Source organism: Nesoenas mayeri (assembly GCF_963082525.1).
Source record: "Nesoenas mayeri genome assembly, chromosome: 1".
NCBI lineage: Eukaryota > Metazoa > Chordata > Aves > Columbiformes > Columbidae > Nesoenas > Nesoenas mayeri.
The window spans coordinates 66,920,697-67,209,054 of record NC_137541.1 but is presented as its reverse complement, the minus strand read 5'-3'; the positions used below and the strand labels follow the sequence as shown (position 1 = coordinate 67,209,054).

General features: G+C 39.9%; 2 protein-coding genes across 10 annotated transcripts in view; both read right to left on the bottom strand.

Moving 5' to 3' along the window:
- FGD4 (FYVE, RhoGEF and PH domain containing 4) overlaps window positions 1–79,835 on the bottom strand; it is a gene marked incomplete at its 5' end in the record, with an annotated part of 113,367 nt that extends 33,532 nt beyond the window's left edge. Inside the window, 2 exons of the mRNA XM_080342480.1 lie at window positions 5,822–5,986; window positions 79,694–79,835. Of these exons, the coding sequence (XP_080198606.1) occupies window positions 5,822–5,986; window positions 79,694–79,835 (307 nt within the window). The remainder of the gene's footprint in view (window positions 1–5,821; window positions 5,987–79,693) is intronic.
- Window positions 79,836–95,962: 16,127 nt separating this feature from the next.
- Window positions 95,963–272,390, bottom strand: BICD1 (BICD cargo adaptor 1; the record flags this gene model as incomplete). 9 transcript variants are annotated; one of them, XM_080342401.1, is made up of 10 exons in its annotated part: window positions 96,838–96,925; window positions 102,227–102,302; window positions 114,999–115,189; window positions 116,166–116,483; window positions 123,125–123,276; window positions 131,048–132,142; window positions 138,079–138,516; window positions 141,913–142,065; window positions 177,167–177,379; window positions 272,178–272,390. In XM_080342401.1, 10 exons carry the CDS (start codon window positions 272,388–272,390, stop codon window positions 96,838–96,840), a joined length of 2,937 nt encoding a protein of 978 aa, XP_080198527.1. The 9 variants fall into 9 exon arrangements, with proteins under 9 accessions (XP_080198526.1, XP_080198527.1, XP_080198528.1 ...); XM_080342402.1 differs by having other exon boundaries at window positions 114,999–115,161; window positions 116,276–116,483; XM_080342400.1 differs by lacking the exon at window positions 102,227–102,302 and having other exon boundaries at window positions 95,963–96,925.
- Between the last annotated feature and the right edge of the window lie 15,968 nt (window positions 272,391–288,358).

Genomic DNA, 288,358 nt, shown 5'->3' with positions numbered 1-288,358 from the left:
CATCGCTGACTCTAGAACAGCTGACTGGCTTGCCTTGGAAAACCTGTGCACCACAGGAATTAGCTTAAATCCTATCAAGTGACATTTGAAAGAGCTGTTGAAAAAAATTCTTGCAAATATGCTATCATAGACTATGATAAATTTGAAGGCACACTTGATTAGGATGACTCTCCATCTTTACTGTACATTAAATTTATAGAAGGTAACATTTATCTGTGCTTCCAATAATCCAATTGCACTTAGGAGGGATTGTAGAGATAGCTGCAGTCTGAAATTGCCATGAGGGACTCTATGAAGAAATGAATGCACCACAAAAAGCTTAAGACTTCAATCATATCAACTACAACAGATGACAAATGAAGTCAGAGAGACAAGGAAGAGAATTACTGTAAATCAGATGGTTTTAGTGTGTATATGTTTGGTCCTTCCAAGCTTAATGTTATGTGTATTAACACAAGCAAAAAAGCAAGTTTGGAGAAGGATGGAGTGCAGAAAGGATGACTTAAAATACTGCAATTTTCAAATAGTTACAGTGCAATGCTGAAACAAGCAGGAAATTGAATTGTATAACTGCTGGAGTACATGTGATAAATGAAGCCTCTCCAGAGAAGCTGCATACACTTGCTCAGCTGCAGTGCGGTGGAACAGCTTTCCCTGCATTCCCTCTTACTGAGTTCAGTGAAGGTCTGGCAGAATTAGGCCAACGAGCATCAGATAATTGTCCAAGCACTGAATAGCTTGCTGCGTTGACAAAGGCAACGGGACAGCTGAAAAATGTGATACAAGCAGGCTGGGAAAAAGCAGGACACATAATTGAGCTTGGGCACTGCCAGTCCCTCAGGGAGGAGAGAGAAGGAAAAGGGACATTGGGTGGATTTACTGACCAACACTACACTACTTGGTAGAAACACTTCTTGTTCTTGCAATGGATTTTGTATAACCTGCGGACCTGTGTATTCTCTTACTTAACAGGCTTGTACATCTCTTAAATTCTTTTGTACATCTCGTAAATTGTTAATATCCTCACAAGGATATATTAAAACTACTAAACTTGAGGGAATTAATATCTACTCATAGCGCAGAAGGAATTAGTTGGAAGCTATTTTTATACTGGATCCACTGGGACAAAAATCAAATTCTAGGACATTCTGTGGAGGTGTCGCACACTTTTGCAGCTATTGCTGAAAAAGCCCCAGCTTAGCAACGTTTCAGTAGGGCAAGCATGAGGAACCTCTGGTCAAACTGGACAACCCTGAAAAATACTGAAAATCTCTGTAATGCCTTCAGAGGAGAACCATAAACCACCCAGCCATGCCACTTCACTAATGCAAAATATTTTCTTCTCCACTCCCTACTACCATCTAACAGAGCTTTTCCCCTAACCAACTGCTGCTGCTGCTACTGTAAGTTTTAGAAATAGAGCAATGGGAAAAGGACAGTCACAAGATCAATGAAAAGAATCAGTAATGTAAAACCAAAAAAGCCCACAAACCTTTCTGTAAGGTCAACTTTGTTAACAGGGATTATGGAAAACAAATTCCATTAATTCTCCCCTCAATGTACTTCTGAAGTGTTTTGTTTTAATCAGATTATTTTTCAATGTGCACACAGCAAGGATCTTAACTAAAAGAAGGGAGAGAAAAGACTGGCCCATTGTAATGCCCCACATAATACAGAGCTCTGTTTGAGTCTATAAATACTCTTGTCTCTATACTGTACAATTTTGAGCTCATTAGGAGATATGAACTGCGTATTCTGCCCAAAGAAAACCACACAGTACACACAGGTACCTGCTACTATACAACACTAGCCAAAATAGCTCATCAAGATTTAAGATGCAATGCCTAGTTTTACATTCAACTTTGTACATATACATGATGAAATGGGAGACAATGCTACAAATGGCTCAAAAGGAACAATCATCTTTGCTGACTCTAAATAATATAAGCAAAGATTGTTTATTGCTTCTCTTGGAAAGTAATGTGTTCAATCTCCCTCTACACCTTTAGCTCCTGCTGGTTAAAAATGTTGCTATGCTTTGATTCAACGAAAATAGAGAGTGAAAACTTCCTGCAGTAAGCAACTGCAGCTCTCCTGGCTGAGTCATCCTTCATCACCTCCTTGCATGCTCCATCACTTTCAGGAAGGTCAAATGAGCACAGCTGGATAGATACCAAAGATTTACACTCACAAGAACAGTAAAAACCAGCTAGTATGCTAGACTCAGCACAAAGAGAGGGAAAAGTCATCTCGTCTTTCGAATGTACACATCCACATTTTTTTTAATCACATCAGAACAAATATCTTCCAATAATATATTAAGAAAGAAGACCAAAAATAATCATGTGCTTTGTCCTCTCTTTTGTCTTTTTCCTGAAGATAATGTTTGGGATTTAGCAGTTTTAGTGATAAAAGAGACATTGCTACAGGTTTCTTAAAGCACCACTGAGACTGGAGAAGTGTAGCTAGAAGCAGCTCTCAGTTTTAGTTCAAGTCACCTTTAATTGTAGAAGTTCTATTTGCCAGAGAAGCAGAGTATACATCCCAGGCCTTTAAAAGGTCTTTCAGCTTTTCTGGGCCCAGGCCACAGAATACCTTCAAAGCCATAGACTATATTATAATTAACTGAGAAAGAAGGACAGAACTGATGCTACACAGTAGACAGTCAGCTAAAACTAACCGCTGAAGCCTACATGTTGAATGCTGTGTGACCATATTATTTCACAGTAGCACAAATCAGTGGAAAATAATCTCCCAAACAAAAATTCCTCTTCAACCTCAGCAGGAGATTCAGAAGTACTCCTAAGCATTCATTAGATAAATTTAAATGAGCAACTGATGCGCAGACTTGAACTGCCAAGACACTCCACTGCTTTAAAGAAGTATTAACATTTCAACATATTTTCTATACTGCCAGTATCAGAGAACAGATTCAGTGCCCATTTAGTAACTGGGCATCATATAAAGCTCATGCAAGAGCTTCAACGAGCAGGGAATAGAAGAAACTAGAAAAAAATTGCCAATTTGCACATGTCACATTCTGCTATTGCTGTGGTCACATTGCTGCCCAAATATTTGTAGTTAAGGGCATATTTCAATTTATCTACCAATTTGCTTCATGCATCATATTTGCCTTGAACTCACTAGTGTATTTTGCTGTTTCCACTGACTACCTCCAGTCTTGATTAGTCCACTATATCAAAGAATGCAGAGCATTGATGAAAAGGCAAAACACCATGTTTCACAGCTGGTACAGACTGCAACTGCTTTTCTCCACAGTCCTGATTTCTTTGCTCAACTCCCTCATCAGCCTTCAGCCAGTTTCAGGCTTTGTTCCAAATGTGCAAAGACTTTCATGAATCAAATTGTACTCAACACAGAAATCTGACATACCAATTGCTAAATTGTTGATGGAAGGAATTATTGATGAACAAAAATTGTTCTTTTTCTGCCAGTATATCAGACAGCTGGTTTGTTTTCTCCTTGAGATGACAAGGGGGAAAAAAATGCAAATGAAAGAATTTTATATTGGATTCTGGGGATAAATTTATTCACTTGATCTAGCTGCCCCAAGTGATCTGTTTCCAAATATCTAAACTACTTCTCAGAGACCAAGTACAGACAAAAGAGGTTCAGAGTCCAGGGTTCACTTCAAGTGCAAGATTTTGGACATTTTTCTTCTATGTTCAAGCTAAATTTACTGCAAATAGCTGTACCCCACTTGTAATGCAACCTCAAAGTCATCTTTTTATCTCTCATTTTAATGATACACGTTTTGGTAGGTTAGATGAAGGGTGTTTTGCAGTTAGTTCATCAACAATCAGATACACTGGCATTACAATTCAGGTCTGTGATCTTGTTTCCTTTCACTGTGAAAGGACACTTAGTATTTGCATGACTAGAACAATAATTTGGAAAAAACACTTCCTGCTACAATAAACCAAAAATGTTTCTGTACTCGTGCATGGAAAGCTGTTCCAAAAAAAAAAAAAAAGGCATCCACATTTAAACCAGTTTAACTAGAGCAATTTAGTTTGCTTAGATTGTTTGGACTCTCAAATGCAAATGTCATTAATTCTATTTTGTTTTGCTCCAATTCAATAAAAATCCAAAAAGATAAACTATATAACTTTGCCATGATGCATTTATTTAATAGAAACAAATGGAGAAAGACATAAGCCCATGAACAAAGCAGGCACAAAACACTATTTACAACAGTATTGTTGAATATAATCTACACAGCTGCATTTCTCAGACTACAATGCTATTCCTAGCTATGCCACATTTTGGAGCAAGCAATTTTGACAGGAACAGAAGTCATGACTGGCAAAGAGCAAGAACAGCTGCGTAACTATTTGAATGAATGGGATCCAGTAGTGGCCAACTTTAACCTATCTTACAGCTAAAATTTATAATAAGTGGCCTGGATTTGTTTTTGAAAGGCTTAAAATCTTTTTATTGATTGCCCATGTCTGTTGATCCATTAACAGGTGTCCAAAATATTCTTCTTAGGAAGAATACCTATTATCTTGTTAATTGAGCTTTAAAGAACACATTTCAGAGACCTAGGAACTGGTGCAGAAAGACTACTCAGTGATTAATGTTTACATATGACTGATATGAGCATCTCAGTTTAGCGAACAATACTGGTAAAAGTTCTATAAAAGCAAACAATACAAAAAATTACAGCCTTATTTTGCTCTCTGTCTCCCAAAATAAACACAACTTTCTTGACACACAAATAAATTTCTTCCCTCCTCAGGACTGATGCAAAATTCAAGATGTATTTTCCCATTAACTGATACACAGATTGCTAAATCCACTACATGATGACTCTATGTGGCTCTAGTTTCTATGCATTATTTAGATGTGATCTAGTATTCTATGAGTAATTCTAGTTTCTGTCACAGCAGCATTGTCTCTCAGAATCCAATTCACTGAGCAGGATCATGATATCAGTCTTCTAAATTTACTTTTTTTTTATAACCTGTGACATGAATGAAGTTCCTATTGCATGTCACTCCTAAAAGACATCCATCCAGATTCGCTCTGAAACTGAGATTTCCAGAACACAGTAACTCTCTATTGTGATCAACCTCTGCAGAGTCAGTATTACTGAGAAGACCACATAATATGATGGTTTGAGGTTTAGATACAGAAAGTTGACACGTAGGTTGACCTATTTAGCTTCTAAAAGTGAAGATACTATTTATGGACAGGAAGAAGGGAAATCTTCTCTGGAGACATTATTGGTCAGCTTTTACTGCAGAACCACAAAGTTCCCTCCTTTCCACATACTCCTGTGGGAGGGTTCCTCTTGAACTCTGCTTGAACCCCAAAGGCCCTGAATAAATATCTTCCCCACCACCTCCGCCTTGAAGCCAGCCTGCCAAACCCTCCAATTCAAAAACAGTATCACAACCTTTCAGCTCAAATACAGTAATCTTTTGAAAAATAAGCCCTGTCAATAGTTTAATACAAACAAGGTGCTTACACATGTTCTTCCACCTCTACCTATTAGCTACTTCTTGGGCAGAGACCAAATTTAACTCTTGCTACCTGGCAGTACGTGCACAGCAAATTACTAGATGCTTGAGATAAAAACTATGTGCTTGTATCATATCACATTAGCAAGTCCAACTTCCCTTCTGAGAACCTTTTTCAGAAAGGAAATTATTATAAGAAATTATTATAAGAAATTACCAATTCATAAAGCATTTACAAAACTACTGTATTTCCATAGCATGCTTTCAAGGTGCTCTATTTCTCTTAAAGTTGGAGAAGAGTAACTTCCTTAACCAAAATACTTGAGACTACTTACCTTGTGGCTTTGGATTTGAAGCTGGACGTGGGGACTGTCTGACTGGCACACTTCCATTTATTCCCTGAGCCGCTTCATTGTGTACATTCTGCTCAACTAGCCTGGTTGTTACACTTGCTGTACAAGATCTAGTGAATATTAAGGACTTTGGACAGATGCTGCTGCCTGAAAAGCAAACAGGTACAAAAAAAAACAACAACAAGTTAGAAACCGGATTAAATATGTAAGGTAGAATGTTTATAAATACATTTATTTAGCGCTAACATTTCTCTAGAGAAAAACAGAATACTTGGCTTCTTTTTGAAGAATATCTCATCCTAAAGACACGCTTTGCCTTTCACTGAAATTTATTATGTTGCTTAAACCTTGAAGACTTGGATATAAAAAAAAGATCTCCACCATGCCTAGCCTAGGCTCTCCTACAGAGAGATTACAGTCTCTAACAGACTTCTTCCTATTTGAATTGTCAATGGGTTTCTTCAACACAACTATAGAAAAAACAGCATTTTAGTTCAGCGATTCTACTTCTGTATTCAAAGTGTTCACAAAACGCTATACATTCAAAATGTTTCCTATTATTATTATTATTGAAGGTAGCATCCAAATATTATCCATATATCCATACATCCATATCCATATTATTATTATTAAAGGTAGCATCCAAAAATTAGATAAATGTATTACAACTTCTCTGTAAGAAAGGGCTCCTAATGTAAGTATTAAAAAAAAGCAAAGCACAAACCAGCTGATACTGCTATTACATTTCTTCCTAGCAGAATGGAATTTAGTCTGATTAAGAGGATCAATCTACTGGTATTTGTAGGAAAACTGGAAGCAAATATAACACAAATAATATTCAAACAATGGCACGTGTAATAAAAACACTTATTTGAATATGCTCACACCAGCCTGAACCGTAGGCTTTTGTTGTGGGGTTTGAAAATAAGCAGTTCTGTAAACACAATCAAAAACTTGAAATACTATGAAAGACCTTGAGATCTCACTTAGGTCAATATTAATTCTTCTCTGAATCAAAAAAATTCTACAACTCATTTTGTGGGGACAAACAAGGGAAAGAGAAAAAACCCACTTATTTATTGCAGTGTTGTCATGTCTATTTTCATTTTTAACAAAATTATTAGAGTAGAGTTTGAACACTTAAATTTACTGGTTTTATTATTTGCCTTTATTGTTTGCTTGTACTTGTAGAAACGCAAACATTGAGTGGAGCTTTGTTTACATGTTTCCAGAAAAGCAAATCCAAATCCCAGTCAATCATTTCATAAGGCAATTTCTGATGGATTTTGAACAACAACTTGTCTGCAGAGTCTGGACCCTCTGATCTAATCCATCTTCCTATACCACAGCAAAATCCATCATATCAAGCCATTCCTAGCAACAGCCAAGCCTGCTCTTGGACAAGAAGTGGAAAGAGATGCCATATCTATTGTTCATGATTCCAACAATATTTTCAAGTATTTATGTTTTGTTTCTTAGAATTTTTTTTTTCCATTTCCAATACAGAAGTTACCCTACAACAAGAAACTGTCTCTGCAAACATGGAAACTTGCAGAGGTCCACACAGAGATCAACAACTCAGCCCTATCCGAAGAGCCAGTACTTGGATCACAATGCATGTAGGACATCTGTGGCTGTAACACAGCATCTTTCCCACTTCTATTTCTTTCAATTAGCAAGAGATCTCCTGAGAACATAAAGGTGGATGCTTCCAGAACAATACAGAGAATTTAATGAGGCCCACCACATATGGAAGCTTCTCAGATGTTTGTGATCTCAGTCAGAAATTCCTTAGCTCTGCTTCCCTGGGTACTACAGCAGTGGGAGCTCCATCCCACACCATTCCTCAGTCCCTAAGTCACCTTAAGCGACATTTCTGTCCCTCCTATGGAGATGGGAGCACTGGAAGCTCTTAGACAGACCAAAGAGATGGTACAGGGTGTCATACCAGCGAGTCTTTCTTGTCTCTAAAGAGCCAACAGGCTGAATTCCCTTTTCTATAGAATCCTATACCATACTGTCACAGTTTACACTTCAGTTGGGGTATCCCCAATTCAAAAACAAATTTGAGAAAGTAACTCCTGACAGGACCAGTACAATCCACAAGTCAGGTTGGCAACTGAATATAATTTATAATACTATGTTCAGATCAGTCTTATAACTTCGCAATGAGGGTGACAGCATGAAGTCTTAGAGCTTTCTGAAAACTATTTTGCCTGCAGATTTGACAGCTAATACACTTAAAAATATCAAATTCCCCCAACTGTGGCTAAGTAAGGGTCATTGCTGCTGTCAACTCTTCAGCCCAGCACTAGAAATTTCTCTTAAAACGGTACCTTGTTTATTAAAAGGGTTCCCTAAGGAAACAAGGTACTGCTTAGGTCAGAATAGGAACTTGTTTTACACCCACAACTTTATCAAGGCACTTATTCCTGTTTTAGGTTATCACTCGTGATCACTTTAAGCCAAGGCAGATACAGAGCTGCTGCTCAACTCTGCTGCTCAAGCTCTGTGGTTTGTCACTCCTCCTCCCTGTCACCGTCCACTCCAGCTTCTGCTTCTGGCTGCTCCTTCCCCTGTGCTACCACCAGTGCTTGTTCAAACACACAGTGAGATGAGTGGCAGAAACGATGCAGTTGAAAGCTGCAGTGTATTTTATATTGGTTTGACCTCATGGTCACCCCAGCACTACCGCTGGCACAATGGGACAGCCAGGAGTATGTCTGGAAGGGGACAGCCAGCTCCTCTCGGCAGCAGCCCTTACTGAGATCGGTCTGAAGCAATCATTTAAATGCAATCCCAGTCCCTCAAGTAGATATTTAGACTTTGATTCTACTTGGTTTACACATGCAAACACAGAACCCTCATACAAAGTCCAGAAAAAACAGGAACAGCTGAAAACAAACCTGTAACGCAAAAAACATGAGGTTGCCTTAAGAACTGATTTTGTTGACAGCATCACATGCCCCCCCTCCCCACCAGATTAGCAAATATTAGTTGCATTCAACGGGCAAAAGCCATTTTGTAAAGCTTGTCCACTGTAATACAAAACTGTAACATCAGCAACAGGAAAGATCACTTCTCCATAGCAGGATCTTTTGCAACTGCTTACAGAAAACCAAAACTCCAAGAGAACTTGTGATACAAGACACCTAACAACTGAGCACACAGGGTGTGCAGGGAAACAGAATGTATTCAAATTTATTGTTGTTGTACAAGCTGTTACACAAATTATTCACCCTGTCTGGAAGCCATATTTGCTGGAGATGGACATCCAACATACATTTAACCTATATTTCAAACTAGTAATTCTGTTAATCATGTCATATCCTCAAGCTATGTGTTTTAAAGAGTAATATAGCCACCTCAGGATGAACAGTGTTCTTCATATGTAAAGCTGGAATGGAAAAAGGTAAATGAACTCTAGCCACACCATACCTCATACAAAATTAGGTAGTCAAATTCTCTGGATAAAAAACATTCTTTAACATCCCTGGAGATCTAAGTCCTGGTTTCTAGTCAGTGGAAAGTATTACTTTCCAGGTGATGCAGGCAAGAAAATGATGGCAAAAATACAGGAATTTTTACCACAGACCTCTATCTAGTAAAAAAGACTGGTAGGTATATTATAGCAAAATCCCAAATCACATAATTTGCAACACACTATAAAAATTCCAAACACTTGGTCCATAGTCATCATTTTGCACATCAGTAGGGCTGCTCAATTCTGTCTGTTTTAGCACTCAGTAATACAGTCTACCTGTTAGAAATACAGGTGTTGCTCTCTAAGCACAACTTAAAATACCATCAGATATGCAGAAAGCCAGACATGTTGCAAAACCCTGCAGTTTTTACTGGGCTGAATTAGACTCCCATTGTGATTATTTCTGACCTGATTAAAGAAAGACTTGCATGTTAATGTTATTTCTATGCATTATAATAGAGATTTTACTCAAACTCAGAAATGCAACCAGCAACAAAATGCTTCCAGCCATTTAATCTGTTCACTAGTACATGACTAATACTACTTATTATAATCAACGATTATTAGATACACTGAAGAGGAGAGAAAAGTGGGGAAAGATTAAAAAAAATAAAATGGGGGTAGGCAAAAGCGTAAGCAAGAAAGAGGAGGTAACAAGTAACTAACAGAAGAGAAACAAACACTGCACATTTGATAAGCACTTAATTATTTTGCTTATCATCTGCAAGGAAATTAGAAGCTAGAATACTTGCAGATGTGCTTGCATCCACAAGAATGTCTGAAGTTAGGTGATGCTATTTTTTCAGAGCATTTTAATTAGAAATAACTTGGAGCCATGAACATTTAGACAAACAATCAGCCATCTTGAAATGCCAGTGACACAGAAAATACGGCTAATTTATATTCACAAAAGGTAAAACTAATGTTTTAGTATTGGATAGGTCCTCCATCAGATGTCTTATGTTATATTTATTTGCAGGCTCACTTATAGTACATAGAATATTTACACTGTCACAGCACTGTCTAATTTTTACTGCCATTGTGATCCCACTCTTATCATACATTTTTTATTAAAGAAATGCAGCATTTTTGGGTATAACCAAAGTCTACTGGGAAAGGGTTACTCTCTTGTGACTGCAAGGAGGCAAAATTGAAGTCTCAAAATTACGTCTCTTAAAATTACATAGCCATTATGGCAGGTAGTATATATAGCTATGGCCATGACGTTCTACTGCTAGATCTTTTTACGGAAGATCAATGCAAAGCCTTACCCTGGATATATGTGGAGGTTCAGCTACCAGTCTATCTACGAAAACATTGGTTAAGCCACAGTAACCAACCACACAATCTCCTGATCTTTTCAGAAGAGCATTAAGGAGCACTGAAACTACACAGACTAATTCAACCCATCCGCTCACCAAACACCACAGGAGCTGCAGCAAGGCTAGGACGAGAGTAATCAGCCTCTTGAGCAGAAACGAGAAGGCAGCCAGCAGCCTCTCACCCGAGCACTTACAACAACAGATTTCTCAAGGCTTGAGCAGGAAATCTAGTAAATCAGGTCATGGATTTTGCTGACAACTGTGTCCAAACCTCCCCGCAAAACTAAGTATCTAGTAACTTGGTACCTACCCTTCACATGTTTGTCCTGTTTGTGAGAGGAACGGACATGTTGCTAAGAGGCTTATGCTGCTGATGCATATCCAAACACATTTTAAAAATAATGTAACTAAGCCCAAACTATATGGAAAATCAGGAGCATGAAGGAGAACAGTAGCAAGTCTGGAGGTCCAAGTATCCTCCTCCAAACTCTATTAAATGCTGCCCCTCTCAAGTTAATTACACATTTGTGTTTTGATATATCTTCACCTCCCCCATCACAATGATGACAGAGTTGTGAATGCTCTGCAGTTGCAGAACAGCACAGAAACTTCATACTGATATTCTGCTCTGCGCACGTGAGCTCTAAATGTTAAACATCAGGCCAGTCTTTACTGTGGTGAGCCACTGCTGAAATACTGCGAACAGTTGATAACCCAATGCTGCAAAAAGAGAAAAAAATAACTTCTGCTGAAGTCAGGATGGCTGTCTCACTGAAGATATTAATTTTCTTTCTGCCGGAAGGTGCTGGCCAAAAAAATAAAAGACAAATATCAGAAGGTTTAGAATGATCTTTGAAGAGTGGAATCTTGGCAAAGGACACATATCAGGTTCTATTAAAGGATTAGTTCAGATACATACACCAGTAATATTTAAAAATCTAGGGTGTTTTTCTTGCAAGGCTATTCTCCAGACACAGGCAAAAATATTCTAAGTTCAACAGATGAAGGTAGAACACTTTGTTGCTATAATGAAGATGTAATGCATATAAAGCAATTATTCCTCACTGCATGGAAACATCCAGAGGACTACCAAACAAATATTAACCTCCCTTTCATAGCATTTATTGCTTGGAATAAATAAATACGATAGGTATAAATTGTATATAGGAAAAAGTGTATTGATATTGCTTCTTTAGTTCAATGACTGTTCTGAATGCACTCACAACATTTGATGGTGAGGGTAAGCAGATGAAACAACGTTGGACTTAAAACTAGCAAGCCAAACACTTCCTACACAATACTTGCTAAGAACTAGAAAATATTTGACTTCTTGGTAGAGATGCTGCCTTACACAGTAACATAGAGCAGAGGTTTCCAAATCATGGTATGTATAAGATCAAGTGAGAGCCAATTACAAAAGCACAGGGAGTAGTAATACAGAAGGAGAACCAAAACAAGCAAGTTTAACCATGGACAACACACAAAAGATACTCTGAGAAACAACTGTGAAATTATTTCAAAAGTCATTTCTAATGAGCTAAGGTGGGTTGCGCACAGCGTCGATGATAGAACCCAATTCAAAGTAGATACATACTCATGTCTGCTTGGTTTAAGATGAGACATTACTGCAGTGGTTTGGTTTGTGAGTATTCCTGAGACCCAAGTATTGAATGTTCCCTCTTCTATGTTTTGTCAAGCTTTATAGTTCTCCTGGGCAAAAGAAACCGCGAATCTTTCCCACAGTAACTTTCAGTTTTAAGCTAAAATAGAGCTTATAGTAATTGCTACTAAATACCTACATTACACCAAATTACCAGCTACGGATGCCACCACATTTAATCAGGTTACCTGCTTCAAGTGTAATGTCCAAGCTTTACCAGGAAGCACTGAAATATTAACAAAGTAAGATTTAACATCAATAACCTCCTATCTCAGTCTCAGTCCACTGTATATCATGCAAAGTAGAGGACTAAGCGGTGAATTGCATATTCACTACAAATGTCCTGCCAACCCTGGCTACAGCAGGCAGACTCAGTGTGCCTATGTCTGCTGTACTGTCTGGCTGTGATCTTTGTTCTTTTGGCTCTAATCTAATAGTCATTTCTATGCAGGCAGACCTGCGCATCTGCTGTGAGTCTCAGTTAAATGAGTAAATCAGAAATTAATGGAATTATTTTTTCAACATTTGTCTAAATTTTGGATTAAGACAATAATTTAACATGCACGGCTGGTGCTGTTCCAACAAAACAAAATTCCAATGAAACAAAAAGCACTGTAAAGGACTTTGAATGGCTTTTTGCCCAGACTGAGCACAAAAAAACTACTTCCTTAGAAGTAATTATAGTTTCTCCATGCAACATGCATTTATTACAGTCCTTTCCCCATCAGAGAGGGCACATTCTGGAATATGGAGATGCAACGTGAGGGAAGGAAAGTCAAAAAACCTCCTTCAATACGTGGAGTCTTTAAAACTCAAAGTTAATTTGATAGCAGTCCAAGTGGCATATACTATGAATGTTAACTAGTCACGTAAAATAAAACAGAAAAAGAAACAGTGAACAAGTTTTAAAACTCTATTAAAAAGGACAGTTTTGAGGCTTCTGAGAAGAAGTCCCCTGCAGTCACCATCTTCTACAACTCTCCTTTGCTACACCACTTTGCTGCAGTCTAGCAGTGCCACTGCTCACTAGTCATCCAATTTTTGGAGGCAACTGGTGGCGAAATCAATGATGAGGCACCTTAGGGACAGAGAAGCTGGGGGGTTGCTGATGAACACAGGCAGAATTACAGAGCACCGCTCATAAGACAGGTTGTAAAGGCTGCAAGTCACAGAGATAACATGACAGCCTTAGTACTTGCCATTGCTACCGTGGTTTTCTACTCCCACGTCTTCCCCCCATCACAGGGTGGGCAGGCAGCAAACCTTTGGGCCTTGCTACTGACTGCGCAGCTGCCCCAGCTGGCAGGACCTCCAGAAACCTGCCACAGGAGAGCAGGGGCATTGGAGGGAACAGGCAGAACTACCCAGCTCGGCGGCTGATGCACACCGGCATCTCCCTTGACTGGAAAACACTGATTTAGAAGAGGTTGCCAATGCACAGCTTGCAGTTTGAAAGCAGTAGCTTATGACTGAGGTCCTCTGCCAAAAACACAGCATCTCTCCCACTAAGGTTCTTATGAGTCACCTACAGTCATATACACTGGGACAACAGCTTTGCTGATAGTGGTCATTCATCAACCGTTTAATGAATAACAGAAGTTTCTTATGCGCACAGAAGCAAGCAACATTCAAGCCATGCCTCCAGAAAGATGTATGATTGAAGAGAGAGCTCCAAGCAAGAGAAGTTCTCTTTACAGGAACCAAAAACTGCTCTTTCACATATTATACTTAGTTCCTGTATTACAAAATATTCCCTCAAATTCTTGTTTTCACTTTGGTATTTGAAGATGTATTATCAAGCCTAAAATCAAAAGACAAAAAATGCAATATGTTCTTTTACTTGTAGAGACTTTTCATAGCCTGTTTTTCATGAAGTAACATCAATCTCTCTCTCTCAGCAGCTTTGGAAAATATTTTTTCTTCCTTTTTATTCAACCTATCTACAAGTCTTTAGAGTGACCACAGTTCCTGACCCTACAAGCCATGTATTAATACCATGAACTTTACAGAGGTAGGAACCACAAGGTTATCAGAAAAAAACAAAACAAAACAAAAACAAACCCCACAAAAACAAATAAAAAACCCCTACAAAAATGAAACCCACCACACTCCCCAAGATACGTGTACATTAAATAGCAGCAGTTTCATCACTCCAGGCTAAGTTGATGCTGTCACCAAAGTGAGCCACCCTGCTGTTACTGCCTCATTTCTACACCAGGTAACTTCAGGTAACTCCTCCCTCTGTGGCAGCACAACCTTTTGCCAGTGCCATAACACATGATGGCTTCTCACGTGGCTGTATTTCACAAAGTCCCAGGAGCACCCTGACTGCATACATCAGCCTCTTCCACAGCCGTGATCATGGGAAGAATGACAAGCTCTATATTCAAGGGTCACTTCCTCCCCTCCCCGCCCCAGCAGCTCTTTACAGCTTCCTGCATGCTTGATGAAGGAAGGGGTTGAGTAAGGTTGTGTGGCTTTTTTTAATTCCTACTGCATTAATAATGAACCCTAGCATGAGGAAAGATGAACAGGAAGCACCTCCACTGAGTTTTCCCCAAACATTTTTTTTCCTTTTACAGTCTTCTATGTAGAGCTGTGTAAGCAGTGCCCCCTCAACAATCATTTTAATTAACATTGAATTTTTTTTCACTGAATTTTCAGTTGACACAGGCTTATTTTGCACACATGGCAATCCACATTTTTTAAATGTCCTGAGCTCCTGCTTAACAAATGAGACACCTCATTTGTGCAAGCAGACTCACTGATCACAGAAGAACCACTTGTCTGTGTTTCTTTCACTTTATTTGTTGAGTCTTAGGATGATTTACTTTCCTCTTGTTATCATATATAAGATAAAGAGTATGACACCATGCTGGGCAGCACAATCTAACTTCATATTAAGAAGAGCACCTGCACTGCTGCAGTCATGTGAAGGAAAAAATGCAGTTGATTGTATCCCATACAAACCAGTGGAATGATTGAAGAGGATATATTAACATATGCTTACTAGGCAAGTGCAGTGATATCTGGAACGATGCAAAAAAGACCTTCCATTCTATAATTAATAAACTGTTACAAAATACTGTGCTTAGATTTTTAGACAAATACTGACAGGTTGGGGTTTTTTTTTAAATAAGAAGAAAAATGTGAACTAACTACAAATATCACCATTTTGCTCAGTATGCAATGCTTCAGAAGACTTCTCCAACAAGTCAGTCACTGACATTTTCATCTTCTAATCGGCCCAGTTGTCTGTGCAATTATTTCATGTTCATCTCAACTCAGAGCTATTTTAGAAAACCTCCGTATGCTTTGAAACATGAAACCAGATACTTCTGCTGATAAAAGGACTGTTAAGAGAAAGCATTTTTAGAAGCAGGATGCTAAAAAGCCCAAACCAAAACAAAAAAAAAAACCCAAAAGACAACCAACCAGACAAAACCAAAGCAGGGGAGGAAGAAATAATTTAATTATGGAAAGTTGAAACTTCAATTGATCTATTATTTCAAAAGATTTGAGCAGATGCTGAATAAATACACAAGCTGATAGCATTCAAGTAATTTAAAGATATAAATACCTAACATAATATATCCAAGATGCAGAAGAGCCGAACATCCAAACAGAAGTAAATTATTCAATGCAAGCCAACAAAATTACCACTGATCGATGGAAACCGCTTCCCACTTCCAACTGCTGAGGCAGTCCGTGTGTCCAGCCAGCATCTGACAAGCCAAAGCCCATCCAGCAGCCAGCTGTCACCGACACAAGTTCTTCCACCCACTCACCTCCCTCCTCCTACCACTTTCTGTGCATCAGTGCTGGCACATGTTTAGCCCCAGAGGCAGTCTGGGAAAGCTATGCCATCAGAAATGTAACCTCTCCCAAAAAAATAAAGCAGCCAGTTTCATGCATTCATTCACCTTAGATGCACCGGAGCTTGGGCAAAGATGCAAGACAAGATTCCCTTTCCAGAAGCAAGAAGCCGCTAGATAATGTTAATTCTGTTGAATCATAACTCAGCGGGGTCAGAGCAAACAGCAGGAAAAGAAAAGAAAAAAATAAATTTAAAAAAATCTATTCTCTAAAAGTGTGCAGCTTGAGTTTTAAAGTAATACGCCCTAATCAAAGAACAGGCTGCAGAGTATTAACTGTACAACATCACAACAGGCTGCCAGGTGCTACTCCCTGTCATTTGAAAGACCACAAGTAAATATAAAATTGCCCACTTAATAAAGAACAAAGTGCGGGTGGAGAGGGAAGCGCGGCTGCCTGTCCCTTCCAGCAGCACCCGGGGTGCAGCTGTGCAGAGCTCCAGCTGCTGGGGGCCCAGTGCCTGTCATCCCCCCCTCCCGCCCCAGCTCGGGGCAGGCGGCTCGCCGTCAGGCTCCCCAAACACTTAATCCTTCCTGCCAAGTAATTAACAACCATCATCTATGAAACACAGAAAAACAAGAAGCTCCCTGGGAATGCTCCCTGCATCAAACCAGAAATATAAAGAACCCAAAGCTGGACACTTCACAAGAATTCAAGTGCTTCCTGCTTTTGACCTGTTTGGAAAAAAAAAAAAGAGTAAGAATAGCCACAAAAAAAGCCTGGTTTAAGTACATTTAGGGCCTTCCTGTGAAGTTATTGAAGAAGGACCTTCCTTGTCCAGTCCCTTTAAGGCCTCCCATAATTATGTCAGCTTTTACATTGTCTTCTGTCCATAAGGAAGAAGAGAGTGCTCATCACTTCACACTAACTCATAGGTTCATAATCATCCTTACAGAAGGAAGTCAAAGAGGAAAAAAATTCCTTAGCCCTAAATTTCCAGGTGTGACCATCGTTTGCACCATCCACAGAACTCACTCCAGATTAATAGACATGCACATCAGTACAGTTGCCTCTTGAACATTATACAAATTGAAACAGCCCTAATTTTATACTATGAACTGGGTGAGACATACAAATTCAGAACAACTCTATTGTTTAGTCCTCTCTCTCCTCCCTTTACCACATCTCCATTTAAAACAGGCTTTTTGTTACAAGAAAAAAAAAACCCACAACTATATGATGAATGGAAAATGCCTTTTCATAAAGCTTAAGTTGCAAAAAGTAAAATAAGTTTTCATGCAGACTTGGATGAATATTTACCATACTGTTCCAAAAAGCTTAACGGTCATATGAATGTTTATCTTTGAGTGTGCAAATGGATAGGAAGTGCTTTAAAAAAATGTCATGCAATGTAAAAAACCAAAAACAAACAAACAAACAAACAAAAAACCCAAACAAAAACAAAAAACCCAAACATTAAGCCCAACAACATTTCATAAAGAGAAACAATTCTGTAATAGCTCAAGTTTTGCGCAACACATCTGAAGGATGTGCAACCTTTCGCTTTGCAAACATTTTGAAAATGAAAACATTTCAAGGCCTTAGAACGGACCAAAAAAGGCTGCTCGAACCCCAACAGCAGCTACACCAGACAGAGCGAGACAACCCCCCACCAAGAAGAGAAAGTTTTGTCCCCTCCATCCCTCCACATCCCCGTAGCTCCAGCTGCTTATTTCTCACCCGCTCTGACACCCGTTGGGTGTCTCTGTCCAGGCCAGCGTAACCCCTGCAGCCAAGCGGACGCTGGTTTTACCACAGGAGTTCTGTGCTGTGTGAGAGAGCTGGACTGGTTTGTGAAGGAGACCAAAAGTCTGGGAAAGTCCCAGGGAGGGACTGGGCAGCCTTTTGGCAGCAACTGCCCACCGGATCACTTCAGCTGTTCACACAACTGCAGCCCAACAAAAAAATGTTGCTGACTCCTATGCAATATTTACTGTTTTCCTTAGAGCCTCAGTTTTTGGCATCAGAAGAAAGAGTATTAAAACATTCATTTAAAAACAAAAAGCTGATGGTTTGCATGTTGGGAAAGAAGGTTTTCCAAAACACAGAGAAAAAAAAAAAAATCTATGAAATTACTCTTAAAAATATAATGTTTGTTTAAGGCTAAACATTTAATTTCTTTTATAATACAAGGTTTGGCAATACTCCAATCCCTCTACACCTTACTTGATCTTACCCGGTTGTTGCTCCTTCTTTCTTTTTCTTTGGTGACAGATCATGGTTGCAAGGGACTTTTAACAAGCAAGAGTAATCACAAAGTGTTAAGTATTTTATGGCAATCTAAAGGAAAGATTGTTTTCCCTAACTACCTAACCTTCTCAAGATCAATCATTGCCTGTCGATTTGTAAGGAACATACGGGCACTGCTAAATTTCAAAACTCATTGTTAAAGGAATTTAATCCCTTTGTTTTATGACAATCATAAGCTAGGGGGGAGGGAGGAGAAAAGATGGGGAAAAGGAGTACTCCATAATTATTTTGAATTTTTAGTAAAGACTCAAATTCCCTTGGTTTTATAAGCATTGATGTAAACCATTAGACTGTTTGTATAGCATCTACCATGTAAAAGAGTAACATAAAACTCAGGGTGCTGCAATCACAAAGCAAAGCATAGTTATGGTACTAATGGAAACATTTAACACTCTGCTGACCTCTGAGTCACAGTATCATTGAACTTTTCAAAATAAGATTGCTTGAAATCAGTTTTTCAGTGATGCTTTCATCCTATAGTGAATGCTACCATTAAAAAAAAAATATATATATATATCTGTAAAGTTCCAGTCTTCAAAAGCATGAAAGCCCTAGAAAAGGTGCATTCTACATATTTTCCATACTTGTCTTTAGTACTTGGAAAAACTGCTTTGCTCAGGCACATTGTAATACAAATGAATAAACTGTGATATGAATGTATACCTTCCTATAGGCACTGTCCCTTCAGGTGTGCTACTCCCCTCTCACCTAGTCCCAGCAGTCAGTACTGAAATGGTTTCTTTCCATTTTGGACTGGAGGCAGCGAGTGCTTCAAGCAAGCGACCGCTGGTTCTCTCAGATACTATTTAAGAGTGTCCAGGGATATTTGTCCACTCAATTTCAAACCCACACAGACTGGAACTACTTGCTGTCACCTTTTCTATGCATGCTGTCTACATCTACAGGTCTCTCACACCATTCTGAGAGGGTCACCTTAGGAGATCTCTGTGCTGTTCCATAGGCTGGTAGAAGCTCATCCCTTCTTACCCTTCAAGCCAGGTATTTGCACCATAGTCCACTCCTGCATTAACTGCTTTCATACAAATCCTAAGTGGAGTCTGGGAAACACTACCTGGAAAATATCTTGATAGTATAACCTATGTCACCCTTAAAGCACATATAAGTATATTTTTGCTTCATACATTTGATCACAGAAAAATAAACATTTAAAAAAAAATTTAAAAATCACAGCTTTACCGATAACATTTGACATTCAGACTGCCACTGTTAGATGCAAACATAGTGTAAGCTGAAATAAGCCAAAATAAGCCAAAGGGCTAAAGGGAAAATGAGTTGTAATACCGAAAATAGTATGGCACCACACTGAGCTTCCTGAAAATCCGGATGGGTTTAATGTTGCGTTTACAGGAAAAGACTATGCATTACAGATCCTAGAAAACAGCTCTCAGGAGCCAGATCACTTCAAAAAAGTTTTCTACATCCACATGCAGACTTTTCTCAGGATATGGCAAAATGACAGAGTGGGAGGAAAGGTGCAATTCCCATCCTTTTGGTTGATTATCAAAAGCTAGAGGGAGAAGGGCAGTTTCAAACTTGATCATAAAACAGGTAAGGAGCCAACAGAATGATTTTAAACCAAGTGTTCTTTGTACCCAAGAAAAAGAAGATGCTTACAAGTCCTGAAATCAGGAGAGCTGGTTTAGAGCTATTTACATGCATCTGCTCCAAGCTTCTCCAGCATATCTCTCAAGCTCAGCCAGTGACTCCCTTCCTCTGTTTAGTCTCAAAGGGCTTTCCAGAGGGAAAGCAGCATTCTGAGCCCAATCCTTCCACAGACCCATTTCATCTTTCTCTCTGTGGAAAACTTAATTCAGAATATTTACTGTCTTAGAGTAAGCTGTTATGGCTGGGTAAGCATTTTAATTTAACTTGCCCTAAACTGAACTTTTCTCAGGACTGAAAAATGCCCTCACGTAAAGCAAACCAGTAATTTCAATAGTATTCATAAAAAAATCCATTTCAAGCATATTTAAAATGAAAATATCCAACCCTTTCATGGGATGGTGCAATAAAAGAAATCATTAATTCTGGAAGCCAATTGCATACATTAAATGTAGCATAAGCATCAGTTAAATGGATTATTGTAATATTGTATGTGAAAAGCTGAGCATAAGTCAGAAGTGCACATTACTTCCTAAAACAATGATAGATGTAATTCTTAGAGCAAGTTCTTACTTATAGAAGTGACCTATAGAAACTTTGCAGCTATAAACAGAGCTCAATGCATCTGGCAAATAAGCGGAAACAACACCCACTTATAAACATCACAAAACTGATTTGCTTTTAAGAAAGTCTCAATAGCAGCAGCAAAACGAGCCAAAAGCAGCAGAGTCCTCAGTGTGTCAGATGTGTTAGGCAAGCAGTTCAAGAGACCTCAAGCTCATTTACTGAGAATAGGAGGAAAAAGCCACCGGAGCATTCCAGCCGTATTGCATCACAAGGCAGCTGAATGTTCACCGCTTCTTTTGCTTCAAACTAGAAAAGTTTAACTCTTGGCGCCTCTGGGGACACAATTACACCCCCCCAAGCCTTGAAGAGATGAAGGTTTAACAGAAGCATCCTGTTCAGCCTTACCTGGTTCAGAAGACATTGTTTATAAGTATAATCCAGTACCACCGCCCAAGGAACTGATTTCACAACTGTAATAACCCTACGACAGGCTCACATATAGACCTATTTACAAGACCTATAAGCGGCCAGCAAGGACTTCTTGCCAGATGTTCAGTATATGCCGACAGTTTACATGCTGGGTCTTTCAATTATGCTATGCTCCTCCTCTTTGTAGGCAAGCCTGTTTTAAGAGGAAAAACGTAAGCATGCAAAGCAGTCCGCTTAGAGAAGAGAGTGAAGTCTGTTCACTATTAAAGAGGAAAAACAAAGAAATCAGCTTATGTAACCTACAAACTGCTGGAGAAAGGAGGAGAAGGAGGAGGAGGGACTACTCTAAGTTGTTTGTCTAATGCCTCAGCTACTACGAAAGTTTTGTCACTATTAATTGCATTGATACTGCTTTAGTTTCAAAGAGCAAAGTTAAAGGACAAGTTCGTACATTTCCCTGGTTGGTACTTTGTTTTCCCTTTATATTGCACAATGCTAATTTCTAATAATCTTTTTCATTGCATAATCCGTATTTAAATCTATGCCTGTATTGAAGTAAACACAATACACAAAATACTGGAGCAGTGACAAAAAAAAAAAGTCTACACTAAAGAATTGTTATGAAAACATTAGCTTATTTGGCACAGATTAAAATTTACTAGAATAATTTAAAATCTTTTTTTTTTTTTAATGGCAAAAACTAGATACAGTGCTCCCAGAAAAAATACAAAGATATTAGAAGGAATTCTGACCTGTGAAAATGGACATTTTTAAAAAGTGAAAGGATTATCTGAAAATAAAAGTTACTACAAGTAACTTTTTTTTTTTCCTTTCCCCTATTGTTCACACATCAGCTCTCACACCATGTGATTGCCGCCTGGCACACTTTCATCCCAGCAGGAGAAAGAAACCAGGATTTAAAATCCAGCCCTGTCAGTTTGGATAACATGAATCAGAATATCGCAGCCAGCTTGTCATTTGCTGCAGCTGAGGTCATCTTTGACCACTGTCTTGGTCCAAACCACAGCTCCCTACAGCCCCTTCCACCACTGGCCACTTGTAGTCCTCACATTCAAGGCAATGTGGAAGCACATGGCCGCAGAGCTGCTTTGAAGGACAAGTACCAAGGGTATCAGGGAATACAGTTGCAAAACAATCCATTGTTATGAATATCTGTTTTTCACTGAGGAGACAGCTCTCTGGAATAGGGCAGCTAATTATTTCCTTTCTATTACAGATGTTGAACAGAGTGGGTATTGCCAAAGCCAGTAAAAACAACTATTTTCCTTCAGTTATTTCAAACCTTTGGTGTGTTTTTCTTCTTGAGATGAGCAGATGCAAGTTCCACATATACAGATTTGAAATTTAAATGGAACCTACTTTCAGCACTCGGACCAAGATTTGCACATTTTTTTTTGTTTAGAGCATTTATTTTTAAACTGCTGGGCTAGGAAGTTGCAATTCCCCATCCTTGGTACTCCTAGTAAGAAATAGCAGGCTTCTTAAAGACACATACAAATTTTATTCACTTCGGTCATCGATGCATCATTAAAACAACAGTAACTGAATTTCATAACCAGACTAAGGTAACTCTAACACATACGCTACATTTCTATTTTAAAGTTCACCTCCAAGAGTTCAAAGCTTGCCCTCTCACTCGAGCTTCCACATGAAGTACATCTACAACAGAACATCTGTCTCCAGAAAAACCTTTGTAGAGAAGACACACTTTCTGCTCAGTTTCCTATAGTTGAAACAAACCCTTTTCCCCACCAGCCTGGTTTGTCCACCTGCCAGTGAGGCTTTGTCAGCCTTTCTTCATCCTGATGTACTCTTCCTAACCAGGACAAAACACTGACAATGCCTGTCATACAAGTGCATGACAGATGTTAAAGTCAGATGGGATCAGCAATAAAGTTTTCAATTTTCACACAAGCAGTATAGTAGGTTGGAATACTGCAAGGCAAACGGCTACAAAATAATATAAGAAGCAATTAGTTCCAATAAGCAGCTCCATAAATGCTCATTACTGACCGTTATAAGGGAAGAGGATGGGTCACCCAAGGAGAAGTAGGGGCCAGATGGGAAATCAAGTCTCTGTTTTGTGGAAACGTATATAGAAACTGTTACAAACTGTAAAGCGGTGTGTGTGGGAGGGATGACATTTGAGCTACTAGACTCTGCTCTCCTTCTGTCCCTGCTGCAGGAGACAGTGCAGAGAACAGGCAAGGGATCAGAGCTCTGATCAGCCCCAAGAGGTCCACCTTGGGCCATGCAGGCAACCAAGAAGCAACATTATAGCAGGTGCAAAGAAGTCTCCAAAACCCAGTTTCAAAACACACACTTAACTCTTCACTCCTCCTTTTTAAAAACAGATAAAAGATTAGTTGTTTCTTCTCCATTTGATTAGTTTGCAGATAAGCAGATTTGGGAGAGATCAGAATTCATACAATTGGGACATCTCATTAACTTATTCCTGTGGTTTCACATGAGTTTTATACCCAACATTGCTTAGTTTAAGAAATATGCAAAGTACAAACCGTACAATGCAGTTATCAGCAAGTATTAGACGAAAACTCATCAACAAGAGGTGCAGCTATGTCTTACCTGTCACCAGAACATGCCTGTGAACTTGAAAGCAAAGTTAATTAAAAAATAGGTTTACTAAGTTTCTCTAAAAAACAGATGAAGAGGCATGGAGAACAACTAATTAATTAAAATGTTCTTATTAGCGGGTAATTAAAAATCATACTACTAAAACAAGTGAACAAGATGGCTAGTCAAACTGCATGTTCTTAGTCCAGAGACTTGCACAGCAGACTAGTTCTATGAAACTAAGTTACCCTAAATCAAAATTATTGGTTCATTATATGACTTCATCACTCCAGTAATTAAAAGTTTTTACAAATGTCTTGCAATAAGTATACAACACTTACTTTGTTTTCCACTGCTGTGCACTTTTCAAACTAAACATCACAAGCTTTCTCTCAGTATTTTCCCTATTTTGCAGATAAGGGGACTCAAATTAGGTACCTGACTTACTTGAATATGCTTAATGTGACAAAAAAGGACTTCAGAAGGAAGTCACGTGAGTACAAATGTTCTTAGGAAACCCAAACTAAGTATTACAGAGCTCCACAGGCAGTATGCCACACTGACACACCCCCATAAAAACAAATTAGCTCATGTGATGGTGAATCACAGCCCAGCATTCCGAATGGCTGTATTCAGCTGGCTCCTCATTACTGCAGTCTCAACTTCAAGTACAAAGTGTTTGAAGAAGTTTGCTAAGGATGCTGCATCAGGACATGATATGAAGCTTCTCATGCTGGTTTGACTGAAAAATGAGTTAAATTTTCTTCATGCAGTTAGAAACCTTCCTTTGTCATAGCTAGCACAGTCATTATTTAGACTGTTTGAGAACAAGAGATAACACCCCAGGACAGAGTTAATGTTTTTAATTGCTCTGGTCTGAGAGCCAAGGACGTTCTGAGCAATCTGCCCACAGGTGTGAGGCATCAAGGAAGTGGGGCATAGATGGGGCAGAGCTTGACTGACATACAGACTGATCAATAGGAGTATTCCATCCTATTAGCATAATGCTACATATTTAATGAGAGCAGGGATCTTCCGGTCTCTCTCACTTGTGTTTTCTTCGCTTTCTTTTTTTTTTTTTTAATTCAGAGTTGGGGGAGTTCTGTTTGGGACTTTTGTTAGTTCAGCCTTTTGCCATCCTGCCATCTTGCAGAGGCCTCTGGGCCTGTCTTTTTCCTCTCTTCTCTCTCCAGCATCAGCTGTTGGGTCCAGGTGCTGTTTCCTGGGACTGGCTGTTCAGTGTGGATGGAGTTCATGAGGAATTGCATTGAGTATCTTTTATTTTATATTCTATTTTATATGTATTTACTAGTAATGTATTAGTATCTTGTTATTTTATTAAACTGTGTTTATTTCCATCCAAGTTTCTCCCTTCTCTTTTGATTCTCTCTCATATTTAGGGGGTGAGCAAGCAGCTATCATGGTTATATTGCTAGCTTAGGTTAAACCATGACAGTTCTGCAAGCCAGTGACAGAGAATGTTATTTTTGTCCTATCCAAAGGATCAGTAACCCATGTGCTCTCCTAGCACTGAATGTGGTATGAGTACTTCTAAAATTCTCTGTACGAAAAGCACCTCCCAACTTTTTTTTTTTCCCTGTGAGAGATCTTTAGACATCTCAATATATCCAAGAGAGAGAAAAAAATACAACTAAAAAGGCACCTTTCACAGGGCTCCCATAAAGTAGCTGTGGTTGACTCACACTTATCTACCCCTCTCTCTTCTCCTTTACACCCCAGTACTTCAAAAGCACCACAGTTTGGTCCTGGGCAAAAATGAAAGCATGCTTTGTCCTTGTATTTGGTTTGCATGGCCAGGTTTTGGTATCAGGGGGGCTACAGGGGTAGTTTCTGTGAGAAGCTGCTAGGAGCTTCCCCCATGTCCAACAGAGCCAATGCCAGTCGACTCCAAGACAGTCCTGCCACTGAGCTCATGAGTGATGGTGGTAGTGCCTCTGGGATAACAGAGTTAAGAAGGGGAAATCTACTGCACAACAGCAATTGCAGCCAGAGGAAGGTGTGAGAATATGTGAGAGAAACAGCCCTGCAGAAGCCAATGACGTTGAAGGAGGAGGGGCAGGAGGTGCTCCAGCTGCCAGAGCAGAGATTTCCCTGCAGCCCATGGAGGTACACAGTAAAGCAGATCTCTACCTGTAGCCCACGGAGGACCCACACCAGAGCAGGTGGATGCCCAAAGGCAGTTGTGACCCCATGGGAAGCCCATGATAGAACAGGGTCCTGGCGAGATCTGTGGCCCCATGGAAGGGATCCATGCTGGAGCAGTTCATGAAGAACTGCAGTCTGTGGGAAGGACCCACATTGGAGAAATTTGTGGAGAACTGGGACCCCACACTGGAGCAGAGGAATGGTGTGAGGAGTCCTCCCTCTGAGGAGGAAGGAATAACAAGACACAACCTGTGATGCACTGACTGCAACCCTCATTCCCTATCCTCCTGTACCACTGGTACAGAGGAGGTAGGGAAACTGGGAGTGAAGTTAGGCCTGGGAGGGAAGGGTGGCAGGAAGGTGTTTAGTTTTATTTCTCATTACCACCAATCAAATCAGAGTAGGCTAAACCAATTTCCCCAGGTCAAGTCTGTTCTGCCTATGATGGTAATTGGTGAGTGAGCTCTCCCTGTCCTTACCTCAACCCACAAGCCTTTCATTATATTTTCTCTCTCATGTCCAGCTGAGGAGGGGAGTGATAGAGCAGCTTTGGTGGACATCTGGAGTCCAGCCAGGGCCAACTCACCACAGTTCTTATCCCAAAAAAGTTTCTGAGGTACTACTAAAGACCTGTCTCAAAAGCCTGGCAGTAGCCTGCAGAGGGGTTCAACTTGCCTGACAGCTATTTCTAGGGCAATGGGATTAGCTATTGAGACACCAAACACCCTTGTCGCAAAGTGACACCCTACTTCTGCCAGACCTTCCATGTGCTGCACTCCTCATGATTCTTGGGATAGTCTAAAACCAGTAACAAGTGATTTTATGCAGAAGTCTGAATGGATATAAACCAAACCTTAAAAACAATAAAAAAGGCACACAACTTGCTAAATACTGTAGTTTTGAACAGATACTTCTGCAACAACACACACACACACAAAAAAAGTCTGAAAATTCACTTGGGGTGCAGGCACACAAAGGACACCTTGGGATCTGCAGATATGTACACTGGTCTTGGTTACAATTTGGGAGAAAGCTGCACTGCTCCAAGCATGCTAAAAGGGAAGGTGGTCATCCCTCCTAGCTGCACCTTCTTGCTGTACTGAAGTGATGACTATCCTCTACTTTTTGAGCACTGTGAAAGAGCTCAAAGCAAGGCCTACCACTGGTGCTTCGTTGTTTCTTTTGATGGTAAGGGGGTATACAATGGGCATTCCTGAGTCTAATCACCATGGGTGGATAGTAAAACTGCAAAGCCAAAATGTGGCAAAGTAAATGGCTTAAAAATTCAAGCAGGCAAGTACCAAGAGCTACAAACAAGAGAAACCACCACATGGATGTGCAGGAGTTTACCATCTTTGCCAAAGAAAAGGACATGAAGCCCAAAAGAATGTGGTTAGTGTTGCATTTCAGTTCAGTGTTTCTGCTTCCAAGATTAACAGATCCCACTTCCATCATTCCCCCTTGCAGTTAATATCACGTTCCTTCCTTAAAAGAATGTCCAGCCCACGATAAGCCAATGCAACCTAGCAGACAAAGCAAACTGTGTTGTTCCAGGTGAGGAAGCTGAATCAGTGTTTTGTACAATGTGACAAACTCCAGGAGGTGTGTAGTGGGGACCATAGTGCTGCATAGTTCAGCAAAGAGAGAAGAAACATGATGGCCCTTCCCAGTGCCAAGCTGTCATGTTAACTCAACTCCAGCATCTCACCCAAAGATAGCAGTGTAGGTCAGCCCAAGGACTGCAGAGGTTAATGATGACTGAATGCAGTAGCTGTGAAGCGTTGACAAGGACCCTTGAATGGGTACATGAAGGATTAAATTCACACATAGTTGCCCAATATCCTTGGGAGAGACAAGGCGAGAAAATCTGTGTGCAACCCAAGAGCTGTGTTTTACCAAGCTAGTGGCTGGCTGCTGGCAAAGGAACATCTGGCTCTTCCTCTCCTTGCCTTGAGTCTTCCATTGCACCATAGCAAGTCAGTTCAGCTCACTCATCTGCCAGAAACTTACTCATCTATCTTCTTTTGGATTGTTCTGTTAATTTAGCAGGCTGAGATGGCCCATGGGGTCAGATGAGCATCAGTGTCAACAGAAGGAGAAAGTGGGAGAGAAGAACAGAAAGTGAGAACAAAATCCTTCCAGGAAACAGTTAATTCATTGTCTTATTAAGCTGCACCCTTAAAGCTCTGCCACACAGTTGTGCGAGGAAGAAGAAACAGTTGTTTGGTAACTCAAGATTTGCAGGTATACAATGAGCAAGCAGACATGGAAAAAAATTCCAGATTAAGCAAATGACCACGTAACCACCAGGAAGAGGAAGGAGGAGGAAAAGTCCACACAGAAGTGGGTTGTGAGGGAGAGCATTTAGGAATGGTTATTCAGGACTGCTGCAACAAGGAAAAGTAACAATAGCACATTCAAAAGATGGGTATGAAGCGTCCAGCAAGGTGAGAAATGCTATGGTGGGACACTCTGGATCTGAAGCCCAAAACAGAAACAAGTTTGTTGTAAGGACACTTTTCCTCCCAGTTCTGAAACCAATGACTATTTCAATATTCCCTCCCCTAGTAGCTCTCCTGGTTCTCGTGCAAGGAACTGGGTTTAAGATAAGCAATCTCAAAGCAGGTATGATGGACAATTACCATGCCATAATTAGAAAGTAAATAGCAGTATTTTTCCACCTTTTTTTTTTTCTTCCAGCTCAGCTATATCATGTGTCCCAAAGGGAAAGCCTGTGTCAAAGCCTGCACAAAAACCCAAAGGACATGCAATATAATTTCTTAGGAGAAAAGCCTGCTGTCTTGTCCTACATTTGTACAACGTGTTATTGTAGCATCTTAGTGTCTGCAATTGTTTGAAGCACAAAAGTAATACAAGGAACTACAAAATTCGACAAACAAATAATCAAATGGTTGTAGTTCTACAAAATCAAAGAACTATATTAAAGATCATTGAGTGTCATGTCACTGATATCTGTTCTATTAAGAGTGCTTTTGCTATGGCAACTGAATAGCTGTTTTTCTGTAGCTTAAAGTACTTTCCGTACTGTAAAAAAAAAAAAAAAAAAAAAATAATCGAGGAATCTGTGATTCATTTTTCAATTAATCTTCTCTAGCAAAGAAAGATCAGCAATTGTTAAAGGATTTTGATTTTAGATGTGGGAAGTGGTCAAAGGCTTTGCCTTTATCAACTGGGTTTGATTTGCCAATTCTTCTGCTTAAAAAAAAAAAAAAAAAGGCTTAACAGTTCACTATTTCTTATACCTCATTTTTATCTACCTATCTGTGTATTACAAAATTGAGAGAAAGATTCAAGCTATGATTTAGGAAAATTACTGCTCATAGTGTTATCTGTTCAATTACACTAACATACAATTAGCAAATAAATACAAAGAGAATACACTCTGTCCCTGCAGCTCTGCCTTTTCTCATATTGCCTTCACTGCTTTCTCCTTGACATGCCTTCTCCCCCAAGAAGGCTGGTTCTTCAGGCCTCCTGCCTTCACTGCAGCTGCTGCCCCTTCTTCAGGGACAGTATTACCTCTGATGGTGACATTCCCACTTGCCACCATGCTCTCCTGCCAGCCGTACACGGTTAGAGCAGCAGAGCTGGATGATGCAAAGCTAGGGGAGCAGCTCTGGTGCCCCACCAGTTTGGGACCATGTTGTAGTTGCTACCACAGAAACCCATACCTTTCTTTAAAGAAGAGTGGAAAAAAGGGAAGAGGTAAAAGTTTGTGACCTATCCTAATAGTGTTGTGCCACCTTTCACCTCCACAGACTAAATGTATCACTCATTTAACATCTTTGCAGCACAGACCATCATTTTCCAGTTAATTTAGCTTTTGGTCACACACACAAAACACACACGCAAACCCCAAAAAGACCAGAACAACCCCACAACCTGAAACAGAAAGACAACCACACAGGGCTTTCCTTAGGTTCAGCAGTAGAGTGAAAGGCTGAATCCACAACTCAAATATTACCCTGCCGCATTAGGAATCCAAACAGTAAAAGACTCATAAGTGAAACAGGTCAGAATGCAGTGACAGTGACTTTGCTTCCATATTAAAAAAAAAAAAAAAAATTTGGGCAGTGATAAATAGAAATAAAATACATATTTATTCTTCATTTGAGTTAATAAAAGCATGGAAGATTCACAAGAAACATCAATACATTCATAGAGTAGATAAGAGTGTATGAACCATGGGTTCAGGAAAAAAAAAAAAAAAAATCATTAAATCAAATATTCTGTGTCTGAAAACAAGAAGTAGCAAATGTTTGGGTAACCTACAGCAGAAGGCAGCAAACACACAATTATCTTTGCCCCAATCTCCACAGCTTCCAGCATCAGTTTTCAGGGATCAGCCATGTCAGCAGACGCATTTGTGCAACTGTATTTTACCAGTTGTTGAAAGACGTATTCACCATGAATTTGCTTAATCTCTTCCTGATTCCTATTTATACTTCCACACAATATGTGACAGTATAGGCATTTTCAATCTATTCTACCTTAACTCTGACTTCATGCTTTCTGGCAAAAAGATACTTGACAGCACAACACATTGTGTTCCCTTTCCACCTTTCTCCGTCCTCCCTGTCACATAATAGAAAACATCAAACTAACTTTCTCCAGGACACACCAGTTCCTGAAATTATAGAACCACAGAATGGTTTACATGGGAAGGAACCTTTAAAGATCATTCAGTTCAGCCTCCCTGCTGTGAGCAGGGACAACTTTCAGTAGACCAAGGTCTCAAGAGAGAAAATTCCACTATCTGATCATGACTACTTCCTTCTGCCTCAAATACATAAACAGCCTTAGTCTCCTGTTTTTGTCCTGCTAAGGCCAATTTAACCTAATACTCATAGGACAGTCAACAAATCGGGACTTTCTTTACAGAGCTTTTTCCCCCTGCCACTAATACATAGTCCTGCTTTTTTCCAGTCCATCTAGCCTTGTGTCTCTCAAGCATTCAGTGAAAAGTGATAAAAAGGAACTCCCCCAAAAAGTTATTTCAAAAACAGAAAGTAACAATATAGATGGTGCTGACAAATACGAAAAAGCAGAAGTGTGTTTCAACTTCTGGTGCAATAAGGGTGCAAGATCAGACACAGTTGTGTATGTTTTACATAGTGAAGTTGAGCTAATAGTTAAACACAGCCTTTAAAGAGACCACATCGGCACTAATGAAACTATAATTTCCTTTAAATTATTGCTATCCACACCCCAGACCTCATCAGGCAGACAGTAATAGCTTTTCATCATTTATTTTAACATGGAAGCAATCAATAGGCTTTTCCTTCCAGTTCTTTTACTGCTATCTACGAACACTAAAAAGCTAGAATTAGAGAACATGCCAGCTACAAAACAGAGTCAAATTTCATTGTTGTCTTTCTTACAGAAAGAGATTCTAAAATGCCACCCGGTTTTGCGATAAACTGGATTAAAGCAGTTTCAGTGATCTACAAAGAAAATCTTAATCCATCAAAACATGATTAATACACTACAGTATCAAAGAACTAAGTAGATAATGTTGGATTGAGCGGCTTTTCTGTCTCGTCATGACTATGTCCTGTGCATTGTTTTGCACTGAAAAGGTCTAATACCAGATTGCAGTACCATCACACTTCAAAAGCTCTGTGGATCATTCATAGAAGCTGAGGACGTCCCATAGAAGACACATACACAAAAAAAGCCCTCAGCTCCCACCTGAAGTTTTACTACTGTGTTAAGCAGCATGCAAAAACGCATTCTGCAGTCTTCAGAATTTTTCAACAGTACAAAATATTTGGAATATTCTCATTCAAACCAGAGAAACATCAGCAGTAAGGCAAGTAACATAAGCAGTAAGACAAGTCTGGAAAACTTAAGTCAAATGTTTAGAAGGACAATATTTTACAATCAATAAGATCAGCTTCATAAACACATACAAAAATACACAGACAGTAATTATCCTGTTATGGCAGAAATTAGGCCACAGCTTGCAGAACAAGTGGTAAAATGGGGAAAAATTGGTGGACAAGGTGCTTTGACTACAGTGTTCTAGACTAAGTTTTAACAACAGCTTTTACCCAAAATAATAGATGCTAGCAGACAACAGAAGGGTGCAGCACTGCTGACTTTACTAAGGGCAAACAGTGCTCACACTAACTGTGACTATTTCATCGTGTTAGCATTTAACTGCTGTGTTCCTATTCTTAGGTAAAGCTCTAATTCCACCACTAAGTCTTCCATTTTATTTTTGCCTATAGCAGCTATCTAAGAATTTGTTTGTAGCAGCTTCCACAGTTAAAACTGACACATAGAAATGTTGACAAGCCAAGGGACAAAAACACTTGCTAGTTGCATTACAGTGGGTGGTCAAGTCCTGACAGCAACATAGGGCTCCAAGCAATGGTGTGAACAAGAGCTACTGAAGAGAACAGACATCAAAATTAGTCATGGAAACTGCCTTGGCACATCAAGATGTCAGAGAACTATTACAGCTGTAAATGAAAGCAGCACAGGATCTTTAAAGAATAGCAACAGGTAACCTTATATAACCTATGAACTCTCTTGATATTTTAGGGAGCTTAACATGTATACAATACTTGACCATGTTTAATGCAAGTAAAAATAGCATCAAATTATTTATTCTAAGGTAATAAACCTCGGTCTCGATGTAACTCCTGCAAACATGATATGGGAAGCCATCAGGATATCTTGAATTACAGAAAAGACACTTCATGCTCCTACTCATCCTCCTGAACACCAGTGACCTCCTTAATAAAGGGAATACAAAACAAAACAAACAAAAAAAACAACACACACACAAAAAAAACCAAATGTCATGTAGGAAATGGGACTGGGCTGCAGGAACATAAGAGATGCCGGGACTGAGGAAAACCTAAAAGGAATAAAAATTCCAAGTGAGAAGTTCAGGTCATGCCCTGCAGGAATAACTCATTACAGAATCAACTTGTTCTTTCAAGTAATTTTACAAGCTCTTGAGCTAATTTTCCCTCTGCTACTCAAACAGCAGCTATGTTCAACAATACTCCAGGGAATATGCCACACCACCCATGGCAATACTTAATGCCTGCAAAACAAAACCCTTAACTGTAGAAGAGACTGGAATTCAAGTATTTTGGAGCCTCAATACCCAGTTCATGAGTCTTTGCTAAAAAGGCTTGCATGGTACTTTGTTTCAATCACAGCTATCAAATATAAACTGGATACTCAGAACTATGACCACAAGTACTTATTTAGACACCCCCAAAGCGTCACTACAAGTCACAACATTTTAAAACCAGGGTTAGCTGCATCTATATGAACTTCATGAAAGTAAAGCGCTTCTTTGGCATCAAAGTACAGTCCAAAGGATGCACAGGCCAGCAGATGTCTACAGATCATCAAGAGCAAGCATAAAAAACTGCAGTGAATGATCCTCCAAAGATAAGTAGTTGGAAAAGCGCTTCTACTACTACTGTCCATCTGGCTGGACTAGAAGACTCTTCTTCCCTCTGATTCAGAATTTGGCCCCTTTGGGTTCCCTTTCCTCTGAAGCACTGGAGACTGGCTATGGCTGTTGAGTCCAGGTAAGCATCTTGCTGGTAGCAGAGTTTTTTTCTGAAGTGTCTCCTAACAGGAATCTCATGACGCTGGCAATGACTTAAATCTTTCTTGCTCAGCTTCTGAAGCACAACGTAGCATTGGCTTTTGCTCACTATAAAGTTTTGTTTAAAGTTCATTTACTTCCTATAGCCAGTAACAGCTTGTGGTTCTCACTGTGCCAGAAAAAAAGTCATCCGAAGATCTAAACGAGATGTAAGTTACATCCGAAGATCTAAACGAGATGTAAGTTACACGGCTGCCTGTCACTGAGGGGGGGCAGGGAAAATAACCCACAAAAAAATCCTCAGTGACCAAATGGCTCCTTCCAGTCCTGAGCTCCACATTCCCAAATGTACTCAAGTACTCACTTTGCTCAGATATTCATCAAAAAGTAAACATTTCCCATGTATCTTTCAGTCCAAGAAGTATTTTTATACTTAAAATGAACACCTAATTATCGCATTTAGTAAGAGCAACTGGATGAACTGGAAAACATACAAACAAAACAAAACACCAACCCACCTCAAAAATAATTCCACTTCAAGATATTCTGTTGCTGGCATGCAGCGATTTATCCCCACCCTTTTCTTCTCCCAACTGTGAACAAGTTTTCTCTGGGAGGAATGTTGTCTGCAGCTATTTGGAGGACAGCTCTGTGTCTTCAGGTTCTTCAACTAGACACCTCAACAAGGAAGGACAAAAGTACTCCTGTACTAAATGCAAGCCTCTCTGGAAAAGACTAACAAAACCTGCCACAATTCACAGACATCTCATTAATCTGCACATTGCCATTCTCTCACAGTTACTTACTCATCATCTCACTTCACCAGTTTCTTACAGTGATCAACAATTCTGATGTTTTCTAAGATCGGGTACAGCAATTTCAAGCATTGTGAAAAAAAAAGTGTCAATGGCTGCATTTTGTCCCTACCCATACAAAGCATAAAAGACGCAAGCGATTTTACATGACTAAGGCCCAACAAACAGCCCAACAGCAGCAGTGCCTGTGTCAGCAGGTTTATCCTCCCACATCCAGCATCCCGAGGACTCCATTATTTCATGGGAGCTGCAAAGAGAACAGTTTGTAAACAGGCAAAGGACTTTCCAAAACAGTTGGCCCTTCAGAGAGAGCTGCAGGCTTTAACCTTGAAAGAGCCATGCTGCTATAAGGAGAAAGTACAGAGCCTGGGATTTTTTGTTCATTTTAATGGTCAAAATACATGAGTAAATGGCAGGAAAAAAAAGTGTATTGAGAATTAAGCGTGTTTAAAAGGTCCACCAAGTAGCAGCCTGAATACAATGTATAAATAAACCCAAGTCATACCAAACAGCATTCCAGAGTCATGTGTCAAGTGGAAAGCAGAAAGACTTGTCTGTTTGAAGAAAACAATTGTGATCGTTTATATGCAAGCCAGTTTCCTATATATTGACTCAGGATTTTACCATTTAATGACAAGTGCCCTGAAGCAAAATTATTATGAGCCCACTGTATAGTAGATTGTGTTTCTAGGCTCTGTTTATTTGAGAGTTCATTCAAAATGTCCTTTTTTTATGAGATGATGTACCTAAATTGAGCTTATCCTCTTCAAAAAAAAAAAACCAAAAAACAAACACCAGGCAAACAAAACACCCAAAAAATCCCCTACTCAGTATGACCCATCACCTCTACTGCTCCCAAAGCCTGTATTTTAGAGTAAATCTCCTTCAAGAGATCATGTAACAGATTACACTGACCCTCATTTGTTTGCATTAAGTATAAACATCAGAGCCGCTTGTAATAATCTACCAAAGATTAAAAAAATCTTTTAAAAAAAATCATTAATTTCAAACAGACATTTAACAGTTCCTCTGTTACACAGAAATGGGATGTCTACTACGAAAGGCCAGATGCTCAAATGGATTAAAGAGTGTCTAGTCTTTAAGTCCTGCATCTGCAAATCAACACTGACCCAGTAACCTGAAGTAAAATTTAATAAGAAAAAAAAAAGTATTCAACAGCCACATATAGAGCATTCAGAGCAGGAAATAAAAACAAATGTTTGCTCAAGACTATGTGGACATTTACACAGTGCTTGTCAGAGAATATGATAATAGCTGGAGAATGGTAAAAGTAAAGTCCCCTATTTCTCCTTGAAACACGTTTAGCAAAGGCAGTGGAAAAACAAGCTTCTCAGCCCACCAGGAGAAATGACCTCTAGAAGGGGTATATACAAGCCATTACCTTTATGTCGATATGACTGTTGCTTTCTGTGAAGACTTGCCAACGAGACAGTAATTCACATCCACATTGACAGTGAATCCTGTAGGTAACAGCTACCGTACTGGAAACTGGAAACAGACCGGAGAACTGAAACTTATCCCACGCCAGACACAGGATAACCTTGGGGTGGTTGCCCTTCCCTCCAGCTAGGTTCAGCATAGCATCTGAAGGGTGAAAGTCTAATCTCTTTTCCAGCAATAAAGCCAATCTGCCTCCTGCGCTCTTTTTAACAGACCTGCAACTTGCATGTGTTAACAAGTCCACTGCAGCCCATTAAAAGCAAGTTTTGCACGTCCTTCAACGGCAATGCAATACTTACATTCTGGGGAAGGAAGGGGTTAAAAAAAGTCCTTTTAATTACAAGATGATATAGCTTCCATTGAGAGTAATTGCCCAGTTCTACCAACGTGCAAGTGTGACATGATGTCTCAAAGGACTTAAGACACATATACCCAGCTCCTATGCGCACAAGAAAAGCTCATACACTATAAACAGTTAAAGTACTCAAAGAAATAAAAACCCCCTCAACCTCCCACACGCACACTTTTGTTAGGCACCAAGACTTGGAAAGCATCGTGTAGGTTAAAAATTTATCCTAGTCAAATATGTTGCAATCGTGACTTATTAACCCCATTGGTAACTTTCCTCCCAAACTCTAATGTACTGACATTTTACTTGCATCAAAGCAAGGGGGGGGCAGATAAGTGGAAGTTTTAATTAAAAGCTTCTAATAGTGTCCTCCCCTGTATCAAATAAAAATGGCAGTCCTGGCAACAACAGGGATGCAGTATAAGAGCTTTATTTGAAAAGGGAAAGCCCATCATCACTAAAAATATCTGCTGAAGTAATGTTTGGTCTATCTGGGATACAAATTAATTTTAATGCCTTTTGTTTAAGTCAGTAATTTGAACTGCACAAAAATATTCATCATGCATTTACTATTAAAAATTTTAACATTCCTAGCTCCTACAATATAACAAAAAATGTCTTCTATAGGGCACGAAAGCCTTATAAGCATATATTTCTGATTTTATTTTCCCCTTTAAAATCCTGACATCAAAACAGCCATGACATTTGCAGAGCATCCTGAAAACTCATGTCAGGTCTCCATACAATTAAACTCCATAAGAGAAAAAGTCTAAAATGTTTGGTCAGTTGGTGAGTTGGAAAGAGGGTCAGAGGGTGGGAATAGAGAGTAGAAGAGCTGCTCCTGCATTCTGTCTCCCTTACGGTGCTTCCTCTGAGCAAACTGCATAAAACACCCTAAACATCCATTGTATCGGCAGCCCCGTTTGAACATTTCCCCTCGTCTCACTCTTCATGCCAGTATGAAAACCAAACACGTACTACATCCAAAAAAATCACTTACACAAAAAGCAATCAGCATGAAAAGGCATGTAAATCAAACAGATTTGGCAGCGAACAGCATTTCACAAAGACAAGAGATATGAATTGCTCCATTTGTGTCAGTTTGGCCAGTTATTGTTCTGACTTACTACTTTAACGACCCCAAATTAAACTGCTTGAACTGAAACAGACAAAGATCTTTAAAATACAATTCTCCCTCCCCACCCTCTTAATAATAAGCATTATTTCTGTGCTACTACCATCCTTAAATCATAAAGCCACTGCACCAATTAAAAATTACCTGCAAACATAATGAATTTAGTACTGACCTTGCAAAAAGCTTACTCCTCTTGGCTAGAAATCATTAATAATTTTGGTAAAACCCTTTTATGTGCTTCTCCAGCTAGCTAATTCCAGCCTTCCATTAACGCACTCCATTGCAGATAATTGCCGACAGCACACGCTCCCCTGCTTTTTGCTGGTTCCCAACCCAGCAAGGATAATCACATTCCAGCGGGGAGCGAACAGATGGCAGCCTCCATGGTAACCAGTCCTCCCCAGCTAGTGGTAGCACTGGGAGACTCCCGGGAACTGGGCAACAAGCGCTCTTTGTGCTTCAGCCTTGCAAAGCCTCAGGGAAGGAAGGGAGAGCCAGCTCCTAGCCTGCACTGGGCATGCCTAGCAGGTGCTTTGCCTCTCCGAGCAGGCAAAACACCTTAACAAAAGCTCGCAAACAGGTTTAACCTTGACATTGCCCATTCCTGCATTGTGCAAGGGGGCGGGGTGAGATAAAACACTGAGATGGAGGTGAAGCTAGCAAGAGTTTTCATTTACTATTAAAGCAGAGGGTTTAGAGAAATTAGCTGAGTGTTCTTCCCCCCCAACAAAATTGTTTTCTGAAGGCACGCTCGTTTCCCCTGAATGGGTTTGATTTCAGAATGACGGGAATGTTTGCTGCCTGATCTCTGTCTCCAATACCTTGAAATTGCTCCCCTCAAGAATTATATCATCTCCCAGCTTGAGTTTTACTCGACAAGAACTGCACAGACCCTTGCTTTTGGTCTTAGGGCTTCTGCCAGGCTGATCTGCTCCTGCATCTGCCAAGACCAATGCTGAGTCAGCAGCAGGCAAAACCACTGTGTCTTTCTGCTGCACAATCAGGCTGCCGGGGGAGGCGTGCCTGGAAAAGCCTTTTTTCGCATCAAAGCTGTGCCTGAAACCACTGGTCTCACCCGGCCAGATCCTGTGCAGCTACACACCTACGCTGACTGCGCGCACCAGCTCAGCGAAATTCCCACCGATGTTATCTGGAAGGGAAAGGGAAGTGGCTTTTCAAGACCAACTGATAATGATCTTGTCTGTAAAATAAAAAGAGCTTTGAAAGAATGTATTAAGGCTTTAAATACTGATGAGTTGCACAGCACCATGTCTCAAAACACTTAAGGCTCGAATCACTGGATGTGGAAAAGCATGGCAGTGCCGTAGTTCATGAACTGACGATGCATTCCAACTTTCTCTCCCTCACTCAAAACCATGCAGCGCTTATGACTAACAGTGTGTCAAAAAAAACGTGGATAATTTTACTTAAAGCTGAGCCAAACTTGGACTTCAAGTTCCTACATGCTAACTCAGGTCTGCTGAATTATTCTTTTGAGGAAGGGAAAATGGTTTCATTTCTCCCTTAATGGCACCTTTGATCATATAGCTGGTCCTTCAGGGTAGTGTTTGTTCCTGTAAGAGACTGAAAAACCCTATGCAGGAACCTACCACCACAAAAACACATGACTTTTCCTCTGGGTGGTTCCAGGCATGGAGCTCAGTAATTTCCCCCCTCCACATTTTCAGTTTCCCTCATTCTCACTACATAAGAAAGTTTGTTTTGTTTCACAGTGAGTGCAGTGATGTTTTTCTTAACATTAGTAAGAGACACCACTACTGAACTGCTAGTGCATTAACACTGGAAGCCCCTCAGGTCACTGCTCACAAGGCTTGAGCACCCAGTAAGTGGTGGGAGAGTCCCCACCACGGAAAACGTGGCAGCTGAAGAGGACCCAGACTTCAGAGGGGACTCACAAGGGCACAGTGGGTACTGGCAACAGGCGTGGGACCAAACCCAGGTCTGCCAATTTCCCTTCCAGGACTCGCAGATCATTCTAACTCATGACGCTAACTTCAGCCCATTTTCTTCCTCTAAATAAGCCATTTTCATATCACCAAAAGTTTCTCAAGAAACTGTGGACACCAAACCTAATCATCTGTTGGCAAAAAGGGTAAAATAATGTAAGGAAGGAAGCCAATTTTCAGTTCACACAGTATCAAAGTATGTTTGGGATTGGAAGGGACCTCAAAAGATCATCTAGTCCAATCCCCCTGCTGGAACAGGAACACCTAGGTGAGGTCGCACAGGAACGTGTCCAGGTGGGTCTTGAATGTCTCTAGAGAAGGAGACTCCACAACCCCCCTGGGCAGCCTGTTCCAGTGCTCTGTCATCCTTCAGTTTAACTTGCCAATAATATAAACTTTTCAGCATTTAAGCATTATGAAACACACTGATGGCATTTCTTGTTTTGTCTCTTACAAATAAAGACCATGACTTAGAAATTACTTTTAATATACTAATTGATTTTATATCTTTATGCATTTCTGGAAAAAAAACCAACTGTAGCAATTGCAACTCTTGGTAAATACACTGACTTCAAAATTACAGGGATTCAAGTTCAGTTTCAGTCTTTTTTCCTTCATGAAAGAGACCTCCTACAAAGTAATTTTCTAGATTTATGTTAATTATAACTTTATATTTTAAAAATTATGTTGTTTACTGAAATATCATAAGCAATTTCGACATTGGAAAACCTGTTCCAGACATCAACAAAGACCCTTAAACCATCTGTTTTTGAACAAGTACTAACTGTACTCATTAGAGGAGGATCACTAGTAGAATAAAGGGCAACAGCAGTCAAAATTCATTTCAGCTTCTTACTTGGATTTTCTCTAATTCTTAAGTCTGATTTTGCACAGACACAGCGCAAAAATTTGAATAAACTACATAGAGTAGCCATCACACAAAGAAAAGGGCAATGGGATGCACTACAAATTTTAGCAAAAGCAATAGGCAAGTTACACAGAGCAACACTAAACAAATACCCTATATAACAAATGTTTTATTCAAACTACTTGAAAAGGAGATAGGAAAATAGCACAACCAAAATGGTTTTGAAGAGGGCTGGAGAAGGGAAAGAAAACTTATCCAACTCCCCTTGTTCTTCGGCCTACTCTAAACCAGATAGGACTTCTATAATAAATTGTTTTTAACTGGAAGATATTAATGAAAAATAAACAACATATTGATATCTTGTCTCCCGAATTGATTCCCTTAAAGAGGTTGTCTTTTATAATACTGATATAATGTGCTTCAGCTTATTTGAGTCCCAGTTGCTATCTGATAAACCAAGACTTTGGTATTCTAAGCAAGTTGATGGGGACTCAGACTGGACTTTAGAAATGTATCTTTTTCAAACTGGATATTTTTGTGCATATGTGATGACCGCTTAAAAACTATTCACCCAAAAGAAGTTACATGAGATTAGAATAAGTCATATTGACAGAAAATAGTCTCCATTCTCTGCATGAGATTTGGCAGCTTTATTTATAAAGCAAACCACAGCATCCCAGTAACTGACCCAAGGCCTCATGCATACATAATTTTCAATTTTGCCCATGTCTCATACCTGTTTTAAGACGTTTACTAAAACCTCATAATTCCTGATAGCTGTACTAATTGTGTGCTACCGCCAGAGATAAAGCAATACAATAGACCATTGATCTCCTCTATTATACTGTCACCTTTGTTTCTAAAAAGAAAGCAGCTTCAATATAATATGTATTTCTTTTAACTTGGTACCACTTGGTATTAAGAAAGTTCATTTAAGGATAATAGGAAGTCTACATTTTTAAGAGTATAAAAAAAAAAATATTTTGTAAGCAATTTAAGGGCTGAAACTTGCAAAATTTCCTATTGTCTACAATTCCAAGATTTAACATTTTTGTGATAAGCACAGAACAGGTAAGGCTTCCACACTGGTCCTTTAAGATCCATCTGTATAGCAGAGATGTTCTTCCAGTCTTACCTCAATTAGTTGCTAAATCAAAAAACATGCTGCTTTGCAGAAGAAAAGCAACGAATTAAAGCTTTGCAAACAGCAAGTGATTCCTCAGCAGCATCTCCATTGATATAAAGCAAATGGAGACCTCACTCCTGGGTGAGTTGCATTCCCCTTACTTCCCAAGTGTTTCCAAGCCCCATGGTTTTGCATTGGCACAATGCCACAAGAAGCAAGACTACAGAGTTTCTTCTTTTTTCACCTGGTGCCCTCGTAGGCTGGGGGCACGTGTATGCTGCGTGTTGGAGAAGGGACAGCAAATGTTTTACTCTTGTTCTTAAAGCCGCTGTTTAAGTGATGTCAACATTTGGGGCAATAAACCTCTCCCTTCCACACTGTTACTGTTTACAAAAGCAGGATTCACAGCAGGAAGATGCACCGTCTCCTTCTCACCATTTCAATGACATGGACCGTCACCATCCACTGTAGCAATTAGTCTTCTATTATTACAACAGCTTTTTTTTTGGCATCTATCACTAAAGGATAATAAAGAAACCAAAGAAACATTGAGAGAGATCATACTAGGCCATCTTTGTGACCTATTCGGTGTACAGGCCTGAAAGTTATCCTTCCTTCATAGGCAGTTCTCCAGAATAACTTTCAAGTTAAGAAATTAAATTATTTATGGAAGTAGAATAAACAGGACTTCTACTGTTATGTCTCCAAAGTTAATTATTTTTCAGATGAGAAGCAGCAGCAGCCCAACATACTGAAACAGTTATTCCATACACTGGAATTACTTTAGTTTCTAGATACTTCATGGCACCTCTCCCACTGAGCTGTATCAGTAGCATTGCCAAGTTAGTAACGCCTGTCAAAAAGCACATTGTTTTTTCTTTCAAGCAACATCAAAGCATACCTAGAGTTATTCAGGCACAGTAAAAAAAAAAAATCCATTCATCCAAAGGCCCTAGATTAGATCTCCTTTCTCTAGTGAAGAAAATCCTCTTGGCAATTGCTGATCACAAAGAAACAGTTAACAGTATTTTTTTGGTAAACACTGAATTATTTTTATGTCAATAGTAAAGTGTAGTGCGCAGAAGAGTTGTTAAGAATATACAATAGCACAGCCTCCCTGAAGAGTATACTTCAGCTCAGGCCTTGCACATACAAGGCATGAGACAGCTCGTATTGGTTGTACCTGCCCAGAAGCAAGAGGTCTGGAGCTGTTTTGCAAGATGTGCATGAGCAAAGAGAAAGGGAGAGCCAACATCTAGGGACTTACACTCCAAAAGCAGAATGAACTGACACACTAATACTTTTCAATCTATCTGCATTGAAAACAAAAGCAAGAGGGATGACAAAAGCAAAGCTGGATTTTTAGCTGAAAACTCAGTTTGTCAAGGTAGGACAATTCGGTTCAGCGTCTGGAAGCATCCAACAATAGGGCACAGCAACCACCAGACATGCCTGATTATTTCTGCAATTGCACAGAGCGTTTCCATGGAAAAGCAGCAGCCTCCTAGGTTTAACATTCAGCATCTGACAGCTGAGCCAGCCAGAACTCAGACACACAAGGCTCCAAGAGAGATCACAAACAGCTCTTTGGACATGGTTCTGAGCAATGCAAGAGTAAAACCAGCTCTAGGGAAGAGCCTAACCTCAGGGGCCCTGCCCTGTGCTCTTTATTTCCCTGTGCTCTTTATTTACCAGTTAAGATCCCAATGAAATCAGAATAGACATCCGAGTAGAACCGTGACCATGGGGCTTTCCTTTCTCTTTAGGCTTTACTAAAGAGTTTCTAAGAAGGGATGGGAACTACAGGACTGCTCTTCTACCCTAGCTTGGACAACTCCCAACAGAACTTGTAAATAAAAGACGGAAATAATGTCTCTGGAAGAAAAGTAGCCTGTACATTCCCTTCCCTATAAAGTATCCTTCAAAAAAAATCATGAACAGTAGAAGAGTAAGGAAATTTAGAGATATCACGATACCATAAAATAATCCAAAATGTTATGGGTATTCAGTGTGCTAGTCTCTTCCATGCAGACACAGGAAGTTCTCGTACTTCAAACTTAAGAACTAGAGTTTTTTAACTCCAGAACTTTAATTTATGCTTCACAGAGGTAATCTCAGGTACAGCAAGAGCAGTGGCATTTGAGCTGGAGTAAATATTGCATCAACATTCTTGTGCTTTAGCCCATCACAGGTGGCTAACCTATTAGTGGCAAAGAACCCAGAAAAATTCTTAAAACGCATTTTAGCAGACCCACTTACATAATTCAAACTGATTTGATTTAACTTCCTCTTCAAGCTCAACAGGCACCACTTTGCCACATATTTCTAAGATCTAGAAACACCTCTGTTACATCCAACACAAACACTTTTCTGAGCAGTCTGTAACAGTTTTTCTGACTGAGCAACAGATCAATTTTAAAAAACATCTTGTTTTTCCCTAGCCTGAAGTTCCCTGAGCAGGTTGACAGATCAGCCAGCAGTACAATGCCTGAAGAAACCAGGTTTGGGTATTTGATCAGGCAACAGAGAATGCCTCATTCATGCCCACAGCTCCACTGCCAGACAAAAGGAAGACCAGTATCACAGGATTTACTGATAGCTCCTGAGACCACACCAACAAAACCTAAACATTCCACCTGCCTCCCATGCCAGCTCACACAACTGAGCTAGTTTTTTTACAACCCAAATTTACAGTACCACGTAGGCCAAGAGTAACCATTTGTTCAATTGGAGTCACCCCAAAAGAGTCCTGTTTTTATTTTGTATACCCATCAATGGCTCAAAGTTCTCTTTGCAGTCTATCTCCTTCCACAAGGACAAGGAACCAGTTCTACAGCTGCAAAAAAAGACTATTTAGAAAATTGTGATGAGCGCTGGGGGTCTTGGCCATAGTTGGAGCTTCCAGGTGGACCCATGACAGATGCATGTCTTTAAATACACATTTCACAATCCCACAGGTTCTTTTTCAGATTATTTTCAAGGTAAGTAATAGGCCCAATATAGCCTATCACTGTACCACATTTTGATTGTGGTAAGAATATAACGAAGGCTTGTATTATTATTAGCAACATACAAAGAGGCAGTCATATCTTTCAATAATTCTTTTCTTTTGCTACAAGGGATGGGGGAAGGATATTAGCACATGGGTCACTCCAATATCTTGAAAGATCTAGACTTTTTCATAGTTTGTCTTTAATTGTAGAAGTACTTGCTACACATAAGCATAAAGAAAACAAAAAACAAAACAAAACAACATACAAACAGCATAAAAAAAGCCATACCTACAAATAAATACTTCTACATTTTCTTAAAAAAATAATTATGACTAACATATATACATACAAAGTGGAACTAACAAACTGATCTTACTCGGAAAAAAAACTTTGAAAACACTTTTGAAGTTTTGATAGTCTTTGCTACAGCTTCGTTGAGCTCATAGAGTCAAAACCATCCAGTACAAACAGGGATTAATATTTAACAGCATTTCTACGTCCCTCAAGTAATACAGTATAGTGCTAATGTATATATATACACTGCAGTGAAACCCTCTCCATCCAGTCTGCCCATACTTACATTTTAAACAGCTAGAATATAGGCACAGTAGTAGATGTCAGTATTATCTAAACTTCGCTTTCAAGAAAAGAGCACATTTGACAATGTACTGCTAGCTAATGATGTGGGTGGGCTGTGGTGACATGCATCACTTCCCTCTCATACAGTCTTAAAGATCATTACTATTCTCAGACTGCATGTGACAGAAAAATAGGAAGGAGAGGTTAGGAAAGTGTCAGAAAATAAGTTCAAATTTGAACATAAGTCCATTGTGTGCTGTGAGGAAGGTCACAAGATTCAACTTCTATTGTGGAGTTATATTGTGGAGTTAGATGCCTTGGATCAACACAGTGCTGCTCATTCAAGCAATGAGAATTCAGTTCAGTGCAACTGCCTTTGGACACTGACAGATGACTTCTTCCTCAGTGACAGCAAGAAACATGCTTTCTTGTTGATATTAGCAGACAAACTAGATCTAGACTACAGAACGCACTCCTGCATAGACAAGGTTGATCACAGGCTACCAGAGAACTTACTTTACTCCTGCTGTTTTCTAACTCTTTAAAAGAGATCTACAAGTATAGCAGCTACAGACCAGTATGTGAAAACTATGTATATCTTTATTTTCAGATATTTTCAAGACTCTCCCACAAGTCATAAATACACTTCAGAAACAGCAAACTATTAAAAAAACAACAAACAAAAAAACCCACCACACAGGACAAAAGAGGTCTACTTACAGCTACCCATGCCTTATATAGGAATGTCATTACCACAAGCAGAAATCCTTACATTCCAATGGTTTTGTGTAAGTAACTACTCGTCTAGGAGACAGTCTTTAAACTGGGCATAAAATGATCACTATCAACTCACTATATAAAAATAGGAAGTTCTGAATTTCATAACTTAGTGACATAGCTCAGGAAATAAGCAACAAGAAGTATTTCAACACAAACTACAGTGGATTGTGCAAGTGGACACTTAAGTCAAAGAAAATGATTTTTAAAAAGAATTAAAATCCTTACAGGTCAAGATTCACTTGACTCAGTGCCATCAATAAGGAGAACTCTATAACTCTGCTCTACTCCACATTACATAAACTATATTCCCATCACATCTTAAAGACATTTTAAGAACCTCCACTTCCTAAGAAAATAATGGGAAGCTTTGGCAATGCAGGATGGATGTCACTCAATGTAGAAGAGTGGTTCCATGTTTTGATTTGTGAAGAACTAGAAACACATTAATAAATTCAGTGAAAGGATTTGTATAAGTTGCTTCCACTTGTAGTCTTAGTACTCTTTTCATAGTATTAAACTGTCTAGTAGCGAGCTATTTATCTTCCAGTACTAAGAAACTTAGGAACATGATAGTTGTATCATTTGCATTTGGTGCTCTTCCATTTTTGGTTCTCATCTTTGTGGTCTTTAAACTCAACTTCAGCAGAAGGTCTCAAAGCCTTCTACTGCTACATGTTTGAGTCATGCAAAATTTAGCATAAAAACATGTAAGCAGTGACTGCCAAAACCTTCCAAGTCTTTTCTGTGTTGACTATTACATTACTGAAGTGGTACTAGAGAATTTTCAGGCAGAATAAAAGACTTGACATTTCCCATCACACCACAATAATGAACACTTATGACAAAAGCCCATGGCATAAAGCAGAGGTGATGCCAGCTGCTTTCTTTAGAAAGTTTTCTAGACAGCCAGATATGTAACTGTCATATTACCTTCTCCACACAGTTTCTTTAGAAGTCCATTAAATACTCCACTGCCCATTTTAAAAACATTACATACATGGGGGAAAACAACCAAACAAACCAACCAACCCAAACACCACAATCTACTTGAGATTTCTAAAGAAAGGATTTTTAAGCTGTGTCATAAAAAACACTGTACGTAACTATAACAACTGCCTCTGTCTTCTTCCTTTGAAGTTGTAATATTTGAATTCCTTTACAAACACAACTTATAGGCATCAGTTGCAGAAAATTACTTGAAAAAAAAACAAACAGGTAATATCACTATCATTCAATATATTAGAAGTCCCAACTCCTGGCAACAGAGCAACAGTTATGGCAAATCTGGGGTGCCACTCGAAATTTTCCCGCCCCTCATATTGGGAAAAGTTTGAAATCATAGAAAAGTGACAAAAGTAGGTAAATAAAAAGATTAAATATTTTACAGTGGTTTTGGAGGTTTGCCATTTTATTTTTGGGTTTGTGGGGATTTTTTTTTGTTCTTTTATTTTAAGAAACTATTGAAGACTGTGTTGACTTTGATAACAGTAAGACATAACCATAATGCAAAGCAGAAAAAAAACCTGAAAACCTGAAATTTATTTTTTTTAAAAAGGAGGCACTATAACAAAAAGTGGAGCACCTATCTACTTCACTATTGGTTCATTAAGTGTGAAAATTTAGATTTCAGAAAATACTACTACTAGGAGACTACATAAAATCCAATGTTCAGGCCTGAAACATAATTGCTATGCCTAGTCCCGTCCTGTGGAGATGGCTGTGAGAAAAACCACACCATCGAATGTGTGCACTACATTTACCTCAGCCTAACAGAAGAGAAAGAAAAACACAGTACAGTCAGACAGTTCAGCTAATGAATTTCAGACTTGTTTTTAAATGGTTCCTCACCAGAAAGCCATCTGATGCTACTAGCATAAGTCAATCACTCATTTTCTTCTAACTACCAGCTGGACTACAGACCCTTGGCATTCCCAGAGACAATGGAGTTTAAACACCATCATCTCTAATACTGTCCACTATCTCACCCAGAAACCCTTCTTCACTCTTTCCTTCATGCCCTGCAGCTAGTGTTTGAAAGCCCAGTATGAATTTTCATTATATTATTGATCGTCTTACTTCTACCAACCTCCTGGAACTTCAACAGCAGACACACTACATACGCTCTTTTCCCAGCAATTTCAGGTTATAGAAGGAAGTGATAGCTGAACACAAGTGAATGAAACAAAAACTCAGCTTTTCATTTTACAGAGTTACATTTGATTTCAGCACTATAACCATGACGAATAATTGCTGTCATCAACAGGAAAACACCTGCATCCGACAGTCTAAAGAGAGTGCGTACTCATCTGGACCACAATTGCCCAGGATACTGTAGCAGTATATCGTTTATTACACTGTCATTTATTTAAACTTCTATTATTTTATTTAAGCTTACTTTAAGACTTTTATGACAAGTAATTAAGGCTGCGCTGTAAGGCAAGTATTTCTTCAGTCTCTTCAAATAGTCTTTTTCTGTTGCTTTGGTAAGTTGTAATCAAATTTTAAGGCAAGCCTATGCTATGATGGGACACAGTATAGCAAAATCTGTAGTCTAACAGGTTTCAAATTCAGTTATTAATCAGTCACTATTTCACAACAAGTAAAGACTTTAATAAATTATGACATTCCCATCTGGAAGCTACAAAACAGAGCACCCCAAAATAGATTTATTTTTTTTACTCAGTCCTACATTATGCAAAACAAATAATCTCAAAAACGCATCCATTCCTCAACTTGGAGGAAATTTAGCACCCCCAAATTTAAGACACTCAGTTGTCAAACCAAAGGCCTCTATATCTGTGATTTATCAAAAGTGATGCTGAAAATGGATATAAATACTTCAACTGACTCAACAAAACACAGAAGCAGTTGAAAACTCCCAAACTGCCCATGAGTGTGTTCCTCTGAACACAATATACAGCCTGTACATTTGTCACCTCCCCCTAAAGCAGCAGCTGACAGCTAGAAACATCCATGTTGCTCACTGAGTGGAGGGAGAGACTGCTCTACATTTTATTCTAAAAAGGAAAACTCAATCATTTTGTTTCCACCATGAGCTCAGGAAATACTAAAGTAGCAGCTGAAAGACTCTAGTCACAGTTAGACTATGAGGAAACTGTAAACCACAAGAAGCCTTGCTGCCTTCTTCAGCAATCTCTCAGGAGATTTGAGGGATTATGTTGGCTAGATTTGGGAGAAGAAAGATCTGAGAAATTCTCTTGGGATCCACAGGAAGCCTAAATAAGTACAGTACTTGATGGCACACATTCTCGCTTTTTTCCCTGCCCCCTTTGACAGCATGTATCTTCACTAAATATTGAAACTAAAGTCTGCCAAGGGCCTGTATTTTAGGAAGACTACCAACCTCAAGCCCAAAATAATCAAAAATGTTATGTGTGTTCAGAGGAATTTTTCCATGTTCACACCAGTCTCTCCCATTTCCAGAGAAACAACAAAACAAAAGCTGTATTTCATTATATTCAATAAACTACTTTTTTTCTTCAATAAATAACCAAGATGAAAGAACATTCCCTTTTTAGATTTTTAGATTTAAAGAAAAATTGGTTTTAAATGAGGAAACGTTTAGGTGATCGATCCACTTTCATTTGGGTCCCTCTTCCTTTCCTGCAGATTCTGAACAGCTGCCCTGCATTTTGCCAAGTCCATGGCCACATACACCCACGACTCTGACTCATCATTTGAGAGTGCCAACATTGCTACTTATTTGTTAGCTGCTTCCTAATCTTTTCATGGTTTAGGACATCCTCATCATGACTTTGAAATCAGTTGCACATGGAAAGTCATACTGCAGACTGAAGAGCTCTGTGGTATACACTCAAACATTTAGAAAACTAAAAATTAAAAAAAGCCTTTACAAATCACAAAAGAAAACAGGTCAGCTTTGCCTTTTCCAAGGATTTCTTTTATCTTTTCTGTATAGGACTCCAATATATTTATTGTATTGCAATATGTCCTGGGCATTGGTCAGAATAGATCATTGAGCCTTTCTGTCAACTACCTTGACTGATCAGAGATGGAGGGAGGGTAGAAATGATGAATTTTTACCTCTTGCAGAAATGAAATTATTTGTCTATACAATGATGTTCTCATATAAGACTATCACAGGGCAACCAATTCAAGTATCAAGCAACTAAATACCTGGCTATAACAGGCTTGTTTTTCCTGCTCTCATTTGAGGAATCCACTTTTGCAAGATTTGGATCACAGAACACACTATCACCCTCTCTGGCATTTTATTATGTACCTGGACACCTAGAAAGGAAAATTAAAAAGGACCATTCAAGAATAAATTATATATTAAGTCTATAGTTCCTTCAGGACAGATGACCACGATAAGTAAAAGACCAAAGAAGATGTCTCAAGATATTTTATCACATATTATTTGATATATTCAATAAGTCTACTGAATAGCTTCTTTACAAAATGAAGATGTGGAAGGCAAAAAAATCATCCATGGGAGGAAACTTCTTGCCGCTAATATGCTGAACAAGAAGAAGCATGAATCACGACCACAACACTCTGCATGGTTTCTATTGCTATCCAAGACAAGAGAGTTTGTACTCCTTTCTCTTCCATAGAGGCAAAACAACTACTTTATTTGCCTTACTTGGAAGAAGAGACAATGACAAAGACTATTTCAGCAAGGTCTTCTTCAGTGTGGCCTCTGCCATTCTGTGATTCTATAATACATATCCTTACTGTCTTACTGCTGTAAGACAGTCACAGCCCTAAGTGTTAGTGCATATTATTGAAGGAAGTAAGGAAAAAAAAGGAAACCCTGTATGTGTATATGTTTTTATATGCTTTTTATATATATATATGTATATATATATATTTATATACATATTTCCAGCTAAGCAGTCAGGCACCTGTACTCTTACAGGAACATCTGCAGACCATAACAGGCAGGTTGTCAGACCCCATCTCATTCAAACCACTCTCCCCTCTACCCTGGGTCATACAGTAATTTAGTTTTGAAGGAGCATCTAAGGCAACCTGGTCCAATGGTCTGGTCAGAGTAGGGCAAACTTAGATCAGGTTGCTCAAGGTCTTGGCAACTGAGCTCCAAGTGCCTCCAAGGATGGAGATCCCACAAACCCGCTGAGCACCTCTTCCAGTGTTTGACCATCCTGATGACAATTTTTTCTTCCCCTGATGTATAGTTAGAATTTCACTTGTTGCAGTTGCATCTGTTGCCTCTTGTGCTAGCATTGTTTAGCTCTAGGAGTCTCTGTCACCTCTGTACCCCCATTAGGTGACAGAAAATAGTAATAAGTTACTCCAGAGATGTCTCTTCTGGACAAACCCAGTTCTTTCAGGCTCTTACATCATGTGTGTCTGCTTCTGATCATCTTAGTCAACTGGATTTGCTCCAGTTCATCAGCACCTTCCTTGTACCAGGGGGCCCAGAACCAGACACAATACTCCAAATGTGGTTTGACAAGTGCAGAACTCACTGAAAGATTAACTTTCTTTGACCTGCTGCAGTTGGTCCTGTTTCACCACACTGCCGACTCAACATTCCTCTTCTTCATTGGCTCCCCATGTCCTTTTCTGCGGCATAGAGTGAGCTCTGGATAGCATACAACAGCAAGCCTGTACTATTGCACAGGGATTTTCCAACCCAGATACCAAAACTTTCATTTGTCCATGATGAACTGCATGAGTTCTCTCAATCCATTTTTCCAGCCTGACAAAGTCCTTCTGAAACACATTCCTACTCTACCTGTACCAACTGCTCCCACCACACTCAGTATAATACCATCCACAAACTTGGTGAAGATGCCCTTCTTTCTATTGTCCAGGTAGTTAATGACAACATGGAACAGTATCAGCCCCAGTATTAACCCAGGGAAAAGGAATTCTTCTGCTTTCCCTGTCTTCCAGGCAATAGCTATAATTTGGCTGGCCTATCAATTGACCGGTGTCCTCCAGAGGACTTTGGGAGCCACAGCCGTCTCCAGAATCGCTATCTGACCATCTTGTCCCTACCTGAAGGGCAACATTCCAAAATGTATGCACAGCAGAATAAGGTGGCTCCTCCTCCAAGCTCAAATACCACAATTTAACATTGTGCAAATTGATTGAGTAAAAAGTTCAAAGTACGACAAGAATGTCATCAGTAGCTGTTAGTCATTATTTTTCTTCATCTGCTGAGTTTCATGTGTTTTAAGTTTTTCCCTGTCCTGAACTGTTTGTGTACAAGAAAGAAAGAAAACATAAATAAGAAAGATCCAAGAACTTTACAAAACTCTTTTTATGGGTTTCTTTCCCAAAGAGTTCTTTGAACAGTTTTAGAGTTGAGCAACCTCATAGAAGGGAAAGAATTTCTACATTTTTGGTGTATGAAGGCATAGCACAACTATTTTTATGAAAATTAGCAGACATACTTAATGTCAGATTCATACATTAGGTTTGGGTTCTTTGTCTTTTATTGGGTGGAAGTTTGGATTAGGAAAAAGCAGAGAAGCATAAAAAATAGCAATATCAATTTATCATTATTCATAGAAAATAAGTTTGCAAACAATTTCCATGGATGAAGCACACCAAGACCTTGGACCTTAGCTAAATTCATAAGCAAATTCCCTGGGCCATCACATGTGTCATCAATCTGGAAACTAACACTCACAGCTGCTAAAATAACTCATAAAACAATACAGTTCATACCTCAGAAAAAAACTAATTTGGACTGTCTTTCACTTGTCTGGAATTTTTACTTATGTCTAACTATTAAATCTCAAATAGTTTATTTAGAGTAGAGGAAAAATTTACAGCACTCTGGGGCAACAGAGAGATGAAACTTAAGACGAGATCATAGATTATCAAGACCATACCATAGAAATATAAAAGTTAGTGGAATAAACTCTGATTCAGAAAGGTGGCTTCAGCTTCCACAAGATAGATGAGCTTCATTAAAAACTATAATGGAGCACAAGACACATTAATTCTTTTCAAAGAACCACTGTGTCCTCCTCACATTCAAGTGCACAAACAGTTTACAGATATTTGCATTTCTCAGAGATGTTTGGAACCATGAAAAAAGAAAGCTATCCAATACAAAGTCTGGGAAACACCATAATCCAACCAGGAATCAATGAAGGAATTACTGTATTGTATCCTACACAGAGAACTTAAAACATCAAAAATTCCATGACAAAAGAGAACAAGTCTGATGGTAAGATACTGAATTACTTTAAGAAATCTAAGTTCAAATTCTTCAGCTCTACAATGAACTTTTTGTCATCAACCTGTTCCTTAATTCTCCATGCAGATGTCTGTGTGGGTAAACAGCATTAAACCCACAGACTATGAGCATACAAGGAGGAAAAAATAATTACTTGAGGCTGTGAAGATATGTATAAATCAAGAAAAAAAGAACACACAGTTCTAGATGGCACCCACAGTGGCTTTAAGCAGTTACATAAGAGAGGCAATAAAACAAATGTGATCCAGCAATAAAAATAAAAATTGGACTTTGTTCCTATATAGGATGGAGGAAACTGCTTTTCCATTACAGAACAAACAAATAACATCAACTACCTGACACAAAAGGGAAAAGGAAAACAACAGGAAAACTTGCCAGCGGGGGAAAGCGGTAGTCAAATGACAAGGATCGTTTTAGGGCTGCAGCTGCTTGTCTCTGCCAAGTTTAAAGAGTTAGCTGTTCTAAAAGTATATTCAAAAAAATGCCACTAGGGAGTTTAAGTACTGACCTTGTAAGGAAATATTCCATGAGGAAGAGGGTAAATTTCGAGGATACCAGGGATTTTGTTAAAAGTCATCTTGCGATTTCCCAGGTTCAGCAGCAAAACAGCTATTCCAAAAATGCAATTAATGTTGCTTTTTTCCTGCTCACATCCCTACCCACAGAGCTGCCAGTCTCCCATGTGCCCATCTGAATTCAGTTCCACACATCCCACTCCAAAGGGAGCGACTTCTAGACTGAGAACATTGCTACTACTATATCATCACAGATCTATTTTTACTGGGTGATGCATGGTGCTTCTGGGAAGGCAGCAGATATAAAATTTCTCTCAGTATTTTAAGGTTATTCATGTACAGGGCTCTCAGAAATGCTTTCTCTTGAGATTTTAGAGAAGCACTGGTGATAAGCATACTTCCAAGTATTTTAGGACTTCAAAGGGCTAAATCTAGTTTAAAAAAAAACCAAAAACAAACAAACAAACAAAAAACCCCAAAACAACAACAAAACACACACACACAAAAAAAAACACCCCACACCAAGAAAAAGTAACAAGGTTTTCCCTACATAACAGTGCACTTGTACCTAAAGCATGACTTTTTTTTCAGATTTTTCTTTTTAAACAGAAATATCTTTATGGCATAGCACTGATATCAAAAGTGACAAGAAGGATGATCAAACCACCTTCGTGGTGTTTCTGAGAGTTTAAGGAAGGAGTGATATAAAGGTGCCCAAAACAACAACAAAAAAACCAAACACAGAATCACAGAATTGACTGGGTTGGAAAAGACCTCAGATATCATCGAGTCCAACCCTTGGTCCAACTCTAGTCTGTTTACTAGATCATGGCACTAAGTGCCATGTCCAATCTCAGTTTAAAAATGTCCAGGGACAGTGAGTCCACCACCTCCCTGGGCAGGCCATTCCAATGCCTGACCACTCTTTCTGTAAAGAATCTCTAATATCCAGCCTAAATTTCCCCTGGCAGAGTTTAAGCCCATGCCCCCTTGTCCTATTGCTGACTGCCTGGGAGAAGAGACCAATCCCCACCTGGCTATAACTTCCCTTCAGGCAGTTATAGAGAGTGATGAGGTCACCTCTAAGCCTCCTCTTCTCCAGACTAAACAACCCCAGCTCCCTCAGCCTCTCCCCACAGGTCTTGTGTTCAAGCCCCTTCACCAGTCTTGTTGCTCTTCTCTGGACCAGCTCCAGCACTTCAATGTCTTTCCTGAACTGAGGGGCCCAGAACTGAACACAATACTCCAGGTGTGGCCTCACCAATGCAGGGTACAGGGGAAGGATCACTTTCCTTGTCCTGCTGACCACACTAGTTTTGATACAGGACAGGATACCATTGGCCTTCTTGGCCACCTGTTGGCTCATGTTGAGCTTCCTGTCAATTAGTACCCCCAGGTCCCTTTCCACCTCACTGCTCTCCAGCCACTCTGCGCCCAGCCTGTAGCGCTGCAGGGGGTTGTTGTGGCCAAAGTGCAGGACCCAGCACTTGGCCTTGTTGAACTTCACCCCATTGGAATTAGGCCATTTTTCCAGTCTATCCAGATCTCTCTGCAGAGCCCTCCTGCCTTCCAGCAGGTCGACACTCCCTCCCAACTTGGTGTCATCCACAAATTTGCTGATGGTGGTCTCAATCCCCTCATCTAAATCATCAATAAAGATGTTAAACAGGACTGGACCCAAAAGCAGTGATTCATTATATAACATCTACACCTAGGTTTCAAATATATCACATCAGGTGGAAAAAGCATAGCAAAGAAAAAAGCAGGAAGAAACCCAGACCCACAAGCACGATGTCATGTCCTTTAACACCCCCAGAACCAGCTGACAGTTATTTTAACCCCACGAGACAATCAGGAAACATTCCAGCCAGAAGTTCTTCTACCCTTTCTTTTGAATCAGAAGCAACAGAATGATCTAAAATTTACCAGTTTTGATGGAACTGGCAGATATTTAGACAAGGTTTTCAGGGACATGGTTTAGTGCTAGAGTTGGGTTAGGTTATGGTTTGCGTTGATGATCCTAAGGGTCTTTTCCAACAGAAATTATTCTAGGATTCCATGTAATAGAAGATTATTATTTTCCAGAAGATTAGATTACTATCTTCAGGTATTGTTATAAAAGCTTAAATATCTATGTAATAGGCATAACAAAAAGTAGAAGCCACTGGAAACCACAAACATTATAACAAAAAACAAACAAGCAAAACCAAAAAAACAAACAAAAAAAATACAAAAAAAAAAGAAGGAGCTACTGCTATCTAACCATTCATTATTTTGCAGTATTCCCCTCCACCTTTATCACGACATAAGAAAGAAGAAGTCATTGTGTTTCACTGCTGTTTCAGAGCAATCAGCATGGTTGTTAACTTTCAGTGACAGACAAATCTTTAAGGCAGCGTACACTTCCTGCTGAAAAAGCAGCCAACCAGCCATTTACTTTTCTATTTATGGAACAAACTGGCCCATGTAACAGAAACCTCAAAATCCTACTGTGGCCTCAGGAATTGTATCTAGGGACACAGCAGGAGAGAGAAAAGCTAAAGACAGAACAGAACACTAAAGAAGTTCATCGTAAGTACAGAGTGGCTTGACTACATTTAAGGGCAATTTTAAATAAATAAATTTAACAGTCACACTGTACAAAAATCAGTTTAAAAATGCCTTCTTAACAGAAGATATGGGGCTTTTTAGCCAATCCTTTCCTCTGATATGCTACAATGATATTTAAAAGTTCAAATGTCAAGATAAGTAAAAGTTCAAAGGAAGTTTATCAAGCTTAGAGATCTCTATCAGACACTTTTTATATTTTCTGGAGGTACGAAGAATACATATCTGGAATACAGTCAAGATGAAGAAGGAAGTTTCAAAAATAACCACACACTGACATTGGCTCACCAATTTCATTTTGACTGTTACAGGGAGATAAAGTATTATTGAATAAAACTTTTTAAATTATTATTATTTCTTTTAAAAACTGGACATGAGTCAAGTTTCACAAAGGAACAAGCCATTCTCTGAGATACCTAGGCAATCACTAGGAACCTCCACTACCATAAACACTGCATTTCATCAGAACTGATTTGCATAGCAGTTACTGTGCTGTATACCACAGCCTTTCTGCTCCACAAACCTCAGCTACAGTGCAGTCTGATGGGAAAAAGAAAAAAAAAAAAAAAGGAAAAAAGAGCATGAGCTGTTTCTACGCAATGTCAGGATCCCAAAGACAAGGACAAGAATTCACAGGAAGATCACATAGCATGATAGTAGGCAACAGAATACAGGGCTCGGAGTTCATGAACTATGGCAGACAACTCAAAGAAAATTACTTCCAGTAGTCCCAGAAAGTCAGAAAAGAACATCAAGTTTTAAGCCAGACGGTGCCTTTGCACAAAGCAACATCTGGCAACCCCTTTCATTAAGAAAATGAGAAGGAAAGAAGAAAAAAGTAAAATAAATAGTAATTTCAAAAAATGAAAACAAAGAGCCCTTGACAGAGTCACCCTAGTAGACTGACCTTTCTGGAAAGGATGGTACTAGTAGGATCAGAGGGCCATCAGGTGCACCAAAGGAGCTGCTTTCATGTCTTCTGCAACAGCCTGGGGAAGGGCTCAGTGTCAGCTGAAGCCAAGTACAGAAACTGAAAGGTGTTGAGCTGTAAGTCTAAAAACCAAACAAGCATGGCACATTTCCCGTTGTGTGTAAATCAGCCAGAAAGACAAGAACATTAGAGCTCCACATGATTCATTTGGGTTCTCATAATAGATAGTGTGCAAGCACATGTAATTGCTACATTCAGTCAAAGCAGAACATACATATGTTCACTTCCAAACCAAAAGTCAAAGGAGAAAACTTGTTCTATACTAAATGGACAACTAGTAGACTGTCCACCCTCCCACTCATCCCGCTTACCCTATCTTGTCACGTACACCTCTTCTGTTCTATCTGTTCTTTCAATCCACTGTAGCTCAAAACACTCATTCCCCTTGCTGCATGTCTATGAATATCAGCAGTCTCTTTCACATACACACACACACATATATTATTTCCCACTTATGACCTCACACACTTCTTGCTCCACAGCCCACTGCTTATGGGAAAAAGGATGGAAGAAATAAGGAAAAAACAACACTTAAGCCTCTTGTGAAGGGCTTGCTGAGCAGATAGGATCACCTCCAATGCAACACAGGACCCTTAATTCACCACCTCCTCAAAACCCGCAACCTGAGCTTGCACTTTCCCTTCCCTTTCATTTTGCCTTCTTAAAGCACATTACAGATGTAAAATTTAGTTAATAACTATGGTGTTTACAGTGATACCTGAGAGTATTGCAGGCCCTGGGGTCATATATCTGATTAATGTCAAAACTAAATATATCTGGATTCTCTCTCAAAGTTAATACAGTACAGAAGTAACAGCTGCTTATTACTAAGAATTTTGAAGTCTCCCTTTGACAAAGTTTTAAAAAGACTTGAGTATAGGATTGGCAAGAGTTGACGTTTTAATGATTTTTTTTTTTTTTAATATATGTGGCTTGATTTGTCCTGGTTACTTCAGACACATAAGAAGCAGATTAGGAAGATGTGAAGGTTTGGTGTGGCTTTTTATTTTCTTTATGGGTGACAGACAACACTTCATCTAGAAATAATGATATGTATATCAGTCAGCTATGTTTTGTTCTTTGGCTTTACAAAAACAAAACTGAACTCCTCCCCCTATGTCTGGCTTCTGTAAAATTTACGGAACTGGAATTAGCAATAGAATTTTAATATACTTGCTTCTAAGCAAACATTTTCACTTGAAAATGGTATTTCATACTCAGAACATCAGTTCTTTCAACTGTGTTTCCAGAATTCCTATAAAAACTCAAACGCCTTGTTTAAGGCATCATTTTCTTCCCTCTTCAAAGTGCACGCAGCCTCGCCGAAGGAGAACGAGGCCCTTCATGGTCCCATCAAGGCAGCAGAGAGGAAGCATCTAAATCTAAATAAGGCCTTTCATCTGTCAAACAGTACAAACAGATAGACCCAATATAGCTCATTCTTTAGTCATACAAAACTTGTGCCTTGAGGTTACACTTACCCAAACAAGGCCCCAGCTGTACTTCAAGTTAAGTACGGTGAACAGATTTATCAGAGAGAGAAAGGGGAAAAATAAGCCCAAATTGCAACATCTAATTTTGGTGAGGTTCAGTGTACTCAAAGGCTTGACTTCCTACCCTTTTTTCTCTCCTCAGTTGTAGCAGTGTAAAGGACACTGCCTCTGTGGCCCTCACCTGGCTGAATTCATAACCCTCTACCTATGAGCACAGAAGTAATATTTAGAGTAGCCTCCACAGTAAGATCAAGATCCCACCACACTAAGTTTATCACAGAAAACTTAAAGGACTGTAAACAACAGAACACAAACCATCTACAAAGAAAGCCATTGATATATACATGTCTAGAACTGATTTCAACATACCAGCAGCTCGACCCTATTAAAGTTTATGTGGGCATCTTGTAAACATCACAGAAAATAAGTTTTAAATGTCCATCAGATTAGGCTGGTAATCTAAAGCCCACTATTAGCACCAGTGGTCTCTCACTGCACCATCTTGCAACTGTTAAGTTAGAGCAGTCCTGGCATAAATCACTTCATAGAATCAAAGAGTCATTTTGGTTGGAAGAGATCTTTAAGATCAAGTCCAACCACTAACCTAACACTGTCCGCCTCTAAACCATGTCTGTAAGAACCTCATCTACATCCTTTCTTCAACTTGTCAGGAGAGTCACAAGGAAATGAACAAAACTTGTGTTCAGTTAAGTACAACTGAACAATGCACATGATGATTCAAAGCAGCACAGACAGTAGTTCTTCCCAGCTTTCTCCTGTAGCGGACCTTCACCAGGAAATTGCCAGGTCTTTTCCATTGAAACACATGATTTTAAATGGTCATTGTTCTCACTATTGATTGAGGAAGACAATGTCTTGAATATCTGAAGCTTTTTTACACAATACAAAAAAAAGAGAATTAAAAAAAAAAATTAACTATCTGAAGCTTTTTTAAATAATAGAAAAAGTGAATTGCTATACATCAAGGCAGGCTTGGAAGTGATAGACTCAGGAATCATGAACACTGCCAGCTCAGGAACCGGCAGAAGGAAGAGACATTTTGCTTTACATGGAGCCGCTCTGGGAGTACTGCCCTATATCACGACCTCACCCGGCATGTTTATGTGCTGCTGTAAGAGTTTCTGAGAACAGCCTTGGTCACTAACAAATCACTCTAATAACCACAACAAGCAGGATAAATAGAAGCAGCAGCATTTGGGTTTTGTACTAGTTTTTCTTACAGCAGTGCACCTATCTTGGATGAAACTAGTTAAAATGATTTGCTAATAGAGAATTTTTTCATAGAGGAATTCTTGAAAGCTTTCTCTTTCATTTGCCTTGCTCCAAAAAGAAAAAAGCAGTAGTTTACCTCTTCCATGGGAAAATGAACAGCTCTCCATCTTTGGTACTTTCTTCTGTAATTGTGGAACTAAATAGCATAGCAGAGACCTCAGTGACATATTCTTCATCTTAAGACAGATTTAGAGTAGCCTTAAAATAAATGCCATGCAAAGACTTTCTAATAGAAACCCTTTCTCCATCTTTGATTCTGGCAAACTCGTTCTGACAGCTACAATAAAGAAGAGGTTACTTCCACAAGCCGACTATTCTGATCACCTCCTAGAAGTTGGCATCACAGGAAAAAAGGCAGAAAAACAGTTCATGGGAATACCACAAGTAAAGAACCGGACAAAATGCAAATTCCAGGGTAGTAACATGCCTGGCTACTGCATAGGCATTCCATACAGTTAAGGGAATTACACAGCAGAAGACTTTCTCAGTGAGGTTTTTAAATCACTCAAAGAATGTCTGAAGCTTGACTGCCAAACACCTTATATTTCTTTTATTCTTCCACAGCAGCAAGCAGCTCACAGACTAAATAGCTCTCCTTCAAGTTTTGAGGTGTAAAAAACCTGTTAGGCTGATCTATTTAACAAAAATCAAAGCTACATTAAAAAAAAAGTGAAAATTGTTCTTAAAAGGCAGCTATTGGAGATTGTAGACCTCACCAAAAAAACCCTTATAATTGTGCACACACATAATATACCCAGACACAGCCCCTGCAGTCATGAGTGTCTACGATTTTTCTGAACAACTTTGAGCACTTTTGGAAAATAGGTTATTTATTCTTAAAGAAAGCATGCCAATTATTCCATGGATGAGCCATGCAAGCAGATAGCAGCTGCAGTAGCAGGTCAATAAGGCACCACATGAAGGGCAGCATTGCTTTGCCCCCCCTTCTAAGACAGATCACAAGCACTGCCTTCATTAACAAGTATTGACTACCCTCTCTAATTACTGCATTCTAGCCCTCACATTTTCACCACAGCACAAACCGCAGCTGTCTGCAGATGCCATTTGCCCAGGTTAGATTTTGCTTTTCCTGACAATTTAGCACTCTGAAAAGAGGCAGGCAAACTTTTTTTAGAAATGATACATACTTGTCAGACTTCAAAAAATAGCCACAATACCTAGAAATGTACTTACTGACACCAATATTTCAAATTATGTTCCTGAATCTGTTGGTTTACATATCTAAAGTTAGAAAATAAAAATCCAGTATTTAGGCTTGTAAATTAGAGAATTGGTTTTAAGGAGAGCTCAAACTTGGCACCTCAGAAAAATAGGCTATTTAGCTGTTACATTTGTACAGAAAATCCTGGCCGCAGAACAGAACAGTTCCAAACTTGCTCTCACAAGTCTGTGATTAACTGCGCTGAGCAATATTTTTGCTTTCCCTAAGCACGATTTAGAAACAGATAATCCTAATTAACTACAGGTGGGAATTTAAAAGGCTGTTTTAATTCATGTTTAATGTCAGCAGAAGAGAATACAGTTTTGTTTTGGGTTTTTTTTTTTCTCTCCTTTAATGTTCCCGGGTAAACCATCTCAAACCGCTTTTCCCCCTTGAATATCCACTACATTAAATATCTGCCTTAAAAAACACCTCTGTGGAAAATGACAGAACTGATACCATACCCTTCCTATTCTAAAGTAGTTTCGTCTAATCCCAGTGATTTATTTACTTACCAGTGAAGACATCTAAGAGTACTTGTTATAGATTCCTTTCTTTTCCTTAGGTCAAAAGATATTTCTTTCTACACTGAGCTGACATCCTGCTCACATCCTCAATGCCAACACCCGAGGCGGCTGCACAACCTACAAACCAAAGGGCTCACTGTTTTCACTTCCTTTTGTGGCTTTCAAGGCCAAAATGAGGGTGAGCTTTTGTTCACCAGAATATCACACTTTTCTACTTACTTCATGAATATGCTTTTTTAAAGTGAGAGCTTTACTCCTGCCTCCTGATACATCTTCTCATACTAATTGGCTCCTATCTAGGGATGCATAGGAAGATACCAAGAACAAAAATCCAAATACCTCCCTTTCATTCTGAGTGCTGCGTTTTGCACGTGTAACACACGCTCCAGAAAGCGGATAATAAAGTGAACATTAAAAGTCTGTCTGGATGAATGGAAAGTGCACTTTCGTATCTTCTAGAAGAATATATTGTTAGACTGCACTTCACCATGTGTTACAGAGCAATTTAGTTGTGTGCTGAGCATTACCTGTTATTTCCACAGGAAAGCCTAAATTAACATCAACAAGTGGATTTTTTGTCACCTATACCCAAGGACCATCAGGCGTCTGAAAAAGATACCTGATCCTTGCCGGTTTATCTTTAAAACAAAGCATCCACACTGAAAATACACATGAGATTATTGTAAACGTACTTCATCTTACTCTAGTTATCTGGCTGAAGGAAGAAGTAGCTTTTCACAGGAGATCCAAGACACAAAAAATATCACAGCTTCCAGTAATGTCTTCTTAGTTTCACAAGTATTACAGTAATGAGATCATATCAAATAGTTTTGGAATAGTGCTGCAGCTGAAACATCTTGTACTCATTGTATACAAGGTCAAAGTTTTTGAAGGACATCTCTTCACAATTCTGTCAAAGCAGTGGCAATATCAGCAGAGCAGTCCAAAAGAGATAACCATCTATGTAGTTCTGGTTTCTCTAATATGATAGTCTGTGGTGTGAAAACACCCTAAAATTATATATAGAAATATCACCTTCAGTCTTGTACACAGAACTCTTTTCAAGTGGTTTATACAGCAACATGAAGCTTCAATGCATATTTGTCCAGTAATACAGATATATCAATTGAATAACACATAGTGGCCACCGCCTGTTTTCTAAAGGAGAGGGAGGGCTACTGATCCTTTAAGGTTTCTTTTGCTTAGAAGACAATTCTGGAGGCAAAACTATACCACTGTTCATACAGACTATGACAAATAGGTCAAAAATTTTGTCAAAACAAGTATTTGCAGAACCTGATTTGCTCCTGAGAGGAAAAATACATCTATGAATGACAACATTACAAAGGAAACATTGCTGGTTTTGAAGAAATAAGTTGTAAAGAATCACAACCCTTTCAAAGTTTTATTATCTGCCATTTGCTTGAAAATAAAATAAAAATTTAGATATTATATTAGTGATGTAGGTTTCAAACATTTCAAACAGACCCAGCATTTTATCAAAATCCTAGATATCTACAATAGGTTGTTTTGCTTATCTCATTAGTAATATCTCATTAATAAATCTCTCCATCCTTGGAGACAGTCAAAAGCCATCTGGATGTGGTCTGGAGCAACTAGCTCTAGGTGACCTGCTTTTGAGCAGAGTGGTTGGACAAGATGACCTCAAGATCCCTTCAAACTTCAACCATTCTTTGATTCTGATTTTTTTGTTTTTTAATGGATATTCCAAACAGAAAATTTTATATGTTTCAAGACTTTTAATTTAATGAAACAAAAAACCACTGGTTTTCCATTTCACTTGAAAAATACCTCTCAAGTCTCACTTAAAATCCCAGAAATCTAACAGCAGCAACATGATCTTCAACTGCAGACAAATGAAAGATTTCAGCCTTGTGAAATGCTCAGTACATGATGCCATTGATCTCCATGTCATCTTGAGAATTATGGTCACTGTACTGAAGGCTACTGCTGATCACTCAAAATGATAGTTCAATAAAACTAGGGTTGACTTTCCCAGTCACATCCATGATTTGAAGTGGGCAATGTGAAATACTTGAGATAGATGAAGGATGATTTCTGAGTGGCTTTAGTACAACTGCACACTTAATTCAAAACTACCAGTCAGATGTTTTTACTAGTTTGACCAATATATAGTACAGGCCTACAATTTGACAAAATAGTCCTAAGGATCATTTGTTCTTATTTAGATGGAAGCACACTTTACATTTGCTTCTTATGTCCAAAAGAATATAGTCATTAACTCATATATCATTCCTTGTTATGCTGATCAGTCACAAGAAGGAGGGACAGGAGAGAAAGCTAACAATACAAATTTATTTTGCCAACCATCAGCAGATTCACTGACAGATTCAGGTTCACAGCAGGATTCACTGAACTTTCAGAGCAGTCTCTGAAGGCAACTGTGAACTACTAAGTTACTTGGAGCCTGGGAAAATGAGAAGAAGGTTCCATTTGCACTTGCTTCTTTATAAGGGCATCTATTGCTATGGAAGCAGAAAGCAAAACAGAGTTTTAGAAAGATTTCACTATTCAGTGTAAGTAACCAGACTCCAGATATGACAAGGATGGTACAGGAATCACAGCAAAAGGAATTCTAACCACTAAAAGGTTAAGAGTCTTTTACCAGCAATATCATCTTCATCCATTTCCACAGGCAGCTTATCCTCAATTTCATGTTTTTGTCATTGATCTCCAGCTCCAAGTTAGCCACTCACAAAGAAACAAATATGCAGGTAATTCACTCTCTTTTCATTGTAGACTTTGAACTGAGGATAGAAAACTAGGATGCTAAGCTACTGCTAAAGGTAACCATTTTATGATTAATCACAGATTAATCTGTGAAATGGAGATCTTTTGAATGAAATCTGTGGGAAACAAACCTATGTTCTTCCTAATAATATTTTTTTCACCTTGAGCATAAAAAGACCAGGTCTGATTAGATATAAATATACAGCTGATAGGGTAGAAATCCCCTTATCTTTCATACCACACAGCCAATTTAGTCAGTCCAACCATTTCTATTGAAACACAGCATTACCAAGCACAGAATATTTACAAATGTTTCACAGTTAAACTAAACCTTAGAGAAACTAAAGCTGGTTTACTGGCTGTAGGTCAATACTCGGGAGTTTCAAAGAGTTAAAAAAAATTCAATGTATGAACATTCATCTTGAATGCAGTTCTTTTCCATGTCAGACAGTTTTCTCTTTTGTTAAAAACTATGAGCAGGGAGCTTAATTTGAACATACATGTAAAGAATATATGGGGAAGTATGCAAGATGGTTTGATAACTGTCAGACGGGATGATGACAGCACTCAGAGACATATGGACCTGTTGCAATCTATTAGAGAGCATGTTCCTCCATACAGTCAAAAGCATTCCATATATGACCAACATTGTTCCCAGTTAGCCTTTTATCAAAAGCTCAGAACCTCCAAGGAGCTTCTTCAGCTTTTAAAATTACATCCCTAGCACCCACTAAACCAAAAGGCGATCTGCAGGCCAGGCCCATAATCACTCATAGGATGGAAAAAACAGGCCAGCTTTGCTTAATTGGAGCCAGCTGGAAATGCAGCAGCAGCCCCTTCAGTAGAGCACAGCACTACCGTGGCGGTGACAATGGCCACCCCGCCACCTCCAGCCCAAAGAATGGCAGCAAGAGTTGGGAAAATGTGACATTCAGACATCTAAAGCTGACCCTCCCCTTTGCTATGTGACTGCAGCTGCTGTGGTGGACATAGCGAAAACAGAATAAACCAGGCTGCACCCTATACATTCTGGTTCCAGCAAGGAAGCGATTTATTATTCTTTCTTCAGTGGAAGCTGGTGGAGAATTCAGTGAGCTACCATGTGGGAAATAAGGTGATTTTAAATTCAAATATGAAGTCAAATAAATTACTGCACTGACTTTGCTTGTTTTGAGCCTAGTAAGTGCAGGATCCCTACCTAAGCTTGTTTACCAACACCGAGTTAAATATTTATTTGTCAAGACTTGCCTACATATTGTTGGATCTCATACAATGTTTTATGCTCTTTCTTGACAAATATCAATAATGCAGCTGCTCATATTTTAAGTTTCCATAGGTACCATGTACTAATATTGAATTCTCACATTTTCAACATAGCAAGGCACAGTTCTGTCTGTAAACCAAAATGGTGCAAGTTTTGAAAGATACTGAAGTTGAACAAAATTCTTTAGCTATAAATTACCTTGATGATCTTATTATATTAAAATCACCTTAACTGAAGTTGAGTAAAGTTCAGGTTTAGATTTAAAAATAAAAAAAAAAAAAAATCAGGTTCTTGTCATATGTATAAAGTTAGAATATAAAGTTACCCTCATTGTAGTCTCTGAGGAGCTACATAAATAAAACCACACCTGTGTTATTTCTTTTTTGTTGTTGTTTTTAATTTGAACACATGCATTCGAATTAATAGAACAAGTACACACCTGCCTCCTCTTTAATATCATACAAGTGAATCAAAAGGGATATGCAGACGTTGTCCACAATCCACTAATTTGGAAACAAACATGAGGCATCTCTTCAGAAAATTGTTTTGTCTGTGTATTCCTAAATGTCTCTGCTAACTCCTAATTAGGGAGCAGGATGATATTTAAAACAAAACAAACAAAACCAAAACCAACCAACAAAAACAAAACAAACAAACAAACAACAAAAACCCCAAAACAACAACAACAAAAAACAACCAACAAACAAACCCCCAAAAAACAGAAAGAAAAATATTCACAAGTTAACAGGGAGCAAACAGTAAAAGAGTTGGCGTCATTCTTAGATTGTTTTTGCTACGGAAAAGTAATCACAGGGAGCAATCAGTTGAAGGAACAAACCAACCAGTCCAAGGTCACGTGAAGAAAAACCTCTTGTTGATTCAATACGCAGTGAAAAAAAGGATATTCTGCTTATTTCTTTTACATTATAATCATTGTAGGAACCACAAAAGCAAAATAAAAAGAAAAAAAAAAGCAGCCTATAGTATAATAGTTTGCTGCTAAATTAAGTTATTGGCAATTAATTATTTGAGCATTTCTTATTATACCCAGATGGATCTGGATCTCATCAGGACATGCAAATGCAACAAGTAAGCAAAATAAAAAATGATCATTCTGCAGAAGAAATTATTGTATATTGATTATTCATTACATTTGTTCAGAATTTGCTTGCTCTCTTTCTACACCATCCTAAGGGGGACAGGAAGAACATGTGAACAGAAGGAGAACCTCAGTGGATGAGGTTCCAGAGCCACCAAAGCTGCTGCCTCATGTGCCGGTGCCTCAACACCCTGCAGAAGCTGCAGCAGACACCGTCCTTCACAACATCCACAGAAAAATCAGCCAGACTGCACAACACTGATAAAAGCACAGTCAAAATGACCATTTGAAAAGGGAAAACTCAAACTTTAGACAACATTTGAGGCTCCTGATATATTTCTTGATTTGATTGCTGTAGTAACAGACAAATGCAAGTCACTCTGCTGAACTATCACAAAGATTTTTAATGAAGTCAGGCAATCGAAACAGCCATGAAATTCTGTCTGTTAGAACCTTTCCTATTATCTAATGAATTACCTTACAATATCAGACATGCATTAACTATTACCTTCAACAGACAAAATTCACTCAGTTTACATTTTCTACACAAATTCAATATGGTATGCATAAGAAATACTAGCCAGTCAATAGAAAATATTCCAAAGCCAGTATTAAAAAAATGGTGACTTACTACCTTTGGCCTCATGCTTGCAGTAGCCACTGTGCTAACAGGGTGGGCAGGCAGCATTCCTTAAACACTCATGAGGACAGAAAATCCTGAAGAACCACCTCAGTTTGTGTAGCCCTTTCCCCTGTTACTCCATAGACATATGGCAGACAGGTTTTTTTTCAATCTAAGACAAAAAGCATTAACTGAAAGCCTCTGAATGAACTGGAGTTCAAAAAAAATCAAGTTAGATGGGGCTAATACACATTGCTCCTGCCCTTAACCTGCTAACATGAAGAACAGTAAGTCAGGATTTATGTCTGGAAAAAAAAATAATATATATATATTAAAAAAAAAAATCACATTATACAGCTAAAGGTTTAATACTTGAAAGTATTAACCATACCCAAATGCTTATGTCAAAACTGTATCCCTATCCAAACATATCCTAACGCTTAGGTCCAGCACAGTCTATCAAATTACATTAGGGATTAGATTGGCCTCCTGCTGTTTTATACACAAGGGATCTTTTCAGATTACCAATAAAAGTGCCTTGGAAGAACCACCTATTACTGCAATGCCTATGACAAAGCCAATGCACTGAGACATCAGTCCTTTTGCTACAACGATGCAGCACCACAGCGGCTGAAGCAGCCTGTGTACTAAGAGTGCTCTGAGCTGGGAGACACCTGGCATGAAACACGTTCTCCTCAGAGACCTTCGTATTTTCTTAATCACTATTTTCAGTTCCTTATTTTCTACTTTGGCTTGTGAAGGTGTTCCTTGTTTTCCACAAACTTTTAGGCAATATTTGTGTACATTGCCGTTATGTCCCAGATGGGTAAACAGTGACCCAATGCTGTTTATAAAAGTAATAATTTTTTAAAAATCCTTTTCTTTCCCTACAGCAGTCCCTGCTTGTGGCAAACCACCTATCATCTTTCGAACAACAACAAAAAATCCCCACAAATAAGGATATCAAACCTCTTTATTTTACATAGCACTGAAATGTCCTAATTGACCTGCACAGTCAAGGTCAGGGTCCCTCAAATTGACCTCCGATTTGCTAAAAGATTTTAACTCAACTAAGTCTTTGAAAAGTATGTTTTCCACAACAGGATTAAAAACAGAACCAACAAAGAAAACAACCCACACCCAACCAACCCACACTAACAGGAACCATGGTACAGTTAAGGACCACACTCGAATAATTAATTATATCATAATTTAAACAACAAATCATTCAACAGTATAACATCCACACATAGAAAAAAAGATAGGCGAAGACGACAGTATACATTTCACACAGAAACACAGATAATTTGCTTCTGTTTACTTGAATGTTTGTCATTCAAGGGCTTATAGTAAAAGTGGAGGCTCTTCTTCATTAGCACAGGATTACCTAGTTTTATTCTATGTGGCTTGTTAGCAGCTGCTGTAAAGCAGTTCAGAAGTTTTCATTTAAAGTTTAACATGCTTACCAGCTATCAAAATCCTCTTGCCCTGTCTGAATGTAAGCCCATACACCAAGAAAAATAAAAAAGAAAAAAAATCCTTAGGATAAAGAGTCCTTTCAGCACCATGCAGTCAGTGTGCAGTCCCTTCTTCTTACTTCCAGTTACTAAATAGCTTCTGCTTTCACAGAAAATCTAATCCCTTGTGTACCTGAGAAAAAAAATCCTTATCAGAAAGCCAATCCTGCTTCTACGCCCCGAGCCACTGTAAACACTGTATTTCAACTTCAAACAACCCACACTTCCATATATACTCAAAAGAAAAAAAATCAAATCCAACTATAGCACCTCAGACGCCTCAGCTCTGGGCATTTCAGTTTCCAGCTCTGTTAGCCTTACCTATACTTAGGGTTGCCTATCATCTCACTGACTATAATAACTATGCAATCCTTGTCAGTCTTAACAGGGATTACATATTCTCACTTTCCATAGTTAAAAAGCACTTTTCCTTCCTGGAACTGAAGCCAACATTTGACAGCAAACAGCTGTTTTATTTGATTTCGTGAGGGAAAAATACTTAGACAAATTTCTCCATTTCCATCCCAAACTATAGATTCAGGGTGGTACGTGGGCACGAAGGCAGCCCAAATACTCAGAATGAACATATGGGAAGCTGCGTGGGGCAGGAGTGGGTTTTTTTCCTTCCAATATGTACTTTTGTACAAGCACATATAGCTGAGCAGAGGACAGTAGCAAACAGAAGACTACTAAATATATGCACTCCCAGATTCTTCAAAGAACATGTCATCTACTTCTGCTCAGGTTTCTAATCTCCTTCCCTGAGACCAAAGGAACGAAATAGTGAAAGATTTTTTTGGCCAGCATTGGTCTGATTTTTTTCCTGCAAAGTCTCCAAAATGTCACTCTAATAGAGAATTTTCATATTTTTTCCTCATCTGTAAAACATCTCCCAAGCATCTCCAGGCAAAAGGAAACAATTGAGAGGCCTGGTGCCACAAAGGGGAATTTACAACATTTCCTGGGCCTGAACAACATAACTTGAGTCTTCATTTGCAGTGCTGCATATTCACTTCTCCACAAGTGAGGGTTTAGTTTCTGTAACTCCACCATATTTGAATATTCATTACATCATGCCTAGACATGTTTAACTGGGAAAGAGTTATGTGAAACTGCTGTGCCCCTTAGCCATTCTGCATGCAGATGCTTCTGCAGCATTATCAAGCCACTGCTCCTGACACTGGCCATTTTTCTCTGTGTCAGCTTTAAAACCACTTACCTTTTTGAAAAGACTAGGTTAATATTCTCTCACAAACTCATAGTGCAAGTCATTAATTTTAGAGAATAAGAGTCTGGATTATCGGTATCAAAGAAGTTTTAGAAGACTGTGAAGGCTTTCTGATGTCTCATATTATAGAATCATGGTCCTGCTCAGTTATCAGATACTGCATGCTATTTCAGATGGATGCTGAACACACACACCTCGACCTCAGCAGGAGAGAAGCAATCAATAAGGGCTTGGCAAATGCCTTTACATATGACTGTTTAACCCTATGTGGGGAGAAAAAAAAACAAAACAAAAAAAAGAGTAATCTGATAATTTACGCTGCATGAGACACCCCTAGAAACACTACTCAGTGTTCTAAGTGATGTAAATATTTAAATCAGCTAATTATAAGACAGGCACAGTGAAACTACTTAGTCCCCTTTTTCCTTTTGCATTTAGAGGCTACCACCTTCTTATCTCAACATTTTCTGTAAGTTGTGTGTGGCACTAAAACCAATTAAGATTAGTTTTAATCAGGATCTAGTCCCACACAACTGCTGAATAGCATTTAGAAAGTAACAAAGAGGACACAATATTTACAATGGTAAGATTCACATCACAGAATTACCACATTCCAATCCCAATATTACTCCGATTTTAAAATGATAGACCTACTTTCCTGTTGCAGCACAACTGAATTTACTGAAAACAACCAAAAACCCCACATAACACTAGTTAACTACACCACTGGTATCAGCCACATAAGCAGAAATTATACTGTTAAAAGTTAACAGTTGTCAAAACCTTGAAATAATAATATAGTTGGGATGAACAGACACTTATTTGTTTAAGCTCTATCAAGACTCTTGGAAGAGGTAACTCATTGGGGTTTTGAACTTCCTCTAAATGCTCTGGTAATACACACAATGTTAATATTGTTCTCATTTCTATGAACAAAAGGCTTTTAATATATCCTGTGCCCAAGCAGTAAAGTCCTTATACAGAAAATAAGATAAAAGCTTAAAGGGGTAATTCTCCACAGTGAAGTCGAACCCCAAGGGCAGTCAATGCCATTACCACCCAGGTCTCTTGTTGGCTCTACATGGCAGTTGGGACAGACTTTTTCCTCCTGCTTTGACTGCATGTCAGGAATGTTATTCTGAAGAGATCATCTATGCTTGATACAGGACAGGGAGAAGATAGGAGGAAGTTTAGAAATAGATAATGTGCACAACCAATGACTTGGGTGGTTGTGTTTTGACTTGCTTACACCCTTCCATTCAACCCAAGCATAAAAGCCACCACAGAGCGCTGCGGCAATTACCTCCTAGTACCTGACCTACCTTGGCAGTCTCTAAAGAGCATGTCTGCAGCCAGCTCAGCCATTAGCATGCCCTTCATTTGTAACACTTGTGAGCATATTTGTCCACTGGATCAGATATAGAGTGATAAATTATAAAGAACACTGTTTACTGCATTATCTTACATAACTCAATAGAGTGTGAAGGTGATTACAGAGTAACAGGTGGATCAGATTATCAGAACTTGATGAAAGTCAACTTAAAATAATTATCCATTTTAGAAAACAGGGTGGTTGTTAATGCACAAGTTTAAGTAATAATAGATGCAACTTGCTTTCAAATTTAAGTGCATCTTAATAAATTTCACACAGTTCTATATTTAGAATTAAAAGAAGCCAAAACACAAATGCTGAATAACTTTATGCACTGACATAAATCCTCATTTATTTGTATATACCACAAAAATTGGGTGTTTTGCAAAGCCTCCCCTGGAATCATATTTTCACCCAAGAATTTCCAAGCTTTTGGTTCAAAGACATAAAAGCCCTCTTTTCTAAGAATTCAGAAACTATAAACTTTCAAAGGGCACATAAACAAGATCCCTAAGAACTCTTGAAAACCATCCTCAGGTGTCTGTCATCCCATATAACTTTCTTGAATACTGTAGCACTGATAGCCCATAGGGGAATAGTTGAAGTATAATAGGATTCTGCCCTCGTGGATGAAATGTAATATCTTAATGTCAAAAGTCAATGTCAGAGTGAATGTAAAGCTATATGCCGTATGCTTTTATTAAAATAGGGGCATTTTGGCAAGAGTCAACTGAAGAAAAGGCTAGCAGTATAATTGCATAAAACTGAAAAAGGTTTCAGTTCTATAAAGGACAGTTATTTGTGCCTGTATCAGTGACTTTGTTTTGATTCTTAAATCACCAATTCTGAAGATGAATGTAATTAGCCAGTAATTTTCATTTCCTAATTCAATTACCGATGTTAATACAAATAATGCATATATTAGTATTCTATTAAGAAACTGAAGTATCACAGACAAGACAGTCAACAGTCACATGCGAGAGCAAAGAGGAAAATCATTCTGATTACTCGTTGCAAGTTGTCATCGGGCCCTTCTGATACAAGACAAAACATTTAAAAATAAACTTACCTTCAAATATTATTTGCTTTCACAATTTGACAATTCAGATAATTTATAGTTTGTTTGGGGTTTTTTTGCTTGTTTGTTTTGGTTTTTTTAAGTCTGCTGTGGACCTTAACTTTGATTTTTGATTTAAAATACCTGTTTCATGGTGGAAGAGAACCTCAGAGTCTGAAGCAGCTTAAATAACTGAGTGCCTCAGCCTGGCAGGAAGATAAAAGCTAAGAATATAACCCTTAAGTAAATAAATAAATAAGCTGGAGCTTAAAGACTAGGCAGTCCCTGCAAGGAACGGTGACTGGTCAGGTCATGATCTCCAGCCAGAAGCAACAGCAGATTCTCTACACTCCATCCCTCCCTCTTCTACCTCCAGAAGCCACCAGGTATGGGCAGAAGGAGCTGCTCTCAAGCTTTCAAGACCGAGGCCTCTGGTAATTCACAGAAACAGAAGACATACCAAAGATGCAGTTAGAAACTTCTCTGTTGAGCTTTCCTTCAGGTGCCACAAAGTCCCTAAAGAGATTGAGTCTATAGAAACCCCATAGAGAATGCAGAAGCACCCAGCACCAAACTAGGGTGTAGGACAGCTGCCCGTGGAAGGGCCACCAGCAGCCCTGGTACCACTGCACCAGCCCTTGGGGCAGCTCAGACCCCACTGGTTTCAAGTATGCAGGAGCCAGACAGAGTTAGAACATAATTATACAGCCACAAGGATGGGTGGCCTTACAGTAGCTGCAAGTCCCCACCATAAGGACTCAGTCAGAACAGCAACAGAACCAAAAGCCTAGCAAGGAAACATCACATGCTAAACTAGTAGAAAGCCAAATCTTTAAAAAGACAAATAGGAAACCAGCTACTGAATCAATCAGACTTATTTTTGATCATTGGTCACCATTCTCTCTCCCCGACCCTCATGTCCACCTGGGCACACTAACATCTATTTGAGAGGGAGGGCAAGTGTCTGCAGTTACTCATGAGGGGAAGGCTAGACCTGTAAGCTGCTGCATTATCATCTCTGCTGCAAGACATTTGTTCCAAAGTCAGGAATAAATCACAGGATTTCACATCTCACATTACAGTTCCACTGTGTTTTTCCTTCTGTTCCAGGCTATTTAGCTTATTTTACATTAACATCTGTGACACACTTAGCACTAATACTTAGTAACTAATACTGTTTCACTAGTCTGCCCTATCTTCTACTTAGTGTCTTTTGCCTCCAATTTTTAATCCATTTCACGCTTAATTTTACTGAGTTTCAGTGTGATCAGAGGTGTCAAATTGCTCTGAAACTTGTTAAAAACACATTTCTTTACATGCCTGGCTTTGCAGATTACTGCAGTGGTTTAATTTTTCTCTTCCTGTGCTTTTATTCATTTCCCCATATCTTCTGGTATCGCCTTCCTGCTGTGTATTTGTGCACTGGGACCACTTCTCTGATTTTTACTTGGTTCATCAACATCTCAGCAAAACCCTATCCTCCCTTCCTTACATTAATTTCAAAAGTAGTTTCTTCTGCTAAAGCCATCTCTGTTAAAATACTACTTCCAAGGCAGCTAGTTGAAGAAAACATTAAAAATTCCCCTTTCAATTTCCTCTTTTTTCTTGTTTAGGTTATTGACAAAACTCTTGCTGTGGGGATACTGTCTCTAAACAGAATTCTCTCTCCTCTTGTCAGAAGTACAGGAGTTCGTTGATAACGGCCTGAATAAATCGAGCTGTTCACAGCTTTGCATTTGATTAAAATGTTTCGACCATCAAGAGCTGGAGGCAAAGTTTATTCATAGATTTAACACGATGGAAGGGATCATCCTGATCATCTAAGTGTATTCATTCCAGATCACTTCATATTCAGGAGAGATTATTACACACAGTAACCCATATTGGAACAGAAAAACATTTTCTCTCATAGAAAAAGGGGGCTCAGCTACAAGATTTGCAGTCAGCAGTTTGATTGAAATACTGAATTGACAATAACATTTTGAAGAAAATCTACCCAGCATTAATGGAACTAGAGGAAAAAGCCTACAAGTATCTTATTTTAAAATTTGCTTGCTTCATATTTTCCTTTCCCTCTGAAAAATCCTTCCTCCTGGGAAGATAATTTGTCTTACACAGCAAATGTGTAACACTAAGACATAACAGTGCAAAATGCGGCAGTCGGAATGCCTTATCACAGATCACACTGTACCCAAGACATACTGGCAAACAGCATCAAATAAAAATACTGCCCAGTTATAAATGGGATTTTGACTGAAATGCAGGAGATGAGATGGACCTTCACCACAACGTAAGAAGTGGGTGACAAGTCTGACAACTGCAGTTATAAGCAGAACAGGCACTAACAGCCAAAGGACAAAATAGAAGTTGAAGGATAAATAATAACTTTTTTTTTTTTGTATGAACCCCTTCCTTTATCAATATTTGTGTTTTACCAGTCACTCAAAAGTAACACATTCTCCAAGCAAGCTCTCCTCCTCCAACCAAAAAAAATTTCACAATCATATTTATTTTTCTGCAAATGCAACCAGCTCCTGTGATTTTGTACAACAAACTAATTCATATTGCTTATGCAAACTATTACTTTCCAATTTCAGATATGCCTTAAAGCACTTCAGGAATGGCATTTACCAGCACCTCTGCAATTTTGCCCTCTTGTGGCGTGTTCTAAAGAAGCCTCTGCTGAACAGAGCAGACTTATTCTGTTTTCAACAAACTCACATCAAATTGCCACTCTTCTTCGAAACCCTTTGTGTTGTCATTAGCAAGACAAGCGGTGTGAACACAAATTCTAACTTATTTAAGGAAATCACCATCCTGATCACCAGGAAGCCAGTATTACAAGACCAACAAACAATTATTGGGTAAAGCAGACATTGTTTGGAAGGACTAAATAGCCTTGCCAAGCCAACCCAAGATACACATAAACTACTTTCCTGGATAGTCTATGAACCAAACGCTACATTCTTACTGGCTTCAGACAGATTATTTTGATCCCAAATATTTGGAGGAGAAGCAGCGGAAGAAAGGAATAAGAAAATAGTAAAACAACATTCAGGAAGCTAAGTTCCATTTCCTGGCACTTTGACACAACACATTTGCTTCAATAAGGGCCCCATGGGATTAATTTAGACCACAGAAACAGGAAGGTCTCTAATAACAGAATGGAAAATGTATTTTCATGCAAGTTCTGCATAAAGCAATTTTTTATACTTTCCTTTCCCCTCATTTTTGCAAGGAGAGGAATATTTAGAAGCACTTCCTATATTCTCACCATCCCTTCTCAGCATTTGCAAGTATCAGATCTCCTTGAAAAATCTCAGCTTCAGAAAAATTACAAAACTCCTGCCTTCACCAGAAAGGCGTGCAGTGCAAATAACTCTCCTTCATGGTGCATTTACAGATTCCTATCACTGCTTAGATTAGCCTTAATGATCATACAGGTTTTTTTTTTTCCTGAACACACTATTTAGCAATCAGATTTTCAATCACTGCAGACGAGTCTACAAAATGCAATGGGTAACACAAAGCCGGGAGCAAGGAAAATGATAATCCAAAGTTAATTGTTTAAAGAAAACAACAAACACACAACAACAACAAAAAAACCATGACTAAAACTATCAGACAGGGCATAGTTATTGTTCAAGCTTTTAAGAATAAACTCCTCAACAATACAGACATTTCTCATAGCCTAGAGCAGCATGTTATTAGAGTCTCATTTGGTTATCTCCCACTGCAAAATAAAAACCCAAAAGACCACTGAAGTTTTGTTAACATAATCCTATAAAATCATAACTGTTTAACAGGCAGAGATACAACAGTAGTGGTGGGGAACTACTTTTTTTCCCCATCAGTGTTTGCAGACACCTTGCTGCAGTGAACGCTGTCCTGAATGCAAATTACCTCAGCTCCCTAAGAGGCACACCGCAATGTCTGAGACTGCCAATATGCAGTATAACGCCAGTATAATTTAGAAAAAGAGAACGGATGAAAACAGTCCAGAAAGGGTGTAAATTTGCACTGGAGCAAACAAACACAAGGAACCAGTGCAAGATTTGAATTTCACAAAGTGTTAACTTGTGCAGCAATGACAAGGGTGACTGTACTGATATCAGGAAGAAGTTATTTCTTACTATGAAAGCCAGTTACTCTGTCCTTGTGTCCCGAGCGATGTTTTCATTATGCAGCTAAATCAAATCAATTAAGGTGAAATACAGCCTTCTAGGATAACTTAATCCGATGCAGAATTGAAGTACTGCCATGCTCACACTTTGCGGAGCTCGTCTTGTGAAAGGTGCTGACCAGGCAAGCAGTCACCTACGTCTGCTTCTTGGCAGATAGCTAATTTTGAGTTAACATGCACACGGGCATTTCAAGTAAAGATTTGTTCCAGTTAGTAGCAACTCTGAATTCTAATTCAGCAGAAAAAAAAAAGACATTAAATCCCCACTAGTTATTCACTTCAAAAACAGATTATTAATCATGCTACTCCACTGAAAGCTCTTCTCTAAACTGTCTCTAGATATCAGCCTTGACATTTTCTAGGCATTTCAAAGTATCTCTGAATATTCAAGTACTCTTTCATCCAAAATTTTAAATTAATGTCAGCTTCTAATAGGAAATAATTTTTGCTTTGTCCTGTAAGTAGTTTAACACACCAAGCTTTTCCAAACTCAAATGTTAACAAAATTCAGTTGCAGTTTTGCACATGACAATTAACCTGAATGAGTTAGACTATAGTATGTCGAAGAGGAGAAAGATTCTTCCGTTACAAGTCAGACACTTAGATTGCAATGCACAACAGAAGTTCAATGCTGTAACAGAAACTCCACTTCAGCATTAAAAATTTTTCAGCCACCACTAAGAATGGAAATACTTTGAGGTCTTCCATCTCTCAGCATAAAGATCCTGTGATATTGTCTACTTCATCAGGCCAGCGTTGAAGGCTCTGAGGAAACCATTGAGTGTACAGGAGTTGTAACAGTTGTTATTAAGTCTTCCCACTAATTAATATACAATTTACTAGTCTGAGAAGAGTTCTGATATGCCTGCCACATATAATTCAGATTTTTTCCTAAAGCATTTCTAAGCAAATACAGCTGATGTAAGACATCTAGTTTCTCCAGTTGCAATCCAGATACAGATCTGAGACAATTGCCAGAGTCCTGTCCCCAAGCAGTAACATAAGTGACAAGCGTATTTCACAACACTTGGCAAAGACAAGGATCAGACGTGAGTGGGCTACACTAACTCCTCCTTCCCCATAAAGTTTTCAAGCAGGTCAAAAGCATACCACGTTACACAAACCCTTTAAAATCCAGTTAGCACTTTCTAACCCAAAAAAGTGTAAACACCCGATTTTTTTTAATAAGCAAAAGAATGCACCCAGCTTTCTGCTGCACCAGGGGATTAACATTTATGCTTGCAGAATCAAGGCAGTTTGATCACTTTTATCAACAACAGAGGCAAACGCATGCATGCTCCGACTACAAAGAACAGAGAGGGAGGCTACAAAGCTATCCTGGGATTAAAGGATGCTGGAGCACATGCTGCGGTGGCCACTGCCAACAGGAGGAACAGATAAGGAGTCAAAGTCCCACTAAGAGAAAATATACAGTTTTTATACACAAGGTTTCTTCACCTGCTTTTCTAGGACAAATGGACTATGAATGAAAAAAAAAAAAAACAAAAAAAAGAGGGGATTTATGTACATACATGAGAAAAGCTAAAAATCATCACCACGTCTCCCTTTTATTTCTCATATCTTTAGGATTCATTTCCTTATCTTAATTTTGTATTTAATATTGCAATAATGATGCAAGAAAGTACTATAAAATTGGTTATTGCTGTTCAGGGGCATTTGATGAGCAGCACATTGCTCTTGTCACGGCCCTCACAACCTTCCTGCCATCCACAAGCCACAAGAATGCTCACACTGAAAAACTATGCATTGCACATATGGTTAGTAAATAGAAGTCATGGGGTGATGGTGGTGTGTGCACAGATGAAAAGAGCAACAATAAGATATTGTAGATGAGTATGAAACTGTTACCCAGGAGTCTAAGATAACAGTGAGTAACTGCAGAAGCCTAATGGAACTAAAGTAGAAACTGACAGAAAACACAGGGTTTCTGTCGTAAGCATACCTCTATTTGAGGAAAATTAAATCCACTAAGCCTGCATACTATGCATAGACCTTTTCCCCCAACGTAAATACACAAGTAAAGCCTTGGAAAAAAATCCACTGCTAAAAAAATTGTGCTTTCATGAACACATCCCAAGTCACTACCAATTAAAGTTCTATTAAACACCCTATGAACAGCACCACAATAATCTATTCCTATCTGTGCATATTTGCTGTTAAATTAAGCAGGCCTCTTGCCTGGGAAACCGTAAAAAGATAGTGCCCAAGCAAAAAAATCTCTGTCCTTATATTTGTCATGTAATCATTTCCAACAATATAACAAGCATATGTCAGAGATTTCAAGCTTTATTTCATCCATTTTGTCCTTCCACATCCATAAAACCAAGCCACCGTGACATCACAAGCATGAGCACAGTCTGCCACACCGGCCGTCACATCACAGAATCACAAAGTTTAGACATATAAATGGCTGTGGGCATTAACTTGCTCATAAGCAACAGCCTTCTGAAGTTTGGATTTTATGATTGTTTATTTTTCCAGCATGGCCAAGGTAACACAGATAACCCGATAAGGTGACCGTCCCTTTCAGCAGCACTGCATTAAAGGTGTAGCAGGTGCCTTCTGAAGCTTGACATGTCAAACAAGTCTAACACAGGTTTGTTGCTCAAGGGGCTAAAGAAAGCATCCAGGAGGGGCAGACATGACACACGGGTCTGTCAGACAAGGTAGACTGCTTTCCTGCCAGTCTAAGAGCTGATAAAAGTACAACTTCAAAACATTTTGTGCCGGGATGAGGGTGACTGCCCCCAACTCCGAGGACTCGGTAAGCTGCCCCCCACCTCAGCTCAGCCCCTCGGGAAAGCGGATCTGCAGCCGCCACGGGCGCCCGTGGGGACATCCATGCCAACACCGCACCGACACGCACGGCAAAAGCTGAAGCAGTGAAGCTTCCTTCCCGACTTCGACGGGGAAACACCACCTGGTTATTTAAACACGCTGCCCGCTGCCAGCCCGATGGGCAGAGGAAGCCCGTGGGAACTCGCCGCAGGAGCAAGCCCGCCCCGAACCCGCAGGGCGGCGTGACCCGGGCAGGACTGCGCTGCCGCCTTCCCCGCTCCCCCCGGGGAGCGGCTGCCCACCGGCACGTCCCGCTGGGTACCACTGGCAGCGGGGCTCTTCCGTGTGCCCCCGCAGAGCTGCGGTGCCAACAGCTGCGCCCGGGGCAGCGACCCAGGCCGAAGGGACCGTCAAGGCCGTTACCTGCGGGTGTCCTCCGGGCGGCTGCCCCCAGCGGGGGCCCCGCGGGGCAGGTGGGCGCTGCTCCGTGGGAGACGACGGTGGTGGGGCCGAATTTCCTGCGGATGGCCGCCCGCCTGAAGTGCGCACCCTCGACTCCGCTCATCCTTGGGGTGCGGGGAGAGACGAAGAGGAGAGTGAGGGAGAAGCAGCAGGGTCCTCAGCGTCCCTCCCGCCGCGGGGGCGCTGGGGCCGGCATAGCCCCGAGGGCAGCACCTCCCTCTCCGGCCGCCTTCCGCACCGGCCCCACACCTGCCCGCTGCTCCCCGCCCCCTCCCTCCCCCCCGTCAGCACCTGGCCGGGCGCCTCCTCCCGCCGCCCTGCCCCGCATTACCTGCCCAGCGGCCGCCAGCCCCGGGCGCGGTCCCCAGTCGGCAGGGCGAGCCCCAGCCCTTTGCCACCCGTCCCGAGGCTGCGCAGCAACTTCCCCGAGCCAGGCACCCGCGGGCCGGCAGCGAAAATTTCCCCCGGGGGCCACGCAGGGAAGTGGGTGCCTTGGGCACCGCACCTGCTCTGCTACCCCCCTACTAGTGCTGAGCTCCCCCACGCCCTGCAGACGCCTGCCCGGGATTGTCACTGGGGGTGGTGGGGAACCCCGCAGTGCCCCACTCACCCACAGCCCCACCGCATTCCATTCGCTTGCCTTCTCTCACAGTTCACCTCTGAAATGCCTTCTCTGGAAGGAGGCCCAGTTTCTATAGGATTTATCTGTGTACGTAAAAAGAAGTTGGCCATAACGCAGTCCCCCTCTTCCAAGGAGAAAATTCTCAAAGATGCCCAAGTCCTAGCACTTAAAAGTGAGTTTTGATGCCAGAGATGAAGCTGCAATGCTTTCATCAATATTTCTACCTAAAATGGTTCATTTGGGCCAAAGCTGTTGCCTTTCTAAATTTTAATCAAGGTTAACTGAAAAAGGCAATCAGAAGGCTATACAGCTGTGAGACATACCATTAGGTTCCTTTACATAGCAACAGTGTCTGAAATTACCCATTTATCCACTTAACTGGGATATGATGTTTAGGGGCAGAACATTTTCACCTGTATCACCATGAGAGAGGGTAACAGCAGCCTGTGGTATGCAGGATGAGAGCTTTTGAGTCTGTCAGAGAGCGTGATGTGGTGCAGTTAGAGGCAAACCAGTTGTGAAGGGGTGCTCTCACTGCACAGGGGTTTCCTGGGCTTTGGAAACTCAAAGGTTTTAGGGCTTTTTGAAAGATGGCCTTCTGTTTTGTAACATGCTGCCTCATTTGCCACACTTGGAGGATTTCCTCACAGAAGAGAAGGAGTGCAGTCAGCTGTACTCCAGGGATGTTCTCCCTTTGTCTGTAGTTCAACACAACCTTTAGTTCCCAGGAAGCCCATGAATTGCTGGAGCCTGGAAGAACATTCTGGGGAAGTACCCCTCTGCGCTTGCCCTACTCTTAGGTCTTGTTTTAGCCCCTGTCAGAGATTGGAATTGGGCAAGAGAAAGACCTTTCATCTGACCTATATAGCAATTCTTATGCTCTTATGTCTTCAGTAATAAGATTTTATGGACTGCTCAGACAAGCTGATGACTTTGCAGCTTCCTTGTTTCCCAAGTGCTGAGAATACCTTCTATCATCACTCAGAGTCATGCATGCAACATGGCCACATTTGTGCAGGGGTTCATGCGAGGGGGCTTCACTTTCCTCCAGCGTCTTGTGTTGTGGTGTGAGGCTCCTGCTGAGCCCTTTCCTGTGGGCTTCCTTGGCACACAGGACTCGATGGTAACACACCTTCTCCTGATGTAAGGTGCCATCTGTGTGAAGCACCAGCCGTGTCTGACACACGGGAGGTGCAGCAGCAGAGGAGAGGCCATGGTGGTGCTACCCGTACCACATGTGCAGCAGCAAAGGACCATGAGGCAGAAGTCAAGTGAGTGGGTCTTCTGCTTTTAACATTAGAGAGCAGGTCAGCCCTGAGCTGGGGGGAGAACTGGTGCAGCTGGGACATCTGCCATCGCATGCCAAGGATCTCATTCTTTTGGTCTCTTTGTGAAATTGTTCTCTTTTAGAATAGGGTTGATCTCTCACAGCCTCACCCCACCACCTCCTTTCATTTCCCACTAAAAATGAGACAATCACATCACCTCCTGGATTTTATTCATGTGCTTGCAATTGCAAACATCAGGTTTTACTTTTGCAAACATACAAAAAAAGGCAGTGACTCAGAGGTAAAAGCCTCATTTATTTCCTGACTTCAGTCACTCGACCTGAGCTGGGAGTATGAGATGAATATATTTACATTATGAAGAACACCAGTACCTGCTGACTTTATTGCAAGGAGCTAGAGATTCTTGTAAACTTTAGCTATGTACAGTTCATAGATGTGTAGTAAGGATCAATCATTAACTCAGATAAAAATCTTCTTCCAGAACACTGGTGCACATTCAAATCTGCCTCTGGACTCAGTCTAGCACTGAGTAATCTTTAGTATTACCAATTTAAACAAGAAGAGAGCAAGCGAGACAGCGAACCTCATATTAATAATTCTCAAAGCATCTCACCAATGAGGAAGTATTCACCCCTCTTGACAGAGCAGGAAAATTAGTTATTACAGGAAGAAGGGATTTGTTTAAAGTTGTCCAAGGTGTGAATATAGTAGTAAAATACAAAATGTTGGCTTATGGGAATGAAAGTAAGATTGAAAATAGACCACCTTTCTCTGTTTCTCTTATAGGTGATACCTTAACTGAGATTAACCCAAATATTAGCCAATCGCTCAACTGCCAATCTTTAGCCAAGCATGATTATCACTTACTATTGAACTTTGTACTTGCTTCTTTAAACACAGAGCTCTGCTCCTGGAAGGAAAATAGCTAAGGAAGCAAGGGCAAACACATTCAAGCATGAATACTAACCAAATGGTAGGAACTATGTTAATTTTGTTTTCTGTGATGTTATCAGTGAGAGGTAACTTATTACAACGTCACTCTGGAAAGCAAAGGTCACCTCAGAAAAGAGAACTGTGGCAACTCTGACATCAGGAGAGCGGTCACAAAAGCTCACTTTCTTAGGCAAATCCTCCTGAAGTACACTGATGTATTTAAAACTGTGAGGTGACAGCCTGTGACAGAAGAAATTCACACAGCCAGTGAATTCACGGTAATTGTAGAGCGTTTGTACACTGCAGCGCAGTACGGGCTTCTCAGAGCAGCTGATTGTCTCTTTTCTTTTCAGTTAGTTACGGCACAGACCCGGAGCAGCTGGTTCAAGCTGGCTCTGAACTGCTGTACGCCAGCAATGGGTGCGTTCTGCCTGCTTTAACAGGGTAACAACCGGTCACCCCTTCTGGCATGCCCTTCCTCCTTTTTTATCCACTGCTCTCAATCTCTCTTGTTCTCTGTCTCCAGAGAGAGAAAGAGAGTCTTCCGGCATTGTCAGCAAAGGGAAAAACATTTCTTTAAGTGCAAAATTTAATCTGAGATAGGTATTGTCTCAGACAACATCACCCTAAATGATTAAAAATGTAATGTAATAACTGGAGACAGGATCTGAGAACAGAAAATACTGAATAAGCTTAAACATAGGCAGTGCTGCCAATTCTGCTTAAAATATATAAAGGTCAGAAAATGACACTGCTTAAATAAAAGCCTTGCAGCGTGCCTCCCAACCTAGGCAAGGTGTTGGAAGAGTTACCTACCGCTGTGTGGTGTGGTAACAGAGTTAACCAGTAAGCCACAGCTCACCCGTTCAAGTGTGGGCACAAGCTGGGCTGTCTGGCTCCAAAGCTTTCTGTGGGGATGGTAAGAAATGCAGTGGTGGAGACTTGATTTAATTATTCCTGTTTGCATGTGGGAGGAACAACAGGAGCACTATGGAAGCACACAGAGGTGTAGAAGGAAGGCAAGGACAGCTGGTGAGGTTTGCCCTCAAGAAAAAGTGGAAAGGGCACTTCTGGCCTGTGAAAGACTTGCTCATGCTGCTGGAGCCCTGAAGCATTCAGGGAAACAGGACTTTATAGGGCATCTTTGTTGAGCTTGTGAGAAAACAAATGGTTCACTTTGTATGTAAACCATTGTTTCTCCAGTAAATCTTTTTGTCTTAACCTTTTCTTCTCCAAATGGAAACAGCCTTCAGAAAACTTTGTTTTGACTAACTCCTTGGGTGAGATTGTTTCTGTTGTTGCCTCTGGTCAAGTGTCTTTCTTTCTGCTGGAGTTGAAATTTATTTTCTTCTCAGTTACACAATAAATCTGTTTCTGGATTCAGTTTATGGCCTCTAGCTTTGGTTACTCTGAGTACTACCTTGTGCTGTACCCCACAGTAAATCTGTGTAGTGATGTATTTTTAGAGCATTAATATACAGGATGCTGAGAAAGAAGATGCATGAACTCAGCACCTAACAAAAATACATGTATAATATTTCTAAATATTACAAACATTAGCTTATTTAGAGCTACTTTGGACAGTACCTTCTTTGAGGTACAACAGAAAAATGCCATTCTCGGTTAGATATGAACCTCCAAATAAAAACTAAAATAAAAATGCAGCTTGTAATATAGAAAATCCGTACTTAAACACATAGCTAACCAAGCCAGGTCCTGCCTAAATTAGAGTACAGCTCATCATACATTTTGAATCTTCTGTGAGCCGCATATTGTATAACCCTCAAACCAGCTCTGCCAGCAGGGAAGTATAATGAAGAACAAGAACTGAAACAGCAAAAGACAGAGCAGTATACTAATTAGAGAAGAATCTCACTCATCTCAGGCCTTCATGCAGATTCCAGATGAAAAGTCTCCTCTGATGGCACCAGCAGTTAAAATGCACAAAGCAACTGCAATGTGTGCAACAGAGATACACAGACCAAGCAAGTAAACTCAAGGCAGATACTTAACCTCGGTTAAATCAGCAGGCAAACACAGAATTCAACATTCAAAACCAAAATATAACTTTCAGCCTGAGGCTGCAGGCTATGGCTTCTTAGCCTGGGGAGTGGCTTACAAAGATGAGAGGAACTCAAGCCTGATGTTTGTTCCTGTGCAGCACCCAGTGTGTGCGTCAGCACAGGGTGGGGATCCTGAATTTACAGCATAGAGCTGGCTTACACCAAAAAATGCACCCAGCTTTTCTGTTACTTACTCCCTATCAAGAAGTCTAGAACACATAGTATCTTAGGAGTAGCTTTACTTCCCCTTGAGGAGCTGCAGGGTCAACAGCGTGAGACATCAAACATCAGAACGGGGTCAAATATTAGAAGTAACCCATGATGAGCACTCCAGGAGGGTTAGACAAATCCTAGGTATTAACTGCTGGAACAAAAAAAGGATGGGTAGGTAGCCCTCGGCAGAAAATCCATGGCAGTTTCTTTTCACACAGGTAGTAATGTTTCTAATACAGATTTCTGTTCCCTCTTGCTTGACTGTATAAGAGGGAACGCTGCTGTGTTTTGTTTCCTCACGTTGTCATTTTTGGCTCTATCAAAGATAGTTATGGGGACTACCCAGCAGCAGGTTTTGTCCACTGCCAGCCTCTGTAATGAAGAATTCTATTTATACCCCATACAGCCAGGGTTTCTTTCTCTGCCACACAGAAGTCCACCAGATGAACACTAAGATGTAGTTCTGCAAGAACAGCACTATGATAATCAAAGCAAGAAACATTCCTGCTAGTACTGCCTCAATGTTAATTTTGTCTTAACCCTTTTTTTTTGCCTGTACAGAAGCATTTTGTCTATTGCAAACTAATTCTTGGAATTTATTGAAATCATATTGAGATAAAGCTATCACACATGTCCCTTAGTATTACTGAAGGATTGCTGCTTAGAGGGAGTAATGGAGTAATTTAATAAGTTTTGTTAGATAATTCTTGCAGAATGGCATAATTTAACAAAGACTGATTGCTTTTACAAGTCAGAATATTCTTCACTATCACCACTATGAGTTAATGAAATACATTTCCCACTATCCAGTTAATGTCAAACATTCAGATACCATTAGTAACTGTGCTTTAGCTTTGATTTGGTTTAACTACAGGTGAAAACAAACGGTCATGTTAGCAAAAAGGAGAAAGCCAGCTATGCTTGAGAAAATGTTCAATTCTTCTGTTTCTTCTTTCCTTTTGCAGTAAAAGCCAACAGTCACTACGAAGAAAATAAAGGTTAAAAACCATGGTCTAAGCTCCGCAGTTGAGACATTTTAGTGGGGCAGGAGTGACATTTCCAGGGCAGGAGTAACAGCTCTTTCAGGTGTACTCCACATCCAAAATCAATAGCCTTTCCAGCTTTTTTGCCAGATCAAATTAAATTCACTGTTGAAAAATCATTTAAATTAGGCAAAGTTGCTCCTGGCAAGGCCCACAAGTTCCTTGTGGTCTGACAGGAAAATACGTGCCAGCAAGATGCTGTGAATTATTTTTCCAAGGGGTTGCTGGGGAGCCGGCAGTGGCTTGTGCTAATCTGCTGGTGGTGGCAGCAGCCAGCTCTGAGTCACCATCTCTTCTGGGTCCTGCAATTTCTCCTTTTTCTGAGGGTCCCATGCCTGATAGGGTGATGGGAGATTAGGTAGTGACTCCTGGGGAAAAGACAACAGCTCGTGTGGAAGGAGCTGGTGGTTGCTATGAGCTGTTCCTCAGTCCACATGGAAATGTGCATCTGTGAAACGAAGTGCTCTTTGCTATGGCTCTGCATTTATTCCTAATGCCAAGGCTCAGCTCTGCTCTCTTTCGTCGGTGCTATGACATACGGGATCGGACTTTGTTTAAAGAGCTGTGTACTGCTAAGGTGCTGTATACATTAAATATTAACCACTGTCTCTCTATGAATGCTTACCTAAACAGTAAAGCAAAATGTTTTGGTTCTCTCCTTAACAAGTCAACACCTGGAGAGCAATTGGCTGACAAAACACATTGTGGAAAGAAAGGCGTAATTATTACTTCCAGCTCTGAAAGAGAATTTACTGGTATATTGCAATACTCCCTTAACTATGTTTCTTTTCCTTACTGTAAAAACCAAGCTGTCAGGTACTTAAGATCGCTTCTAATGGGGCATATGGTACATGCACAGCAGTTCCAGCATGCTTCTCAATAATTTATAGTGACCTAAACCAGAGAGACTTCAAAGCTGTTGCTGCATTTGCAGACTCCTCTAAGTTAGCTTCAGCCACCCTTGTTTTCCTTCATTCTGTTTCACATTCCACAGACTTCCTTGGATCTTTTGGGGCTGAAATGTGATTATTTGGAGCAAAGGCTGTGAACAGGATATAAATGCGTCTCCTGTTCCACTTAAACTCGCTCTTGTATCCTGAATCTCAAAAATAGCATTCCATTCATATTTATAATTTTTCAAATGTATTTTTACCTCCAGAGTTCTCGCATTGTCTAATTTTGGAACTCAGTACTTCAAGTGAGCCTTACATTATACATCTGAGGCTTTATGCACTGCAAATGGCTGTAACTTTACCATGCTGAAATGTGCCATGCTTTTATATTCAAGCATAAATAGCACTAAGTGTAACTGCACAGATGAGGGCCTGAAACTCCAGAATCTTAACTGGACCTCTGTCATGGTTTTATATTCATGATTTTGAACAGAGTCTTTAATGGCTTGCAGTCACTTTAAAGGAAATCCATGTTCTCCACCAAAAAAAGAACATCTATATTTTACTGAGCTAACACTGTTGGAGGAAGAAAAGTTTTCCCATGTTTAGGCAATGTTTTCTTCTCAGACCTAGTGAGTCAAATGGCCTTTTTGGTTTACAGGCCTGGCGGACACTCAGAAGGAGGGCATAGGGCTAAGAAAATTAAAAGCAGACTGTGTATGTTAAACCTCAGCTATTTATAGTGAGGATCTATTAATATCAAGCACTGCAGGAAAAGGGAACAAGCTGTTGAACCAACTCAGGCACTTGAGCAGTGCAGGTTCTAGGGTGGAGCATGTACCACATGGACTAAACAACTCACCTTGCTGAGGGCAGCTGGCTACTGCATCTGAAACCACTTTGGTATTCCAGTGCGTGCAGAGTGGACATATGTGGAGACATAAAGGGTTACCTGTAAAGAAACTTGGCTCACTTTGTTGAGTGTTGATGTTTTCCCATCACACAGTCTCAATTTGTCTGTCTGTAGGTAGAGAGATAACAGTACCCATTTTTGCAAAGATGTTTTGGGAACGAATTAATATGCACAGTGTGCTCTGAAGATAAAAAGAGCTACTTTGCATTTGGCTTAGATAACAAAAACCTTTGAAAGCAGTAGTGGCTTCACAGAGGCATTTTCTTTTTAAGTAATGTAGGACTTGGAGATTGCTGGCATTTGAATGCAGTGCATTTATATAAGTTCTAATTTTACATTTTGCATGGCTCAAGCTGAGTCACAAGCTGGTCATGAAATCACTCACCAGTCACATCTTCAAATTGCATGAGATACTCCATGTTATGCCCACGGCCCTGTCATCTGCTCCACACAGGTGAATGCCCAGTCCAGATGGAGCCTACTAAAGTCAGTGAAGCTTTGCTGCAACCCAGGGATGTCTTAAAATCAAATTTCAAAGCAACAAATTGAATGGCAGGTCCATTCATTCAGGTCAAAGCAAGTTTCCCAACCAACTGTAAATGACACGGGTCAAAGGCTTGATGGTAGCATCCGTATAGCTACGACGACCAGCTGCTACTTCATCTTAGAGCACTAACAAGCTGTAGCACTGTAGAAAGAGCTACCTTGGATGGATCAGCATTGAGCCATCTGAGTTTACAGAGGTCATCTATCTCTAACAGAGGCTTCTTACTGCTGTAGCAAAGCCAGTTAGTCTTGTACAGGGGAACAGAAGACAACCTCTGTGCTGTAAAAACAGTAGCTGTTTTTCTCCCGTGGTCACAGGCATTTCCCATCTCTGTGAGGAAGAACAAGATATTGGGTCTACATCTTCTGCATTCAGAATTTGATCTTCAAGGGAGCTCCGTACTCATGTAGCTTTCCATATCATATTCCTAATCTTTGTAAATAGCCTCAGTTTTAATACCTTAACCAACATGACGGCATTGAATAGCAAACATCGATTTCCTTGAGAGAGGTCATAAACACTTAAAAAGATATGGGCATCCTATGAACTAATTTCAATGGACACAACTGTCTCATTAGTTATTTCCAAAGTTTCCTGATAACTCAGTTCAGGGAGATGAAAGGGCTTCTTTCTCTCCCCTCATATGGAGCTTTCTCACAAATAACATTTTCCTAATCATGTATTTTATATATTTTTTTAATTGTTATTATTATTTTTTTTTTCTGTAAAACCAGCCACCAAACCTTATTCCTGAAGTTAGATACCTCCAATATGATATAAGAGAATTTATAAATAATAATGAGTGAAAAGTGTGTTTTCTAATATACTGCTGTAGTCAAGAAGGAACCATTCTTGCAAAGGTCAATATTTTTTACTGGGTTATTAAGTTTCTGCTGAGTTGTCAACTATAGTATAAGCCTCATTTTTGTGCAAAGTTAGGACTTTTTTCTTTCATTTAGGCAATCACTCAAACTTTCCACTGAGAGGAAAGTAGTTGTGCCTGTGCCTTTAGCATACACAAATAGATGAGAGCTGGCTTTATTCCAAATGTTTTTATGAGGATTCACATTCTTCTTATCTATTTTAGCTCCATTTCCCCCCTGTATTTTGTTCTCTGTATAAAATCTTCTATGTTTGTAATTCACAGGCTGCTAGCAGATGTGGATGTCAGGCCCTATGATATGGCTCTCTTCATAATTGGTACCTCTGTTCTCTCTGTTTCAACCTTGTTCAAAATTATTTAGTCATTTTTTGTGCTCAGCCTGAGTTGCCAGTGGCCTGTCAGTGCTTTATGGTGTCAAGAGAGTCAAACTATGGCTCCTGCTGTCTTTAGGTGTAGCTGGGAGTGTTTGGTGTTTCTCTAAGTGTAACTGCAGGATTTATCAAGGGAGGTTTGCAGTGGCAGTCACTGTAAACTTTAGCTAGGGATCATTTCCATTATCATCTGATATATCTTTACAGACAAACCAATAGGTCATTTGTCAGAAATTACCTCCTGCTCTCCTACTCCAGAACAAGGGGTAACAGTGCTTCTCAAAGGAGATACAATGCAGACATTTTCTTTGGAAACAAAAAATATCTTTTAATTATTATTATTTTTTTTAACCCCAACTATTTCAGTGATCTGACTCATACCATTGCCTCTCAGGGAGTTGCACAGGACCTGCTGAAGAGATGATACATAGGAAGGGGAAGAGGAAGGAGCAATATGGTTTAGAAGTTTCTCTAACCAACTTTGCTGTGAGAATGTTCACATAAGGGGCAACTCTGTGCAACTGCTTTCAAAGCAAATACTCTGAGGAAGAAAAGTCTGCTTCTTCCTTTTTTTTTTTTTTAATTCTCAAAAATTATTTTAGTTTAAAATCGAAGGGGGGGAACAACCAGAGTAAGAAAAATTTATCTTGAGCAGCCACACTTCTGCAAAAATGATCCTGCAACACCACTGCCAAAGGCACTTCTACAATCAACACAGATAAGGTGGGAGACCTTCCCTTTCCCTGCTAGGTGGAAAAAGGAAGAAAGGAGAGAAGTGGCAAGAACTTAGATAAGCGACCGTTCTCAATCTGCATTTCTGTCACCATGCACAAATTCTGTTACAAGCCAAAGCACCTCACCAGCCAGCCAAGAACAGAACCAGCCCTCCAATAGCTCCCATTGAGTCAAACATGACAGCAGGTGTGGAGGCACAGCATTTCCTCCAGGCTCTTCCCTTTTCCTGGCCCATTTGCTATCCCCCAGGGATCCTGCCAGCTGTGAGGGGCCATGTTCCCGGACCACCGTGGGACTGGCTACTGAGGGAGGATTTTGACCCCCTGGCTGTCAGAACAAGGCTCTTGCACAAGGGATGAAAGATGTTTCTTACTTTAAAAAGCCGGTACGGTGCGCTGTACTGTGCACGGCACTCCCGAGCTGATCTTATGCCAACTTCAGCTCTTCCTTTGCTTCCACATCCCCTGAGGGTGGAGATTTGCATCTCACAAAGCGTTATTGTACTGAGACTTTGTGCAGATGTTGCAGCATTTCAGAGATTACTCAAATCTGTTGGAAACAGTATATAGGGAATCGGTCTGTATTTTAGTGTCTGCCTCAATCTCAGAAAACAGAGGAAGCATCTTTGCTTTCATTCTGATTCCCTTTTCCTTTAATGTTGATTTATTTCTCTTCTCAATTTCCTGTCCTTTAATTCTGATAACTTTTCAACTTCCAGTTATGGATCTTTAAGAACTAAACAAATGCAAAAGTATAAGCCAAGCCAACACACTGCAAACTGACATAAATAGAAGTAGACAAGACAGCATTGAATTAAATGAACAAAAATGGCCAGTTTATTCACTGGAACAGTTATGTATTACACTGTAATTTTAATTGGAACATAAAGATGTAAGAATCAGTATATTGGCTTCTTTTAATTATTTTCTTCAGCACTAGAGTGTTTTTCCCAACCATTTGACTGCATGATCATATTAGACATGTACAAGCACAGACTTTATGAATCCCTCACGAGGCATTAATCTAGGATTGTCTACAAGGACAAGGAAGAGTTAACATGGGAATTACTTCAATTTTAAAAACAAATGATGCATTTTTGGAAACCAGAGTTATTTAACTTCTTTGCTTTTAGCATAAAGTAGCAACAAGAAGAGTTTCCAATATTCACTCTTTAGCAAATGAACATATATACTTTTATATTCTTCACCATCTAGAAACACTCCATCATTTAACCCCAAGAAGGCAGGACAACATAATGTCAATTCAACATAGGAGTAGCTGAGTTATTACAGCAGTACACATACAGTATACAAATTTGTGTTTGTCACAAACTCCACCAATGTTAAAACTCTTTTGAAAGGAACACAGCAATCTGTATGGTTCGTCAGATACAGAACATCATGCAAATGGAAACATTCAATAGATTACAAAAGTCACAAAACATCAGTTTTCTTTTTTCTTTTTTCTTTTTAAATTGTTTACAAAGGATTGAGTTAATTAACCCCTTAACAGTCAAACCGCAGGGCTGAAAATCAATAGGGCAATAAGTAATAAAATGGACTTAAGTTATCCACTGGCATAGCACACATAGCCATATCTGTGAATAGAAAAAAAAAAGCTAGATTACTGTTATTTCTTATTCGTAGCTGATAACAACTCAGCTAGCAAGCCAGACTACTTGAGACTTTTATCAATCACTTGCATTTACTGATTTCCAAAATGTTACTGAAATCCAATAACCATATAATCAATAAAAACTTTTAAACTCAGTTTACTAATGCTGAGAAAAAACATACACTCTTCACTACTCTTTCTTTTACAGGAAATCATGATAATCAAAACAAATACAAAGCTTTGTAGAAAGACATTTTTGAAATGCAAGGCCCTATCACCCAGAGTCTGCCCGCACATTAACTCCAGTCATGGAATATAGGATTTTTCATTTACCTTTTGCCAGTTTGTCACTTGGTTGCGATCAGATTTCATGAAGGGGATTTTCAAGAGCTCCACAGGAAACAGATTAAAATCCAATAAGGATTTAAGCTGTGCACCTCAGAATGAAAGATACAAACTCTCTGTGATAGTCCTCTTGCCTTTTTAGCAAGAGGAATATGCAGATTGCACAAGAAATACGAATTTTCTAGCTTAATTATGGATATGGAAAAGTTACCTGATGTTAAGAATCTCATGTACACATTTTAAATTGCATATTTAGATGCATTTGTGCCTGAAGGCAGAAGGCAATTACTTTTTTGTTTCTTTTGCACAGGATGCTTAATTGTACTAAAATAAAACCCCAAGTGGCTAAAAAAGTCTGAATATTGTATATCCCTTTTGGACTCACTGCACACACAGCAAAGGAAAACTGAAGAAAAGTGATGACTGGAATTTTTAAAGAGGTAACTGTAGCAATTATCACACTTCAAAGGTAAAACTTCTGTGCCTGTCATTCTCAAACAAAGATTTCTGAAGTACAAAAGAAATAAATTTATTGTAACCCCAGTGGATATGCATCTTCTGCCAAAGAAAGGAACAGACTTAAAAGGGCTGATAAAATCTATACGTTATGATGATGACGATCAATCGAGCTATAGTGGAATTGGTAGCACAACTACATACTTTGGCATCGCACACTGAATGATAAAGGTTGGTATCAAAATAAGGGCCTGGACTCATGGGTGTTGTTCCCAGGGTGATGAGGACTGGGCCATATTTTGCTAAGGGTTTGCTTAAGTATTTGCAACAAAATTATAATGAGCAGCCTTCATAGGTGAGGTCATATTTCATAAGTGAGGTTATATTTCATAACAGAATCTCCTTTCTGTTCACACTTAATATGGCAAATGGCTTAAACAAGTTCACAATATTTTAAAATAAACTGAAAGTCATCTTGGCATTAAAAATTGCAGCATTACCTTAATTACAGTTTCATTCTATGAACCCTACTGTATAGCTATGGTTACACTAATTTAGTGAAAAATGTGGATGGAGAAAGCACAGAGATGCCAACCTGTCAATCAGATCAATAGAAAGAATATCACTATTGCCTTCACCTAGGAGGCAAAAACTTCTATACGATTAGCATGAAAAATGGTAATATTTCTTCTTTCTGTAAAGCCTCAATTTATCTTGACTGATAGAAAATATATCTTCGATACTATTACATTTTACAATTTATTTTTCTTTTACTCTCCTTATATTTCATTTTTATGTTTGCTTTTATTTTTTTTTTCCCATACATTTCCAATAAACTGAATTTCTAGAAGTGGATCATTTCACTGACTAAGGAATATTTTTTCAATACATCAGAAAATAAAACCCAAACCAAAAAGCTCCAGGACTGAATAGGCTATTCCAAATCCAAAGAAATTTCAAGGCCATCATCGAGAAAAAAAACCTGCATTTCAGATACAAAAGTCAGAGCACGATTGGAATTGCTCCTTTACTGTGCAGGACACATTTCAGGGTTTCTGAGTATACTCAACCCTTACAAACACAAGTATCATTTTTTTCTTAATCTTTACAAATCAGAATAGATATAAATTAATTATAAATGGGCAAAATATAATATTTTGCAACCCTTAAAAACAGTTGTTTTTTTTTTTGTGGTCTGCATTTAAATATTTCCTACAAAATCTCTCACGCAGTTATACATTATCAATCACTATGTAACAAAGAAGAGTTTATCATCTGAAGTTCAAGATACATATTTTATTTTGTACTGGTTAACTGACAAAAGTTGTCCCAGGGACCTACACCGTTTTATAACTTACAATGCGATAACTACAGCTATTTGTACATCTAAGTGTTTTTTTTTCCTAGTTCTCTTATATTTCCACCACTCAAGTTTAATTACATATTAAAAAATGTAAATTAAAAACTTAGAAACGAAGAATTTAAAGCTTGAGAGAATAAAAAAAATGAATAAACCCATTTATTTCTATAAAACAGGTTCACAATTTCCATACCATTGGATGCTGCTCCATAACTGTGGATCCACGTGGACACACCAGTACAATGTTTCGATTTCCCACAGTTGCTCTGCAAATCACAACTGGAAACAAATATGTTTCTAAACAACTGTCCTGATATAACTTTTTTTTCCAATAAATTCGTATCTATATAGAAAGGAAATGTATTTCACTGATTTTTTTTGTTTTTTAACTTAAATTCAGGGAAAATCTGCTTGATTTGGATATGAAAATAGGAAAAACTATTCCAAGTGCAACTTGCAGTAACTGTATTCAAAATGCAATGTGATTTCTTTTTCTTTTTAACAATATACAGTAGCTGTCTTTGTTGGACACGGACGTGGCCACTGTACAATATTCATACACCAGTTTGACAAAGTCAGGAATTCCGAGATGCTTTTTGAAGGCAGCATTTGTCTCAGACAAAATGTTTTGGTTTGGTTTGTTTGTTTTTTCAAATAAAAACTCAAAATAGCAGCTAATCTCAGTGTCAGACAGTATGATAGAGCTGAACAAGTTTTTACTGGGCTTTTCTATGACATGACAACACATACATCAAGTATGATACTGAATAGTAATGTAAATGTTTACAAGAAGCATGCAAACTGCATGAAAACCAAACTTGAAACACTGCCAAGTGTTGTCTGTTTGATCTGATCAAAACTGGATGTCAGTTTGTTCCTATTTTTTTCCACCTCTGAATGTTTTGTTACAATAGCTCAGCTGCTTTGCCAAGGTTACACGACATACACGGTTGATGACATAGAGTATTTCTATTTACAGCACCTTCGTTACTGGTACTATGGTAAGAATGATTTGTTAGGCACACTGAGTGGTCACCGATTCTTTCCTCTGCTGATGTTTTGTGTATCGTAATATTTGGTAAGCACTGTTACTAACAGCAGACTGACTTCATTTTCTCAGATTCAGGCAGAATATGAAAGAACTATTCCAACCACATCTGCAGCAGCAAATTTTTTTCCCTGGCTGCTCTATACCTTAGGCTGTACTGTGTTTCCCACTTGTAGGTCATACGTATGCTGCAGAGAAGGAATAAAGGCATGGAAATATCTAAGCCTTTCGTCTGTAATTAAATTAAGGCCACCTGACAAAGCAAGGAGTCTGCTAATTACCAACAAGTAGGCAGGTAGGCAGTACTGCAGCCTTGTTTTCTAGCTGATGACCAGATGGGAAGCCCAGAGATGCTGAACTGTGACCTCCTACTTAGCCACTTGCCTTGCTGTCAGGTACTGTGCAAAATAAATTCTGCTATCCTTGATTTTATTCTGAAATCCTCTACATTAAGAAAAAATAAAACAAAAAACCCCAGACCTACTCAGCTTTTACAGGAAAGAATCTTTAACTAGGAACACTGTGCACTGTTGCGATAGAGTCTGTGTAGCGTAGATCACCTGAGTATTTGTCATAAACTGACATGAGCTAAGGTTCTGTGTCTATTGATATTTGGCAAGGAAAAAAATGCACTACAGTAAAGTCCTGCTAGATTAGATCCACACCATTAACCCTACCTGCATGAGTTCTGTCACCACAGAATGCTTCATACAAAATGCTTACTACTTCATTCGTACTAGCCTTTCACGGTAAGGCCGCGAACCAGTATCCTGAATATGGGAGTGGGAGGAAAGAATGTTTTTAATTAGCACACAACATTTTACTTGGTTTAGATTTTTCTTTCTCAGATACTAAATAGAAAGTAACCCCAAAAAACAGCACCAATTCATCTACTTGTCTGAAACGCAAAAATGTAATTATGATGCAAGCAAACAAATGAAAACAAATCAATACATCATCCTTTCATCTCCTTCTTAGGCTTAATAATTATCTTTCAGTGAAGAGCTAGAACAAAACCAGAAGCTAGTGTAATAGGAATTTAAAAAAAAATAAGTGCATAAACAATATCAGTGCAGCAGCAAAATATACAGTCATTGTTAACATTCCAATTCAACCCATTTCCAACATTTTTGTGCAATAAAAATTGGCCATATGCTGGCCAATGCAACAAGCCTCTTTTAATATTAACAAAGTCATTCTTCACTTAAGCTATTTCTGCTTTTTTTTTTATATTTATTTTAAATTAAATCAATTAAATACAACTCCCACCAAAAAAAAAAGAAAAAAAAAAAAAAAAAGACTATTTTATAAACACAAAATTCTGGTGCAAATAAAGTAAGTAATAAATATCACACTCTTAATGACAAAAGGAAATTTGAACTGGCTCCTATGGCTGAACTTAGAGGATTGTGAGGGTAGGATTTTTGTAACATACTTTTTTTTAATATTGGCTTAAGTCTCTCATTATTTCAGAGGTAAAGCCAAGCAGCTGGGAGGAGCATTTTTGTCGAGATGTTAAATTTCATTACACTTTAGTTGTGATAGCAAAGTTTGAATACAATCAGAGGAACCATAAAAAGTCTTCTTGATAGGTTGGGCTCTGTGCTTTGTATTCTTCTTCTCAACCTTCCCTCGGTCGCCAAAGCAGGGGATATGAATCCAGACTTGTCGGTGCAGCAACAAGGCAGGATTGTCCACCCGCTTGCTGGGAACAACCCCAACCTTTGTTGCGTGAACTCCACTCCGTTTGCATTTTCTCTTACGTTGCATATGAAGATTAGGGGTAAGGAGGAGGCTTAGAGAGACAGTTGAGAGGGGCACACTGAGAGCTGGAATGTGGCTGCTCTTCTGGAAGAGCATTAGGACTGAAAATTAAAGAGACAAGAGAAAAAGCTCTTAAAATACATGGCAAACTTTTTAGATGCATGTAAAGAGTAGAGGGCTGGAAACAAGCTTTAAAAGGGGATTAAACCTCATCTCTAAATCTGTATCTTCAGATAATATACATTAAAAAAATCCTCAGTATGCACATATTCAGTGACACCTGGATGCATACATTAAGTGCCACAGATATTCTGTTTGCCAGTTCACGCACACAATTGCTGTTTGCATGCTCTGATGAAAAATGCTGCATGGAGAAGCGAATGTTTGTGCGAAATGTGGGAGCAAATTTGAAGGACAAAATACAGGTGCCATCTTTGCCATTTTTACAGGTGCCAATCTGTGAGCATAAAAATTTTTCTATTTGCAACTGATTAATTGTTTGAAATGAAGGACAGTGCCAATCTGGAAATCAGGTTTCATCACTTTGTGAAAACGTGATCACTTACTGAATAGGACCTATTTACTAATACATTCATACAAATACAGTGTAACCTTCCTCATCAGGCAACATAAGCATTACATTTTCTGTAATCAACACTTTCAAAGGGTGGGAATTATTTGTGGGTTGTTTGTTGTGGTTTTTGTTTGTTTGTTTTTAATGTGCTCTTTGAGTCCTTTTCATTTCTGTCATATACTTTTGTCATTTGACTCTTTTTCTTGTACACTTTGTGTGGTAACAATTTAACCCTTAAGCCTGTAAATGTGCATTTATAGTGTACACTGTCATATAATGCAGAGAGGTCTGAACTACCTTTCAGCAAACCAGGTGGGGCTGGAGTAGCAGCCTAGCAGTGGCAGCAGAAAGAGAAGGGGCAGCTGGTACAAACACACCCCACTTCTTGGTGCAGAGTCCCAAGATGCTACTGCTGAAAAGCTTCAGATACTCAGGTTTGCTCATTTAAAGGCAGCCCAGTACCCTACACCAGGGGTGTCAAACTCATTTTCATCAGAAGTCATATCAGCCTCACGCTTGCCTTCAGAGGGCCAAATATATGTATACAGTCCTAAAATTACATTTGACCCTTTGAAGGCAACTGCGAGGCTGATGTGGCCCCCAGTGAAAATGAGTTTGTCAGCTCTGACATACACTACACTGCAGCAGGCAATGCAGGCACAGGTTTAGCGAGTTCCACATGATTCTTGAGCCTTGGCTTGTCTTGTTTTAAAAAGGTGAACTTCAACTCATCTTGCCAACGTCAAGCTGAGTGACAGACATTAAACTGTCAAGGAAAGCAGGTGGCAAAACAAGATGCCAAAATATAATGCAAGTAAATGCAATTTATAAAAAAAACAAACAAACCAAACAACCAACAAACCCAAACAAGCAAACAAAACACCACAACAACAAAAAAAACCCCACAAACAAAAAACCCCACCACCAAACCAAAAATACCACCACCAAAACAGTTCTTTAATGTGTCTGTAAAGAGTTTTTTTCCTAATCCTTCAAATATCCTGCAGTCTTGAAGTTTTTCCAAGCTCATCAGTGTGATTTATGCTGAAGCACAAGCCTGTCTTCAAGAAAATTTGCCTTTTCCATTTTCCTTCTTTAGAGAATGTGTTGTTATATATTATCTCTGCAGCACAGACTATTGGAGTGTTGGCTGAAGGAATGCAATTAGTCTATTGCTGGAAATGAATCAATTTGAAATGCCAGAGCTATTTGAATATCTGTCACTGGAAATGCCAGCAGTACTGAAAATGTCTGTAGTTCCACATATAGCATTTCCTTAGGGAAACAAAGAAATGACATTGTGGTTTGCTCAAATACAGAAACAAGTGTGTACCACCACCATTAAGAAAGTAGATGGCAATGTACGTATTTTCCAATCAGAGAAGCCTAGGAGACTATGACCATAAACCCACAGATAATATAGTTCAGCAGGAGCTACAGTCCTTGCACCTCTGGGCTTATTTGAAGATCATAGACTTGCATTTCTTAAGTTAGATTCTATTTCACATTAATGCTCCTGAAGATGAGTCTCCTGATTGCAAAATGGCTGGTGAGAGCAGGTTACAGAAGCTCAGGATCTCACAAGCTTTGTCTTGTTCTCAGCTGTCCAAGTAGGTCAGTCCCAAAGTGTTTAGTGTTATGAACTATGACTTCTCTAGTTACATATAGTCCACCTCTAAGCATCTAGGCATATATATTGAATCTAAAATATTTTCTTAGTAGCTGGACTTGTTCAATCAAGCACTCTGAGAAGACACCAGAACTGTCTTCTCTAAGTAATTTTTTCCATGGCTGTAACTGTCTTTTTCTTCTGCCATATTCTGCCATATGCAGATAGACCATCTAAAGAGGGATCTGAGTGAGTTCTTTGCCTGCTCCACTCAAAAGAGTCTGTGTCACGAGTGACTGCATATGGACCCAAAAGGCCTGCATTTGCTCTCAAACTTAGCCACTCATAAAGAGTCAGCTCCTGGCTTCAGAATCTCCTAAGTTTTCAAGGTAGGCTTAGGAGAAGCACTAGTCTTAAGTCCTTCAGAGAAATAAAAGTGAATTAGAACTTCAACATTACATTTGGAGAAGACAGAGAGGTTATATTACCCTATGAAGGCTGCCTTACTCTCATCCCTTGCTGGCCCATTTCTTTGTAAAAAGAACTTCTGCAATTGCTAGAAAGAAACTCAACAGACATTTTCCTTGTTCATTAGCAGAAATGTGTGTGTCCTTTGGGACTTCCTTCCCAGCTTTAAAAATAAGCAACGCAAGATGTTTGTGCTCTGAAGGAGAGGACTGGTGAGGAAATGGCCACAGTTAAGACTAGTTACATACAGCAGTGGCCTGAAAGAGGACCTCTTTCAGACACTGAATATTCTCCTCTACACAAATATGCAAAACCATAATAATGCTTTGGCATGACCTTCAGTACAAAGTCAGCCCTGACTGCAAATACTGTAATACAAACTATCCCAGACTATTCTCAGATTAGGAAGCGCTGTGCTTAGAACGACATTTGTTTTCTCTTTATTATAATTCTGCCGTTCTTCTCACTTTGAAATATAAGCACTTTTCTATGCACAGAAGAAATATAAAACTTTGTCTTGCCACTCCCATTTTGATCAATAATAAGTATTAGGAAGAGAAAAAAATTACAAGGTTATCAGACACTTTTGTGGCAATGTATATATACCCATCACCTGCAGTTCCAGTAGATTTGAAGCTTATCCTAAAACTCTAATGTTATACCATCCTCTCTTCAGAAACACGATATATCCAGTCCATTAATGCAGATTACTGTAGCAGTATGTAAACAAAAACTACATGAGAATCACCAAGTGACAGGCGACAGGAGATGCACCTTGTGTGCCAGTTTAGGTGATTATGGCAGCAGGTCCTGGGGCTGAGCTATTGGGCACACTGACAATTGCGGGCAGTAGTGGATGGCAGGTGAGATTAATAACGTAAAGCAATAAAGAGTCATGGAAACACATAAAGCTGTTGACTGTTAACTGAGAATAAGGAAGAACATTGTTACGTTCCCCCCATGGGATATGTGCAGCATTGAAAACATTTGGGTTTAATAGACATTTTTGTAAATTCTCTTTAAGGGCTGGTATCATCTGAGGATTTATTCATTCAGTTGATGAATGAAGCCTGTGTCATTTTTTGTGTTAGTAGTATTGTCTGGTTTTAAGCAGCTCTGTTTTTTTCCTGTAGCACTCAAAATGCTAATCATGTATTTCTAAAATCAATTAGAAAATAGCAAGCAAAGCCCTTTGGTGTTATTAAGTACTCTGTTCTCTGTCTTAAAGATGCCATTCGCACGCAGTATTGTCTGGCATTGATTGTAACTGTAACAAATCAGCAACAGAAAATACAAACAGAACACTGATATTTTCAGAATGCAACCATTTTTCTTTTAGTAATATTTTACCTTATTTTTAATTTATTTCCTAGTTTACTGAAAATAAAAGCATTAATTCTTATTAAAATTAATTTCATTTGAAGTATCTGGGGGGTTGTTTGTGGGGGTTTTGTGTTTTTTTGTTGTTGTGGGGGTTGAGGTGTTGTTTAGTTGGTTTGGGGTTTTTTTGTTAATAAATAATTTGGATCTAGAGTTTGGCCTCTCATAATGAAAATGAGGTCTTCACTGCATTCAACAGAAACCTGAATATGATCCAAAACCAGACACACTCTTTTTAAGATACAGATTTAGGCAAAAAGACAGACAAATGTATAGCTAAATAAATTGACTAGATGTGTCCTGGAGTTTCATTTGGCTTGAATATGCTCATTGCTTATCCAGTGATGTTCACTAAAATCCATGCACTGGAATCACAATTACTAGAAAAGCAAGAGTGACACAAGTCCCACTTAAAATTCACTACAGCTAATGGATGAAGGGAAAAAAAAAAAAAACCAGGCTTTCAGTTTGTGATGGAAAATTACATTGGGTTAAAATAAGACTTGTTGGCATTAAACTTCCATGTAACCAAAGCACCTTATAGTAGTCTCAAACTCTTGTAACATCTAAAATACAGCAGAAACCACCTGAGAGGGATTTTAAGGATTTTAAATGGAACCAGTACCTCTTTTCAGTGTGCTGTAAAACTCCAAACTGCAAACCAGTAAATGGTACTTATCAGTTATAATGAGCTTTCATTAACTTCTCAGTAAATTTTTCATAATACCCGTATATGGTAAGAAGTTCGTAATACTTCCACTTTTGTAGGTAATAAAAGAGGCACAAATGAAGTGGTTTCTCCCAGGCCACTGAGACACCTCCTATGTGGCTCACAGAATTACTGTTCAGCGGTGCTTGAGGTACGGTGTTTGCACCACCTACAAGCAAGGACACCAGGAGTTTACTTTCAAAAAAAAAGATTAAGAATTGACTGCGGTGGGTCCAGGTTTTCAAGTCAAGGAGAGCTTTCTGAAAAGTGTCTGCTAAAATCTCACAAATGCCTTTAAAATACGAGCTTACTAAAAGAGGAGCCTACACATATCCCTAAAATTGAAAGTCTCTCATTTACGTAAATTTATCTAGCAATAAAATAAAATCATTACTATTTTGGCATAATTGAGAAACTGTCCAAATGAGGACTGCAGGATCCAACTTCGTATTCTTTTCCATATTTTTATGCAGATATAAGTGCCTGAATGCTGTGATTCATGCTTGTACTGTCACTGCAGAAATTATCACTGTTCCTCAAGTTGTTATAAGTTTGCTGTTAGTGAAGAAGGGTAGTGAAGAGCTTTTTGTATAATGAAGAGAAGAGGAATTGCAGAGACACATGCAGCTGTGTACAAAGAGAAAAGAGTTAGTGAGGTTTACCTGACAGTCTGGCAATCTGGCCCCCTGGCTAGTTGTGAGCCGTGTGGCGGTACGGAGGCAGCAGGCTGCTGACAATCTACAAGAAACTGATAAATTAGACATATATACAGAGAGATTACAGAGCAAGGGGTTAGTAACAATAGTACACAGGCTATGCATCTAACGGAGAGATTTAGTGAGGAATGTGTTCTCGGTTCCTTATCCAACAGAAACACCTTTTTTTTTTTTTCCTGACAGTAATAACATTAGTTGCTGCCTTTTTTATTTTCATAAGAAACAGTGAAGACAGTTCTGTTTGTCTTTCCTTGGCATGGGTAAAATTTTGTTTAAACAGGTAACAATAATGGGCTGTATTCAGGATCTGGCTTTAAACCTCATCCTCATCATTCTCCTGCTGGTGATGAAGTTGTTTTGCTTACATCTAATATAAAAAGTGTCAATAAAGCTACTCAAAATTTCTCCAGAGAACTTACATCCAGATAACAACACTTACAGATGGCATTTCATTACGATTTCTGAGAATAAGCTTGCAAGAAAGTCTGCACAACTTGTAAATAGTGCTTGTGAGATTATTTTTTGTAGGAAAAAGGGAGAAGTTGATACAGTTGGTTTTCGCTGTTTTGCCTAGATTACTTTATCAATTCTCTGCCAAAGCAGTTTCCACATTAATCACTTGCAAAGCCGCATTCTAGTTCTCAATTTATTAAATAACAGAAAAGCCAAATAATCCTTTACTGCTACATTTTTACTGTGACATTTGGAATACGAAAACAGCTTTAAACTCAGTAATGTTTGTGGGACTTAAGTAAAATAGTTTAACAAGACAATCCTGCTTTCTGGCTCACTAGTTTTTACCAGGATTTCCAGATCTCAAGAATTGCTAAATGTCCCTGCAGCGGTCTGGCCTTTCATTCCACAGCCTATGTGAATCAGATTGTCAGATGTAAGAGTCATCAGGGTCCTTTCAAACATTAAAATCTATGGGTAAAATTGTGACCACCCAGAAAACTACTGGAGATAACTATCTCCAGCAGAACTTGCAGATCTATCCTCCTCTCTGACAGCTTCAACCTGATTCTCAACCTGACTCTTCAGTGGAAAGGAGTTACTTTCCCTCGAACCTTAAGAATGAGACAACTAGACTTCGTGTGCTTGGTAAGAATTTGATTTTGTTGTTTTGTTTTTCGATTGGTTGCTATTTAAAGCTCAACACCAGTAATCATTTATCTTTAAAATATGGGTGTTTTCCAAAACCCACTTCTATTCTTTGTCTCAGTCAAGTGGAGGAAAGTGCAAGTAATTTGCTGTCAAGAGTCCTGAGATGACATCAAGTACAATGCAGAGCAATACACCTTCCTAGCAACACTGAGCACCATATCCAGTATCATAACATTGCCATTTCACACAAGTCCAAAGTGCTTCTCCCTACTTCCTATGAAGATCTGTGCTGACCTCCAGTGGGTGAAAGCAAGTGTACCCAAAATGCTAGTTCCTTGCTGCTTCAGCCACAAGGAAAGGGGTTTGGAGCTGTTTTCAAGTACATAGGTGTCTATATCAGAAAAAATAGAAGCACAGTAAAGTGCTGACACCATGGTGTCATGAAGCAGAAATTAAATGTGAAAGATACTTTGTCATTCTCTTATTAGCCAGGATGGTCACTAAAGTCCTCAGTATATCTTTTAGCAGAGGAGTGCAAGAGTTTGCAGTGTGTTTGAACCACGAATAGAAGAGTCTGTCATTTCACTATAAAGCTGGTAAAAGGAAAGGGCCCTTGGCAGACAGTCAGATCAGGCTAACTATAGATGGGAAATGATTATTGAAAAAAGGTCTTACTCTAAACAAACTACTTTGCAGGAGTTCAAAGCAAAGTCATCCCTGACAACAGCTTATAGAAGGTAGTCAGTGGGAAATGAAATATGATACAGAACGCTGTGTGATGAAAAGGTGTGGAAGATTACATAAATGCAGAAGAAATTGCTCTGACAGGCTTTTCCAGAACAAGGCAAATCCCCAATTTATGATCCTGTTCTAATATCTCAAACATCCTGCAAATATTTTATGATGCCTCTTCATCTGCTAGATTTGGCAGAATGCATGAATAGAGAGCCAGATTCTGCAAGCATTATGCAACTTGGAAGTCTTTTATGTGACCAAACTCCCTCAACTTCACATAAAAAAACAATTCTACCTGGCATCAGCAATGCTCACACAGTCTGGCTCACACTCACATCAGTATGATATCTGGTGATCCACACAACTTTAAATGGCTGAATCCTCCTCCTACATCTTCCAGGAGTGAAGTTTTTGAGGATTATGCTAGGAAAGAGTGAAGCAGAATGCATATGGCTTACATATACACATTTCAAATTCAAAAGAGCTCTTATCTACATATGTCCAAGTAGCTGTGCCAGAGATAACTTTATTCCTTATATATTCAGTCCTTTTAAGTGTCCTGGAGCATTTATAACCCTGTTCTTTAATGCCATGACAGTTGTAAACACAATGTAACAAGAAGTCATTTTAAAGGTGCAAATTAGAAGCCAGCATTCAGTCCTTCCCTTCTACTAAAGAACTCCTGTCTGTATCAAATAAATGCTTGTTTCTTTCTGAAACATTCTTTTGAAGGTTACAAGTTTCAAAAATGCCGTTACTGATTCTGTGGTCAGTGTCACATACCTTAAGACACACATACTCTTTTTTACTAAAAAATAAAAACAAATAAAAAATTACATTGGAAGAGGCCTGTTCCCAGTACTTTTCAAATCTCAAGGACTGTCAGTTGAGCTACAGAATGGAACTTTGCTGTTTGTGTAGAAGGCACTTAAGAAACAGGCACAGATAATACTTTTCTGGTGAGTCTTCAGAGAACTCTACTAGCAAAATTTTTAATGAAGTTATTAAATACAGACTATCTTATTTGTCCATCACCTCCATTTGCTGTGAGGAAATAAACTACTGTGGGCAGAGGGTGGGCTGGTCGATCTCTTAAGAGCCCTTTTACAATCCTATGAACCTATTACAAACAAATGAAGTTCAGTGACCATTTCAACCACAAAAGGCAAAGAGGAGCTACTGTACAGAAAAATTCACACACTCGTTTTCACTGAATTCAGCAGGACTTGAGTCTGTACAGAGTCCTGTGGCAGTAAGAGGCAACAAACACCACTGTATCTGTTGGAGCTTTAAGGCTTGACTCATGCTGTACATCAGGCCTGTTCTGGTTCTCCAGTTCTTAACATTTAAGCCATTTGCTGGCAAGGGTGGTGTAAAAGGCTCAGAGATTTCCTCTCTCACAGATTAGCCAGTGATGATTTTCCTTTGGAATCTAATACCTAGTCCTAATTGGACTAATCAGCTCCTGTCATAAGAGTATTAAAAATACCAAGCTTGGAGAAGCTACATCTGCTCATATGAGGACTGACTGTGCTGCTGTAAGTTGTCTGCCAAGGGCAAATCTCACAAACAAAAAAAGTTTTTCCTATACTTCCTTTCAGGTTGGTCACAAAAACAATGCATTTCCCTCATGTCACAAGGTGTGCTCTGCCCTCCAGTCTGTGAACTGGGTGACTCCAATCAACACAGGCCTGCTTAGCTGGGCTATCACTGTCCAAGAGATGGGCATCGCCTTCTGTTGACATCAGCAATGTCCCCAGTGAAAATCCTGAGTGCAAGCATTTTCAGTCCCACCTGCTCAGGACCCAGCACATTGCAGTGGAACATTTCAGCACATTTTGACACTCAGTATGCACTAAACGGTGCTGTCAGAGACCGCACCCAGAATCCCAAGATAAGCACTAGGGATGCTGTGCATAAGTAACTGATATATAACATATTGTTAACTACGTCTAGTTGAGTTAATCAATGAAGAGGGGTTTTTTTCTCATTTATCTGAAAGGGTGAAATTGAGAGTCAAAGAACAAACCAAACATTTTTTACAAGTACTCTTACACATTTGGTGTTTCTGATATAAAAAACATTGGGAAAAATCTGTTCTTGGTAAAAAAAAAGTTCTCAAGAAATGCTTATTACAAAATGTGAGATTGATGCTTTTCCATTCTTTTAAAACAATCTCTCCTTAGCATCCCATTGACCACTTCAAGCCAAAAGAAAGCCCTTCTTTACTAGCTAAAAGTTTTTGAGCTATCTCACTTTGTGTCATGCTACCCAATGTCAATTGAACTTGCTCCATAAAGTTTGAGGAATTTGATAACACGACTATGAAGGTGTTATTGACAATTTATTTGAAAAGAGAAGCTGTCTCCATTTGTATGGTAATGAATTGTTTTCTTCCCCAAGTTGTCAATTTAATGGGAAGGAATGAATGGTTAATAGCATGAGTCAAAAGTATTGGGCAAAGAACAAATCAGTAGTCTTCTGGTTGTGCAGAGGCAGAAACACGTTGCATCACACAGCAAGCCCTACAAAGTCAATAAATCAATCCTCTCTACTCAAAGGTGGGGACCAAGAAAAAATTCCAAACCCAAAAGACAAATGTGAGATGCCAAGAAGAATCGGGCAAAGGGCACTAAAACACTCACCCACATTGCTGAGTTGAGATTTGTAGAGATGCTTTCAAACTGTAATCTGGCAGGATGAGAAAAGTCCCAGAACTGTTTATGTCCAGGGCTGATGAGGACATGAGTTTGTACCATTATTCGACTAGCTGTTTTCACTTATAATTTATCTCTGTTTTTCTAATGGATGCCAAGAAAACCTTGACCTTCCTTAAGTGGTAATGGTTATCGCAAAGAGCAGCTGGTGAGAGAACAGCTGTGGCTTACCTTAGAAAAAGTGCACAAACAATAGTACAGGTCAAAGATTAGAAGAGTCTCTCCCTTCTCCTGCTTCCAGGGTTGGTTTGGGTCTGGAAATAACACCGTTACCTCTGCCCTATGTACAGCCTCAGCTGGTCAGCCTGCCAGCTGCACACTGGGTGCAGCTCTGTGTTTCGGCAGGCCAGCCCTGGAAGGAGAGGACTATGGCAGAACAACCACATGGCTTCAACATGGAGCTTGGTCGGCCTTATTAACCCCAGCTCTCTCAGAGCGAGATTAACTTGGGTTTGTCCTGGCCTGGGCGACAAACAAGCAGTGCAGGAGGACTAAGCCACGGTACAGGGTCACTGTGCAGCTTGGGGACAGCCAGCCCCATTCTGGCACAGCTGGCACACAGGCATCCAAATAAACTCCACCAGGTGCAAGTTAGCGCCTGCACAGACATTTGCCACTATCTAGACTCTCTAAGTTTTACCCCTGTTTCCCTTAAACTGAATAATGAATGATAGATTTGAGATGATTAACACATTTATCAACCAAATATCAATTTTGGCTTCACAGAAATCTGATTTACTATGAAATTTTTGTGTCAAGTCATGCAAATACTCAGGTAGCTCACATCTTAAGCTTGCTATTCAGAGAAATCTGGTGTCTTAGATTATTGTTGGAGATGTTTCAACAACAATGAATTATTCTGCTACTTATTTCTTAGTCTTGTCAAAAATTATTTGAAGAACAAAGGTTAAGAGACTTGAGCATGCTGCAGAACTCCTGTTCACACACAGAGCTGAAGGTACCAGCAATATCTACATATTGCACAAACATGCAGTAAGACAGCAGTAGGATGGATCTAAAATCCACATCTCCAGTCATCTCCACGTGTTTGCTCTTTCTTGCAAAGGTGGCCTGGGAATGTCCCACTGTTTCTACACTCCCAAGTTTCTGACACAGGCCTCCTTCTGCTCCTCATCCTCTCAGTTCTTTACCTTCAGGACAAGGTCAGACAGAGTAAACATAACAGAGAGACTTCTGATAAATTCTTCTCAGGAGTAAGAGCAGGAGATTGAGGTTATTGGAACAGGTAGGGGATTTAATCACTATTTTCTTACAGTATTTAGCGAAATGCTATTTCTACTGGCAACTCGCACAGACCAACTCATGGAGCATCCCTAACAACTTCATGCACTACCTGACACATAACACACACAGACATGGTTTAGTAGGTCACTGATTCAGTGATTTTTGAGAACATGTCAGGTTTCTTGGCTGTGTTCTAGTGAGGTCTTTCATCCATACAACAGCTACACTACATGGAGTAGGTTTTCCCCTTATTTCCTTATTTTGCATGATTTGATTTCTACTTTCTTTTTACACTTGAATTATCCCCAACCTAAAGAGCTGTTCCCCCATCAGTCCATGTGCTTCAGTGGTACTGGAAGCCCAAAGTATTGTGATAAATCTGTATCCCAGTGTTGCCCTTTGCTGTAGCTCATACTAAGAACAATTTTTAAAAATACAAATAATACCTAGGCAAGGTACCTTCGCAAAATTAGTGAAATGCATTTCTTTCCAATTGAAGACTAAGAATATTAAGAGGTTTCTTGTCAGCTCTGTAGGCTTTTTCACACTTTCCGTATCATAATGTGTTTGTTATTTCTCAAATGGTTTCTGTGAATGCTTTAAATAATTCCTCATTAAATCTACTGAGAAGCTAAATAATGGGTTAGTAAAATAGCAGAAATGGAAATGGTAGAAGCTGAAAATATATATTCAGTTCCTTTCTTTTATATACAGTTCATAAAAAGCACATTTAGAAGGGTCTGATGATTCATTAAATAACCTCTAAAAGACATACACATTTTAAACATTTCAAAAGGGGAAAAGAAAGGCCTTAAAAATACAGGAATCATCACACTTCTGTCTTGTTGGTTACCCATCATTCATAGAAACATGTCTAGGATATATTTCAGATGGCTAAACCAAAAATATTTGTACTATTTTATGGGTAGAGAAGGGCCTGATCCAAAATTTGAAGTCAGTGGGAATGGTAACTTTAGAAACAACATCAGACAAAACAATAAGCTTTCATAGCCCTAAAAGATTCAGGCAGGAAGATACTTACAATGAGGTCTACTAGTCTTGATTAAAGAATTGCTGGTGAGCTTACTCCATACATCACGACATCCCAAGGATCTGCTCTCTTAGAGAGCTAAAATATCAGCATGTCTAATCTAAACAGAAACTCTCTTCAGCTTTGCCCATTTTATCAGAGGCACAATATTGAGTATTTCTGTATATTTGATGTTAAAAATCAGTAAGTCATGAAACCACATTAAACCTTGTCATAAAAAAAGGACAGATGTTTCTTGTTACCAACATTGTCAAGATGTTTCAATAGCTGTTTTAGTTAATTGACAAGACTGGATTCCAAAGCCCAAAATTTTCTTAGAAAGCAACAAATATCTGGTCACATATCTTAAACATACAATGTGTCAACTACATAGTTATTTAGTCAGAAACAACCAGAAGTCTAGGATTTTACTGGACAACTTCAACAAATGACGCTAATATAAACCAGCAATGACATCATAATTTAGATATAGAGTGAAAAATGTCAATAACCTTTTAATGAAAATATACAGCAGTAAGGCATGGATTTCACTGCATTCTTTTTTAATGTTTTAACAAATAGATCTGGGCTTCTATTAAAAACAGATTGTATTTCAGAACTGCATTCTTTACATAGTAAAAAATACAAACAGAAATTAAATGAAACTTGTAGAACTGCAGTGAATTCATGCCATGATAGCTGAATTATATTGAAGTAGCTAAATTATATTGATCAGCATGAAATGTATGGTGCTGGTCTCATCAGTGATAACTGGAAAGCTAAATGCAAGAGAGGAAAAACATAGAGCAAAAAGGTCCTATTCACAGTGGCACCAAGAGGTAAAAGTACATTTAGCCAGCTGACTTCTTCATCAGTTACAGCCAACTAACGTCCTTGGCAAGGATATTGTTCTTCAAATTCAAAAAGGCCTCCACAAGGACAATGTACCATGCTTGAAATGGCATAAATATGTGATGCTCATTAAACTTACTTAAATGAGCATATCAGATGCAGGACACAGCCTCAAGAGCAGGAAGATATATACATGTATCTGTATATATGCACTAATACCGCTCATTAAACAATGATCATATATATACACAAATATGGCATGTTTACAAAACCCACGGAAAAAAATAACAATGCAGAACAAAAAGTGAACACAGATAATAAGTCAATAATGACTGAATTATCTTTTTTGTGAAGAGCATCATGTTCAGGTAAAAATATCCTACCATTAACTTTTAAAAAAAACCTGCTAAAAAGCACATAAAATCCATTTTTCACAGAGAGCAGAGATAGATTAGACCGATACTGCACAAGTCTTGGAATAGTCAGTAGTGTGCCTGATTTCACAAGTTCAGAGACATCTTACAGGTACAGAATCTCCATCAACACAAGTACATTCTTGGTGGATAAAAATACAATATATTCATTGCCGAGGACTCAGAAGAATCATCCACAGATCTCTCATTTGGCAAATGGTAATTTCCAGTCGGACTGTAAATTTGAGTTGTCAGAATAAAATCGTGGGGGTGTTTTTTTGGAAAATAATTGTTCTGAAGAACTTTCATGCTCCAGTTGCTTTGCGTTGCTTGGATGAATCAAATCAAACTTACCTGACTGAACAATCAGAGCAGACTAGCCTGACTACTTAAATATTATATGGTTGTATATCTTATTTAGTAGTGGTGGCTCAGTTAACTACCTACCCTGATTTTCAAGAGTAAACTCTCACTTAATGTACAGGTGAATCTATACTGGTCATAAACTAGAATTCAGAATAAAATTGTTTAATGCAAATTCAGTGCAGAAAGAGGTATCTAGATCCTAATCAAGCTGATTTTCCTTTTCATTAACCTATAAAATTCCTTCATAAAGGAGAAGTAAGTAATATTTAAAACTGTTCACTGGATGATCTGAGCAATCATGAAGATCTACAGATCACTCTTCTAGCAAAATTCAGGTCTGAGCTGATAGTGTTCCTCAAAGGACTTCTTTCACAAACATTTTTAAAAGAAGCTGTGCTTTTCTCTATGTTCAGACTTCTAACAGTCCTGCTGTTTCAAAATGGAGAAGTGCATAAAAAAGCGAGTTTGAGTTACTGAAGTAATGTCTATAGCAGCAAGGTTTAGAAATCCATGAGGAGCTCTCTGACACTGGTATTTAAGCTCAAAAGAAAGCTGGAACTATTTTTGACAAAGTATTCCTAAATAAACAAAAAATGTGCATAGCTCAAGACCTTGAACTTAAACTCTTTTCACCACACAACTAAAGAACACCCAAACCTGCTATTAATTTTTTTTCCCCCTACTTTTCCAATGCTGTAAGGTGCACAGGCTCACCTCTGCAGAAAACCTCTGCTGTGGAGACTTGTGTCAGCCTGAGCCTCCCTTGGTCATTTTCCCAACCACTTCATCAAAAAGGGGAGGGTAAAGACAGCTTCATTTCCTACCAAGGGCTTCTACCCATAACATGCCTTTTGAAGATGCTTTCCATAACCTCGCACTGCCAAAATAATGTGAAGAAGCAAGAAGCAGGAGCCAAAGCCAAGGATCTTACCCCACATGATAAATTCCACTTGAACATTATTTTAAGAAAAATATGTAAGAAGGAAATAGTTCGCAATTTAAAAGAAAAACAAACAAAACAAAACTGATTGCATTTCATTTAGGCTTCATTGTTCCTCCACTCCTGAGGCTACAACCTCAAGCCAAGCTATACTCTGCTCCATAATGTTTGAGTCTGCATGCTGCTCTTTTGCATCCTCTCTGATGAAGAAGCAGGTGTGGGTTACTACATTTCTTGCTGGCTTTCTTGACTGCATAAGTCACCTAAGAAAGGAAATTCTTTCTGATACAAGGCTTTTAAACATTCCCTATGAAAGCAGCAGAATAACATCCTAGGCTCTACAGAGGGATCTGAACCAGCTGGATCATTGTGCTGAGGCTAACTGTATGAGGTTCAACAAGGTCAAGTGCTGGGTCCTGCACTTGGGTCACAAGAACCCCAAGCAGCGCTACAGGCTCAGGGAAGAGTGGCTCGAAAGCTGCCTGGCAGAAAAGGACCTGAGGGTGTTGGTCAACAGCTGGCTGAATATGAGCCAGCAGTGTGCCCAGGTGGCCAAAAAGGCCAATAGCATCCTGGCATGAATCAAGAACAGTGTGGCTAGTAGGACTAGGGAAGTGATTGTCTCCCTGTACTCCGGGCTGGTGAGGCCCCACCTTGAATCCTGTGTTCAGTTTTGGGCCCCTCACCACAGAAAAGACATTGAGGTGCTGGAGAGAGTTCAGAGAAGGGTGACGAGGCTGCTGAGGGGTCTGGAGCACAAGTCTGATGAGGAGCAGCTGAGGGAACTGGGGCTGTTTAGCCTGGAGAAAAGGAGGCTGAGGGGAGACGTTATCCCTGCTGCAACCACCTGAAAGGAGGTTGTAGCATGGTGGGTGTTGGTCTCTTCTCCCAAGCAGCAAGTGATAGGATGAGAGGAAATGGCCTCAGGTTGCGCCAGGGGAGGTTTAGATTGGCTGTTAGGAAAAACTTCTTCACCAAAAGGGTTGTCAGGCATTGGAACAGGCTGCCCCAGGGAAGTGATGGAGTCACCATCTCCGAAGATGTTTAAAAGATGCATACATAAGCCTCTTAGGGACACGGTTTAGTGGTGGACTTGACAGTGTTAGGGTAATGGCTGGACTCGATGATCTTAAGTGTCTCTTACAACTAACACGATTCTATGATTCTATCCTTCACTGTTCCTTACTTTCAGGAAACAGATTAGACAGATGGCAAAAAAAACCCCAAACCTCCTTGGTGTATCATTCCTTTAATCTGTTAATAACAATAAGAAATCTTCTAGAAACTGGTAAGAACAATGCTGAAAAATTCCCTACCTAATCCTCGACCTGATTCTAACATGGGCCCTGCTAATAATGTAATCTGAGAGCTCAGAAATATCTCTGTTTTGAACTTGTCATTGTCACAGGTTGAGATCAAGGTCATGTGATGGCATAAAATTTTGACAAATGCATTCAGAAAGCTGAGACTGTTGTAGATTCATAGGGAAAATTATAAAATAAATGAGTAATACTGTCTCAAGACCCTTACATTCTGAACATGTAGAGATGTACTTAAAGTGCCAGGTAAGACTCCAGACAAACATTATTTTTTGGACAATTCTACTTTTCAGGTGGCTTCATCATTTGGCTTCTGTTACTAGAAAACTTTAGAGACCATGTCAGTATTGCTCAATCTGTGGTCCATACATCTATCATGCTCCATGACGTGTCAGATACAGGTTTAGTCAGGATCCAGAGTCTCAAATTCAAAGATCACATATTTTACCTTTTTACTAACAATTTTGCAATACAGTAAATTCTGTTTACCTATCTGTTAAGCACAGTTCTTTTTAAAATCGTTACTTCTTCCAACCACTAAACTGCATTTACAACATACAGTCAGGGTTCTTGACACAAAGATCATCCAATTCTTGGATTAAAATCTGTTTCTCCTTGGCCTGGCAATCTTGTAAATTGTACATGGGAAATGCAATTATAATTAGAAGAGTCTTTTAAGTTGAATGCTAGAAAATTGCCGGTTTTGGGCCTAGATCCTTGCACTTCCAAACCAGGGACAATTTGGCTATATAGCAAATGCAAAATCTAGTTCTTTAAAGAGATGCAGATGTCCGTCAGAAAGAAAATAATCCTTATTCTGTTTTAGGATGAAGAGGAAAGAATAGAGACAATGACAGTTTAGGAAACAGATTTCTGTCTACGGGGTAGAAAATACACATGGTATTCCATTGCCAATAGAATAAAAAGGAATTGCTGAAAGATCAGTACCATTTATTTCATACATTTTCAAGTCTTTGTTTCTTTCCCGCTCCCCATCTTTTTCTCCCCAGAAGCCAGGTCTTTTATTTATTTACTGCAATGCTCCTTAGGAAAATGTCTTGTTTAGACTCTCTGCAGTTTTACACTTTTCTTCTGAGTGGGTGTTACTTGCACAGCACTACTCAAGGCAGTTGTGATATCACTGGCACTCTGTGAGAGCTATAACATACTATAGGGTATTGCTCAGCTTTTCAGAATAAACATTTACTTGAGCAGAAACCACTTTATGGGTTTTAGCTTTTTATATTTTCTGCTTATGCTTTTTACATATAATAAATTTCAAAACAAAGAATGAAAAAAATTGCCACCAGACAAGAGTGTGTATATTTAAAGGCCAAAGGTTCTGCTCAGGCACAGATAAAAGTAATAATTAGCTTGTCTCTCAGGAGAAGAGAGATGTCACAACCTCTGAAATGGCATTTCAGTTTATATTTCCTTTCTATGCCTTTTTTGAAGCAGATCCTACATTTTGGCAGGAAATGAAGAGCAAAAGCTTCCTGCAAAGATAAACTTCATGACTCAGTTTATATAAACTAAACCTTCTGTGAGTTTAACATTACTCTTTAGAAAAAAAAATCACTGAATACTCCAGGGTGAGCAGAAGATGGATGCTGTGTGGGCTCCTGCACACTGCCACTCACTCCCTCGCCGGTCCTCGCACATCTAACTCCTCCATCCCGTTGGCTTTGTGTCTTCCACGGGGACTACCAACACCACCACCAGACTAAGCACCACCCAGGCACAGGGGTGCAGCCTCTGTGGATGCCAGCGGGACTGCACCCACCTATAGCACTGCAGGACTTTCCTCACTGCATCTGGAACCAGTTTGGGCTGCTGTCAGCAGAATGTCGGCTCCTGCCATAGGTGACACAGGAGGAGACATTTTGCTTTTCCGTTCCCAAGAAGGTGCCCAAATTAGATTGCATCTGCAGTGGTGGGAGGGTCCCCTGCTCTGCTAACCACTCAGCACCACATGCACCCAAGGAAAAAATGTTTACCTGGTATGGCCACGGTTAACCTTTTTTCCTTGCTGAGACGGTGCCCATGGATGAATTCACTCATGGAAGGGGGGCCCCTCAGAAGATATGATTCTGTGGAGGCAGGATGAGGGGGGGCTCTTAATAATTTCTGGAGGTAGGTCCCTGAAGTCCTGGGATGGCTCTGATCACAAAGGGAAGGTGAGAATAGTCTTGCAGAAGATCCAAGAAAAATACATATGGAAACAAAAGAGTTTTACTTTAATTACCTTTCAAAGCCTCATGAATGACAACATCATGTTAATGTGCTTAATAGGTAAAAAACAGCTAGTGTTGCCACCCCATGTCATTTCCAGAGCAGGGCACCTTGCCTGCATTGGAAATCCTGATTCCTATTAGAGGAGGAGGAGAGGGGGTTGAGTTGTAACTGAGCATCCTGGAGTCGACATGTACAAGGCTCCTTGACTGTCCTCTTGGTTTTGCATTGTAACTACAGCATACAAGAAAAGGGAATGATTATCTAGGACTTCTCTAAAGGAGAGTCCTTTTCATCTTCAGAACCATGGAGATCCCCACACCTACAGAGCTTTAGCAGGGCAGTCACAAGATGAGAACTCACTGCCTAAACAGTGAAATATTTGCATTAGGTTGTGAATGGCAGCCATCCCCCTTCAAAAGGTTGCTTGCTCCCATGGAGAAAAATCGATCTGAGTGAACACACCCATATTCTTTTTGCACTGATGAACAACAAATGAGCACCAGAGCTTAACAAAGAGATGCAGTTTCTTTTGTGTTAAGCGCTGAAATACTCAAATAGCACAACCCTTTTATAATTTCAGATGCTCATTACAGAAAACCTTAAGGAAAACTTGTTAAAGAAAATACATTCACACTAATATTAAAGACATACAAGATGCACTGAGACACTGACAGAGTATAGTTTAAAACACTGCATGAAGGAGGAAGAAACAACATAGTGAGTAGGTGGACCAGAACCACATGTTGCCAGGCTTTGAATTTCATCTTCATATCCTCCCCACCTCCTTCTCCCCAGTCAAAGTACGAAGAAAATTTAAAAAAATATTAAAAAAACTAAGAAGGAAATAATTATAATGTTTACAATTCAGTGAACGACTTTAAGGAAAGTCTGGCCACTGCACTGTACTGTAAAGATTGCTGCATGCATACCTTTTCCTCTGAGTGCCACTGCTGACCAGAAAGTTTGGTTGCTGTGGGCCCTGACTATGCAGGAGGAAAGTGTCTATGCTTGGCACGGTGGCTGATGCCTCCTCACTTACTTTAGGGCTGCCGATCTTGCTCTTTCCCAGCTTGCCTTTGCTGCGTCGGGACTGCTCATGGTCGAACTCTAAATCCTCCAGTCGCTGAGTAAGGGCAAGTTTTTGCTGGATAGCCATGCGCAACAGAGAGTTTAGGGTCTTCTTCTCATCCTCTGCAGCTGCCAGCTGCCTCTGCATCTCATCCAGCTGCGTGACGTACTCATCACACCTGGGGAAACAAAGAAGGCAGAAATCTGGGGAACTGGTCCAAGAACCAGTCCTACCAGTGACTGCATTTGGTGACTGCAGTTAGAGGGACAGACTCCCATCCACGTTTTTGCCAAACCGAATCCTGGAAGCAGATAACCTAAATTGTTCTGTTCCCGCTTTGAAGAAATCTGCATCTAGAATACTGGGGCAGTCTATGATATCATTTCTAATGCAGACAACGAGCAATTGGAGAGAAGGTTTGGGATTATCTCCAGGTTACACCACAAATAACAATTTTGAGTCCTGGTTCTGCTAGTAACTCACCATGGGTAAGAATGTCTACTAATTAGATTTTTCATATTTTTCTATTTTCCATAGACAGAAATATCCACTTCAGCAAAATATTATTAAAAACAAACAAACAAACAAAAAACAAATAACAACTCTGAAAGTACTTTGAACACTTGACACATCAGATTTCGTGAAATGAGAAGCCCCCAGTTGTTTGACATTTTTAACTGATTAAAGAGGTACTACTCAGGAAACCCCACACCTTGAAGTTATTTGACATTTACTGTTGCATCCCTTGGAGGTGTGCTCAGTTATCCATTACTGTGGTCACCTACTCCTGTTTTAACCTTCAGTGTCTTTTATCTGCATGAAAAGCTGTATCTTTTTCATCTGCTTTAAATCTCTGGGACAGATTTTGAAATAAACCCACCTTTCTCATGATTTTGTTAGCATTTAAGACTGAATTCAGTTTAGTCTCATTTTAAAATATGATTCCTAATGTTAAGAGGAAGAGCAAGACCTTTTAGGATGGTCTTGGTCACTTTTTGAAGTGAAATAGCTTCAGTTTGTTAAAAATAGACCATCTTATCAGTAAGAACCACAAGTGAAAGATGTATTTCAGTAGTGAAACGATTTGCAGGTAGCAGGACTGTGTGACCATTGCACATTTGTGGCAACATTAAAGAACTTTTCACATTAAATGATGCAGCTTTCCTAAATCTCCTCCCCATGTGATCTCTATAAATCTAAACAGATTTGTTGTGTAATTACAATAGTGTAATGGATGAGAATGTAACTTTATCCGTATCTCTCACAGAAAATATATACAGATAATTTCCATTTTCCTTCTCAAAATGTGTGACACTAAACTTTTGAACTATTGGAAACTGAGGGATGAAACTAATTTCTCTGCAACTTTAATCTTTTCATTGGGAAACAGAAATAAAGTGTACTTGAAAATTCATAGTTAATCTTCACATACAAATACTCATGTATTGCAATCTCCTTTTGAATAATTCAGGCACTGGAAGCAAAATGACTAAGTCAGCCGTAGTTTCTCCTACAGTTTCAGTATTATCTTTCTTCTACAGGACCTTAATAAGCATGACTGTCTTTATTAAAGCCTTGAGGAAGAGAGATATTTCTGAAACAACGGTTGGCTTAAAGCCAACTTGCACACCTATCTCTGCTCCAAGCCATGAAATGTCAATTGATACTTCAGGCAGTTTCGTTGACAGAAACATTAGAATGCAATCACCATTCTGGAAATTAAATTAATTCAAACTAGAAATTACTATAATACCTGTGTTATCTGAGTTTTGAAGACTCATTCTTATAATGAGATAGATCCTGTATCCATCTCTCTTTTTGTCTCGGGCTTTCCTCTTTGTCTAGAAGATGCCTTTTTCCCCCTAAACATTCTTTCTTTTGAATTTTTTTAAAAAGTACCATCTGCAGCCACATCTTCAGCACCGTGCCACTAGAGGAACAAACTGACTTGTTTTAGTATGCAAATAAGCCTTTTTTCTTTTTTTGGAAAAAGATGTGTTTTCTTCGGGTCTGAAGTCTTGGTATCTAGACAACTGCATTGTAAAAGCCACTAACAGCAGTTAAGAAACATAATCTCCATGAAGATGGATATTACTGAAGCAGATTTAGACAAACCTGTTTCTTGTAACCTACTACAAACTATAACAAGCTGGCCCTAGAAATCTGGATAAACTTGATGCTGTTAGATGGCCTCATACTTGAGACAAAACCAATCTCGTTAATTGAACATTTTTCAACTGTTCTAATTAATGATGTGCCTTTCCTAGAAGTCTCCCCATAATAGCAACCCCACATTCTTGGCAGTTCACTGCGATGTTTGGGTGGTTCCAGCCATCTGACCTCCACCATGACTTGAAGTTTCCTATTATTTTTCAGAAATACATAGTCCATTGTCTCTGTGTTTTGTTGCTCAAGCTTTTTTTTTTTTTTTTTGAGAAAAACTGCTCAGAAAGATTAAACCTAAATCAGTTAAGTAAAGGCCATAATTAACTTTAGAAACTGCTGAATTAACAGCCTTGGATCTCCTTGATGTCTGCAGCAGTAAAGGTTATTCCATGTAGTGGGAGGCAGCTACTGCCTGCAGCCACAGCATTTCCCTTCACTGAAACATTCCCTGCTACGTGCAAGTGTGGGATAAATAAAGAAGTGTTTCCAATTAAAAAAGAAAAAAAGCATTACACACATCCAGATTGCCTTTAGCCCACACACCTTATAAACATTTGTGAAATCGCAGAGCATATTGAGGAAGAAAAAGGTTAAGAGCTCCTAGGAGAGATGACTTCTGGCCTGGCACAGACCACTGCAGACCGAGCAGGGCTCCAGGATGCACCAGGGCTCTGAACGGGTCTTTCAGAAGTACTCAAATAGTAGTAAATAACAAAAGTTGGGTTATGTCCTCCAGAGTCAGAGCTCTTTCTCAGTTTCTCCTTTGCTCCAGGATGGGTGTGTGAGCTGCAAGTGACTCCTAAACACACAGCACTGTCATCTTGCTGTCTGCTTGTCTACTTACCGCCAGAGCAGAATCAAGATTTCACCTATTTCTCATCTCTCTTGTCTCAGAAAGGAAGCAGACAGATACATAAGCCCACTTATTTTGTATGAACTGATCCAAGAAGCTTATATAGAAGTTTAAGGGATTTCTAGTTCCATCTATCTCTCTCTTCCAGGAATGCAAACCAAATACTGAGTCAGGCTTATGTCTAATTTAGGTAACATGAATCATAGCAGAGCTTGAGCTAAAATCCAGTGACACTGACAGTGACAGATCCTTGCTCTAGCCATATAAGCATAATTCACTTCTGCTCATAAATGTTTTCTCATCTAGGATCACTCCCAAGACCTGTCTGAACTTCCTAGTCCATCTCCTCAGCACACTTTTTTCTTTAAATTTTAATCATAAGAAAATGTCTTGATGAATGGAGAACAGGAGAATAAAATCAGTGTAGGCAGTGTCAAGACTGTGGAGATATAATGAAAAATATTTCTTGCTCTCTCCTTTGGAATATCTCTATTTAGGCTGGGAAAGCAAGCATGTGTAGGGAGTCAGTAAAATTAGCTTCCTGAATCCCTTTAGGGATTAAAGAAGTTTTTAATAAGTTCCTTCTCTCCAATAGCACTAGACACCTCCCAGGGCAACCCCTACTCCTGATGTGAAAAATAATGTTTTAAAGAATTTATTTTTCATTTGCCCTCTGGATGAGCACTGGTCACCCACCTCACTGCTTCCCACTCCCACAGCTCCCACCCTGGGTCAGTGACTTGGGGTTGGAGTGAGGGGAAATGACAGGAGGGGCAGGAAAGGCTCTCCCCTTTTCTTTTTCTGGTCTGGCACTACCAAAGCAGCCCAGGACAAAAGAAGTAGGCGAAAGGCAGAGGCTGCAAATCTGATGGGCAGTACAGGGCTCCGGCATCCAACAGGGACTTCAGGTCTGCTCTGTAAAGCCCATGCGTCCCACAGAGAAGAAGGTTTTATACGTTGTTGCTTTCTTTTGCTTTTTGGAAAGAGGTGTTTGGGGAAAAGGGAGTTTGAACTATATCGAGGACATGTTGTTGAGAGGTCTGAAGTAAATTCAGAAAGGGATCGCAAGGCTAAAGAAGAGGGAAGGAGGACACTGTAGAGATCAGAACCACAGAGATTTTGAAATGGGAAAAAAACAGTCTCAGAGGGAAAAACTGCAGAAGCAGAGGTACAGGTAGGACTTCTCAGGGAGAGAAGAACTGAAGAAAGAACTTAAGGAATGGAAGGATGCACAAGTGTCAGGGAAAAACAGGAAAAAGGATGGGTCCTGCTTTCTGCATAGGAGACGTTTGGTGGAAAGTGTCATGTTTGCTGTTCAGACCAGAAAGAGGTGTGGTTGTGCTCTCCTTAAAATGTGGCATGACCTTTGCCCAGTGCATTTGAGGAGAAAAACCATACAGTTCAGCACCAGACTGAACATCCATTTGGGGTCCAAAGGAACAGAAAAGGATGGTTTACAAAAGAGAAATGATAATGCTCTATCAAATAGCCTATGAAATCATTTTCAGATCTATAACATAACTACTCTCAGAGGGACGCTCTCGCTACAGTAAAAATTCAGGAATAAGTACCATGTGATGCAGGATAACCATGGAAACCACCATTTTATTCAACAGAAGACTAAACAATTGGTTTTTTATGCTGAAGATTGCTATTGCATCAATTGTTACTGCATGAAGAATCTTACAGTCTTGTATTTTCAAATAGATTTCTCTTATTGAACAGACCATCTACAGTATATCAGCTCTGTCATTTAAACAAATGCTATTCCAAATGGAGTATTCAGAATGAGTTAATGATTTGTACATCTAGGAAGATTGATTTAATTATAAAGGCCATTAGATTCCAGGGTAAGGAAGGAAAAAGAATATTATACAACAGAAAAATCTGTAGGAGCACTCTGACGTTCAAGACCTTGCGGTTAATGATTTTTTTATAGCCGCGGTCAGAAAATACTGGGCAAAACTTACAACCTCAAGGGCAGGAATATGTTCCACAAGCCATGTAGTGAGTGCTTAATCGGTACTGTATGGAGTTTATCAGCAGCAATAGAGACTTTGGGTGGGGTTTATCCCTACTAACATTAGATATTTACAAAACGGAAATCTGTAACTCAGCCAGTCATACAGATTTTCTTTATAGTTCACAGAAAAGAAACAGAACCTTCATTGCATTCTACCCACAAGACCTCTAAAAAAGGCATCTACAGGAATGGTACCTTTTAAGTCTAATTCACACAGAAGAAATGCTGCTGTCTCCCACCAGCTATAGGATATGCCTTGAACTCAAGAGATGTGTGCACTCAGGATGCCCAAATAGGATAAAGAGCATTCAGCAGACCAACAACCTAACACTCCCTTTAAGTAACAACTTCTAAATCTTTGCAAACTTGTTTTACCTCATAGGTTGATAGTTTATGCTCCACGCAAGACCCTTGTTTGCTTTATGCTCATGATGCCACTCCTCTACCCTGGAGTTAGTAGCTTTCCAGGTCATCTTATAGAGTTAGTACGTTCACATATCTCCTAGATTAATGAGCTTGAAATAAAGATCAACGTGTGCATTTGTATAATAAAACACACACACAACACTCTGCTTTCTTGAAGAAAATCTCTAGATGCCAATGAAATCAATGGAGCTACCTTGGTTCACACCACCTGCTGAGTTGGTTCTTCATTTCCATTATGGCCCTACTTATACACTTCTGACAATGAACATATGATGAATTTGTACATAGCACTAATGTCACAACATGTGAATATCCCTTCTCCTTCCTTGATACCTCTCCCAGCTGCTGCTGCCACTGTCATGGAGCAACAAAGGACCTTAGAAGGCTGGAAGAGGTGAGATGGCACCTATATACCACCAGGACCACTGGAGAGATGTTGACATGAAGCATGAAGAAGCCTTATAACTTATGGACTAAAGCATAAGCAAGGAATCTGCATTATGTTTGACCATAAGGGGAAAAAAAGCCTTGATACAATATAATAATTTCCTGAGGGTACTAATTTCCTTGCTTATTTGGGTATTAAGAATGTATTGATGAAAGCTTTGTATCTTAAAAAAAAAATACATATTTTTTTTTCATAACCTTTAAAAAAGGATCTAAAACCAAAAGCTCTTCTGAAGGCGTGGGAGAAGGAAACATGAGAAATGATTAATCACTGTTCTGCCAGGAGGAACCATGTTACAGAAGATAAGTGAAACTTTTATCTTGTGAAGTAGAAGATAACAAATTGAATATCACAGCGGGATAAAATAAGAATTCACGCTGGAGTAGGAAATTGCAGTGGTCTCACAATTATTAGTGCTAGATTATAGTGTAGGCTGGTTGATGAAATAGATTTTACTAGTGGTAAGTAATAAATCTTATGATAATGAAAACATGGGATTCTGAAGATCATCATTAACCATACGATGGCTTTACATGACAGAATCACTACATACTTCTGAATGTGAAAATTAGCCACATAAATCTACTATTTGATTTCCACTTTAAAAAGCCCTATAAATGCAAATATACTGGAGGCTGATATTGGGATTTACAAAACTTTACTCAAGGTTGTATGGACATTGCTATTCTCCAGCTTTATTTTCCAAGACACGCATCTCAGTAGCACTTGAAAGCTTGCCGGTTTTGCATGCTAAGACTCACTCACCTTCAACCAGCAAATCCCTGACCTTGCAGAAAATAATTTCTGTCTCTTCACCTCAGCACCCAACGTACACAGCTAAGTCTGTTCTCAGCACACACACATTTACAGTGCTGGGCCAGGGAGTGAAACCGTTTCCCTTACCTGGTTGCAAACATTGCTCTCAAGGATGAGAAGGTTGCTGCATCCTCCTTCAAAGCCTTTAATTCATTACGTAGTTTGGTCATAGTTTCAGTCACCATTGTTTTTTCATTTTCATATTTATTCTTCAAATTGGCTAGTGCCACTTCAGCTGTCTGAAAACACAAACAAGGATATATGCTTGTGAGACAGATATTTGATAAATGGCTATGATGCCATGCTTGATTTTACTTTTGATTTCTTTCTTCATTCACACAGTAAAAGAAGTGCAACCCGAGCTTCGTTGCACTGCGCCGTTTAATGTCTTCTTTTAAGGTGTACTCCATGAAACCAGGAAAGGGAGAAAGCAGTTGAAAGGACAAAGCTGTTTTCAATGCACTGGCAACAATTCAACAGCTTCAATGTCTCTGCAAAACTCTGCAGAGGGCCCAGGCAACTAAGTTACTACAGCTCAAGGAGCTGCTACCATGTTGTTTGAGCTGCAATAAAAAAACCCAGCTGCGTCCACCAGCCACACTGCAAATGGGGCACATGGCATGTGAGACTGGGCCTTTGTAGCCAAGGTGGGAACCACCGTGTTTTGCCTCCTGCGTCCTGCCATCTGTGGCTTTCCTTGGGCGAGGTGACTGCCAGGGCCTGACCACCTGCTTTTATGCCTGAGCACTGGCAATGCCAAGGGTTGTGCAAACCAGTATTATTTTGGCAGTTTTAGCCACTACCAAAAAAGGAACAAAAAAAGTGCAAATTAAAATTTTCACTAAACAGGAAAGCAAGGCTTTGTATTCATACTATTCCTTCTTTTTTTTTTTTTCTGCTCCCTCCTTTCTTTTTTCAATTTCATCCATTAAATTTCTTTAATTTACTGCCCTGCTGCTTTTAATGGTTACATTTGTCTTATTTTTGCAAAAGTTGAACCTTCTGTTTTACCTATTAAGTTTAGAATCACTTTGAAGAAAGAGGATTTATACCTACTGCTGCTATGAGACATTTAAAACTATTGCCATTGAATGAGATGAAGAAAAAAATGTTTCCTTTTACATTTACTCAGAGGGGATTATGGTTGTTTTTTCACTTCATTTAGAGCACAATAAGTTGCAGCATTTCATATGGGCAATCAATTTCCCCTGTTGATCTTGAGCATTTTTGAGCCATCACCAAGAGAGAGAAGTGTAGAACAACATCAATTTAAAGCAACCAGCAAAGGGACATGACAAAAGATGGTAATGGCCAAACAGCTGGAAACCTCTTTTAAACTCAGTTTTCTGAAACTCAATACATTTCCCAGTAACAATGTCTCTCAACATAAGGACATGTTAGCACCTCCTACTAAATTACAACTCTGTTCATTTGCATCCAAGGAAATAGCACAGTTAGAAATGGCAGCGTTAAAATAATTCAATCATTTTTCCAATTGTACACTCACCAATACTGTTTTCTCTACTTTCACACTAGTTTACACTGAGAGAATAGATTTTAAAATATTAGTAGTAACTATCTGTCCTTTTAAATAGATGGGTTTTTCATGCCAAATTTGAAATCATCAGCAATACAAGTTAAAAACAATCAGCCACATAGGGATATATTCAAATAAATGCAGCTTTTCTCAACCTTGCTGACATATGCTTTGTTATGATGTAGGATGGTAGACACCATCCTACGCCTTGGCAGGATCAAGCAGAAGTTGTCAGCTTCCTGTCTGATTTCATCTATGATCAAAAAATACAAACTTGGAAATTAACATGGAGAAGAAGGATTAACTATGTTTAATAAAACTACTTTTTCAAGGGAAATCTAGGAAATAGTGCATCAGAGGACAAATTCCTATTTAACAAATATTATTAAATCAGATTTATTTAGGAATTTTCAGGTCACTAATGAGGCAGAAGGGATTTATGAGAGCACAGGTATAATTCATAGCGCAAACTGTGTTCTGCTTTGCCCCTGCAGCAGGAATTCAGATGCCTTTGCTTTGTAAGAGAAATACAGCCCCATGTGCCTTATCCTACCATACCTCATCTTCAGATACAGCATTCATGTAATGATTTTCCTTTGTTTAGTAATGAAAATGAGTTAAAGATATGTGCCATCCAATGCTACACTTTAAAAAAAAAAAGTTACATTGTTTCAGCAGTGGGATTATATATTCCATGTAAACCAAATAGTTTACACATCACTGAAACTGTGCCCAATTATAAGACAGGCCATTGTGATCTCTACATTTTAGTCTGGAAGTCAGGGTAACTTAAATGGGCACATAACACCACAGGATGAAAAATAACTTAGAAATATAATTTACTTGGTGAATAAAGGTAACAGAGGAAGGACTGTGTAAAATCTTCCAACCTTTTTTTTCTTATTATTAGAGTTTTCCGTAAAACAACATATGGAAAACAGAACATAAAGTGCAAAACCTATTAGAAGTGCCTTGTGGCTCTCTACACACCAGACAAGCTTTTGAACGTGCTCCTTTGCAGGCTGTCAAAGGTCTCCCTTCTGAAAGTCTCCCAAGTGAAGAACAAATGGGCACAAGTGTGCTCTCTGCTAGAGAAGCAAATAAAATTAACAAAAAAAAAAAAAGGTTTTAATAGGAAAGAGAAAGAAGAGAGAAGCCAGTAAGTGTAGCTTCTGTTGGAAACGTGCAAACGGGCAGCCAGGGCCAGCGATGCCTCCCTATAGCGCGAGGCACAGCACGCTCAGGAGGTCCTTGTGGGCACCTGATGGTGCAGATGCTCAGGTTACCGACACCTCATCGGTTTGGGACCTGGATGCTGACTGAAGCCAATTGCTGTCAGACTCTTTGGCTCGAAGGATACCATTTTACAATGCAGCTAAGTCAATCTGTATTGTCTAGCTGCCACTAAAAAAATAACTACCCAACCTTTCCCCAAGCCTACCCTTTGCACACCTGGTGGTTTTCTTCTTTGCTTACGGTGAGCCAGTTTGGCAAGCCTGAAGAGGCAGAAAACTCACCTGAAGCACCCTGAAGCCAGGATGTGTGATGGGGAATGGGGCTGAGGAGAGAAAGGGAACTTGGATTCCATCTTTAAGAGTAATCTATGAGTCTGGTCACCTCAGCTGTGCTGCTACACTGTGCCAAGAGTAACAGGAACAAAATGAACAGAAGCCATACCTTCGTGTTACTCTTTCTCCAGCACCAGCTCTAGCCTAAATTATGTTTGTTTCCCCTCTTAGTACGTCTCCAAATTTGTCCTCACTGAGCCATATATGTGTGGTTGTACCTCAAACCAGTTCTGCAGATTAATCTGGATTTTAAAAACCTGAGGTAAACAGTGTGTTTAGAGAGCGCTCTGAAAGGAAGAATGGGGTGAATAGAAGTCTGCATCTCCAAATAGCAGGTTACAGAAGGAAGCAGATGCCCAGGATCTGGCTTTGTTTTTAACAGCTCTTTCTGAAGCATTTAGTTGTAAACTATGGTAAACTACAAAACTATATCAGAGAAACTTTGCTTCACATAAAAATACAACCTCTGGGCAACATAAGCTGAAAACTGAGAGAAAAAAAAAAGTAGAAATATATGAAACTACCCAGACACTCGATGAGCCGCCTGGGGACACAGGATTAATGGCTCACAGAGCACATAGCATTTGCTGTGAAGAGGATGTCACCTGGTGCTGACAGAAAGGCTTGGAGGGAGCAGAGGGCTCCAACACCTGGATTCCTACAGGGTGTGAAATGCTAGCAAGGCAAAGAGAGCTGGGGCACACAGAGCTCAGCCCCATGTCCCTAAAACCCAGATAAGGAGCTGCACAGGCTGAGGTGGGAGAACTCCCAAGCCCCAGGACCCCAGGCACTGCCAGAACTAAGGATATCCTTTTAACCCCCCTCCTTATCCTTACAGAAGAGATGCCTAAATCCAGCTGCCCAAAGGCTGCCACCTTAATCCTGAAATAAGTGAACAAATCTCATTTTCTCTCTATGATCACATTCTAAGATGACTTTGTATCCCATTTACTTTACATTAGCAGTGTGAGAAGCAAACCAAGTAAAACAAAATGCTGCTGAAGATGGCCTACAGTGGTAAGCACTTGATTTTTTCACACAGGAAAGCAGAACAGTGGTATTTTAGTGCAGAAATTGAATATAGTACTGGCTCTTTCCACCCAGCCTCACTTTTCCAGCAGAGATTCTACTGTATTCTGTCTATATAACATCAGAGCACTTGTTTATAGATAAAGTACTATATGTTTGGGGTTATCAAGTTATTTTTTCTGAAGGACTTTTCTGGATATCTTAGCTATGGGAGCTGGAGACACCACAGTTACTGCCAACATAGATGTGAAGGTCTTGCTGACTCAACTCCTTTCCATCGAACCATTAACCTATGAGAACAACCAATTGTTTTTCAATCAGAACTCCAGGATATTAAATTCCCCTCATAGGCAGCTTTGCTTTCTGAATGTTATTAGAAATCAAAATCAAAACCACTATTGAACTAGTCCTAAAAGTAATTATATCATTAATTTGATATTACTTTACAATCTGTGCTGCCTGTTAATACTAATGGTACTTGCATTTGCGCCACAAAACTGGTGCTGACACAGTAATTATGGGTATGAATAAATGGACAAATAAATCAAGACAAGGTAAGCAAGCAAGCCAGCAAGATATATGTGCCTTGCTGTGTTGAGCAATTAATTTAATATTCCATTTTCCTGGGCTTAGGTTTGCAGCTTAGAGCAAATCTTACTCTTTTTGTGTGTGTGTGAGAGCTTTGTGTATTTTATTTGCAGCCCAGCCTAACACTAAAAGGCTTATTTGAAAATATTAATAAAGAAAATGCAGCTAGAATAAAAAGAAGTACTATCAGATATTGCCAAATGCTTTAAACTAACCAACAGCTTGTCAGGTTCAAACAAACTTATTGTATGCTGTTAAAGATTTAAAATCTGTAGCTGCATTGCTGGAGTGCCAGGCTCACTGCAGCAGGAGGAGGCAAAAACAGAGACTGTTCTGCAGTCAGATAAGTCCTATGAAGAGAATCGGAAACAGCTCAGGCTACGAGGCAGAAACTCTGTTTGCTCTCTTTCACTTCTGATGACCCATTTGCCCCAGTCTACCTAAGAGTATGTCAGAGCACTGCAACCAAGTGTTAACACCAGGAAAACTGCACAATGCTCATTTTAATAATACGATGTTGCAATGCTTCTGGTGGTCACTAGATAGCAGCAGTGCTTCCCTGGTTAAGGATGTGATTTCACTTAAGTACATACAGCCCAAAACACCAGACCCAGAAGCCTGCTGCTGGTCTTTTCCCTTGGATCTGAATCGTGAGATGCTTTAGGAAGGCCAGGTCTTGCCAGGTCTACAGTGCATTTGATTGTGCTCATCTTGCTTTCCAATATAATTTCAATCAAAAAAGCTTAACCTAAAGCATCTCTGATTGAATTGCCTACAATACGGGTTTTTTTTTCTGATAGTATTTCTACAAAGCACAATGAGCTATGATGTGGGCCCACTGGAGGCCAAGGACAGGCCAGGGCTGCAGGTTTCCCTCTTTGCAGGGGCCTGCTGCAGCTCTGCCCTGCTACCTCAGGCATCAGCAATGCTTTACCATACAACATAAAGGATTAAAAGATATAATTTTATATTAATATCCACTTCATTAGGGCTTGAGGAAGATTTAAAAAAAAAAAAAAAAAAAAAAGTCAAGATTCTAGCTCTTATGGTTCTAGAGCAAATGTGAACCTTTGTCCTTTGTAGGTTCATCTAAACTGAAACACACAAAGGAAAAAATATCCCCAGCCTATTGCTGCTTAAAACCTTCTTATTTTAGAGGGGAAAAACTCAAGAGGGTGAATCTTGACTCCTGTGTTTTGACTATGAGATGTGCTTTGGGTGCATTGCTGGAGTGATGCTACAGCCATCACTTGAGGCTGGCAGCACTACTAGCACATAGTAAAACTCCCTCCCTCTCTGCAACTTTAAATCTCCCATCCTTTTACATTATTATGTCTTTTAACTTGAAAGTTTGAAGATGTTGATATTAGGTTTGCATGAACAGTATTGCAAGATTCTATACCCAGTTATACAATTACCCATAGCTATGCTGCTATCCAAGAAATAGAAGTTTAATTAATAGCGCTGCCTTACTCAGCAAATCTATCTTTCTCATTTCAGTGAGCACGCTTTAAGTTATTGCTTTATTTCTGGCAGAAAAAAAAAGAGCAAAACTGAGCTCAATTTTCTGTTAGTATCAAAAAATAAATGATAGCTCTGTGCTAATGAAAAAAATCTTTCACTTGGAATCTAAATGCATGTACCTCAATTACATTTTAATTACATGGAAAATCCACAAATAATTGCTCAGAGCTCTTACTGCTTAGCCAGAGATGGTATTTAATTACTTGAATTAATATTTAACACGTGTTGTATTGGAGGGGGTGAAATGCTATAAAAGACTCAATGTATATTGAAATATTGCTCAATTTAAAAATACCCAGTACTCTAGAAATGCAGTTACAGATACATCAGTCAATTAGACTTGAAACTGTAACTTCAGGCTGCTTGACTATTGGGAATTTTAACACTGAAATCCCATCACTGTCATCAAATTACAGTATTTTAAGATGTTAGCCAGGATTCATGTCCCCATGTGGTGACTGCTGCACTGTTTTTAGATAAGAAATATCCCAGGCAATCTGGAAGGATGCTTCTTGCATTCAGATTTAATTCTGGGTATAAGGAGATGTACTGAAGTAAATAAGACTATTGGCATGTTTAAATTGGACCTTTTAAAATGCCTGCAGACTTGGAGTCTAATGGATACAAAGGGCTTAGGAGGACATCCTGTGCAAAGAAGTGACAGTCCTCTTTAAAAATAGATCATTTTGTGATCCTCTTTTAACATTTGACATAAAATTCAGTAATTCTCAGCTCATTTGAACTGGTGCAACATCAAAAATAAAGTGGTTTGGTGATTTTTTCTTTAAGCTGTGAAAATTTTCAAAATAAAAATTTGAAATTTTTTGTTCTCTTAAAATATATCTATAATGACTCTTTCTCAAAACAAAAATTGCAGCTACTGTTTCAGTCAGCTTTACCACATAATGACGTTGACCCTTAAAATAACCAAGCCACTGATTTTATTTCTTAAAGAACTGAGAAAATGTTACAATGGCAGGAGAAATTATTTCTGACCAAAGAGAAAAATAACTAAAAAAAAAAATAAATCTGACCTATTATAATGAAAATAACCCAGTATTTCACCTACTGTTTTATCAAAGAAATGTCCATCTTCCGTGTAGTTCAAACCCACTGGTCACACTCTTACATCTGATTCTCCTCCTGAGCCATGCTTTAGCTTTTGTGGCATTTATTTTTAATACCCTTAAATTTGCTGAGGGGCACATTCAAGTTTTGCAGCCTATGGAGCGTTACCAAGAGCCAAGAAGAATGCAACAGTTTGCTTGGACCCTCTGCACCACCAAGCTCCACCAGCCGGGGCACCTGAAGCTGCTGAGGTGCTGGCCCAGGTGGTCAGCCTTACACTTGCCTTCCCCATCGCTCCAGAGGTACCTGCCCTGGCGAGGGGTCAGCACACCTCTGAAAGCCTCACCATGCACATTCCATTTAATTTTTACATTTTAGTTTTACAATAATACCAGCAACATGCCTGTGCATCAGGCTGGCTGGTAGCTGGTTCCTCCCTGCCCTTCTCTTGCTCCACAGGAAAGACCTTTCTGCCTGCGCCCTCAGTGAATGGCGAATGCTGAGAAAAGCAGAGCTAAGAGATGAGAGAAGAAAAAGGTGGTAGAGAGGAAGGGAAGAAAGGATTGCCCTTGCCATGACTGAGAGGTTAAATAACCTGTGAGCAAAATCTCTCCCCTGAAATGCTCCTGGGAAAGCTTCTAAGCGACCTGTATAAATAACAGACATTCCCGACTGACTGCTTTATTAGCATCTTACCTGCTTGTTGGCTTTCAGCACTGCTCTCAGGGTTGCGATCTGTTCCCGCTTTGTACTCAGGAGTGATTTCAGTTTCAGTATCTCTTCCATTAAGGCCTCCTTGTCTTTATCGATCATGGGCGCCAGCTCCCGAGCTGCAGCACGCTGGCGCGACAGCTGCAGCGACCGATCAACAGCCTTCTGCAAGTGCTTGATTTGGTCCCTTATGATGGCATTGAGGTTGTAGATGTTCATCGGCTCTTTACGGATGTCACTGGTGTCAGAGACGGGGGAGGAAGGAGGGGCTGTGATGACAGGAGAAATGGTAGGTGTTTTTGTTGGGCTCTGCTCCTTGGCAGGCTCCGCAGCCTCTTTTGTCACCGGCTCAGTTGGGGTCCTGGCTTCTACGGGTGATGCCACCCCCCTCCTGGCGAGCCGTGGAGAAAGGAGACCACGAGGGTCGTCCGGTCCTTTCAGGCTCCCGCTGCGGGTGACTCTGCTTTGCCTGTAATAGTCCAACATGACCCTGTTTGGTGTCTCATTGTTGCACAGGCAGACGTGATGGTAGAGCTGAGCAAGCTCCTCACTGAATGTCACCAGCTCATCCTGGGCGGTGTTGAGGGTATTATGGTTTTCATTTGCTATGCTTGTCATCCTTTGAAGTTCCTTCTCCATGTGGACCATTTTTTCCTGGCTTTCCTTGGTTGACTTCTCCAGGTTTGTCACCTGTTCATCATATGTCTGGATTCTGCTCTCATACTTGGCCTTCTCTTCGGTGTAGTTTTCCACATATTTATTATATTTCTCCTTTAAGGCTTTGATTTCTGCTTTAAGGTCTATCACCTCGGTAACAGCTACTTTGTATTTACATTCTAGTATCTCCAAGCCATTGATGTCCACTTCATAATCATGTGCTTCCTCACTGGGGTCTCGGCCCTTCTCACAGTCAAGCTCAGCTTTCAGCTCCTTGTTGCTCTGCAGCCCCCTCATGGCATTGACGTGCTCTGTGAGCCTGTGGACTCGCTCGTGTTGCTCAGTCAGGGCTCCCTTGGTGTGTTCCAGCTGCGTCTGAGACTCCTGCAGATTGGCCAGGAGAATGGCCTTCTCTCTCTCCACCTGCAACAGAGTCAAAGTAAGAAATCCAGTTTCTCCTCCTACTTGGGCTTTTCTGCTGAACATCAAGCCCTGCAATCACACTCATCTCTTCCACTCCCCTACCCTGTGTACACAACTTGAGGGCTTCAAAAGTATTTCAGCCATATATCCCTAAACCATAAAGTTAAGTCAAAAAGGCATGTACAACTCATAAAGGGATATGAAGTCCCAGCCTTGGTTACAATTTGCAATATCACTAGGTTGTGATTTTACACGTTGCCCACTGCAGAATTACTTAGTGCCCAAGCACTAAGTGCCTAGTCACCTAGAGTGATGATACAGGATTTATTACATCACATGTTCCCTAAATTTCAATAGGCATGAACTGCATTCACTGTCAAGTATCAGTCAACTATAAGCCTTTCCACTGGTACATACACATTTCTCAATGGAGGCTGAATGTATTCATTTCCCATGAATAGCTCTACCAGTCCTTCACAATATTTATTTATAACTTTGAACTGTTGCAAACTGTCATTAAGGCTTGATTACTGAATGCAAATACAGTAACCAAATGGCTGTGTACATTTCCACAGATTAGATTAAATACCCCGCTGTGTGTGAATGTAAAAGAGATCAGGAGACTGAGCACATGCAGTTCCCAGCATTCCCCATCCCCAGCACTTAACTGTGAGCAAAATCCATCCTTTTTAGAACAAGGCAGAAAAAGTGGGATTTGTGGTATAACAAACTACTGTTTCTGACCTATTAAACTCCTTTCTGAATACCCACAGAGATATGTGGATATTGAACAGCAGAAGAGGTCATGGAGAACTCCCCTACAAGTTTTAATACACAGCATCTTAAAGTAAGTGTGTGTGAATGATGTGAATTTTGGGGTTGTCCTATGCATGGACAGGAGTCGGACTCAATGAGCCTTGTGGGTCCCTTCCAACTCAGGACATTCTACGATTCTATAAAGTAAACAAGAAAAGTGAGTGAACAAGAAAAGTTTGATCTGTTCCAGTATTTGCTACTCTTGCTAACACCCCTGAAAGTTTCCCATTTCAGGTTTTAAGTGTAATGCTCCAACATTTTTTTTTTCTGTGCCCTTGTCCTGGTTCTGAGTTGTGAACTGGGAAGCAGAGGATGGCACAAGGAGGTGGGATCCTTCTTGCTTCCATGGCTTTTCCAACAGGACCCTGAGTCTATCAGGTTTTCTGCTCTTTTTCTCCAGTTGTTGCAGTATCTCAGCCCTGTGTTTACACATACAGTGAAAACAGCACACTCCATGTTCCCTTTTTGAGCGGCTGAATTACTAATTCAAAGCTCTCAGTTCTGAAAAATGCTTTAAAAAGCCTCTCCTTCCCTATCAGCATCCTCCTAGGTAGTATTTGGAAGAGAGTCAAATCAGCCACCAGTGAATCTTACTGAAGAAAAAGAAAAACCTTTTAGAGACCAAGAGGGTAATAACACCATCTCACAAAATGTTCCAAGCAGTGCTTCAGATTCCTATTTTCTCGTAATGAAGCTTTTGAGCAGTGGCTGCTACTCACAAGTATTAAGGCACTAAAGTATATGTTCATCCCCTGGTTTTACAGACAGGCTTTCAAAACACAGCTTCTATTAGAACCTGCAACCAACTGCAGGGAAAAACTGTAAGGATAAAAACAGAAGCCATGTTAAAAACTAAAAACAAAGAAAAAACCAACCAAACAAACAAAAAATAACCCTAGTTTTTTTCATGTAGTGGTGACTGATAGCTTAAGAATTTAAAAAACAGGGCCAAACTTCATAATTATTTTATGGTCCAGGAAGAGTCTGTCTCCTTAGATACAGGACACTCTATTTAGGCACTGTGTAGTCTGTGAAGAAGAGGACAATCAAATACCATGAGTATATTGGTACCTTTCTTTATTTGATGCTTTTCTCCCATTGCTGCCTCAGTCTGACAGCCATCCCCGCCCATTTCACTCCTGCATTAGTCCGTTCTTGCAGAAAAAAATCCAGAATAGGCCCAACCTTCCCCTCTGCCAAGGGCATCTTCTTAAAAGGTGACTGCTTTCCACAGATCTCTCAGTCTGACCTGTCCCGGAGAGCCTCAGAGAGCAACCCAGCAGAAGGCTATTCACTAGCTGTTCTGTTTTTTCCCCTTAAGCTCCAGGTCTGCTCTCCAGAAATTTTCAGCTCAACTCTATTTGTTACCACCTGATATAACATGCTTCAGGTGTTAATTGCATGACCCTCATCAGATAGTGAACATATTTATTCCTTTAAGCTGGTAAGAGGTGTTACATATCTGCACGAAAATCTGAGTTTCGCTTAATTTAAAGGACCATCTCACCTTATGGTGAGAAGTTGCATGGATAATACAGATCTATACATTGCACACCAAAGGCAGTTGGCTTTTTAAGGTGTGTAGATTCACTATGGCTGTATTTGCATGGAAGCAGGCAATTAACTGTAGACTGCAGTACTGTAAATATAAATAAGGTGTTTCAGAGCTTAAATTAATCAAACAGAACTGACCCTACTAGATTACCAGTCTCAGTGGTTGTACTTTCATAAAGGAAAATTATAACAGAATTATCTGGGATCTTTATGATCATTTATCTGCTGGAAATAAATAGGTTCTGGAACCAATAGTTCTTACAAATAGAAGGGATTGTTTCCAGAAAAAACATGCAACTTTTAAAACTCACACACCAACTTGGACAGCAGGTAAAATGAAATACATAGATCTACTAAATTTTGCTCATGCTGGTCCAGTACTTATGGCTTAAGCTAATCCACTTCTGTTAGAAGTTATGAATATACACTCCTACTTTCAAAGGTAAAAAAAAAAACAACAAACCCAAAGCTCCAACTCAGCCAACTTTCTGCATATTAATGACTTTGTCGTTTCCAAGTATGGTAATTATATTTCTTGTTCTAGACAATATCACACTCTTACTTCCACCCACAGCAAACTTTTGCAAATTGGAGTTATTTCTCAGTCCAGTTGGTGGGGGCTTTTTGACACTGAAATTAGTAGCTGCAGCAAATGTCCATAACATCTTGAAATGAAAATAAAAACAATTCAATAGTAGCTGTACCTATTTTGCGATGCATCCTTCACTTCAAAGATTTCGGTTTGAGAAGATTTCCTTCCCAATTTGTTCTATAGTTTGTAATTATGGAAACTAATTTTACCATTGCTATTTATCCCTTTTTCCTTTTTTAATATCATCAGAATATCAGTGAATGATTCCTAGTGGAGACTGGAACAGGAAATCAACAGAAAAACTCAGTTCAAGAACCCTGCATCTCAGCTGTATTTTATTTGTCAGAGAGTACCAGATAGCTGGAGAAGAGTGGCAGAATCTGGGACACTTTTTTCTTTTTTTAAGAGAACTTAATCCAAGTTTTGCACATTGGCCTCAGGAATAGGGGAAGCATCACCATGGAAGGAAGAGAGGAGTCCTAAGGCTTTGAAGATGAGATAAAGAACTCTTCACACTGGGCAACAAACATGCGGGCAGAGCAGAAAGCTTCGAGCTTTTCCAAGAAAATCTCAGCATATGAGAATTTCCAGCAAGATGTTTCTTACTTAGTGGATTTAAAAGATAGAAAGGGAACATGTGCAATTAAATCTCTGCTAGGGATCAGCAAAAATCATAGAGCAGCAGCACTCTAAAGCTGCAGAAGGAGTTATGTATGCCATACTAATTTTTTTTTGGTGAAGGTGTCTTTTTGAGATTGAGGAGTAAAAAAGTTTGCCACACACGTACAAAATGGCAAATCTAAAGTTTGCTTCTCTCAAAAAAGGAATCTGCTGTCCTATAGACATAAAAATACTTCCCAAGAGAGGGTCAATTTTTTTAGCAATCTGTCAGGGTACAGCCTTTTCTGAGGAAACAAGAGGAACAAGACATGGCTGAATGAACAGCACATGGCAAAGACACTATGGAAGAGAAAAAATCCAGTTTTGCTGAAGAATCACCTATTGTCAGCTCGAAGTCAATTAAATCTCCACCTAGTATGACGAGAATTTTTGGAGGAATTTTTCACATTTAATTTGCATTACCCAAGGTGAGCTGATGCAACTCAACAGGAAGGATGACCACTTAATAAACAGTACACATCAGCATTTTGCAGTAAGCCTTTTCAGTATCCAAAGAAACCAAGTTACCAGCTGGGTGTAGTCCTTCTTTTCAAACCTTCTGATAAGATCAGAATGCTGAGCAATGATTGTGGCTATTTGTGTGGGGGTGCTGGGGCCCAGCAAAACCCCTGTGACTGAAAATGCTTACATTTATTATCCAGGGTCCTTCTAGGATCTTATGTTGTTGCTAGTGACTGTCAGAAGGCCAACTCTTTGTTTAAGAAGTGTACAATAAATAAATAATATTTCAGTCAGAGACAATCAAAACATTTGCAGTGTCTTTTGTTGATTCAGCAAGATCAATATTTAATTTTAAAAAAATGAAAACAAACATACCCAAACAATCTTGTGGTTTTTTTGTTTCCAAACAGCTTTCATTCCAAATTTTTACTGCCTAAACTTCAATGAAAACTCTGGTTGGAAATGCTTACACTATATTCTAAGATGTGAACATTTCAAAGCATTTCTTCTGAAGCTGTGTTTTTTGACATTGTATTTCTCACTTAAATTGAAATCTGCCTATATTTCATATGTGCATATATTATACACATAAATGTACACATTCAGATTTATACATGTCTATATATGCAAAACACACACTGTTTATATTTTAATACTGGAAAATTTTCTGACATGACTGTTCACAGGAATAAAGTTCCAAATTTCAAGCTTTCCCACTTAAATTATGTATGTTTTGCATCAAAGTTATTTATGCAAAGTATTAGATGTCATCAATGTTTGCCATGTCACAGCTCAGATCAAAACTTTCCACCGTGCATTTGACAATGAAGTAAAGAGAATAACTAACTCTTCAGCAAATATAGGACAGATCACATAGGGATTTGTTGTTCTCTAACAAGTGCTGAAAATTAGGTTTGGTCTATTTTACTTCCAAATCACCTTTTACATTGTAAGCAGTAAAGGATTTGCATTTACTCTCTTTAGAAGAGGCACTTTTTGGAAGCCTACAGCTAGAAAATGCTGGATGTTTCCTTGATGCTGTCAAACCCTTTCAAGCTCTAGTGGCAGAGAAGATGCTCAACAGCTTGGGCAGTGGGACCCCTGCTCTGTGTGGCACGGTCCCCCTTCCAAGATGATGTCAGCATGGGGCCTGCAGCTTGAGTTTTTACCTGGCTTGCATCCCAAGCTCCTATTCCAGTTATGCCCAGGCTGGGCTTGGATGAATAGAGAACAAATGCTGGCTGCATGGTCCCCAAGGCACCCCCTGCAGCCTGTGCATCTGCCAAGACTGCCAGGGTGGACAAGGGCGCTCTGTGACATCTCACACGCTACATGCTCGCCGAGTGCACGGTTATTAAGAGGAGCACTCCTCTCCTTTTGTTCTCTCGTGACAGTAAGCCAAATCTTGTTCAAACTGAATTTAACGTCAAGAACTCCCTCTGACTTGCAAGGGAGCATAATCAAGCCTGTCTGTATTTTAGTGGATTTTTTTTCCAGATACCTTTGGTCATACTGAAGAGTACCTTGTTCCACTTGCAATTTTGGGGACGTTTCCTGCTATATCAAAGTGGGAAGAAAAGAACCTAACCACCTGCAATCACAGCAACCAGGTCCCTTTCTCCTCTTTGCACTAAACATCTGCTTAGGTCACAGGGACTTTTTTTCAGACAGATAATCTGTTTACTAGGGATATTTCTAGCAAAATCTGTATATGAAGAAACACCAAAGCAGAAGTCCAAGAACAGGACATATGGGGTCAAGAATATCACTGAGGGAAATAATTGCAAAAGCTGGCACTAGGTTCCATAGGATGTGTGTCTAAGCACTCCAGGACATTAAATTCAGCTCTTACCTGCATGAGTTGCTGCTTCAGTTTCTGTATTTCTGATATGTTGAGCTCACTGAAGAGGTCAGAGACAGGGTGCAGAGATTCCCCTTTCCTACCCGTGGGAGTTCGGTAGTCACCGTTAAGTTTCACCAGAGGCCCATGGATATGTCCATTCATTTTGTCATCATTGTTGGGCTCACCTCCATCTTCTGCAAATTTCAGTCCATCTACTGATATATTAATATGGTTATTATACATACTATCATTGAGGTTGATATACTGGGAAAGTTCCTTCCTCAGATTGTTCTTTTGCTCTCTTTCATTTTTTAAAGTTTCAAGGGCTTCCTCCAGCTGGTGCTCAGCAATCTCCTTCAGCCGGATGGCATCTTCTAGCTGACTATTAAGCAACACTGTCTCCTCCTCAAATCGTTTAATCTCATGCTTTAAGCCTTCATATTCAACCTGAATTAGACAAGACAGAGAACATTCATAATACTAAAACTTGAGTCATGAAAACCTGCCATTTATCAGCCTTATTGAAATAGGTGTTACAGAAAATACAGCCTGAAATACCAGACATTGCCTGTAGCTGCAAAGAAATGGCTGCACAGAAAAAGCAAGTCAAGCTTGTTCTGTTAAATACTCCATTGCTCGCTTTTTCAGCATGGAAAATCAAGAAAGATAACACCTTTTTTTCTGAGCACCTTATGACAATAAACAACATATTTCCTGGAAAGAAAGATGTTTAGTAGCAGATATCCTGGTAACCATTGATTTATTATGAATTTGCCATAAGCAATGTTGGTATATCATGGTATGTATAGATCTCGGCTTAACATAGTTTGATTTATTAACTGCAAGTATTCTGAAGCTGTCTTCTTATGTAAATTCTTACTGGATGCAAAGTCGCTCAGGCATGGATACTTCTCAAGTATGTTGTCTCTTAGTAGTGTTCAAGTACAAAAACCGTAGAAGAGACTATTATTCATACAATCAGTTTAATCTCTAAGATGCATCAAATTGCTAGAGATTTTTAAACTACCAGGCCTATGTGTCAAACATCCAGCCACACAATCCTTGGGCTGTGTGTTGGGAATACCATTCTGGAGCACTTGGCAACCTGGTTGCTCCTGACAGTCCTACCAAAGTGTTTCCCTCTGTGACCTGGTGTAGCCCCACCAGACTTGGATGGACGTGCTGGTCTTTCTCCTTTCTCAGAGGGCAGGCCCCCTGCCCCACACCTAATCTGCAGTATTTTATCAAGGTATTTATCAGCAGTGTGTGCTGAGGAAAAAAAATAGGTGTTTCTTTCTTCTTTAGAAGGCAGCTCCCCCATTTATTCAGTCCTTTCTATCACACCCAACAGGAAGCAAAGCCTGGGTAAGTAAACCCAGTCTAGCTCAAAACCAGTTGCTCAGCAATATCTAGATGGCACAGCTGATCTCCACTGCAGAACACCTTCCCTTGCTGGGTCTCTTCGTTTCCTTGGGAAATCCCACAGCAATGAAAAGGAAGAGCTTTGTAAAGGTCCTTGTCCATGATTGACCAACTCTTCTGGTAAAAATAATCATGCTTTGATTTTTAATTTAATTCTAATTATGTTACTCATCCATCTTTTCATTTCTAATATGAAAAATTCCCAGTTTTGGGTGAAATACTTCAGTAGTTTGGTGAAACAGAAAAGAAATACTGACTTTTCATGCTTCCATAAGAAAGATTTTTCATTTAAGGTATTTCTCATTCAAATGCATTAATATGCATCATTATCTGCAATTTCAAAGCGTTGTCTTGAATATTTTTTATTTAGCATATATATATATTTAAACAAACTATAATAAGGTTCTGGTGAAAATAGAAATATCAACCCTTCCTATTGGAGGAGAATATTTATTAACCTGTCAAAAGTCTTGTACTCATAAGCCTTTGGAAAGGCAAACTTAAAAGCCAAAGCACTAATTTTCAAACCTAGAGAATGAAAACATTGCAAACAGCACAGAAAGTTCCAAAGTCATATTGGAAAATGTTAAATAGAAAAGGAAAATCCCTGACATTTTGAAATCAACATTTAGGAACTTGATATCTTCTCTGATTGGAACAGAAAAAAAAAGGTCCACCTGAAAAATTATTAAATCCCATCAAGTAGCTATGTTTATATCTTAAGGACATGTAAAAAGAAACCTTTTCAAATTTTAAATGCATATAAAAGCCAGAGATCTGTATTATCTTTATGATTACCATCTCATGGTTTCTTGTTTACAAAGCTACAAAATACCCAACTCAAATAATGACAATTTAGCACTAAGACTTGTAAAATATGGTTTTGTAAATTAAAGTATTAAATACAAAATGCTCTTGAAATTTTATCTTGTAGATCAAACTATTTTAGGAATCATAAGTGCATGGACATGTGACGCAAAATTACTGATTCTTAAAGCCATTCAAAATGTGGTGATGCTTTTTCTCTCCACAGACTGCTGGCATTTGGTTTCATTACGATGAAATATTATGACAAATAATAACACTTGTAAATAGATTTTCTTCGGAGGGAAACTAGGACAGTCCATAAAGGAGTCTTCCATTTCCTGATAGTGTGAAAATGCCTCCTATGAGGTGTGTGAGGGAAAATTCCATGCCTCAAAAGGCAATTTGCTGGCTTAGTTAATAACTCTGACACAAAGATGATCTTCTATAAATTCAGTTTCAGGAGTGTGAAAGTCTGGGTACCTTCGTAAATAAGGAAACGATGTACCTGTTCCTATTATCTGCATATTACCTGAGGCACAGCTGCGTTGTTTTAAATATTTCAGTTGCATTTGTGCTGGAGCAGTAAAATAGCAGTAAAAGACAGCTGAAATCATACCACATATTTCTGCAGAAACAAGGCAGCTGTGTTACCAGGCTGCCTTTAAAGACTGTAACAGTCTTGGCTATTTGATAAAAGCCCAGACTGAACCAGGCAATAGGTTGGGATATAAACCAGGGGCTGCAACACTAACTGGTGTCACCGAGTGCCATGTTATGCTGTGCCTAAAAGGCAGAAAGTTTTACATCATCCAACTTGGATATTTAAGTAACAATCGCAGCAAGTTAACCTTTCTGATGTGAGAACAAATCTCTTCTGTTCAATGTAAAGGACAGCTGTGTTCCTGTTTGTGTCCTCAGTGGTATATACACTCAGCAGCAAAGGGAGCTGTACTTTTGCAAGGTGGGAAGAACAGACCCCAGGATTGCTTACGTCTGGATACAAAGGACAAAACTAGGAACATCGAACAGCCCTTCGCCTATTTTTGAAGCTTGCTAAACTTGTGGGTTAGCATGGCTGAGAAGAGGGAAACAGCAGTGCTGGAAAATCCAAGAAGCAGGGAAAAAAAAAGAGGAGAATGAGGTGATGATTATTTCCTCTTTTCTCCACTTCAGAAGAGGAAAGGACGTGCAGGAAACCAACTGAGAGGAAACGGAGGGTTGAACTCTGCTGCTGGGCACCGAGTTCAGCATGCAGGAAGGGAGGAGAGGAAAAGCAGGAAGTGAAAAGATGCAATTCTATCTATTTTAATAATCAGTCTGCTATTACAAAGCTCTGTAACAAAATATTCCACCAGGATTTTCCTAAAAGTAAGGTAAGGGCTTCCCCATACATCAAAAATGACCAATAACACCGTTTCAGAATAAGCATTTAGTGAAAACCCAGCTGAAAAAAACAAAACAAAACAAAAACCAGCCAAACAAACAAACAAAAAAAACCCAAACAAAACCATAGAAAGAAACTTCTATCAAAGTGCACTGGTGAGATCACATTATGGAAAATGGAGAAAATTGTGTCATTTTTCAGCAGAGTGTCTGGCATCTTTCGATGCTTACTTGATTCTGTTTCAGTGTGGACACCAGCTTCTGTAAAGTGATGTTTTCTTCTTCAAGTTCAGTGTAGTCCTGTAGGAGTCTCGCTTCTCGAAACTTGTACTCTCGAATTTCATCTTTCATTCGTATCCTCTGTAGTTCCACCATTTCATTATTCTGACAAGAGAAAATGCAAGTATGTTACCATTCATGCATGGCCACTTTAATGATGAATGCTGTCTTTGGGGAAGGTAAAACAAAAAATTTATCCTCAAATTTATTTGATTTAACAGTGCAAACCAAAACTGAGGCAAACCTTTTAATCTGAGGCCAAGTAGTAATTCCAGGTGTGTGCTGGCAATGCAGCAATGAGAACATCCGATAAGGAAGCTTGAGTTAAAACGGTTTCAAGATTAGATGCTTATTGAAATGGAAAACCTGGCAAGGCTTTATCATCTCGTTAGTTTTATTGCTCTGCAATACAGTTGGATTTAAATAAAACTGCCACCTGTTTTCCACCGAAGGATGCTTTCTGCATTCAATCAGAAAAGCAATGAGTGACGGCATCTGTTCTGTAAAGACATCTGTTCCTGAGCAAGGTGCACTCACATGTTTGTGTGGAGGCATCAGAGCGGCACATAGGCAGGTGGGGGGACCTGCCAGGCAGGCGGCTGTCAAGTGCTCATCAAAAACCTGACAAATACTTTGCTGTGCTGAGCAGGATTACACCCCACGAGTCTGAGAACACACAAGGTCACCATTTTATTTTTGCCATTAGCATATACAGTTCCCAGAGAGCCTTATGAGAGAGGTCACAAGAGATCAGTCTTACCAAAAAACTGCTTCCATCGGATTCCAGTTCTGACTGAGTTTGACCTAAAGGGTCAGGTTATCCTGGAAAGACTCTGCTGACATGACCCTGGTGCAAAATGCACTATGGAAAGATGGAGTTAACACACAGCTGGAAGAGAACAGTGACCGACATGGTCGGTAGGAGCAACTTCCCCCTCTACTTTGAAGAGAAGCTTGCATTTTCCTGATAAATAGGAACAGGCATAATTGGTCATATCTCCTCTTTGCCTGCAGGAGGAACCTGAGCATTGCCGCAGCAGCTGGTGGAGGGAAGCATAACTGCGACACCAATGCTGGGGTGTCAGAAAGAGCACACCTGGGAAGCAGTGATGGGCTTCTGTAAAAGACATCAGTGTGGAGCGAGAGCAACCACCAGCCTGAAAAAAGTCAAATGTTTAAAAAATCGTTACAATAGAAACTGTAGTCAGCAAGCCCTGAGTAGATCGACATGTACAACTCACCCTCTGGTACAGAAAGGCTAAAAATCCATGTTCTGAATTGAGGATAAACAGAACTTTGCTTATTGCCTAAGCTAAATAAACAACTATAATCCCCTAGAAAATAACACTGCAAAGCGTGGAGCAAGGGGAAGTTAATGCAGGAGTTACAAAAGCACATTTTAAAATGAAGCCTTTTTGTTACAGAAAAATAAAAACCATCACCCTCCTCCTGGCACCTAATTAAGAAGAAATAAAGAAACTACCTAATTCCTTAACTGAAGATGACCAAAAAGATGCCTGGTGGCAGAAGTGTTACAGAGCACTAGATAAAAGTAACCTTCTGCAAATATTCCTGCATCCATCCCTGCCTGATGAACCTCTGAGTGAACTGCAAGAATGGCACTGCAGATGATTTCAAGAGGTAAAGGCACCTTACACCTCAGGGCTGCCTATAAACATTTTGTTTCTGTCAGCACGTTCTCAGCTGTGGCTGTTATTGACACCAGCTAGGTGTGGGTATATGTGTGGGTCTGAGGCAGTATGTGGGCGACACCAAATGCACAACTCCACTGCATCAAGTGTAATGAAGCTGCTCTGCAACTCTCCTGGTGTTTGGAGGGTGATGATCAGCCCAGGGAATGAAAAGCAACCAGCTGACATCCATCCAACACACACGATCATACTGCTGGTTGAAAGGAAGGTCTCTCCAAAAAGGGAGGAATTAATAGATGTGGCCAGAGATGGAGGACCTGAGCAAAGGATTTTTACTAAATCCTCACATATAATTTCCCTGACAGAGTACAAGGCATGCTCCTTTGAAAAAAGCCTTGAAAATTAATTCTGTAAGGTCAGAGTACTCCTTTTTCTTTCCTATTATTGCAAAAAGAAACAAAACACGAGCTGTCACCTGGCTGGATGGCACCACGATTTCCTTCAGAAGAGAGAAACCACATTTTTTCACCACTTATAACTACTGCTTCTCCTACATAATCTTGGAGGTATAAACAGAACCACTTATAGCTCTCCTCCTTTTTTTACATACAGAGAAACTATCTCTGCAGAGCAACCTCTATTCATCATTGCTCATGACATTTGGTTGAGGAAGAAACTGCCAGTAAGCAGGGTATATTCATTTCCATCAAATGCTCTGATTAAACACAGTAGCTTCTCACAACTCTCTATTTTTATTTTGAACTATTTTAAATCTCTTCCTTGAGCAGACAATACACAGTTATAGAGGACAGATCTCACTGTACTGATATAGTGGCAGTAAAATGAAAAATTTTTTATTTGGCCATTGCATCAGTCCTCTTCTGATGTGACTTGAACTTGTACAAAAACAATATGAGAGGGCTGAAAAACACAAGGCAAAAGGAGACTGTCAGCAGGGCAGTTATCTATATGAGCCACTAGAGGACAATGTAACCTCAATTATTAGGAAAATAATTTGTAATTAAACTTTACTGGTAATCAAGCACCGAACATTAAACTTACAGGATAGGGCAACTGAGCCAGATGCTTTTAGCAGGGTACTGCCTCAGGATTTTTACATTTCCAGAGAGGATTCCCCTACGAACTACTGTATCTGTAAAAACCAAATTAGTCCAAGTAGTGGAGCTAATGATAGATAAGCAATGTTTTAATGGCTATAAATTCAGTCCTAGTCACTGGCTGAACATTGTGCAACAGCTTTAATGGATCAGTGCCAAAGAAGGAAAAGGCCTTTCTGTGAGACTATAGACAACAACAGAGTCCTTGTCAGCGTTGCATCTAATTATACATGAGCACTAATTGTGGAAGAAGTCAGTCACATAGCTCAATGCATGTCTAACAAACCTACACGTAACAGAACAGACCATGAGAAATGAAAACAGAAGGCTCAGTTGAGATAAAGTCTGTTCAGGTCACCCACCCACTAGTACTTAGACATATTTTCACTTGCCGAATATGAAAAGCAAAAGACATCTCCAGGTTTTACAGGGGCAAGGAGCATATCTGTACAGTACAACCAATGCTCAGAGACCTGTCAGGACTGAAGCAACAGTGGAATATAAATATTAAACTTCTGTATTTCTTACCAAATGTAAGTGCAATATATATTACTATATTCTTTATTATTGGTTCAGCGTAGACTTTTAAAATGTTGTATTCCATATGTGACATACAAGCATGTTATATCAATTGTGTGTGTAGACACATTGTAATGCATTGTGTAGTATCAAACAACTGCAAGTAAGAAGGTACTTTAAAATGAAAGCATGGAAATAGCTAATTTTGAAGATTATAAGGACTTTTAGATAAAATCATGATACCCTGACAGTCTTATTTTTTGTGGTATTGTCAGAACAGCCCCAGTGTTGCCCAAAGAAGCTGCTTGTTACAGCCTTGTGTCCTCTCAGTATATCTAAGGAAAGCAAACTGGGCAAGGGACAGTGACCTGAAGATGGATATTCTAATCCCAAAGGTGATAAGTGAGCTCTGGTTGATTTCTTGAACTGTGGGCCCACAGACTGAACTTATCGAAAATGGATGGGTTTTGAGGCCTTCTATTTAAAGTGAATGAAGTTCCATTAACTATATTTTGTTCTCCCCCACCTTGGTGTATATAAAGCACTTACTTTATACTTTATTTCTGGTTTTTGTCTAGCGTTTTTTCCCAAACAAAACTGGTGAACTAGTGTCTTAGCTTTTTTTTTCCTACATTTTTTTCATACACATTTTCACAGAAAGATTCCAGATCCTTACTGCAGTAAAACATACTATTTTTCACACTGCAAAACAGTCTCATAGTCAGAAATTAATTATATGCCCCAAACTGCCCTGACTCAGTCACTACTTATCTATTGGAAAATATAAGCCATAGCATGATCTTGTGTGTAACTTTCTAATTTTCATAGCTTATGAGTAAGAGAACAATGGAAAATTTATATACTTCCAATTTAATAGCATTGTATTATAGCTGATGCAGTATAAAATCCCATTTGATGTGATGACAGTTTTATTGTACTAGCAGTAAACTGAACGTAATAGAAAGTTTATGCTGAGACTAATATCCATGATCTCATGTGTTTGTTGACAAGTCTCACTGTTAATTTGTATGCCATGTTTACTTTACTCTGCAGAGGAAAATAAAAGGTATATTTTTAATAAGAAAAATAATAGTTACATCCTAGACAATACAATTCAGCTGGGGTTTGAATTTAACTACAAACACACTAACTTTGCATGAGGAAGCACTACCAGCACAACCTTGGCCAAAACCACGTTTGGGGCTTCCTTCAGGATCATTTCATCACAAAATTAGGCCCACTTATAAATTATTTTGGCTTCTTTTTAAATGTATTGTTTGTATCTACTTGGCAACATGCAAGTAGAAATAAATTCATGAGAAATTAATGAGGAAAAAAATAACCAAAACCTGAAGTATCTTTGATTCATTACTTTCAGAATACACAAAGGTACCCTTAGAAACTTCAAAGCCCAATTATATCTCCTCTTCAGAAGCCTCTAATGTGAATTATGGGTACACTTTTTTGTTTTCCATAAACAATGGAAAATCTAATTCTGCATCATATGGAGAACTCTTCTCACCAGGATGACACAGCAGGAAAGCCACCCCTCCTCCCTTCTGCTGGTGGGAGAATCTAGAGAGCAAAATAATACAAGGTAAAGACCCAGCAAGAGATTTGCCACATCAGGGAGGAAACAGCCAGAGAGGAGGCAGCTGTGTGGTCTGTAGGGGTACCCAGCTTGCCCTGACTGGTCCTAATTTTTCATTCTGAAGGAATAAAGGGAATTTGAGAGAAGAGAGGATGAAAGGAGGGATAGAAGAGTGAGGAACATTTTATTTTATTTTATTTACCATCATCTTTTTAAAGTCCCCAAAGAAGCTCCTCTAGACTAGCCTTAAAGCTTCCCTCTCTCATACACAGGAATATTCACCTTAAAGGGAAAGAATCACGTTTTCCATTTTTCCAGAGATATTTAAAACCATAATTTAGTGGATTTAGTGGATGACCCATTGTCATCTGGTCTGACTCTTTTGCAGAATTTGCAGCCCAGTTCCTCTGAATCATAGATGCAGACACCTAGCTAAACAGGGACAAAGCATCTCTTACAGAACCATTTTTGTTTCTCTTCCAATACACAGATCTCTCTATATCCCAAAATAAATTATTTCAGAGATTCTTTTTCCTCATTGTTAAAAGTCTGCATGCTCCTTTTTTATCTGAATATATCTAATCTCATCCTTCAAACAGTTTCGTTCAGGTGTTATCATTAGAGCTCATGACATTGTATCTGATCTAACCAGCTGTTTTGGCGTGCTACTTTAAGAGCATGAATACAGCTTCTATTGTCCAAAACCAAAAACCATTAACTTTTGAAATTATGTGTGATTCTGATATTCCTTAGCTTTTGATATATCATTAATTGCCTCAAAAACAGAACAAAAACTATTGTGCACAAGATATATTTGAAAATACATCTGTAGAATAACATAAGTCCCTACAGTCCTTCCGTTCCATGGATTTACTTACAGAATGACAGCACTATCAAAGACAAGGATGAAAAAAGCCATGTATTTGCTAGCTATAGCATACTGAATAGAAGCTAGATCAAGATGAATTATGTTCCAAGTTCCTTCGCCAGCAATGGCTCTTAAATAAAGCATTTACAATATATCTAATAATTTAATAATCTGAAATGTTCAATGCATTTAATAGGAATCACTAAATCTAAAAAGGTAAGCTGAATTTCTATCAAGGGCAATTAAATGGCCCAATTATGTAGTTATCACAGAGTATGAAACCCATAATATTGAACATTGTAAATCTTGCTACATATAAATCCCTATGAAATATCTATTTTATTGACTTTCACAGATAAGTACATATAAAAAGACAAAACTAGGGAATGTTCTGGTTATTTAGGTATTCAAATTTTTTGCTGAGTATCATGGTCACATAATATTATAATGACTTCTTTATAAACTGATATAAACTATAAATCTCTAATCATACATATTTATCTGAAAAGTAATGGTTTGATTTGACTGCATTTATAGCAATTAATGCATTACTATTAATGCATTAATTATATGTCAATCATATATTAATTGTAATTAATTATAATTAGTATTAACACCCTAGCCCAAACATTGCTGTAGTATTACTAATTCATTTAAAGAAAGATAAACTTTACCCAACTAAGCTGTATTATAGCAGCATGTGAGGAAATTAAGACTCCAGGGTTATAGCACAGTTTAGTTAATATGATCCTTCTGCATATCTGCAGAATGATGTAATACATTAACATATGATCATTACAAATAACAGAATATCAATTGACTGGAAAAAGTTTTGCCATGAGAAGGACATTGTGGAGGTCATTTTGTTTAAACTTAAAACTCTGCTACTCATCTGTCTCCTGCAGCTCTCCTGGCATTAAACATTTCTAAGAAGGGGGGTGATTTATTTCTAAATACCACACTGACTGAAAGTTGATGGCACATCCGTGCCTTGGAGCAGACTGGTAGCAACATCTTGCAAATGCAGCACTCTCAACAAAGAGTCTTCCCGCAGTCCATTCAGGCCTATGCTGCTCTTTAAATTTCTCCCAGTACTGATGGACAAAACCATATCCACCCAGGGGCCAGCCACAGCCCAAAGGCCAGTCCCACTCCCATTTATAGAATCACAGAATCATTTAGGTTGGAAAAGACCCCCAAGACCATTGAGTCCAACCATAAATTAGTACTGCCAAGTCCACCACTAGACCATGCCCCTAAGCACCACATCTACACATCTTTTAAACACCACTTCCCTGGGCAGCCTGTTCCAGTGCCTGTCAACACTTTCTGTGAAGAATCTCTTCCTAATATTCAATCTAAACCTCCCCTGACACAACTTAAGGCCATTTCCTCTCATCCTATCACTTGCCACTTGGGAGAAGAGACCAACACCCTCCATGCTACAACCTCCTTTCAGGTAGTTGCAGACAGTGATAAGGTCTCCCCTTGGCCTCTTTTCTCCAGGCTAAACAGCCCCAGTTCCCTCAGCTGATCCTCACAGGACTTGTGCTCCAGACCCCTCACCAGCTCCTTCCATGCCATGTTGTTGCTGCCACCTGTGCAACCCCATCGCTGCAAGAGCAAGAGGGGCTTCCCTGGGACCTCCACGCTCTGGTCAGTGTGAAGAGCACGGAGCAGGAGCATGCCACCAGGGGTGGACAGTACAGTATCTCTTCATATCACATTTTGGCTGAATTATTTTGCCACCATTGCCATTTGCCATTATTCCCAGTGCATTGAATAGTGTTTGAACAACAAATACTTGCGACTGCACTCTCTGAAGTGGGGCTGTTACTCACTCTACATCACCAATCATCCCATGGCTGATTGGGTACTATTATAAAGATACCAAACCCAAATTGCTCTTGCCAAATTAGCTCAGGAAAAAAAAAAAGGGGGGGGGGGGGGGGGAGGGAGGATGGGCCTGGGGCATTTTGGACTGAATGGCTTTTTTTTTTTTTCCCCACCAATTCCAACCTTTCCTATGAAATATCCACAATTTAAGAAGCCAACAGCAGTGATTCTACATGACAATGCCTGAAGGCAAGCTCTTTGATGGAGGATCCACACAGGCCTTTTCAAGCTCATCAGGAAACCAAGAGCTGGTTTTAAAGCCTAACTGATCGCTTGGGAGAGGCATCTGCCAAGTTATACATATCTCTTTGAGAGGCCATCTGTCAGGTGCAAAGTGCCAAATTTCCTTCTAGACCCAAAGGGGCACCAGCCAAATAACACAAGAGAAGTTGTGCTAAAAGGGTGTGGGTCTGTGATCAGTTTAAGCTCAGCAGAACCACAGCTGCTCCCTCCAGGTCCTGACCCTCCCTTGGGCCAGCATTAGCTTTCACAGCATAGAATAGTTTGGGTTAGAAGGGACCTTCAAAGGTCATCTAGTCCAAACTCCTACAATGAGCAGGGAAATCTTCAACTGGATCAACAGCCAGATCAGGGACAGCAAGCCAACCCAGAAAACACATGAACAAAAAGTTAGTTTTAATGGTATTTATACTCCCTGACACTGCTGACAGGTGATAGTAGGAGGTAAGGAGTATGAATACATGCCATCTCTATTTTGGATATGCTTGCTGCACAAGAACATCTATGTGCTCTAGTGAAGTACCAGAGGCAGAAACTTAGGGACATTAATATAAATTGTAAAATTTATATAGCCTCTAGCATGACTGTGCATTTCACTGTATGCACTGAAATGTTGAGCAGGGAGCAAAAGAGTGAATTCCCAAGGATGGAAAGGAGGAGAGAGAAAAGACATCAAAGGACCTAAATAAGAGGGATGAGCTTGAGTATTTTAGCACCCATTGTACTTGGGAAAAATATGACCCTTTTTATTGACTACTTGCTTTTGCATTGCTTTCTGCTGTCTAACTTTTGATGTCAGGATGGTTTCACAGTACCCTGTGGTAACAACTCCATTCTCCCATGTTCCAGCCATGGAGCTATGCTCCTTGTCAGCTTTCCATTCCCTGTGACAACTGCCTCCCCCTCCTTAGGACTCAGAGCTATTTTAATTACAGCTCACTGCTAGCTCAATCCTTCCTTGTATTCCTCATAGCAGTAATCAAGCCACACTGTCAAGGGACGCACGTGCCGGGCCAGGGCTCTCGGCTCAGCCTCCCCACCCTGCACTGTGTTACAGCACTATCCAAGCTCTGCTTTCATCAATTTGCACGCTGAGACAATCTTTGGTCTTGTAAATACCAGTTAGATGTTGCAATATCAATATCTGTGAGCACTTGCTTCTGCCTTCTGCTGCAGGAGGCCTGTGCTGCAACACCATGTCAGAGCTTGGGAAGCTGAGAATGTGTTGATACAGAGACCCAGGGCTGGGCAGCAGCGCTAATAAATCTGGTCCCTGGGACAATGCCATTAAATTCGTAGGGGGCCGAGTTCAAGTTAATCAGATGTGCAATTAATTCTGATCCTCAGCTCACAAAAGATCATAAAAATCATAGAAAAACAGATCTCAAAGGGCCCCGTGGGCAGCCTTTAGTCCATTCATCTTTCCTAGAGTAGGAGCAACTACATCTATGTCATACCTGGTGTCTGCCTAACCTCTTCTTAAACACTTCCAATGACAGATCCCATCACTTTTCCCAGAAATTTGATTCCTGACTTCACTTTTGCCTTTGTCAGAAAACTATTTTGAATGTCTAATCTGAACCTGAGTCTTTCACACTGCAAGAGGAAAATAGTGTTTCTTCTCCTACACACAAAGGCAGGAAAACAAATGCATCTGTTCCTCTCTGCAGGAGTCTTCGATTTACCCACTATACCGATTTTCAACCACTCCCCCTCTCCTTTATGAACAGAAGAGCACTTGAGAAGTGAGGATGCCAGATAGCTCCTGTCACCGAGCAAACTCGTTAGATGCCCTTGCATGGCATACAGAAGAAATGTAGGGAGATAGGTGATGATGACAATGGTAACTAGATGTTGGAGGAAAAAGCAGATCCTAGTTGACACTCTGTATTCCTTCTTGTATCGGTTCCTCACAATGGATTGTGAAAGGGGAAATATATTAAAAACAAAACCAAAAAATCGTTATTACGTTTTAGAAAACAGATTGAATAAATAGCTAAAGGATACAAAGAAACTATTCAGAGATATAAATCTATTTCAAGCAATCGTCTGCTGGGACATTCTCTATTGTGCTGCAGAATGGCTGCGAGAGCTCAGCATCAAAGGAACTCTTTAAGCCCATGATCATAACAGAGCTTCTCCTTCACAATTATTTGTGATTGCCAGCTGCAGAGGTGTTTTAAAAGCTCTTTGTGAATCTGCACCCACCACTCATCCAATGCCAACAGACTATTTCAAGTTTCCCTTGAAGAATATCAATACATTATAAAAGGTTGCTACAAAAGAAGAAGTAACAAGAAAGTTAAATTTCAGTAATTCTTCTTCTCCAGAAGGACAGAGATATGGCATCTTCAAATAAACATGTCTTTGCCACAAAATTCAAATGTTATCACGTGGTCAATTCTGTCTTATTAAGCGAGAGTATTTCCTCAAAGTCAGGAGTAATTTCAGTAATTAAAATCCATGTAACATTACCCATCTGCTGCAAAAAGAAGCATGGCATTCTGCAGTTTATTTGACCTTGTGTGCAGAACAACCACCCACCCACCCCTACTTATTCTTCTCCGGAATGAGCAGAAACATCAATTCAGAAACAGGAGTTGATTAATATTAAAAAGATTAAAATGGCCTGATGACTAATGCCTTTTTTTCCTCAAAAGCTTAGCATTTTTATTTTAGGTAATATATTTGAGGGACTTAGGTGGCAAATATAGATGAAGATAAGTACCTCATCTGTCTGTAAACTATATCCTTTAGGACTGAAATGTACACGTAATTTTTATTCACTGCAGTGCACATGGTAATTCATGAATACAAATGCCTGCGTAGAAGATTTGATAAAGTAAACTGGGCTACAGGTTATGTGAATTTATTGATATGGACAGTGAAAATATCTGTAGTCATAAAGTGTATCTGTAACACTGTAGTTATCTTGATTGTTCAATATAAATTGGTTTGAAACCTGATCTTGGCTTTTATAATCTGCCCTTTCCTTTGCTTATTTTAATACAGTCTGCAAATTTCACAGATTTACTTTATATATACATGTTACAGGCAACGGTAGTGATTTTTACATTGACGGTTTTCTATCTTGTCCTTAAAAAGCTGAGCAAACACAACACTTGCTGCTGTAAATACAAATGTAATACATGCCATGAGAACACAGTGCAAGGGCTGACTATTAATGCCATAATCTCTGCGAGAGTTACTCAAGCATGTTGCTCATGGCAGCACAGCCTTAGAATTAAATTATTCTTTTGGAAATTGAATAAACACTTAATATTATTCACTGCCTGCAATGCATCAAAACAGAAGAGAACGCCATATTTACTCAGAGAGTAAAATATCAGTGAAACTATGGGATTATTCAACTTTGGATATTAAAATGATGCTTAAACCTATTTTTTCCTGTTCTCCTTCACAACTACATCCTTTATTGCACTTTAAACCCACTGCCCTTTTCCTTTCACCGTTTGTTTCCACTGGACTTCCATCCCACTCATGATGGGTGTTGGCCTGATAACAGGAACCTTCTGCTAAAATGGATTATTGAATCATTAATTAGATGCAGTTAAAAGAAACAAATTCGGAACAACCACAAAAAAAAATAATCTTAAAAACAGCCCTTTAGTTACCTAAAGATAATATTCATTAAAGGACTGATAATTTGCTACAAACACTTTGTGGCAGGAAGAACGTGGTGTCTCATGGTAAACACCAAGTGATCTCAGTGATCCTTAAAGCAAAGGGGCTCGGCACCTCTTGGAGCTGGGCTGCAAAGTCCGAAGTGCAGTACGAGAGGGAAGCGGTTTCCTCATCCTTGCTCAAGTTGTGCTCAAGGACCTTGACACACAAAGAACTGCTATTTTTTCCAGATTTCTAGAAATCTAGGAACATGGGCCCATGTGGGAAGCAGAGGGGAAAACATTTTATTTCAAAGACACGTTCACCTAAGCCTTATGTATCTCGGTATCAGCGTTTCCAAATTCTGAACTTGGCCCTTGCTGAAGCCGTGGAGGCTGCTGGTGACAGCGGGGAGGAAAGGAGGTGCCAGGTCTGGCCCCGCTTCCCAAGCCCTGGGCAGCGATGTCCCCCGAGGTGCAAGGGCACCCACGTGTAACGAGGGAGCACTGAACTGTAAATCTCCAGTCACTGATAAGAAAATTCCGTGACAGTGAAGGATTGCAGTCCAAGGCCTTAATTGCTCCCTCTGCCTTCTAACATCCCAGCAGGCCACTTCTGATTGATAGCTCATGCTCCCTTTGGTTTTTTGTTTGTTTCTAACTGATTTTTAATATAAAATATAACCAAAAACTACAGGATGGCTCCAAGGCCATTACAGTGTTCTTAAATTTCCTCAGAGTTTTTTAAGTACTCAACCAAGACCCTGATATCACGTCACTACTGATGACATCCAATATCAGTTTCAGCAAATTACTATTTAAATGCAAGTTTTTCAGTTCTTATTAAGTTGCACGCCCAGTGGCTTGATACGGCACAAGTGAATTCAGTTATAAATTGGGAAAAAAAATTGCAGCAGAATAATCAATCTAATAAAATGCCATCCATACTCAGGGAGGAAAAACAACATCACACTTGAACTAGGTCAGAATTCAGACAAGCAAGAGGAATAAGACGTGATTTATGAACTCACCCTCATTATTTGATCAATATAATCCACATCATACCTACACAGTTGTGGCCCATCCTCAGGTTTTTCATCAGTTAAACATTGCTACCAATGTCTACAAGGAAGATGACCCAGGCTGCTAACAATTCCTTGGGCTCTTAATTATACTGAGGTTGAGTTTACCCAGCGTCTCAGCTAGAGAATCTACTTTGCATCTTTCTGATCTTGTATGCCTACATACAAATATATCGATACCTATAGATATAGATACAGGACATGCATCATGCCTACACACTTGCACCACGGTCTTTGGGCAGTGTAATGTAGGACATTGTCAAATACAAGGGCAGAATTGGAAAAATCCCCCAAACAAGACTGCTGGTGTAATCACAGCTTTTGGCAGTGCATTACCCCTGTCTGAGACTGCACACTTGTTTAATAGCCTCTGACTTTGTTCACACAGAAGTCTCTGTGGCACAGGTAATTTTTCTTCAGCTTGTACAGAGGGCAGCTACCTCTTGTGAAACATTGAAACCATGAGCAGAAAAAAAGCAACCCTGCAGCTGCATCTGTCTGTCCTTCGGTCTCATCCTCCCTTGATCAATGGAGCCTCTTTATGATTGAGTGGACAAACTGCCCCAGTATGTGAGCCCAGTATATGAAATTAAAGTGCTGCCCATTTTGGTGTTCCAGAGTATGGCAAGAATTGTATTACAGCAGTTTGCAGTCCACTGCAGGAACAGCATAGCTACAGCGAGCACCGGGCAGGGAGCTGAGCTGCTTTAGGAAAAGAACATCCCCATTACAAATCAGAGACATCAATTGTGTGAGAAGTACCGAGTCAAAATCCCTGGGTTTCCATAAAGTACGGATTTCTTTCTATGTGCAATCCAAAACCTCAAGTTAAAGTTAAAGATCTATTTCTGGCCTTGGTCCAGAGAAAGTAGGAACAACCGCTTTCCCTGTGGAGCCTACCAGCTAACATCACTAAATGGGAAGCTTCTGGAGGCAGCTCTCATATAGCAGCAAAAGAATGAATAACACATCAGCCTCTGAATCCGAAATGTTTTTTCCCCTACTCTTTTGAGCCCCTCAGAGATCACATTAGTTGCGTTTCAGGAGCACCTGGACAAAATTCATATGTACTCTTTGTTCTTAGCCTAACACACTATGTTATCACAACTGCGTCTTCTAATAGGGCCTTTTTTTGGTTACCCTTATAAATAAATGCAGTGGAAAGCCTATACACTTTCCTCAGTCAGTCTCATTACAGGACTGGAGCTGCTTAGCACTCTTCTTACAGGCTGCTGTTTGACCCTGACAGAGCTGGTGTTTTATTCAAAAACTGCTTTACTCAGTAAAACACATTCTTAAGAGCAAGCATACTAGTTTCCTCAGAGAGGAGACAGATTTCAAACAAAAATTAACATTCCTATTCCAAACAGGCTTTCATTTTCTTTCTCTTCATTCTCCTGGAGGGGTGTTTGGGTGACCCAGAGAAAGCCCAGTGAATCTTTCTGAACTATTTTCCTCAAATGTAAACATTGTACTGAAAGCTTTTCCTGCCCAGACTTGTTCTATACCCAGCAATAAAAACATCCCACCCTGCCTAACACCACCAACAGCTCAATTTTTATTCTCCTCTGCCATTTATGGTCCTTTTCCTCCCCATTGAAGACTGCCAAAATGTTTCTGTCTTCTCCCTCTCCAGTCCTTACTTCTCACTCCCCTTTTCTTCAACAAGAGTCATGAGCATGCTGAATGTGCAACAAATACTAATTTCTCTCAAATATCTCTCATTTGGGTTAAACAGGAGTTAATGAAAGACACACAAATGTGACACAAAATAGCTAAATTCCGAGTGGCAAGAAAATAAAAAAAGATTGGCAAATGAGCAGCTGACAAGATTAACAAAGTTCATCAACAGAGTGAATTAGTACTCCAGTGATGACAAATGTTTTAAGCTGTTTATTTATTTGCTAAAAAAGAAGAAAGTATCATACCTCAATGACAAAACTCAGAAATAGAAACCATGACCAGCAGTCTATGCCACCATGCTATCTGTCTTGTGGACAGAGGGACAGACTGGTCTCTAATATTGTGCCCTGAAGCTTTATGAACCTGAGGGTACCTTCTGGCAATTAAGGTTTTGTGGGGTTTTTTGGTTGTTGGGTTTTTGTTGCAGGTTTTGGGTTGTTTTTTATAATCAAAACTTTCCACTTCCCCCTTCTTTTTAAGACCATATTCTCATATTCATAAGAAAAACCTAATTAAGGAAAACCAAAACCAAACCAACAAAACCAAACCAAATCATCATTTTGAAAAAGAAAACCCAAATGTTGGTAAAATAGTTGTGATATTCTTGGCTCTCAGCTTGGCAGAAGGAGAGTCCATAGTGGATATAATTTTTTTTCTTCATGGCACAGACCCCCCACTAGGTGAAAATACATATTTTAATATATATTAGCTAACATGTGTTAATTAGCCCATATTAAAAGCATACAATGCAGAAAGTCAGTAATAATGGGCTTGCATGTTACATGTCTGAGTTCAGCCTCAACAGATGTTACCAATGTAACCTGTTAGCCCAAGGATTTTAATAGTTATTAGCTAATACCTGGAAAAAAATACATCATTTTTTTCTTTATGTTAGACCAGGACCTGATGTTTGCTTAAAATAAAGGGTATTAAGTCAAAGTTCGGCAGAGTTTGACTAATCACATCTGAATCTCATTTTCTCCCACTGGAGAACTACCTTCAAATATTTTACTTAGGTGTAATAGACTGTGGTAAGAGATGCCCCATGCCACAATCTCTAGCATTAGCTGCTTTCTCTTCTACAGAAATCCTAAGTCTGACCTAAATCCAGAGTAATCAGGGGAAGAATCTGGATGGGAAACTTCAGAATACTGTCAGTTTGATGAGCTTTGAATAGGATCCAACGTTTCTGGCCAGTGTGGGACTGGAAGCGGTAGGGTAAGACAGCAGCAGATTGCAAAGCATACACTAGCCTGTGGCACAACTATTTTCTTGCAGCAGCCCTGAGGTCAAGCACCATCTTTCTGCCAGGCTCTGAGCAAAAACCAAAGGCTTCCCCTTCTCCCAGCCCTGGGAAATGGCTCGGAGACTGGGCTCCTTCTGACTGTACCCTGTATTTTATCACACCCTTACTGGTGCTGATTGAGCATTGCGCTGATAAGAAGAACCATCAAGGCTCTGGATAAAGCATCTTCTGGCATAGTACAGCTCTTTGAAAACACTGAAATGCCACGGTACTTGTTTCTGACAGGAACTCTTCTTTGTTTTCAAAGGTGAAAGGGGAACTCTTTATATAAGGCAGTCTCCATTAATATGGGCTTTCACAGGAGAACAAAAGCCAATGATGCCATTTTTCCTGCTTAGAATTTCAATTAGAAACTTGGATTTAGCACCAGTACACAGCTTTGAGAGTAACTAGGAAATGGGAAAGAAGAGTTGATGTAGAAGGGATTTCTGAAAAGGAAAAAACCTTTCTTTAAAGAGAAAGCCAGTTGTAATACTCTATAATGTAATAGCAAATCAAAAAGCATGGTAGGATCTTTAAATACTCCATCAGGGAAAATGCAGAATGTTGCTACCATTTTCTGTGTTTAATGCAAAATAGATGTGAAAGAAAGCTGCTACATGACAGAGTCTGCGTCTTCTTTTGCTGGATATAAAGAAGAACCCAATAGATTAATACTAGCACTGTTAAAAGCTCTTGAATATCAAGAACATGTGAAAAAAAAAGATTACAATATTTGAACCTTAGGTAGGGAAAGCAGTACATTTCAGTTAGTCTCGTGGATACAAGAATCCCAGGAATTTCTGAGCTTTAGGATGCAATACAAACTTCCTCCATCATCTCACAAAGATCACCAAGTGCCAGAGGAACCAAGAAATGCAAGAGGACAGCCAGTTATCAAAAACTGGGATCTTAGCCTCTGTGTCTCAACTTCCCCATTAGGGGAAAAATCTAATTGTAGGAATTTTGTACAAATTATGCACCTTACGAATTTAGAGCACAGTTAAAACACAGTGCAAAAATTTGTTTACCAGGTAAAACAATACATGCATTTATATAAAGAGGTAGGAAATTTGTAAAACATGTCTTGGTTTAAAAAAAAAAAAAAAGTCTTCTTGCAGGCATAATTTATTTCCATAGTATTTTATCTCTCATATGAATAAGATTAATGCGAGCTATAAGAACAGACTGCTTAATTTATCTCACCAAGTATGCAGGGAGCTGAACAGATGGCAGCACCACTGAGGCAGCAACAGGAATCACTAGTCCTTGCTTATCCAGATGATCTTTATCATTTCCATAACATTAGAAAATGACTCACCTACAAAATACAATGTTCTGAAGATGAGGTAGAAAAATTCTTTTTTTTCCCCCTGGAATGGAAGATTATGGACTGTCTAGACATCAGCATTATACTGTTAGTAGTTCTAAAAGGAGATCACATACAGAGATACCCCACTTCTGCTAATTTGTGGGTTTTCTATTTTAAAGACCACTTATTTGATAGGGAACGTTTATTCAGAATGTATGTGAACTATGTGCAGTCTGCCGTTAGCTGCCTCAAGTTAATTTGTGTCTTGGTAGGCAGGGTTCTTCTGGATAAGATTATCTTGAACTGCACATATACCTTTATCTTGCCCATAAAGAAGACTAGTTTAGAGCATGATTAGTGTTCCCAGAAAAAACATACATGACAGCATTTATAGGGAGTCAATCTTTTATACACAGAAGGCAAACTATGGCTGGTTTTGAGCACTTTCGAATTTATACAGTCATACAAAACACATGGACAAGGGCAGGGAAGGAAATACCTTGGTCATAGTGACAGAGGGAGCTAACATTTTAAGGGTTAGCCAACCACGTAATGAGTGCCTACTAACAAACCAACACTTTAAGGGTTAGCCACACAATAAGTGCTTAGTTTAGAGCTTTATGTAAACAATTATGTTAAGAAAAACAGAACCCCATCGAATGCCAAGATAAAAAGTTTTACAGCACCAGCTGTAAACTTGAGGAGACAAGATAACGAAGATTTACAGAAAAAGGGGGCGCCAGTCTGGTTTCAATCGACTTGGCAGCTTGGGTTCCAGTCAATTCAACATAATGAACCAAAGGTAAAACGTTCACTGTGACGAAGCTGAAGGAGCCTTCATCCAAAGACCCCTCCTCAAGAACACCAGATGGCACTATGCAGGTGCAACAGGCAGGGGTCAAGGAAGAGACTATGGAAATGATTACCTGAGACTCATTTTAAGAAGAAGAGGGGAAAGGTTATAAATATGTATAGGTATTCCTGGGGTTATTATGAATATGTAACACCTTACTGTATTTAAGCACGCCTCCTATTGTTAGAAGGTGCGCATGAATAGTGAAACAATCCCCCTCATGCCTGACGTCAAAATAAACTTATCTGCTTTATAACCTTGTGAGTTGTAAAGTTTTATGTCTTTATAGATTGTAAAGTTGTTTCTGCACATAATAGCGAGAAACAAAGCTTCCTTCTCCCTGCTTATTTATCCCATTGTGCCGTATGTTTCATAGTAAAATAGAAAGGTCTTAAACACAGGAGTTACTGGAGCATCTCCCTGCTCCAGGCTCAGAGCATGGCAGAGCCTTTTCAGAAAAAGAACTTTTTATCACTATTTTCATTAACAGCTAGAGCTCACAAATGAGATTTTAAGTGCTGTGTTGCACAAGAAAATTAACTTATTTGTACTGAATGGAAGAGAGCAGTGTGGAGTCTGTGTTTAGGGTTTGTCTGGGTTGTTTTTTGTCTCTGACTTAGCATGCCAGTGTGCAAATGGTTTAACAGCAACATTTAGCAATCTTTAGTAGAAATTTACGAACAACAAGACAAATATATACTAGATATAGTTCAGCTGAGGTCAGCAGTGATGCATTAGGGATTAATTTTGGCCAAGGTCTACAAACATACTTTGCAGACAAACAGGTCTTTGATGCCTCTTGGTATCTAGATGAGACCAGTTCCAGACAAAGAAAAAAAATCACAGCACTTAAGGTCTCAGGAACTTGTCCTTCACATAAGCAGTTGAAAAGAGCAGGTCAAATTAGGCCACAGACTGGAATAGAGCTTCTAAAGTCCGATCTGGCACCAAGTAAGATGCTTCTTGTAGCCAACTGTCTGTACCTTACAGAAAAAAAAAAAGCCTCCCGGGGTATCTCTTGCAGTGTAAGGCTGGAAGTGTTCTCTCTGTTTCAGAACTTTATTCCAGTGCAAATCTTGCATTCATTTTTTCACAGTAACTCTGAAGTTTAATGTCCTTGAAAAGGGCAAGTGCACAAAGCTGAGGAATGGTGACTTTTCTATGATGGCACAATGCTGCAGGCTATAATCAGTGCATTCCCTGAATCTTATAAGGGATTTCTTAACTCAGTTGAAGATGCAATACATGCCTGAGTTCGCTTCAGGCTATTTTTACACTGAGGATAGTCAAAATATGTGTCTGGCCTGAGTAAGGCATAGAATTATTAAAAGTATAAAGCTACAAAATATGCTGAAAGTCAATAATGCACAAGAAAGGAATACAGTCCTCCTGGGAGGCAACACACAGAAAAGAAGACGTATCTGTAGTTCTCCCATTACTCAGAAACAACAGAGAGTGAGATGTGAAAGAGCCATTTCCTGGCTGACAAAAAAAAGTGGTGGCATCAGCTCTGAATGTGTTTTTCCTTATTAGCTCTTCTTAAAACACAATCACCAATCCTACTTACCTTATACAGCAGTGACCTCAGCAAAAAAACCAAAGCCTACCAACAAATCAATCCAGAGACAAGTGCGAGTGTGCAAAGCCCAAATACAAGCCCTGAATGTTTGTTACCTTAATCAGAGAAGATGCTTTATTAGTGCTTTGGTTGTTCTTTCATGTTCACGTTCCTTCATAACTTGTCTGTTGTCCTGCTTATCCACCCCCAGAAAAGCCACACTGGAGCACCAGGAAATCCATCCATCTCCCCTGGGAGAAAAATCCTCTTTGAATTAGCCCCAAATGCCAATGCCAGGTGCCAGCCAGTGACCTGGAACCATGGGAAACCTCCACTAGGACCACATTTATTGGGGTCTTTGCCTTCTGAAAGCCCAGCCACTTACGAGTGCTCAGCACGCACCCAGATACGTCTCCACCATCACTTTTAAACCTTCCAATACAACTACATCTTAGATCTGGCTGGATTTAACTGGAGGGATAGTATGTGGCTTGGACTGCATGACAATAGTATGGGATAAATAATTTGTTTTAAACGAAGTCCAAGGCCTCTTTTGAAAAAAAAACAAAATGAAGTACATAAATAGAGAAAAATGTTCACCTTGGGTAAACTACCTGCTATTAAAATAATTTGTCAATTCTGCATAATGGAAGTTCTTTAAATAAATGACATTTTTACTTTTCAGTGAAGCTTTTCGCTCCAAGGTATGTGAAAATGCAAGGTACTGGTACTGCATGGACCTGCTGGGTGCAAGGACAAGGCTCCACCACATGCACCAGCAAAAGTCGCAGCATCAGGGGAAAGGGGGAGACAGACACTTTGTACTACAGGTGCACTTTGCTGAAGGGCCAAATTAGCGCTTCAGTGCTGCCGTTCTTTTCCAAAAGAAAAGTAGCAAAAACTCTAGGAAAATACTAAATAATAATAAAAATAAATAGTGTTCTGGAGAACATGAAGATCATTACCAAAACAACTGAAAGTAATATCCCTATTGCATATACAACCTTTCTCAGACCAAATTATTTTTCCTCACCCTTGGCTGAACAGTAATAGGCTATCAAGGCTGTGCAATAGAACCCCACACTACACAGTGAAAACCAGAGCAAGAAAATAAAATCTGAACCTATGGAAAACAGCGTAGCTGAAAACACAAGTGATGTATTCACAGAGGAGGCAGCAATAAATCATGCTTAGAAGTTAACCCCAATCATGCTGAAATAATGAAAGTTCCTGATGCATTACAGATGGGAGGTGGAAGGCAGAAAGCCAGAGGAGGAGAAGGCACATGGCTCTGCACCCCAAAAGCCCCTGAGTTATGTGCTTCAGTGGAGGGAGTGACATGTGTTTATTTTACTTTGCTGTTGTTTTCACAACCCCTTTTACCACATCAATGAATGACACCATTATAGGGCCTGAACTGTTTTTCAGCTGCAGCAATAACTTTAAAAATAACTTGACCTTCCAGACCTCAAATGGGAATGATGCTTAGAGCAGCCTCCACTACTTCAAGGCACAAACAAGAGGAGAGTTTTCTTAGGAAGTCTGGCATAAAAAAAACTATTAAACAACAATGTTTAAATACATGTAACAAAAACTGACTGTTTTTTCAAGTTTCAGTAATAAGACAAGTTTTGATATTTCAAACATTGTAAGATGCACGATTTTGATAACAGAATTTTGCTGCAGTGGTGGACAGGAAAGAAATAGTCAAGGCTAAATTTCCTTAAGTTACAGCATGTAAGAAAGAAGAAATTAGCCTAATTTGGTTTTATTGTCCTGGGCTTGCTTACAGCCCCACCTAGGGAAAAGGTCAGTGCAACATGATATGAAAAACACAATGATAATCCAGTCTTTGTACTTGGTTCTTGATGGAAAGAAAGAATGCCATGATCTTCAATGAAATGATAACAGGGATGAAAATCTCTGGTAAATTTGTTAACTTTGGAAGCAAGAAGCTTTCCAGTTCTAGTCAACGGACAAAATTTTTGCTAACTATCCTGCTTTTAAATAGATTATCACGGCTCTTCATGCCTCAAGGCACAATGGTACAGAAGCTGTAGCACTGGTTATTATGACCGTGCAAAGAATCAATATCTCTGATATTTCCAAGTTCAGCTAAGAACAAAAATATAAACTCTGTTAGGGGAACTTCAGAGTTTCAGTTTGTAGCATGTATTTATTTGGTTTGAAAAGGAAATACAGTTCCTGAAAGTAAATGGGTACAAAACAATGATTAATCCACAAAAATATTGCTGAAGCTGCACTGGTAGTTGCTTCACCTTGCCTTCCAGATTGCTGCAGTGTGAAGCTGGGTAATAGTATTCATTGAATTTCTGCAGAGTAGTTCCCAGCTCACCCAGGCAATTACAGCCTGAATTCAGCAGGAGGCAGGTGGTGTAGCTGCCCTGTGTTAGAGCTGATCATACAAGAAGAGTTTATTACTATTGATAACATGTTAAAAGGAGGAGGTTTTCCTAAACAAAAACACTAACAGGGTTGTTTCTTACTTCAAGTTTCCAGATCCACATAGGGCTTTTTTTCTTCCCCATGCTCTAAAATTTACACTTTTTAAACTTCATAATATGTTTCTCTACCTTGAAGATGTTAATAGAATTTTAAGTAGACTAACAATGATAGTATTTTTACACTCTATTAGCAATTTAAGGTTCCATTTCATTTATAACCTATACAGTGATTTATTTTAAAACAGAGTTATGACTGGTTTGTAACTCTATCTCATAACAAATTTGGTGAGAAGCTATGTAGTGAGATTAGGAGAAAGATTCATTCATAACTTTTAGAGGGCAAGAAAAGTGGCAATGGAAAATTCATAACTGGCTTTTTTAGAAGCATTTGCAAAGAATAAAAACATAAAAACAATGTAAAAATCTAATACATTAAAGCTATTAAGGGACTGGCTTCAAATAATGACCAACATTTACAGAGCATGAGCATACAAGCATGAGCATACAAGGTGTATGAATAACAGCTCTACATCTCAGCCTCCAAAACAAAAATATTCTGATGATGTTTAAATATCTGCAATAAAATCAATGTCAAAACCACACTAATCACATAAATCTACATCTACAGCTATTTCTTACCTTCTTAGCTACTTAATCCACAGCAAAACGCTTATCAGAATTGCGGCCAAAACAAGGTGACCATCAATTCTACAAAGTGCCTTTGAACATGTCTGGAAGTATCATGGATAAGCCTATGCATAGGCTTTCTTAGACATCTTTTATGCTTCTGCTTCAAAACTTGCTTGGATGTCTTTGTGAATTGGAACCTCTTTTCTGACATCTTACAAAAGGGTCTGCAGATTCAACTCTTCTCCTAGATCGATTTTGAAGACTTGGACAACAAACCAAGGCCATCCTTTTGCTCTCAGATTTCTGGAGCAAACCAAAGCAGAATCAGTTTATGGAACCTTGTTGCTGACTTGCATAGACCAATATATTCAAGTTCTCTAACTAATATATTCTTAGGTACTTGAAAACCAACATTGTACTATACCTATTGGTTAAACATTTTACTTTTTTCTTCCCTGTTTTTATTTTCTGTCTTGAGGTCTCTGCACACCTCATTTGAGAGGGGCAGCTAGTGACTGCACATAAATCATCCCTTTCTGAGAAGCTGTTTGGGAAAGAATCACTTTCCCTTCTCCACACCGACCAGAATTTTGCCCTTGCCATTTTAATCACATAGAGCTACTAAGCGCAGAACCAGAACCTGGTATTTTCTCACTGCTGTTGCGTTGCCACTTCCCTTGGGCAAACGAGGCATGAGGGAATATGAGCAACAAATTGAAACTTCCCTGTTTCATTAGCTAAAACTAACAGTATTGCATTTGTGAACAGTATTGCCTTTGCATCCCATTTTTTGTGAGCAGATATGAAGGACTGATGGGAAATGGCCCATTTTTAACCCACCTCAGTCTGAAGCTGACACTGTAATGCCACAGCCATTCTTCACATAGAGTTCACAGCCAGTATCAGAACAGACATCCTGACCGTTTCGCTGAAGTGAAAAGCACATATCTACAACGATGCCTTCAAGGCACATTTGGCTGAAAGAGCCAATGGATTGTGCTTCAGAAGGAGAGACAAGGCTACACAGTCAGAATGAATGAGCAGTGAAGACAAAAATTACATTCATATCTAGTCCTACCTATTTGACAGGTTTTTGGAGCAATAACACCACAGAAGCAGACAGGCTCTGATTACGTATGAGCATCTGCACGTACACGTCTAAAACAGTTGCCAGCAAAAGTGCATTTCTCTCAGTCCTGAAGCTTAAAAGTGGATTTGACCATCACAATGAAAGGATGATAACACTGTCTGACCTCTGCCTGACTTGCTGCCCTCCTCCTGGATGCTGACTGGCACTGACTGTTGAGAAAAACTAAAAATAACCAGCCTGTCTTTTGTATTGTAATAAGGTCAAAGTGAGAAAAAGAGGTGGCATATTTGTGTTCCTTGCTGCTCTTCACCCTCTTGTCATCTTCCTCGTATAGTTTTCCCCTTGAGAACAGAGTCTGTTGCAGAAAACACAATTAGCACAGATGATGGGAGCCAAGAACATATTAATGATTTCAGACCAATGCCAAACTGGTAATGAGTTTGGGGTTTTGAGGCAGAAAAGGGAACGTAACGAGAGAGCCTACTCCACAAAGAATGGCATACTTAAAGATGGCATCACATTGCTACACAGATCAGAATTCAGTTTGTAAGTTGTAGGCTGAATGGAGCCCAATGAGAGGATGCCATCACATAGAGCACAAAAACACAAACCCCAAAGACACTCTTTTTTCATATTTTTCAGGGTTTCATAGGTTTTGATTCTATGTGGCTTCTTTCTTTTGCTGGTTTTCTTGCCAAGGAAATTTTTCCTAAGTTACCAAAGATACACATATATATATCCAAATATATGTACTAGATGTGTCATGATCAGTCTTACTCTGCACCTAAGAAATCACACACTTCTGGGGTCAGATACAGAGCATTGCTGGTGACCTAAGAGCTGGTAAAGGACAAGAAAAAAAGACACTGAAAATAAATGTGGTTTTTCAACAAACAAGAGCAGATCTGGAAGCTCAACTACCTTGGCTGGTAATTATAGTCCACGCGTGATCAGCATGCATGAATTTCCCTCAAGATCTAAGTACTAATCACATCACCAGAAGAGATAGTTAGGTTTTTCAGTTTGGGTTGGTGGGTCTCATATCTGAATCAATGACTCTTCAGTGCCATCAGTTCTGCACTGCTTAGTCATGAGCAGTATCAAAAGTTCAGGAGGAAGCAGGTTAAGAAAACTGGCAGTGATGCATCCATAGGCAGAGAACAGGAGAAAGTCAACAACAGAAATTAAAGTCAGGCAATGCAACAATGCATGTGGGGGCCCCCAGAAGGAGAGAAATAAGACTGAAGCACTTGTGTACTGATGACTGGGAGTAAATCAAGATTGCTATGCTGTAACCCCAACAAGTCCCAAAGGCATAAAACATTGAACAATTGCCAGGCACATTCTAACACTGAATGACTGGGAAGAACTGCATCAGTCTCTCAGAGAGTCTTTAACTGTTTTTTTTTTTTTCTTTTTCTTTTCTCTTTTTTAAGTTGGAAAATGCTCAGGGTATTAAAATAAATAAATAAAAAGATCAAAGGGAATTCATTGGAACAGGGACAACAAACTTTCATTCTTTGTTTTATATTCTCTATCAGTGGCATGTCACTAAAACTTATGCTCTATTTGCTTACGCACTCAGGCAGTGAGGACTTTCAGCAAAAATTGCTCCTTCTTGCTATGTCTTTATCTGGAAGAGTGCTTAAGCTTTTGGACTTGAACTTCAGAAAGTCTGGCACTCAGGGTATTCTTCCCTTCCTGCTTAATCCCAGGCAAATGAATGAAGTCACAAGGTACCAGTCAGCACAGCTCCTGGGCTCTTGCTCCTCAGAGTCCTAATCACATTGCAAGGATTCTCTAAAAATTGGCAATGAAGCTAATCCCAGCACTGCCAAAACCCGTCTTACTCCACACCACTTGAATAGACAAAAGCCCAAGTTATTCTTAACCAGCAAATTAATACTGAGAAGACTGAGTCAGCACATGCATTTCTTATGAGGGCTTCCTCATTTAGAAACAAAAACAAATCGGCAAAGTGATGCATTTTGTAAAAAGTAAAGACCACACTAAATGAACATTTTCTCAAGTTCAGAGGGTTGCTGGTCCAGCATCCAAGTGTCCGCTCACATGTGTGTGATACCTGAGGAACAGAGATATTATATGACGATGCTTTCCCTGGCAGCCCCTCCCAGCCCCCTACATCAAGGGGCTGAGACCTTTCTGACCTCGTGCTCAGTCTGGATCTTCAGGTATAAGCAGCAGCACTGATGGCCCCATCCTCCATGAAATTTGTCTGGCTCTTCTTTAAATCCAGGTATACCTCTGGCTTTCACAAGCTCGCCTCTCAGAACGTTCTCACAGAATGCCTTGTACAGGGGGGTACATAAAGGGCTTCGAAACGTTACTTTGGCACAAATAAGGGGTCATTATTTCACAGATCTTACGTAAGAACAAGCACTGCCAGATCCTGATTTGATTAATTACTGCCCAGAGATTACGAAGCACAGCTCAAAGTACACCCTCTCTCATTTTCTATTTGAGGCCATGCAAAGGACCCTTTCTGAAAGAAAGAGCTGGGAAATTGAGTGTTTATAATAAGGCATTTTGTATTTATGCAACAGTCTCTTGGTTATGCTCCATTATCCCGCCTGGCCTTTTTTTGACCTCCCTACTGTCCATTGTTTGACTGTTATTCACAGCAGAGCTAAACGCCTGAACCTTGCCAAATAAAACGGTGTCATGCATGTGTCAGATCACAAGTTGGCATCCTAAGTCATTGTTTCAGGCTCATTAACAGGAAACACAACCAACCAAATCTGCTTTTGGTAGCTTGCAGGTATTATTCAAGGGCGAGAACAACAGAAGAAGCAGCTGACAACTACCCTGAGAAAAAAAAAAAAATCACAACAAAATGTATTTATCCCGCACTGCTGACCTTTCTGTTCTACAACAGTTGGTGTTTATGATGAATATGAGCTTGGAAACAATCATTTTATGAGCAATTATAGGATTTGAGAAATTTAGGATTATGAACCATATTTCAGGAAATAAAAGGGTGACTCTTACCACAGGTACCTTTGGCTTCACCTGCAAAAACAAGTGGTTTGTTGGCCAGTGCATGAAACAAGAGCTACAAGAAAGTGTTTGGTGGTAACCAAGTAGTAGATGAAGTTGGATGGCAGATTTATAATTAAACCCTTATCTGTCAATAAGGGCACTCAGAAGCAGTCAAACAGGACAGATCTTGCTGCCTATACTCAAAGCTCACTCTTTGACAGGCAGTATCAAGCTAGTAGCAAACCTATCCCTTTCACAGCATGAGGAGAGATTTGGTAGGATTACAAATCATAGCTTGCTTTATTGTTCTGTCTCCAACACATGAAGAAAGCCATTTTGTTTCTTTTCAGAAGTTCAGTGAGCAGGGAAACTAAATGCACAGGGCAGAGGAAACCTTTTAATAAGCATCAGCATCTAACTCTACAAAACAACACCCTCACAAAACCACTGTAAAAACTGCACAAATATTAGTAATAAATTTTTGTTGGCGAACACCCATTGATGATAACCTCCACAGTTTAGTACCTTCCAGACTGCCTCATGCTGCAAAGCCAGGCTTTACACTTGAGTGTGCTCTGCGGCTGTGGTTTCCCATCGCAGGCTGTGGTGACAACGGTCACCAAACCCATCTGCATACCACCATCATTGCTTGTTAAGAGAAACTCTGCAGTGGCCCTGTTTTACAGGGATTACACCTTGGTCCACATCAGTGTGAACTGAGCAGATGTAGGCACTTGTACAAGACATAGTGTGACTGATATGAATGTAATATGAATAGAAATATGTGTGTAAGTGTCAGAAAGAAAAAAACCCAACACAATAAGGGTTAAAGGCATGGCCTGCTGTGACAGTGAAGAGCATCACTTGCTGCCAATCACTTGAAGACCCACCAGTGGCCTTCACTTACAAAAATGCACTGCTGATTTTCCAGAGACTGTGTCAAGTGGACAGGAACTTGGAGGAATGACAGGGTCACTCTCCATTCTGCTCAGCCTAAAGCCCCAGGAGAACCTGCAGCTCTCTCCAACTTAGATAAGAGCACAGACAAGTAGGTGCCTTCACAGGAAAAGCATTAACATCTGACTGCTCACAGAAACTGTTAACATGTTTTTAAAGAGCTTCAGATAAGACACAAGTATACACTGGAATTTGATTAGAAGCAGGTCAGCAATACCTAAGGAAATTTCCCGTGTTACAGAACATTATGCTATTATAAGATAATTACAATTAAGGTCAATCTGAATACTTTTCCTGAAAGTAGAAGGAAATAATACATTTTTAGCAAACTTTTAAGCCTCTCAAGACAAAAAAAAAAATCCCAACCATTAGCACTATCAGCAGAGCAGGGAGAAATATTTATTAGGCAACTAGGCACCAGCAAGCTGGAAAATCTCCCTTCAGCAGGCTCTTCTGAAAACAGGAGAGAGAAAAGAGAAACACCTCCCAGTGGGCAAAGTAACAAATTTATATTCTAAGCCTAATTCAGAGCCAGTTCCAGCCAGTTGAAGGAAACTTCCAAAACAAAGGAATGTAAATATAGTCAATTAGGCTATGATAATACTGCCCTTAATTTGATGGGAGTGCTCTCCTGACAAGAGGACCAGTTTTGCCATCTCTCTATCACGCCGCGGCTGCACTTTGTTTCTCAGGCAGCTCTGACCCCCCAGAGTCATCTCCATGGCCTGCTCTGGCATCACATTCCTACAGCTTCTTTTCAAGAAGCAGTGCTTGCATGAAGGTACATGAAGACAAAGACACCATTACCAATGGCCACATAGAATACTTCACCATACTTCCTTACTCATTCTCCCTCTAGAGATGAAGCCATTGCTACAAGTACCAGCATAATACTAGTAAGAAGATAAAGATATTTGCACTGTAGGTTTTATTTAATCAGTGTAAATGCCAAAAGAAACTTCCATTCTTCAGTAGATTGAGTGGGACAACTCTATTGATGAGGCCACTGGGAAGCACAGGACAACACCACAAGGGAGCAGGCGAGGTCATGGAAGGATGCTGCATGCATCGTCACACTCAACACTGCAGTCACTTAAATCACTTCACTGTCTAGGATAACTGTCAAAGCACAATCACAGGTTCCTTATTCTATGCATGAAGAAAATTAGACAACTATGAGGGAAAGCAAGCTTCTATCGAAGAGAGTTCACTACTCTTTAAGAGAGCTTTGTCCCTGTGGCCAGGCTGCTAAAAGGTGCTTCCTGTAATACACGGTTCATAGCAATGATTCCTCTCCCAGACTTATTTTTTCCATCTTTCTTCAATATGGAGTCAGAGTAAGTTACTTCATTTGGTAACCTGGAGCTACCTCCGTCCAAGAGCTCAGTAGCCAAACCACTGGCCACAGGAGATCCAGGCCGAAGACCACGCTCTCTCTGAGAGATGGAGACAGCCTTTGCTGAGGGCTGTCACCTCACAGAAGAGAGACTGGGGTTCTGGTTTATGCTCCAATTAATATTTAAGTACTTATTAAATATTAATTGAAATAGGGACTAGAACTAGTTGCCTATTCCCACCTGAGTGGTTTAGCCTTTAGGCTACAGTCCTTCTTATGAGCTTGCTCACCCTCGCTCTCCCTGACCCACAAAATAATAACTATCACCCAACAAAGTGGAACAGCTTCATCCAAAGAAATGAGGAGCCTGGCACCTGACTGCTAGGGCACTTTCTTCAGAGGGAGAACTGCATTCATAATCCCTCAGGCAGAGAAGAAATTGGAGACCCAAACCTTGCCACAACCACAGAACCAGAGAGTGGAAGGACATCAGTAGGTGAGGAGGTCAGCTAGGGAAACATCTCCTTGGAAGATCCCCATAGCTCCTACAACAGGGCTTGATATCCAGCAACAGTGTAGTAAAAGACTTCAGTCCAAGCCAGAAGTGTTCCTGAATGCATCAGGAAAGAGACCTTTACATTGGCAGAAAATGTTACAGGTGGAAACGTAGGCACCTAATGATGCATCTGATTATGGTAGGAGCCTCCACGAGTAGGTGACAATTGAATATATTAAGGATCTCAGTTTTAAAACTAACTACACCCTCCATTAAACAGGAATGTACCAAAATCTTGTTAAAATCTAAACCTAGAGTAACAAAATCAGACCCTGAAATTAGTGTGGGTATTAACTAGATATGTGTTCACATTTAAAGTTTATAGGATTTACTCTGAATTGTCAAAAATTAGTAAAATTCCTAGCTCTTCAGACTGATAAATTATAATTTCTGAATAGGAAAAAGCCAATTAGGAATTTTTAACGCATATTTGGTATAGAAATACCAGTTATTTTTGGGTTGTGGTTTTTTTGTGTTTGTTTGTTTGTTTGTTTTTTTGGTTTTTTGTTTTTTAATAAAAGTCAACTTGAAGATAATATCTGTAAATTTTTTTTCATTTCTCATGTATTTTCAGAATGCAGATGTGGCCATATAGCATAAGGTTACACTCTGGAATGGCCATAGCTAGCAGTAAAATTTCTTGTAATGATTCATCCAGCACAAGTGCTCTTGCTTTACATTATACATAGGTTCCTCTCAAAAAAAGTCCAGGCTGCCACACCCATAAGTTACCTGACCAGCGTGAAGTACAAGACCATTGTACTGCTGAAGTAAATAAAATTTAGCTATTGATTTCAAGGGCAGTGGGTTTGCACAGCTTCATCCGAGATTTTTTTTCTACCTGGTTTCAGTACATAATGCCTCACCAATTCGTATTCTTCTCCCCATCCACTTTTCCACTGCCCTTATTCCTGCTTTTGGCCTCTGCTAGCCCAGGTGTGTGCTTTTGCCATGGCCCATTAACACTGCCATCACATAAACCTCCCTGTTCATCAGTTATCTCCTGGACTGCAGGTACCCAGGTGTTGAATTCTTTCTGCAATCCCAGCAGCTGCTGCAGTGATATTTAATAGCACAGACTATAAGTTTTAACCCTTTGCTTCCTGATGTTCTTATGTTATTCCTCCTCCTTTTTACTAGTCGTCTTGAAAAAAAACCTGACTCACACCTGCAACCTCTTCAGACACAAAAGCACCCATCTACCCACCTCACACAAATCCTGCTCCTGGTGTCATAACACCTACACAACTCAAACTGTACCATCATGTTTCATCTCCATTTTCTACAATTTCACCTGCATCTCCTCTTTACTTCATGCTCTTTCCCCTCCAGTTGCCCCCTGCTTAAAGTCAGATGCCCAGCTCCAAGGCACTCAGCCTCCTCATGGAGGAGGAATATGATCTCATCACAAGAACCTTCTGCTCCAACTTCTGAGCTGGGTCACTTGTGCTTGCATAATCACCTCTGTGTAGTTATCAACTTCTCACGGTAGTGATTTAATCTTCTTTATCCAAAGTTCTTACGGTTACCATAAGGAAAGATTATTCAGTGGCACAAATGGGAAAAAGTCACTCATCTCCTGACTGTAAGAAAACACAGTGTTTTTAAATAGGAAAAAAACAAACACCAGAGAACTTAAAAATTATTTTAGAAAAACATATTAAAAAAAAATAATATTTCTTTAACATTTGTAATAAATGCATGCAATTCATACATGGCCAGAAAATGTTTAATGAGTTAATAAGTATACTGATCTCTCCACACACAGAGGCCATCTACCATAAACTGCATAATGCATAACATACAGATTTTGTAAATCTGGTGTTTGACTGCTAAAAATGATCTCTCTGGCCTCAGTTTTAAAATCAGGGTATTTTTTGGTTCAGATTCCATCAGTTTTAAGACTCTCCAAATAACCTTGTACATGCCCTTTCTGAGGTCTTGGTGGGAAAAAAAGAATGAAATGTACTGCCTACTTTCCAAAAATATATCTTTTATTTAGTTAGGTGATGGTTAATACTATTCCTATCCATTACTCTAGGGATTTTATTACATCAAAAAATAATGCTGCTGGTGTTTTTATCTTTTGATCATTTTAACATGAATCTAGAAAGAAATCTGTCTACAGAGATTCTAGGTTTATCATTCACCATCAGGGTGAGACAAATGCTCAAATTTCTCAAAAAATACGTTTTTTCTAGTGATGAGCATTGAAATAAGTTTTTTTTTTGCTTTCCCAGATTGAGATGCATAATCTCCAGAGACCAAAGCCTGATATATTCCCTTTTATAACAAGAGGGATCCAGGTCAAGCTGCCCTAAAGACATCAGCTGTGACTATATGGCAGATACTTGCAAAAAGTCATGAATTTTTAAACTCTGGTGCTATGGAAATCCCAAGATTCCTAGAAGCCATCGGCATTCATGTGAGTGTATTTTGATGGTTCACTAAATGCTCATACACATTTATATGACTATGGATTTCTGTGCAAATTCAGAAAGCAGAACATATTCAGAAAGAATTCCCATGACAGACTAGAGAGCAAAGAAGCACCAACTGTGTTATTTAGGGATATAGTACCAATAACATGGGTCACTTTTTGAAAACCTAGCTATCAGTCTTCAGTATCACAAGAGGCTGAGCACATGGATGAAGTATCATAAATTTCTGTCATCTATGCAAAAATGCAATTTCCAGAAGCACACAGCAGTTTTTCAAACCTTTTATGTTCAGTCTGAAGGTGAAAGGAGTGATTATTTTTTGGTTTAGGTTGTGAGATGTTTCAGTAAGGTTTAAAAAACAACTATAAAGCATATTCTCTTGAGGGTAATAGGGGGTGGGCAGGGAGGGGAAGAGGCAGGATACAGCCAGGTGACTTACATCCATAATCTATCTTTACATCACTCAGTACAGTTGCTCACATAAAGACCATCCTTTTTTCTTCCATTTTTTTTTCCTCTAATTAGATCGCCATATATACTGGCTAAAGAGACAAATTACTTTCTCAATGTAATGATCTACCTGTAGCAGCTTCTAATGACTGTCTTCACCTCAAAATGTACCAGGCATTTCATTTTTTCCCCCATCTTAGTGCTTGTCAAGATTTGGAGTAAGTTAAGCCTGTCTTTTCCCATTAGCAGCACCCAAACCAAGACAAGCAGACAAAGTCCATAAACGCAGTAGAAGGACATGTCATTTCTGCAGGCACTCAGACATTGCAGCCTTAGGATTTATGTGTATGGACCAAGGTTTATTGAGCTGTACAAGGGTGAGACTCCTTTGAGCACAAAGTGAAATAAGGGTGTAATTCAGTGTGACAAGACTCCTAAGACCCTGAGGTAGGTGTCAATCACTCTCTATCTCTTATTATATTCAAGTAATTAATCATAATAGTGTGTAGTGTAAGCTTGGTAATGAACTGACTGCACTAATTCCATTTATGTTTAAATACATTGATTGAAATTCCACAAAAAGTTCAACATAGCCAAGGACTTTATACTCAGGGTCCAACTTCATCTTAATAACAACAATCAGTTTATCAGCCTTATTTTTATTCAAGTAAATTCTTTTCTTGCATTTTAACTAAATACTAAGACTTGTTTCTTTTTAGCATTAGAACAGAAAATAATTGCAGCTGGTCTCACAGTAGGGGTTGCTATTATCTCCAAAGAAAAGAGGACAATCAATATTCTAGGGAGGACAGGTACTGAAACTGCCTCTTGAATAACTTATAGATCAATAATCATGACAGAAAATGGAAGAGAGATTTGCATTTGAAGGAATTCCAAGGAGACCCCAGAGGAAGGAATTGAGTACAAAGACAAAGATGTATTTTTTTCTAACTCTCTTCTTTGTTTGTGACTGAGGTCCAGGTCTTCAGGACATGTGAGTTTTAAACTAATGGTTAGGTGTTTGCAGCTGATTGCCTGCTACCAAGAAGATTGTAGGGTATGATTTTAGGATGAGTAGATATAAACTTGATTTTTTTTTTTTTAACCCCTGCAACAGAAATTACAATCACATATTTTAATTGGAACTTGTGAGTAAACAGCATATATTTACTTCTTACTGAAACCTAATTTGTATTATATTATGGGCAAATCCAGTGCAACCATTAAGTAAGAACATTCAATGGGAATAAAGGACCTACTGCCAGGGAGACACTTGTCCCAGGAGTTTCTTTAGGTTAAAAGTATGTCATTCCACTCAGCTACAGAAAACATTATAATCTTAGTTAATTTGTTAAATTCACATGAAATAATCACTTTCCATGATCACTTAGGAAAGATCTCTTCTAGCAGCTGGACACTGGGGAGATCCCCTATGTCCAATCATTACTGGAGAAAGCAGGAAGATGTAGAGGTCCCATCAAGTGCTGCATTCCCCTGCATGTACTTGCCCTGCTTAGAAAACTGAATTTATAGAAGTTTGTAAGAGAAACAGTAAGATCAGTATGAATGAGGTATGAATGTGTGTGTGAAACCACTAGAACAGGGGTATCAAACTCCTTTTCACTGGGGACCACATCAGCCTTGCAGTTGCCTTCAAAGGGCCGAATGTAATTTTAGGACTGAATAAATGTAGGAGTGGTTACATTTATACAGCGCTAGAAGAAATGGCAGAAAGATGAAAGAAAAGTGTGCCTTGAAGGCACCTTGATGAACACACCATCAAGATTATAGCAAACTTATGTACAACATCTCAGACACCCAGATTGCAAAAGCAGCCTTCATCCAGGGAAGGAAACTATAGTGCAACGAGTAGATCAGTAGAGATGGACAGGGACCCACACCAGTGAGACAGGCCAAAGAGACTAAATATTTTGATAAATGTCAACTCTTTAGGGGCACAAAAGGCACACCCAAAATGAGCACATGGTCACAAACCTATAGGGAACCCAGGACAGGTGATGAGGACTTGATAGTCAGTATTCCTTATCCTCCATTTCACCAGAGTCTGGCCAGAGTCTAAGAAAGTGAGCTAGAGCCAATTTGCTAGCAAAGCTGAAGGACACAGTCACCTTCTTCCTGTGCATAGTCTTGTGTCAGGCTTTGCTACATAATTTGTACAAACTAACTATCAACATAGAAAGAATAAGCTAGTAAAATTATATCAGTCCTCCAGTAACTGGGATATAGAAACAGTAGTCAGTAAAAAAAAAAAAAAAACAAAACCCTTCTGGTTTAAGTTCCAGATTTCAAGCGGAAAACAAAAAAGACAACTTATAAAATATTACTAAATTATCCACTGAAATTAATCAATAGCCACTGTGTCCCATATAGCCAGTAACTACATTTGGCTTCCTTATTGTTACCCATCTTCTAAACATGAGCATACATTTTAATTTTGCTCTACAGTAGAAGAAAACTGGTGAATGCTTTAATTCTAGCCAATCATAGAATCATTTCAGTTGGAAGAGACCCTCAGGATCATCAAGTCCAACCATAACCTAACTCTAGCACTAAACCATGTCCCTAAGAACCTCGTCTTCAGACCTTTTAAACACTCAGAATACCTGAGAAATTACGTGAATGTTGAGAAGGAGAGGAATTGCATTAATATCATAAGTATGCAGGAAATGTGTTTATATAAAATTCACTTATATGCAGGGGCTATAAAATGCAATGCAAAATGCTAAGAGTACTTGGGAATTTATAGCTTCCTGAATTAGATTTTATTGTATTTGTAGGGGTTTTCTTGTTTAAAAATAATTTTTAAAGTGGCACATTTTTCCTTTCAAAATTATAGTTCACTCAGGCCAGGTGGTTTCTGGGATGACAGACTGGTAGGTGAGCATTTTTACTTCTTGTGGTATTTTCATGACTCAGAGCCATGCCATCCATGATTCTCCAAGAAAATTCAGCCTCCTGTTCCCTGCAAATACCCATTTACCTCTTTCAAGTCTTGGACAATAGCAGTGAGTCTCTCATTCTCTGCCTGGACATTGGTAACCACCGCCCTGCTCTGCTTCAGCTCATTCTGCATCTCCAAAATCTTCCCAAGGTAATAAGCTTCTTTTGACGCAGACTCCTGGAGGAGAGTCTCTTCACGTGTTTCCCCATCTTCAGCCACCTTGCGGTGAATAGAGAAGGACTGTCCAAATGCCTGCAAGAAAAAAACAGCACACAGAATAAAACTAATGAAGCCCTAGAAAAATCATCAACAAAAACAAGCAGCTGCCTAGCCAGCAGGAATGAATTAGATCTGTGAGTTCCAAACTCTGACCTAACAAATACTGCCTTAGCAGCTTCCCAGCAGCTGAGGGACACCATTTAGCTGAAATGAGGCATCTTGAAGCTGTTCTCATTTGCAGTATGGATTTATGGCCCCTATCCAGGCAACCTCCACTGAGATCAAGATGGTGCTCTGCTAACTAGCCACTAATTAGCACCAGTGTTTAACTCTGCTGCATGAGGGTCAGCTGATAATCTGTCAATTCCTTTCTTCGTTAGTTCTGCAAAACCAATGTGTGGTTTGTTTTGTTCTAAAGAGCATAAATAGCTGACAAATCCTTCTAAATTCCTTTCTATTTTCAACATTGTCTTATGATAGAAGCTGACTTCATGGTATGGAAAAAAACTTCCTATAACTTGAAAGAAAAAATAAATGGTCTGAGTACAAAGCAGTGGCCACTGGTAAACAAAACACAGAGTTTGAAAGCCCCTCCATTTCATTTGTACTCAGTGTTTTCTGTTTCTGCTGTAAAGAAGCAATATTTAAGTATTAAAGAAGTTTCTAAATATATAGGTAATTTTCAGTGATTGTCTTCCTCTTTTCTTGTTACTGGCTTAGAGAGATCAGTTTCATAGAGCAATATTCCTCAGTGACAATTTCTGATGGTATTTTGGACAATTCTGAAGCAACCTGGAAGAAAGCAAAGTACAAGCCATCATAGTAGAGGTGATGGAGATACCATTTAACTAGCAAAGACAGAGGAGAAAAAACCTGCAATAATATCATGACATAAAAAAAAAATGTAACAACACAAAAGAATATATAAATAAAAATAAAATTAAAATAGTAATAAAATAATAAAAGAAAAGCAAAATCTGTTTTGTTTGTATTACCTTTAAAAAGAGACATATGTTTGAAAATGAAATGGCCTAATTCTGGCAAAAGCCAAAAGAAGGCATCTAATGTTAAGAATATTTAGCCTAACATAGGCAAGAGCTCTCTCATATAACTTAACTCAAAGAGAATATGTTTGAAATAGCATGATTTTTTTCCCCCAATATGAGAGAGATATAAGTCATGGTCATGTATATTCTTTCAGTGGGAAATTATCCCCAAAAGCCTAATATCTACCTATTCCTATGAAACCACAAAGCAGAGTATACATTCGTACCAACTGTAACCAGTGGCCTCCTTTGCCTTCCCATCAATAAGAACTACTTGCCAAATTAAATCCATTGTTTTATTGCTGCTATTTATAGCCTTTCAGAACACATTCTAAGTTTTACTGGCACTAGGACTGAAGCAGCCCCCTAGAAGCTTCAAAGCAAAACCCTGTTCAAAAACTTTTTATCTTTTAAGTCTACTTCACTTAGAGAATCCTGTGAACTCAGCATTAAAGGATTCTAAAAATATTCAATAATGTATTAACCCAGCTGTCTTCTCAAAAGACTGCAAGTTACTGAAATAGCAAGCATCAGCAACTTGCCAAATAGGGTTTTCCAAATAACAAGAAATTCAATTTAATGAAACTGTTCAGCACTGAATCAGTCACTGTATCTATGAATCTAAGAAGACTGTTTCAGCAACACTGCCAATATCTTATTCTACATACTTATGTTTGATGGCCCACTGTTCCTAACTTGAGACTGAGCAAAAAGCAGTCTAATTAAGATCCTACAAGAAAAATATTAAGGCCACATGTCCAGAGGAAAAATCAAAACACAGCAGAACAGTGCCAATCCAAAGGAGGAATATAAGGCTGCTGTTAGAGGATGTAGGAAGGCAGCTAGGACAGCCAAGGCCTCCTTAGAATTACAGTTGGCGAGAGGGGTCAAGGACAGCAAAAAGAACTTTTTCAAATACATAGCAGATAAAACTAATACCAGAGGCAACGTAGGCCCACTGATGAATGGGGTGGGTGCCCTGGTGGCAGAAGATACAGAGAAGGCAGAATTACTGAATGCCTTCTTTGTCTCTGTCTACTCTGCTGGAGGCTGTCCTGGCGAGCCCTGTACCCCTGAGACCCCGGATGAAGCCAGGTCAATGGAGGAGTTTGCTTTAGTTGATGAGGACTGGGTTAGGGAGCAATTAAATAGTCTGGACATCCATAAATCCATGGGTCCAGATGGGATGCATCCATGGGTGCTGAGGGAGCTGGCTGAAGTCATTGCTAAATCGCTCTCCATCATCTTTGCCAAGTCTTGGGGAATGGGAGAGGTGCTGGAGGATTGGAGGAAAGCAAATGTCACTCCAGTCTTCAAAAAGGGCAAGAAGGAGGACCCGGGTAATTATAGACCAGTCAGCCTCACCTCTGTCCCTGGGAAAGTGATGGAACAGCTTATCCTTGGTGCCATCTCAAGGCACATCAAGGATAAGAGGGTTATTAGGGGCAGTCAGCATGGCTTTACCAAGAGTAAGTCATGCTTGACCAACCTCATAGCCTTTTGTGAGAATGTAACAAGGTGGATGGATGATGGCAGGGCAGTGGATGTGGTCTACCTTGACTTCAGTAAAGCCTTTGACACAGTCTCCCACAGCATCCTCACAGCTAAGTTGAGGAGGTGTGGTCTAGACAATAGAGCAGTGAGGTGGGTTGCAAATTGGCTTAAAGAGAGAAGCCAGAGAGTGGTAGTCAATGGTGCGGAGTCTAGTTGGAGGCCAGTATCTAGTGGAGTGCCTCAGGGGTCAGTACTGGGGACAATATTATTCAATATACTCATTAACGATTTGGACGAGGGAACTGAGTGTACTATCAGCAAGTTTGCTGATGACACTAAGCTGGGAGGAGTGGCTGACACGCCAGAAGGCTGTGCTGTCATCCAGCGGGACCTGGACAGGCTGGAGAGTTGGGCGGGGAATAACCTGATGAAATTTAACAAGGGAAAGTGTAGAGTCCTGCATCTGGGCAGGAACAACCCCAGGTTCCAGTATAGGTTGGGAAATTACATATTAGAGAGCAGTGTCGGGGAAAGGGACCTGGGGGTCCTGGTGGACAACAGGATGACCATGAGCCAGCACTGTGCCCTTGTGGCCAGGAAGGCCAATGGCATCCTGGGGTGTATTACAAGGGGGTGGTTAGTAGATCAAGAGAGGTCCTCCTTCCCCTCTACTCTGCCCTGGTGAGACCACATCTGGAATATTGTGTCCAGTTCTGGGCCCCTCAGTTCAAGAAGGACAGAGAATTGCTGCAAAGAGTGCAGTGCAGGGCAACAAAGATGATTAAAGGAGTGGAGCATCTCCCTTATAAAGAAAGGCTGAGGGAGCTGGGTCTCTTTAGTTCGGAGAAGAGGAGACTGAGGGGTGACCTTATTAATGCTTATAAATATATAAAGGGTGAGTGCCACGAGGATGGAGCCAGGCTCTTCTCGGTGGCAAACAATGATAGGACAAGGGGTAATGGGATCAAGCTGGAACACAAGAGGTTCCACTTAAATTTGAGAAAAAAACTTCTTCTCAGTAAGGGTGAAAGAACACTGGAACAGGCTACCCAGGGAGGTTGTGGAGTCTCCTTCTCTGGAGACATTCAAAACCCGCCTGGACATGTTCCTGTGTGACCTCACCTAGGCATTCCTGCTCCAGCAGGGGGATTGGACTAGATGATCTTTTGAGGTCCCTTCCAATCCCAAACATACTGTGATACTGTGATATCTTGCAGATGTATTAATTACTGTGTTTCTTTTCACTATGGTGCTGCCTTGTGTGGTATGACTACTCATGAAAACCCGTTAAAAATCACCTCTGGTACCTTGGTGGCTCTTAGTTTCAGCAATCACACTGCAGAGCTTTTCTGACAAAGTAAATCATCTTCCAAGTTCAAATCAAGACTAGTAGGGGGCTGTATAGCCCTTTATGGCTTCTATTCCCTTGAGAAACACCCTCCCGATGTAGGCACAATAGCTCAAGTCAGCTACAAAGACTGAAGTACATTTACTGTTTTGACAAAGACTGTCCTAATAGATACGAGTCTGATTTTTGCCTTATACTACATCAGTTCACTCAAAACTTTGCTTGAAAGGATGTCCTTAACTGAGTTAAGAGATACAGGTTTTGTAAGCTGGTCATAAACACTGAGTAAAAAGATGCGATTAAATATTGTATATGTATTCTGAGACCTGAAAACTGTATAACAGTATCATGACTTTTTAAGGGCATCTCAGAATGTGAATTTGAGAATGATAAAATAACAATCAATATTTGTTTGAGTGCATGATAAAGGATGGCAACAGTGGGCACACACAGGTTAAGAGGTCAGTCTGATCATTGAAAAAGGTGCAACCTTTGAGGAAAAGGCCATTTGCCATTGAACTCTAAATAACCCTAGACAGAAATTCCCGTGTCAGAAGCAAACAAGCATGAAAGAAATAATGCAGTGAATGAGTGGGCACAGATTTGTAAAAGAGCAATAGAATAACATATGTAAGAATATTTATATGACATATATAAACAGCAATAGAAAGCTAATGTGTAGTGAGTGACGTGAAATGGTGTTTGTAAAATGAAAATTATATTTAGCACTTGGGAAAAAAAAAAGGAAAAAAGAGAAGCTAGATGTCTAATTTAGGTGTAGATAGCAGCGCATGTACAAAAGATCAGCTAAAAACTTAAATAGGTAATGAAGAACACTATTTCTGACTTTCAATTTTGCTTTTACTAGCCACTTCCTGGGGCAGGAATTCTGAAGTGTTTGCATAGAAATTCTCTCTTCTAGTCTGTGATGATTAACAAGCAATAAGACATGACCTCAGTGCTATCAGGATGAGCAGGCAGCCTACCTTTAAGACTTTGACACTTGCTGTGGTTTTTCCAATGCATAATGCAACAGCATTGAACTTGTTCAAATGATTGCCTATTTCAGCTGCTAACTTGCTGCAAAGTGAAATGTATTATGCATTAGTTACCACCACATTCCTAACACAAAAGCAGGGAAAAAATAGTTTGGGATTATCCAGGAGGGTAGCATATTTCCGAGGCAAATGTCAGTATGGCACCACATAGGGAAATCTTTGCTAGAGATGCCTAACTGTGGTTAACGTCAGAGACAGAGCTTATTGTGGCACAACCTGAATGCCCACTTATCAATTAAATTCACTTGCAATTCAGTCACTTGCAATTCTATGTATCTCTTTCAGATAGATGGGGGTTTTCATTTGTTTTGGTTGTTGGTTTTTTGGTTGTTGGCTTTCTGTTTGTTTGTGTTGGTGGCTTTTGTTTGTTTGAAGCTTACTATATATTTTTTTTCCTTTCTTCACGACTAAAGCTAAGGGTTCTCTGCCATTTTTCTGCGAAGGAGCAATCAGTGGCAGCCAAAGGTCTGTGAGGAAATCCCCTCTAGACAAAGTTGAGCAGGGAGATGACAGGCTGAGCAGACTGTAGCCCTCAAAACCAGCTTGTAGAAAACTACCACCCCCTGTAAGGTCTACATTTAGACACATTATTTTCTTAACTTACCTCCACCATTTTGCACCCTGCTCACCTGAACATTGCTAAAATCAACCTGCTCATAACAGTTTCTTTGCTAATAAATCCAAGCCAGCGTTTAGCCTGACTGGGCATCTTTCATGGGCTTTCTTGCAGGCGTATGCTCAGTGCTCAGTTCTGATCATTTGGCTGTTTGCCATTCCCTGGTCCCTCACACTGTGGTTACACAAATAATCCAGGGTCTTGGACACAGACTGTGTCTTCCTGTGAAGAACACAGGAGGCAGCACTGAGTCTAAATCCGACTTATGTTTCTTGGCAGTGTTGCAATGCAACTGCAAACGACAACCCCATTGCAGAAATGACTGATGAGCCCCAGTCATATTATATCTGTTTTCTTAAAAAGTGGGAAAGTTTTATGCCTCTAAAATTTATTCATAATTTATACTGGATCTTTATGTAGTTGACATCACCTCCTGATCTTCAGTTAAGACGGCTGAGAGAGGTCAGTAAGTTTCCTTTTGGAATCCAATACTGCAATAATTAAGGTCTTCAAATGCAAATAACAGGAACATTGTAATCAAAACACAGACAGATGCATGCTTAATGACAGAAGAAAAAAAATTTATAGGTATTGTGTGACTGGTGCATGTGAGAAGAACAGCCCATGAAGGCAGGCAGATTGAAAACTCAAAACCAGATTGAGAACACAGCCTGAATCGCCATGGGCATAGAGGCAAGAAAACTAGACCATGAACTTTTGGGTTGACAGGCTAGCTGAAAACAGCTTGTTGTTTTTCAGCTACAGAAGTGCCCCCTTTGTCTGATTCCTCTTGTGTTCAAGAAAGCACGATGCTAAACTCCCCTACAGAGAGGCAAAAGACAGAAAGATGCTCGATCCCATCACTAATTCATCTTTCAGCTCAGAACAGCAAAAAAGGTTCCTAGATTTAACTAGTCCCCTGGTCAATAGGAATATGAAATGATTTATCAAAATTCAGTTGTATCGCAGCAACTGTCTAAGCATTGGTCATTTCATAACTTCCAGACTCAAGATGATCAGTTTTTTACTACATGCCAGACAACATGAATAAGGTATTGTATGTGTATATGGGTTTTTCCTTTTTTTTAATGTAACAAGATGCCTTTTACTTCATATGCTCCACCTTGGAGAAAAAATGCTAAATGTGTTATACTTTGTTTGAAGTGAGCCAACAAAATGGGGTTTCCTTATTTGTTCCTTATTTGTTCTCATGAAATCTGTTAACTTAAACTTTAATCTGTTAATTTAAACTTTAAAGGACAGTTATTTTCAATTCATGCTTTGCTACAGACACTTGACAGGTCCTTAAGGAAATTGTTCTCATCTTCCCATTTCAAAAACATAGAGAACAGTAACAGCTATGCAGCGAAAAGGACTGTTACGATATACCCATTCACAATCTGAGACAATATACTATAGTTATGAGCACAGTATAGGTAACTATGATAAATCCATAAATGTGGCTTGAAGGAGCTATTTTATTACCTCCTATGGGCAAAAAGCACTTAACTTTATTTCCAAATACCAGCTTAATTAATCAGCTAAATTCAATAATTATGCAAATGCTGGTGCAATGGTAGAGTTGTGTAAGTTAAAGTCTGCATGAGATTTAAGTCGCAAAAAAAGACTTGCAAACCAAGGTACTGGAGGTTTTATCTATGCCAGAAATACTGAGGACATCAGATGCATGAAAAACGTAAGTAATACTGAGACTGTTTACAGATGCAGAGCAGTAGGACAAATGTCAACAATTCATAGTCTTTTCCCCAAGGAAGCTTTGGATAAAAGCATGCACAGTGTGGACTTCTTCTGTTTGTTTTCAATAGATTCCTATGCTGTCTCCAGGCCTGTTGAAATTCATATATCAGATGCTAATCAACAAAGCCTTCATAAAGCACTGGGGGAAATCAGCATTTACATTCAACTCAGCTACAGAGGTGGCCGTGCTTCTGCAGTCCCAGTACATATTGTGCTGGTTTCAATCAATACACCACGTTGCGAGGACTTTGGCAACCGTGCTGCTTTTTTATAAAGAAGGAACAAAAATACTCCTAAATGTGATGGTTAGGAAATATTTATAGACACGAAGAAGAAAGCACTACCAGGAAAATGAACATTCACTTCTAACCTCCATTGTTCAACAGCAATCCAGTAAAAAGGGGAGTGAATAAGAATTTCCATTTAATTGCCTTTAACAGCACTCTAGATGAGGATTTCAATTCCCCTGTCCTGAGCATTCCCTCCAGGCACAGAAAACACAAGAAAGGGGAAGCTTGTAACAAAGAGCACCATTTATCTACAACACAACTAATTAGCTTCATGCTGGTAACTTTAAAGCAGCTGAATATGGCCAATAATTAAATTATTTCTATAAACAAGATAATTCACACATTATTAATGAAACATAAAGTGGCTTAAAATTTGCACCAATGCCTATATTGGTGCTTTTATGAGTTCCAACTATTATCAAGCCAACATCCAGCTATTACAAAATTCCAATTAAAACCAATAGAAGCAATACCAGAAGAAACATGGAAGACTGTCAAAGATACTATTTTTAACAAAATGTGTCTGAAATCTGAGATAGAATATGCGTTCCCCGGAGGCTCTATCACCTTTACACTAAACAGCAAAATCTCATGTTTCACTACAACTTGATCTGTTTTTGCATTTCTCACTGCTTTTCTTTTTTCTGTTTTTCTAGCTATGAAATGGCTGAGATAATTTCAGTTCCTTCTTGTGCTCTTGCTTGAATAAAGCTGCAAAGAATGCATGCCAAAATCCAGTTCTTTAAGAGTTATCAGCCTGCTGGGACATTCTAGTTATTTCACATTAGCTCCCCATAGGTAAATTCATTTTCCATCCTGAGAGTGAATTATAGCACATTTTAGGAGCAGTCTAAGCAAAGCCATGTTGCTAGTGTGTAATAAAAACAATTCATGAAGTATACCAACTGCATTCTACATTGTTGCTACTATTTTGCCGTAGTTTTCTGTCAGAGAGAAATGTCAATGTTAGTATTGTGTAGGGAAAGATGATTTCCAGCTGCAAAGGCACAACAAGGAGGAGGAAGGAAGGACTCTCATCACAACAAATTAGGACTATCCCAGAGCAGTATACAAGGAAGGGGTGGCTGCATGCCCAGAGTGCCGCTTCTAGAGAGGAGGGAAGAAAGGAGGAGTAGGGACACAACCATGCCATAGACCAGGGGTGTCAAACTCATTTTCACTGGGGGTCACATCAGCTTCACGGTTGCTTTCAAAGGGCTGAATGTAATTTTAGGATTCAGCCCATGGGCCTTGTGTTTGCCACGTGGTTACGTGTATTGTACTCCTTTATCAATGACACTCTCTTGTAACACAAAAGACATACTATCTTTTCTCCCTGAAACATAAATATGGATTCACTTTTCTATCTATCATTAAATTGCCTTCCTTCTGCATCAATTTTTCTCTTACTGGACATTTTGGGGTTCAGATTGTTCCATCAAAGATGGTATGGTGTGCCACCTAAGTAAAAGGCCAAGATATACTTTAGGGCCAGGTTAAATAATAGTCAGGCCCTCTCACAGAGGCTCATCTTTCCTTCGAACCACCTTCCCCATAAACAGTCACTCTTTCCCCATCAATTCTCCCCCTCCATCTATCCCAGTAACATTTTCCTTATTCCCCATCGCCAGTTCCTTGTACAGTAACATTTTCCTTAATGCTGCTCCCCAGCATGAACATTCTCCTCATTCTTCCATGGTGGAATAAGGAGAATGTTCCTTTAGGGGTGGACATACCTACTGATAATCCTCCTTTTATCACCCACCATGAAGATCATTCTCCTTATTCCACCATCCTCCCCCAGGTAATTCTTGTCTGTCTGGTCTTTCAATGCCCAGGGCAGTTACTGGTATCCCCATCGGTGTCACCTACTACTCTTCTCACACAGGCTCACCACTCTCCTGTAGCTACAGCCGCAGCTCCTGCCATTTCCTGCTCCTGCAGCACAATAGGTGTCACACACGCTGCACACGTGACCAGCACTGGCAGGAGTTTGGGGACAAGGAGCTCGGCATTGCTGGCGGGTAAGTGCCGAGCTGGGTAAAACAAAGATGAGGGCAGACCAAAGTATAAAAAAGCAATGGAGAAATCCTATATCTGCATCTGCTGCAGATGTAAGGAGTATGCCTCAAAATATGCAACAAGTTTTGAGTAGAAAACAGTAATTTTATTGGCATGACACTAGGTTTCTACTATCTTTCAGAACTACTTACACACCTGTAGATTACCTGCTTACTGAATCACCTGAAAGTTTTAAACTAGCTGGGCCTCACTTTAGGAGGGATTCTGAGATTTGGTCTCAAATTTAGAAGTAAATGGTATTCTTGTCCTTAAAAATACTCAGCTGTGTTTACATACATCCTGGAAGCATTAAAACATCAATTTTATTCTCATCCTCTTCTTTTAATGTCTTGCACTATTTTATTTCAATTAAAAAAAAAAAAAATCAGAGATCTAAAGCTGCATATCCTGAGTATATAGTAAGCGGTAGTATTTTTGCCAAGCAGTAATATGAAGAACTTTCTTGACTAAGAACAGGAAACTTCTCTTGAGTATGAAAACAAATTACACAGGTAGAACCTCGTCTTCAAAGCACTATAAAATGTCACCCTCTGGCAGAAGTCATTATGCTTAGAATAAAGCATCTCTTTGTCATACAAACAAAAGAAATTAGAAGCCAAAATGGGAATTTCCTCTCTCCACATATTCACAGACAAAGAAAAAAAGCCTGTCTGCTTTAAGGTATTCTTTGAATCCACTGTAACTGTAAAGTCTCAGGTAATCAAAGTAGCAGTATCTTATCCTTGAACTGACATTTAGAGAAAAGCATAAAGACTTGCTCTACCTTTCTTCATTTTTCTCAAACTTGTTCAAAATACATCCTTGTGGCTTATCTATCTCTGTGAGTCATCAGCTAGGTGGGGTCCTCAAATGCAGCAGAAGAGAACTGACTACATACAGCATGTGCAGAGGTAAACACCAACATCCCCATCCTCATAAATACTACTTTTTCCAACAACTTGCAATCCTCTTTTTATGACCCTCTCAGGGGATTGGTTTCTACAGTTTTTATAAACTGCATGGGGGAAAAGGGAGGGGTTATCTATCACTCAAAAAGAAGCAGGTCTTTTGATGCCTTTGCCCTCTCCCCAACAAGCTGAGCATAACAGCTCCATCTCTGTGACCGAAAACACCAACCTGGCTGTGAGTAGATCTTCGTTATCCTGCTTAGAATATGATGCAAGCACAGACCTACAGAGCTAACTGCACTCAGATGGGCCTCTCAGGAGACCCACTCCCAGCATGCGCGATGGTTCACAATGTGAAGCCATCTAGTAGCATGTTATTCAGAGAAGTGAGAGTCAAAGCTGACTGAAGAGCTGCAGAATGCTCTTAGACCCCTGAGAGACACAATAGTAAATTAAAAACATGCTGTTGAATGCAAAGCAGCACATGGGAGTAGAAGAAGCAGACCTATCTCTATAGGCACAGCAATGAGCCTTATTTCAGGTTCATTGTCAACAGCTCCATGAAATGAGCAGCTCAGGAAGAACAGCAGTGAGGAAAGCAAAGTGAGTTTCATTGGCTGGGAGTGCCTGAAACTTTTCCTAGAGAGGAAACCTCTATATGTCTAAAATGGACCTCTGAGAGAGACCTGACTTTTGGATTCATCCCAACATTCCCTGGTGCTTGGAGTCTGAGACTTTTCATGCCAAAGTGCTTTACTGCCTGGATTAAGGTAGGTCAAAGGCTAAATGTTTGGAGATCTGGAACATATGGCATACAAGGAGAGGCTGAGGGAACTGGGTTTGTTCAGCATGAGTAAAAAAGGTTAAGGAAGACGTACTTGTATTCTTCTGTTGCCTGAAGGGGGATAGAGAAGGCAGAGTCAGACCCTTCTCAGAAATGCACAGGGAAAGGACAGGAGGCAATGGTCACAACCTGAAACAGAGGAAATTCTCACCAGACCAAATAAATAAATAGATAAATAGATAAATAGATAAATATCACCCTGAAAGTGGTCCTGCACCACAATAAGTGCCCAGAGTCGGGGGGGCAATCTCCATCCTCAGAGATTTTTAAAACTTGTTTGGGACAAGACCCTGAGCAACACCTTACTTTGAGCTTCAAGCATTGGATGGACAAGATCATCTACAGGAATCCTTTACCAACCCAATTATGATTAACAGAGCAATTTCATATGCTGGAAGGTCTGGTATCCACTCCACTTCTCATGGACCATACAGTTGAAAGAGCTACAACTCATGGTTGGCCATTTTCTTAGGTATCTTCAACACTAGTCTAAAAATGAAGACAGTAAAAAACAAGACCATTCTGGTTTTACCGTAATAAATAAACAAAAAAATCTCATTATTTAAATATAATGGAGCATATAGAGACCAGAAATGTCAACATTAGTAGAGTTGATTTCAAGCACAAACAGACCTCAGTTTTTGCTTATTTGCAACAGCAGCACTCTCTAGCAGTTTTCTGGCAGCAATCATAAAGATCAGTCCCCGAGAGAGGGACTCAGTCTAAGCCAAAGTCCTAGTAACCAGGCAAGACTTAGCTCAGGTCTGTAGCAGTCAAGGCGGTAAAAGATGATCTTCTAAACTGCTAAAATCTCATGAACAACTATACTTACACAACACTTGTTTCTCATATACCTCACTAAAGTACTTGTGCTTATTAAATTTAAAGTCTTAATTTGTCTGTCATCACTTATAGTCCAGCACAGAAGTTCTGACTACTCTATAGTTGATTAACAGAAAAAGACTCTTTTCTTGTGACTGCACATGACACAATGTCAGCAGGTGGCAATCAGGATTGGGCTTTGGCAAAGGAGTGCTCCATTTTCCAGTTCCTAGAGCTGGACTATTTGAGTTCCAGGGCAGGGTGCTTTTAGAAAAATAACTTCTGAACCAAGGGCTTAGAAGGAGAAAGAAAGACGACTCAGATATTTGTGCTGCTTCAAGGATTTATAAAACCCCCTAAAAATTTAAGTTGGAAATATCTCTAAAGAAAAGCATGCCCTTCATAACAAGCGGTCAAAATTACAGACCTCTCATTTATTTTCAAAGGAAGGTTTAATTAGAGTGCTGCCAGCCACAGATTTACCGTGGGGAACTTTATGCTTCTATTAGCACTGATGGATGCAGCGCACACACCTGTTTCACACAATGCTATTGCAGCTGGGTGCTTACTTGAAGTGCTGGATAATCTCACGCCTCCAGACCAAGTGAGATTTTAAGGCATATGGTGGTACCGATAATCATGTTACAGCAACAGCAGCTTGCTCACTTAATCCAAAAAAAAACCAAGAAAATCAAAAAGAGAATCAAAGAATGGGATTGCTATAAATTGTCCCCACCATAATCCACAGGGACCTTCAATACATTTTGTAATTTTTGTATAGGGTAAATAAATTAAACACCACACCACAAACCCAACCTCCATAAAAAAATACAACAAAACCCCGTGTTCCTTTATTTAACCAAAGATAATGAGGAAAGGAGTTTGGTTTGCACCACTGACCAGCACATCTACTAATGAGGAGAGGGGCTTGTCTGACACATGAGGTTGCCTGAGAATGCAGATGACTTGGCACTCCTCCAAGTACTACTGTATTCACACCAAATGTGCCTGTCTAAAGCCAACCTGGTGACAAATTGAAGAAGTCAGGCCATGCCCCATCCTCTGCATTTGTATGTCTACTCGTTTTATTGCAACAGGGCTCCAAAACTGATCAGGGCCCTATGCGCCACCCCAACATAAGCAAAAGGCAATAACTCAACCAAGACTGAGCTTTATAAACAAGAAATCTGCAATCTAAGCCGTTTGTCCAGGCACAGCTCTCCAGTGCTTTTGCCTAAGGACTCAGCTGTCCCTAGCACTACTTTCCTTTTACTACATGAACATAAAGGAAGGCGACTGCTGCAAGGATGGGATTTGAAAGCCACAAGCAAACCAGTGAGATCAAGAATCAGCAGGGAACATCCAGGGTTGCAGGCACATTTATAGAATGGGCCCATCTTTGCTCAGCCAAAATCATAATTAGTTCTCAGCCTTGTTCTCTGACATAGTGTTAAACACATAATACTGCCTGATGATGAAAACTCCCATTCGTGAAATAAGTTGTGTCCCAGAAAGCAATTTGCAAAGGATAACAAGTTTAAGAGGATAATACAGTTTTGCTTTGTCAGCAGCTTTGTCTCAGGGTGACCTGTCTTCCAGACTGTAAAATAATTGCATAAGCATATGCAAATCAAGTATCCATGCCTTATCCAGTTCTATTGAGAAAGTAACCAGAGCTTTCATTGGCTTCACAGGAGCACAGATTTTACCCCTGGGTATTTATTTCTGAATGATATACTGTATTCTGCCTCCTGGTTCACTTATATTTGCTCATGTGGAAATTTCAAGCAAATTGCAAACAGTTTAAGCAACTAGCTTTTGAAAATCTCAGCTCTTTCAGAGGCAGTTCTATTTTGTCAGAGGCTTTCAAACTACTTCACCAGCATCATCAGATTTTTCCCATTAGATTCTTTCTTCTCACAACAGCGGTTTTAGAGGAATGGGAAGTCGTCTTTTCTCCTTCGACGCCTGTTCGTGGGAGCGATGATGTCCGTGCTCCTGCAGAGCAGAGGATCAGCAGCACAGACGGCAGAACATCCCAGTCAGCAGCCAGCGAGGGAGTGCTTAGCTAGCAAGCTAAATCTGTCGCGGCACCGGATGCCGGAGCTTTCCTTTTCTTTTCCAGAAAGGAAGTTTCACACATCTCTGAACTTGATACTTTAGCAAACCACAAAGGAATGTGCTCCAGCACGAGTCGGATGGCAATTTGCGCAGTTGTAACATCAGAACGCAAATATCGGTGCCTTCCACAAATGCTTAAGGTGAATGATTTCCTACTCTTCTGAAGACATTTAAAACAGAAGCGTTAAGATCAGTGCAAATGAAGTACAAAAGGAAATATTTGCCTATAAGTGCAGATGTGCTCACACACACACCATAAGAAACAGCAGAATACAGATTAAAAGGAAGAGTAGCAGTGCCGTATATGTGATTTCTGAAAAAGAAAAGGAATAACAAGCTGACCTAAAGATAAGATGTCAAAATAATAAAGAACAGGACTTGCTAGAGTGCCATATATGTGATTTCATGACAAGAAAAGGCATAACAGGTGACCTAAAGATAAGGTGTCAAAATAATAAAGAACAGGATTGGATCCATAAAATATCCAGATAAGTAAAAAGAGAACAATGAAATTCAGGATTTTTGTGGAAAAATGAAACAAAATATAAGGCACAACATCAAAACCACCATCAACTCCTAACAAATACAGTCAAAAAACAATTTGTCATTACCAGTCAAAAAAAACCTCAAGACACGTGTGTACCTGAAGTCCCCTGTGTCACATAAATGATCCCAATGTGACTATTCGTGCACACATACATGTCTTGGTTCTGGAAAGTATCTGTGTATGAGAGTGTGAGTGAACGAAATCTATAACAGAATGAGTGCAGGTAGGTAGAAGTCAGGCATCTTAGAGATTCTGTAAAATGAGTATCACCCACCTCCTCACATAAGGTCTCCAGAAGCACTAACAGTTTGCCTCACTTCGGAGGCAAATGTTACGTCTCCAACATTTATAACTCATTACAAGACCTCTTCCTATTACCTGAACTACACTGGCTTCACTGGGCAAACAGGTCTAACACAGCAGGTATTTTGCCAAAAGGTGTTCATCGCAATAAAAAAATTCCTATTCATCCTTCAATTATGTAGCAATGTAGCTGGAAGAGTGTGGTACAAGGAGTTAGCAACCCACACCCTTGCTTCCTCCTCACCTGTGCAGGTGTGCTCTGGGTAGCCAGTAATACCAACCAGCCCTAGCAGAGTAGCCACAACTACTTCTCCAGTGTGTGCCTTCGTACCGCTGCTTGACACAATAGTATAATTTATCTGTGTACACAATCAATGCATAGACAATCATTGTGTATATATATACAGTGTATACTCAATTGTAAGTATATGTATAGAGCATTCTCTTGTCCTTGAAATATTACGTGCACCTGTACAAGAACTATAATGTTATTGACATAAGGTAGCAGAGCATGTTATCTAAGGTGCTTTTTCGTTGATGAATGTGTATTATGATGAAGACGCTATAAGAGTAGCAGGTGAACAGAAGGGCTGGTGACACTCACCATGGATGAGAACAACACAGCATGTCATGAGCCACCAGAGACTTGCCCAATGCCACAGCAGGCAGGTCCCAGCACCGGGAAGGGTGCAACGTTGCTATCACTCTCTCTGTAATTTCCATCCTTTATTGAATAATGTAGTTAACCAGCTTTACACATTGGGTGCCTTTCTTACTGAGATCCCAAACCAAAACAGGACTTCCTCAATGCAAAACAGATTATCATAAGTAGTTTCCATTAATTGTTAGCCTTTCATACTCTGTATTATGAAACACTTCCATTACTTGAAGAGCATTTCTTATCTACATTTGCAATTTACACTGAATTATATTTGGTGATTCGTAAGATGAAAAAAATACTATAACAACATGACATCTGACAGAGATGATGAAGCTGCTGGTTTTCCATTCATTGCTTTACAGACAAAGAGCCTTTTGAGAGTGCCAGACAAATCCACTTTGGGAAGGTATGTCAGTTAATTGAAGTATTTTAACATCAGAAGGGACAGAGCTCCCTATTGACTCCCACTTTGAGGCAACACCTGAGAGGTTTGATGGTTTCTTTATTTTTTTTTTAAGCCTACATATCCACAGAACACCTTGACCTTGAACCTCTGAACTGCAGCACATCTACAAGTGCATTTGTTAGAAGCATACATCAATAGAAAGATATACAGAAAGTGAAAAAGATATTGTGTCACCAAACAACACATTTCTTTTGCAATGGATTCACAGTTAAAATACAGTTATAACTACCTTTACTCTTGGGAGTCTGTAAGCCAGCCTTTTAAAGACTCCATATGAAGTCTATGCAGATGATGTTTAAGTCAAACTTCACCACTCTCAAGTCTCTGTGTACCCAAAGGAAGACATCATAGAACGAACTAAAGCCACCGCACCTCAATGACTCTAGGGAAACTGGAAGGACGTGTGCATCTCAACATGGTTTTGAAAATCCTGTAAGTACAATTGTGTGTGCAAATACAGCTGTGTGGACATCAACACTGACACATGCAGCTGTGCAGTGCCTCGTTAACCAGGATCCCTGGTCAGGCAGAGACTCTCAAGGGGCTCAGCAGCACCAGCCGGCATGGGATGTGGGCAGCAGTAAGGAAGAATGAACCAGCTCTGACTTGACTCATGCAGCTCCAGCCAGCCTGTTTTGTACCACATTTCTCAGCACTTCAGGCTTTCCACAGGCTTGCTAGTGAAACAAAAGGACTGGACTTCAAAGGTGCTTGGGCTGTGATGTTGACCTCAAGTTCATAAATACCCTCAGGTGGCAGAGTGCAGACAAAATGCTTCACAAGAGCCAGCAGAATTTCCTTCACACCAGTCCAACACCAGCCAAGCCAACCCGGGCTACCTCTGCAGAAAGCTAATCAGCTGTCTGTACCGTATTGCCCGACTATACCGGTTTTGGAGCCAGCCCTGCATGGCAGGAGTTGCCTCTTTTGCACAAAAATCTGAGTCAGGGAATCCAAGCCACCTCCAATAGTTTCTCAAGTGTTGGTTTCGCTTTACAGGACAAATTGCAAATCTCCATAAACTGCTAACACATCACTGTGAGCTGTGATGAGAATTCATAAAGCATGGCTTGGAAGGGAAAAATCAGGGGAAAAAAGAATGGAATTAAATATTTTTAGTAAACTCCTAGTTTTATGCTACTATACATCTCTGCCCAATGCAAACCAGAAAAGGCTGGCAATACACAGAATACAGAGATTATAATGCTATATCTCTTAAAAGAAATTGATTAGGAGAGAGTTCAAAGAGAAAAAGATCAACTTATCATGACTCTGCTGTTCACTACACAAATAGCACTATAACACTGTGCTGTGCATTTACACACACATACACCTAACCACACTAGTGCTGATGATTTCAGAACATTCCAGGAAACAGAGATGGATTTTTGGTTTAAAAGACTGTCCAAACCGCTTAGGGCCGCTTTGAAAAGAGCAATTTATAGGTTTTTTCAGGGCTATTCAATCCATTTACACTAACATGCTCCAAGCAATTTTAGGAAGGTCTGTTCAGCAGGAGCAGCGTTGCAGCTCAGCTGGGCCAGCCACGTGTGGCTTGCCAGCTCTCAGCTGAGAAACAGGCACACACTGAAACAGTGCGCAGAGAGACCAGAGAAACAGTAATAAGAGTGAGGGGAATTAAGTTTCTGGAACCTCCTCATAGCCATATCTAATGTAAAGTCCATCACTTATGTTATCCTGATTAAAGACATGCCAATGACAGAGAGATTATAAAGGTAAATAGAAATGGGGGGAGGGAAGAAATAATGATGTAGTATAACAGAAAATATTTGAATTATTGCCATTAAAGGTTCTTCCAGATATTACCCAGCACACTGTAATTTAATACTATAAAATTCAGGTAGATACTATGCAAGACTCAAAAATTCAACACAGACTAGGTTTATTGAGCTATGTAAAAAAGCAAAAAATTAAACATCACATGGGAGAAGTAAAAGTGCAAGATGTTGAAAATAAATATTTGACTTTTTGGAAATGCAGCAAACAATCAAGACAGCCCTGCTGTCATATCAGTATATTCATTGGGAAGCTATTCCCAATGGGTCAAAAAGTTAAATGTCTGATCCACTGTGAGAATTATAGGAGGAAGGAAACTACTTCATTAGATCCCAAGATAATAATGTTTCATTGCTGACCCTGGCAATACAGCACAGAATACAACTAATATTAGAATGACAGTACACAGTGTGACAAAGAATAGGTACATTTGGAAAGAAAAACAGGGGCTTAGGCTTTTCACTCCAGTGAAATATCACAGAGGAAGGTGTGGGATTTTGGCAAGGTTCGAGCAAGAAGACAACGTATTTTGTGTAGAACAAGAATAATGCCATTTGTTGAAAGCACTGATGAGCTAGGCTTCTCAGGACAAAAAGCACTGAAAATAAGCACAGAGAAAGTGGCTAGATTTCATCTTGAGATAACATTATAGTATTTGCAACTATTCAGACTGAGATTATGTAGTCAACATTGAGCAAGGTTTTATACGTCCTGCACTATCCAGGAGATTAGACTAAACTGTTGTAACAGTTGTTAAACACAATGATTCTTACTTATTACTTGAGTTTCTGGAAACATTTCCTACATAAAACATTTTAAATGGTGACATGGAGAAGTGCATCTTTCATGAAAAACTTCTCATGAAAACATCTCTTATTAGCTACTTTGCAGAGGGATCACCCATGACAGACATCCTGATCTTAGGAACACTGATCTCTTGCTGTGGAAAATGGTAAGTTAAGTACCTGGAAACAGGTTACCCATTTGATCTCTTTAAGCAGAAGCAACGCTGCACATCAGCTACCAGCTTGTTTCAGCAGAGACCTGGCCAAGCCTCCTCCGGGGGACTGAGGAGTCACTCACATCCTGTGCCTGGCCACCTTCTTTGTCCATCACCCTTCTGGAAGAAACTCAAACTTTCTCTTCAGCTGCATTGTGACTACCACTATGTAAAAGTGGGAACGAAAGTAAAACAAACAAACAAACAAAAACAAACAAAAAAACACAAAACAACCACCACAAAACAAGAACAACATATTTCTGCTTTGATAGAAGAGGCTACTAAACTACTCTCAGTTAATTTCAATTACGAAGGGACTCATCTACTTCGTCTATCAAAAAGATGCCATTTAACGAAAGATGCAAACCTATTTGAAGGGTGGAAAGTACCATGAAACACGAACTATTTAATCAAAAGGGAAAGATATTAAAGTGAGACAAGTCTAAATGAGAAATAGCATGAATACTTTAAAAAGTGACAGCAATGGAAAAAATCACTAGGAAGAATAGCAGCTTCTCCAATGTTAAAATTGTAGAGTCACTGTATTATAACCTGAAAAGGACAAAAATACCAGTATCATAGCAATATTTAGATAGAAGTTAATAAGAAGTTATTAGGAAGAATCTGTCTATATATACCTATATGTACATACATATTCTTTAAATGTTACTGTGTAGCATGCATTATTACTAAAGAAACCTGGGAAATCCAAGAACCCCAAAGAACAAAGGAATATCACATCATCAATAAATGAATAAACAACCTGCAAGAATCAGAAGAAGACTGCTGATCACATACTAAGTAATGAGCAAATACCAGCTTCAGAAAGCCAGCAGTGGAAACAGGTACAGTAACAGCCAGAAAAGCTGGGGAAAATTTGAACTAGAACAGAAACATGTAGCATGACTCACATTTTGCAGGACCTTATGAATGTCCTGGAGAATACAGCACATGCTCTTCCTACACACCATTAAAGAATAAATAAATCAAATGCAAAAACTTTGTGACAGAGTACATCATTCAACACGGAGAGCCAAGGATCACGAGCAAAGCAGAAATGAGTAAATTATTACTGAAATGAAATTAGATGCCAGTCAAGTTAGAACCGTACCAAATTATATTAGGCGTTTAAACAGGGAATGGAAGGGCAAAATTTAGATCAAAATCAAATTGCTCGAGCAACCAGAATAGTATATGACAGGGCTGTGCTCAATTCAAAAAGGCAAGCTAATCCAATAACTAAAAATGAGCTAATAAGATGGACTTGATGGGTCTTGCAGTGCTTTAAAGGCTTTGCTATATTATCGAGATTGCTTTAATGTTATACATCCTTCACATCTCTCATTTTTTGATTGCTCTTCACAATGAAGCAACTACTAGGAGCTGCAGCTGTGTTACTGCTTAAGGACAAGAGGGAATATAATTATGATGAAGATAGCTTCAAACTAACAGTATATGAGGGACAAAGTCACCTCTTAGAGATGATTACTGCTCCACCAGGTAGCAGCAGCTAGCTTGGGTGAGCTTGTAGATAATTTCTGAAGGATTAAAACATTTTACAGGAAAACTGACAGATGAACTTTGGCATGCTTTTTTAAATAAGGATGAAGAAGAACCTATTTAAGTCATAATCTATTACAATGAAGGCCTAGAGAGTCAAGCTAAATTCATAGATGAGGAAGAAACCAAAATAAAAAGAAGTGGATATCTTGTAACCTGCATTAAAAGACTAAGCATATCTTTAATGGACACCAGAAAGAGTGGATGGCACAAAAACCAGGAATGGAGCTGAGATATAAAACCAGTGCTCAGTTAAAAATATGGGGGCAATGAATTACTGAAGCCCACAGTTACAGAGAGAAAACAAAACAAAACAAAACCCCTTTATGATCAGATTAGCATAGCAGTAACTGTTATTTTAGGAGGGTAGAAAAACTATAAATAAAACCCAGCCAGAGCCACACCTTTATGTCAACTGATTCCACAGTCAGAATAAATAGTATTTAACAGGCTTGAATACCCAAAGGAATCACAAGGACTACATGACAGGAGATGTAGTTCACAAGCAGGCCTTGAGCACATGCAAAAGGCCTAGTGTTACTTGCTAAAGGAAAAAAAAAAAAAGGTAATTAGCATGGGAAAGGAGCATTGTGTGTCCAACTGAAGACAGACACAAAGGAGCACAATAAGCCATACAAGGCAGCTTGTTGTTAAGGCAAAATAATTTGGTGCTGATTTAGTTAATAGATGTCAATGAATGAAGTTAGTGAAAGCTGGATTTCCACGGTTCACCCATATCAGGCAATAGGAGCATCCAGCCCAGAAGAAAAACAAATGTGGATATAGCCAAGTGAAAGTACTTATTGCCGGTCCAGCCCCAGCCCCACAGTGCCAATACAGATATCAAACAAATACCATGCTGAAGAGGGACTGCAGGTTGTCAGTGGCAGTTCAGATCAGCAAGGGGAATGTGTCACTGTACAGCAGCCCATGCTATGTGCAGCTCTCCAGTCTGAATCCTAAATACACTGAACAGTCCCAAACCCAACAGAATGAGCCCTAAACCTTTTAACTCCACAAATAGCTCCAGTTACAGCTAAAATACTATGAGTCTTGGAGGGGCAAAACAGCATTCAGCAGTACATTTAGCAAATTTAGCAGAATAATATCACTATAAAATTAGTTTGATGTTCCAGTGGAAGCAGTACTGTCTTAACATGCCACTGAGTTTCCTAAATACACCTACTCTTTGTCCACCCACCATGCCACAATTATACTCTTCCAGATAACTAAAACCCACCCAGTTAGTAATATTCAGAGGTGGCTGAAAATCCAGAAATATAAGACATCACATCTTGACCACTCTGACAGAAGAAACAGAGTTGCCTCTAGACTGTCTATACAAGACCCTTTGGTCTCCCCCCTTTTCATCAGAACTGGATATGTGGTCAGTACTCTGATAACCTGGTGTGCATTGCAATGGATGTATGTATTGTCCTATTACCATCAAAGGGGATACTTATTTTTAGTATTGGGGCTATGTTTGCCTCGTCAGTCTGTTCATCTGGCCTTTGAAGGCTGGTGGTAAAGTGTGGATGCAATAACTGCATTTGTCTAATATAAGCTCTTGTGCTCAACATAAAAATGTCTATGAAATTCTATAGCCTGTACTTAATAGCAAATTAAGATACTTAATATAACAGTCTTTTCTGGCCTTCAGATTTATTCTTAATAGCCTTGGCCTTTTTTTAAAATCTGAAAGAAGCTCATTATTCTTTCTCTACTCAGAAATTTAACATGGAAAACCCTACAGTGGTAACTACTGAGTTGACCCCAGTTAACTGAAAGCAGTGGTTTAAGATCATAATTATACCAACAACGTCACTACCCTTAAAAGCCTGCCTTAGCTTACATACTAATATGACTCAAACAAAGAACAATTCCTTAGTAGAAATCAGATATCAATAGGTTTTACAGAAGAGAGTTAAAAGACGAGAGTTATGAGTTCATTTTAAAAAAAAAGAAATTAGAAACCAACTCAGGAAAACTTCCTTTGTAGCCACACTCATTTCACATGACCTTTCTGTGTGAATCAGTCCACCTCTCCACTACTTGACTAAGTTAATTATTCATTACCTAATAAAGATTATTTTTCCTCCTAAATAGCTAGAACTTAGAGATATGACTTCAATATGAATAAATAATAGCATACTAACAGGAATATGGCATTCATTTGGTCAGGAGGATAGTGGAGATAGATCCATGTTCATTTTATTCATTAAGCAGACATCATAATGACCATGGCTTTAAACATCACCACATTATTTTTATGTTTTTCAATATCAAAGTGAAGACACTAGCCAACATTTTTCAAGGTGTATTGAGTATCTATAATTATATTCCTCAAAGGCCTTTGCATCTTAAAAGGCAGGAGGTTAGTGCTTTCTAAATATCAAGTCCCTCGTAATCTAGTTTCCAACTGGGCACTCATAAGTAATTTATTACTGTTGTTATTTTGGAAGCTTCCTGGAAATACTAATTCTAGTTAGTATTTCCCCTGAAAAATGGAGCAGAAAGCCTTCTCTTCATCTAGGACACTTCATATTTTTGAATGTGAAAAATATATTAACCTTTGAAGAGCAAGAAATCTAGGATCTGACAAAGGGAAAGAATCAAAATCTCTTCACTACACTCATCTTGACAATCCAGGACTGCATAAACATTTTCTTATTTCTCAAAATAGGGGATACTATTTATCCTACTTCGACTTTGTTGTTTACGTTATAAAATTGGGTTTGACAATGTTATAGTCTTCAACATAGTTGCTTTAATTTTCAACTGAATTCTGTTATGGGTAGTCCCAACATAAAAGGTTTTATTCCACTCTTAAGTAGATACATGCTATAAGCATTATTAATGGAAATAGCATGAAATTACAAATGTTTACCCCTTTAAAAGAACAGTTATGTGCTCTTTATAAGTAAGATGACAGAAAACATTTTGCTTAAAAAAGCCAGAAACTTTACATTCCCAATTCCTCTTTTATTACAAAAAGATTTTTATTTCATAAGTAGTTTGTGTATATACAAATCATCAGTTGGTGCTGTAGTTGTGTGTTTTTACTGACTTGTTGAAATGCTTCAGAAAATCCAAATAAAAATGTTAAGGTAAATCACATAACAGGAAAGACAGAAGTGCTATCACAATTCTCTGTTGAATCAATTGTCGTCCAAGTAGGCAAAAATCATAATAGTAAAATTATACAAACAACTTCAATACTGCTGAAATAGCCTCCCAATTTACAGAAAATATCCACAGCCTTCACTCCAAGTGTCACGGATGTCAACTGTGACTGTTACTCAGACTGTAAGGGTTAGCGCATTTGTGTACACAGAATTTAAACTGGCAAAACTCTATTATAGAGAGCAGTTTTGAGATAAACTAATTAGATTTTGAGCCGTTAAAACACTGACAGTGAGTGATGGCCTGGCTGCTTGCCCTATTATTTCTGCTGAACCAGGAAGAAACTCTTATGTTAATAACAGTACGTTACTAGAAGCATTTGAAAAGAAGACACTACCTGTAATGAGGATCACGCATCAGTGCAACCTGAAAGTACTTTACAGTGGCCACTGAAAGATCAGCAGATGATGATGCGCAAAAAGCCAGTACTGGTGACATTCAAGCTTATTTATTGCAAAGGTTTATTGCAAAGGACAGTGTTGAAATTACAAGGCTTCCCAAAAACCCTTACATAACTTGTATAAAAATATGTTCCAGCACAACCACTAATTGGTGCAACAATAGAAATTTTAAATAAACATTGGAGCAGGTAAAAAAAAAATATGCTGTTTCTGCTTTTTTCAGTGTGGTCCTACCTGCCTTCACACAAGTATTATTCACCAGCAGGTATCTGACACAGAAATTATACAATGAAGACCCAGCCTTTTTCCCTAAAACGCAGTTTAACACATGTACAAAGAGCTACAAGCTCCATGTAGGGTTTTTTGCTATATATTTGTTTATGTCCATTCTCTATTGGTAGATGAGGCTTCCATCACTGCTCTTTGGGCATTACTATGTAAAGACATTTTTCCATATTTTCTTTGGGATAAGCTTTCTTCATTTTCATTTCAAGCTGTTCACTCAGCAGGAGATAGGTAGCATCCATGAGGAAAGCAGAATGAAGAAAACAAATTCTATTTTATACTTGAATACTATATCACAGGCCCTTACCCTATTTTCATTAGTCACAAAATTAGAGCCAAAAATAAAAAGAAAAACACTCACTAGTTTAAAAACTAGGTAACTCTACTACAACATGTACATATACAAATGGAAGTACATTTATAGAAACTCAGGCAAAAAGGAAGTTAATGCCAAAAGCCCAAACCCATAAGCAGGACAGAGTTCTAGAGGTTCCAGCTATAAGACTTCCCTCACTTTCTTCACTAGGATTGCAGATAAGTGATTTCTTTTAAAAAATAGGCTACTTGACTAAGTATATACATTTTAACAGTTGGTTTCTCTCTCTTCAAAGCCGAGGTGGATAACACAGGCCTAAATGTCTTTGCAGCTTGTGTGTCCACAGCAAGAGAACCCAGATCTCCTGGTCCCACAGAAATGATCTGACTGTATCTGTTGTAGTATCAGGCAGCAGGAAGGACAACAGAAAACCAAATAGGAAATACTATGGGACATGGGAGGGAAGAGAAGAAATTAAGGACTTCAGTATGGTAAGGCAAAGATCCCTCCAGATCCTTAACCTTCCCACTGCCATGACAGGTGCACTGAGCAAGAACAGTCTTAATTTTGGAGTACATGAGATACACAGTGCTATAAGAATCGCAAATAAGTGTTGACTTCAGAAGAAAGGATTAATTGAATTTACAAAGGCCATATATCTGCATTCCCCATTTTCTCACTAATAACATATCTAACATGTTTGGGTTTTTTTTTCTGAGGAGAACTGCTTACCCAGACTCCACAGACTGTTACACTGCAACAGCAATTCATCCGCTGACATGACAGAGACAGCAGTGTATTTGTGCATCTTAATGCCTTCATCGATTTTATTGAACAAGGCTGCTGTCCATTCCAAAGCTGTATGTGCAAGAAACATCCTGAACTGCTTCTTTTAAAGAGTTCAACCAGTGCTGAGTATGCCAGAACTGTCTTTAGCAGAGATTTCTCATCATTTTTGAAATGGAATAAGGAGTGAAGCTCAAACATTTAAAGTCACGTTTCTTCATCCACAAAAGCACCCTCACCTCTTCAGAAAGATGGGGAGCTCAGCAGCTTCTTATAAGCACCTGAAATGCTGATACAGTCAGCTAAAAGGAAATTCAGTCTCAAGGCTCATTAGCTTTTAACTTTAGTTTTAGCCTATTGAAAGGAACTGAAGAACCACACTTCAGAAAACATGAGAGGAAAACAAACAAGCAAACAGAAAACCACTCAGTAATTCTAAGTGCATTTCTAACAACTGCAGACTAATTTTCTGCTTTTGGTTGCGAAATGCTGCTAACTCCTTCATGTCATGGACTTTAGATGTAGCTGAAACCTATATCTGGAATCTCCCAGCATGCTATGCAAAATGAAAAACTCCTGTAAAGATGATAATTCCCCTACATTAAAACTTCATCTGATTTCTGGGTCAGCTGAAAAAATCATCACATAGAACATATGCCTACAGTGTCAGCATGGTAGGCAAGTGAGGTTGCAATCTGTCTTTTTAACAGTAAAAAACAAAACAGACCAAAAAAACAACAACAAACTCTCAAAAAATCTGTTTGCTTTCTATTTACTTTTTTCTTTCCTTTCTAGGAGCCAATTAGAGACTCATCAGTTATATTTTCAAGCTGCTTTGTGAAAAGTGTACTTTCACACCTAATTACTGCACTTACTCTATCAGGCAGAAAACATCTCATTTCCTTTTGCAGGTATGCTCTAGTTTTATTGACATTATTTTCTATAAAGATCTGGGTCTGAATTCATCTTTCCTGACTACACAAGTTATTCTCCATCACCTATCCTTTTCAATATATTACTTCAGAAGGTCTGTCTTATTATTCCATGGAGGTTTCACGTCTGCACAGCCTGTATTTTCATAGCATCAAATTGACAGCAGCGAATTCTGCAGAGTTTGGGGATTATTTTTTTCCTTCGTACACATCAGCATCATTCTAGGAAAAACAAGTTGTAACAGCATAAATACTTGCCTTACAACAACAGTAAGGCAATATATATATTTCTAAATATGGATATGTGTGGATATGTGTGTATATGTATTAATTATAAAGAACAGGAATATTTACTGTAATGAGAGTATGCATTAGATCTGTTGATCTCACGAGTTAGATCTCGCATTCTATTAAGCTGGGGGAAGGAGAGAGAGGGAAGGCACGCTTATAAGAACTCCCCTCCCCACTTGGATTTTGTCCAGGCTAACAGCCTATGATACAAAGTAGCCCAACTAAGTACTAAAAATTATTTTCTATGCATATATTAAAGATAGATAGGTTTTAACTTCTTTTGGAAAACAAAATCATACGGCTTATCTACAGAACCACAGCCAGAAGTGATACCCTGCACATTCCAGGCTAATTTTATAGCTGGTGCTGTTCACTTTTGTAGTTGGTTTGCTTCACTATTTTAGAAAATACTTTTTTCATTAAAGAAACCCCCCACACACACACCATATAGAATAAGTGTTTCCCCTCCCACTCACTCCCTGACACAATTTATTCATTCAGCAGTCCTGGAAATTCAGCAGGGAATTATCAGCCTTCTGTTCAGTAACACAGAGCAGCTCCAAGGAAACAAGAGAAAAAAAGAGACTGTGAATTGTGGCTGCCAATCACCACCAAATCAGACTGAATGCCCTTCCTACTAAACTGCAGGAGAGAAGACAGAAAATTATTTTATTTACTAGTAAGTGCTATAGAAATAAGATGGCAAAGACAACCTGATGCTTCAGTGAAAGAGCTAGTTCAACAAAAAGCAGCTCTGCATGCCTTAAGAAATCAAACCGATTGTTGTGAATCGAACTGGCTACAAGTAACTACTTGACATGTCTTTTTTTAGTTAACCCTGTTAAAGGAAGATAGGGCACAGCCCTAGCCCCACCAGGAGAGGAAGGTCAGCCTGTGCTATCTGTCAGCCTCCAGCTCGTGCCGTGACTGTGGATAAATAAGGAGTAGATAGACAGATAGACAGACAGACAGACAGATAAGAGGGCACTAGCTCAGCTGTTCAGGTCTCACGCAAGAAAAGAAATGTTTATATGCAGAACAAGTCACTGAACCAAAAGCAGGTTAGTAAGCTATGTCCTCAGGTGACTACAGGAGACCCATGGTCCAAGGAACTGATTAACCTATTGCCCTGAGAAAAACTAGAGCCACCAAGAACATCCATCAGGCTCCAAGAAAAGAACAAGCATGAAGTGCCACCCACAGATAAAAATCTGGCACATGACATGAATATTCTCGAAGTACAGTTCTCTACTAAGAAGTCTGGGCAAAGAAGGCTTGTTTTTTTCTGGTTTGATTTGTCCGGTTTGCTTGTTTGTGGGTTTTATTTTTTGGATAAGACAGATAAGACTGGCACAAAAGGCTTTCTTATAGAGACAGAATGTACCTGTGTCAGCCTCCACTAGCAGGTTGGGGTCCATGGGAACCTCTGATAGCACACAATAAAGTGAGAAATAAAACACTGTCCAGTGCAACACGGCTGCACCCAGTCAGCCCTGATTGACCTGGCTCAGGCATTACAATGAGTGCAAGTGTGCTGCCAGGGTGCACAGCTTGGGCCACTCACAACTCAGAGTTCACTATGGATTAGCTGCCTGGTGGAGTGCAGCATCTACGCTGCTTCCAGGACAATCGTTCAGTCAACGTGGATCTCTGTGTGCCACTTCATTGTGCAGGTGTACCTACAGTTCCCCGTGGGCAACCTCTTCCAACCGATGTGGGCAAGCAAGTCACTTTCAAGAATTTTCAAAAGTGTGTCCATCATCCATGTACTTAAAAGCTGAGTGCACATAACACATGCGATAAAAAGAGGCTGCTTATAAAGACAGCTATTTTCCCCACACTGTCACAGTCGTTATCTTAAATTAGTGCATGAGCACGTATCACAGAAAAGTCTCCCAGAGAAGAGATGTGGATTTAGAAAGAGTGATGTAGAAATTGTTCAGTTTTTACCAGTGGACAACCTCAAGGAAAACAATGAGAACAAAACCCAGGCCTTTGTTCAGTATCTAGGGATCTCATAAAAGCTTTTACTTCAGTCATTTGGACCATGCTAAGCAAAGTGGGTTGCCCTGGAAAAGTCAGTTCTGGCAAGGTACAACAATCAGTCACTGAAGATATGTATACCTGAAGCCTTCTTCATTTATCCTGCTAAAGAAAATAGAGATATAATCTACTTTCAGCTTTGCTTAGTGTATCATCCCCCTTCATAATCACAGATATTTCCAGGTTCTTGGGTCGTTTTCAAGTTTTCAAGTACAGTTTATGATACCTACAACCCACATTCTTACAGGGCTTATGGACTGTGAGATGCCTAACCTTAGAAAAGGAAATGCACCCGCCCATCTGAAATAATTTGTGCTACAGGACAGCTTAATGTAGTGGTAAGGAAAGAAAATATAACTTCTAATGCTGTTTCAAACAAATCTCTTCCAACCAGTAACAGAAAGGCAATTGCTGTTCCTATATGAGAAAACATCCCTGCCAAAAAATTGATTTCATAGTCATATGAACTTGATATAACACAAGAAAATAGAAGATCTGCTCATGTTTTAAATAGCTTCAGTGCCTATTCAAAACTATTTTCACTATCCCCTATTGCTGTCTTGGAATAGGAGATTTACCCATAGGGTCTAGAGATTTCTGAGAATCAATCTAGGTAAGTGATTTCCTGCCTTTATCTTCTTCCAGATTCCTATAAGAACTTTGCTGTAACATGAATTTAAGTCTACTGACATTAAGTCTACATTTAGTTTAGTTACTCATTCACTCCTCAAGAGCAGTCACTTCAGAGCTGCTAGGCATCACTCAATCATACATTGGACAACACTCACAAGCTTTCATTTAGGCAGACAAATTATATGAAATATTATGCAATTTTTTAAAAGTTCATGGGCTCCACTGATTTTATCTTGCTATGTTTTCTTTTAAGTCATGAAATAAAGTTTGACTACGAATAAAGACCAAGATCAGATGACACCATTTAAGGTATGATTAATTATTTTCCAGAGGCATGGTCTACCTGTGGGGGGAACACACCTCCCCCGGCAAAAAAAACCCTCTCAACCACAAACAAAGAAAAACCCCTAATCAGATAACTTTCCATTAAAAATGTTCCTTTCTACTAGAGAAACAGCTATTTCCACCACACTATATTGACACGATACACAGGGAAAATTTTTAGTGGATACAAAGCCTCATTTCAAAAACAAGTCAGATGTAGCAATTACTATACTCAGTTAAATAAACACATTGATCGAAGTCTTTAGGGGGAGCTGGATTCATCCCACTGTCTTAGGCCTAACATTAATCAGAGGCAAGGTCATACACCTTTTCAGAAATCTTGACTAGTAACTCTACTTAAGCTTTGAATTTTCCATAGCAAAACAGCTGCTCAATTCCCTAGTGGATCAAGATGTAAGAATAAATATGTACACATTAATATTGCTTCTTCAGTACACTGTTTTGCATGCTAGAAAGCGTAACCTTTCTTCCTTTTCATCTTCTCCCCCTGCTCCCTTTTTTTTCTCCTAAATAGCTGATGTTTCTGTCAAACAAGATATTTATCTTGATATGGACCCAGAGAATGTCAACTATACGGAAGAATCTCATTTGTGGGACTAAACTGATTTTTAGAAGTTTCAGCCCTACCAAACTCAAATAGAAGCTTAAGACATCTCAGCAGATGTTTTAAGATGCAGATTTGCTCTCCTAACTTGTAAAATTTACAGAATTAATGATCATATGAAATGCTAGTGATTCGCTCTTTATTCAGAATGCAAGATTAATGTAAACGTCAAGAAAAACAGTTACCAAGCTCACTGCACTGACATTGTCATCAATATCATCACCCTTTAAATGTAAGGTAGGACATTTCACCCTAAAAAGGGTGAAAAAAGAAGTGGGTTCATTTCAAGCCATGAAGAAGAATAAAAGCAGCGCAAAAGAGATTCAGCATTAGTAGAGGAAACACAGCAGCACTGCAAATCCTCTTTTAGAAGCCAAAATGGCAACAAGATTGATTTTTTTTTTCTTAAGTGGATTTTCAATAAAGATGCAAAAGAGGTCTCAATCCAGGAAAGCACTTAAGCACATGATAACCTCAGCATGTAAATAGGCCTCCAGGTTTCCAGGGGACCAATAACAGAGATGATGTTTCATTGGATTAGGACAGAACTCCTGATTTTCTCCTTGCAGCTACTCAGGTAATTATTTCAGGCTGAATAAGGTTTAGCATATTCACAGACAGATGGACTATTAACTGAAAAAAGCACCAGTCAGATATACTGACCAAAATATTATCCTGGGTATATTTCATAACCCTGAAACTGCAAATTTCTCAGTTATTCAATTTTCATGAAAAATTTCATAAAGTCTAAATATGCATTATAAGTAATAAAGTATCATCTATAAATAACCTTTTTGAACGTTATTAAATAAGATACAGTGTAACACTTTTAATAAATTTAATCTTACCTTGATGGTATTTTTGAAGGAGCAGATAATTGTTTAACTTACTTCAAACCAGTCAATCTTCCAACTCTCTTACAGAGTAACATACTATAATGAATATTTCACAAATGAAATGGGTCCTTGGTCTGTTTCCCCAGTGATGCTTGCTGATCAAGTTTAATAATGGCAAGATTAACACACACCTGCATTTTAACAAAACTCCATGCTGCTATTAAAACAGGGAAAGTAAATAACTCTTCTGAGCAGGCAGCCCTGCCTGTTGAGATGAGAATCTGAATTACAACACTATGCCCATTCCACAGATTTATTTCTCAGACACAGGAATCTGTTCCAGCCAGGGATGATTTTCCCCACCTCACACACACTTTTTGACCAGCAACACACCCCTATTTAAAGATGCACTGACCCTTTGGCATCACACAGCAACATATTCAGAAGCATACACTTGTCAGATAACCTCATCTGTTTTTTGTGGTCCTGCTGCTGCACTGCTTGTTAGAATCAAGTTAAATAACACCCCCAAAATGCTGGACAATCTCATAAGATTACAGTATCTTTCTTCGGCTGAGTTTTGCCATCTGCAGTGTCCTTTTGTCCAAAACGTCACATTCTGATGCATTAGAGAAGGCTGGTTACCTCCCAGGCAGCAAAAACACCCCCAAAAAATAGGGCTGGCAGAACAACGTGGGTCCCCACACATTTCTCCACAGCATAACTCATAGCTCTGCACTGCTTGGGGCCAAGATGCATGATTCCAGGCTGTCAGCATCCTTCCATCTTTAAGTGTTGATCCAGGAAAATACGCTTGTAGAGCATCTTTTTCCCTAAGAAAGCTGGTCTTTAACTGAAGACTAGAACAGCTTGCCTCTTCAAATGCACAAAAGGTTACTTTAACCTCTGTACTTTGCTCTCAGCAGTTGCAGGAGCAGCTTAATGGTTCCTCTGTGGCTTTTTCCAGTGAAGACAACAAACCAAATAAAAATATATTAATAAAGTAGATTCATAAAGCAAAAATATATTTTTGAAGCATTGGATTTGACAGAAACAGTTCTAAACTTATTATCTTTAAAAAGAAAAGCATTTAATATGTGTATTGTCTTTATTGAGCAGATCCAGAATAAATCCCTAGAATAAATGCAATACCAATACACCTGATGAGTATTTTATATTTCTCATGTAATTCAAGCTTGTTTATCTCAGTGAAACTTCCTGTTGCTTTCTGCATGTATCCTGAAATGGCAATTTAACTTCTGTAATAAAATACAGAATATTATCAGGCTCCTGGTTTTGGTACAGTCATCCATTTAGCTCTCATAAAGACCAAACTGCAACAGATTCGAAGAGAGCAATGTGGAAAATGTAATAGCTCTATGAATCAAGAAGGGTATTAAAAGTGCAGAGAAGAGGATAAAGGGCAGCCACTGCCTGGAGAGCGGAGTCCCAGGATTGTCTCTACTGCACCTCTCAGCTATCCAATACCTATCTGTGATAAGAGCTTTTTTCCAAGTTGATTTATTCCACTGCAGTTTCACTGCTCTTGGAGCCAGCTCAGTTACAGAACTTAAGGCTAAGAGATTGAAATTGTACGAGAAGTATTTGCATTGATTTTACCAATACATATTCAGCAGGATCAGAGAAAGCCCTTGCGCAGCTAGCAGGATCTCTCACCCAAGTTACATGCACACTTTTAGCACACGTCTACATTCACCCTTCTCCTTCCTTTATTAAAAATGCAACAAAATATAGAAGTGAAAGCAAATTCTTGCAAATTCCTTCAGGAGAGAATTAATGCTTTATCTTCAGAAACCACTTAATGAATCACAGTCCCTTAATATTTCCAAGGAGGCAAGTACAGATTACTTCACATCTTTAATTCCAGAGTCTAGAGCAAGTAACAGGAGAGTTGTAGTTGCTGCCTATGCATCTATTTCACCCATGTATAAGTAATGTGCTCTTCAAGAGCATCCTATTATAATATTTCAAGTATTCCTGTATACTTCACCATTCAAATTCACAGAAATCAGATTAATCTGTTTCAAATGTTTTATTCAGTTATTATTAACACGACTAATATTCATGTAGTATTGCTTCTACGACTTGTGGAAAGGAATCAAAATCAATACTATGATTATTTTTAGCCCATTTTTAAAAATTCTTACCTAAGGTTACAGTCAGCGAGCTCCTGCAAAGGCATTGAGTTGGCCCCAACACTGACCACAACTGAAAACTGTGGGATGACATCCTTGAGATGACATGAGCAACGGAGATGTTACTTTTTTGCTAGTAAACAGAATTAAAGGGGTTTTTTTAAGAAAAAAACAAACAAACAAAAAACACCACCAAAAAAACCCCAACAAAAATCACAAAACTTTAAAGTGAGAAAAGCTAATCTTTTATTAACTCAAATGTGTTATGAGTTAATGGAACTAAAATCTTCTGTACACTTTTATTAACAGTCAGTTTAAGAAGCAAAAGAAATTTGTCAAAAGTTAGTGTTTCAAGTAAAATGCTAGCAACATGAGAATATAAAAAAAACCCACACAAAACAAACAAGTGACTACATTTTGTTTGTGGAAATACCATGTATGAGATATACTCAGTATAGTCCCTGTTTATCACAGGGAACTGAGGTTCCTTTCTCTCACCGTTACTTCATGCTGACAGAATTCAATTACAGCCTTAAACAACAGCAGCAATCACTTTGGAAGGCAGAACTGGAATTTACTGGAGTAGGAAAAACCAATACAAAGTACAATCAGAAACATAGTAGTTATGTATGTTAGCACAAACTCCTACTGCAGTTCATCAGTTTCCCTAGCCACAAGCTTTCAGAACATCTCACCTATTGATCCTATAGTTGCAAAATATGGAACAAAATACCAAGAATGTTAGCACTCAATATTCATGCACACTGTCCTGTTAGAATCCTTTTTTCCCTACAGTTACAAAGCAATAACATACACCAGAAGGAAGGAAAAAAAAAAAGTAATCTTCAGAGTCCTGCCCAGAGCAAAACATCCAGTTAAACTGAGCAGACTATGGAATTTCCACATCTTTCAGTTGAGCGCATAATTATCCTGCTAACTTAGTGCCTGAAAAGGTATTTCTGACATTGGCTATGTATTCACACATACTTAAGTCTCATTGGTTTGAGGTTGAGAGACATGATAAAGTTAACACTGAGCCACCTGAACAGGCACAAGTTCCTGATGGGACACACTTAACAGACCTGCCGTGGCTCTTGAAGCACACTATATTTTGTGGCTGTAGAAAGCCATGAAGGCTTCTTACCTCGCAAAGAAACAGGAACACACTCAGGATGCTCTGAGTCTGCCTTGGTCCTAACCCACATGCTAGCAGCACAAATACCAGACCTTCCACTTGTGCTGTTGCTCAGCTTGCCAAAGCTGAGAAAAGTTAGTCTGAAGTCCATTTCACTCATCTAATTCCAAGAACTGGCAAAGACTCAGTGTAACTTCAAGTGGCTTCATAACCACCATCTGGCTGTCCAGGTGCGGTGCTGCACAGGTGATGGTCCTTTCTACAAGGTGTTTCAGCCAACAAAGCCAAGAGTAGTGGCTGCCATCACATGAGAATTTCTTCAGATATCGAAGCCCCACCCAACCAGACTGAACACATATCAAAGACTATTTTGGCAAGCAATCCCACTGATTGTACCATGAGAGGTTTAGAATGGATATTAGGAAAAATTTCTTCATGGAAAGGGCTGTCAGGCACTGGAAGAGGCTGCCCAGTGAAGTGGTTGAGTCACCATCCCTGGAGGTGTTTAAAAGACGCGTAGATGTGTTACTTAGGAACATGGTTCAGTGGTATACTTGACAGTGTTAGGTTTACAGTTAGACTCGGTGATCTTAAGCATTTTTTCTGACCTAAATGGTTTTATGATGATCCAGTATAACTGAAGAAACAAACAAAAAAAAAAGTGTTTTGAGTAGTCAAAAATATTGATAAATCGGTGGCTAAAACAACTGCACTCCCGACATAGACCACAGCACTAGCCTTATTACAGAACTAATGGGTGCACCTATGGGATTAAATGTCCCCTTTACCAGACTCTAATCAGAGACTTATTTACAGCTCCCAAGGGAGATTTCTTGCTACTGATCCAATACTAATCTCTAAACTGGTCCTTAAAGCTTGTGGAAACAAGCATGGCATGGAAATGTGCTGTATATCCTATGAGCAACAAAACCTGGGATGAATGGTGGCCATACAGAGGTTAGCAGCATCCTTCTTTAGTCAGCCTTGCTGCTCCTCTGAAACAAAACAAAAACAAACACCACAGATGCCCTTTACCTGTAAGGTTTTATCTGTGCTGAGTCTGAGCACTAGACAAAAATAAGGATGAAAACACAATTCATGCTCACAAAGAGTTTTGATTACAAAATCCAAAGCCTTGTTACCAGACATAGGCATGGACCTTAATTTAAACTGATGTAAGTGGAAGATTTAAGAGGTCGTCAGGAAAAGCACACAGATGTGGAATGCAGAACACATTTGCAGTGCCTCTGTCTGGAAGAAGAGGAGATAAGACGCTGAATAATGAGCTTTACCATTACCTAGGTTTTGACGGTTAAATTGTTATGGTTATTGCCCCATCATGTATTTAATAAACTTGAACATGTCCAACAAACCCACAGATAACAACCAAGAGAGAAGCAGTGCAGCAAGGGTTACACGGCACATGTGAAGATCTTTGAGTTAGCCCGAAGTAGCGCAAAATTGAGCATGCAAGGAAGAAGCCCTGTAGTCTCTGTCCAGGTGACAGATTTGCAGTGGCTGGTGGAACAGCCAATCAGTAGGAGATTTCACTTCTATAATTACAGCACTGACTGGCTAATCTCATATATATTGTCTTGAATAAACTTCTGCCTTAAGCAGGTTGCAGCCCAATCTGTCTTGAAGTTGCAAGATTGTACTTGAATACTCAAGCTTGGAGTAGTGTAGATGAGAAAATAAACACAATGCTAGGACTTTCTTGCACAAAAATCATACCCAAGTTGCTCTTCCATTTCAGTTACTTTAGAGTTGAGGAGCTGGGTATTTGATTTTCCCCTCTTCTGCCGCATGCTTCATGGCTCATGGCAATGGAGTACACCTAAAGTTACTCCTTGCCTGTTCCCTTCTTAGAGCAACCTTTTCCACTGCACTATTAATGTGAGTCCAGTCTGTTGGTTGAAGATGGAACCCTTTCTCTTACCATTGTCCTCTTATGTTTTATCTCTCTCAGTTAATTTATCCAACAGAAATGGATGAACTTGTCCTAGCTGCAGCTCTGATGACTTGGCTTTCCCCTCACTCACAAAGCAAAGTTTAAGTTTCCTTCTCATCCTTAATATATTTTCAGAATTTATATTTCCAGTGTGTACCTGAACAGTATCATTCTTTGTAAATAAAGTCTTTAGCATAAGTTGCATGATTTTTCATATTGTAAACAGAGCTGATAAAATCAGCTGTGTTATAAGAAATGGTCACAGCAGATGCATCATATTGGATGGATGATTCCCAGCATGACTGGAGTTTTCAGTAAACACAGCAAATGACATACTAATAAAGCAGATGATAGACTTGGCACACTGAGGACTGCTATTTTTTTAAGTCACTCGTTCCTTCTCCCAAATTCTTACTGTACTGGCAATCCTTCCCTCAGCAGCATATAAAAAACAGACTAAGGACAGTCAAAATGCCATGCCAAGGGCTGTTCAATGACATGGGCAAGCTTCCACCTGGCTCTTTGCTGATCCCTCAGCTAACAAGGTTAGTTAGATACTAACACTATCATGGAAAACCATCTTGAAGCCCAGCCTAAAATTCAGCCATTTCATTATTTAGGGACTGCATTATTTTTATTTCTTGAGCAACAGTCCTCTGCACCATTCTCTATACTCAAAATACCAGACATCCTCACATTCATAACGAATGCAACCCTGCAATATCTCTAAAGACAAAATGCCAATCCAATTTTCATTCCTGAAGCTCTGCAGTGATGGTTTCTGACAAGGTAAACCAGGCATGGTGTTTTCAAGACATGAGATCTGAGCTGGCAGCCCTGGGTAATGCTGGCTCTGCTGCTCCAAACATCCCTGAATAGAAGGACACAAGCATCCCCTGGGCCCTGCTAGTCATACACTACTCAGGGCTTTCCTCACCTTTACTCTTCACAGAGCTGCCGATATTTCTTGTTTGTGCCATTTGCAAATCTATATCTAGCTCGTGCCTGGATTTGAACCCTGCCCTACAGGCTTAGCAGCCCTAAGGACTCTCTCATGTCATAAGGACACCTCAAGTGTTTCTGCTATTGCTCCCCACAGTAGTCTCAGTCCCAACACTCCATCCTTCCCTTTGTAGAAGCAAGAACTTAGGCAAAAAAAATTTTGATTTTAAAAGTCAGGAAATATTAAAAGCAGCTCTTTGTGCTCACTCAAGCCCCCTTCAGCCTTTATACTAAGAGTGTGGTGAAAATATTTTTGCTTCTCCTCACATTAAAAGATCCACTTTTTCCCTTCAAGACCATGGTAATGAAAATGTTTCCTCTTTCTTTTAACCATCTGGAAAACATTTCTAAAATTTGAAATAGTGGCTGAGGTATGGAACTTGGCTGTTCAACTTAAAAACTAATTTAACCAGTCACAGATCGTTCAGTTTAGATGGTATAGTACATGCAGCAATATCCGTACACGTGTCACTAAGTCACTGAAAACACTGATTTCACCTAAATATGGAGCACATCATATATAACCACCACTTGCATAAACTCTGTTTAAGAGACTGTGGATGCCAGCAGGAGCCTCTTGATTGACTTCAGAGGATCTTGACTGAAGCCTCAGTGTTGTCCTTGCTCGCAAATGTCCTTGCTTGCCGGTTACAGCGAGCAGGCGAGCATGAAATAAAGAGTTCAGGATATCAAACAACAGATTTTAAAAAATAAAATGTATATACACAAAAAATTAATCTCTTTAGTGGAATTTATTATGTTTAAAGAATAATCACCTGCAAAACCTATATTTACCTACAGTTACAGTCTTCTGTAATTTCCAGCTTACCCTGAAAGAATACTTTCCATCTGCTCTAACAATGTCTAAGATCAAAGACTGGCTTGATTCTGTCTTTTCAGCATGAGAACATCGTCATATACATAAGAAAAAAAAAAGGCAAAAGTAAAATTTGCATTTTTAACCTAAAATAACTGCCAAACCACTACAGACAGAAAGGCAGGCTTTACCTCACTCATGTTATCTAAGGCTGCCCTCAGAGGTACAGCAAATGAGGGGCTGGGAGACTGGTGGTCCAGCCTTTTATTCCCGTAACTTTCAAAGAGAGAGAGGAAGGCAGGAAGAATTTTTCTTTGTTTGTTTACTTGATCATCTCAAACTTACTTGAAGGCATAGCATAGGATAGCATTGTTATTGGCTGTCCCAAGAGATAAATCATTCCACACTCGATGTAAATCCAAACAAGTTCTACTGTACATCTTCATTTAGAAGGAATGACTTCCCATTGATTTATTATTTATTATTTGCTGTTGCAGCTCTAAAATCAAGGACTGCTTCTACTTATAAAGGAATTAAGTACATGCATTCAGCTTGCTAATAAAATTATTAATGGCGAAGAACAATGGCAATGAACTTGACCACAGAGGAAAGAGAGGAAAACATGAAAGATTAACATTTTACGAGCTTGTAATTGCAGGAAGGGCAGCTAGATTTGAAGAAGAAATAGAAACTCTTCATGAAATTGAAATAAAAACAGACCTCCTCCAACCACATGGTAAAGCTCAGTAATTATAACAGATGGCAGAGAAACAAGAAGTTGCAGCTCACCAGTGAGACTTATACAGATAAATTGGTTAAATTTCTCATACTTCCTCACCCATGAATTGTGTGACTGTACATTCCCATCTTTCCACGGGACTCAAATACTAGTTTAAGAAGCCTGGATGTGTCATAAACGGTTTCTGACAATCTGTCAAGGCATTGATTTAATCATGATTTGCTTCTTGCATACGCCTGTGAAAAATCAATTAACAATAAAAGTCAAGATGATGATAAAAGTCAAGCAGATGCAAATAAGGGAAGATTTTGCTTATGAGATTCATTCTCCAATTGCTTTATTAGTTGCAGGACTAGCTCCTATTTCAAGGGATCGCTTGCATTGTTATGTTGAACCAGTTACATACATAGCAGTAAAAAAAGAAGTTGACTATTTTTTCTTCTTTCTAGAAGAAAGAAAACATTCATAGTGCCCATATCTAAGACATATCAGAATGGCAAGCCCAGATCTCCAGCAGTCCCGCATCTGTTTATCCTCATCGCGCAATACGTTACTTTTTTGCTGATAAAATAAAATCATAAATGGAATTATTAGATTAACATTATATTTCCTACCTAATTTCTGTTCTGTACTATTTCAGCAGCGGAAGTGGTAGAAAGTCTGCTAAATGGCAAACTACTCGACTATAGATTCTCTGCCTCAGTTGACATATAGAGTCAGCCACTAAAGTATAGTTCTCCCTAAATTTATATTGAAGAGCTGCCCCCCCCTCCCCGAACTGTTCTTGAGGGCCCTGCAGTGCCCACGACACACATTATATCCTCCCCTGGACTTCCCACGAAGAGATGAAGTCCCATGAAGCCGTCTCCACTGCCTGTATCAGAATCCATTTCAGGGGAATAATACAGGAAGGACAAGGCAGGAACACATGTGGAAAACGGGTTCTCACATCCACAGAGCATCAACCTGCCCTGCACTCCTGATTAGATAAGGCAAAGCCCTAGGAGAGGAGTTAAATATACCTTCTCCTCCCTTTCAACTATCTCTTCTTGCTTCCTCAGATAACAGCCTTCTTTTAAAGAGCTTAAACAAAATACAAACTTTTTTTTTTCCCCTCAAATAAAATAATCCATTCACCTTAGCACAGCCTGAAAAGGCATGGCTAAACAGAAACAAGCGTGCCTAAGTAACAGAAGGAGCAGATAACATGGTTTGTTTCCTTTGACATGGCGCTTGCTGCGTTTAAGATCATCCATAGAAAGGCAGATTGAAAGCGAGATTAAGTCTGCAAAAGTCAGTAACTCTACCCTCCAATCTCAATTTATAACTCCGGAACTATCATTATGTTTTGAAGTGTTATGTAAATTCCCTTTTCCATTGCTGTAGAAGAAAGGATAAGAAAAGGTGGGGGGGGAAGTATTGGCATCTTCCAGAAAACATTATCTTCAGTTCTCCAAATGGACGTTTATCCAGCTGCTGAACACAGCACTATATCCCCTGCATCAATAAACTCCAATAATCCTTATTCAACATCTAATCAATGCAGACCAAGACCACAGCAGTGTAACTTCTTGGTTAAAGCATGCAGAGAGCTGTAACATCCACAGTCATTAGAGAAATGAAGAGCGGAAACAGAGCCTCACTGAAGCTGTCACTGAAACACAACAATTAGCTGTTATCATCATTGCAGTGTACCTCAAGAAAGAGAGTTTCATTTTATATGTGTGTACACTTGGCAAACTCACATCCTGGTGAATTAATATGGTGTGAAGGAAGGCATTAAAGTGCTATTTCATTTGAACCTTTCCAAATAAAATTCATTTTACAAAGCCATCTGAACAAAATTTGCCTGTTAGAAATGCTGCATATGGACATTTCAGTTGTGGCAATGAATAGGTTTCCTCTACCCAACATAGTATGGATGGAAAAATATTCCAGCTATTTAAGTTGCATGCTTGGCAAAAGAAAAGTATAAAGCTCGCCTTTACTAAAAGAAAGCATTTCTTCTTTCTATTCCTTCCATTTCATCTGCCTCAACTCTCTGTTTCAGGGAGCAATTGGAAATAAACCAAGTCTTTATTTTCTACCTATGACCCACAGTTACAATAAGTTAAATGAAAGTTCGATAATGTTAAACATTGCCCTGAATTTAACTCTAGCTTACAGATACTGATGCAATTTGTATCTTCAAATTAATCATGTCACATTGTACTGGGTGCAGCTGGGATGGAGTTAACTCTCTTCATAGCAGCCCATATGGTGCTGGGGTTAGGATCTACGGCTAAACCAGTGTTGATAACTTAGCCATGTTTTGGTGACTGCTGAGCCCCAAGGTCTCCTCCGTTTCCCACTCTGCCCCTCCAAAGCGAGCAGGGTGAGCAGGAGGGACACAGCAAGGGACAGTCTGACCCTAGTTGGCCAAAGGGATATCCCAGACCACATAATATCAGGCTCTGGGATAAAACTAGAGGAGAGTCTGCCCATGATAGCCACTCCTCATCATGGGTCTGCTGGCAGTGATTGCCTTCACATCACTTGTTTGTTTTCCTTCTCCTGATTAAGGTTTGGTAAATCAGCATTTCTGCTTTGTATTTTGGTTTGGATTTTTTTGTGGTAGGGTACAAAATGCCATGAAAATGACCAGTTATATTGCAAACTGAGTTGAACTATGTAAGAAACTTGAAAAACATCCAAACATAAGTATCTCTTACCAACTCCCACAAAAACAGAGCCATTCCATAGGAAGGCAGGGAACATTCATTTTAGGAAATAAAATCTGTAATTTAAATTAGAGAAGGCAACAGCTCATCAGCAGACAGACTGAGTAGGGCTGCTGCAGTTCAGCAGTCACAGCACAAGCTCTGCTAGGCACACATAATTCTAAATGCAATGAAAAATTGCCTTCAGACAAGTCTATCAAGTAATTTTTGGAAGCACACCACCTTGAGAAAAACTGAGCTCCCATCTATTTCTAGGATGGATCAAGCTGAAGCTTACCAAGTGAATGAGACTGAAAATTCAGATTTCTTCCCAGCTCTGAGGCTGATCCAATCTATACATAAGTTGAAATCCCTCCAAGTTCAGTCAGCAGGTGTGCAACTGCCTGGAGAGGTTTTCAGTCTCAGATTGGTTACCACCAGCTGTAAGTTTCCCAAACCACTGTACAATTCCCATTGATTTAAAGCTAGAAGTATTAATAAAGCAAAATATTGGTCTCCAAAACCACATTAGTTTTTCCTTACTGACAGGCAATTAAAAAAGTATTTTCACTACAACAGAAAATTTTTAACAATTTTAATAAATCTGAAAAAAAAAATCAACTAAAGAACTAAAGATGATCAAAAGTTATTTCATAACATCCCCTGTTAGCTAATAACAACACATAGTTATTTTATATTCTGATTTTGGGAACCTAAACCTGCATTTGTGTAGGTAAAAGCAAAATGCAGCAGAGTCCAGGTATTTTTTTGCATGTCTGCCTGTCTCTTACCTTCAGTTCACCTTGTTTATTCAGTTTCTGTCTTGAAGAGATTAATATGTATTTCATACAGTACCATAATCTTGCATAGAGCCTCCGGGCTCCAACAAGAAAATAAACACATCAGTAATAATAAAATGACAAGCTATATCAGATTCAGAACATGTCTTCTTCCGAGCAGTTTTTAAACCTCTTCTATACAGGATTTAAACCTTTGATTTACATATATATACACATATATAATGGTGCGTGTATATATGGGTGTATATAGATGTATATACATACATGTATATGTACAGCCCATATTCGTGTTTTACACACATATAATCTATAATTTCATAAATATGCTGTATTATAACTTATAAAATTTACATATATGCATATATTTCATATATATTTTATAGTACATAATCATGACTGGTCACCTGCTTTCTCCTGACCATTAAATCCATTTCTCTGTCAAAAAGCAATCCTTTTTCAAAAGGAAAAACACGGAGGGTACTGGAAGCAGAGAGCAATGGATAAGTCCAAAAGAAGAGGAAAGAAACTACGAGTTGGATCCCACTTCCCAGCAGCACCAGTGCCTCAGGACATGAGCAGAGGCCCGAAGTGCTGGCAGCTCCTCAAGGTACTATCACTGGACCTGGGAGCTGCAGCTCACATGCTTCCCGATGGAGGAGGATGGGAGAGGTTGGGAAGCCCATGGAGCATGTTTCAAACAGATCAGCAGGAAAGAGTGCAAAAATGCACTATTTCAGAAGGGAAATCTGGCTTTGTTAGCTTTCCCGCCACCCTTATTACCTCCCCTACCAATTTGCTGCTTCATAAACCAGAGCTGAAGCACTAAAATGATGCATTTGTGGACTCCATGGTGCTGCAGAAGCTTATAACTCAGTAGACTTTATGACTGCAAGTCATTTGTATTGATTTATTTACTTCATTAGCTAGGGGATGTAATTCCGCATTGATGGAGAAAGGAGTTGAAGAAGGAATAGCTGATTAGACATTTTAAAATCCCATTTTAAAGTTAAGTTTTCTAATGACATACTCAAAATTAAATACCAAGAATACAAAGTTAATCTAAATCTATAGTTAGAAACTCAAAATCACTGTTCTTATCTGTAGATGGACAAGTTATGCAGCTGCTTTTACAAACTGTCACCTTACGTCCCCTACTTGATAAAACTTTGTAAGACCTACTTATATAATTATGAGAACTCTTTAATTGCATAAACAACATTGGAAAGTTTTTACTCCTGGACTTTGAAGATGCTCATTAATGGAGACCAACACTTTCCTAGAAACACAGCTGAATACTCAATCAGGGAAGTCCCTTCCTACCAGCCACTGAGCACAATGCAGTAAACATTGTGCCTTTGAAATTCAAACCATTTTGTCATTTTGCTTTGATGTAGCCCCTCCAGCAGCACACTGGCATAATTGTCATTAAAGCAATAATTTGGCAAGCATGAAACACATCATCTTTAATCTTCTCAGAGTAAGAGATGTAAATATTTAATTTTAATGTACAAAAATTAATAAGACAAGTGGGAAAAATAACTAAGTCTATGAATAATAATACTTACCACCTTTCTGTTACACATCTGAAAGTACTATAAAGGAATAAATAGGCATTATTTTCTTGATTTACCTATGGGGAAAATTGAGAGCAAATTGCTCCAGGCCACAGAGTGAGCCAGAGACACAATGAAGGAGTAAAGCTGAGGCTCTTCAGTCCCTCTCCACTTCCCCACTATTGCACAACACCTCCTCATGCAAATCATTACAGAAACAACAAAGAAGACATCCACTCTCCTGTCGACCTCCTGAACATCACCCTTCCTTTGGTGGCTTTCTACAGACCACTTCCAACGTACCTTCCACTTTTGGATAACTCGGCCACCTGGCGAGGCCTTCAATGACTGCCTTGAGCACCCCAGCAAGCACCAAGCCCAGACCGCCGTGCTAGGACATCCCTACAGCTGCAGCCTCCACAAAGACAACTGGGCAACCGCACCAGCAGGGACAGCACTGCTGGAGGAGGCACAAGGGAGGATCTCCTAAGAGACCAAAGTTCTCAGCAGGGCTGAGTCAGCCCCATTGCCACCTCATGAAGATCCAGGAATGGACGTAACCAAGCATTGTGTCAGCACTCAGAGAAAATAATCTGTCATAGCAACCTAATGGAGTATGAATCTTTAATGTGATATTGATTCTGCTAATGTTCCTGCACGCTGTCATCTGGAAACAAAAATACCTCTTTGTTATACAGTAAACTACACTCAGGGTCATGCAGTACAACAGCCAATACCATTAGGAAGAGGGTTGGTTTGCTTGCTTATTTTTTTGCAAGCACCAAAAGGTGTTTAAAATTATACATTCAAAGGCAGTCACTAACATTATCAGCACTAAGAAGAAAACTGGTCATGCTTAAATTCCAGCCATTGTGCATTACATCTTCTAATGAGAAAATATACCTCATAGTAGTAGGCATGTCCTAAGCAAGCAGGCAAGGCTGGCAGAGCTGCAGAGTTACAGAACAAGGTGCTGCAGAATTAAACTAATATTTCATTAATCAGTGCTCATTTCAAAGGCTCTTGTAGTCAGAGGGTTTGTTCTTTTTTCCACCCCTTCTCACTATGTGAGCCGTAATTCTTTCCTCCCCCAAAAAGGTTAACAGCATGTCCACTGTATTTAAGTGCCATGCTTGACCACTTTAAATCAAATGCTAAACATTCACCAGTTCCTACTGATTTCAGGAGAGCTGTATTATTTCTCTTACCAAGCTGCAGACACGGGAAACTCAGAACTGACTGGGAGCGACCAGAGAAATTCTGGTGGCAAAAGGTTTTGCTACTAGATTCCTTCAGCAAACCCCAAACATCCTCTTGCTCTTTTTTTTCCTCCCTCGTCCCACGTAGGGCAGTGACAAACTATGATCCCCACTCCTTTCCTCCCTCCCTTGGAGCACAGCCAGCTCTCATCTGCCATCTCACACCTTCCTGTATCATCATGATCAATAGAATCTTGTTTGTGATAAGTAAGAGAGAAGTACGAAGTACCTGCATTTTTTCAAGATGCAATCCTACCAGGTATCTGAAGAACTGTGTTTTGTCTAGGTTTTGAAAACAGCAACATTCATGGTTACTCATAATTTTTCCTTTTTATACCATAACTGCAGGAAGACCAGCTCATTAAGCCAAAGCCATGGTGAATAATCTCATACACCTCAGTATGATGTGTTTGAGGCTATTCCCTTTTGCCTCCCCTGTGTTTGATACCTGCTGCCCCTCTCGTTAACTAACACAATGAGAAAAGCAACAGCAATGCACCTTTGGTCCATCCACCTCTTCTTTCCAAATCTAGAGCTGACCCCCAAGCAGAATCCCACTTAAATAACTAGTTGCCCTACTTCTGAAGTGCTGAGAAAACCCTCATCCTGCAGACAGCTGCAAAAACTCATATCAGCAAATAAATTATGAAATGTCTCAAAAAAATGTTATAACTACAGTTAGAATACATGAGATGTGTCATAATCCTGAAAAATGACACCCCCATCTGTCAGATTCAAAGTCAGGAACTTTATATAGAAACCACACAACTTTCCTTCAGATAAAACCCTCCTGTCGAAGCTGCGTATTTTCTAAAATAGTAACCCACCTTGCCCTCTGGCTCAGAACATGTTATTTTTGGATGATGTCCCATAGCAAATAAGGATGAACTTGTTTTGTTTGCACTCTGTGCAACTGCAAACAGGTAGAAGCCAAGTGAAAACAATGGCAAAATTATTTGTTAGTAAAGGGACCTCTGCTAGATGCCCAAAATGAAGGATGTGGTGGGTTAAATACATTTCACTTCTGAGGAAAGTTAACTGTGCAAATGTAGTTCTACTAGAAATTATGCATACATTAAAAACTATGCCATTCATAAGCTGTCATTTTTTCTTGGCAAATACTAATGCAGAAAAATAACATGAAAAGCATTAACATATTTATGTATAGGACATGAATTTTGTGCTATCACAGGGAAGCTTTTGGTGGAGGGGTGGGTTGTTGGATTTTTTTGTTAAAGGCAGCAAATGCTCTCAAGCAAAGAAAGTATTGTGGACATCAGATTTTGACTGATCCCAGAAATTTCTGCTATAAAAGTAATAATACTGATTCTATCCACTCTAGGAAATAGATTAAAAAAAAAAATTAATCTACTTTGCTGTTTAATTGCTATTTGAATAGTTATATTATCACTGAACTGAAGATGCTACAGTGAAGATTCATATAAAACAGTTTATGCTTGAAGCATAACACCTGCAGTCCTGTGTAGGAAAACCACAGATTTTGTTACGTTTAGGCAAACAACAACAACAACTTATTTTATTGTACCATCTTACTCATTACTTTATGTGCAATTATTTTTCTAAACAACAACAAAACATCCACATTTAAAGCACACACCAAAATCTGGAAAGTACCATCTCTGCTTCTAAGTATTTAAAATCTGAAGTGATCTTAAAATGGTTTAGTGCTTTAGGTGGTTTTTTGTTGTGCCTGTATAGGAGACAGTACCAGAGAATCCTCAGATACACTCTACCTCTTCATTTAGTTAGGTCAGTGAGATTTTTTCCTGCTTTGTTTCACAACTCGAGTGTTTCAAAGACTCTGTTCCTTTTTTTCAGTGAAGTGAGCATAGTAAAAGAAGAAGAAATGAAATCTTTTGCACAAAAGTTTGTCTGGGTCATCACAGAGCCTGAACACCTACACAGGGAAATGAATTCAGTCATAAAACAAGAAGTTCTATTCAACAAGATTCTCTAAACAGTTTCTGTCCTTTGTGATTTATGAAGCTGAGTCACTGTGCTTCATGGAAAATGAGGTTTAAATGTAATTTTAAAAGAAAATCCATCTAGTGCAGTATCAGTCTTCACGCTTGCCCTTTAATTCCTAACAGCTTTCACTGTTTCCAACCTTCCTGGCACCTTTCAGGTTAACATTACATAGAAAAATAAACAAGTCCCTTCCACGCTGCCCATGAACAGTAATGATGCTACAGAAGTGGAAACAGAAAAAGCAAAACCTGAAAACATTTCCAGTAGTTTTGCAGGGCAGCTGTAAAGGAACAAAAGATCTTTCATGGGCAGAAATGTAAGCAGCACAATTCGATCAAGACGTACTTTGCGGCACAAGTGATGGATTTCAGGGCACCTTGCAGCAAAGGAACGGATCGATTTCTGGAGAGGGAAGGGACTCCCTCACATTCCAGCTCAACAACATAAATAGCTTCACAGAGCTTTGCCATGGGTAGAGTTGATAAAAGAAATTGAATTAGCCATGCTAGCTCAATTAAAGATACACAAAATTAGACCGGGAAAATTAGTGAAAAACCGCTACAAAGCTGATTATATGTTAAGCATTAACTACTAAGAATACTAATGTTGCAAATTACTGCAATTACTATTTTAAACCTGGACAATGAATTTTTTGTTCTGCAGGTCTTCATTATTAGATATAAACTTTAAATAAAAATTGTCAGCCTTTTTTACAGTTCTTTAAAACAAAGAGTTGAGCTTTTTGAAGAAATACATATTATTTGGAATTCTTTTCCTTTAAAAAAGATGTTATAGTGATTAGGTACGATCAAAAATAGGATTTTAAGTTATCCATTTTGCACCCACATACTCCGTACAGGCCAGTTTCAAGTATGCTAAATCATTAGGGACCACAAACACCAACTCTCATGTGCCATAGGAGGAGAGATGGAGAAATCAATGTAACTGATGCAGGTCAGAAAAGAAAGAGGAAGATCCACCAACAGGAACAGATATTTACCACACATTTGAGAGAAGACAATATGCTTTTCAAGGCTGTACTGGAAAATACTTTGCTATAAAAAAGCGTGACTTCACAGGTCACCATTCCTAATTAGCTGCTGGCAATATCTGCATTATTTAAAGCTGCTTCTCATAGTGCTAAGTGTGTGCTAACCAAGCATGGACTTTCTTCAACTGCTGTAAGGTTCAGCAAATCACGCAACTTCTCTTTCAGCTAACTGCTGAATTCCACCATCATCATCTGCTACTGCTGCTCAGAGGAGCCTCTCTGTTTCTGTCACTTCACTCCTCCAGCCAAGAGGGCGATGGACAGGTTACGCTCCCCATCCCCTCTGCAGTCAATTCAAGTGCTGGGGAGCTGAGAGCTCACCCCAGGTGGTGGGCAATGGTGACCTATTTTCTTTTTAAAAAAAAACCAATGTGAACTGCCTGTCTCTTCCTATATTTCCTGGTGGCAGCTTTATTCTTCTGCTCTGCCCCAAAAACACCCAAAATAGAAATCGTTGCTGTGTCACATTCTCAATGGAAGAACATGAAAGATTCCTAAAGAAGTCTTCTGAGGTTTCTGAGCCCTCTGGCAATAGTGTCACAACCAAGTATCTGCAGCCTAACCCACAAACGATTTTATTATTTTAATTCTTATTGTAAAACTTCTGCAAAACCTCTTCTCTATTATAATTTGGTTAGCAACATTCTAACTTAGATATAATACTTGCTAATACAAGTTAATCTATTAACTAAAAGAATCACATCGATTTATGAAACTACTTGCAATTTTATATGAGTTTCCAAGGAGCAAAGCAATTTTGATTGAGCAAATGGAACATTTTCTTTGCAAAAATGCGGTGTGCATGCCTTGCATGAGCACGCCAAGGTGCACACAGCTTGGCAGTTTGAGCCAAGCACAGGTTGCTTCCATGAAGAGCCTTCCCTGGTCCTCATCCTCCTCACCACCCATTCCCATCTTTCATATTTTCATACACCCATTCCCATACTTTCATACACTTTCATCAGCACTAGGACTCACACAACTGTGCTGATTAGCAGATCAGGGATCCAAAACAGCCAACCCATTATACAACTCCAAACAAATCCCCCCCAAAATAGCATTTAATTCACTTTTCACTCACTAATGATCCTGGCTACCTTTGGTGAGCTTGCTCTAAGTCAACAGGTGTGATCTAGAGTCCTACCCGCTTTACCCATTGCAAAGCGGCTCTCACCTGCTGCTTTCAAGGTAGCAGCGCTAAAAACAGTCTTAGAAACATAAGGGATGAAGAGAGTAATTTGCAAATGCTATTAAAAACCAAAACTAAAAACAACACAACAGTCTATAGAATATTAATGCAATTTGCAAGTATTTGTCCATCCATACACTTGTTTTCCATTTTCAGCGAGTTATGAAGGGTTGTACAAGCCAGACAAAAGCCCAGCTCTGCTCTCTAGCAGCCAGGAATAGCAGAGTGCTAGGGAAGCTGCTCATAAGGAGGCAAAGCATGCACCAAGACATCCCTCCAAATACGTGTTAGCTTGCACATCTGGGACTTTGTGAGCCAGAAATGCCATCTCCCCATTTAACATCCTTCAATAGATATTTCTGAAACCCGTTCTGTCATTTTCTGAAACAATGCAGCCAAATGCCACGTGACAAGCTCCACAGATTAACCACATTGTACAGAAAAGGATTTCTTTCATGTGCTTTGAGCCTGTCCTGCTGGATGCTACAAGCTCTTCGGCTGGAGGACATGGGGAACAGTCATTCCTCAGGTATCTCCCCCTGACAGTCACAAACACAGAGACCTCCATCATTCCCCTGCCACTCTTTTCCAGCCTGGAGAATCAAATCGTAGTTCATCATTCCACTTTCAGAAATCATTGTGTCCCTTTAATCACCCTTCTTGCTATTGTCCATATCTACTTCAGCTAGGCTGTATCATTCTAGAAGAACTGCACACAGTACTCAAGACATGGGTGCACCACCGCAAAAAAGTTTTTGCTGGTTCTCCATTCCTTGCCTAATAACTCTTACCATTTGATTCGGGGGTGGTTTATGGGTTTTTTTGATCACTAGCCAGGGGCTGTTTTCATAAGAATGTCTTTTATAACCTTAAAAGATCATTTTTGAAGGGAAACTGGCAGCTCAAATCAATACATTGATTTTCATTTGCCCTTCTGTTGCCCAGCTGCTCAAACTTATAAAGCCTATCTGCAATTTTTCAGTTGTGTCTCAGTTTGACTACCCTAAATACCTAAGTATCATCAGCAACTTGATCACTTCACTGTTCACTGTCTTTTCAAGTTATTCATCAATATATCAAGCAATACAGGCTCCAACAGAGATCTCTGAAATAGTTTATTGGTGCTTTATCTTCACCGGGAAATCTGTCCACTTTAGTAAAACCTGCACTTTGTAATCCATTATTAATGCACATGAAGACTTACCTTTGTGGTCCACTGCAGTACTGTTTTTGTTTATTTTTTTAATTAAGAAAAGTAGGGGATTTTGTCAAATACCTGTGGAAAGTCCATGTATATCACATCATCTTGGAGTCATCTTCGAAGCACATGATGAACATGTGAACAAAGAACTTCAAAAAGTTAGTGAGACAAAACTTGTTGTTGCAAAAGCCATGCTGATAATTTTGCTATTCATCAAGCTTATCCAAAAGTTAATTCTATCCTTGAAAGTAACCTCAATTAATCTCCCAGATACAGACAATGGGCTTTTTCATCTTCCCTGGAAACTCTCGCCTCCTCCCTGTCCTTTAGCATCCTTTCAATCTTCTGGTGCAGAATCATATTAAAGTGAGTGACTACTTATTGAAGAACTGAAAAGTAAATTGTGATGAGTACAGTATCTTCATGATGATTTGTTATTATCTGTTTTACTTGTTTGTTCTTCCAGTCATTTCTTCCACAGACACTGAGACAAATCCTTTGATACCCTCCTTCCTTATAAAGGAGAATTGTGACATGTAAATTTCCAACATCATCTTCTGGGTGGGGAGAAAAAGTAAAAAAATACTTTGATTTTACTAATATAGCCATCTTCTCTGAATATTCTTTTAAAGAAGAGTAAAAAAATCCCATCCACTACAGGGGTCTGTTGGCTCTGGTGGGGAAGGCAGGGAAATCGGTGACAGTACTCCCAATCTATTTGCAAAGAAAATATTTATTTATTTACACTTTTTACAGGTTTACAATGACCTGCCAAGTTTCTGTTATTTTTTACATTCCTCAGGTGGATGCAACTTTCATTTTTCAAAGGAGTCTTTGGGGTCAGTTTTGTTCTCTTGTGTACTTTTGGTTTTGCTGTGGGTGGTTTTTGGTTTTGTTTTGGGAGTTTTGTTTGGGGTTTTTCTTGGTTACAATACCCTCTTTTTTGTTACAATACCCTCTATATAACTACAGTGTTTTCACTTGATTTCCTGACAGCAATACTGTTTCTGTTGGAGTCTCCAGTACAATGTCTTTAAACCACCACAAAGGTTTGACCCTTAACTACACCTTTAAGTGTTTGGTTTAAAAACAAACAAACAAACAACACAGCAAACAAAGATCCTCCTTTCCTGCTCTCAGTAGCGTTGTCCTTAGCTTGTAGGAGGGAATCTTCTGGATTTTGTTGCCAATGCAGAGGTGCTGAAGTTACACACAATGTAGTTACTATCACAGGGCAGCTTTTCTACTGTGATATTTAGAAATTGAGTGTGTGCTCAGGGACCAGATGCAGCCTGTCCCCCTATGGATCCCCTCACTGTCAGTGCCTAAAGCTTTATTTCAGTATCCCAACCCAACATGACAGGGACCCAACCCAGACAGACATTAAAGGTACATGGGATGAGGTACAACATGGCTGTTGTATTTCATGCCTCTAAAGTCTCTCATGTCTTCCTCTGTAGCACTGTTGGTGTAACCACACTGATGGCAATAATACAGTCCTACTGACATATTTTTCTTCTCTATGCCTAAACTCACTGGGATTTTATGTTATTTATGGTGGGCTGCTGATTTGACTTGACTTTAAGCTTTATAATACAGCAGAGTTTCTCTGTCAGCTCAGCCTGGTCTGTCTCTGTTCTTTGATACTGCATTATCCCAGCATTTGTCATCCTACCAACACGCTTAAGATGTACATTATGTTAGTATCCACTTTTAAAGACAAGCATTTAGCTCCACATTTTACTACTTAGGTTTCTGTTATTAGTGCAGAAATACATATAACATGTTTTGGTTTTCTTTTCTCTTGTGCATGTTTAAGTAGCACCCCACTTGGTTTCACTCTTCTCTTTCCTACTTAATTACTTCTAAAGGACAAATGAGGACTTACAGAGAGCAAGACAGAGGAGTTACTGCCTAAGTTGATTTTTCCAGAACATCTGGATTCCCTGTGCCAAGAACACAGGCAAGATACTTTGACCACTGGGTCCTCTCCTTCCCTCCCTAGGAACCTGTCCAAACACCTTGCAATGCCTACCATCACCCTGACACCCAACAAGCAAGTCACTGGGTAGTCCTTCCTTGAATAACAGAATCAATATATTCCTCATAATTCAATATTTCCTCCTATTTCAATAGGCCTGGGAAGATATTTCAGTGCAATGGGACACATTACAATGAGAAGGACCCATGATTAAACTCCGTTTGCTCACCACCATGTCATTACCCTGGTGTTATTAGGCTGTGGCTGCTACTTTAGAGATGGAACTGCCAACCTTAGGCCCTGAGAGGCTCCTCAGCCTAATTTCCCCTTCCATCAGCAACTACAGCATTGCTCAGCTAAAAGTGAACCTGCATTTAACAGCAGTGTCAGTGAATCCCTCCATCCCCTCACTTCCCTTCACTTCAGCCACTGTTGACTAAAAAGAGGTTTGATTCCAAGAGCCCTGAGCTGTTCTCAGAGGTGAAGATAAACCATGTTTTGGAAACTGGGAGCAGGAAACCAGGAACCTATTTCTCCCTTAGTGGCTTTCTGCTTGCATTTTATTTAGAGAGGACCATTGCTAGTTTAGTCTGCATCTACATGATCCTTTTAACTACATTTTTCATGTTTCATTGACGATGCTGGGGAATGAGAACTTACTGGCCTCTGACTGTGCAACATATTTGGATTCAGCTGGTTTTCTAGTGGGATTATGTCTCCAAGATGCAGAATTACCTGAACCTCATATGCTGGGCAGGAGAATATCAAAGACAGCTGAACTGACATCATCTCCACAATTTACCTGAGTTTGCTTAACAGAACAACCCTGCTAGGGGCAGATATCACGCTACCTGCAGCTAGATGATTACAGCACAGATACGGAGTTTGTCTGGAAATGGAAATACTCATTGCTATCATTTTTGCTCCCTTAAGCAATATTCACCGACTCAAATTTGAACAAGATTCTCATCCCTTAATACAAAGTTCCTTTCCCTCCTCCCCCTTTCCTGCACCAAGTCAAGGGACTTTGGTGACAGTGCTTTACCCAGATGACTATACTTAGGGAAGATTTCTCACTGTTTCAGAGAACCTGGAAAGCACAAACATGAAAGAGATTAAATATCCCTACTTTTGCCTGGAAGCTGATACTCTTAAATCCCTAAAGGCATCCAGTGCTGAAGCTTTCAGAAAAATTATAGCGGCATTCCATCACTGTGAACAACATAAAACCATCCTCAAAATATACAGCAACACATCTTCCACAAGTGATTTAGAGTAGCAATGTACAGAAAAAGCCAAGCTGCAAGGAGAGAAGCCACAGCCCCGCCACTACCATCAGCACATGAGGGAACACACAGGGGAGCTGGACTTCACCACCATAGCGGTTCTTTCTCTGCAATCCCTGCACTGCAATGGTGCTGCCACTAAGGAAGGATTTCAGCTTTATATATGTAATTTTGGGGTGCAGGGGGGAAGCCCATCTATAAATACTAGGAAGTAATGTAAGGGAAGCTTTGAAGACAGTTTTTACTGACATTACCAAAGAACTAAATTATTCATATTGCCAAGTGCAGAAAAAGGTGCCGACACAGGGAATTCCTTGGACAAGCTTTCCCAGTCACTGCTAGCTAAACCAAACTTCTGCTTTTATAAATATGCAAGAGATCTTACTCTTTGATAGATGTTAGATGAAATTATTATTGATCCACTTTATATCTAAATTTCTCAATTTTTTTTTTAATTCCTCCAAGACTCTTGTCTGCCCCTCTGATAAAAACCGTGGTTTGCCAGTTGTTAAAGAGTTTTTCCTTCATCTCTGTTATTCAATAATATCCCTCCAGGTATCAGCAGGTACACACATACCAAAGGAGAAGTTTCCTTACTGATTTATCCCAGGCCTCTAATCCAATAAGCCATTTACCACTGCCACACAGATGGTCACAAATACACTTAACGTAACGTGTTAAATATAAAGACTATAAAAGGATTGAACCACATTTTCCAAGGGACTTCTGCTCAACCTGCTAAAACATGACAGCACAGTCTACACCTGTGAAACAACCATACTACAATTGCACCTACATCTTTCATAAATACATAAATCACATAAAAAAGTTGCAGGCACAGCACCAGACACTTTTTTTCTTTTAATCAAATGGTTCAATGTTGAATGGCTGTATAACAGTTTGGAAAGCCTAGGAATGATCTTATGAAATTAAAAAATTGTCCATAAGTTACGTTTATTTGTGCCAGACATGTAAACCACTGGAATCTAAAAATCTCTCTTCCTGTCATCTCTACAGAAAAAAAATAGCAGAAGATGGACTACAACATGTTCTCTGCCCCTGATTTATTAGATATTTGTAAGCAAGAATGTTTTCTGCTGGATCCCACCATTGCATTTTAAGAAGTCTTTATTCAGACCAATCATGGGGTTTCCCACTTAACTACATGTCTAAGTATAACGTAGAATATCCACTTCATTAACGGATATCATAAAAAGTGTAAAAGAAGTCAAAATAAACTCTTCTGAAAGCTTCCTAGGTATATTGTCACATTTTTATTATTAAATAAATGCACTTGAATAAATTTACATATTCTCTTAAAGAAAGTTATGTGAGTGTTCAGGTAACATTATCAACAAATTCAGTACCACATGGAGGCACTCTACAATACAGAGCTTGTTTTGTCAGACCACTAAGAACTATTGCCAAACGCTACAAAAACCTCTCATTTTCGGGTAGCACAACCCTCAGTGCTCCTACTGCAGCACAACTAGATGCTAAGAGTTGATACTTACATTTTACAAGGCAACTGTTTTCAGTCAATAGCTTGCTTGAAGTTAACGCTTGGTTTCAGACTTTAGTAAAGGCTTGGGTCTTGGAAAGCTTCCTTGCTTTTCAACACTTTTTCATTTGCTTCAATAAGAGAGATCACATTTCTTCGCTAGCCTCAATTATTATAGTCTTATTAATGTTACTGTAACTGTGATGGCCTTCTTTGAAACCCTGCGGAAAGTTATAAGCTCTTTTCTGCCATTTCCAAATCCAGTAATGCTGTTATGGTTGGGATATAAAGAGCACATACCTAGCTAATCCCAGAAGCATTAAGCATCACTTTTTGTGAGATTTTTTTTAAAGACTGCTTATGAATTTTAGTTTCATAGTAGCAATTTCTTTGCAACACTTCCCCAAAATTACAAGAATTTTACAAAGCTTCATCCAGCTTATTACAATACTTTAATTACTGAATGCATGTACAAATGGACCATATCACCAGCTGCTGCAAATTAACATATGTCCACCAAACAAGCATTTTGGTTTACCACAAAGAGTTGTGTTGAATGAAAATCAGACCTGAAGTAGTTTGGAAAGCCTTTCACATTGACACAAAATTACCTGGTACTAGCCTAACTCAAAGTGTCTGTGCGACAACAGTGAGGATGAAATAGAGAAAATTTTACAAGGGAAAGGTTTTCAAATATTCAGTGCCCTTAGAATGCCCTAAAGGTCATTCTGCAATGATCCAAACATGCACATCTTGGATGTATTAGTCACACTGATGTGCTTCAGATTCAATGCATAATTAGATTCTCTCTTCTTAGTCCCCTTAACATTTTCTGTCTTTTAATTTAAAATACCACTGTATATCAGATCATAAAATCCAAATATTCCCAGATGTTACAGATATTCAGATTTAGACAGCAGATTAAACCCCAATGTGCCAACATCCCTTAAGATTCTGCCTCTTTGTTGGTCAGTTATTACGTTTCAGTTCAGCAAAGCAACCTCATACCAAGAAGAGCCAAATGCAGATCACACAGAACAGCTTCTCTAAACAAGTTCAGTTTATTTTATAGCTCTAACAACAACAACAAAAAAATAAGTCATGAGTTGAAAAGGCATATTATATCAAAAAATAATGGAAGTGGGAGACATAAATGCTACTTTTTAAAAGGGTCATTATCTAAGGGCATTTGGAATGGGGAGCAGAGAGGGAAGCTCAAGATTGTAGGTTATCAGAATGAGATATAGGCAGACAGAGAGAATAAAGCAACAACAAATTATGCTTTATCCAAGAATGGTCATCAAAAAGGATTTTTAAGTCTTCATATTTAGCTGTTGTTTTCTTACCATTTATGCTTATAATTCTCCTTACCACACCTGATTTTAAACACACTGATCTTCTTTAAATGAAGTACGGAAGCACCTAAGAGCACACTGCTGTCTTGCGGGAGCTGACATTTAGCTATGGATAAGAAAAATTTTAATAAATAGAGTGGAAACTTCGGAAATACTTTGAAGTGGCAATTCAGGGAGGTTGCTGAGAAATATTTCCAAAAGGCAAAGGCTTCACTCACAGATGGCATCCTGAAAGACATGTTTTCTAAAATTAATTCACGGATTGAGTTATATCATCCCTTCTCTCTGCCCTGTCAGCCAGGTTTGTGGGCTAAGAACACAAAGGCACTAAAGCAGTAAGCAACCCCCTCTCTGGAGCTAGCAAGCATTATCAGGGACTCTGGGAGGCTCTAGAACTGCTCAGTTTGTCTGGAGGGTGGCTGAGCCACAGCTGTACAGCCCATTTTGGCACCTGAAAGCAATTGCTAAGGAGCAAGTTGAACAGAAGAGGGCTGTCAGAGCAGCAGTGCAATTCAAACCACATTTCAGCATCTCAGTCAGTACTCCAGCATCTCCTCCCTCCCAGCACCAGGCTCACGCACCATGCACACAAAGAAACCCCAGTTCAGGATGAGATCATGCAATAGAAATATCTAGAAGTTTCCACATAGTTCAGTAGCTCCACTGTCTGTGGGCATTTGAGGGTGGGCCTGCCCTGGTGAGACCACATCTGGAATATTGTGTCCAGTTCTGGGCCCCTCAGTTCCAGAAGGACAGGGAACTGCTGGAGAGGGTCCAGCGCAGGACAACGAAGGTGATGAAGGGAGTGGAGCACCTCCCTTATGAGGAAAGGCTGAGGGAGCTGGGGCTCTAAAGCCTGGAGGAGACTGAGGGGCAACCTCATTAATGTTTATAAATATGTAAAGGGTGAGTGTCATGAGGATGGAGCCAGGCTCTTCTCGGTGATAACCAATGTAAGACAAGGGGCAATGGGTCTAAGCTGGAACACAAGAGGTTCCACTTAAATATGAGAAGAAACAACTTCTCAGTGAGGGTGACAGAACACTGGAACAGGCTGCCCAGGGAGGTTGTGGAGTCTCCTTCTCTGGAGACATTCAAAACCCACCTGGACACATTCCTGTGTAGCCTCATCTAGGTGTTCCTGCTCCAGAAGGGGGATTGGAATAGATGATCTTTTGAGGTCCCTTCCAATTCCTAACATTCTGTGATTTGCAGGTGTTTGCTGTCACCAGCTGGCAGAGGGTTCATGCTCACAGCCCAAGTACAGGACTTGGAGGCATAGAACCAAACACTTAAAGGCCTTGCACAACCTTTTGCACCAGAGCTAGTGATTCTGGTAAACAAGTCTAAGAAGATTAAAAATTACACTAGTAGATAAGAATGAGCTTAAATTTTCAGCTCAGCCTTCAGATATTAAGATATAGTTTTCTCTTGCAAAATTCATTATCACAAAGTTGCCATAGCACCAGCTGTTACTTCCAAACAACTTTGATTCTCACCTCCAGATCAGGCTGGGAGATATGCATGTAATAACCATGGGCACAAATAATTGGTATCTATCCTCCAGACCAGATATGCAATGAAACATGTTATAGTGTGTGACTAGCATTCCAAATATCTAGTGTGAGAGGCTTTTGTAGAAAATGTAAGTTAGCAATGATGATGAGCCATTAATATATCCAATTAATTTTGACTGTTGTCTAAAATCATACACAGTAAAGAATACCTTGTTTTAATGGATGGTCCTGGAAAATCATCAAGCACTGTAGAACAGCCAAAGCTACTGAACAGAAAGCAACAAAACACCTCATCTAATTCAGGTGCTTCCTCTCTACCCTCCTTTTCCCATGCAATGCCCCCCAAACTCACCGACTTTCAGGAATACTTTTTCAAATGCTTTCAGGGTGCTCAGACACATAGGGAGACAAAAGGATCAGTCTCATTAGGCTTTAGCATGTTTGTCTCTTGACCTCTGTCATTAGATAGTGAGTGGCAAGTACTCACCACCCACCCTGCACAAACAGACCTTCATGTTTTTTTTATGCCAAGGTAAAAACTAGAATGCAGAAAATAAAATAAAAACCAAACCAAAACCAACAACACTGCCTCTTTGAATTAATTTCTTGACAAATGTATTAGTGCAAAGACCCGAGCTATGAAGCAACACACAGCCTTTGCTCACAGCCACGATCTTTCAGGTTTGTGGGGACTCTGTCCTAGCCCTCACCTCTCCTCACAGGATCCATCAGTCAGACCATCCTGATGGTAACCACAGGGCTATGTCCTGCCTCCTCCAGCCTCCACAAAAACAGACAAGCTTGTCACAACTGCAGCAACTGCTTTGCTGCATACTTGGATTTTACCATCATCCTTTGTGACCAAACATTCAGTAGTTTAACTCTTTCTGGCCAGATTTTTAGAGCATTGACTGGTCAAACAGGGTCTGACCTTTAAATAACCAAGCCCTTAAGATATCTAGAAGTACCCACTCTGCTGCTGCAAACAAATATTACAGCAACTGTTTTCCTGATTGTATCTTCATGGTTTACGCTTAAGAAGCAGAGTAGCATTTTGTCACTAAAACCAGAGTAAAGACTGAATTTCAAAATAATGAATACAAAACCCCCCCACACAACTTTAGACACTAAAGACTTTAAATACTATCCACAATTTTAAACAAACAGATTATTTTACCACCTGGAAATCATGAATCACATCACCATACCTACTATACAATAACTATTTTGAAGTTCCATTGGGGTTTTTATTCATGTTTGTGTAGATAAAGGCACTTGAAATATTGAAAAGAAAATGCCTGTACTTTAAGAAATATGAACCAAAACCTCATTTGTTATTTCCCAAAGTAGCAGGTATGAAGTGAAGATTTACATATGGAGTTGTTACGAGCTTCAAAGTTCCTCTGCCTCCTCACTGCATCTGCCTTGTTGGTATTCTAGAAATGCTGCATTGTCTGAACATGAAAATACTACCACTTCAAGATAATAGCAGATAATAATATTGACATTATTGTGTCGTAAACAAATTTCAGCTGGACAATGTAGTTAGCATATATTAATCATCCTCCTTTAAACAATTCACTCACCAGATTGTTCCTAAATAGCTTAAATAACTGGATATACAAATACTTTTTGTTAATGCTAGAAACAAGGAGGTTAACAGTGAATTATCCTCCTTTTCATAAAGCCAGTCTGTAAAAGAAATGGGAGGCACACACACTTCATGAAACAAGCTGTTGCTACGAAACAGAAGCTGCCTTATTTCCACACATAATCCCACAAGCACTCTCAACTGGCAGAACCGGGTGAGAGTAACTGTGCTGTCCCACATTGAAGACTTGGATCTGGTTTGTGCTATTACAGAGCTGGCCCTTCCTCTGGCAGAAATAAGCAAAACCTTGCTGAAGATGTGGGAAGCCAGGAGTCACCACTTGGGGCTCCAGCACCCACGGGAAGCCACTACCACTTTGGTTAATCCTTAAGTGCTTGCTGAGGGTGGGGCTCCTCTCCAGAAATGTCCAAGCAAGAGAGCTGAGGGTGGCTGGAACCAAACAGGAACCATTTTCAGGAAATCAGCTGTTTGGATGATAAGCAGAGATCCAGGCAGCGTTAGGTAATGATCCAGGAAATACAGAAATAGAAAACCTACAGACAGGGTAGGCTGCCATGATTGCTCTAGCTTCCTTCATCTCTGTAGTCCCATGTGGATACACAAAACCACTAGCTCAGGAATCAGCACAACCATCTGCAGCTTCACTAAGAAAGCTGTTAAGCAGATTTGTTCCCGTCTCTCATGAATTCAGGCTCTCCTTCTGATTTATCCCTTCAGTATCATTTGCACAGCCACAGACAGAAATGGGGACACTTGCACTGAGGAGTGGAGCAAGTGTGGAGTTCACCCAGGCAGGCAGCAGTCCTGCTGCTGAGTTGGGATTGAGCAGTCTCCAGAAGCAAGTGGAGAAGAGCCTGCAGCTGTGCCCCTCTTGCCCATTGCTTCAGCTGTTCAGAGAGGTGCATCTTAGCCCAGCTCAGAGAAAATACCTTCCTGAGAAGCACCAGTGAAAACAGACCTTTGTGCAGAGCATCCCTGAAAGCACAGCCATGCAAACAGTTGAATCAACCCGCTGGTAGAAGCAGCAACTTTTTAGAGGAACATGGGAGAAGCTGGACCTCTGAACTGAGAGGTTTCACCAGCAGGAAAGAAATGCAGAACATCCGTCTTGCTAATATCACACCATACCCAACTATGGATTTGGGGCACCATGAAGCGCGTGCCATCATTTCTAGGGAGAGGAACTATTGCCTTCTAACACACAAGCATAACCAACAGAGGTATTAGGGCCGCCCCAGGCAAACATGAAGCTGAGCAAAACCAAAGAGCTTACCCAGCTCCTGTGCTAGAAGCACAGCAAACCATTCATCTGAAAGGGAGATCAAATCTCTCTGCCATCAGCCAGGACCAGGAGCACTGAGGGTGTTGTTCCTGGTGTGCAATGAGCCAATCTTACACACAGTGACAAGATATTGTTGTATTACAGGGTTGGATGCTAGAACAAAGCCAGCACACATCAACACAAAGTCACAAATATTATAGAAAAAAAATCTTATCACTGCAGTCATCACAGAATCACAGAATGTTAGGAATTGGAAGGGACCTCAAAAGATCATCTAGTCCAATCACCCCGTTGGAGCAGGAACACCTAGATGAGGTTACACAGGAAGGTGTCCAGGTGGGTTTTGAATGTCTCCAGAGAAGGAGACTCTACAACCCCCCTGGGCAGCCTGTTCCAGTGCTCTGGCACCCTCACTGTGAAGAAGTTTCTTCTCAAATTTAAATTGAACTTCTTGTGTTCTAGTTTATACTCATTGCCCCTTGTCCTACCGTTGGTTGTCACCGAGAAGAGCCTGGCTCCATCCTCGTGACACTCACCCTTTACATATTTATAAACATTAATGAGGTCATACCTCAGCACAGTCCTAAACGGCCAATTGGTTACACATTTGCATACTAGTTACACAATCATTTTACTACTGTGCATGTTCCCTGAGGAGGGGTCTTAGGCTGGGCCTAGGCCTTCACTCCTGTGGGTGTGATTTTAGTATTATAATGACCAAAGTTAATCTAAAGGACACTTTACATGACAGTCTCAAAATATATGTTAAACAAGACTCAACTAATTGCGCAGGCTCCAGAACGTCTAAGCTGCAAGGACAGGAGCTCCTGATAAAGAGTTTTCCAAATTACTCTTTGTTAAAAGAGCAGCCTGACCCAGAAGTGGTCCACTGATTTACATATCCTTGGGTTAGTAATGGCTGACTGGATTTATATATCTTTAGGTTAGCAATTACGACAGGATTCATTCTTTCAAGTGGCAATGACTACAAGGGTGTCATGTTCCTCCCCTCAGGAGAAGGATTTCTGCAGGCAGAGCAACTGTCACCTCACCAGTCAACTAAAACTGCACAGCTTGATGGAAGAGAAATGGTCCTAATCTCCTTAGCTAGAGAAATAAAGCATCCACACTTGCAAAGGTGCTCAATGTATAATAAGCTACAAGAGATGGGATTTAACTGGTAGGCGTTGTAGTTCCATCTGTTCCATATCTTGATAGAAAGATAAGTTATACTTTGAAGAGCAGATGTTACAGATTCTGCCTTTTCCACAACAAATCTGAAGCACTCGAACTCCCATTATGTCCCACTAAGTCAGGATCTGACTCGAGATGTACACATTACAAGCTCTCCCCTCTGCACAGATGCATGAGGACTTCTGGCATAGAAACAACACAATATCACCAAAAAACCCATAAAAATTAAAAGATCTTTATGTTCTGCCCTGATTAAGGAAAAACTATAAATGAATTAAAGCATTCATCATTCAGTCCTGTTTTTTCATTGGACTTGATTCACATAAACATCCAAAATGGAGTCACTGAGTCACTGCCCACCCTCACAGAGCAGAGGCTTTTCTAATACCAAAATCAAATCAAATCAAATCACTCCCACCTAAATGTAGATGACAACAGCACACAGTCCTCACAGCTAAAAAGGCTGGATTTGACTGAAGCATGAAGAAGGTCTGGAGATAATAACACCTGCTAACACAGATCCTACCACCACTACACCTATGCTTGAGCCCTTTTGTGATTCATCATCACACAGTAGGAAATTCTCTATTTGCTCTGCAGTCTCTTTTAAATAATTTATAGCATACACTTTTGCATGCAGTTGCTTCAATACTTTATTTCCATAGCTGTTTTTATTCTGCCTCAAGTATATTCATCTCCAATGTAAATAAAAGCCAACTTTAAACAGATAAATAGTCCCAACAGAATTTCCCACAACAGCTTGCAGTTTTATGTGGACATTTTGGCAATGCTACTGATTACATTTTGTCACAGCAGGGTAGCAGGAATCAGCTCATGATAGTTTTGCTTAGCAAGTAGTGGTAACATCAGCTACAATGATGAACACTTGGCAAATAATCAAGTTCTGTACTTAAGATCTTAATGGACTGCTTGATAAGCAAAATACATTTCCAAAAAAATGACTGATTTTATGAAGTAATAATAAAATACTTTTAATTGTCAACTATCTCTCCCTGACTTTAATGTTTAAACTGATGGGACAGTAAATGCAGAAAAATCAATGAGTGCGCATCACGAGGAATAAATAAATATGCTGGAAAGGAGTTAATTACTGCTTGTGGAAGCAGTATGCTTTGGATATCCTTTGTCTTAAGCCGCACTAATGATTTAGAAACTAATAGATAAAGGTTCAGTCAATCGCTCTTCCCAAATCATAAACAACCTATTTACAATCCTGGCTGCAGAACTGACATTTCTGAGAGGCAGAAATCAGAGCAAGGTAAAGGGGATGGACTGGCAGCCATGATCTCACCCACCACGTCTCCAGCCTTTTCAGAATGCCAATACCACTGAAAATGAGAACGTGCTCTCACAGATAACACTTTAAAAAAGGAAAAATGTGGCCCACACCATTGACAATGACACTTTTCAGGAGCATCGGAGGAACCACAAACATGTGAGATGTTGCAAGCAGCCATTGAAGGAGGAATGTTGTTTTTACAACTGATCTGGCACCTGTCCCCAACGTGGGTGAGAAAGACTGAGAGATGTCAGACTATGAATCCTTAAAGTCTCTTCAAACTAATCCCAGAATGCATATTGATTCCTGTATTAAAAAATAAATAAATAAATAAACAAAATAATCTATGGGGAAGGGTAGCTGAAGAGCCAGGAATTCATATTTTAAATAAGTTGATAAGGTGAAGGGCATTGTTAGAATGAGATGAATGAGATAGGTAAACTGAGGCAGGCGTCGGATAGTCTGTAAACCCTGCAGTACCCAACCAATGGGGAACCAGGGAGGGAAGTCGTGTCCAGGATTCAGGAGGGATAAAAAGGGCTTTTTGTCTGGCATGATGTGCATCTCACCTGTGCAGTCAATCACTTCATGATATAGGTGAAACATAGTGAGCATTTATGCAGAACAGACGCAGATTACCACTTCATTTACACTCAGTCATTTTTATTAAATATTTTTGGAAGGAAATAATTCTATACTCAGCAAAATTGCTAGTAACAAAATTATCACTTGAGTAAAAAAGGAATTCCAAACAAAAACATCAAAACTGCAGAATGGGGAGAAAAAAAGAATCACTATCTACTGTTATTACTCTAATATACCATGCAATGCTATTAATCATTCAAATCACCATAACATCAGGAGCACTACAGAAAGCATCTTGCTAGTACTGGGGAGCCATTACATCTCCCAAAATCAAATCAGAATATGCTTAAGTTTTGAACCAGCCAATGTGAAAACCCCTTTTGCTGCAGCTGAACGAAACTGGAAGAGGAAGTGTGCTACTCCCACTTGAGATAGTATCAGTTTATGAAATTAATGCACCTCCTGTTTATTGCAACAGAAGTTACACACATATAAATGTCTTCTGTTTGTGTTGCTATTGAAACCCTTTGAAGCTTTGTTGTACACCAAACTGCTTCAAAAAGATGCACAAAGACAAAAAGAGTATTTTTCCATTCAGTATACACACATGACCACTGTACACAATTATATTTTTAATGTTAATGATATTTGGTGGACAGACATAAAAATTACTAGCGTGAAAAGATGTACCCTGGGTCACATAACTTTAACCTCTTGGACTTCCATAAGGAACTAAAACAGAGAGAGACAGCAGCACTTTGACTTCTAACTGATCAACAGCACATGACATTAGAAGCTAATAACTAATTAGTTTCCAATTAAACTGTTTACATCCTTTCTGAAGCAAACCAACTGTAATATTTTATCTTGTTTTAGCAGAAATAACTACTAACGGGATATACTAAGAGGCATCTTAGTTAACATTGCATGTTTGATTCAATGACAGATTTGAAAACTAGATTTTAAAACAAACAAACAAACCCCCACCACCAAACAAAATACCCACAAGGCATATGTGATTTAAACTGCTACGGCCTAATTGGAAAGCCCATTAGCTATAGACGTAAAAACGTACTAGGTTTTTCACACTGCTTGTTAACAAATTAGGCAGTTAGCTTTTTAGCCTCTGGGCTAAACTGCACCCACATCCAGCTGGTAACATCTGCAATGATGTTTGATTAAAAAAATATCAAAAAAGGTGATAGTTGAATTGAATATGCTGTTACAACACAAAGATTAGCCACTCCAGAGCCTAGTCAGAGGTGCTCAATAAAGGCAGGCTGAGTCTCAGGGATAACAATGGCACATGTTATACACAGCGGCAGCCAAACCTGCACACACCAAAAGCGCTTTCATTTAGTGGATCGTCATTCCCATAGGATTGGTAGGACAACATGGACCATTACATTTAGTACATTTGCTTGCAAATAAAATATTCAATGTGGCAACACTTAGCCAGCTGCCAGCCAGATTCCTTCCCTGAGCCATCTCAATATATAACTACTAGTATTCCAAGTGATAAATAACAACCATAGGTTCATAAAGTATACATATTTATTTCTGCTTCCACCTCATTCTTCAGTTCAAGCAGAGAAGCAATTTCTCCCACACAAACAGTCACTTACAAAAGATCTTCCCAAAGGACTCATGGCACTTTCCAATTAATTGTTCCATCCCAAGCCCCTTACAGGCACATTCCCCTTGAGCCAAACAGCAGACCTCAGCTGGACTATTACTTCTTTCCTCCTGTGCAGTGTCTTGACAGACAGCACAACGGAGTTGTTACGCCTTCAGTATATCTGAATGGGAATTTCCTCAAGCCTGAGTGAGTTTATGCTTTGGCTGGTGATGGCCACAAGCCTTTTACCCTAGAATGACTGTCTTCTAAACTTACAGGCCATTTTCCCCCATCTATCTTCCTCCTGCATGAGATTACACAGCACTCTTTGTTTTAGTTTTCTCCTCCTCTCTGTATATATCAAAGAAGATACCACAAATGCATCACATCCCTGTCCATACAAGCTTTCTTCAAACAGGACAGACATTGTGATGAAGTTCCTGTGATTACAAGTAAAAGCTTTTCCTTGTTGGGAAATGTGATTCTTCTAGAGTCCTACATTCACTTTTTGGGGGCAAATGGTATGACTAGAACTAAGTGATGGTGGTGAGGTGTGAGTAGTCAAGTTTAAAGTAAAATATTGTTTTGAATAAATGAAAAAGTTTTTTCAAGAAAATCCCAAACCTAACATTTGTATGCTTGCCTATACAAGAATATTTATTCTGTTTCTAAAGTTAAACACATATTTGAATTTGTTTCCAAATAGATAGCATTTTTATCTTTTAAATTAGAGATTTTTCAACCTGAAGTTTCTTGATATTGGAAAAAGTATTTCAGCAAAAATTAATTTTCTTTTTTCCTAAAAAACCCCAACACACTTAGTCTGTTAGATCAACAGTTTTCACCATTATGTCATACCCTAAAATTTCAGGGACAAAAGTTGTCTCCTGTTTCTGTACCTGCACAATGTTCAGATTGCAGAATCACAGAATGGTTGGGGTTAAAAGAGACCTCTGGTGATCATCTAGTCCAACCCACCTGCTAAAGAAGGTTCACCTAGAGTAGGTTGCACAAGAATGTGTCCAGGTAGATTTTGAATGTCTCCAAGGAAGGAGACTCCACAATCTCTCTGGGCAGCCTGTTTCAGGGCTCTGGGACCCTCAAAATAAAGAAGTTTCTCCTCATATTCAGATGGAACCTCCTGTGCTTCAGTCTGTGCCTGTTACCCCTCATCCTATTGTTGGGCACCACTGAAAGGAGCCTGGTCCCATCCTCTCGACACACACCCTTGAGATATTTATAAGCATTGATGAGATCCCCTCTCAGCCTTCTCTTCTCCAGGCTAAACAGATTCTCTCAGTCTCTCCTCATAAGAAAGATGCTCCAGACCCCTAATCACCTTCATAGCCCATCGCTGGACTCCCTCCAGTAATTCCTTGTCCTTCTTAAACTGGTGAGCCCAGAACTGGATGCAGTACTCCAGATGCAGCCTCACCAGGGCAGAAGGGGAGGACAACCTCCCTCAACCTGCTGGTCACACTCTTCTTAATGCACTCTGGGATACCATTGGCCTTCTTGGCCACAAGGACACATTGTTGACTCATTATCAACCTCTTGTCAATCACATAAGTTAGATCCTACTCCACTGCCAAGACTCATATGGGCCATAGTAACACAGATAACAGAGAGTGATGATAACATATACCTTCTCAAGCAGAAGACAGTAGGTATGCAATAAGGAGATGTACTCACCTACAGTGAAGGCGGGTGACCTCCCACTCACATGACCCATAACTCCCTTAGCTAACTTCTACAGAGAGCACAGCAAAATAGTCCCATCATGGTGCTGACAGCCTGTTCATACAACTCCGGCAAAATGCAGAACAGCAAATGACATCTCCTTCATGAGGTGATGATCCAACATTAGAGCAGTAACTTGTTTAGCCTCAGAAAGGTGGTGTGACAGGCTATACCAAGCTCACAAGCACCAGCTAATGACTCTGATCATGTGCCTCAGCGGCCAACATGTACCATTCAAATGATGCTATGCCACTGGGAGCCAGTGCAAAGTTGGAGCACCATCAGCTGGTGAGAGGAGCTTCAAAAGCATCTGCTGCCATGTGAGGTGCCACCACCCAAGCCATCATTTACACTAGCAGAAGAGTCTATTTTCCACCACCCGTTAACTGCCACATTTTTGTTTTGACCATGAGATACCTAATGGCAGCAAAGGCCCTGAGTTTTTACTCCAGGGCAGACTCAGTGAAGGTATGATGGCAGGTTATTACCCAGGAATAACATTCACAGGTGCCCTCCACTTAGAATCTGATAGAATCCTGCTGATCACCTTAGTTACCCTAACTGTTAATTTTTATTTACAGTTCCCCAGGTTGGTCAGGTTGAGGCCCTTAAGGAAAGGCAAATGTTGCACTGCACCTCACTAAGATATTAACAGCCAAATGCTGAGGCTTTAGGCTGAAGGAGTTCAATGCAAATATAATGCAAGTTTGCTCCTATTCATTTCTTCTCAGAACACCAGAAAATGGCAGCTTAAGAAATTGCACATTCAGTCACTATAGTTCTCAACTTTGGCAAACTTGATCTGAAACAAATAAGATTACAATTCAAAATAATTTTGCATTTATGAGCACTGGTGGACTTCTCCTGTGAACAGACTTGCTCATTAAAGAGCTGAAAGAACCATTCTAAATCTTCACTCGATCTCCTCTCCTTCTCAGAAAATGATTATTTTCACCCCCCCCCCCCCAAAAAAAAGGATAGCAGAGGGCCCATTCTGAAGTAGTTACCTGGTCAGGCCACTCTCCTGTACCACCAGGCTGGCACTTAATTTTGAAATACTTAACTCCACACCTTTCAGATTACCTGCAAGGGATGCACCCATTATGGTATTAGCTCGTTTGACACTTGGCCCTCTTTTTTTTTTTTAATGAACTTAATTGCTCAGAATACTCAGATTTGCCCCAATTTAAGCTACCATGCTCACAAAATAGAATTCCTCTACCCAAATAGCCCTAGTTAACTCTTGCTCAATGTTTTGGATTAGCATCCAAATTCATCACATGAATGCACAGACTTACACACACAGACACATACCACCGCCCCTGTCTTAAAGTAGATTTGGTTAAGTAGTACATTAGTATCCAAAAAGCTCTTTCCTCTCCTTAGCTTAGGTTAAGCAACTTAGAATACTGTACTTTCAGTGATATGATTGTGAAGATAAATATACTACTGTTGGGGTTTTTGTGGGTGTTTATTTTTTTAAACTCATTGGGTTCCTTTATAAAAGAAACTCTGCAACCTTGGAATTCTCTACAACATAATGCATTTTTTAAAAACTCTGGGGAAAAGGAGGAAAAACAAACAAGCAAGCAAAAAACAAACCAGAAAAATCATTATCTGCAGCTATGCAATAAGAAAGAATGGACACTACCATTTGAAAGGTTTTGCTATCAGAGTCATCCCATTATATCTCAAAGATATGAAGCAGTTAATCTTTTCCTAATTCATTCTTTTGAAGAGCAATTTAAAAGTCTAGAAATTGGCTGTCAAAAATCTTCATATTTCCTTAATTTCATAGTATTATCCAGATAAAATTGCATAACTGCAGGCAGATAATATGATGTACAAGAGATAAAACAACGAGTCAAATATGCCTTTTCATTAAACTTCCACCACTATTTTCTGCTGAAGAGCAGAGACTGCAGAGCCTGTTTCTAATTAACGAAGTCCAGGTCTGGCACTATTCAGTATTTTTATGAATAATGTTGGCAGCTACAAAAGCTTCAAAGAGAAATGAGACATGGTAGAGGATGAGCAATTCAGCACAAATCTCAATATGATTCCATGTCAGAAAAGAGCAAATGCAATCCTCAGGTGTATAGAATGGAATTAAGAAGCAAGAATACAATTTTTCTCCTCAAGTAAGGTATTAGCTACATTGATGCTGGATTAACTGAGAGTTCCAATAACTCATTTATTTTAAAGGACACCAAAAATTTAGATATGATGCTGAGAATTACAATACTGTCTCAAGGTTATATGAAAACTCAGTATTGAGGGTAACAGGCTCACTCTGTTTAGCAGATGAAAGACAATGCTCAGGCGACTTGACTACAACATCTGAAAAAAAAAAATCACCTCAGGCAGAAATTGTTATGTCCTTGGGGCTTTTTATTCAAGGAGAGAAAAGCATAGAAAGGAACTTCCAGCTAGAATTTAAAAGCAAACACATTACAATCTAAGATTAGGTACAGATTTTTTTTTAATCATAGAGTGAGTTTACTACTAAAATTAATTGACAAGGAAATGGTAGAGTCTGCCTTTTAATGTCTTCATATACAGACTGGATGACTTTTCAGAAGATGCTAACAAGACAAATGCAAAACATAGGGTTCAGCACAGAGCTAATAGGAGTGTTATACTCCAATGCTTATTCCAGGGATCACACTATGCAAACCATAAGCGCTTTTTACCCTGCAGATCTATTAATTAGTTCATCCAGCCAAGAGCAATTCTGAATAGTATCTGTAAGCGCTTTAGATGGGGATTTGCCTTCCCTAACATTAAGTCATCTAGAAGTTTGTTGTCCAACCTAAATACTCCAGTAGCTCCTCTCACTGAAGGCACTTCCAGAAGTGACCTCTTGCAGTCTGTCCGTCCCTCTCCCTCTACTAAATAAGAAGGGAGCCCCAAAGGCTACAGTGCTTAACACCTGGGTGGCAGAAGGTCAGCAAGATGAATCCAGACTTTCATGACAGTACATAACACTAATGAAGACAAAAGCACAAGTTAGTTACTCAGATGCTGGAAATGAAATCTTGGCCTGGCTTAAAGTCAGGAGGAGATTTGTCTTTGGCTTCAGTGACTCTAGGACTTTTGTCCCTGTTATGAGTTACCTTCATGGCAGTCACACCTACTAGTCTTCGAGTCAATGCCTGGGATCCAACAGAGCTGGGTGTTCCTCAGAGAACCCCCCCTGCTCCAGGGGGTTCAGGGTCCAAAACAAGAACAAGAGAGATACATGGGGCTGTTGGAGAGCAAAGGGAAATGACCAGAAAGCATTTGTCAGAGCTGCTTGCTGATGTGTTAGACACGGTGTTCGAACAGCACCAGAGCTACTCCAAAGAAGCACTCAGAGGAAGACTATGAGATTCCTTATAGAAGTGTACAGAACATCTCCCCCAAACGCATGCAGTGAATTCGCCTTACAAGGCATTACTCATTAAAGCCAAAATAATACTTCACCATCACGCAATTTCAATTTATTTTTCAATGACACATTTAAATATTTAACATGTGTAGGAGAGCACAGTTGAACAGAAGTGCTTCCTTACTAAGGAAATTCATATCAGTAACCTATGGTAATGTTGCAAGATGACAGCTCATTTTCTGATGGGCTATCACCACGGCACAGATTTCCAGCTTAACAGCTAGATAAGACTTTTTTTAATGATCCCCCCTCAAAAAAATATAAAAAAAACATCCAACAAGAGACACCATGTAATTCCACCCCCCCTTAGCATTTCTTACCTTAAAGAACTGACTTCTATAAGAACTCATGAAGCTAAATGCAAAATTTTAAATATGCCTTTACATATGTAAAAATAGCTAGTGAATAAGTGTTTTATCTTCTAAAATAATCCCATAAATTTATTTGCCATTAAAGTAGTCTCTGAATACAAGCCAAAGAAATATTTTGGGAAGTCTAGACAGCTGTGCATGATGCAGTTTTCCAGAAATTTAATCCAAACATTTGAGAGATAAAAGCCTAGTAAATGGAAAAGGAGGCAGAGAAATTAAGAAATTAAGAGAAGATACTAAAATGACACAGCAGGAAAAACGGACAGATTATGCACATGCATCAGCAATTATTTGTGATTTAAAACTTTATAAGAAGCTTGTCTTATATGATGATTACAGATCAATTTAAAGATGGATACAGGGCATTACACATTTGAAAAAGGACATATTAGACAACTTCCTCAGGCCAAAGGTCTGAAACAAGGTCTAAAACCTGAAAGTCATTGTTTCCTGTTAAACCCAGTTCTGTTAACAGTCATGGCATGGCTGGTTTTCAGGGTACATTTCTGCACTTATGCAGGGAGGGCTCCTTTTATTCTAGCCCCTGAGCTTTGAGATGCAGCTACAATGGAAAAAAAATATCTCACAATAACACATACACACAAAAAATAAATCTACATTCTGTTCTTTGAGTCCTTTCAAGCTACAAATGTATTTTGTGTTTTCAAAGCATGACAAGCTAGCATTGAGCAGATGATGTCTCACCTTTTGAGAGGCAGAAAAAAATAGACAACACAGTAAACAATGTTGAAATACGAACAAATCTGAGATTTAAAAAATTGTGTTCTAACTGGTATTTAGCAAAACTTTCTATAACTAAAATGAAAACAGGATGAATTTGCATTTAATTCACACCTCCAGTATTAGTGGTCTTCCTAGTGCCTATTGACATGTTAATCTAAGCAATAACTTGGAAGAACAATTGCACTTTAGGTTTTTATTATTAGTTTGATGCATGCAGGCAAGTAGTAAGGACAGGAGTAAAGTTTCAAGCTTCGCTATAGACTAGTCTAAAACATAGGTTTAATTAATGGAAAATGAGACAAAGCCATAACCTGGTAGTATCATTTTTATAAAGAAAACCATGTCTTATCAAGAACTAATTTTTTAAATAAAAATAGGTGTTGATATGACTGCAGAACACTTTTTTTCAGCATATTCTCCATTTAATCAGAGCCACTAGTACAGACATTTGCAGCTGGGCAAAAGCTCTAAATATTTGTAAGCATTCAACCCTGTTTTCTTTCATGGAAACCATCATGAACCTAACAGCCCATGCTGCCCTCAAGGCAAGCCTCACATATTTAATATATACAGGTAGGCAGAAACAAATGTAATCATGCCACACATAATACAAAAAGGTTTAAGCCTAGAAACAAGACTATTTTGTGGCTATAACAGACTCTTCATCCTGAAGCATCAGTTGAAAACTCTTTGAAGTTCACCCATGCTGAACTGCAAAAGCTGCATCCAGATCCTCATTCAGCCTAGGAAAGGTACATAACCCTAAACTCAAAATGCTACACATTAAACCCTTTGACCAACTCACGCAACACTTGATGGGATACAGAAGCCTCATCTACTGGATTCAGATAGGAGAAAAAATAAAATGCCACACAGAAGGGAAAGGGAACATGAAACACTGATCCATCAAAGCACTCAGTTTCATACAGTCTTGTGGAATGTGCTATGAATGTTGAAATTACTGTACTATCTGACACAAATATGTCACTAAATCATTAGCTAACCAGCAGGGAAGGCTGTCCGTCTCTCAGCTGTACCATGTATCTGACACTTGGTTAACCCATGGGATCAGCCAAGACTGCAGCCAAAATAAAGGCGCGGTTTTGTGCTGAATTACCAAGTCTTTTTCTCTCCCACTGCGACCTCTCCTACTCTCAGAAAAGAGGATAGAAAAAGCAGTAATTTTAGGATTCCGTGCTTAGAATTTTATGGTAGAGCTACTTATTTAACAGAAAAACATAAGACTTCTCTAAATGTCACTCCCAATACTTGCTAATAGATACGAAAGTCACACGGAGTTCACCGCTCCCCACACACCCTCAGAGAAAAGAGATTCCAGAAGCTCAATTACCACCTCAGTTATATTCCCACAGCTGAGCTTCTAAAATTGCAGAACTGAAGAAAGAGAATTATTTAAGACCTTATGTACCTAAACAAGGCTGAGAAGATTCTGATGTCTTTCAGGACAGATCAGCAGAAGCAGCACATTTCATACAGCCAGGACAAAGACACGTAGCAAAGACAACCACCGTTCATGGCTAGGTAGTTCCCACAGGCCTGCAGCCTGTACATGGAGTATTTCTGACCACATTGGAACCAATACAAAAAACAGATAAATACATACAATAAAACTGCAAAATTTTCTCTCAAGGTAAGTATAGTACAAGCCACAGCCCAAAAAGTCCCCAAGCTACTCCACACACATCCCACCCTCCTAACTCCTACTACTCTAGCACTTACCCAGCTGCAAGCAAAATCCAGACACTCCACTCTCCTTAGGTACCCCCACTTCTTGTCTTTTAGGGAAATGGGTCTTTACAGCTCCGGTACTAATAAAAGAGCACAACCTTTGTAAAAGCCCCAGGAGCCCAGCACTTTAACACAGGCAGCCCCAACAACCCTTCCCTGCAAGGGACAGCAAAATGCATTAGTGTAAACCCACTTTCACCTGCAACAGTAGCCAATACCCCAGAGTACAGTTCCCTGACATTGCAGCATCACTTTAGTATCAGGAGGCTGAAGTCCAGCAGAGAAACAGAGCAAGCAGCTGGGAGTTAGTTTGACACATTTCTTCACTGTGAACATGGCAGGATTGTTTATTTATTTGTTTTAACCTCCCAAGAACTTAAAAAACCTGCAGAATAAACATAACAGACCCCGAGCCAAAGTACACCCTTAATCACAGCTCCTGTGCTGTCAGCTGGCCTATATCAAGCTGTGCTAGCCTTCAGGGACACACAGCTGAACCAGACAGACTGCCTAAAGCCTTCAAAAGCAGCTGCTTTTTACTTTGCATCGTGCTGGAAACGTACACATCAAAGCAGTATTTACTAGCTCTGGTGTGAAATAGCTCCTGGAATATTGCTTAGGATCCACCTATAGTGGAACCTATAACTTCCTAATCAGGATCCACTTGGCTTCACTGTTGCAACCACAGGACATCCCCACCCCATGAGACCTACCTTCTTTCCCTTCTCCTTTACAGGTTATTTCTTTTATTTCTCACCTGATCCTGTTGCTATGCCAAACCTATAAAAAAAGAATCCCCTACATTTCTCTTTTCCACACAATATTTCTAAAACTCCATGATTAAGGATTGTAGACTTTCTGTTTCACATGCTTTTTCCAGAACTATATTAAGGAGTAATCAGGCAACCAGTAGCGGGCAGTGACAAATGGTGAAGGGAAAATCAATAGGTAAAAGCAGTAATCTCTTATTCTGGTATAACAACAGCAGCAATAATGTATTTGATCGCAGGCTTAATTATCCCTGTGCTCATGTAGTGGGATTTCAGGGACAGTGAAAATACCTGGTCTCTTTGGATTGGCGTAGATTTGTTCCTGTAAACCCTGATTGTGCAGAGAAACTGCGTCAGCCTGGTTTTCCTCAAATACATCGAAACAGCCTCTCTGAGGTGCTCTTTCTAGAAAAAATGCCATCAAAATTCAATTGCTCTTTAGACGCTGCTTCATGCAAAAGATGGCGGACCCAACACTAAGAGTACATGAATGACCTGACCTCCAGTAAGACATCCAGCAATGCAGCAGCAGCCACCAGCAGATTTCATGTTTATATGTAGGCATATTCCCCAGATTGTCTCATTGTATGTTTGGCAATAAAACTGTCACTTCATGCAATACTGAAACCATATGAATTAAAAATGAGCTTCTTTATGACTGTCTGTGTATACCTATAACAGACGACTTCAACATTCAGAACTTGTGGGAATGTTTGTCTAATTCATAAATTATGAACAAGACTACTCTAAGCCAGAGTGATTACTACAGGTAACCAGCACTATGCTGAAATGTAATATTTACATAGAAATGCCTTACTAAAAAGTCAATATTATAAAGCCTATAATAACTGATTATTTTGGACAAGAACTTCAGCAGATTTGAAACAATGCAGCTTTTTTTGATGGTGACAGAGGCAATCCAATTTACCAGCTGTAAACTACAACAGTTTTTATGAAGCTTTCTAGTCCTCTGTTGCATACATTACATAGCATGATCACCTGCACATCTTATGAAGACTATCATAAAAAATAAAAATTTGCAATGCAGTTCACTTTCATTCACAAGTAACTAAAAATAATTATAGACAGGAGAAATATTTTAGAAATATTTTATGTGATTATGGCCAAAATCAGAAAATTATGGCCAAAACAACAACAACAAAAAAGTCTGTTGCAGAAGGTGGTAATAATCTTCTAATTTGAAATGAACCACTACTGCAAACTTTTTCCCCCCATGCTTTCTCAAACGACTTTGTACATCTGTTACAAAGAAGGTTAAAACTTGCTCGCTTTGAATGACATAGATATGTAAACATAATTGAGACAATGTCAGGGAAATAAAAGCTTCCACTGGAACTGAAGGGAAATACTGTAATTTATTTTAAATTGGTTTAAGTATAATTTAGAAACTGTTTCATTTCAGCCAGTTACAGATACAAGTTTAATTTTTACATCACAGCCAAAATTATTGTGATCACAAATACGGCAGAGCTTGCTACAAATGGTAAGATTTATACATTCGAGATGCCATCTCATCCCAGTTCTTGCTGACATTTATATACCTATATAAATCACTATACATAGAGACAGAGAGGGCAGGGGAGTTGCTGTTAATTTGTTTTTGCTCGCTTTTGAGGGAAAGAGAGCCAATGTTCTGTTTTCCCTCCCTTTGCTCCCAGCAGGTCATGGTTCACAGACCCTGCAGGTCTCTGTTCACAGAAGTGGCCAATACAACTCTGTGCAGCTCAGCGGGCGGGATGCACATGTTACATACACATCCTGCTGTTCTATAGGCATCCATCTACCTTCTTAATGTTGTCTGTTCCTGTGAGATGAGAGGCCTGCATATGGAGAAATGTTATATTTAAATTACACTTACTACTGGATAAAGTTCAGAGGAAAAATAACAAGCGCAGCACACTTCACCAAAGATGTGGTTAAAGAAATCTTTAGCAATGAGATCATACAAACAAAACCAACTGAATGTACTGGGCTCATCTAACACCAGCTTCCAGTTCCAGTTAGTTCAGGAGGTCTCCACAGGTTTTTAAAGTTAATCCTGCTGGATACAATCCAGTGTGCAGCTTTCCCTGGTGAGATGCTTCTTCTATAAAGCTGATTTGTGCTTTGCTTTTCTGTTTTATCTTTATAAACACAGTGAAGGAATGTGAATGGAGAAGCAAAGATCCTCCATGGATTTCACTTGTACCCATAGAGTTTTAAAGCCAGTTTTAAGAACTTATTGACTCAAACTCATAGCACGGTTGAGGCTGGAAGGCACCTCTGGAGGTCAGATGGTCCAAGCCCCTGCTCAAGCATGGCCACCTAGAGGTGGCTGCCCAGGACCATATCCTTCTTTGCTAACTTAATATGTTGCTTTAAAAGGCCTCACTTCTGTAAGATTCCTAAAGGAATGTAATCTATTCAAGACCTTTCAGGGTAAAGTGGCTCTCCGAAGTGCATATTTCTTTCCTGTTTGCTTCTACACTCAGTGGGTTTCAGACATCACCTATAAAAAAATATTTCACCAACTACATAACACAGAAGTTCCTTAGCTCCCCTCCCCCAACTTGCACAACTTAAAATTGGACTTTTTTTAGTATTTTCATAATAACTCAATGTAGGTATTAGAGAAAAAGACTAGCTATACAATGTTTCTGGTGGTCCCTTAGTTCAATGCATGTTGAACAGATTCTGAAAGATGTATTGTGACATACTAACAGGTGATAAACTTGGGGACTGATGTGCCCTTGTTTTCTTCTCCTGTCAGGTTTACAAATTTGGCGGTCAGACCATTTGTTTACTCTGATGGAGTTTTAAAGCATATTAGCTAAATATTTCAGCTAACATTTGCAAAAGGGCATAACTTCTAGATTAGTCATGAGGACCAGATTCGTCTCTTATCTGTTCCAGTGTAAGAAGCTGCCTGGTTTGTAGAAGTGACACTTGCACTGCTGCCCTTTTCATGCCACGCTGCACTGAGTCAAAAGCCTTCTCACAGCTATCATAGAAGAAAATCTCCTTTCTGCAAGCAGATCCCAAACCTGAAAATAAGAAAAGAATTCTGCTTTAAACCTCATTAGGATGAATTTCAGCATGGAAGGTGACCCAAGTTCAGTAATGCAAATTTAGACGTAATGATCCAGGGCAAACAAGAGCCACCAAGTCTTAGCCTGTTTCCTATGGGCTCTTAAAATCTCATGTTTTCTAATAACTTGGGATCTGCTGGCTCATTATGACCGAATTTGACTGAAGAGTAAAGACTTCAAAAATGATTAATCTCTCCTACCAGCTCTGTGAAAACAGACATCCATGGTTAGCTATCTTGATATTAAATTTACAAAACAAAAGCAGCAAGAATACTAATCTTCCTTTAGAAAAAGTAATATGCAATAATTTTATGACAACAGGTGGGTTTACATCTCGTAAGAACAACATAAAACCCAAACTACAAACTGCACCACTGGGGAACCAGTTCGTTTCTGGCTCAGAATGCAGAGCAATGCCCACTGAGTCACCAGTGCTTCCAGTTTGCTGCCAAGCCCTCCCATCAAAACAACTTATAGTTCTGGGAACATCACCGTGACAGTCACTATTACAGCTGTGTGACTTAACACTAAGAAGGTCCAAATTCTTTGCTAGTATATTTCTGTGGATTTCAGGAGAGGTGAGGCAGCAGTGAATTCAGATCATATTTTGAAGTGTTGTCATGACGCCAAATATTTTTCTTTAAAAAAAAAATTGAAAAAATACTTGCTGTACCTGGCTCTGCATAACTTAATGAGAACAGATAAAAATCACATTCTCTATTAGTATGAGAATGTATGAGTATCCAGGCCACAGCATGATCTTTATAACAACAAACTGGTCGCCAGAAGAGGTTTTGGTCATGGACAGGTTAAAACCACAAAACTGTAGTGTAATTACCATGGTTACCAGAGTAAAAATAGAGCAGGAACTGAAAAAAAAAAATAAAATCAGAAATTACTATCCTTCTCATCAGCACCAATATACTGAGGACACTTGCATTGCTTACGGGGAGCCCAGTACTCTAAAACCCTGAATTATGATGTGACATTCCCAGTCACCCTCATGTTCACCATCATGTCACCAGCTCTCAGATTCCTGGAAAAGTCATTTTTGTGTTAATTGAAGGAATAAGGTTTTCATTATTAGCAAAAAAAAAAAAAATAAGGGAATAAAGTATCTTTTGAATACCTAACTTTAAATTTTAAAGTCATTAATACCTTTTTGGCAGAGTTCTGACAAAGGCTACAAAGAAGGTGGTGGAAGGGCTCTCTTAAGTCCTCTACAGTTCCCTTACACACCGGGAAGAAGATGGACAGAAGGAGCCTTCAGATCTCGATAAACCCCATGGACAGGATGACCCATGTTACTTTGTTCCTTACATTGTACTACCACCACTCCCTAGGCTCATCTAAATGGCAATCTGTGGGTCAGATGCCGCTCCTCCTGCGAAGGAGATGAAGAACGGCTGTGGAGAACCATGATGTGCCAAAGCTACCAAACGCATTATCCTGCCTTTAGGTCCAAGCTGCTGCGTGGGTGAACGCAGGATTCAGAGTCACCACCATCTCATAAACCACATCTGGAAGCAAGAGCCTACCTCTGGCAGCTTCATCAGTTGGATCACCCTGAGGGCAGTGCATTGGCAGTGCACAACACAGATAATTCTGTGTGCTAAGTGAATTGAAGGCAGAGCAACAAGGGGTCAGTGGCTTGCTTTGCACAGTTTTGCTTCTTTTCCCCTTATTAAAAACAGCGACAGTTGAAACACATTCTTAAGTGAGAGGATCTTCAGTCAAACAAGGGTCCACTGCATGGGAGCTCAATGCTGCAAGAAAAGATGCAGAAACCAGTGAGCCATTCGACAATTTCATTTTGGGAATTTCCACCACTGCCTGCACAAACAAAGCTAAAGGTTTATGACATCTGCTTGTGTTTCGATTATCTCTTTCAGGATCTCGGAAGTTCAAAACCACATTCTAGAGAAGCAACTGGCAGAAAGAAATTACTTCTAACAGCCCATCCACAGAAGAGGCCCCATTATTATTATTAATTACTCATATTGCCATAGAACCTAATTGTCCCAGCGAAGAATAGAGGCCCACTGTGTTACATTCAATACAAACAGGAGAGTAAGGGCAGGCCTTGCCCCACAGAGCTTGCTCTCTACAAGCTCCACATTAACCATTGCCAGCTCTACAAGAAGCCTGAATTAGTGTTCAACACACCCTGTGAGATTTTAGCTGGCCTGAGCTCCTGGAGAACTGTAAAAGTCATGCTTTGCAGAATTAAATTAATAATTTCCCACGTACTCTCATTATAAAGGGCATCCCACATGCTGGAGCTCAAAACAGTGAAGTGTGTCATTTAACTTTTCCCCTTGCAGCAGGAGGAACAAGGGGTGCTTTGTGGGGTGAAGCGACCCAGAGGCGGTGGGCGAGGAGGGACGAGATGCATTCTCCACAGGGAGAGGCGGCTGGAATTTGGTTTCCTCCCCGCACAGAACAACTAGATGTGGGGAAAGAGCAAAGAAAAATGAAGCATTTCAAGCAGCTGTAGGGATTAGTAAATGCTGATGTGAAAATCTCAGTCACAACAGAGTCATGATTCGGAAAGGGCTAAGTGGGAAGGAGTAGGAAGGTTCTTAGGGACATGATTTAGTGCTAGAGTTAGGTTAATGGTTGGACTCAATAATCCTGAGGGTCTCTTCCAAATGAAATGATTCTAAATATTGGGATGGCAGCCTGGAACAGTCGGCTTCCAGAGGGCAAGAGGGCAGAGCAGAAAGGACAGCCAGGGGTGAGAAATGTGCTCTGGGATCACAGGTACTTTCCATGTGCTCATGGATAACCAAAGTACACGAGAGAGGGATCACAAAAGGACGGCAAGGCGAAGGGGACAGAGGTGCAGGCAGGGAGCTACTGATGGTCTCTAATGACAAGGGCTTCAGCTCTGAAACACTGCCAACTAGTGAATTAAGAAACCAAAGAGGTGTCCATAAGATTTTCACCCTCATCTTCTTTCAGTTTTGATTGTGTTACAGTAGCAAAACAACCAGCAAAACCATTCCTATATGGCCTTACTAGTCACACTGGCACCAGTGGGAGCTACTACCAGTGCACACACTGGTCAGTGAGTACAGGGCAGTTGATTGCTTGGGCTTTCTGGGTGACCAGCTTTTTAAAATTGAAGGATTTTTGGAAGATGAATGATTCAACTAGAGGAAAAATGTGATTTTCCTTTGTGATTTAGCCACAGATTTCCTAGGAAACTATGGCTGAACAACCCGTCCCTCCACAGCTCTTAGGCCTCCATTACTCATCTGTAAATTCCTCTTATTATTCCTTAACAACAAATGCCTGACAAGGTTGTCTATTTCCACTTGGAAATATCTAAGCTTTTATTTATATGCCTAAAACTCATTGTGCCAGGCATCACAGAATCCCCAAGTACTACTGTCATGCAATAAATAGCAATCTATCCCGCCCTGCTGAGATTTAGTGGGCAAAACAGCAGCTCATGAGAAGAAGCAATATTTGATTTTTTCAGAATGTGTCCACTTCAGCAGTCTGTTCTTTCACAGGGTAACAAAGAACTAGACCTGTTTGCTAACAAAATTACTTTTTAATAACTGCAAACCATTTTATGCTGATGCATGTTTTCATTACTACTATATTCATGTGACACCTGTCAGACACATACAATCAGTGATCACTCCAGTGAGTTTTATTTCACTGTAGGCTCTTGCCGCTGAAGATCCCAACCAATGTCGATGACCTTCGAGGCTGGATGCATCACCCATCCCTCTGGCAGCAGCCAAGGTCATGCTGTCTCACTCCCTCCAGCTTTTTCCCCACATCCATCCCGTGCTCTGGTAGGTGTTTGACCATTCATAATGCTCTCACTTGCAAAGCTGTAATTCCTTTGTCCACAAGCAGATCAAAGCATTGGACTGCAACTTCCTAAAAATATTGCTTATCAGATTTTTGGACTCCTTTTCAAGCAGTAGATTACTTTCTGCTAAAAAAAAATAAAGTGATAAAACACTTGAAACAGAGGCCTCTCACTCATAACCTGAGAGTTTTCTTTAGGGAACAGCTGAGCTGAGGAATCCGGCAGGATAAGAGTCTCTCCCATAGGGTTCGGGGGCAGAATTCAGGTTCCCATTTTCCACACTCACTCCTTCAGAGTGGAATAATTAACAACAGGATCCTTGGGTAACAGCAAGAGAGCAGTGATTGTCGGTACACAGCCCAGCTTCAGCTGTGGGTGCCTAACTCCAGTTCTTACTGGTAAAGAAACCAGGGCCTCCATTTCAAGAAGAATCTTGCAAATAAGGGACCTCCACAGAAAAAAGAAAAAGTATACACAGCATGGTCCTTAATTGCAAGTCTTCCTGTTACACACAGGGAAAAATATTACTTTTACCCAAACAAGGTTTATATACCCTTTTTATTTTCTTCCTATCATCCTAATCTGCTACAAAAGTAAATTCAACAGCCATAAAACACAGACGTGCCTCTGAATGTCTCTAACCTCAGCCCAAAGAACAGTGAGTAAAGTACTTCAAAAACACCAAGTCCCAAAGCTATACTCAAGGCATCGCTGCATTTTCTGTTCTCTAAGAAGTTTCTCTCCATAAGCAAGAAGACAGAAAATATTTGAAATCACAAATCATGAAACAGTATTAAGTAGATTACATAAAAAATGTTTAAAACTTGGAGCCTAAATGTGTATCCCAAAATCTACATACAGTCACTCAGACCAGTGTGATCTGTAACTTCAAAGTATGTGGGCAAAAAGAAGTCATATAGATTTCATAGAATCATTTCAGTTGGAAGAGACCCTCAAGATTGTCAGGTCCAACTATAACCTAACTCTAGCACTAAACCAAGTCCCTAAGAACCTCGTCTAAACGCCTTTTAAACCCCTCCAGGGATGGTGACTCCACCACTTCCCTGGGCAGCCTGTTCCAATGCCTGACAACTCTTTCCATGAAGAATTTTTTCCTAATATCCAATCTAAACCTCCCCTGGTTCAACTTAAGGCCATTTCCTCTTGTCCTACCACTTGCTACTTGGGAGAAGAGACCAACACCCTCCACGCTACAATCTCCTTTCAGGTAGCTGCAGACAGGGATAAGGTCTCCCCTCAGCCTCCTTTTCTCCAGGCTAAACAGCCCCAGTTCCTTCAACTGCTCCTCATTAGACTTGTTTTTCAATACAAAGTTGCTTGGCCCGCTTAATAAAGCAAATTCAATGTTTTCCATTATAACTAAAATACAGACTTCAGAGTCCAAACTTCCAGGTATCTAAATCTGATAATCCAGTTCTGTCACTTTAATATGGATTTTATTTTAGGAATAGTAAGCATCTAAGAATATATAGCACCATTGTAACTTCAAATTCAGCACATCTGGAAAAAAAGGTTATCACTAAACTGCATTGTTCCAGATTTGCTCCTATTTTTACACAGCTGAGCTTACAGCATGCTAAGGGAAAGTTCTGTTATTATCAGATGGCAACCCATCACCCCTTAACTGGCAGAAAAAATAAAAAACTTACCTAATGCCCAAAGTACTGCACTCCTGACATACATCATGTGCCTCTATCTCCCATATTTGTATACATAATTATATGCCATCTAACTACTGTTCCTCTTTATGTAGTTATATATCATATACTTATTTCACAGAGGAATCCTTGTTACCATATCCTTACATTTTACTTCAAAATTTGCCACCAAGGAGCCAGATTTATGACTGAGATTTTATGGATTAGTAATTGATCTAGTGCACATTTTTAGCTTACTGCAGATGGAAGGTACATGTCAGCTGAAAAATCTTTCATCAGGTTTCTGCTGGGTTTTATGTTTGGTTTTGTTTTTCTTTCTTTGCCCTTACACATTTGGAACTAACCAAGCGCATGCACATGATCAGTTACTGGAGCACAGCTGCGTTATGACAATTCATTAAGCTGCAAGAATAAGATCACATATCTCCGACCCAGTAATTATAGCTATGCCAGTTCTCCCCTCTTTGGTGGGAAGAAATTTGAATTCTCAGTTTATCGTTTACATCCTGATGATAGCACTGTTTGCCAGAAGGTGGTGGGCACAGACTCAACAATTAAATCATTGTCCTGTTTTACCTTTGACTTACCCATGTAGCCAGGGCTTCAACATTGGTCTTCAATCATACCTGCTATAAACGACCCTGAGGCACAATCCTACACACATTGTTATAGATAGCATTCTTCAAGGAGATGCTTAAATAAAGCCTTTCCTAACTGTTTGTAGGTGGGAATCACACACAGTTATCAAAGAAAGCAAGAAATTGATATAAATATTCCCCTCAACTAAACTCGGATGAGCTCTGCGTGTTTGCCATTGCTGTGCAGACCAGAACAGAATTGTCCAGAACAGCACAATCTTTTCATGCTTTGCAAAAACCTTGTGAGGTATTCAGGGTATAAGAAAAGCTTTTCCTATCCACCTAAAAAGGCCCCAACTTGTCTTTATTAAAACTATGAATTGTACAAACTACAAGCTGTTGAAAGCACATTTCTAATAAGAGAAATCACAGGTTTGAGTTGAACAATTAGCTGTTAAGTATCTTGGGCTAGCCATCGAATTGAGAACCAGAGGCTACGGCTACACAGAGAGTTTAACCCAACTGTGAACTCCCCATGTAACCCTGTAACAAACGTTCTAGTTCTCTTAAAACTCAAATGCCAAAAGGCTGAGAGCTCTGCCTTGATGGTAATATGGTGCCAGGATTCAGCGCAATTTGGCCTCCTGCATCTTGCCTTTTGGATGTGAGCAGACAAGAGATTCCAGTCCTGAGCAAGACTAAATCCAAATCATGCTGTGTTCATGTTTGGCCAACAGCCAAGCTTTTATAAATGGAGTGTTTCACTATGCTACCTGTTCCCTTTGCCTGACCCAAATTCCTATCTTTGCTCTTAGAAGCTTGCTGACCCTTTTCCATCTTCCTATCTCAGCTTTACAACTACTAGAAGCTGGTTCTCCTCTTCTAAGTATCCAAACCAGAAGTTAAAACTGCTACTGTTCGCAATTTCCAGCGTCCTTTTGTGCGTGTAGCCAGTGAGGACAAACAGCCCTCCATGGTTCATTTTCAGTACCCTGACATTTAAATCCATCCGGAATGACTGGAGAAACCAAGGAAAAGCTGTTGGATGCAGATAAACCCCCCAGAGCGCATACTGAATGCATGGCATTGCTTCTGCTAACCCTGTGTCATCTGTGGGCTCTGAGAGGTCACAACATTAAAAACAAACAAACACAGACAAAAAAAGAACAGGAAGGAAAGAGGAAGTTTATATAATTCAGTTTAAATCTCCCTGGAAGCTGATTGATTGAAGTGAAAGTGACTAACTCTGGTAACTGAGGACTTCTTTTATGCTTCTTGCTTAAGCACAGTGTTGTAAATATTACTGCTAGCACTGGGAAACTCCTTGCTGTGTAGATGGGTTTAACACAGCTGTGCAGCGCAGAGGCAAATGAGGTGTGAGGAGAGAGGGTGATGGAGAGGACACATCCATGTGGGTAACGGGCCCCTCTCCCAGCACTGACCGCAAGGACTGAGAACACTATCTAACCTCACTGGGCATCAATTTCCCTGTCTGAGGTTAAATAAATAAACAAGCTCAGAAACCAAACAATATTTTTTCAAAAAAAGTTTTGAATTTTGCAAAACCTTATGGAAAAGTGTCTTCTTCCTGTGCATACACTCAGTCAACCTGATTTTAAAGCTGCCTTAAATGTTGTCTTTCCAAGGGTGATTTTAATGGTGAGGATGCCACAAAGCAGAGCTGACAAATCCTCTGCTGTTTCATTTTCAGCCTGTGTTAAAACAATATTTCTAAGTATGTCTGGGGTTCCCTCATGTCATTGCAGTGTCTGAGCAGAGCACAAAAGGTCTAGTCTGCCATGAATGGCCAGATTTCTTACGCTCACGCAATGACAAAAAGGGTCTTTAATATAAAAAAATCAGCTCATATCTTACAGAGTAGCAAATCAACACTAATGAAGACTGAAAAAAAAAAAAAAGAAGATTAAAAGTACATAAACCGTCATGGACAGGAGACAAATGCTGTACAAGAATGAGAAGCAGAAAATGACATGCTGCAGACAAAGAGGGAGGAACCACAAGAGAGATGCAGAAAATGAGAGCAGACCAATTTCAGTCTTAGTTGAAAGCCTCGTGGTGTTAATAGTTTTCATAGGTCTATCCCAGACCCACAGATTTAGGCCAGTGGCCTGCTCCTTTTAACTAATAAGTTAATTAAACTTCGATAGTGAAAGACATACAGAAAAACAAATATGATAGTCCCAAAATTATGTTTAATACTACCCACCGCAGAGTTCCCATTAAAGCACTAATCTGCAATCTAGCTTAATTTCTTCCTGCTTACTTCAGCTTCGGGCACCTGCCCTCATTGAGATGCATTTTTCACCTTCTGACTAGTACTAACTACTTCCATCTGTAGCTGGTCTGTACTCTTGGGCTGCTTTCACAGCACAGTATGAAAAATTGCTGTTTTCTCCTCATAATCATCTGCTGCTAGTGAAGCAATGGGTAAAGGGACAAAGGGCACATTCATGTCTCTACATGCCATATTAATTCCTCCAAATGAGGAAAATACCCTCTTCTCCTTCCCTATAAAAGAGAGTGTTGATGAGTTCACGAGGAAATGAGGAAAGAAGACTATAGAAGTCGTGCCACAAATCTATGACAGTTCAGCAGAAATGAATGCATGCTTTTCAGTCTCTGCCATTATAAATTAAAATACTCCCAAAGAAAAAAAAATGTATGGTACAGAATTGTATTGAATTAAACACTACTCACCCTCCCCCGTGCAGGTATCAAACAAATACAGAAGGGAAATCTATAGCAAAGGCAACTGCAGCAAAGCCCTACAATGTAGTAGAGCCATGGGGGATACAGAAACAAGCTGTGAATTTGATTTTATTCCAATTGTCCATATGCAAAAACATAAGAGAAAATGAGGTGCTGAAGAATAAATATAACCAAGCTCATCTGAATAAAAATGAGAGGTTGTTCAAGAAGAAAGCTCTTTTTCTAGAAGCCCTCAAAACAGCCAGAAAAATATATGTCCTTGCATGTATTTTCCTCCAACTGTCAACTGCATAAGGTATATAAAAGTTGCCCAGGTGCAAATTTAGTCTATACATCTGACTTTGAGAATGCTCTTCACTTTACCATGATAAATGTTCACAAATTACTGTTTTATGCCAAATCTTATTTTCTCCACTATTGTTTTGCCCCTAGTTGCAGTTTCAGTAAAGCCAGGTGTTCAATCTGACTGCTGTTGTGCATACAGACTCCATGCACACCCCTTAGGAAGAAAATCCACAGTGCAGTACAGAAGGGGCGGAAAAATATTTCACCTAAAGGAAAGTGAAAAGATGGTAGCAAATTATTTTTTTAATCCATTACAAAAGGCCTAATTCCAAACAGATGTGGACTTTTATATTAAAATCTCTTCAGTGAGACCTAATTTTATATTAGACAGGAAGTACTTCACAATAATAATGCCTGATTTACCCATTAAAACTTCAATCAGTCATTTTAAATTGGGTACTAACCCAATATTTTCTAGAAAAGCTACAAAAATTAACTTCTGTGTGACATAAAATCCAGTTGCAACCTCCCGTTATCTCAGAGCAGTTCAGCCCGGATGACTGATTCAATCAAAATCCCTCAGATTAGAGAGGGATTTCTCAGATTTCTTAGATGAAAGATTGAAAGTAAGAAAATAATTTAACTGTGGGGAGAAAACAAATAGATCTCTAGTTAGATTTATTTTAGAAGTGCATGAACCCCAAGTATCTAGAACTGACTGTCATTGTTAAAGGGTTGTTTATTGTAGGAAGACTAAAATCCCATGTTTATCTGTACTGCCTTGTAAGGATGCAACACAATTACTGAGAGCAACTGGCAATACAGGTCCCTGGGGAGAAAAAAAAAAAGGTTCATCTACATTTTTCTTTGTATGCTGCCAAAGCTCCAACAATAGCCCTAATTTCCCCTAAGATGATTTCAGCTGCTTATGTTTTCTGTAGGCTAATGCACAGGATTCATTTCCTCTTAGAGGAAGCAATCCTGCCATAATTTGATGAGCATCTCTTACCATCAGTACCTGTTTAAGCAATTCATCCCATCCCCCTCTTTCCTCCACATATATCCTCACACTGAATTTTGGCAATACAGGTAAAACAGTTTAGGAGAATGTATTGTGAACCAAATCGTGTAACCAATCTGGGTTACAGATCGCATCCACCCCCTCCTTGGTTATTTTTAACTGAGGTCAGTTATCCTACCCTGGTGTGACAGTATATATAAAGGGTTGCAAAACTGAGAGCAAGAACAAGGGCAGAGATGACAAAGGGAGATGTGGGGTTGTCTTGCTGAGAGAAGAGCACATCAAACTACACCTGTAGTAATCCCAGTGCAGTCTTAATGACAAGCAAGAGGAAATTAAATTCAAGTAAGAAGTGAGACTATGGCTCTGCTAATGGTCAGTGTTTCGAGGCAGCATGCTGTTGTGTATTGGATAACTCACAGCAAGCTGCTACTGGAATTTAACTGGGCAGAGTGGGCACCCTCAGAGACCTTCCATTGTTCAAGGTCCCCTGCTGTCTCTCTCTTTCTGTAGTCCAACTTCCTGCTCGCAGAAGAGTCAGCTCTGAGCTCAGAGCGAGTTCCTTAGGTTTGTACCCAGTTGGGGCTTGAAAACCAGCATGGAAGGACGTGGCAGAACCTCTCTGGTCAGCCTGTGGCATCGCCTGTCCTCACAGGGAAGCAGTTCTTAAATCTAGTCTGAACCCCTCTAGTTTCAATTTATGCCAGTTGTCTCATGTCCTCCCACCATCCACCACTGTGAAGAGCCTGGCTCTGTCATCTCAATAACCTCCTTGTAGATATGAGCAGGCTGCTGCTGGAACCCCACAGCTACCTCTTTTCCAGGCTCAGTGAGCCCAGCTCCCACAGTTCTTGCTCTTCACAAGGCAAGTGCTTCAGCTCTTGACCATCTCAGAGGTCCTCTGCTGAACTTGGTCCAGTTTATCCATGTCTTTCTTGTACTGGGTGAGCCCAAAACTAGATGTCATTTTCTAGATGGAGTCCAACAAGTGCCAATTTGAAAGTGACAATCACTTCTCTCAACCTACCAGCTATGCTTCTGCTAATAACAGTCTGGGATGCTGTTATCCTTTTCAACATCAGGGCACACTGCTGGCCCACGTTCAGCTCAGTGTCCTCTAGGACAGGAGTGTCAGACTCATTTTCACTGGGGCCACATCAGCCTCGCGGTTGCCATCGAAGGGCCGAATGTAATTCTAGGACGGTAGAAATGTAACTAACTACTCCTACATTTCTACGGTCCTAAAATTACATTCAGCTCTTTGAAGGCAACCGCGAGGCTGATGTGGCCCCCAGTGAACATGAGTTTGATGCCCCTGCTCTAGGATACCCACATCCTCTTCCACAGACCCACTCCTCAGCCAGTCAGTCCCCAGCAACAGCCGTTCCTTGTAAGCATACCTCCCAAAATGTACTGCTTAGAGCATCTTCAGCCTCCTTTTGCTGCAGACCTATGCTTATAAGTAAGGTGTAGAGTGATGAATGCCACTTAGGGCTGTTCTGGAACCCACTGCTGTGCAAGCCCCTGCATAATAGCTTGATCACTGATGTTCTTATATTCACTTGCACATGCTCCTTTCTGCATGTAACGGCTTCACATACTGCTCTGCTCTCTTCTCCTAACCAAGACAGCTGTGAAAGTGAACTTGGTAAAAACTCTTCTGTTAGCAGCATATGCCTTAGAGACAGAGGTTGTGTTGGCTGGGCTCTGGAGGAGATAACCCTGAAGAAAGTGTCTGAGTACTGTCCCTCCAGCTCACCCACCATTGCCCTGTCCTCACCTTTGAGCTGGGTGCTGGGCACTGCAGCCTTTCTGACTGACACATGAACACACACCAAGGACAAAGTGTTGAGAGCAGGATGAGATGGTGAAAATGTTCAGCCTCATCCAGCACAGGCCCACAGATGCTGTCACTGGAAGGAGGTGTAAAGATATACTGAGATGGCATCAGTTCACAGCTTTATAGTTATGTATTTGGGACACATTCATCTTTGGGAAAAATTCAGAACATTTCGTTGGGATTTATGAGCAGCTTCACACTTTTCTAAGCATCCTGTGATGCAGGCAGTTGAGTAGAGTAACCCACATTTAACAGGGCTGCATTTGGGATGGGGAGTCTCCCCCTCTTCTGTCTTTTTTGGGTCCAGAGAAGTCCTAGAAACTGTACACTTCAAAGATGGAAGAGGCAGAGGTGACATCAGCAGCAGGCGGGCAAGAGGCTTTGGAGAACAGTGGAGGATCTAGAGGGGTAGCACCATGCCAGAAGAGAGGGGAGATGGAACTCAAGTCCCCTGCATTATAGTGCAGGGGAAAATAGAACAGGAAAGATGCTGCCAGAGAGAGCTTCAGGTCTATTCCCCAAAAACCCTTTTCAGTCACAGACCAACAACCGTTCGTGGAAGCCTTATTACTAAACTGACTAAGCACTTCATAATCATTGATAGAACATCTCCATGAGGTAAACAAGAATTTTCAACCTGCCAAGGATAGGCCTGCTCACCAATAGCCTGGTTTCAATAATTTACCAAGGATAATTTGGCTTCAAGTAACACAAACACCAAATTACATCTTCAAGATGGAAATCAAATAGTCAGCTCTAGCCCAGGGGAGGAGTTTGTCTCAACAGAATGAAATACATAAAAGCCAAGAAGCCAAGTAAGACGTTGCCTAAGTCAGTCAGAGAGGGAGTCAAGGAGAGAGACTTGAGGTTCTACTCAGCTGTTACATTCATTATTTGATTCCCAAAGAGAAATCTCCACACAGGAATTGCCAGGCCTGAATGTCTTGCAGAGCTGGATATCAGAGCTGCCTTCCATCCCCATTTTATCACGACTCAGTATGACTGATAGTTCTCCCCTTTAAAAATATTACAGGCCACGAGTGCACAATAGCTAATCACAGATCATTAAAGGGTTGAGGTTGGAAGGGACCTCTTGGGACTGCCTCATCCAGCCCTCCCTGCTCAAGCAGGGACAGCTATAGCAGGTAGCTCAAGCAAGAAGATCAATATGAAGCCATTTTATACTTCATAAAAAGAATGAAAACTAACAACAAGCATTATCCTTGTAGGAAATGCATTGTGAACGTGTAAGACCACAAATACTAAAACCACTGGAAAATGACTTCCATAATATATGCTGGTCACTAAACTTCTACAGCAAGAAAATGCAAACAGGCTCCCTTCAATTCCATGACTAATAGCAATGAGTCGTATTCGCTGCATTGTCATGGACTGCAGGTTAAAAAGCACATCTTCCAAAGTAACTTCCTGAACAGGGGATTTAAAACTATAGGGTTTCTACCACAGGGCCAAAATTCCACTAAGTTTGAGATGTAACTAAGGCACACAAACATCATTTACAGACTGGGGAAAAGAAAAAAAAATATTTAAAAATATTAATGTTTTGTTTAACACTATAATCTTGTCTAGCATCAGGACCACAAGTACTTCACCCCATACCACTGAAAGCTGTTAAAGTCAACACAATAGAGTATACCTTTGCACATTCCTGACATTCAGTTCATTTCTGAAAACATAAGATTGGTAGCTAGTAGATGTCTTGAATGTTCCCTGGACAGCTTAAGTGTGTAATAACTGCTCTAATTGGGAAGAAACCAGGACACTGATTAAAACTTCAACGTTTTTGTAATGTAAATCAATCTCATGGCCAAAAAACATCTAAATCTTAGGCTAAAGCAGAGACCTCTGAATACAGGACAAGAAACATCAGATCTTACCAAAATAATTCATATTGCATGGTGGATAGCATATATCCTGTATATAAATATTAATATTTAATGTAATGTATTGCAATTTGCTTTTACTTCAACAACCTATAATGGCTTTACTTTCCCACCTCACTCTCCAGCAATGGAAATTATCATATAACTGAAGCTCTGTATTGCAATCTATATAGAAAAGGCCCTGCTGAAGTTCACTAGAGTTTTGAATTGCTAAGGAGCATGGGAGAAGACTTCAGATCCTTGACTGCTAAGCCATGACTGAGTAAAGACGGACAGCTCTGTTTGCTGAGCAACAAAATACAAAGAGCTCCTAACAACAGAACACAGGAATTTAATAATGAAACAATTAAAAAAAGAAGACTTGCCTTAATAAAATGAAACCCCCATAATTAAAACCGTTCAGTGAAGGTCTGCAGGAGAGGTAAAAGTCCTAAGCATAATCCTGCCCACACTCTTGCACCTACGATTCCTCATGAATGGATAAACTATTTGTTTCGGCACAAACCTGAGGCCTAATTTCTATACCCAAATATGACCTGGGAGAGGCTGCAGATGTAGTGAGGGAAGAGCAGAAGCACAGATCTTCACTGACACAGTGGGAGTCTTCCAGGCTCCCATTAGTCAGTCATGGTGTTTTGATGTTCCGCCATGCAGACCACACCAGGCCATCATCCAAGACATCCTCTGCAGGTCCTGCTGGAGATGACACACAAGGACTCTCCTCCACACATTTTGGAGGGAGCCTTAAAAAAAAAAGCTGTCTTTGGACTTCTGCCACTTTGGGAGCTTTCAGGCAGAACCCTACAGCCCCAAATCTATATTCCCGAGTCTCCACAAGACACTTTGCTCGAACTACCAGAATTCTGCCTTGCCAATGTTAACAGAGGTGCCACTTGCTTGTGTCTCACAGTTACAAGTCCAATCAGCATTCAGGGAACAGCCATAATGGAGGTGATAACAGAGAAGCTTAGAAAATAGATAACAGTGACAGGAAGGGATATGAGCAAATTCTTCTTTGCAGGGCTTGATATGCTATAAGAATCAGTCTGTTAGAAGCAAGAAAAAAATCTGAACTGGAAACTGGAGAGGCTCCAGTCTTGCTCGTCATCAGGCAAGCTACAGGATTTATCCTCTTCATGGATGGCCTCAGTGTCCATGCTGTGGTTGGCACAGCATGAAGGCATGGCCCCATGGGAGACATTCTGGGCTGCAGAGCATGCAGTCCCACTGACTTCAAAGGGAGGTAAACGGGAACGGAACTTGTGCTCATCTTTGATCTCAGTTAATCATGTTAACTAATCTTCTAGTTTAATAATTTCAACTCAGTTCCTTGCGCTATCCCTTCTATCTGTGGCCATGTGCACCCATGTGTCACCCTGGTTTCTGATCATCTTTAGTACATTATTGTGATAGGATAACAGCTAGCTATAGCTCTGTTTATCGCTTTCTTCCCACCCCAGCCCTCAGAAATTGCATTGTACTTTTTCCCCATAATTACTGCCAGTTCATTTCAAAGAGTGCCGCCTTCGAGCCAGTGCAAATTCTGTATCTCTATTCCGCAACCTGTGATTACTGCTTTCAAAGTCCTGAGCCTACTGCATAGGCTCAGCAGGGGTGGGGAGGCAAGAGATCAAGTTTAAGGAGATCAATAGGTTTTTCTGAACAAAACAGCTTCATTCTTCTTATTGAAAATATAATTTTTTCAGTTCCTCTGGACACTTAACCAAGACTGTAGCATAACTCATTCACCTGCAAGTAAAATTAAACCTTTATTTTATTGAAAACACTTCTAAAAGTGCATAATTTAGTTTTCTAAAGAATGAATTCGTACATAATCTAAGTTTTTTAAGTGGCTTCCCTTGATATGGAATATGTTCATGATTTCTAACTTAATAGAATTTCTGCACATTATATATAGCAATATATTTTTGTAGAACAAAAAGATACATTTTAAATTTGGGAGAATATCTGTTTGATGCTTTATCTTCTCTTTTCAAAATATGTGATTAGTTACATTCTAAGACAACATAAAAATACCATAAAATGTAGAAACACAAGTGCTGCATATGTGTGTACACACAGCCCTTCTGTAGCTCCCATATATGTGCACTGTATCAATCTCAAGTTACTTCCCTTAATCATGAACATGGGAAGAGTGATGATGTTTCAGAGTCATGTTTAGCAAAGCTGAAAGATAAGGTGCAGCATTCCCCTACTTTATACTTTGGATATTACAAAAACACATTTGAAAGATAAACCAAGACCACCCGTCCAAGCAAATATTTTATCCTTTCAGCATGACGCAGAAGTTTAATTTCCACTGATGGGGGGGGTGATCTCAAGACTGTTGTACGGCTACTTCACCCCCCTTAATGGCAGCAATTCCCCTGACTGGCAGAATAGAGCAGGTCTATAAATAACTTCCAAAGGAATTGTCTCTCTCCTCACGCACTGCAGACAACTGTTTACATAGATCCCGGGTCCTTTCATACTAGGTTTACTCAGTTCTTATCCTACGGGCTGTTTAATGTCCTCTTTCTAAAAAAAGCCTTGGCCGATGCAGGTATGACAGGAGGCACTCTCCAGTGCTGCAAATCCCTGTTACCAGAAGTTGTGGCTCCCGGCGGCCGGGGCAGGAGCGCGGCCCCGGCTCCAGGGAAATTTCCCATGGCAGAGGGGTCGCAATCTTGTGAAATGCGTCTTTAGGCTCCACAGTCCCGGCCGATTCTTCGCTCCCGGGAAATCCCTCCTCCCCACCCCACGAATCCCCGCAGCCACTCCAGGGCCCGGGCATCTCTGCTCGCCCACCTGCAGGGGGCTGGTCCGGGGCTCCAGGTAGCGACACGAGTGGGGCAGCCCCGCACCTTCTCGCACCCGGCGGGGCTGCGCACCCCTGCACGGAGCGGGGCGGCGGGGAGACACAAAAGCCTATGCTCGCTCACCTCCTTCAGCTGCTCCAGCTCCTGCTTGAGGCCGTCATACTCCGCCTCCAGCTCGTCATACTGCTGCTTGAGGGTGAGCTTCTCCTCCAGCACCACCAGCCCATACTCCGCCGCCTGGATCTTTTCGTGGGTCGTCTCGGAAAGCTCCCGGGTCAGCCGCTCGATTTCGCTCTTGTAATGGTCCGCACCCTGCAGCACCTCCTCCGCAGCCATAGCCCCGCCGGCACTGCCGCGCCGCCGCGCCGCCGAGGCAGCCAGGGGGCGGGCGCGGCCGAGGGGCGGCACCGGCACCGGCACCGGCACCGCCGGCCTGGGGATGGGGATGGGGATGGGGATAGGGATGGGGATGGGGGCCGGAGCCGCCTGCGGCAGCCGCCACCGAGCGCGGAGGCGGGCAGCTCCGGCGCAGCCGCGGCACCCACCCCCTCCTCGGACTCCCGGGAGACGGCGAGGCCCTGCTCGCCTCCCCCGGCCCTGCGGCGGCCCCGGCTGCCGGCGGCGGGGGCGCCTGGGCCGGGCGGGCGAGCCCCCGCTGCCCGGGGAGGTAGCGGCGGCGCGCTGGAGGCCGCGGCGGCGAGTGGGTCGGCCGGGAGCGCGCCTTGGTGCGGCGGCTCACAGGGAGATGCTGCTGCTGGCGCCCGCCTCTTCCCGGGGAGCCGGCACCTCCGCCTCCCCTCCACACGGTCCCTCCCCTGCGCTCTTTAAGATGACAACAGCGTCCTCAGGTTTTGGCATTCGCCGCCAGGGAAGAGGAGAAGCAGCACCAAAGCGCGGGGGCACGGTTAGAGGCACCTGGGGCGGTGGATCCAGTCGGAGCCCGGCGCACCTCAAACCGGGGTGTCACCGTGTGCTCCGTGCTGCCTGTGCGGGGCTGCTTCTGAAACATCCCCCGGCCCCCCCCTCTGCGCTCCTGGCAGCGGAGCAGGGGCTGGCCAGCCAGCCGTGGTGCAATATTAGGGCCTCTCGGTTTTTCTCAGCATATTGCAGCTATGGGCACATCAGCGGCGGGGCTGGTAAAACAGAAAGGGAGATGAGACCACATCTGGAATATTGTGTCCAGTTCTGGGCCCCTCAATTCCAGAAGGACAGGGAACTGCAGGAGAGAGTCCAGCACAGAGCCACGAAGATGATGGAGTGGAGCATCTCCCTTATGAGGAAAGGCTGAGGGAGCTGGGTCTCTTTAGCTTGGAGGAGACTGAGGGGTGACCTTATTAATGTTTATAAATATGCAAAGGATGAGTGTCACGAAGATGGAGCCAGGCTCTTCTCGGTGACAACCATTGATAAGAAAAGAAGCAATGGGTATAAACTGGAACACAGGAGGTTCCATTTAAATTTGAGAAGAAACTTCATCGTGAGGGTGACGAAGCACTGGAACAGGCTGCCCAGGGGGGTTGTGGAGTCTCCTTCTCTGGAGACATTCAAAATCCATCTGGACACATTCCTTTGTAACCTCATCTAGGTGTTCCTGCTCTGGCAGGGGGAATTGGACTAGATGATCTTTCGAGGTCCCTTCCAATCCCTAATATTCTGTGATTCTGTGATGCAGTGCAGTAAACTGTGGGAGCAGGAGGGCAGCATCAAGTATTCCCCTAGTATTTCAGGAAACTGGGAAGGAAGAGCCTCCCACTCCCTTCCCCATGGGAATGGGCAAGGAAACCTGGACATGAAACAGCAGCAGGATCAGGGCACTGAGCAGAGGCCACGCTTCCATGACTGTTAGTGCAAGATCTCTGCACTACTGGTTAGACAGCAGGACAAAAGTGATTCAGACCAGATGCAGTCACACCATTGTTTCTCTGTCAAATTAACCAGAGGACCTGATGCATAGATTATGTCAGTTTTATGCTGGCTGCAGAAAGACAGATGCTACTTGTCCAGCATAAAATTAGAGTGGTGCAGACAGACAGTAACTGATCTCATATAAAGCCTGCCAGTAAAAAGTTAACACACTGGATTAGGGGCATTTTACGTATTTGAACTGGAAGAGCAAGTTCATCCTGGATCGATATCATAATGTCCCACGTAACAGCCTTTTTGTTTGATACTACAAGTCTTAAACTCAAATGTACTGTTTCTTCAAACTATGGCCTGCAAACAGAGACCTGATCTTATTGATATCGATCACGTTTCACTGTAAGTACTAGCAGGACTGGGTTTTCACGCTTTACAAACATCTCTCTTTTCTTTCTAAAATACTAGCAATACTACATTTTTGAAATTCAACAACTGAGGTTCAATTCTAATTTCCAGGAAAAGAAAGGTGGCATTTTTGGTTGTTGTTTTTTGTTTGCTTGTTTGTTTTTAAAAAAGATATTACATATACATGATGGATATTGCTGCCCATGAATGGAGCACAGTATTGGAAATCAAAGACATAGATTCACTTTCTTGTTGACCTGTTAATGTGGTTTTAAACAAGCCACAACCTCCTTCTGCCTCAGCTTCCCCATGTCTAAGAAAGAGGTAAAAATGTTTAGACTCTTCAGCAAAGAGCTTTGAAATCTGCAAATTGAAACTCTAACACTAGTTATACAATTTATACATACAGTAAATAATACCTATTTTATAGATATATGTGCATGCATACATAACTAACTCATCGTAATCTAGCCTGCATAAACACTTCTTTTCATTGGCTAGAGAACATAAATGGAAGAAGCTAGCAAAGTAATAGATGTTCTGTCAATTTTATATCTTGAAAACAGCTTCCAAAAATGCACATATTAAATCAATTCTAGTGTAGAAGCAAGTGTGAATATTAATAGGAAAGAAACAAATGTGAATATGAATAGGCAGAGACAGTGAGTGGCTCTCGTGGATGACTGAATGTCAAAACAGAGAGGAAAGCACCAGCACTCCAACCATCATTCCAACTGTACACCTAACCTCAACATAATTGTCTTAAAAGAGCAGAAAAGATTCTACAAAACAGAAGGAAACCAACTAAACAAACAAAAGTAAAAAAAAAGGCAGAAGCAAAATGTTGTCTCAAGAGTTTTTACAAGTTCTAGTCTAGCTGCCTTCCTCAGCTTTTGACCTAGGTGATTGTGCAAGCAAGCCTTTCAGGAGCACTTATTCAGGAATGGATTGGAAAACAAATAGCTTAAGACCGGAGCCGAAAACGAGCAGTTGGGTCAAGGACAGTGTGGAAACTGGCTGAAGCAAACAGATGCCTATAGCTAATCTAGCCTTGTGTAACTCCATTTAACATCATTTAGCTGACAATGGCACTCACAACCCAAGGGCAGCCTCACCACTTGTTTGAACATCTGTACCCCAGAGGAAATGTGTCATTTTTCTGTGGTACCTCACAAGAAATTTAAGTAGAATCTTTTCTTTTAAATCTGGAAGGGGGGAGTGAAGTCCAGATATTGTGCACTGTGCAGAAGTTCACGGTGGCTGTGGAAGAGTTTCCATAAACCAGAGGACCTGTAGCTAATCTAAATGGAAAACACCCAGCAGGTCCTTGATCTGCTATCATTTGTACCCATTTATTCTGCATCTTGCCTCCTAAACATATGCAACATCAAATCTGGCTCATTTGATAATGTTTGTCTTTGTTTTAGAAGATTATTGCTTTAGAAGTCTTCTTCGGGAGGAAATGAGTCCTGCCACAGAGTTGTCAGTTTCTCTCCGCTGACTCCAGAGGACCTGACACAGATGCATACACTCAGACATATACATTTAATTAAATGAATCCTGCATTTTACATCTCTGTATTTTCTTAGGGCTTAAAACTGGCACCTACACTCAACTGTCCAGAGCCCTCCATCTATATTTATAATGGACCACTAAGGCCACTGATGGATCTGAAAAATATTCAAGCTCCTTTCCCTAATATAAGGAGCTCTGGTTCACCTCATTCCTGACTCTGTGGAGATGAGAAAAGATGGACAGTCCTATAAATAGCATTTCATTTTCAGGAAAAAGGCATAATTAAAGAAGGACATGTTGCAGCATGACCCAAAGGTTGTCATTCCCTAGTGAAGCACTCATAAATGAAGCAACACAACCTCCTTTGATAGAGATTTCTTGCTTTCTGGAGTGCAGATAATAATATATGGATTCAAGTGACAGTACAGTGGTGCCGCCAAAGTGCTGGTCTCCGTCACAGATCCGGGGTACCTTTGGGAGCATATTTATCAGTACAGATAGCCCTAAACAATGATATTGGTGTTTGAAACAATTTCACTGCCTGGATATACATCACCTCACATTGGTTTAAGCCCTGCTACAATGCTCTTACATTTTCTGCCTTCCTCAGCTCTAAGAACATGCCCCAGTCTTATTAAAGTTTGGCATATCACCTACCTTGTGTCATTATATCTCCTTCATTTTGCCCTGCTGCACCCCTTTCACATGAGTATTTCAGATCAGTCTTTAGTCATTTAGTGACATTCAACATATCCTCATAAAATGAGCCTCCTTCTGATTGCATCCATATCCTGGGCAGAAATTGCCCTTTGAATTCCTGACATGTCATACTGGTGGACTCCTAAACTAAAGATAGTAGGTTCCACTACCAAAAAATTAACTTCCAATTGCACAGTTTTTGAGACAGTCTTGACATTCAAGGACAGGCAAAATGATATAGTTCAAATCTTGCTCCAGATAATATTATCCAAATTTCAAACCATTTAAGAAGCATTTGATGACCTATATGAACTACTGTTTCTATATCTTATTGGAAATGTAGTTATAAAAGCCACCCTGTACTATATATTGCAGATGGCTGAACTCCTCCACCTACAGCATATATGGAAATCACTTTGAGGCCATTTGTTTGGTGCGTCTCAGAGGACCATCACCCAAATCTAACAAGTGCTCATTAGTACTGTTTGGCAGGCTTGCCAATGGAAAAGGGAAAAAAAAGGTATAAGAACCAATCTGTCATGGCTGGTAGGAACGGGTTTGATTTCATTTAAGTGAAAAGAGAGGAAAAGCACTGAGGGAAAACAGTAGGGTAGCTGTGCTGGGTCTGGTTTGGAAATAAACAAGTGGCTGTTATACCACCAAAGCTTTGTCTTTCCCAAGCGCTAATATCCACCACACATTTGTAACAAATGACCAGCTTAGATATAAAAGGAAGGCACTGAGAGGAAAATGCAATTTAAAAATATATTTCAAGATCATAATGCAATACAAATGATAATAGGTTTGAAGAAAATTAGTTTACAGAGCATGTTAAGAGAAACTAAACACAGGAGCTAATAAACAATAATGCATGTAATGAAAAGTAATGATATGCTGATTAACGTGAGCGTCAGTATTCAGAAGAAAGGCTTTCAACCAGTGGCATCCTTATGCAAATCCTCTGTGAAATACCTTTAAAGGATCTGCAAAGGTAAATAAATTAAAAAAAAAAAAAAACCTACAGTCATATGTGCTTAAATTTTGTGTACAGGATCCTATATCCCCATCAGAATAATCTTGGGCCCCAAAAACCTGAAATGGTTGAAAACCACTAATGTAGAATATATGGAATCCAAAAGGAATACAGGATAAATGAGAACACTCCAACAAGGAAATCACAAAAAAGAACTTTACGTAAATGGTTGGCAGTATGTCTAGTGTCTAATGAGCAGGGGTTAGAGAACGAAAAATGAGTTTTACAAGAAAACTACCAAAAATAAAGTGCAAGGATATTTAGAAAACACAGTCATCAAGAACTAAGCAGCACACTGGTACCTGCTGTATAGAAAAGCTACAGACTATACCAAATAATTTGAAATGTTATTTTGTTAGATTGAATAATACCACAGCCTGAAAGGATGTTGCTTTCAGCAAGTGTTGCACATGGGACTTGATTCAGCTCCACAGCCATCAGCTGAGTCTTTCAATTGACAGCATTGCTCCTGGGCTCAGGACCCAGGATGCAGCTCTTCCACACTTTGCATAGATTTACAGTACAAAAAAAAATGGTTGAAAGCAGCACAGAAAGGATCATTATGCCAGTTTAAACTACCAGGCACTTTCCTGTGACACAAGGAAGGTCTGTCCACCAGAAGCTGAGTGGCTGTGATCGTACAGTGGTCAGTACTCTGCGTTGTGGCCGCAGCAACCTCGGTTCGAATCCGAGTCACGGCAAGAGCGATTTTTGTTGAGGGAGGTGATCGTCCCGCTCTGCTCTGCACTTGTGCAGCCTCACCTGGAGCACTGTGTGCAGTCCTGGGGGGTATCACAGTAAAAAAAAAGGACATAAAGCTACTAGGGAGTGTCCAGAGGAGAGGCAGAGCCACAAAGTTGAAGGGTTTAGAGGGGAAGCCGTATGAGGAGTAGCTAAAGTCATTGGGTTTGTTCAGCCTGGAGGAGACTGAGGGGAGACCTCATGGCGGCTACAGCTTCCTCACAAGGGGAGGAGGAGGGGTAGGTGCTGATCTCTTCTCTCTGGTGACCAACGACAGAACCTGAGGGAATGTCAGGAAGATGTGCCAGGGGAGGTTTAGGTTGGACATGAGGAAAAGGTTCTTCACCCAGAGGGTATTGGAGCACTGGAACAGGCTCCCCAGGGAGATGTCACGGCCCCAAGCCTGACAGTGTTCAATAAGAGACTGGACAAGCCCTCAGACACAGGGTGTGAACTGTGGGGTGTCCTGTGCAGGGACAGGCAGGACTTAATGATCCTTGTGGATCACTTCCAACTCAGGACATTTGACGATTCTATGAATACTTTGTCCTAATAGCTTCTCAGCAATTATATCTGGATAACTCAGTGTCAGAGCGCAAACCATTCCTTACCAGACAAATTTAAAACCAGGATAAGAAGGGAGAACACAGTTTCTCCCAGAAGCAGAAGCATTCATTGCCCAGAGAACCACTACAAACAGGGCTCAGGCAAACTGCAAAGGAGCCAGCCATCTAGGGCAGCAGATTAGTATGAGAAATGAGAGCAAAATAACTACTTCCCAAAATGCTTTTTTACTTCTGCCAGAGCCTCAGAAATCCAGGCATCCAATGCTGTGCCTACTGAGAGCCAGGTGATGTGGTGAGGCCAGGCAGCTTGTATTTGGAAGACTGGGTCCTTCCAGCAGTTCAGCTCCACCTTCTCCCTCTGAGCTTCAGCAGAGTAGCAAGACAGTGTCTCCACTGCTCGCTGGCTGCACTTTGCACCTTTCCCCTCCCTTATATGATACCCGCTTCTATCCTCACCTGTCATTCACTCCTGAGATGTCCCAGCCTCTGAATTACAGACATGGAGGGCTAGGAGACTCTTAGGGGGTCATTGAGTTCAATTGCACAGGGAGGTTGGGATGAAATGCCACCAGACCATTCATGGTTAGTGTTATCTAGCATGTTCTTATAACCCTCAGTGACAGATACACAACATGCCTACAAAGCCTTTTCCAATATTGCACCACCATCACAAATGAAAACTTTTCTAATGTAGAGTTTAAACTTTTTTCACTACAGATCAAGGCGATCTATTCCTATGCTTCAGTAAACACCATGCCCTCTACTTTGGTTTCTTCAATGTTTGAAGGCAAATCAGTTTCCTCTTTTCTTCATTAAGCAAATTTCCAGTGTTTCCTCAGACCCCTCAGTCTGCCCTTGTAAATGATCCCCTCTAATCCTGTCCAGAGCACTGAACTGCCTTTTCTGAACTGTCATATTGCTTGCTCTTCCAGGCTGACCATAGTTCCACCAGGTGAAGGCTTCCCCACTAATGAACAGCATGAGTCAAATACCTCCCACATTGGTAGTGTACCACTCCTAGTACTCCATCTTATGTTTTGAGAAACAACAACATATCGTTAATTAGCATGTTCTTTGTGGTCTATCATAGCTTCAGGACCTTTTTTTGTCCTCCTGCTTTTCCAGTCACCTACATCTTTGCATTTATCTCTGCTGAGGTTCATCTTTTTGATTTTGGATCTCTTATTCAGTACGTCAAGATAATTTTGAGTATCTTCCTCCAAAACACCCACAATTGTTTCTTGTACAGAGGCATCAACAAAGTCACATGAATGTGTGTTCAGCTGTTCTTGGTCTAAAAATCTCTCATTCCCTAAGAGCTGGATCAGATCACGGAGTTTATTCACTATGCACAGCTGAGTTTGCCACATTTAACTCAAATCCAGCATGATAGAAGCATGTTAATTTTTTGCCATCACAACAGCTGAAGGGATTTTAAGCAGAAATACTTCAAAAACTGCATGTAATTCAGTTTCCTCAGGGTCTGCCCGCTGGCCACAGCCTCTATCTATCTATCTTCCCCTGCTTAGAAATGGCCACTTCACTCCCACCACAGCTGCCCTCCATCTCTACCAGCCCAGCCCCAGGCTGAGGGCTCTGCCCTGCTGGAACCCCTCAGTGCCCTGGGTGCATGGGGGTCCTCCCCATGGCTGCCAGATAGCCCACCCATGGCTCCCCAGCACCCCCAGGTAAAGCTGTCACCCTGCCATCAAGCCATCAGTAACAATCTCCCCGTAAGTACCTGTGGAGACTAACGAGAGGCTTTGCCAGCTGGAGCAGCTGGTCCCTCCACACAACAGCTCTCCTCAAAGCACAAAGGGACAGGTCTGGTGCCCTCTTTTCTTGGCAATTCTACCCTGGCACTTTTTAAACCTGATTTATTCCTTTTTCAGACTCTCTCAAATCTATTGCTCAATCATCTTTAGTGTCTTTCTGGGAAGTGAAATGAGGCTATACATTATTCCTCTGGTCTCCTTGTTTTTATTATGTCAAGTCTCCGCCAACATCTTTGGAGCGAGTGGATGTGCAGAGCTGCCCAGTTCCCAGGCCTCCTCCTAGCATGGCAGCATGGGCAAAATCAAATTAACAGGTACATCCCCTGTTTGAAATGGGTGCTGATTCTGAAATTAGAACCAAACTGCAGCTTATGGTCCTACTTTAACTGGTTTTTTCTCTTCAGAAGTTATTACTGTGGGAGAGGAATTAATTTGTATTTAATAATGTGCCTTGTCTTGAAGCTGAAAGTCAAGGATCTACAGTGCACCTATTAAATATAGCTTCAAAAAGCACTCATTTCTGCTAAAGTTAGAATTTGCCTTACATTCATTATCATGCATCAATGGCTAAAAATATTTACAAACAATGATGGCTGAGAGAGAAACCAAAAATTTTATATGAATCTAATTATAATGTTGTGTTGATAATATGAGGAAAATTTGATTTAGATACTAAAAAGGGTATATAACTTAGGGTTTGGTTTTTTTTTAAAAAGAGCTATAAGGTAATATTTCAGTGCTCAGGAATAGGTTGATTGTGGCCTTCTCTCAAATGCAGCTGCTAAACACACATTACAATGAATGCAGAACACACAACACAAAGAAAATTACATTATGTTTCTATTCAGTGAGTGTGGCATTTGGGAAAGGTGCCAGGTTCATGACACTATCCTATAAACTTGGGGTTTATTAGATTTTTGTCAAAATACATAATACGGAACAGGTGGCATGTATTCAAAATGCTAAAATAAAGGCTTACAAAGAAGGCATCTGGATCAAAGCTACAATTGTTTCCTCAGGTGAAAGAGGAGTCAAAGCACAATTAAGAGATTAAAATCTTGAACTAGAGATTGACTTCAGTGTGAATTTTCCCACTTAGACTTTGTATGTCTTGGATGAAATGATTAGTCTATCATAAACCAGGGTATTGCAATCTTAACTACTTAAAAACCTCTCTAGAACTTTTTTCAATAATTGCATTTATACTATAAATGCTGCTTCTTTTAATAATCAGATTATTCAAGATACAGACAAGGATTGGAATAGTTGAAACACGTATTGCATAAAATTATTTCATTTTAATTCTCCACTGTCAAATCTGACCCTTAAAAATAAATTGAAACCCATTAAAAAAAAACAAAGAGTAGTTTCTTTGTGGTTTGTTTCACCATAATATTTTGGGCTATTTTCATTTGCCTTATGCTTTCTGAGCCAAGTCAAAACCAGCTGGTATCTGACTCCAGCTTTTCTTTACAACCAAGGCCCTAACAGATTAATGAATGGACTTTTGAGGTCTGGGAGAGATGGACTGTAACTAAACCTGCAAATTAGCAAGACATCATGAGAATGCAATAGCTGCCAATCCTGACCTTACAGACCAGAAAGCATGAATTAATCCCCAGAGCTCTCCTGGTAGGAAACATGGTAAGGATTTTGGGTGAAGCATTTTTCTTTCAAAAGAAAGTCTTGTCAGCAAGGACAAGTAGAAAGATATTGTGTTGTATTTTAACAATAGCTGTCTGCATGTATCTGGCTGGGAAACAATAATATGGTATAAGAGTAGAGTAAACCAGTTCCACAGTGCCAGAGCCTTTCCTGATACATAGTACCATTTGGGAGGGGGATAAAGTTAAGGGGGAGTTTCTGTGAAGTTGTCTCCTGAGGCTCTTTAAATTTCTTCTTGGATGATTAGGAAAGTGCAGCAGACGGAGCTTGGCGTAGGGAGTCTGTGAAGTCGGGGCATAACCACCTTTGGGTGCTGAGTGTTACGGTTGCTTACAGGAGTTCCTGGTATAACCAGGGGAAAAGGCAAGAGGGATGCTGCTATTTGCCTACTTTTGTTTGCCCAGCTGGGCAGCAAAGGATCAGGAGAGAAAAGAAGAAATAATCAAATTCTTGCAAGCGTTGCACAAAATTGGGAAGAGAAATAACAGATGGCAATTTCTTTGATGCAAGAAACCCATCTGCTACTGCTTCCCCCATGAGCTCCTGGAGATACTATGTGGAAAAGCTTCAGAGACAGCCTGTGAATGGAAAATGTGAATGTGGGTTGTATAGAAGATGGAAGAGTAATTCTGCTTGTGGAAGGGGACATGACAAGAAGGGGAGCTGTACTTCTGCTCAGCTCTTGGTAAGTCCGAAAATAGACTTGTGAAAGCCAAAACAGCTCAGCTATATAGGACAACATGCAAAGTAACTGCTCCCTGATGTCCTACATTGAATACACGTGAGTGACACTGTCTTCTGAAAACCTGGTTACAAGCAAAGTCCACGCAAAGATTGTACTAGAGCAGTGTTACCAGACTGTGCAGTCCTGCAGAACATCTCAGTTCTGCTATTGCTCTGACCACACCTCTCATTCTTGCCTGCTTTGATGAGCAAAGAGGTAATATATCTAGATACTATTTAAGATTGACACCTCATTATTACCATTTATTATTCTTTTTAAGATTAATAAGTTCACGAATCGTCTAGTTTTCAGGCTGTCTGAAAACTCAGGTAGCTATTATAATCACATTTATCCACGCCTTATGAATGGAGCAATCTCTGCAAAAACAGACAGAGACAGTATCACAGTATCACACAGTATCACAGTATGTTTGGGATTGGAAGGGACCTCAAAAGATCATCTAGTCCAATCCCCCTGCTGGAGCAGGAACGCCTAGGTGAGGTTGCACAGGACCATGTCCAGGTGGGTCTTGAATGTCTCCAGAGAAGGAGACTCCACAACCTCCCTGGGCAGCCTATTCCATTGCTCTGTCACCCTTACTGAGAAGAAATTTTTTCTCAAATTTAAGTGGAACCTCTTGTGTTCCAGCTTGATCCCATTGCCCCTTGTCCTATCATTGTTTGCCAACGAGAAGAGCCTGGCTCCATCCTCATGGCACTCACCCTTTATATATTTATAAACATTAATAAGGTCACCCCTCAGTCTCCTCTTCTCCAAACTAAAGAGACCCAGCTCCCTCAGCCTTTCTTCATAAGGGAGGTGCTCCACTCCCTTAATCATCTTGGTTGCCCTACGCTGGACCCTCTCCAGCAGTTCCCTGTCCTTCTTGAACTGAGGGGCCCAGAACTGGACACAATATTCCAGATGGGGTCTCACCAGGGCAGAGTAGAGGGGAAGGAGGACCTCTCTCGATCTACTAACCACCCCCCTTCTAATACATCCCAGGATGCCATTGGCCTTCCTGGCCACAAGGGCACAGTGCTGGCTCATGGTCATCCTGTTGTCCACCAGGATCCCCAGGTCCCTTTCCCCTACACTGCTCTCTAATATGTAATTTCCCAACCGATACTGGAACCTGGGGTTGTTCCTGCCCACATGCAGGACTCTACACTTTTCCTTGTTAAATTTCATTAGGTTATTCCCCGCCCAACTCTCCAGCCTGTCTCCAGACATAAGCTTATCTCAAAAAAAGAGATGGTACTTTGGAGCATTCAGTGCAACCATGGCAAAACAAATGTGGGCACCTGATTGTCCTCCTACTTCTGCCCCACTTCCAGCTGCTTTGATGTCTGTTGCTGATCGCTCAAAGCTGTTGATGACAAGCGACTGAACAAACAGGAAACATCCTTCAATAAGAAAATTCACCACCATGGAGAAGACAATACAAGTGCCCAGCTAAAAGGAGAAAACCAAATACTAACCATTCTCTCTTGTCTACTTTTCTTTAAGAGCATTCCTACTCCTCTATATTGTGAGAAAACAGTAACTGCTACATTTTAAGAGATCTGGAAATTTTCTGATGTTAGATGAAGAAAGGAAGGTCGATTTGCAAACTTGTCACAGATTCTCTCTGCAAGGGATCTGTCAGAGTAGAAGCATGTTTTGAAAATGAATTAGCAGGATGAGGGACTTGTTTTGAACAAGGGCTTCCTCACAGGAACGGTCAGGGGAGACATCTCTTGGCTGACCTCTATGGCTATTAGTAGACCCTTGACTCCAATCCATGGAAAGCTGGAAAAGACACACACACCCACGCATATGCTTCAAGGTTATCTGAAGAAAAAGGCAAGCAGAATATTATTTTCATTGTCTTTTCCAACAAGCAGTTGAGATTTGCTGTTAAGTAAATACAAAACAAGATTTAAACACCCACAGACATATTTATTTTATATACTTGTTTATAAATAATGATATTACAGGAGCATTGTGACTTTGCCTTGGTCAAGGGTTGAGTTACTGAGCATTATGAGCTATGGTTGATAGGATAATGCAAATGGCTGAGTATGATGAGCCTTGGGACAGGCCATGGACCAACAAGCAACTGAAGAACAATATCTGAAACTGCTGGGAAAGTGGTATCATTGTAGACAGATTTGGCTGGTGGCCTGCATCAACACCTGGCTCTAAGTTCCCCAGCACTACAGAGTAATAGAGCCTTGGGGGACGCATTGCTCTGCAGATGTCCAACATCACATGGAAGCAGATTGCTTCAGGTGAGACCACCAGATGTTGGTGCTGAGCTGCTGTCCAGAGCCTGAGACAGGGACAGGTTGGACAGAGTGTCACGTTCCCATGGGCTTGACTGTGCCAGCTCACTGTGTACGGTGAAGGTCTCTGTTAATTCTGTGTGTATTAGCTTTCCCTGATGCAGCCTGTCCCTCACTTGGTGAACTAAGTTGAGCTTGGCAGTATCACATTGTCTGGTGTTTCTTTTCCACCTGTGGCCAATGGGAACTAGAAAAATGGACAAAAAGAGAAAGGGATGGAAGGATGATTTCAGCAATAGATAATAAGAAGGGAGAGGGGGAAGGGAAGGGAAGGGAAGGGAAGGGAAGGGAAGGGAAGGGAAGGGAAGGGAAGGGAAGGGAAGGGAAGGGAAGGGAAGGGAAGGGAAGGGAAGGGAAGGGAAGGGAAGGGAAGGGAAGGGAAGGGAAGGGAAGGGAAGGGAAGGGAAGGGAAGGGAGATCATGATAAGTATGGGAATGTGTGAGACTTCAGTGACTGGCTGAGAAGGGAATTGTCAGTGAATCAGAGGCAGAACTAAGGGTAAGGATTTGTCTACCCTGTGCAACCCTCAGGGGTGGCAACCTGCCATCTGATCCTTGTCAGCAATGTCTGAGGATATGATCGGAGAGCGAAATGGGTCCTCCCTTCCTGGCCCTTCAGGAAACGCAGCCAAAAGTACATTGTTGCTCCCATGCTCATGGGAAATAGATGTCAGGAAACTAGCTGCTTGAGATGACAAGCCTACCTCAGTGCACAGCTTTCTCTTTAGTCTGGGGCTTCAGGAGCTCCAGACTCTACTGTCTCGATAGAGAGGCTTGAATAAAAATATCAAGAGAAAACTTACTTAGGTGACTAAGCACTAAAAAAAATGAAGTGAGAGGCCCATTATAGGCAGCCTGGTAGACAAAACTTGATGTTGAAAAATGAGATTATATACAGGAAAGCTGTTGGCAGCCTAAGGGGAAAAGAAACCTCACTATTAAGCAAAGTTTCTTTTCAGCTATTGCTATTAATCAGCTGTGCTTGAAAGGATTTGATGTAATAAATGTACGTAAATGTTACATTAGCTGCTCAAAGACTCCTGGTTTTCTTTTTAACCAGTGATCTACTTAAGGAGAAAAGCAAAAAATACTAGAGGTGACCAAAATTTCCTGGTGGTTCACTTCCCTTACCATGCACAGCATCACAGGCTGCCAGGCTGGCTCGGGGAGGAGGATGGGGACGCTGGGACTCTGGGAGCAGGCACTGCCCGAGGCATCGCTCCCCAAATACCCTCCCACCTAAACTTGACTGACTGTCGCAATTCAGGATTAGTTGAGCATGGCTAAATTGCTTCCTCTGACTGCAGTTAACCTCTACACAACTGAACACTTAAACTTTTGGAGCATGAGGTACTGACCGGCAGTGTGAATTTTTAAAAAGCCTTTAAACATAAAGGTCTCCACTGCCTTTTGTTTCATTTTCTCCACATCACACAGATCGGATGTTTTCACTGGATGGCTTTGTATTAATGGTGTCTATTCCTCAAGTTAGGAATGATGTCTGAAATAAATCAGCACTTCTCTAAAAAATACTTCACGCTGAATGTTGCAGACCTGGCAATACATGTGATAGATCCCAGTTACCTGTTCCACAGACCACAGGACATCTCGTCATCTTAACCACTAACCACAGAGGGACAGCAGAACTGATGCCCAGGGTGACTGTTTGGTCTTTCAAATGTTGAAGGTAGGTTTCTGTGAAAATTCCAGATGTGTTTCTGCACTTCCCACTGCATCTGCAGATATTCCTGAACAACAGGCAGCAGTGGGCCGGGATACTCTGTTTCCCCGAAATGAAGACAGGTTTTTACATTAATTTTTGCTCCAAAACCTATTGCTTCTTTACATGTATAGCTGCCTGGACACTATTTAAATTGACATTTTTAAATGAATTATAACTATAATGAACATTTTTAATGAACTATAACTAGGGCTTATTTTTGGCTTATATTTCAAGCATCGTCAAAAATCCTGAAAAATCACAGTAGGGCTTATTTTCAGGTTAGGTCATATTTTCAGGAAAACAGGGTAGCTCATGCCTACTGCAAGAATTATTTGCCATAGGCGTCAATGCTTTACATTTCTGTTCTCTGTTCTTCCTTGTGGGCGTGTATGTCAATAGTTTTCAAGCAATTTCATTTGGTTTCCTGGGAGACAAAAAAATCTGCTTGTTTGGTTTTTGAGCAGCATTGTTTTTCTTAAATCCCCCTCTGACAATACACAGCACTCTGTTCTGCACGTTAGCCTTCTTTTTTGTCCACTCTCCGTTCCTTATTATACTCCCTGCTTTCCTCAGGCTTCTCCTGCTGCCATAGCACTGACAATACTAAGTTGTCCTACAAAAGCTGCACTTCTTCAGATAATTTAGTTTCATATTTATACCGCATAAAATAAAAGAGAAGAAGCCTGTTTCCTGCAAAGCTGTTAATAAAGCAAAAATTCACAGCATTTCTATATATAACTCTAATCTAAATAATACCGTCATCACTGCTGCGTTCAGCTGCTAGGTGCTGACAGGACAGTGATAAAATATACATGTGATGCATTCCCATCCATAATAACACATAGAAAAGAACTATATACCAATGAGACCAATTATTTTTCACTCAATGTAATGAAATGTGCCACAGCCAGCAAGGACTCATTGTGAATATATCGATCCCATGTCTAAGGCTGTTCTAGTTGCAGCCTCAGAGATCTCAGACAGACCTCTCGCACATCTCCTCCCCATGACAGCAGTTGATCTGTCATTCCTCCCGGCTATCTGTCCAGCCTGTTCTTGAAAATTTTACTCATGGAGACTCCACAGTTGGGAATCCTATATGTAGCCTCTGCCTTCAGTTTATGTGTGAAGTAAATGGTTTGTCTGATAATTTGGGAAGCAAAGTAAGCTGAGAAAAAAAGGATTATTGTATTTCTTTTTGTTTCTTCTACTGCAGGCTGCTTAATAACTGGAAGCAAACACAAGATATTTTTTTTTTTTTTCTGTGAGAT